General features: G+C 46.3%; 3 protein-coding genes across 4 annotated transcripts; 1 reads left to right on the forward strand and 2 right to left on the reverse strand.

Moving 5' to 3' along the window:
• Positions 1-11,977: 11,977 nt before the first annotated feature.
• On the forward strand, positions 11,978-136,739 carry LOC142587432 (MARVEL domain-containing protein 1-like). Its single transcript, XM_075698449.1, has 5 exons — positions 11,978-12,125; positions 28,962-29,157; positions 111,405-111,569; positions 132,901-133,035; positions 134,775-136,739. Exons 2-5 carry the CDS (start codon positions 28,969-28,971, stop codon positions 134,889-134,891), a joined length of 606 nt encoding a protein of 201 aa, XP_075554564.1. The 5' UTR covers positions 11,978-12,125; positions 28,962-28,968; the 3' UTR covers positions 134,892-136,739.
• Positions 136,740-163,673: 26,934 nt separating this feature from the next.
• LOC142587438 (uncharacterized) lies at positions 163,674-175,161 on the reverse strand. Its single transcript, XM_075698461.1, has 5 exons — positions 174,714-175,161; positions 173,979-174,062; positions 171,942-172,124; positions 165,166-165,273; positions 163,674-164,751 (listed from the first exon to the last, which is right to left on the reverse strand). The coding sequence occupies exons 2-5, from the start codon at positions 174,039-174,041 to the stop codon at positions 163,864-163,866; spliced, it is 1,242 nt and encodes a 413-aa protein (XP_075554576.1). The 5' UTR covers positions 174,042-174,062; positions 174,714-175,161; the 3' UTR covers positions 163,674-163,863.
• A 28,876-nt stretch (positions 175,162-204,037) lies between these two features.
• On the reverse strand, positions 204,038-261,739 carry PIG-U (phosphatidylinositol glycan anchor biosynthesis class U). Of its 2 annotated transcripts, XM_075698474.1 has the most exons (12): positions 261,547-261,739; positions 260,986-261,050; positions 260,825-260,899; positions 243,793-243,855; positions 241,034-241,131; positions 240,848-240,948; positions 223,804-223,901; positions 221,567-221,709; positions 219,122-219,265; positions 208,145-208,269; positions 207,169-207,311; positions 204,038-204,642 (listed from the first exon to the last, which is right to left on the reverse strand). In XM_075698474.1, exons 1-12 carry the CDS (start codon positions 261,677-261,679, stop codon positions 204,532-204,534), a joined length of 1,299 nt encoding a protein of 432 aa, XP_075554589.1. In that variant the 5' UTR covers positions 261,680-261,739; the 3' UTR covers positions 204,038-204,531. The 2 variants fall into 2 exon arrangements, with proteins under 2 accessions (XP_075554589.1, XP_075554596.1); XM_075698481.1 differs by lacking the exons at positions 260,825-260,899; positions 260,986-261,050; positions 261,547-261,739 and adding an exon at positions 245,389-248,138.
• Positions 261,740-288,358: the final 26,619 nt, after the last annotated feature.

Below are 288,358 nucleotides of genomic sequence, written 5' to 3' on the forward strand. Positions count from 1 at the left end.
TATGGTTAGCACGATCTGGAATGAGGAGGAGGCGCGCCTGAGTGGGGCCGCAATGTTCTGTGCATGGGAGAGAGAGAGAGAGAGAAGTGGTTCTTAATGAAGAAGGGAAAGTTAGCACTCTCTTCTGTAACCCTTGAGGGAGCATAGCTCAGCGCCAACTGGGAGGGGGACAGTGGAGCAGAAACAAGATAGGAAAGGAAAGGAAAAAGTCTCCAAGGCGAGTGCGAAGCAAATTAGCAGGCTGGAGCTCAGTGGGGCCGGCCGAAGTGGGCGGCCTTGTCAGTCGGTGACAGATCAGTCATGGGCAATCAAGGGAGGACCTCATGGTTTGGCAGACCTGGGGACGATAGTCTCGCCAAGAGCCCCATCGAGTCGAGGAATTCCATGACGCTGAGCAGTGCCGGAGGCTGGTTGCGGTGGGAGGGAAAAAGGATGTCCTTTTCTATTGCAGAAGGAAGGCCCAGGCGGGCGGAACTCCTGAAGCAGCCGGCCTCGATGTTGGAGGTACGTCGGGCAGGCCAGGAGGAGGTGTTCCACAGTTTCAAGCTCCCTACAGGAGCCACAGACCGGTGAATCGGCGAGCCCAAGCCAGTAGCGACGTGTCCCTGTCCAGCAGCAGCCGATCCTCAGGCGCAGTAAGAGCGAACTCTCCCTGTCAGCAAGGCCACGCTGCAGTAATGGCCGTGGTGGATGGTCCAGGGACATCCTCTTCTCCGGGTGACAAGCCAGGAGATGTCGTCGCAGCCTGCGCCGTGTGAAATCTCCAGTTGTCACTACAAGGCTGAGAGGGACCGCGGAGTGGTAGGTACTCTTTGCAAGGGCATCGGCCTCCTCGTTTTCCGTGATCCCCACGTGGGCTGGAAGCCAGTGCAGGGACACAGAGCAGCCAGACTCTTAGAGTGCCGCTATTCTGGTCAAGAGTAGGGTGTTCCCCAGGCTTGCCGTTTCCGGCCTCTGCAGGTTGAGAAGAGCAGCCTTTGAGTCGCGGAAGATGACTGCCGGGGTCGCTGGCAGCTCCTTCGCGAGTAGGTCGACGGCAAGGTGGAGGCCTGCTACCTCCAGTGCTGTTGAGCTCGCGTGTGCCAGGAGGCGACACAGCTTGCTCTTCTGCAGAGCGGGTGCTACGCCGGCTGCCGTTGATAAGCCTGTGTCTGGTACCACTGAGCCGTCGATGAAGCAGTATAGGTTGTCCGCGTGCCTCTCGTGAAGGAGCGAGATCGCCGTCTGCTGGAGGGGACAGGTTGGGGAGCGCCTCTTCGAGACACCCGGTAGCTCTGTGGCGATTTGGACAGGTGGTCGTTGTGGTGGGCATGGCTGTACTGCATTTGTTGTCGTTTTCCCTATGACCTTCTCATACAGGCAGCACAGCCGCCCCATCTGTGACGAGGGCCGGGAGCGTAGACGCACCAGGAGGGTACATTCATCTACGGCATGGTGTAGGTGGTCGATGTGCCTCAGCCCCTGTTGCAGGAATAGGAGCGACAGGGGCCATCCTCCTGCCTTGGCAAGAGTGGCAGCTACCTGTGAGGTCCGAGGGAGCCCAAGGCAGAGCCTCACTGCGGACCTGTGCTGCAGCTCCAGCTTCCTCGGGCGTGGTGGCGGTAGCGCCACCAGTGGAAGGGCGTACCGCAGGCGTGATGTGACAGCGGCATCATAGAGCCGCAGGGCCCACCTGGACGTACATCCCTGTTCCCGTGCAAGAAGCTGAGAGACTGCCTCGCGGACCCGGTGGTGTGTACAAGCAGCCCCTTTGTAGCAGGGAGCCACGTCAGCCGGTGGTCTATTCGTAGAGCAAGGTACGTGACAGCCTTGCTCCATGGATTCTGCACGGTCTCAAGGTGTAGCCGGGCAGTAGTACGGCGGGAAGCTGCTTTCGGATGAAGCATCAGCGCTCCCGTCTTGTTTGCCGAGATGGTCAACCAATGCTGCCCAAGTAGGTGGCAGCGGTGTCGAGGGCTCTTTGGAGGGCGAAGAGTGCCATATTGAGAGACTGCAACAATGCACGTACCCAGGGCTACGTCATCTTCGTAGATGGACTACTCGACGTGGACGTGGGGGTCGATCGGCCGGGCTATGGGCAGACAGTGAACTCTTAGATCGCCCCACCCGTACCATGAGAGTGCGGTCATGGAGGAACGACCATGGGAGAGGGGATCACCCCCATGACAATCCCCTTCGGACCGCCACTAGCCTTCTCCTTGCTTTCATTCATGTCGCTCTTTCAGAGCCCACCTCCTGAAACTTTCTGTACTGTAGGAAAGGGGGAAGGGGAAGGGTTCGTCAGAAAATTTTGGGGGAGGGAAACGCCCAACCCACGACGAAGGTCCACTCTCGTCGTTGGTGGGATGAAAGCGTGAGAAGAAGAACGTAGTGCTGCGCAATACAGGCTGTGCGGCGACGACGGCTACGATATGTCGCCAGAGTAGCACGAGTCGTTTGTATGGAAACAAAGCGCTGCATGAGCGGAGGTCCATCTGCGGCGGCTGTTGTAAATTGCGCCCACGCGTCACCCACGCGCTGCCACTCGCGATCTACTGATTTGCGAGGCAGTCGCGCCACACTTCGCTCCATTTGAAATGTGCCGCACCAGACATTTTGTCTGCGCCAGCTACGCTACTCACAGCGTTCTCTTCCTAATATAAACCGTGTACCTATATAATCATAATCGAAAGTATTCACACACGAAATTAAAACACGTAGAGAGCTGCACTCAAAGTTCGTATTACGTAGTATTGTAATCGTAGGTGAATGTTTTCCTTCTCGCTTCACTTCTGACCGCACATTTCAGACCGCTCTTGCTGTTATGACTCGCATTTTTGCTTCATTAAGTGAAGATATTGAGGATGTATAAGTTGTCAATGCAAAACTTAGTGATTTGTCTGGTGCACCGGGAACCCTGAAGGTTGTAGTGGATACTGCAACCTTCATTTTGTTTGTATCTAGATAGACACAAACAAGATGATGTGAAACAACTTCTGAAAGAAGTAGGTGAAACTAAGGAATATTTAGAATACACGAGTAAAAAGTTTGAATCGGAGAAGGAGCAGAATGCGTCTCTAGCCACCACAAGCAACAAATTAGTAGAAGATAACCAATCTCTCCAGCTCAAAGTTTCTCAGCTTGAGCAGTACTCTCACTCCAACAACATCGAAATCAAAGACATGCCTGTCACTCAAGGAAAAGACTGCGTCAATATTGTCGAAGCCCTTGGCGAAAAATTGGCTGTCCTGTTTAAGTTACATACACTGATACTGCCCACAGCGTTCCAACGCACAATACTGACCATAGCAACTTGATAGTGCGTCTTTGTTCCCGTGACAAACACACCACATTTCTTACTGAAGTTAGTAAATCTCGCTCTTCACCAAGTTGTCGTTGCCTTTCCTGCGCATCATCCTCGTCGGCGCATCTGTCGCATGAGGCAACTGGCAGGCAAAGTACTGACTCCCGTGGAACGCCAATCTGTTTTAATGATCATGTGACCCCCGAAAATAAGGTTCTGTTTGCTAAAGCCCTTGCCTTGAAAAGACAGCATAGATGGTCATTCCTCTGGACTGACAATGGCACTATAAAAGCATGGAAAGCGCAGGAAACAGGGGTCTATCGCATTTAGTACGATAAAGAACCTTAAGGTGTGCAAAGATGCCTAGATCAAGTCATTTGTACACGCTTGTGCGACGAATTCATGATGGCGTTAATTAATTGAATTAGTTAAATTATGGGGTTTTACGTGCCAAAACCACGATCTGATTATGAGGCATGCCGTAGTCACTGGGGGGCTCCAGAAATTCGGACCACCTGGGATTCTTTAACGTGCACCTAAATCTAAGTACACGGGTGTTTTCGCATTTCCCCCCATCGAAATGCGGCCGCCGTGGCGGGGATTCGATCCCGCGATTTCGTGCTTAGCAGCCCAACACCATAGCCACTAAGCAACTACGGCGGATAACTCATGATGGCGTACATATCGCAGCATGATGCCAACTTGATCACATCGAAGGCTGCGGGTTTCTTTCCAATTCGTGCGAACGACCACAGTTTGCTTAAAACACACACAAAAATGTCGGCCTTCCTTGGCTCTTTAGACTGTAGGTACTCGATTATTGGTCTATCTGAAACGTGGCTTTCAGCTGATGATAAGGACCTCTACGGTCTGTCAGATTGTGCGTGCGAGTATCGCCATCGTGACGGTGATCCATATGGAGACTTTTCCATCTACGTTGTGAATGGTTTACCATACACGAGACGTCACGACCTTATTCTAAACATCCCTAGGCGTGAGTTCGTTTGGATAGAATTTTGCACGCTTTCAATTACTGACAACCACTAGAAACTAGTCTGGGGTTCCATCTGTCGTTCTCCTTCATCTGATTATTCCAGCTTTCTCACTGAACTTTCAGTCATACTGCATCAACTTTCTAGGAAAATGAAAATGTATTGATTCTAGGGGATATTAACATAAATTTAGCAGAAGATTCTCATATCGTGACAAAAGACTACGTCACCTGCATCTATAGGTACGGCTACCAGTGTCTTATAACTGATTGTACAACGCTATGCAAACCGTGGTTCACAGTTTTAATAGACCACATTATCTCTAGTTTCACCATAGACGCTCAAGTTGATGTTATTGAAACTAATATTAAGCACCATTACCCCACATTTCTGTGCACTATCAAATCTATTTCTCAAGTAAATTTGATAAAATTGAATACACTAAAATTATTGAAGATGCACACTGGTCGCCAGTTCTCGTTGCTTTAGATTCTGAATCTGCGTTCACTGAACTTACTCACATTGTTAATACAGTCTTGAAATCATGCACTACCGTCCTGTTCTCAAAGCAGCGTTGTCATGCTTCCGTTTGCCCTTGCTATAAAAATTATATGTTGGATTATTTGAGATAACAGGACAACCTGTACAAAAAACCAAGCGGCAACCTTTCAACAGGCGCCTTATAGCACGATATGAGCATTTTTCAAACACCTTATCCACACTTCTTAAACATGCAAAGCACAGTTACTATGAAGACCGAATTCAATGGTGATGTGTGGTGTTTTATGGCGCAAGGGCCAGATGTGGCTACAGAGCGCCATGGCAAGTGGTAATGTTATCGATGAATTGCGGATGGCGGGGACAATGAATTCTTTATGATAGGTGTGACTTGGCTGCAAAAGGGCCTAAAACCTATCGCTGTAAATGGCGTAAAATATATAGGGTACTAAATTATTACACTGACTAGGTAGTGATGTGGGCTATGGCAATTGGGTTTCGTTAAAAACATGATGCAACAAAACATAACAATGACACTAGAGCTTGAAGAAAGCCCTTGAATACAAGGACTGTTAATCGTGTGCTAAAATTACCTGGCCAAATGATTTTCAGAGTGTCTGTTACAGCTAAAAACTCTAGGACTAATGTCAGGTTGAAAGGCGGTTCATTGCTAAGGAAGAATGTCGGATGAAGGGGTATATCTTCGGGATATCCAGAAAGGAAATACTTTTTCCTCTCTGCTTCTATTGCAAGGCATTGAATAAGAACATGCAGGACTGTGAGAATATCGCCGCACTTACTACAAATTGGAGGATCCCCCCCCCCCCCCAGTCAAGAGGTAAGGGTGAGTACCGTAGGTGTGTCCTATTATTAATCGGCAAACAAGTACATGCTTGTACCGTGCTGTTTTCTCACTTATCCAGTTCTCTAATTTTGCTTTTATCATGTGCAGCTTATTCAATGCTTGTGCATCCCGCTCTCCTTGCCAATGATTCCTCAGTTTACGACGTAGAAAAGACTTTAAGTCTGCGGCAGGGATGGGGACATTACCATCTGTGTCGCTAAAACTCACTGACGTAGCGTTTTCGTCAGCAGCTGCGTTGCCATTTATACCTTTATGGCCAGGTACCCAGCATAAGACAATTGTTTGGTTGCATCTATATGCGGAGCACAACAAGCTATACAGTTCATTCAATACGGAGTTCTTATGTTTTTGTAGGCTAATTAGGGCGCTTACGACACTTAATGAGTATGCGAAGACAACAGCCTTAGTGACATTTGTGAGCATTATGTGTTGATTAGCCGAGAGTATAGCGTATGCTTCCGCTGTAAAGATACTGGTGTGTGGGTTTAGCGCTCCAGATGTTGAAAATGAGGGTCCAAGAGCTGCGTAAGCAACACCAGCAGGAGACTTCGAAGCATCTGTGTAAAATTCATCACAGGAATGCTTCTCCTTAAGTTCAAGAAAATGCGATTGTATGTGAGGCTCAGGTGCTCGCTTCGATATTTATAAGAAAAAGATGTCACCTTGGATAGTTTGCCACTCGCAAGGCGGTGGAAGCCGAATGGGAGCTATTATGATTATCTAAAAGAGGGACCCTTGTTTTTTCTGAGAAATGACATGGATGTTGAATATCTATTTTAAGTTTCATGGCGTAGGAGAAAGTTAAATATGTCCTTTGTAGATGTGGAGACCATTCGTTGGATTCAACGTACAGGCTTTCTACAGGACTAGTCCTGAAAGCACCTGTAGCAAGACGGATACCCAAGTGGTGATACGAATCTAGCATCTTCAAGGCACTAGGCGTAGCAGGGTTATAGACTATAGCTCCGTAGTCAAGGCGTGATCGTATCAGACTTTAATATAACCTCAAGAGCTATACAGCTTCTATATAACTTCTGTCACTTCCCTGGGATGTGCGGGACAAGAGCTTCAGTAGATTCATTGTCTTCATGTACTTCGCCTTCAGATATTTCAAGTTGAGGATAAATGTTAATTTGGAGTCTAAAATGAGGCCCAAAAATATATGTTCATGGCTAGCAGGGCGCTGTTATCAATGAAAATAGATAGCGGGGTCAGGTAATATACCTCTCTTGTTCGAGAAGAGAACACATTTGCTTTCTTGCGGGTTTAATTTAAACCCATTCTCGTCAGCCCACTTTGACATTTTGTTTAGCCCAAGCTGTACATGTCGCTCACAGATGGAAATACATGATTTAAAACCTATTTGTACGTCATCCACATACACAGAATAAAACATTGTACGCGGGATGATAGTACGGAGCGAGTTCATTTTTACAACGAATAGAGTGCAGCTAAGCACAGCACCTTGTGGTACACCTGTTTCCTGTGTAAATAGACGAGACAGCACATTGCCAACTCTAACACGGAACGTGCGGTTAGACAGGTAACTTTGGATGACATTCAGCAAATCGCCTTGGATTCCCTTTTCAGCCAGGTCACGGAGAATTCCGTAGCGCCAGGTGGTGCCCATATGCCTTCTTCATATCAATACATACGGTCAAGAACAACTGCTTTATCACGAATATTCGTATCGATGCGGACAAGGTGATCAGTTGTAGATCTACCTTCCCTGAAACCACACTGTAGGGGGTCTAATAGTTTGTTACTTTCAAGGAAATGAAGGAGGCGCCGGTTCTCCATTTTGTCAAACAATTTACATAGGCAACTTGTCAAGACTATAGGCCTATAACTGCTGATCGAAGTTGGGTCCTTGACGTCTTTTAATATTGAAATAATTATTGCTGCTTTCTATGCGGACGGAATGCAGCTGGCAGAGAACACTGAGTTAAATAGGGACAGTAGTGTTTTGTGGGTTTGAGGGTGTAGATGTTTGATAATTTCATACAGTATTCTGTCGCTTCCTGGAGCGGACTTGTTACAACCATTTAGTGCAGCCTGAAATTCCGCCATGTTGAATGGACAGTTGTAAAGTTTGTTTCTATTTCCTGTCCGATTCAGAGGCAGCCGCTCCGCTTGTTGCCGGTGTCTCAGAAACGAATCTGAATGGTGGGTTGAACTAGAGATCTGTTCAAAATGTGCCCCTAGAGAATCAGCTTGGTCAATAAGTGTGTCTCCTAGTATATTTACCAATGGTAGAGGATGTTTCGCGTCATTTTATTCTGTTTAGCCAGTTCCAGGCTTTTTTTCATCTGTATTTGAATTATATCTAGAGATGTATTGTTGCCAGCTGTCCCTTTTGGCACGCCTGCGCGTTCTTCTGCCTTCTGACTTTCTTTTCTGGAAGCTTATCAAGTTATCAGTAGTTGGAGAGTCGCGAAGGTGACTGCAAGCCTTGTTTTGATTTTTTCGAGCTTCCTTACACTCCTCATTCCACCTGGGAATACGCCATTTAGAGGGCGATCCATTAGTTTCATGGATACATATTGACGCAGCATGCATCAGTTATAAACGCCGTCAAATATGACAGTGCGTCATCGATAGGGAGAGTACTGATGTCATCCCAGATCAAATGTGTCAGCTCTCTGTATCGTTTCCAGTCGGCACAGTCGACCTTCCAACCGGGCAGATGTGGAGAACACTTATCGCCTTTTGTTAATTTTAAGACAATTGGGAAATGGTCACTCCCATATATATATTTTATTACGTTCCACTCCACGTATGGTACGAGTGTACCTGATGTGATGCTTATATCTATGCATGAGAACGTTTTGTTTACCAAGCTGTAGAATGTGGGCTCTTTCTTATTCACTAAGCATGCACTTGTGGAGAAGAGAAATTTTCTAATAAGCGGCCTCTTGCAGCACAAAGAGAATCTCCCCAGAGGGTATTATGTGCATATAAATCGCCTACTATAATGTAAGATTCGGGGAGTTCTGCGATAAAACTCTGGATTTCTATTTTGGAAAGTTGATAGCGGGGCGGGAGGTAGAGAAAACTTATTGTTACTACCTTATCAAACAGCACGCGTTTCTGGTTGCAACTGCTTCAAGGGGCGTCTGTAACTTCAAATCCTGGCAGGCGACACCCTTATCTACGATTATGGCCACACCGCCCGACGAGGTGAGAGCATTATTGCGACCTTTGTGGTAAATCGCATATTGCAGAAGAAAGTTTGTGTGTGTAGAATCGAAGTGTATTTCTTGCACACACACAGTACCCTTGGATTAAACTTATGTAGGGGTTCCTTTATATCATCGAGATTCTGGAGTATATAGACCTCTCACATTCCAATATATTATCTGTGTAGCCATATTGGAAGTGTTTTGTGCTGTGTGTCAAGAAATATTCGTTGACTTAGCTCACGAGACCTTTCCGGGCCCCGTGATACGTGATTTTTCTTTTTTCTTGGCGCGCTCCACGGACCTACGCCGTTCCTTCGGCGTCTGAGACGCAGGAGTAGTGCTGCTTGCATCCATCGCCTCTTCAGAGGCGCTGGATGACGGTCGCTCGGCAGGCATACTAGGGGTTTTTCTGGGCCTGTCTGCGTGGGAAGGGGCCCTGGGACCTGCAGGCCCGGAGGTCTGCTGGTCATTCTTGGCTAGGGGTGGAGCACGGCTTGACGCTCCTGCCCGGAAGGCTGATGGCGTGACCGTCGTCACACTCCGTGTGACTTGGGCGGCCGCCAAAGGATGTGGCACTGCCCCCCGACGCGCCACATCAGTCTAGCAAGGAGTGGACTGACTGCGTAGAGAGAAAGGCTTACGTGCCTCTGGGAGAGATAGGTTAAGTATGACTTTAAGTTCTATGATTTCTTTCTCTTTTTTTTCCACGAGTGGTATGATCGCGAGTAGGCGGGGTGATCTCCTTCACAGTTGGTACAGCGGCTTGCTGAAGTGCAGATGTCAGAAGCGTGTTCAGAAGAACTACACTTAGCACAAGTAGCACGTCCTCTGCAGTTCTGCGACCCATGCCCAAAGCGCTGACACTTGAAGCATCGACGCGGATTTCGGATATACGGCCTGACACGAAGCTTACAGTAACCGGTTTCTATTGATTCGGCTAAACTACTGCTTCCGAAAGTAATGATTATGTGCTTGGTCGGTTTTGCTTGTCATCTCGCCTTATCATTATTCTTTGTACCTTAACGACGTTCTGCTGTTGCCATACTTCAAGTAATTCACTTTCACTGAGTTCGTAAAGGTTATCTTCCGAGATGACATCACGTACTGCATTCATCGACCTGTGTGGGCCCACTGAACTGGAATGTCTCCAAATGCTACAAGTTTTGAGAATTTGTCATACTGCGGTTTGTCGCGAACTTCAAGAAGATCGCCGCTTCCCATCTTCGTTACTCTATAACCTGCGCCGATTGCTTCCGTGAGGGATTTGGCTACAATAAATGGGGAGGTCGTTCGGACTGTACTAGTTTTGTGTTGGCTGTGTGCAACGTGGTACTTCTGAAAAGAGTGTTTCGTTTGTATGAAAAAACTGAATGTTTCATCGGTGCGCCCCCTTTTCAGGGAGCGATCAGGTAGGAGGAGGGAAGCATTTGCCATATAAAATTGGAAAATTCCGGGCGATGGTAGCCACCCACCACCGAGCCCAACAAAGGGATGCTACAAGGTTGCTAGAATACCTGCAGACGCCAGCCATGCATCGCCGCTGTAACCTGATATAAGATACCCAAAGTTGGATGATCACATCAGGTTAACCCTTGCCGCCCAGAATACGGAAGTGAAGAGATACAGGAAAGATGAAAAGGTGAGAGAGAAATACGAACATTGGAGAGGAGGACAGGAAAAGACGACTGCCGATTTCCTCCATGTGGGTCAGTCTGGAGGTGCCGTCTGTGTGAAGCAGAGGCCAAAGAGGTGTGCTGCCTCCGCCGGGGGGCCTCACAGGTCCGAACACCCGGCATCAGCCCAACCCCAGGATCGTCCTTTCCCCAGACACGGCTAAGCCACGCAGGCTACGCGCGGGAGGGTCCAACCCTCATGTGCTCGGGTACGTGGTGTCGCAACACACCAAACCCCTGCTGACACAGGCGCCCCTGCGGGGAAGACCAAATTCAACAATGCCGTAATAATACTAGAACAAAATGGCAGTTGGTAAATGAATTCCTAAACAATCGATGACCTCGAAACAAATGATCTATATAATTTATTGCTAAGTAAACGATATGAAAGGAAACGGAAAAATAATGACGCATTCTTTGATGACACAGCTAACTTACGGCCCAAAGCTAATTACTACCCAACACGTAACAACGACGTCTGGTATGGGCCATCCTTTCGTACTAATTACGGTCGTCAAATGCTCCGACATATAATTCCAACTCTTCTTAATCGGCGCAATGAGCACTGAGGACCTAACGACACGTTTTTTTTACTACAAGTTTGCGCCTCCTTTCTCCCTTTCTCGTTTCTTATTGTTATTCTTCGTTTTGCATTCTTCAGTGTTCCTGAGCGTATCGTGTTAATTCTGCCGCCTTCACCTATTTGTTATTGCAAGAGGATGTTCACAAATTTTTTATTGAATATGATGTTTACCTATGCACTGTAGTCTTTTTTTTTATTGTTCTGCCCGTGTTCTGTTGCTGCCGGTTTTTATGTACGGGGGTGCGCCCCTCTGTCAAGCCAGTCATAGGCTTTTTGGGCGCACCCCTAACATCCCTGATGTTGAAATAAAGGTATTTGTATTTGTATGCTGATTCACATTACCCGATTACATCACTATCTATAAATGGTGCGGTCATAACATCGCCGAATGAGATAGCTGATGCCTTCAGGGATTACTTTTTGGCACATACTACCCTCCATCACAGTCCTGACTTTTCTCATTCGTTCTCCCGTCAATCAAAATCTTTTTTTCTTCACCTCCTTAACCCTGACGAAATTATATTATATTATCAACCCTTAAATGTATGGCGTATTATGACCGAAATTGCTTCTGCCCTATCGAAACCTGATTCATCATTATCGTGAGCTTCAATTGTGCACTCCTCAGTCAGTTAAAAACAAACTGAAGTGTAATAAAAAAACAACGTTCGCCAAAACCGTGCTGAAGATGCTAATAAAACAGGGAACTCTGTCCACAGGTCAAACAAAATTAGATATGTCTGCTAATTCTTTCGTCTTTCATTCCTGCATCGGTCGTCAGAGCGCGGCAAGTAACCGTTTTCCCCCGAACACACAGTGGCACTCATCTTGACGCAGCTGTGGCGCGTAAAGCAGGTCGGGCGTTTCCGAAGAACAAGCTTCACGAGCTGCGCGTCTCACTGCAGCTGCGTTGGCTCGCTCGGCCCGGCGGGGCCTCACCATATGTTCAGGTTCTATTTCCATAAGCGAACTACACGTTCACTCTCGCTGGTCTATCGCCTCGGCTATGAACCGGCGAGTCCTCTGCACAGAGGACACCGCTGCAACTGGTGAGTAGCCGAATAGCCTACGTACCGGCTAGTGGCACCAACGGTCTCCGACAGTATACCGAGCAGAGGCTTACATCAGAGAACAATAATTAAAAGAAATGTGTTATTTAAATTCGCTAATGTTGTTGGCGTTTCTCAGAGAGACTACTGCAGCACAAGCCGTGCGCATGATATGACGTAAGGTGATGCGTCTTCACCCTGACGCTGTGTCCAATGTCCCCTAAGCGGTGCGCATGTCTACTAGAATTCTTGCGCATCACCAGGTAAAATTCAGGTGCACCCTTCTTTTTTCTCATGTGCTGAATGTGGGGGCATATCGCTGTTGCACTCATTCAGTGGGCATCACGATGCCGCTGACTGTGTGGCATTCCGTTCTCAAAATTGCTTCTATTCCCTCTGCCGCTGCGAGAGTTTGGTGGGAGCGTTACTACAACGGAAAGTCATCCACCGCGGCGAGGAAGTGTTTCAAGTGACAGCACGGAGGCGGCTTAGTGTGCTTGCTAAAGGCGTGGCTTCGGCCAGTCACGCAATATTGCTTTTGTCTAGTAATGAGAGCCACGAGAAGAAAATACTTCCTGGTGCTGCTACTAGGTTTCGCTTATAGCACGACAACTGAAGAGCAGCCATTCCACTCGCTCCTATATAGAACCCGAATGTAAAGTTTTTGGTTTCGAAGTCACCGTGCGAGTTCCAGGGTCTTGTCACAGCCGCCCTCTGTGTCTGGGCTCCTGCATGCAGCTCGCTTGTGACATGGAATACTAAAGACAGAAAGAACTTCTGAACATGCCGCTGAATATGTGGAATATGTTTGTACTGCTATATTGCAATCTTATGTCGCACCTATACAAGTTAACAATTTGTAAGTAGGTTATGCTCCTCTCTGAAAGGCTTTGACGGCCGAGCGTGAATCGCTGTAGACGTGGGTGGTGGTCGGGTCTGTGAGCGCGAGTGCGGTAGCGACCTGTTCTACTGTCTCGGACTTGTGGGTCTTGACTGTGAGAGCGTTTGCAAGCCAAGCACTACAAATAATCAATAGATCCGCACCGCTGCAGCATCACACCATCAGCCAGTTCCCGGCACACCTCGGAGATATCGAGGACGCTTCTCGCAATCTCAATGAGATGGCTCACAGGAGCGCGCGAGACCTAACTCTCCGCGACGCCACCTATTCTGGTCGTGACCATCCCAGCGATAATCGGGACCCTCCCTCCACATATAAAGAGATAACAAAGCACTTTTATCTAAACCGCAGAATATACAGCACACCTCACAATAAGCTCACCAGGCCTCAAGCCCTCACGTTCAGAATGCTTCAAACAAACACGTACCCCACGCAGAACAGACTACATCACTACATGCCTGACCTATACAAAACATCATATTGCGAAAATTGCCATAGCACACTAGACGTACATCACTTGCTCTGGCCGTGTGGTCGGACCCACGCAAACAAGGATCAAGACTCCGCCAGGCTACAAGAAGCATTACGCAGCACGGACCTGGCGGAGCAGCTCTAGGCCGTCCAGCGAGCCCACGATGCGGCCAGGGAGTTACAACTCCCGGTCCCAACGTGGGAGTAGCCCGCTCTATGGGACCTTGCGTCCCGTAGCTCACAGGACCTTTCATTAAAGTTATTCCATCCATCCATCCATCCATGTAGACACGCGTAGCTACTTTAGTTGACGACCTATAGGACCACCTAACCAGGAGATCCACTGGAAAAATTATATAGTCCAGTCGTTCTAAGTTTAACTAGAGCTATGGAGCACCCAGATTGCCCGGCAGGGTCCCAGTCTACGCGACCATGCGAACGCACCGGCAGCGCGTGAAGTGCTTAATTCTGAACTTTTGGAAAAAAGGGTTGCACGATTCTTTCGCCTTTCCTGCGCGACGTTTTGATTTTATAAGTAGTGGTGTTCATCTTTGAGAACGGTCATTTGGCCCTGCCGTCGCTTCACTGTCGAAAGGAAGGCTGTGCTTGCCAACTTGCAAACAGGAGGCTTTCCAAACGCGTGTGTGCAACACATATTTTTTTTTTCGAAGGACCGAGGATGGGCGCGTTAGGAGGTCTTGTGCCATCTACTTGCGTATCTACGTGACACCGAACTTCTGGACACGTGGCAACACGTTTCTGAACATCAGAAGAGACGCACAGGTGACGCAATTTCCCGTCTAAACAGGCAGGATAACACCGCCTCTAGCGAACAGAACCAACCAACCAACCAAAGTTACGTCAGAAAAAAAGAAATTCATGATTGTTTGACGTCGTAATGAAAGGGCGCGTGCCATATTAAGTTAGTCGATAACAAGTAGGTTGAATGCAAAATCTACCCTCCCAATCAGCATTATCAGAGCACTCCGCGCTTACTTAGAGCACGTAAACTATGGCGAGAAAAGGTGGCGATTCAAATGGTGAAACGTACGCAAGTGGTGACGCAAGTTCCATGACATATTTTTACAGAAAATTGGTAATAGACTTAGGCACCACATTGTTTCTGGGTTGCAGCAGTGAATGGTCCAAGAGTTCGTTTTCCTTACTGCTTTTTCCTTTTTTTCCCTCTGTTCTTTCTTTTTTTTTTTCGTTAGATCGTTTTTGGATCTTCTTCCAGTTCAAAAGGTGACATTTCTCACTTGAGGAATTGCGCCTAGTCATTAACATGCGCAAATAAATCGACGCAAACGCATTCTTAGCTCTGCTTGCGGCGCAATAAAAACTTCCCTATGCCGACACCTTGAGCGTTGCGAAACGTCACGTAGGCCTGTACTCATCTATCATAAAACGTTGTGCGTGTTTGTCTTCTCCCCCATATTATTCTTATTACCTGTCACGCTCCGTCTGTTGACGATTTGCGTTCCAGAAACATGTCTTATTACACGACATCATCGCCTTCCTCAAAATAGCGCAGCTATTGTCTTCAATGTGAACAGTTCCTTCTTCCAACTTAAAGCGAACCTGCATAAGTTTCTGCTCGGTCGACCTCACGGGATATCCCTATTCACTGTCTTTCTACACTGAGGCGGCAAAATCGCATACTGTCCTACTACTTTTGTGCACAGTTTGTGCAAGTGATGTGATTTTCTGCCATTGGGGCTTGTTGTGCGTTGGAAACGTCGCAGTTGAAATCTAATTTTATATCCGACATTCGCATTTAGGGGCGGCAAATTTTCTTTAGCTGATAACGTGAACATCCATCATTTTCGTGCGTGCATCTGATAAATTTGAAGAAAGGCTCTTTAAAAACAAAACTAATAAATTGCAAATACGTCGCTATGAATAGCTCTTGAATTGTGCAAAATTTGTGCAGCGCAATAAAAACGAAGACAGAAAAGGAACGCAGAAACGGCATTGACTGGCGCTGTCATATGAACAGCGCCAGCCCCATGTCGTTCTATCCCAGCACTTCCGGACATCGACTCTAGTTCACCGCTTTTACACCACGTGGCGTACAGACCTTCCACATTCAACATTCACGCGATGACGCATGCAGTGTACTGAACGAAAACAGAATACGCATAAAAATATAGCAGGATAACGCAACAGCTTTCACCGCCGAGCGCGAATCGGGAATCGCAGATCTGATAATCCCCGCACGTATAACGAGCGGCCGGCTGGTTAATTGTGAATGAGCAGTTTTGTTGCGATTGGGCGTACAAGAGGTTCTGTCGCGCTTCGAGAAGACGAGTGCAGAATATTGAGCAAGCGACGTGCTCCCTCTCCATCCCATGCTTCGTCCAACTCTTTTGTCCGATTGTTGTGCGGCTTGATCGGATTATTCTTTAAAAACCAGCTTTTCACATTACAAGCACTGCAGAGAGAACGTCGTTTTCTTGCTGCAGTGCTTCTAATGTGAAAAGCTGATTTTTAAAGAATAATCCCAGCTTGCAAAATGGTGGTGGGCGCGTGTTTCACGATATGCAGACGCAGGACTTGACGCCTTAATCTCGGTCGACTTCCCCGTCATGTTCACTTGCCACGGACAGATTTCTTTTTTTTTTCTTTTTGCATAGGTAACGTGCACAAGTCGAGTACCTTTTCTGAGGGTTTGGTGAGCGATGGTAGTAAAGGCCGGAATTTATCTGTGTTTGGTTAATGTTCAAAGACTTTCTTCACTGAAGGGTGTCAAGTAAGGCACATTAGTTTGAACCTGGAATATTTCCGTTCTTTTCGCAAGCTCACATCCAAGGAAGACGTCCGAAGTAATTTATTTCCTTATGTACACGCCACGCTGTGGCGCACCCTCGCTTCGTAGCTAAGCATTGGTGAAACCGTAATAAAACGGAATATAGGCTGAGGTACACGACCAAATTCATCTCGTTGGCTCAGCGGCTATATGGCCTGCTCCGTTGTATGAGCTCGGGGGTTCATAGCAGACTCTTACGAACGGTTCTTTTTTTAAAAGAGAACAAACTACATGCACGTGTATCTTTACGTTGTAGTGAACGCTAAGAAACTCTAGATGCGAATGTTCCTTTGTGTTTATACAAAAGTTTTCATATGTTCAATATGTGACATGGCTCTCAATTTGATGCAGGTTGACAGTGAAATCGACATTATGTGGCTTAATTATTGTGACTATGCTTTTGAAAGCGCAGCTCTTAGGCGCCCGTTCCTGCGGCAAGCGTCGGCGTCGGCAAAACCGAGCGAACGAGCGCGGCAGAAGGATAAAAAAGCGAATGTGAAGTGCAGTGGAGGATGAAAGACGCGAGGAGGAGAGGGTATGGCGAAAGCGTGAGAAGAAAATCATAGTGTAGCGACGATGGCTACGAGATGGCGCCAGGGCAGCGCGCGTCGTCTGGGAGGACTGCCGGCGGGGCGGCTGCTGTGAATCGCGCCCACGTGTCAAGCACGCCCTGCGTCTCGCGATCTCCAGATTAGTGAAGAAGTCGAGCCACACTTCGCTCCGTTCGCAACGTGCAGCACGAGACAGATTGTCTGCGCCAGCCAATATATCGCGAAATGAAAACAGGTATACAGCTGCGCTCAAAATTTGCATATGAGGAAGATGAAGTGTCTGCGAGCCAGAACGCTATTTCTCTAGCTCAGCTGTTTTTTTTTCCTTATTTCTGCGTACATCTCTGGAGAGTCGGCATGGTTCGTGGCGCGGATGCAAGTTGACGTCCCCGTGCATCTCCCGGTAATGGCGAATTCAGCGACGGCTGCGTCTAGGAAGCGGACCAGCCTCCAGAGCGACACCGACGGCGATAACACCAGCGTCTACTCGCTCAGCAGTGCGGACTTCTCCGATGACGCCTTCGAGCTTGTGCGGAGCCGCAAGGCGAAACGAAGACACACCACCAGGGCATCCATGTCTTCGAGCACGCCAACGGTAGGACCAACTCCGAATACCGCACTCAGTACGATTCTGTTTGTACCAGAACTCGCTACCGACAACCTGAGGCGACTCAACAGGCAGTCCGTATCGGTGCAACTTGAAGCGGTGACGCCAAATAAGATAGCAGACTTTAGAGTCAACACACGTAAAAATGTGTTGGCTACCGACGTCACACATTAGACTGCGCTGAGAAATTTGACTACAGTTACAGAACTAGGTGGCGTTAAGCTCCGCTCGTACATCCCCCACAACAGTGGTTCAACTACTGGTGTCATCTACGACGTGGACGTCTCAATCTCGAGCGCCGACTTGCCGATTCTAGTGAAGCCTGCCGTTGATGGCGTCGCCATAACACATGTGTATCGCCTCGGCACATCCCCCTGTGTGAAAATTATATTCAAAGGTGAAACTCTCCCTTCGCACGTTGTAGGAGTTGTCGGACGATCTCGCCGCTGCCACCAGTTGTAAGAGTTGAAGAGGTCGATCCCACCGCTGGCATCCAGATGTAAGGGTTGTAGGTCGTAAGGAGGAACTTGGAGGGGGTGGGGCAGGACTAGGCGAGCAGGATTTATTTACAGATATTTACATTAGATCAAGAGACATTCGACAGTATAGCGTGGCTCCCAAATGGAGCACGCAAGACGAAACATACAGCAAACGAGCACACAGCTCACGAGCACGAACACGAGCACCGAGCACGACGACGAGCACGAGCACATTGACGAGCACACAGCTAAGGAGCACCCTAGATCCCTAGGTGAGGGAAAAACGTTCGACCAGACAACGTAGAAAGTCCTCGTGGCCGGCCCGCCTTTGAGGGAAGGGGCTAGGGGGTTTACACACACACATTCCGCACAGGTTTCACTGCCCCCTCCGGGGTGAGACGGGCTTCGCAGAACTCGGGGCTTACGTCTTGAAAGGCGCGTTGGTTCCCCGAGCTGACCCCCGCAGCGTGGCCGCCGATTGTCCATTGTCTTGCGTCCTGTAGTCGCCACGATTGTCAGCAGACCGTGACGAATCCTAGGGCCCACGTACCGCAACGAACCCTTTTGTTAGGGAAGCTCTTCTTGCTGCAGAGGGACCATATCGGTGGTGGCGGGTTCAGTAACAATAGTTGGTCCGCCGATCGCGTTTAGTCACAACGGCGCCGAGGGGGTGTTGAAGCGGCACCTCGAGGTCCCTACGAAATGAGTCACCGCAGCAATTGTGATAGGCTTCCATGGGTCTCTTTGGGGTAGCTCGCAACGCTCGAAGCTGCAGCTGGCTGAGAAAACTTGCATGTTGCCACCTCGGCAGGCCATTCCTAACAACATCAAGGTGGGCCACTTTAGACACCCTGTGCGACCATTCATCCCAAGGTCACTGCAATGCCGCAATTGTATGAGGCTGGGACACGTGAGTGCGAGAACACGAGAGTTTGCTCACGCTGCAGCGAGCCCCACGCTGCAGACTCTTGTGCAGCCACGGTCCTCAAATGCACCAATTGTCTTGGGTCCCATGATGCTTCCTCGAAGGACTGCCCCAAAATGAAGAAGGAAAAGGCGATCTTGAAGCAGATGGCGAGAGATCATTCGTCTCGCCGGGAAGCTGTTGCGGCCGTTAGAAAGCGATGCTCCCGACGCCGCCGGACTTCAAAGAACGCTGATACCTCTATGAAGAGTACGCCCCATCCGACAACACCTCCTCCTCTGCCCTCTAGGCCTGGGGCATTTAATCTAAATCAGACAAGGCCATGGGGGAGAACAATACAAGTTGGTCCTCACTACTAAAGCAACAGCCAAAGCCAGAACAACAGCGGAAGTCACAACCGAAGCCACAGCTGATGCCGCAGCCGATGCCAAAGTTGGCGGTACAGCCGATGCCACAGCCGGAGGCGATACCGCAGCCGATGCCGCAACCGGAGGCGATGCCGCAGCTGATGCCACAGCCGGAGCCACGCGAAGTGATACAGCTGCGCACGGCTGTAGAGCGAACAGCGCTGGTTCCGGACAAATTGCGCGAAGAAGACCGGCAAGTCGTTACGATGCTCCGGTCTCTGATGAATACCCTTCGAATGCTCTTAAATAACCTGCACAATCCGTCAGCACGAAGTGCAATGCAAGTGCTGGATGCTCTCAATTCAGTACTTGCAACTCTTGAGTAAGCATCATGGCTCACCCGCACCATTATATTCGCACTGAAGTCAGAACGGCTGGGGTTTAGCTTAAAAATATACTGCCACGCACTGCAACGTACTGCTGACGCCCACCGGATCCTTGGTCTGCACTGGTAACTTCAACGTGCATCACCAGCTATGAACCACCAAGATTGGCGGCAGCCTAACGTATCGACAGAGCACTTGCTTTCACTTGACTGATTTCCAAGCACTTTGCTGCATGCACAGTGTTCTCTCTATCCCGCTTTCCTCTTTCTGTTCCCCTTTCCCTTCCCCCAGTGTAGGGTAGCAAACCGGACGCTCGTCTGGTTGACGTCCCTGCCTTTCCTCTCTTTGCTATCTCTCTCTCTCTGCATTAGGGAGTATCGTAATCGATGGTGAATTTTTTTTATTTTTTCATTTACCGTATACCAAATCTCAAACCTCCTAGGCGAACTAGAGTGGACTCCGGGCTTGCGCTTACGTATGCTGAGGGATAGTGTCCCTGCATAAGCTATCGCAGTCTTTTTTTTTTTTCTCGCTCCACCCGCACCGCCGTTGGCTGAGCGTCATCACGCCGTTGACAACTGATATCAATCGTTCTTCTCGATACAGAGAAGCCAACCTGGCTGAAGCAACGCCGGCATACCGCTTGCTTCCGCTCTTGTGCCATCGGTATTGGCAAAGGCGCGTTCCGACCGTGGCAGCAGTAGTGCTAGCGCATGCTTACTAAACACTTTTGACAGCTTCGGCCGTAGCAGCGGTCCCACTTTTTCGTGTGTACTGGATCAGTATATGCGCTCACCCTCATCACCACGCAATAACTTATCTGCATCATCTCTGAGCATGATGGGATGCCGCGCACCGGGGCTGCACCAATCGCACGGTAACCGGGAAAGCTTTTTACGCCGCGCCGTGCCAACACCATCTTGATAGCGCAAGACCTTTTCATTCCAATCCATGAAGTCATGTTACCTGGCCCGACTGCCATAGAATCTAATGAGGGTGCTCCCGAGTAGGCAACAGTGATTTTGATTTTGATCGTTTTCATCACGCCAGCCTTGTCAATGAAAATTTCGGGCCAGGTATCGTGACGTCATGGATCGGAGTAAAGAGGCCTTGCGCTATCTAGGTGGTGTTGGCCGTGCAGACAGACGGTTGTTGTCCACAACAGTTATGGCGTATATGGGCCGCGCGACAGGGATATCGCTTTAAAACCCACCGCACTTCTACATGCCATATGAATCTCTGAAGTAAACCTTCGGTATTATAGCGTCCAGAATCCAATGTTAAAATACGCCGAGTTTGGCAACGTCATAGTGCACAGCTATCGCTTTAAAATTAGCCTTCATTTAAATATCCCGCGCCAACCTCCGTCGTATTCAATAGCCCTCGCATTGCAACGGCAGCCCCCATTGGGTTTCGCTAACCTTCAGAGAAGCAACCGCATAACCATACACTCATAAAATACACAAAGCGACAGCTATAGCTTTGACATTTTATTAGATGTATTAACTGTATTAGATGTATTAGATGAACGCAAATTTAGCATAGATCATAATCGCAACTGATGCCACGTAACATCTGCTCATTAACTTCCACCGATTCTTCACCAAATGTGATAAAGCTATAAGAGTGAAATACACCACCAACCACGATGGGTAAGAGTCTAATAAAGCTATTCACTTTAGAAGTTTTCGCATTGAGAATTAAGCATTCACACGGAATACACAGAGCGTGTGACATTAAAGAAAAGGCAGTTGACAGAAGCGATACGGCTTGTTCCCCCTCCACGTCCGAGTTGGACCCTCACCACCCGTAATTCGGCCGGCCGCATGCTGCAGCCTGTGTTGTCATTGCTTGAAGCGCCTACTGCGTCATGGCGCGAGGCGATTTCTTCCCCCGCGCAAGAAACTGGCGTCGTTCCTGCGCTTGCTAGGAGTGCCTTTTACAGCGAAGCTGTTTACCTCTAGCCCCCATATGCATACCCCGCATGCGTTCCCAGAGGGGTACCCTGGGCGGCTTACGTCCGTATCGGGGACACGGCGCGTGGACAGGAGTGGAAACGAGTAGAGGCTGTCGCGCTGCAGCAATGGAGACGGGTAATAGGAGAAGGGGAAAGAGTGTGACGACGGCGCCTGCGCATGTGGCCTGCGCTTCTGTGGTTATGACGTCACGCGCGTCGGAGGTGCCGGTGCGGTTACAGCAGCGGTTGCGCCAGATGCATAGGTGGTGCGGTGACCGCGGCGGCGCTTGTAGCGGCGTAGTGTGGTGGCGCTGCTGTAGTATGACGTCATGCATGATATGTATATAAAACTGGACTGCACGCGTTAGGGCGCTGCGAGGAACCGGAGATGGCGAAACGGCGCAGCGCGCTCACGCCAGAGGAACAAGTGGCGAGGCGTCAACAGCAGAAACGCCAATACAACCAGCGACAGCGGGAATAATTTATGGTTTCATAATGTATGCAGCTCGTGTATGGAGCCTAACCAGCTTCGCTGGTAATCCGTCCCAATATGAATGTTGCAGCCCCGTGAATTTTTTTCTTTCCCCTTAACCGCTGTCATTAGCAGCATCTAGGTGTTTTTGTTAGTAGTAGTAATAGGAGTGTCTTCACCGCAATGCTTGAAACAAAATGGCAGACTTTTGCGCAACTCTGCGAAGCATTCACTATTGAGGGAGACTTTGCAGCGGCATTAGGTTTCTATTGCAAACTACAGGTTTTCCCGCTCAAATTAATCCAAACACTTGCTGATTTAAACCCAGCGCCAGTGACGTTAATCCAAGCAGAACGTCCTTCCAGAACCTTCATGTTCCGAGTTAAGCAAATTATTGTGAAAATGTTTGGAGTTTAAACCTTTTGTTAAAAAAGAAGTGCAAGTTCGAAGACCAGTAGATTTCCTCCCATGAGACTAACGACAACGTTTGGAGTTCCTTTTTCCTTTTGGCGATAGCGGCTCACAGATGTCAATTCGAGTAAACAATTACGAGAAAATGTTAGCATGGGATTTTAACAGAGGGAATGACTCACGCCCGACATCATTGTGTCTCTCAACTGAAACATCTTAGTGATTCAATGATCACTAGGCCCTGGTAGGCTTTGGTCACTAGTGAATTGAAATATCTTTTTCTTCTAGGCCGTCTGTAGCCTCCAATCGAGCATGTCGACATGAAAGCCAACCAGTAATCACACTGTGAAATAATGAGCAATTACCTAGGCAACTACACCTTATATCTAGCTTATTGAACTATAGCCACTAGTGATCACTAGCTACTAACATACTATGCTATATTCTCTATGTTTTACACAACAGAATGTCATGAATATCAAACGAAATATCATGAAACTAATGATTCAACTATGCTTACTGGGAACTGGTACGATTAAGTCAGAGTGAAATGAATCATTTATTTTGCTGGTACAATGGAAACTTTCATTCATGCAAGTCATCATTGATAGCAATCAAAAAGAAGACATTAAATAAGTATTCCTTTGGTTACCACTGCTGATTGATTACGCCCAGTAACTAGTGATCACTATTGATGGGCTCAGTTCTTTGTTCTTGCACTTTCATATAGCTTAGCGTCATGGATATCAAATGAAAGTCATACAAACGATGATTCGTTTATAATGACTGAGAAATGGTAAGGTTGAATAAGTAGCGATCTTAAGTAGCTTTGTTTAGCATGACAATGGTAGCCTTCATTCGTGCACGTAATCATTGATATTAATCAAAAAGTGATTACATAAGCATTTCTTTTGTTGCCGATGCTAACTGACAACGCCCATTGATTAGTCATCCCTAGTGATACGCCTGGTTGGACGTTATCGTGTTTTCTACAGTATGGCGCCATAGATATCAACTGAAAAGTCACATAAACAGTCATTGAATTACGACTAGGAGATAGTGGTATTGAGTCACTAGCGATCACGAATCACTTCGTCTAGTATCGCAGTGTTACGCTTCATCCGTGCACGTCGTCATCTGTATCAATCATGCAGTCATTAAATGAGTATTTTTAGTTGCCATTGGTAATTGATGCTGCCGAGTCATTGGTGATCGCTAATGATACGTTCAGTTTGATATGCTCATACTTTTAAACAACATAGCGTTATAGATATCAAATGAAAAGTCATAAATATGTAGATTCAAATTTGATAACTTGGAGATGGTAGGGCTGAGTCACTAGCGATCACGAATCACTTTGTTTAGTATGACAATGACAGTCCTTATTCACTGATTGTCACTTCTACGAATAAGTGCCATTATACTGTTCCTTTTTCTGACTATATAGCAGACAGTGTGGAAATACTGATAATCACTAATGATTATGTCCACTTGACTGTCCTCGACTATTTACAAGTATCAACATTATGAATATCAAGAGAAATGTTTCTTAAAGGGTGAATCAAGTATGATAACTGGGAATGAAAAGTTTGAGTCAATAGTAATTACAGATGTGAAGAGTGGGATGGGAAATGTGGGGAATAAGCTTAAACGGTAATAAGCGTTCTGTTATGAAGGTAAACAACAAGACATATCCAGGAAATTTGAACATTGTCCTCGCGGCTATTTGTTAAACTTCACGTAACGGGCAGTATTCTTAAAAATGATATTTCGAAACGCCGCCCGAATTTCAACAGCTTTCAGTTAGCAACGTAAGAGGGTCCTTCTAATAACGAAAGTATTTTCAGCACGTATTATTAACTTTCCTATTGGATTAAAGCAGCGTTTTAACCCTAACCAAAACACTTCTAATAAGCAGCAAAGACTGCAAAAGAACGAACACAAAAACCCTATACGACAGTCACCACCGGAACGTTCAATTTTTGCTCGAGGTCTCGTTCTTCTCTGGTCTCCAAATCACCACGTCGGCCTGTCCGAGAAACTGTTTTCATGGTAAATCGACCCCTGCAAGGTCTTACGCAGGATTAGCGATCTTAAGAAGGAAATCGCCACCGTCGGTGCTATCCAGTGGCCCTTAAAGTTATAAACTGGGGCCATCCACGTATCTCGTCTGAGAAAGTATTTTTCGGCTACTTCGTTCACATTCTAACAGTCATGTGACAGCGCCAGTTGAGGAAGACGCCTGTGCATGGAAAACTATCAGAAATGAAGTTTTCGGGAGCATTTAGCGTACTATCTTGCCTGTCTGCCAGTGCGTCAACACCGGGCGTTTCTATGACGGCTTTTAGTAATATTAATAGCTGTATTGAAACAAAAGGACGGTTCCTTCAGAGACATATGGCGGCCGCGAGGTGACAAGTGATGCGAAGTGTTTAGTCAGTATTAAGCAAAACTCTAATAAGTAAAGTCTAAACATTTAATTTCAGCTGGCTCATTGAACTGACACAATGCAGTATGAAAGTTAACCTCGGCGTTAGAATAGAAGCCAAAATGCTCACTTAATTACAGTGCGAATGACACCAATGACGACGTGCAGGAGTCAAACGCAGCATCGCGCCCGTAAAATAAACGATTCGTTATCTCTATTGACTTCATCATACCAGTTCCCAGCAGGCCTCACTATTGAATCCCTCGTTTTATGACATTTCATTTTTTTATTCATGACGTTAATGCTGTGTAAAATCGAGAGAACTTAGCATAGTATTTTAGTAACTAGTGATCATTGATGACTATAGTTTCATTAGTTAGCTGTATTGTGCAATTTTATTAATTCTAAGAAAATACTGATTGGTTTCACGAACGTAATGTTCATCTTTCTAAATATAAAAAAAAACATTTTTCTATGTGCCGAAACTTTAGAAAAAATGGCGCGTGCAGCCGGGCTCAATGCTTCGATGCCACTCCATACAGCCATTCGGTCCGCTGCTTCTTGCAAAATCTGACATTGTCATCTGTCCATATATTCCAGGGCGTGAATGTGCATCATAGCATCACATTCATGTTGATGAGTTTTAACATGATCAACGAGCCATTTCCCGCCAATTCAACGTCGGACGAATCTTCTGCCCCTGTAGTGCTGCTTCGCCGCATGGTACTGGAACAAAAGCGTACCAGGAAACAAAAATACATTTACTGGAATAAAACCAAATTGAACCCACATAAAGAGGCAGACCTAGATCGTATGCCACTAGAGTGCAATTAGCGAAATAATTCTGCTGCGCTGCAATCATCATTTCAAAAATCACCCCACGCATTTTAGACGGGTTTACAAAAGTGTGCCAGGAAAAAAAAATTCATCTAGCGGAATAAAACTAGACGCAACATATAGTGTGAGACCGTTGTCGGTATTAAGTGCGTAAAGTGCAATTTTCGAAAAGTTAAGCATTGCCCAGCAATCAATCTTTTAAAAAATGCTTCCCATAGAGTCACGGGGTCGGCCACAGTAGTTGATGTCCCGGATTCCTGTCCTTGTCTGTGTTCCTTTCCTGTTTCCGTATTTATAGCGCTACACAAACTTCGTACAATCCAAGATGTACCAACTTGCCCGTGAGCGGATTCTTATGAGTAGCTGGTCGTTGCAACTGTCGGGTAAAATGAAAGGACTGGTCTACGCTCCCCAAAACACATAAAACACACACGCGCCCAGAAGCACAAGCACGTGGAATCTCCCGAAAAATAAGTGGAACATGTTTGCACTACTATAATTCAATCGCATGTCGCACCTGTGCAAGTCAGCGATTTACGGAGTAGTTTAAGTACACACACGTAGCTACTGTAGTTTACAGCCTGTAGGGCCACCAAACCAAAATATATAATGGAAAAAATGATTTAGCCCAGAGCTCAAAGTGAAAAAAAAGGACACGGAAGGAATAGTTTGACTTGACTGACATTTTTAACGACGTTAACATTATTCACCCACGAAAAAAAAACTGCTGTCAAGGGGCGGGAAAAAAAAGTGACAACCATTCCACTCTGTGAAGATATTCCGGCAACTATAGCTGGACGACAGTCGAAACTCTCAAACGAAAAGCAAAGTGCTTTCGCGGTCATTCCATCTTCACAGAGTGGAATGGTTGTCATTTGTTCGTTCAGCATCGTGGGAACGTTCTTCGTCGGTGGTCGTTTCGCGCCGGCGCCGTTTACATCCTCGTTGCTGTTTCCTCCGGCGCTCCTCGTACGCATGTTGTTCTTCGGGTTTAGGAACTATACGTGTCCACCCCATCATTAACGCAGTTGTTTTTAGCGCCGATACCACTCCTGCTTATATAGTGCGATAACCTTGCCGTCACGCTATTTTTCACGGTGATCGTTCTATTCTGTTCCGCATTTTGACATCTGCGCCGTCGCACTGCACCCGTGTGTGATCACACACAAAGCAAGCAATGAAACCCATTGTGTATGGGTTTGTTAGAAATCGCTAAGTCCGTTTCTGTTGCCGGAGGCTGAAAAAATTACGGAAGGTTAGTCATATACAGCTTTCGCTGTAATAATGATTTCTCTCGTGGAATATTAAATAACCCGTAGAAAGACGCATAATTTCAAAAAGAAGGAGAAACCGAGAGTTCTACGTAATAGGTATTTGTCTAAAAGCAACTCAAGGCTGTAGCAGATGGCGATCGTGGTGCTAACGCACGTCTTGCACTTCCACATCCCGTTCCTTTTCTTGATAACGTAGCTACACTGCCGGTAGATATAGGGATTTGAAGGAATGTGAGCGGAACTGCTTTCGATACCCAGCTTGGCATAACTCGCCGCCGCATCATGTCATGCCTTGAGAAGTAATGTCTGCGAGCAGTAAGGCCGCTGCGCGAAAACCATTCTGGCGTGCTCATTACAACATCTCGTTAAGGCGCGTGCAATAAATTATCTTGCTTTAAAATTCATGTCATGTGTTAAGGAACACACCGTCATCTTGTTGATGCCGAGGTGCCCACCTGCAGTGCGAAACTTTAGATGTATTATTAGGTGCACTTTACATTATTGTGGTATCGCATTTCATTGGTGAGTTAGATTGGTAAAATATATACTACTATATGTACGGTATACGGCAGTTGCATTGCTGTGAGGCCGCCATTCACGTCTATGCAGTGTTCTGATGTAGTACTTTCACGTTACGCGTTTGGATGCCATTTGCATCTAAGCATGCAGTGACGTAGGCTTTTTTTCTTTTTTTGTATCTAAAGCCGTTTTGAGATAAATCGGCCCCCTCTCCCTACAGGCAAACGTGAGACCCAGGGTGACTGCACTACTAGTACCTTAACCAGGCGCAGTGACTGAGTGATACTCGAAAAAAAAAAAAGAAAGGAAAAACAAGTGACCTCTCTTGCCGTTCAATAAGATCGAATCAGCTTCGGGTTACTACAGCTAACTACAAGTGTTTAAACGTGCTCCCAGTGGAAGCATTAGAAACGACGAAACCGCGAAGCCATGAGTCGATATGCACAATGTGAATGTAGATGATTTGCGATCTGGCCGCAAAATTTACCTTACTGTCAAGAGTTGAGGCTTCATGCTTGCTGAAAAATAATAATCCTCTGCAAAGCCCACTGGCGAGCGAGGAGGGAAGTGACGCGAAGCATGGTCAGTTAGTCAAAACACGTGTATATGGAAGTCCGTTCCCCGCGCCAACGTGTGCACAGTTGGACAACCTGCTATACGGCCCCTTTCTGCGGCTTCTGCGCGTGGTCTGGCATCCTCCCGAGCAGCGTTGTTGCCTCTTTCTGGTTGCCCTGAGCTATGTTTTTGTTTTTAATTACGTCTGTTGGTTTCACTGTCACGAGTCTGTTTATGCTTGACTGGGCCCGGTTCCCGCACCGCTCCTCGCCCGCTGCCGCATCTTTTTTGCAACCCAGAGAGAGGGGCCCGCGTTTTCGAGCGACACTTTACGGCAGTTTTTGTACGCAGGCCGCGTAGAGTCGTCGCCCGTGCATTGAAACCGGTTCGCTGCTGTTATCAGAGGGCGAGAGTGTGGAGGATGCTGCGCGGCGAATCGCTCCCTCCGCCGCCAGAGCAGCCGGAGTCTCTGGTTCGACGCGCGTGTGTCCCTCTCGGTGTGCCGCAGCCGCGTCGTCTGCTCTGGCCCACGGCAGATTGTACGCGCAGCCCTTGGGGACCGGCGCACTTCCTCGTGCTGTTGACGGAAGGTGCGGCTGCTGCGACATCAACTCCTCGCATTCTTACACGTTCACCTCTCAGATCGTGACGCCGGGCGAAACTCTTCTACCGCTGCCAGGAGTGCTGACCGCCCGCCGGTAGCGCGTGCCCGATCACCTACGACTTCGCTTTCCGCTGTTGCCTTCTGTTCATGCGGACTTGCGCAGTACTTAGCAGTTCTTTTGCTAGGCTGCTGGAAGGTGGCCTGGTCTGTGACTCGTCGTTCCGCTTCCGTTGGTGATAGTCCGAGCGCTACCCCGTGATATCCCAGTGCATATACGAGAGGCGCATCGCCTTTCATTTACAGAGTATTGATGTTGCAAGAGATGACCCGCGACGCCGAGATGAACAACCAGAACGCTCAGAAGACGGAAACGAACACCTCGCGCTCCGCCAGGGTTACGGCGACGGTGAAAGTCGAGCCGGTGGCCGTGGGAGAAGGACTTAGGCTCAACCCGTACTACTTCAAAACTGTCCCTGGAATCCTAAAGCTGATTCAAGTGGTAAGTCAACGTTCCGCCTGTGCTCGTTCGTAGCCGTGTTGATAACGCTCTTCTTTTCTTGTAAAATTTATTTTTCTTCTTCAACACACTTTATCTCAGTAACGTATTGACTTAACTAGCATTTCCCAATACGATGGTAGCTGATAATTGTTTCGAATATCAGTGGAAAATATTCGCCGGACGAATGTTGCCTCGGCCAACACTTTTCACTGATAATGCTTTTTCCTTTTCTTTTTTTTCTACAAACCGATTTAGCTCAGCCTCGCCGAGTTTATCGCGATTGAGAACTCTTGCCCTTATTCCTGATCTTTCCATTGCATAATCCTTATATAAAATTGAACATTCATTAAAGATAAATATTGCGTTTTGTTGATTCTAAACCAACCGAATTTGCAATGCTTCGAGTTCAGTGCGACTTTGAAACTCGTTTGAATGAGGGAGGAAGTTTACGAAATACAAATTGCGCAACAGGCGTGTGCGACTAGCCGTTCTGTATTGTAATGATCGAGCGAAGGCAGGACTCGACGTTACGCTGTACGATGGGTGTGCGAAGAAAAACTTTTTATTGTACACACTTACTGATGGCTGTCTTCCAAGAGCCCCTTTTCAACAACAAAGCTGTTCAATTTCGAGCTGTTTTAGTTAGCTCAAACTATACGTTTTGAAATGTAATGGTTTTTACGTGAAATCAAATGAAGTACGCCAACCGCAAGTCCAACACGTGCGGTCCACTTTTATAGACTCGTGCAGACTCTAAAATAAGACTCCGATCCACAGATGCAATGGTAATGGCATTCAGTCATACACACCCAGGCTTTGGGTTCAAGGAAAGAACAGAAAGACAAAACAGACATGCGATGTAGTGGTGTTCTTCTCTCGCACGACATCGTTGTTGTTGTTGTTGTTGTAATGCTTGGTTACGACCTCTAGCCATGACTTGTTTAAGGTCGAGCGCAGCATATTCACCCCCCCCCCTCCCGTTTTCAGTACTGTTCTTCGTTTCCCTGTCTGCTCCCGTCCCCTTACCCCGGAGTGGAATAACGGGCCAGGGCCAAGCACTTCCGGCCGACCTCTCCGTTCTACTTACCACTGATCTTGTTCCTCTCTTTCCTTGCAACATAGAATATCATTTTACGTAGCACTGTGTGAATATGCCGAGGGGAACGAAAGATGTGTGACGCCATGTGGCACACATGCTGTCTACGTATATGCTTCGTTCAGTCGTATAGCGAGGACCTGTATGTTCTGCCGAGTCCGTTCCTGCGCCGCCGCTGAATGAAAATATTTGTGCTTGGGCATGGACCTTGATCCATGGCCTGCCAAAACAATATTAACGAAATGGCTTACCTCTTCAGCTTACCGGCACTGCGCACCAGCGCGATTCTCGTCGCGTATTTCCCCAGAATGGCGCTCCCGTCCTTTCGCGCGTATGCTCGCGACGTTACATCAATACATCAATTACAATACATCATACATTACATCATACATTACATAAATATATAAGCCAACAGAGAAAAAAGAACCACGAAAAAGTTCGATATAGCATGCCCATCACGCACCATTCGGTCAGCGAGGTGCCGCACTGTGCAGACTGTACACGTGCCACCCGGCTTTATAGACGAACGTTCGCTTATAGCGCATGTAATGAAGTTTATTCGAATTCCTGAAGGGCATTTTAGGAATTTTGTAACAAAACATTGCGGTTGTTCTCTGATGTTTCAAGAGTGCATGAAGCTCACTTATTAGCGTGAATCAATTCCACTTCATCCATGAAGACGCCGTTGATGTGAGCGAAACAAGACTGCGGGTAAACGTTGCGGTTGCCAATCATGTTATCAATTCGAATGATTAGGAGGAGCGCCTGAAAGAGACCTGCGCAGTAGAAAATGTCATATGGTCGCTAAAGTGAGAGCTAGCTTTAGTAATATTCGTGCCAGTGTCTCAATGCACAGCCCACTCTTTCACTGGAACATTGCCGGAGAGAAAGCGGGGCGAGCCTCGAAAAAGACTCGTGCTCTTTTCTTCGCACGCGCTCCTGTCTAAGCCACCAGCCCGCGTGGAATTCGAGTTCGATATATCTGGCATACTATCCGCAGTTGTGGCTTCACGCGGGAGTGAAATTAGATGCGGACCATCGCAATTAAACTACGTACGCGTATAACGGCGGGAGACATGTGCCCCGCGGCGGCAGCGAATCGCCCGACTTTTATAAACTGGTTTGTTCTTCTTCCCGCTCGCTTTCTGTACGCGCTTCATCTCTCCGTTTCAAGGCGGACGAGCTGCGTACTCGCGTCATGCATGTGAAGCTTCCTCGAAAGAGCGAGGAGATAAGGCCCGCCATGCCTTCCACAACAACTTCTCGCGGCGCCAAGCTTTTCCCGGCGATGGGGGAACACAGAAGTGCTAGCGGGTTCCATGGACGGCGCGGAATCGACAACGAGCAGCACTCGGGGATTGTCACTGCATGTTGCAAAATATTCCGCATGCGTCTCGCACCAGGAAACGCGTACAACCTCTAGCGCGTTATAGGCGACTCCGTGCGCCGCTGTGTAACGTCTGCGACGTGTACTGAGAGAGCTATGTCGCGAACGTGCTGCGTGCACGGCGGCGCTGGTAAGCGCTTATGCGTAAGTGACGTCATAAGCTAGGAAATTGATACACAAGTGCAAAAAAGCTCGAGCATGCCCTGTGACTGTAGTATACTCTTTCTTTACTTCGTTAATGTTTTCTCTTCTTCTTTTTCTTCTTTCTTTTTTTTTTGCCTTTTCACATATTTTCTTGGGGGAGGATAAGCTACGTTAATGTCCGTAAACGTTCCCGCTCTGCGCTTTTCGTGTTGCGTCGACTTTCTCGGTGAGAACAGTTGAATGTGTGCCCTAAAAAAAAAAATAAGCCAGTGTCGTAGTGACGCAGTCATGAGGACCATGCAAGTGTATGATGCACCTGTGCCGTGAGCGCAAGCTAGACTTTTACTGCGAAACCACGAGATGAAGAATGGAGTGTCTGATATGATTGACCCGTCATGCTTATAGGCCCCTCTTACGGTGCTCCCGTGAGTGCCGCCACGTTTCATCACGTGGTGACGCGTCCATTGCTTGCCTGAGCCGGCATCCGCTGCCTCTGTTTTTAACGGCAGCTCACGATGCCGCTGCGGCCCAGCAAGCCGCTGATTCGGCGTTTGTAGCCGACAACGGCTGCGTAAACGGCACAAAAGTTTGGCCAGAGCTTTAGAAGACACGTAAATTTTGCATATCAATCCTTCCGAGCTCGTTCGCCTTGTCTGTATGGTGCGAGCATTCCGGTGGGCGAACCAAAGGCAGGGCTAGAAATTGTTTTCGCAGACGCAGTGGTGGGTTTCAGCCGCTGTATTAAATTAGGGTTGCTGTCATTCGCTCGTCGTTGTTTTCTTTATTTAGTGCAAGTGGCTTGGAAGACACAAGCTGCCATGTTTTTTGGTTCCATATCAATTTTTCGTGAGATATCTGCATACTTTTTTGTGAGTTAACTCGCGAATGTGCTAATTGCGCCGTATTTGTTTATGCCGCACTCTGAGCTTAAAACATCCATGTTTTAAAGTTTCGTAGTAGCTTACAGAAAAGCCGTCTTAGCGTTTGTCACTCGTCTACATTGTAGCTGTTGACACAACGTTTAGCTTCTGGCATTCTTACGTAGCAGGTATGTAAATAACGAGTGCACTCATATGTAATACGCGACTGTGAGTGTCAGTGAGTTTAGCGAATTAATGGCGCTGGGCGATAGTGGAGACCACAAAAATAATATTTACAAACGCGAGCGAGTGTCTACTAAATTTCGGGAGCTATCTGGCCATAGTACTTTTCTGAGAACTTTGTCTCCGATGAAAAAATAATCGCAAACTTGTTTTGCCATAGCAAGACCTTCTTTTGAGTCAGACGACGGTTTGACATTTTATTCCGGGATTGTGACGCAAAGAAACAAGGACGAACAAAACCTGGAAGGACGGTAACTAAAGTAAAGCAGAGAAAGCATGTAGTCATCAATTGAGTGGTTCAGCTTTTTTCGATGCTCCTACATTGCCAACACAAAACAGTGTGAGTTGATTAGCTTTTAGTACAGATGTCACATTTGCCAATTCACTAAGTAGGAAGCAGCCCAGTATGTACGTGTGCAGCATATTTAGCAGATTAAAAAAAATATCACAATTTCGCCATACGGGCGAAGCAATGAATGCGATAGCAACATGTTAGAATATTACACGGAGTGTAAGACTCGCACCTGTAGTGGCAGTATAAAGGGGGGGGGGGGAGGGGCTAGCGTCCTCAAACTGCACAGTGGGTTGTGGGGGACGAGGTATAGTGCTGGTGCTCCGGATTCATTTTGACCATCTGGGACAGCTTATCATAAGGCACAGCTAGGGGCGCTTTTGCATTGCACCCCTCTCGGAACGCACGCGCCGCGACCGGGAACCGAATCGCCGCAGAGGCGGGTCTTGAGTCAACAAATAGCTAGGCGCGGAGCAAGCGCCATCTGTTCTTAGTGAGCGACCTAGCCGCTGAAAAGGGTCTATACGAAACGAACATACATACATACATACATACATACATACATACATACATACATACATACATACATACATACATACATACATACATACATACATACATACATACATACATACATACATACATACATACATACATACATACATACATACATACATACATACATACATACATACATACATACATACATACATACATACATACATTGGATTGTATACACATGTACATTGCGCAGCCCTCCCGCAGGGAAGGAATACGAGCATATAGTAATACTGCAACGGCCGACGTCTGAACGCTCGATAGCGCGGCTGTCTCTTTGATTTCCGGATTTCATACTCGCGTCGCGGCCCTGAAAATGCGCACCGCTAACGCGACATCCGACTGTATACGCTGCTGGCCTGCGCCAGAGGATGACTGCAATACGCTTTGTATGCCCCACTTAGCCTGATAGGCCACAGCAATCGCTCTTTTTTTTTCATATAGCTTCGATTCTTGTGTTTGCAAGAATGCGCGCGCAAAGGGACATGTGAACTGTTGTTTTTATTAATGTGCTACAAAGAAACAAAAAAAAAGTTCCATTGCATCGTTTCTCCTGCAAAGTATACCTCAAAGCACATGCCAGAAAGTTCGCATGTAGCTTGACGCCTGCTGTGGTCTGATGCCGCATTAGTGCGCTTGAATGTCGCTGTGATTGCGATTGGCTTTGTTGGTCCGGACATCGGCGACAATAAAAATGCGCGCTGGCCGCGTATACGCACGCGCCTAGACAGGTCGTATCCATTATAACGACTGACTCACCTGGCTTCACAGAAGAATGTGAGTTGTATGCAAAAAGAAAGGAAAGAAAAATACGCGCATCAGAATGAAATTTGGCGCGCATAAAGCAGGGAAGCTGACAAAAGAATTTCAATTTGTAGAGAGGACGGGGCAGAGCCGTAGTGTGTCCGCGTGGTGGGCGTTGCGTACGTGACCCGTTCGAGTGAGTGGCGTTGAGGAAGAGAAATAAAAGATTGAAAATCTCTCGCTTGCCTCTGCGCTCCCGTAATTGTTTCTGCTGCTGCGATGATTAGAAAAATAATAGAAAGAGAGGTATTTTCAATGCCGCTTTATACAAAGGCCAGGAGCAGCTGTGCAACCGAGCGCGAGTTGTTTTGCTTGCGCTGCTATGTGCATGGGGGGCGTTCAAGGTGCAGACCTGCTCGTGGCCTTGGCGCGAGCACCTTTCCGACACGTTCGGCTTCTGATGATTGAAGTATTCAGTACCACGTGCACGCGCGAACAAAACTCAACATTATTTGACAAAAAAAACGGAAATGCTTGCTGCTCGCAATCTGTATTTGCCGCACGAGCTTCTTAGAAACCGTATAATGCAAAAGAATAAATTTCAAAGAAAATTCCCACTTTTTGCTCAAAATAACTTCTTCAAATCGAAACTGCAAAAGTCCTTTCACTTGAAAGAATTTATTTTTCTGCTTACTCATCGACTTTTTTCTATTTTAACAGAATCGGACCTTACACTCTAAGAAAAATCCCGGGTAGAACGGGGGTAACTCGGCCATTAGTCCTAAAAGGGGCGCTTTTGTCCCTCAAAGGACTAACTGCCTGAATGTGCGTACCGTGTGCAAATTTCGGAGAGTAAGTGTTAAGTCCATGGTCGAACAGAGAGCAACGGGAGGACGAACGACAACAGTTACTCCCCATGCACTTCGCTGTTTTCGTCCGCGTCATGGAGTGATGCGGCGAAAAGTGTATTGCCTATAAATCGTGAATAGCTCGAAGTTCCTGCACTGTCTATTGAACTACATGCAAAGCAGCACCTTGCCTTTTCGTGAGAAAATTGCGTGAAACTCAAAAGCTAGAATGTGAAGAGCCATGCCCTCCGTGCGCACAACATAAGTGAGCGATACACATTAAACGCGCAAGTCATTGATGGACGGCTACATTTTTTTGGTCAATAGTACCTAAGTTCCTTCTGTTCCAACGAGTTTACGAACTTAACTGAAGCTATGTGTAGCTCAAACGGGGCACGCTAAGCGACAGAAATTGTCCTTCTCTGTCGTCTTGGGTTTGAGCTCGCTACACGTAGTGCCTCAATTTAAATGACCCTAAGAATACTTGGGCTGATTTCTTTTCGCAGTCGCTTGTGGTTGCAAGTACACTTAACGTTGCACCCTCACTGCATAACATGCACAAGATGCCGAGTCTCTTTTACATTGCTGCACTTGCGTTCCGATGCTTAACCCTGTCTGAATATCCGATCCTGTCAACCGACCACCGTGGTGACATGTAATATTCACATTGTACTTTCTTTTGCCAAGCCCGTAATAAAAAAAAAAGACATCGTGGTGAAGTGGTTAGAGTACCTGTCTTGTGAGCGAGAGGACTTGAGTTCGAATCCTGCTTTCGGGCACGTTTCTTTTTTTCAGCTCAGTAATTTTTTATTACGGTATAAATGCCTAATTTCATTAATTCCACCATTGCGGAGCATCGCAACGAATTACCGTTACTCCCTTGAGGAGCATCGGAAAAGGGGAACCGTTAGTCCTCGAAGGAGTAAGCGCATGGGGAATAACAGTTCATTCCATGTCAGTTAGTCCCCTAAAGGACTAACCTCCCTACCCCTTTTAGTCCTTTTTTCTTAGAGTGTATAGGTGAAAATTTTCATGAATAGCTTCGGTATTGGCCTCGAGCTCCACCACTGGAAAAGCTGGCGCCACCGTCGACGTGACGTGGCATGAGGGATCACGTAGACACAGCAGCCGCGTCGGCTGCTTCGGAAGCGCCGAAGCGAGCCGAAAACGAAAGTTTAAAGTCCCACTTGCGCCGCGGTTCTGATTAAGTGGTGCGGCTTTACCGCCTTGGGTGTCTGCTTGACAACATCTGAAACTACTATAATAGGTAGTGGCTGCCTTTGGAGGCGTGCAGCATGGTAGGTTAATGCTTGGTGCCGCAGTGCCGGACGTACGCAACAGAGCCCTGTGTCAGCCTTATTCACACGTAGCCGCACGGCAAGGAGCTGCGTGAAGCTTGGCTGGCGAAACTTTGAGCCGGCAGACAGCCATATACAGCTCGCGTATGCACCAAGCACACACGCGAGGAAGATTTCTGCTACGGCGCCGTACGGCGCCGGGACTGCGCGATGTTCGGTGAGTAGAAGAAAACGCGCACTGAGACGCTCGCCCGCGTCCACTGCCCGGCTAATGTCAGGACGGTTTGGTCTATGAACTTGTTGATGCTAGATACTGGCAAGTTGTCTGGAACGGAAAGGGAGCGGTAAGACGCATATTAAAGAAAGGCATGACATGTGGTCGTGTTTGTGTTATGAATTAATGCACTGGATTACAAGAAAGAAGTAGAGGGGAATCGCACGTTGACACGACTGATAAACATGCAGTGCGACGCAACTTGAGAAATAATATTGAAATGTCCAAGAATTTAGAAGACAAAAAAAGATTGAATCGTCGCGACGGCACATCACAGTCGCCGTAGGCGTCGAAGTCTATATAACGAAATTGTTTTTGAACAGTTCTGATAGCGTCCACGCAACAATAGTTGCTAGTGCACTGGGAAATGCTCATATGCTGCGGCCTAAAGCTCACGGCACGGTGCGAAAATTCGCTCACAGCGAAAGCAAAACATTGTGCTCGGACATGCATACAGATTGATTGGCAGTCGGTTGCCGTGAAACCGTGCGATGGCTGCACGCATTGAGGCTTCGTTCTGTTATGCGCCATTAGGTTATACAGATCACTCTCTATAAGAGCATATATCACATAGTTTACTCTCAGCGTTTGGTTACCTTTCACGCAAGAAGCCGCTTCGGGAGACTCCATCGCGGCGACCGCGCGTAGTGGCGTTCACTGTACGTATTCGGTAAAGAGATAGCGCCTGTAAACGATTCTGTGCTTTCAGTTTGCCCAAGATTATTATATCGACACTCACAAACTTCCCTTGTTTTGAGAATACCTACATAAATGTCCAGGAGGGCTGCCGCGTGGTGTTTTTATTGAGCGCCGTAAGCGAAACCTACGGCGAGCGCGCCGCGTGATCCCTCATACTACGCAAGGGAGGCGCTTCCGACAGATGGCGGCTCCTTAACTCCTCGCCACCAATACTGTGAGGGAAAATGATTTTATTTGTTTCTTTGCTGCCTCCAATTACAGTTCAAAAGAACTTGTTGCTGGGCAAGTTAGTGCGGTTTTCTATACATTCTTTTTATGACGCGAACAACACAGCACACGGAAAACGCGACACACACAAGCGTTTGTGTGTATGTAGTGTTATCTGTGTACGGTCTGTTTTAGGCGCCGTGAAAATAATTTAATGCGTACCTTCAATTAACATTTGTGCATAGCTTAACCACCTACGTAACTTTTAGGCAGGCAGACATCATATACATCGAGCAGTTATTTCAAATTTCGTGTACGGAAGCCGTGCACAACTCTGTACGCAAAAAGAGAGAGAAGGAACAAGGAAAAGGCAGAAAAGAAAGCGCGAAATGACAGAATTGTCAAAAGTTCGCGCATCGAAGAAATTGAAATGAGAATGTCTCGTTGATCCACGCAAGAAGTCCTCTAGAGCGAGAGCAAAATTTGGGAGTACTTCGTATACTCCCTGAAAACTATAGTTAGGGGGGGGGGGAGTAATTTTTTTTTTTACTTCTCTGTATATGGGAGTGAACTATGTTCAAAAAAGTTTTGTAGAACAACGAAAAAGAAAGGCCACCAGCAGATCATTTTGGTGAAACTGTAGAAAATAGTGGGAAACGGAAACGGCATGTTATGTCACTAGAGCTGCCATACTGTTTTCGTTTTCAGGAGCGAATAGTGTGCGCGATATATAGTACGTGCGACAGCTCCTTGAGGCTGTGGTACGCACGTTCTGCACGAAATCATTACAATTAACCGGAGAGCGTATCACTATTTTTGGTTAACGGTTTTTCTTTCGTATAGCTAAAAGGCTTTCGTTGGTTGCTATACTGACCCTCATTGTATCGCGATCAGCTGTCGGTAGAATGTGAATGTCCTATACAGAAAGCGTTTACAATGGGACGAAGAAGCATCTATAGTGCCTCAGACACTGAATAAAATACGCCAATCTAATCCTCATTTTACGAATCACCATTTTTCAGCCGATTGGTCGTCCGGCATTTATGAATATCACTCTACTCAGTTTTCTTTTTTTTTTTTTTAATGCGCAAGCATTATATGGCTCCATTACCGAAAATCCGGCATTGTAGTCGGCGGAGGGACCGAACGATGGTATACCAGAAATGGCCGACGGGAAAGAGTAAAACCACATCAAAGAATACTTTAATTGACGTCAGATATATCAGGGAGGTTCCTGCAAACAAAGTAAATTAATGCCTTCGAAAAGAAAATCAGGTAAATTTCGGTCTGGGTGGGAATCGAACCCGGGCCTGCGAGACGAGCACGCTTCCCCGACGCCACAGCGAGCGGCTCCACGGTTCTGGTGGACTGTGGTTTAATGTGTGCCTAGTGCGTGCGTCATTGGGCACGTGACAGCGCAGCCACTGGGGAAGAGGTGGCGCCACGTCACGAGCGAACAAAATGGGTGTATAAAATACAAAGCATTAATGCGCAAATGAATGCCGCTGAGCGGTTCTTCGACTTATGAACTCTTCGCGAGCAAGCGAGCGCGTTTTGATTTGTGCTATGTATACCGAGGCGCGGTTAGAACGCAGGCGAGAGCTCGCGCGGACAAGGAATGCCCAGAAAAAAAAAAAGAAAAAAAAACATTCCCCCAAAGCGACTATATTACTTTCGCATTCCCGCACGTAAGCACTCTGCCGATTTTTTTTTTCTTTTCCTCGTCTTCATGCTGCCCGTACTCAAAACGCGAGGCCGTCATTACGCTTTACGCTCAGTGTCGCAATCGCAGCGTGGCTGAATGCGGATAGTGTGCTGTCGTGTTGCAGAGCTTGACAAATGATTGACTTCTGGCCTCGTTGGTGCGACATCTTTGATACAGTGTTTTAGCGTGGAAACTTTTTCACACGGAGATAGGAAGGGACACACACTAGCGCTTGTGTGCGTCCCTTCCTGTGCCCGTGTGAAAAAGTTTCTGTGCTAAAACACTGTATCAAAGTTAACAAACGAAGTTTACCAGTGACAAGCTGCAGCTGACTATACGGCTACGTTTCTCCGTCGTCGGGACAAGCATGTGAGAGAGCCAGACTGAATAACTGCAATGCGCTTGACAGGAACTGTTCTTGGCACGCTCCGCGGTTTAGTATTTTGCTGCATGCTATACGTCTGCGTGCAATGTGCGTTTGCCTTTCCGTATTTCCTTCTGTAATCGTATTGCTACATCCGCCGTTTACGGGCACTCTCCCCCTCCTCTCTAATACCTACCCTTACCTTCGGAGCTTTCTTTTTAATGTTTTTTTTTTCTTGATCACCCCGCCCATGTTTGCTTCTCGTCTTCCGCTTGTCAGAGTGTGTGCGATAAAACAGCTGTGTATGTAATAAAGCTTCGGAACACTTACGCTGCTCACTTATGTATATGAAGAAAGAAAAGAAAAAGAAAGATACGCAGCAAGCACTACGCCTAATACCGCCAGAGAACTTTTCGTTCCAGTGACGCTCCAGCTCTCGATCGCGCTAGTAAACTGCTCATGAATTGGACCAAAGCGATGTCTGACCAACGTGAGTGTTGCCAAAAAGCAGTTTACTCCTGCGAGCGACTGTCCCAGGATATGAAAACAACCGTGCTTATCACGGTGCGTAAAAACGCGGCAAAGCAAATTGCCATCTAAACTTTTCTCGCAGGCAAGGAGGGGGGGGGGGAATGCACGGATATGCCTCTTGGAAGGCTCCACATGCAGTTACCCGGCCACTCAGCCCGGCACTTATTGCCAGCAGCTATAGCGCTTCAACCGGCGTAAACAAACGCCTCTGCTTCGTTCGGCACACATCTGCACCGCGCGGCGGCTCTTGCATTCATGCGGCTAGAAGAACCGTGACAACCTCACGAACGTGGAAGGTATAGACACCACTGCGCACTACAGAATCACAACCGCAAATGTCACTCCTCGAACAAATCGGACGATATCACGTTCGCATTTGTGCCGAAAGTGCTCGAGTGACCTGTATTCGACCTCTTGACGAGCAAAATTAAGTAAGTTCAAGCGCCAGCAACGTCAGTGCGCTCTGAAATGCTGCGTAAGTAGATGAGACATTTACGAAGCCTGCGGTCTACCTCGTTTCCTTCTCCTTAAACAACAAAACGGCATCTTAAGCACTGTGCAATTACTATGTTGGCTGGCCCCCGTAGAAGCACTCTTATCACTGTAGTCTTGGCTTTCGGCTGCAAGGCCGGAAATAAGAAAGTGGAAGAGAGGTAGGAGGAGGCAGGGGCTAATGAGCATCCCCCCCTTTCCCACCCTCTCGCCATAGCTAAGTGCTGGCGCGTGGAGCTGTTCTCCGGAATGTGAGAGATCGGCAAGTTAAACGTCGCCTGCGGCAAACTGCACCTGCCCTGGTCCTTCCGCGCGCAGGTGTTGTTCGAAAAACATGTTGTAATGGTCGGATTCATGTCTCACACCGCTAACCGGAGTCGAAGTCCGAGGCTGCTGTCCCACGAGACGCCACCTGAAACCGGCGCTGCTCGGCCGCGTGGTTTACTCGAGAAAGCTTCTTTACCCGGCGGCCTTCTCTCTGTCGTGGGCAGAACCGAGCAGCTGGGCGGTGACACCGAGTCGCCCCCTCCGTGGGCAGCGAAGCGCGTTCGCGGGCCCCGGACCGTGCGCGCCGCCGGCCGCGCAATCGCAGGAGTCCGCCGCGGCACCTCTGCACGGCTGCAACAGCGCCGCGCGCGCATTCAGCGGCTCTTTTTTGGCGGGCGCTCGCGACGTTTTCGCCAGCTGACGGCCTTGCAGCGATGCGCGCCAGCAGGTGAGGCGCGCGCGCGCGGGCGGCAGTAAATAGCTTGGCACGGAGGCTGCTTCCCTCTCCTTTGGCTCGCGCGAGGATTCAGCCACCGGAACGTTGCTGAATGAAAGATTAGGCGTTACCTCGTCGAGGTGGACGACGAGACGGAGGCGCGCGCCTTCCTTTCCGGGGCTTCTCACGGAGGCCCAGAGGCGGGAAAAAAAAAAAAAAAAAGAAATTGCAGCATTTACGTGTTGCCCGCTTTGTGTTCGGACCTCGTAGATTTCGTTTTTCTCTTCTGTTTCGCTTTCCTTATTTTTAGCCCCCCTCTCCATTTTCTAGCTCGAAAGAGGGAAGGAGAGGGCGGTATCTCCTCCCCTCCACGAGCGACTCCTCGACGCTCTGTGCTTCCGGCTTCTTCATGCTGTTCTGCCGGCCGTTTGCGCGCGCTTGACGCGCCGCGATCTCGTGCTCGATCGAGGGAGACGAAATGATCCCGAGAAACCAGAAAGGGCGGAGCGCTGCCGCCCGCAGCGCATAGCACGTGGCGCTCCGTGGTTGCGGCGACACACTTGCATGCGTCGCGCGCACCCCGTTACGCTAACGATGGTGCCTGTATGCCTGCTCATGACGCGAGCTGGCGACGGAGTGGCAGGAATTTCCCGTGCCGATCCGGCCGCCAGAGCGGCGTACGCAATGGGATATATGGCGGTACTTCGAAAAACAGAAACGCTCACAGGCCACCTTCCCTTTTTCTCTCATCAACCTGATGGCATTAAGAAAATCACTAGCAGAAGGTGGTGGATATGTAGGGACAGTCTGAATCGATGTGGTGATGTCAATCTCTTTAAGAAATCGAGGTGTGAAAGCGGGGGAAACAAGTACAAATAGCTCTCCCCGCCATTGCACTGAAAAAGCGTTTTCTTTTAATTAGCGCCAGTACCGAAGAAAATCGGAGGCTAGAAATCCCCAGCATGCTTGTAATTGGCGCACATCATTTATTATCGTTACTTTTGGCAGCGTACACGCTTTTGAGCCAGTTTGCAAGATGTGTTCGACCGCGCGGCTCGACTGTTCTCGTCTCGTCTCGTTGCAGGCGACGCACGACGAGATAAAGTAATATCGTTCAACATAATTCTGACATAGCTTCACGTTTCGACTCAGCTTAGCCCAGGTTTATGATCAGGGGGCAGTCAGGGGGCGCATAACAGAAGGGCTACTGGTACTTCAACTGTCAGGGCCCATGCTGAAGAACGGAGCTAGACGCTTACTTGCCCAATGTCGCCATGCACTTGATTACTGCTTTTCAATGATATGCGTATCGGTTGCTCTCTCCCCGACACCGTTGTCTTGTTTGCCGGATAGCTATGTCTTCAAAAGCTCGCCCCCTGACGTTCTTGCACACTTCTTTCTGAGCATTTGGTCGGTCCGTGGCCCACCTAAGTATCGTGCACTACACCAATCTGAGCATCGCCTCTGGCGTTTCGCGTACGCATGACCGCTCAGCGCCGAGACAACAAGACAGAAAGGAAAACGCGACGACCAGCAAGTTCGAGCATTGTGTTTACTGAACCTAGAGAAACTAACGTGCGCGCACGTTTGCGCCTCTGGGTTTCCTGTTACAGCAGTGGCTGTTATGCGGGATCGTCCATGGCTCCGAGTCCGAAGTCGATCGAGCGCACGTCGCCAGTGAGGGAGTGTATATCACCTCCTCGGCCTGCGGGGCACGAGGCTCGACGAATGTTTGTAACCCGAGCGGTTGTCGTCTCGACGCGATCAGGGGCATCGCGCTCTACTTACTTTTCCAGAAGTAACTAACTTATGTTCACGTTTGCAGCCTATTTCTGTTTTCGGGTGACGGGACCTGAAACACTGTTTCTTCTATTTGGACATTCTTTAGTGGCGTGACCTGTAGTCGGGGGGGGGGGAGGGGACCGGCCCCACTGTGTGTGACCTGGAGCCCTATAACGTAAGACTATTCCCATATGTTTTTATTCCAATCTCCTGACGTCAAATTTGCGTAACCGCCGACGCAAGCATCGGGGGGTCACCCGCAGGGTTGTCTGAACAAACCAATCAAGTGCTTCCCTCGTTCATAGGAGGTCAGTTTTGTTTGCTTGAAAAATTAATAACATTGCCCACACTGAGCGGCTTGTCTTATCTAATTGGCTCACAAGAGGCGAGGAGCACGCTCAAGTGGAGAGGCATTCGATAGGGCCGAGCCACTACACTGAAAATCGATAACCCGATGAAGAGGGAGGTACCAGAGTCTGCGATTTGTCAGCTTTCCCTTAGTTAGCTTGCGGTGGCAGGTCGACAATCGCAGCGGCATGCAACGGAAGCTTAAGAATGACGCTAAAACGGATCCTCAGCAAAGAAGAGTTGGCAGAACTAGGTCGTAAAAGTGCCGAAAGTGTTCGAAAACGTTACGCAGCCACGCAAACAGATTTATTACACTCAAATAAACCCATGCTCTCCGGCAGGTGCGACAGCCAGTGCATGAGCGATCGGCGGCAGCCATCTTTTATTCCTTTCGGAACGGGGTAGCCTGCGGCTGTTCAGAAGAAAATTCAGTTTTGTTCGGCATATTAATGCATCTTTAGCGCGTACATGTCACTTTGACGCGGTGAGTTTTCGCGGTTTCATGACGTCGCGTTACAGGCTGGTGAAGTGGGTGCTGTCCGAAAACTTTTGACCAATAGCCGAGGGCTGATGGCGAAAAGGCGTCGAATCAGCAATAACTATTTTTCTTTTGTTCGGTCAAATCATGCATAATCAGTGTGTACACCTCATATCAGATGGCGAGCTATCGCGGTTTTTGTGACGTCGCGTGACAGACAGGTGAAGGGGGGGGGGGGGGTCAAGAAAAACTTTTGACCCATCGCGGAGGGCTGATTGCAGAATTGGAATAGAAAAGCTTGGAATAGTTTTACGTTATAGCGCCCCTGTACAATGTATGTTCTGCTTAATTACTTGACATTTTTTATATTGCCTTTTTTCCCACTTCCCTCCCCTCCGTCCTATCTTCCATTTCTATGTCTCTGTCTCCTCCCTTCTGAAGAGCAGTCAGGCGTTGTGCCCCTTCCGGTGGCAGTTGCCAGCCGGCTTCTCGCTTTCCCTTTCCACTCTAGTTCTCTAGTGTATATATGTTTTCAAAATAATAATAATAATAATAATAATAATAATAATAATGCTGTATACTATCGATGTAAACTAAATCACTTTCATACTGAAGAGAAAACCGAAGAATGAAAATAAAATATCATATATGCAAATCCCCATCCAGGATGCGATGCAGTCGTTATGCTTCTTTTCTCGGCGTTATTTTCGTCATCGTTGTCGAGCGAGCTACCGCTCGGTGGCAGTTGAAAGTTATACATTCAAAAGTGTATAAAAATATGGGCAGTCTCCACGAAGCCTGGACATTCGAGGACATCACATGCAACTTCAGTGTACCACGATTGCAATCAAAGAGCTGCATTCCATCTGCAGAAGCGAAGTCATTAGTCCTGGAACACCTGAACACGATTTACCCGAATCACCTACAAGTATACACAGATGGCTCTGTCAAGGCAGACGAAGACCGCTGTGCAGCTGCAGTCTATATTCCCTCTCTAAGATATACGTGGTCTGGCCGTCTGGACTGTATAGCCTCGTCGACAGTTGTGGAAGGCGTAGCAATAGCTTCTGCGCTGCGCAAACTAAAGACTTTGCCTCCGCAGAATGTGGTTGTCCTTACGGACTCGAGGGCCGCATTACAACAAATACACCGTGGTTTGCCATCCCTCAAGTTCCCACGCAAATCACTAGCCATCGTGAAAGAACTCAATAACAAAGGCTTCACAGTAAAGTTTCAGTGGATTCCTTCCCACATTGGCATCTCAGGAAACGAAAAAGCTGATGCGCTTGCATACGCAGCCCTCTATCAACCTCCCAAAATCAAGGCTCCAAAGAGTAATCAAGTGCAACAATCTGACATTCGAAATCACTTTGCGTCGCTTTGGGTTCCACCGCATATGCCCTGCGTAACCAAGAGATTGCACCGAGAGGAAGCCACACTTCTCTATCGAATAAGGACAGGATCTGCTAATACACCGGCCTGGTTATTTAAAACGGGGTGAATCAATTCTCCGAACTGTACGGCATGCAACGAGACAGGAGACATTGAGCACTTTTTGTGGTCCTGCCAGCAATTCCAAGATGAAAGAGACACTCTCCTGAAAAATCTGCAAAACAAGGACCTTCCGCATGCGCTCCTGCAAGACCTTATATTTCCCGAGGGATCAGTTATAGCCCGCAAAGAAACTTCACGTCTCCTCATCGATTTCTTAAGAGAGACCGGTTTGATGACCATATGGTGAAATCCTTCAGCGGTATTGTGCGAGACGCTCGGGCGGAGCAATTGCCGGCCTTGTTCGCCAGGCTAAACCCGCCTGTTGCTACACTTCACCACCACCACCACCACCACCTTAGGGTTTAAAGACAGTAATGAGTTTGGAATACTGATGGCGCACAGGTAGAGAAGAAGCAGAGTGATGTCGAATAAAAATTGGTATACCCTATCAGTGATGTAAAAATGCATTTATTTATAGACATCAAGAAGTTATAAAATTAAACCATATCTAACGCTAACAAAGTTACTTATGACCTCTTTTTTAAATATAGCACATTCAGAAGATGTTGGTGCCTTTAGCGGTGCCCGCTGCTCCTTTTCACATGGGACATATGTATACTGAAAATGCAATAGCAAGGCGGCACTAAACAAAAGGAAGGTAACAGGACCAAGAAAGTCAAACAGGCAGGTGACGTAAATGCACTAGAAGCAGTTCACAACTGAAATCGCATCAAGCACACTTGAACATAGTCATCTCACATAAATGGAGAAAATATAACTCACAAAACAGGTCGCATAAAATGCACTAGAACGCAGAGTCAGTTGACATAAATGCAACAAAGACAATTTACAACAGATGTATCATGAGACACCCTGGAACGTAAAGTCAGTTCCCATATACATCGTGCATATGTGCGGCATACATCTAATACATATGAACTTAAATAGTATATATTCTGGGGTGTAGTGGCGCAGGCCAGCCCCCAGTTTTAAAGGGGAAATTCACTCATATATCCATCATTATGTGTGACCACATCGCTCTACGGCTGTTTCGCGCTCGCGCGTAGCGACCCCGCCGTCTGGCGTTGGCCACATTCCGCACATACGCCTCGCGAACTCATCGGTTACAAATCGTAAATTGCAACATGTGCCTAAATGACTTAGTTAGAAACATAATTAGTGAACTTGGTTAATTAGTCGATTATGCAGTTCGATTTCTCGTGGATATAATGGTGCACCTTTTTCGAGTGATGCAGGTCAAAGACTTCAATTGTGCCATCTGCCACAGTCAATTTTTTTTTAGTGTGTAAGATGTTTTTTTTTTTAAAGAACGCCAGGTATATTTTCTCACAACAATTTGTTGTGGCACGCAAGTGTGAATTGCCTGATGCGGTATCGGTCAATCTGAAAAAAAAAATTAAAAAAAAATCACGCAGGAATTTCTATGGGAGTTGTCTAAGTATGCGCTGGGGGATTTCAAGTTTTCATCATCATCATCATCATAATCATCATCATCAGCCTCGTTACGCCCACTGCAGGGCAAAGGCCTCTCCCATACTTCTCCAACTACCCCGGTCATGTACTAATTGTGGCCATGTTGTCCCTGCAAACGTCTTAATGTCATCCGCCCACCTAAATTTCTGCCGCCCTCTGCTACGCTTCCCTTCCCTTGGAATCCTGTCCGTAACCCTTAATGACCATCGGTTATCTTCCCTCCTCATTACATGTCCTGCCCATGCCCATTTCTTTTTCTTTATTTCAACTAAGATGTCCTTAACTCGCGTTTGTTCCCTCACCCAATCTGCTCTTTTCTTATCCCTTAGCGTTACACCTATCATTCTTCTTTCCGTCGCTCGTTGCGTCGTCCTCAATTTAAGTAGAACCCTCTTAGTAAGCCTCCAGGTTTCTGCCCCGTAGGTAAGTACTGGTAAGACACAGCTGTTATAAACTTTTCTCATGAGGGATAATGGCAACCTGCTGTTCATGATCTGAGAATGCCTGCCAAACGCACCCCAGCCCACTCTTATTCTTCTGATTATTTCCGTCTCATGATCCGGATCCGCAGTCACTACCTGCCCTAAGTAGATGTATTCCCTTACCACTTCCAGTGCCTCGCTACCTATTGTAAACTGCTGTTCTCTTGCGAGACTGTTAAACATTACTTTAGTTTTCTGCAAATTAATTTTTAGACCCACCCTTCGGCTTTGCCTCTCCAGGTCAGTGAGCATGCATTGCAGCTGGTCCCCTGAGTTACTATAAGCAAGGCAATATCATCAGCGAATCGCAAGTTACTAAGGTATTCTCCATTAACTCTTATCCCCAATTCTTCCCAATCAAGGTCTCTGAATACCTCCTGTAAACATGCTGTGAATAGCATTGGAGAGATCGTATCTCCCTGCCTGACGCCTTTCTTTATTGGGATTTTGTTGCTTTCTTTATGGAGGACTACGGTGGCTGTGGAGCCGCTATAGATATCTTTCAGTATTTTTACATACGGCTCGTCTACACCCTGATTCCGCAATGCCTCCATGACTGCTGAGGTTTCGACTGAATCAAACGCTTTCTCGTAATCAATGAAAGCTATATCTAAAGGTTGGTTATATTCCGCACATTTTTCTATCACCTGATTGATAGTGTGAATATGGTCTATTGTTGAGTAGCCTTTACGGAATCCTGCCTGGTCCTTTGGTTGACGGAAGTCTAAGGTGTTTCTGATTCTATTTGCAATTACCTTAGTAAATACTTTGTAGGTAACGGACAGTAAGCTGACCGGTCTATAATTTTTCAGGTCTTTGGCGTCCCCTTTCTTATGGATTAGAATTATGTTAGCGTTTTTCCAAGGTTCTGGTACGCTCGAAGTCATGAGGCATTGCGTATACAGAGTGTCCAGTTTCTCTAGAACAATCTGCCCACCATCCTTCAACAAATCTGCTGTTACCTGATCCTCCCCAGCTGCCTTCCCCCTTTGCATAGCTCCCAAGGCTTTCTTTACTTCTTCCGGCGTTACCTGTGGGATTTCGAATTCCTCTAGACTATTCTCTCTTCCATTATCGTCGTGGGTGCCACTGGTACTGTATAAATCTCTATAGAACTCCTCAGCCACTTGAACTATCTCATCCATATTAGTAATGATATTGCCGGCTTTGTCTCTTAACGCATACATCTGATTCTTGCCTATTCCTAGTTTCTTTTTCACTGCTTTTAGGCTTCCTCCGTTCCTGAGAGCATGTTCAATTCTATCCATATTATACTTCCTTATGTCAGCTGTCTTACGCTTGTTGATTAACTTCGAAAGTTCTGCCAGTTCTTTTCAAGTTTTGAGGTTTCAAAACTGCAGGCGTGGGCACTGCGGGAGGATACGCTTGCTGCACGCGTACTTTGAGTGACCAACGCTGCTTTTGATGCTCGAATGTGCCAACCGTTTCGGTTGACGGACCTAAGGGTACCTAAGGGTACCTAAGGGGACCTAAGGGTGTAAGGGTACAGCCAACCCCGCTTACGCAGTGCGCTCTTGTACTGGCGTCTCGTGGTGTGGATGTACGCCATGAAGCGTCGACCATTTCACGCACGGTGACGGCGCCACCATAAAACGTCAGCTCAGTCGGAAAACAAGAGACACGAAGTGATCAGCAGTGGCAGAACAAGGAATGTCGCTATAAGCCAACGTTTAGACATGGCGACAATTGCCTTCGTCAGGGCAGCAACAGAAGACTTGCCCCGAAATGTTGCTTGTTCTACCACCGTTAATCACTTCAAGCATCCATCTTACTGTGAATTTCTCTCTTGTTGTGGAAAACAAAAGAGACAGCTCGAATGGACGAGACGCAACACATCGGTGTGTTTGCAGCAACTGCCTCAGATTCTGGTAGTGTTGCGCCTTGCTCGCAAAAATGGCTAAAGTGCGTTTGGAGTCTCACTGAAGAATGTCGTCAATTTATTTATTTATTTATTTTCTGACATCGTTATAGGAACGGTGGCAAAGAACACAATGTGCATTCAGAGATGCAGCGTTCGATGCCTCCCTATCGCGCACCCGACTTCCTTCGAGCGTCGAGGCACCGCTATTTTTTTCTCTCGCGCAAATACAAACCGCACGGCTCCGCGGTGCGGCCTTCGGAAGCGCGTTCCGCCGCGGCGACGCGCATTGCGCAGCGTTCCCCCCAGAACGGACCCTTTGCGGGCGCCGTCTAATTTTGCGGAATGGTGTATGGAGGTTAACGAGCCATGTCGCGGAATTCGATTCCCGGTGCCACGTAGCCTCCTCGGGGGGTCAACAACAAAAGGAAGAGGCAGAAGCACCAACCCCGCGGCGGTCGGGCCAACCTGACCGGGAGGGGAGACCACCTGGGGCCGCCGCGCACGGCCCCTCGCAAACCCCCCGCGGGCCCGCTCCTCTCGGCGATGACCCTGGACTGCGTCGATTACGCGTGTAGTCTTCGCGAGGCAACCGGTTAGTAGCAGCAACCGGGGCGCGCAACAACCGACGCTCGTCGGCCCGGTCGCGGAAGATGCTGCAGCGTGCGCCGCCGCGCGGTCTTCGCTCGCCCTGCACGTTGGGCACGCGCCCTTGGAGAGCAAAGGGCACGCCGCTGATTCATTTCCGCGCAGCCGTTACGCGCGAGGTGCCGGCGATGAACGACGCGGCCGCTCGCGGGCCCTGGGTGACCGGTTGCAGTGGAATCGCCGTACCCGCGGGGACCGCACTGACGCCCCGTGATCGGTGAAGATTAGTTGCATATTTCCGACAGGACGGTCGCGAGAGTCGACATTCCGCGCAGCTGGTATTCAAAAGCGAGATATTTTGCGGCAGTTCGCGTCCTTTAATGTATATTCACACCGTCCGCGCAGGTCACTTGTTTCATCTCCTCAGTGCACATTTTTGCGTAGTATTGCTATCGCTTCGACTTTTCGTGGTGTCGTTTTTCACTCGCCTCGCAGTAAGCTGCCAGCACGTCAAGGAAACATTTCTCGGGATCGAAGCTTACCGCGTGGTATAATTTCGCTCAGCTGGAGAGGAAGAAGGCAAACCTGTGTCCACCCACACTTTACGAGGCGGTTTGTATACTATCTTGGGTGACGTAACGAAAGCTATGAGCTAACGACGTTCCGTTCGTTACGTAATCAGCATCACTTCAATCTTTAAAGAAAATCATTCTTCCCGGTAAAACCATTGAGAGATGAACCACAACCGGTCATTTCTTCTTCCGGAGCTGTTCGGTGAACAGTCCGAGTGCTATTGTGCTGATGCAAATCGCATCGCTGCAATCATGCGCATACTTTTCCTGTTCAACATTCACCTTGCTTGCCTGAGCATATAATTACGCGCGTTCCACGGGGGTCTGGCACGGGTCCGGCCCTAGGGAAGCTCAGGGATACACGCTCGGTTCCGGAGGAATGCGACGGTTTAGCTCGCGCCCAGCCGAGATCACACACGAGCACATTCAATCAAGCGGAGTAACGCATGCGAGAACGTGACGTTTCCGCAACCTCCCTTCCGCCCCCGGCAGGTTCCTTTCGTTATTCATTCAAAATGGGCGGAATCAGTTCCAGTGATTGCGTGCCGATAAAGAGGCCGCCGCCGGGCCATCCCACGTCGACGCCTCGTTGGCGATGTCCGAAGTCGTGTTTCTGCTACGTGCGCGTGCAGAACATGGCGCGAGCTCGTGAGATCGTGTGCATTGCTCTTCCGATAGACGGGCGCCTTCACGAACGAAGGAGGGGGATCAGAGTAACGAGACGCGGCGGGCCGTCTCGTTCCGTCTGCGTGGCGCCGTGCGACAACTTACGGCGCCTGCGCAGCCGAATGTTTCTGCTCCGCCTAGGAGGCGAACCGAGATACCGGGCTTTTGTCACCGGCCATACTTCTGCGGAAACGAGTCGCAGCTGGCGTTCTTCAAGTTTGGAGTCAGGGGCGCCGACAGAAGGGGGACGTTGCTGGTCGTGCACGGGTCATTACGTCAGCCTGTCATCCGGCCGAGCGCGATGCAGGCTGTAGCACTCCTTTCTCTCTGTCGTCCAGGAGGGTCGGCTTACACAGCACTCCAACAGAACTGAAAAGCTAACCTGTATCTTTCACATTGCGGTGCACTTTCTTCACCGGCATTCAAGCTACGGGATGAGTTGTCATGGCACAGTCAGTGTATTGAGGTCCACACCAAACAACAAAGCGAACAAAATCATCACTGGCACAACAATGCGCAGTTTGTTATTAAAGAGACAATGAAGAACGCTAGGTTGGAAATAAATGATTAAAGGTGATGTACGCCCGTGTGTTTCTGTGTTTTAATGTCCGTCTGTGTCTCATTAAGGGCGCCGCCGTTCAATCAAGGATGTGTGAAGTGATTTTTAAAGAGAAATGGAAGAGATAAGTGCAGTGCCGTAACTGTCTCTCACAGGAGGACACCTCAACAGCACTGCACGGGGAAAGGGGTGTGGGGAGAAAAAGATGGAGATAGTGACCGGAAGTAAAAAGCAGAGAGAGAGCTATACTAGCCCGCCTGTTCCTCCTGAGTAAAGGTGATGATTCAACTTAAACCGCTACGCAAGTCGGACATCATCTGGTAGTGCCTGCACCTCTGCGAACTGCACTCGAAGTGAAATATGCGCCGAATGTTACTCTCTGTGACGTCTGATCCAGAGTACATACATCGGTCCTTCATGGGAGGAGACTTTTGACACTGTAGGAGGACATCACTTCTCTTTGCTGCTTGTCTTCGCGACCCCCCTACTATAACTTAAGTTGCGCAGTCTTGAGCAACACTTCCTTCTATGGGCTTTTACTTTTTTCGTGAGCTTCAGCAGTGTTTTCATACATATACTCATGACAACACTGCGCACGTATGCACGCCTCTATGCGGACATGCTGCGGAAGTCGAGTTGGCACCGCGTGTAGTGCGACTGTAATTACCGTCTTGGCTGGAAATAATAAACACTCATTCCCGTCGAATGCAACCCCGGCGGCCGGACGCCGTCTTTAGTTCCTTCCTTTCAATGCAAAAACAGCTGGCCAACTCATAATTCAGGCCTCTCCTTCACCAGGCTCGCCCGGACATGAGAAAACACGTCAAAGCCAACAAAGCAAGCACGCTTGCATGTATGCTTGGGCTTGTCTGCATGGGGCGTGCTCGGCGTTCCCTCTGCTTTCTCGGCGCGTTGCACGCACAATAAGTTCCCGTAGCACGGGCTCCCTGGTTCCGTTCTATTTCTGACGAAATACGGTGCCTGCTGATCGGACGCCGGAATACGGTGGCGTCCTTCTGCTAACGCGGGGCTTGACGGAGGAAGCTGCGGCTGCCGCCAGCCAAGAGCCGTGCGCGAACCGTGTGAGTGAGTGGTCCTTCCTCGGCAGTCGGAGCAAAACCAAACACGCCAGGATTTGTTCGGACGACTCAAGGTCCCGGGCTCGAGTGCTGCCAAGTGGCGCTTGGCGGCCTACCACGCGCGTATAGAGGGCCCCCCGAAAGCGCTGCCGCAGGAACGCGCCGCCGCCACAGAAATGGCGAGGCGTGAAGGAAAACAAACAGGCGGCGCGGTGGACGCTCGACTGGGAATAGGAATAGCGTCTGCCAAGCTCTCGGGCACGTCCCTAGGAAACGATTGAGCTGGCACGCGACCTTGGCGCTTACGGTCAACCGCGCGAAGGGCGTGGCCGTGGCGTTCGTGTACACTTGCGTCACCGTCGGTTACGCGGACGACGCGCGCGCAAACAGGCATGCTGTGAGGGGCAAACTATACTCCTGGCCATGACTATGCCGGCCGAGGAGCGCGAGGGCGCAATTTGCATTTCGCCGCCTCGCAGAGGTGAGGGCGTCCTGCCATTACGCCGGCCGTGCGTCCAGAAGATGCGCCTATACACTTGCTGCGACACACTTTCCTCCAGGAAACACACATATGGGCTGCTGGATTTGTCCACCCTACGCATGTAGAGACGCGCGGCGTGGCTGCTGTTGCGGCCCCGTTTTCTCTCACATGCCACGCGAGTACATAGCAAGTGGTGGGCGCTCATGGCGGCGCTGCGGGCCTCAGGTGCCTGCGCGTCCTGCACAGAGAGCAGTCCTCTCTCCCAAAGGACACAGAGGAATGATAAATGCAGCTCTCCTGTAAATTTTTCCACACTTTTGGTTCTGGCAGCCTCAACAGCAACAAAAAAAATAATGATATTAAGAATAATCGACGCGTCCCTAAACGAGCTGTAGCACAAATTTCTTATCATAATTCTTAACCCGTCTGTGGCAGACACGGTTCAATTCCTTCAAGTTCAAACACGATGCTCGCGCTTCGCTGTGCTATGTTTGTGATTGTTCGCTCGCTTGCATTAGAATAAAAAGACACGCCAGCACCGTATACATGAAGTCACGGCTGAACATAATTGGCTCGCGCTATTCGCTGGGCTGTAATCTAATTTTATGGAATCATTGTATCGGTAGAACGTGAGGCTGTGTTTTCCCCCATAAAACACCGACACGTGTCCTTTAATCAACACACAACTGCGACGGCCGCTCAAAGGTGTAGCCCAATGAAGTATGCCGTCATAAAATTTAAAACTGGCCTTTCGTTACGCGCGCAGTTGTATATTCGCTGGTCGTTCCTTTCGTATACTTGACGGGTCGAAATCATATCGTAACTCGACTACATATCGCCGCAGTCATATGTGGCTGCGGCGCGGTGTTGTTTATTATGGGGTCGTGTGACCCTGTGTCCAAACGCTGTGGCTTTTGAATCACGCGATAGCGTAATGAGTTCCCTTTATTTCTCTCTAGGCTTTAGCACCGATGCTCTTAAGCTGCCTGTGCTTTGAAGCGGACCGTGAGGTCGTTGAATTGCTGCCTGCATGAGCGGCGCGCAGTGGGATAAGCTATAATACACGACGCTAGAGTGAAGGGCTACTTTGTACTCGTTACGAAAATTTGCAACAGATTCGCCGCAAGCCTAATAATAGCGCCCGGGGTAGACGACATAAGAAGGCATGAAGCGTGCATGTTTTATAGCGATGTGGAAGTCGGCCGCCTGTTGTCTCAGGTCATCGAAGGCAAATACACGTGACTGAATTATCGTCGGTTGGCTAGGAAAGATAAAAAAGAAAATAATGTTGAACTGAATAAAGAGGATACGCCTGGAACGTCGAACAGAAGTAGTACAAGCCGAACGCCCTGTGTCCTTTTTGTGGTGCCGCCGTTTTCCGCACTGATTCAAAGCAAGCCTAACGAAAGCTGCTCATTACAGATCTCCGTCCGTGAAACATATAGTTTTCGCGACCGTTTAAGCAACGACACCCACCGCTGCCCTCCGCACCATCACGGTGCATGCAATATTCAAGGCTCAGAACGACTATACTTCATTAGGAGACGATTGTGTGGAGAAAAATACAACGAAAATTGTCTCGTCTTGTTTTCCCGATGAATACACGCGACGGCGTGCTCTTGTCTTTCGTTTACGTTTCTTCTTCCGGTACGAGTGCAATGAAAAGGGACGGAAACTGCGCGCACCGAAACATTCACGACGGGAGGAGCAGTTGAGTGCGACCGTGCCAGGACGCGGAGGCTATACAAGGCCAATGACACGCGACCCTTCTTGCGCAACAATTTCGCGCTTTTTTTTTTTTTTTTTGTATAACCTAGCGATTTGCACACTCGGCTCTCCTGAGTGTGCGCAGACTGCCGGTGCATGTGTTAGGTGGTTTAGCCTACTATTAAATAAGTTAAAACTGGCAACGTTCGTGGACTTATTATAGTTACTTAACTTGCCTTGGTGTTTTTTCAAAGAATGCGTTTTCTCGAAGCGTTGAACTACACTGCGCGCGCGAACCTTCCTGTGTCTGCACATAGTATCGTCCGTGTAGTACAGTGCTCGCGTAACATTGCTCCCCAAGGCATCGACGAATGTCCACTCCGCCTCACTTACCTCCGAATTGCAACGTTTATTGAACTCGGCATCGTCCCATTGCTTCTTCGTTTACTTCCACCACCGTACAAATACGCACTTCGGTATAGACAGACGTAGATGCATGCTGCACAGCAGATGTATGAAAGGTTAGCACTAAATCACAGTTTACATCGGTAAGATGTATTTAAGAACGCCGCTTACATTTTCGTGGCTTAATGTGCTGATCAGTATAGTGGAGAAATGAAGACCAAACTTATTTTTATTGAATGCCGCACCCGAAGCTCGGTTTCTATGACGGGATTGTATAATGACACGTATTTTGCTGTGTCTTTTTTCACATTTCGGTCGTTTTTTCTTTTTTTTTTCACAAGCACAGCTCATTTCTGGTACCAGACTGAGCCTTTGTGAGTCTTTCGAATGCAGTATAAGTTAGGGTCTCTCGTTTTTGTAAAACCAGATATTTCCAGGGGCCGTATAACGTAAAACTTTTCCAATATGTTTTTATTTCAATCGCCTGACGTAAAATTTGCGTAACCTCCGACGCAAGCATCGGGGGGTCACCCGCAGGGTTGTCTGAACGAACCAATCAAATGATTCACTCGTTCATAGGAGGCCACTTTTGTTAGCGTGATAAACGAATAACATTGCCCACACGTATTGAGCGGCTTGTCTTATCTAATTGGCTCACAAGAGGCGAGGAGCACGCTCAAGTGGAGAGGGATTCGACAGGGCCGAGCCCGCACTGAAAATCGATAACCCGATGAAGAGGGAGGTACCAGGGTATGCGATTGGTCAGCTTTCCCTTAGTTAGCTTGAGGTGGCTGGTCGACAATCGCAGCGGCATGCAACGGCAGCTTAAGAATGACGCTAAAACGGATCCTCAGCAAAGAAGAGTTGGAAGAACGAGGTCGTAAAAGTGCCGAAAGTGCTCGAAAACGTTACACAGCCACGCAAACAGATTTATTACACGCAAATAAATCCATGCTCTCCGGCAGGTGCGAGTAGTCATGCAGTGCCTGAGCGATCGGTGGCAGCCATCTTTTATTCCTTTCGGAACAGGGAGCCTGCGGCTATTCAGAAGAAAATTCAGTTTTGTTCGGCATATTAATGCATGTTTAACGCATACACGTCACTTTGAAGCGGTGAGTTTTTGTGTTTTTGTGACGTCGCGTGACAGGCAGGTGAAGTGGGCCGGTGCAGCCCGAAAACTTTTGACCAATAGTCGGGGGGCTAATGGCAAAAGGCGTCGAATCAGAAATAACTATTTTTGTTTTGTTCGGTCAAATTATGCATAATCAGTGTGTACACGTCATATCAGATGGGGAGCTATGGCGGTTTTCGTCACGTCGCGTGACAGACAGGTGAAGTGGGGGGGTCGACAAAGTTTTTGACCAATCGCGGTGGGCGGACTGCAGAATTGGAATAGAAAAGTTTGGAATAGTTTTACGTTATAGCGCCCCAGATTATCGCACCCCGAACAAAATTTCTAAACATCGGATTAAACCCGATTTCTCCGCGAAGCTTGCCCTTTTGCAAAAGATAATGAGTGCAGGTGTTGCATTGCTGGTTAACGCTGCCCACCTTTTGCGAGCAAGTGTTCATGGATATATCATATTAATATTATCATTAATAGGTGAATATGCTAAATGCCTTGTTTTTGCCTAACACTTAGGTTAAACCGGCGTATATCGAATTATGTGTTCAGCGCCTGCCTGCGTTAAGTGAACGAAAGCTTGTTGCTTTTTTACTAGCCGTGTTTACAAGACCACAACAACGGTGCATTGCATCGCATTTCTCGCACGTCGCATACGTGTAAACGGCCGTATAGTGCACTGAGAAGCGAATTGACGCAGCGCTGACGTAGCTCTACAACGCGGACGGTAGCTGCCAAATTCCGAGGATGTCCATCCAAATCCGTTCAAAGAAGGCTGGATTATTCGTCTCATTAGTAATTCATTATTTTTTGCAAGAGCATATACTGGGAGCCAGCAAAATAATACCACAAAAGACAAGTACTCAAAGCCCGGCAGGTATAGGATGGGTCACAGAAATGTTTACAATTCAGATAACGTACTTCAACAATTGTAAGGCCTCTTAATATGATGGAAAGCACCAAATCTCCTGCGAATCATTCCCGCAACTACTACTTGCACTTTTATTTATTTGTTGAACATATCGGACAACAAAAGGAAGAAGAGATCGCCAGACCCGTCTCCATTTGTTGCTTTTTGGTAATGTGGTTTCTTTTAAATGTATCAATAATGCGCGACAAAGAGGATTTGTGGAGATGAGTTCGTCACGTGATTTGCGAACAGCTTTATTTGCCATTACATGTTCCTGTGAGTCATTTCACTTGTTGAAACAGAACGTTTTTGTGTCTAAAGGGAGACTATTGCTTGTGTTAACCGTTTGTAAAGGTTACGATAAAAATCTCGAGCTTTGAGCTGCCAAACAACAAAACCTACCGATTTGTCCCAGGTTTTCCTGCCAGACAAGAAGAAAAAACCCAGATTTCTCCCCATTTTTACACTTACAAATTGCCGCCCGATTTTTACCTCCCAAATATATATATATATATATATATATATATATACAATACCCGATGACTAAGGACCCTAAATATCCGCCTGCATTAATAAGCACTACAAATATCCCCAACCAGCCGTTGTCAAAATTCATGTCGTCACAGGGACCTGGCGCGAATAGTTTGAGTTGGCGCCATCATCATCTATCTTTCCCTTTCGCGTCTAATGTGGCTCAGCGAAGCCTCCGCTCTCGGTAAGGCTGATCTGTCTGGTGTTCTAGACGTGCAGCTTAGCTAACTCTTTAAAGGCAATGTCGCGTTTTGCTGAATTTAATGCCTCTGCGCCCCTGCTTTCTTTCTTTTTTTTATCGAACAAATAGGTGTGTCTGTCCTTGCTGCTTGCAGCATCATGGAATCCTCTATTTCTAGATCTAGACGCCATGATGGCTAATATAGAAGCACAGAGGGCGTACACGAAACAGAAAGGAGCGGAAGGAAAGCGCCAAGCAGGCGACTCTCCCGCTTCGTTCCGGAGACGTCACCGGTTGGACAGAAAAAAATGAAAAAAGGAAATCGCGTCCTCGGTGGTAGATAACACGCGGCGGGAAAGCGCGCTAGAGCGAGACTCGAATTCGCAGGCGGCATGGGTGCCGCCCGCGCCGGAGCGCCGCGATTTGCATCACATGTTTACAAACGATAGACCGTCCAGAAGGACGCGCTATGCGCATTTTCGGGTAATATTATAACCCGCAGAGGAAAGGTAACGCTGCGCCTTCGGCAAAGGTCGAACGTTCGCGAGGCCGCACGTTTTTTTTTTTTTTTTTCTTTCCAGCAAACGAGATCGGTGTGCTCGTGTCGCAGATCTGCGTTGACAATTGTGCCTCAGATGGTGGTGGTGACTGATGATGATGAGCGGGTCGCAGTAGGAAAAAGATAAATGAAAACACGAATTAAGACGATCATACGCGAAATAAACGAACGTGCAATAGAGTATAGTCACAGCCTTGCAAAAGCATAAAGCGCCAGTGTCAAGTGCGCGCTGCTTCTTCTGCTTCTATTATTTTATTTTTATTTCTTTGGCACATTCGAAGCAAGAGTCAACCCTGGTAGAGAGGTCAGCAGCCGCTTCGTGCAAAGCTAATCCCGCAGAAAATACGGCAACCCGACGTTCTTTCACGCTACACCTATCTCTGCCTACCTTTTAACTCCGTTCTTGAACTTGTTCCGATTCGTGACTCTTATACGGTGCACTGGGAAGCAAAATAGCCAGATATAAAGAGAAGAGTTTTCAGCATCAAAACTCAAGACGACGGACGATAGCGGGAGTGAGACGGACAGAGGATCAGGGGGAGAGAGAAAGGACTAAACAAAAGAGGAGCGCCAGTAGTGACCGGACGCTGTGTCCAGGACAGGGGAAAAAAAAAGAAGAAACGCAGCGAAACATGGCCATTCCTCAGTGCTGCTGTCTCTCGGTCGATGCATTCAGCGTGGTCTCCCATTATGCGGACCCAACGAAGCGGGCCCGGAGTACATCCTGCATCACGCCACGAGCATCCCCCTTCCGGGTGCAGGCGGCGCCGCGGCTACAAAGCAGTAATTTTTTTTTTTTTTTTCGCAGCAGCTCGCTCGGCCTGTACGCGGGTCTCGACCTGCGTGCCTTGTTGGCCACCTCTTGCCCCGTTCACTTCCCTTTTCCACGCGTTGTCTCTTTTTTTTTTTTTCTCCCTCGTCCGTCGCCCTGCCGTCCCTTCCATCAGGCGGCATACGCACCAGAAAAATGCCATTACGCCGTCGGCTGCGCTGTCAACTTTCGGTTGCGTCTGCGAGCTTTGGCGTTTGCCAAACTGTGGGCGAGAAGAAATTCTGACGCCATCAGCCTAAACGCTTGAAATACAAAAGAGCGAACAGGATATTAATATAGAGAAAACACAGAGAACTTTCTTTTCCAAATGTTTTACGTTTCCTGAAAATTGTTGCAGACTTATTCATTTAATTCGAATTAAAAATCGTATTGAGCATGCACCATCCTGTACAGAAATTGCGATGCTGACATCAACTAAGGTTCGTTCCTTATAGACACGGTAATCCGCTGCGCTCACTATGATTCGTCGTCGTCAGCGAAGAACATTGCACGTCGCGTGTTCACGTTTGAAATAGGCTGCGCAGTTTTGTGAACATGATTGAATCGATAGTTTCCCACGTACCCATGCATATGCAGACTAGAGATGTAAAAGTTCGTGAAACTTTGAGGGGCGTGAAAGAATATAGTTTCTTTCATGTCTTCTTTTGTTCCGAAAAATTAAAAAAAAGATCATTGCGCACAGAGCTATGAAAAACCTGACATATTTATTTCTCTATCATTGAAAAGAATATATTTGTGACATTACTGCAACACAAGAGAGACAGTGAGGGGGGAGAGAGCGCAAGGAGAGGGAAAGCAGGGAGGTCAACCAGGCGAGCGCCCGGTTTGCTACCCTACACTGGAGGTAAAGGAAAGGGCGAAAGAAAGAGAAAAAGAGTGAGAGAGTGAGCACTGAGTGCGCGTGGGATGATGCACAGGGACACTATAAGCGATCTCTTAAACCGGTGCACTTCAAGTAGTGTACTAGTGCCCGAATCGCCTTTTGTGCCAGTGGCGGCTGTAGCCACGGTCCGAGTATTTTTAACTCATAGAACGGTCTCGAGTCCAGTCTGTTCAAAGTTGTGCTGAGAGAGAGGCATTGTACGTCGTAGCGAGGACAGGTACACAATAGATGCTCGATGGTTTCCTCGCACCTACAGGAGTAGCACATCGGAATCTCGGGCATTCCTATACGATAGGAGTAAGCGTTCGTGAACGCCACTCCCAGCCACAAATGGCACAGCAAGGTGGTTTCGCCGCGGGAAAGGCTAGATGGCAGTTGTAGATGTAGCGTGGGGTCCAGTTTACGTAATCTGCAATTGAAGGCACTTGAAATCAAGTGATCTTGTGACTTCTTGCGTGCAAGAAGGCGAAGTTCCCTGGCAGCGTCTGTCCTCGCTAAAGCTAATGGACGCGTCTGGATGTCTTCGTGGGCAGACCGGGCAGCCTTGTCAGCGAACTCGTTGCTGACGATGTTACAGGGAGCAGGAACCCACTCAAATATTGTGTTGTGCCCTGTTTCGAGAGCGTGGTGGTGTACTTCCTTGATGTCAGACATCATTTGCTCCTAAGTTCTGTGATGTAAGGCAGACTTGATACTGTGAAGAGTGGCTTTAGAGTCACAAAAGATGACCCATTAATGTGCCGGCTCATCGGTGACGTATCATAGCGGCATGGAGGGCTGCAAGTTCTGGCGACGTAAATGTAGTCACGTGCGTGTGACAATTTAAATTTAACTGTAACCTGCTTAGCTGGAACGACGAATGCGGCAGTTGAGCTGGTAGCTGAGGTCGAGCCGTCGGTATATATATATATATATATATATATATATCAACGCTTCGCTATGCAGCGGACGAAGCCTTCCGTACATTGACGCTAGAGTGCACGTACACAAGTTTTTGCACGCGATCCCCTGTGAGCCTGATGCGTAGCTTGTTGTGCACACTTCCAACTCGGACCACTTTCTTTCACATGCCGCAGAAGAAGGGGAAACCTGCGTTACGCGACAGGCAAGGGGACTCAAGAGTTGGTTGAAGCAAAGTCCTTGCCACTACGTGGATGCATTCAGGTGCTTCGCAGACTCCCAAATTCCTTCTTTTGGCCAAACTTTTTGGTACGTCGAAAAGAGTCGCATCGCAACAGAAGAATTCTGCGGGGAAGCTCCGTTTCTTTTCTTTTTTTCAATTTTATCCTGGTTGAACAAAAAACAAAAAAAAACTTCTTCTCTCCCCAAATTTTCAATGCTTCTTTTTTCAATCGCTTACATCTCTAGTACAGACCGGTTACAGCCAGGCAGAGGACAAGTGGCCGCGCACGCGCGCCAACGCAGCGCGACGTGGGAACGGCTTTTTCATGAAAACCGGAAGGCGCACAACGTGCTACAAGAGGTCTCCCCATGCATTCTGGGGATCTCTACAGTAGAAGCAAGTGGCAGTCTAGCTAAAGCGACCTTTCTTTCACGTACGTGGTTGTTTCCACAATCACAGAGGGTAAGTTGCAGGTTGTGTACAGGAAGCGCAACAACAATCGCACCGTCGGTGCCGTTGGCCTTACACAGCCTCGAGAAGATAAGCACGTGCGAAAACGCAGTGGCAAATATGGCACGCAAGCTTTAGTTTTCCTTTGTGTGTCTCCGCAGGTTGGCGCAGGAGGGGTGTGCAGGCGACGTCCGGAGTGAAGGGAATAACAGACTTGTCCTGCAAGGCGCCTCCGTGCTTCTCGTTCTCACGTCCCCAATTTTTAAAATTAACTTCGCGCAAGCCATTTCTTCGAAAGAGGTGCCGCTAATCAACTCGAAAACAATCAAGCTAGTGGTATCTCGGTGGCCCGCAAGAAACGATGGGATTGCAGCTCGAGGAAATGGGGTCAAGGCATCGCCTTGTGCGGCAAACCACGGCGCACGCACGCTCTGTTCTGTACGCGTACACGATGTGCTGACATTGCCAGGTTTGTAGGGAGGCGTCGCCGTTCGGCGAATTTCAGGCTTTACGACACTCATTTCTTCATAGGCTCGTTAACTGAACGTTTGTTTCATCTAGCGGCAAAGCTGCCGCCAAAGATAATCAGCGTTATTCGCTTGTCATTTGACATGCTCGCCTGTATTCATATGCTATACAGGCTGCTGGTGTGTAAGTGTCGCTCCTTTCCTCCAGCACATCAGCCGACTGAATGGAATGCGGAGGGGGGAGACATACATCCAAGTCTTTTGGAATGTACACTTACGCGCGCTTTTATAGCTTGGCGTTGTCTGTCTCATCAACTGCATTTATAACCATGTTCAGCTGCTTGCTGCTGCTCTATGCTAGGCGTCTTCGGCCGGTTTAAGCACCTCATGTGGTGCCATGATGAAAACGCCCATGAAGGCTTCCGCAGTGCTGTGAGAAGCCTCGACAAAGGCCCCAACACGCTCACAATCATGTTAATTGCGCGGAATTACCAGCTGGAAACGTATACGTCACTCTAGAGACAAGAACGTATTGCGCACGTTCTGGAGAGCGTTTTGTTGCTATAGTCAGAAGTCCTGTCAAGCAAAGAAAGTTGTGTCAATCACGGACACCAATTCTGAGGTCGTGCTGCTACAATTTTTTTTTTTATGTTTGGACAGTGGACTCACATCGGCTATACTAACCATGCACTACATTTGCCCACATAAGTCAAAGGTTTCAACCTCCACGTTTCCCTATCGTCCGCGCAATTCTTCGACGATACGCGCCGTGCATGCGACCAAGCGTTATCGCTCAAAAATGTGTAATCTAAGTGGCAATAATTATAATTCTTGCGTTTCGCGTGCCAAGAGCGCGATCTGACTATAAGGGAGTTCTTTAAAGTGCACCACGCATGGAACAGACGTTTTTTTTTCTTTTTTTTCTTTTTTGCATCCCACCCGCATGGTAATGCGGACGCCGAGGTCGGAATCGAACCCTCAGCAGTGCAATGCCATATCTACTGAGGTACCGGGGCGGGCACGTACTCCAAATGGTATACAAATGTGCAAACTCAAGGTATACGGCGATCGTTCTCTCTTACGTGCACTCTTATTCCTTCCGAGAGATTCAATATGAATTTTCCTGTCCTACGCTTTGCACTGTTTCAATTTTTATTTTCAAATTCAAAGAACGCTTGTGCATTGAGTGCATGCTAAAGTACCCCAGGTGGTCAGAATTAATCCCGAGTCACCCGCTACGGCGTGCCTCATAATCATATGGTGATTTTGGCACGAAGAAACTTCAGAATTTAATTTTAAATTTCAAGTTTCTGTAGCGGCAGTTTCGTTTGTTTTAGACAGTAAGGCATGCTGCAAATGAGTTTCCCTTCGTTTTTCATCCACTCCTTATCTCTGGAACATGGCTTCCTCCTAACTGCTGCCCCCCCCCCCCAATATATATGCCTATCCTTTGACACTCAAAGACGTACTCTACAAGCTGAACTCAACCTGTCAGATAATAGAGCGTTCTGGGAAGAGATCCTTAGACCATGGCCTTTCTTGCATGCAGCAGGCCACAACAGGTCTTCCGCACTTCGTGAAGGATACTAGATTCGCTTGTGATACGGATACGCTTGTGACAGCGGAGATTCCTCTGCGATTGACTCTATTATTTTCCTTTTCTCTCGTTATCTGTTCTTCCTCTTTCCAATCCCCAAGTGTAAGGTAGCCAACCGCGCACGTCCTTGGTTAACCTCCCTACTTTTCCCTCTTCGTTTCTCTCTCTGCTACTGGGAGGGCGCCGAAAATGTCCTCTTTCCTGGATGCAAAATCTCTTGCGCGAGGCACATGCTGGCCTCACACACAGAACAAATCCAACAACAAAAAATACATGTGCACAAACTTATGGAAATCGAAACGGACTTGAAACACCTGAGACTTTATTACTTTCTTTCTGTGAATTCTTTCGTTTTACTTTTCCTCCACATCCCAGATTCGGAGCCTGTGGGTGAAAATGCCAGCTGTAGCAAGTGAGGGACGTATTACGTTCAGCCCGTATCATTGCATAGAACATTCCAGAGCTACAGTAGCGTGCATTCTAGGCTACTATATAGCAACAAGGCGCGGGAACTTGGAGGGTTGTGTGCCTAACATTCATTTCTGCTACGTCCTGCGTATGCCGTATTTTAACGCGACAGCGTTAAGGAGCTCGTGTCGCAGAAAAGCTGGTGTCGTCGGCGTCGGCAGCGTTGGCCGTGAGCGATAAATCCCAGCAGGCACTTCATTAATAAAACACAACTTGCAAGATGGGCTGGGTGGGAATCGAACCAGGATCTCCGGAGTGTGAGACGGAGACGTTACCACTGAGCCACGAGTTCGATGCTTCAAAGCGGTACAAAAGCGCCTCTCGTGAACGCGGTGTTGCTTTAGAAACTAGCTGTTTCTAAGGCTCAGGCGTGCGTCGCTTGCTCAGGCGCACATTTCGTTGTCGCGCCGAACGCTGCGTTGTTCGCCGCTCACCGCGTCCGATGCGGGGCGCGTAGTCGATGCGCCGTAGCCCATTGTCTTACACCCCTTGGCGGGTCGACGGGAACGCTGTCGCGTTCCACTCTTGAAGGCGAAGCTTAAGCGTCCTCCAATTTTTTTGTACCATACATACCCACAAAATCCACAACAACAACGCCGCGTGTTGCCTTCCGCCGTTATGCGGTCGATCGCGCCCAGCGCCATATAGGCGAGCTCACACGTCGCAGATCGCAGTCCGTTCTCTCCTCTCTCCGACGCCGCCCATCCACTTTCTCCGCGCGCTCGCTGCATGCCAAGCAGCTGCCACGCGCGTGCGCTCTTATTAATACGGGGCCGTCATTAACGGCGCACTTGTGGAGCCGGCGGTGCGCGTGGGCTCCTCCGATGGCGTTGGGCGCGACAGATGGCGCGTAGTCATCGCCGTCGCAGCTGCTGCAGCGTGGGCCACAGGCGGCCTCGCGAGCGCGGAGGCGACGTCCACGTGGGATGCGCCGAAGGCGTTCTCGCGCCGCAACCGTGGTGCGTGGCCGCACGGGCAATAGCTGTGAAGCTGGCCTTCGAGCGACTGTTCTTTGCCTGGTAGATCCGGAGTCTGCAATATCGCGTTCACGTGCGTCCCGGAGAAGAGCGCGCGCGGAAAGCGTGAATCCTCCGCTGCTACCAATTTCGATGCGTTATTTGGGGTCGCGTCGTCCTGCGTTCATTAACCGCTGCACGAAGACCGTGGTTTGATCTCGACCTACACGTCTTCCGTGCAGTCACCGGTGAAAGTGGATAATCCTTGAAACGTCCTTCTGCCGTAGTAACGGTGTGGTTATTGCGCTGCGTGATATGGACGCACTGGCGCCGAGAGTCGCCGCGTCGAAATTGCGTTTACATGTACTGTCCCCTTTTAACCCTCAGGCCGCCGCTAGAACATTTGAACACTCTGTTCTTGTGCACCGTAACACCATTGGAACCGCACTGTAGCAAAGTGACAGTCTTTAGGGAGTGCTTACAACGAGAAACATGGTATGGACGAAACTCGAATGTGCGCAACTGTTCAATGACGTCTAATTATTATCACAGGGTCCATTTCATACGTTCCAGCGCCACATGGTGAACTGTGACATTCGCTATGCCATGCACCAACCTAAGACTGAAATCTAGGTTCCCATGAATACATAAAAACAGATCCGCAAATCAAGTCGAGAGTTTGACGAAATCTCCTCTGGTAGGGAAGAATTATGAAGAGAACAGAACTGATGCCGGCCAATGTAAAGACGTTATCAAAAACTTGACGTGTCGCGAACGTGAGCCTTGTTCACAATAAATTTCTTCACCTTCGTCGGTGTCAGTTCTCTTTTCTTCACTATATGCAGATCGCTGCGCGCCGCCTAACGGTGATTATGGCCGTTCCAACAAACTTGAATACTAAATTCAAATCATTTGATCGGTGGAAGGCATGTGGGATTATTGTTGTAAAGGCAACTGCAGCCGTAACGCCTTATGCAAAGTCGAGTCAATCTTGACAGACTGCTTCACACAGAGAGAGAGAGAGAGAGAGAGAGAGAGAGAGAGAGAGAGAGAGAGAGAGAGAGAGAGGGAGGGAGGGAGCTAAAGTCGGAAGTCTCCTGTTTGTTACTCTGCACACTGGTGGTGGAAACGGGGGTTATCAAGAAGGAAATAGCAGAGAGAGAGAGAATATATAATAGTAACTACTGCTATAGGCGAGTCCAGCGGATCGCAAAAAGCACAACAATGCTTTAACAGTCTTACAATAGCATATCGAGTCACGTCTATGTTGAATGATTATCTCTTCCGACAGAGCTCTATCGTTGAGCTTGTTGAGCGCAGCGGTAAGTGAGAGTCGGATACCGCGGATAATAATGCGGATACTGGCACAGGATATGGCTGATGGTTTCCTGTTCGCCGCAGTGGTCACAGGCTGAGGTGCCGGCCATTCCTATGCGGAAGGTGTAAGCATTGGTGAACGCCACCGCCAACCACAGACTGCCTAAAAGGGTCGCGTCTCTTCAGGGCAGTCCTGATGATGTTCGAAGGCTTAAGTTAGTGTCCAGGGAATGTAGTCGCGTATGTCTGAAGTTGGGCCCGTTCCAATCAGAGGTGTTCACAGACATAGGCGGCTCTATACACAAAAGAAACAGTGATTTCCACCGGCACCTTCGAAAGTGCCGACTGCGAGACGAATGTCGCACGATGTGATCACCTTTCTGTCAACCTCGGTATCTTCTTCTTCACTCGTCTTCACTTTATCTTTTTTTCTTTTAATTCTCTAAGGTTAACGTTGGTCCTGAACGCAAAACTTTAATGCAAGTGACAACTATCAGTCAGCCATAGAAGAAAGGAATCTCGTAGGCAGCGCTTCGTATCGGGGTCCCAAGAGCTGCCAAGTGGCCGGCGTCCATCAGCCGGCCTGTGCTCGTAGGCGTCAGGGGTGAATAGTATTGCGCACTGGAAAACGCGCCTGTCCTGCATGTAGCGCGCATGTGGTCCCGCAGCGCGAAGAACGAAAGCCATTGTGCCGCGACATATAGATCCCGAGGAAAGTGAGCGCGGTCCGTTCGAACGACCACCTTCGCCGGGGACAGTGCGAGGCGATTGTTCTCGGGCGCGCGCGCTGCGCCCCCTTGGGGATGGGAGCACGCCGCGGCGAAGGGTCCCGGGCGCGGACGGTGCCTCGGCGACCCGTTCCTCGACTCGCCCGCAGGCGTTGCTTTTTCCTTCGCAGCACGTGTGGCCCCGAATTCGATAATGACAATGGCACATTGAATGCAGAACGCGCCTCCCTGCGTATACGCCGCCGCAGACTAACGCAGGAGCTGCGCGAGCGTCGTTTTTCTTCGTTGCTTCAGCTCCCATTGCAAGGTAGTCCTTTGCCGCCTCTGATGCATCGGCAAGATAGACGGGCCAGAAAGTTATTACGCAGGAAGGCGAATTCGTCTAGCCGAGTGTTAGCATTGAAGTCGCGGCTTCGGTTTCGCTTTTTTGAGACCCCTAAGAAGGTTGCAGCAGAAACCTTGTTCGAGGCAAGCAGATAATTGCTGGCTTCAACGGCACTGCGCCTCCAAAGTAGTTTTAATAAAACTCTTTATTTGAATCAGAGTGGTCAGCTGTGGTGTTACATGGGAAAGCAAGCAGGAGGATGTATCATGGTTAAACTCACGCGCGCGCACGCACGCATAGACACACACATACAAAGGATGCGCAAACGCGCACCCTCAGAGCTGTTTAGTATCATCTGTGTATGTAAATCTGCTGATCCCTTGGGAAGGCGAGAAATGTCTTTGCATAAACAGCCAAATAAGGTATTTCCGTCGTCCCCTGTGATGCTCATAATTATCTCGTAATCTGTTTTTCGATATTTTCGCGAATGGCTTACAATTCGCGCAAAATCGGTTCTACAAACACTACGCAGAATCTCAGCTTTGCCGAGAGAGAGAGAAACGAAGAGGGAAAAGGCAGGTGGGTTAACCAAGGACGTGCCCGCTTGGCTATGCTGCACTTGGGGAGGGAGAAAAGGAGAACAACAATAAAGAGGCAGTCAGTGTGAACGCACTCGCAGAGGAGTGTCCGCCAAGAGTTACCATGCGTTCGTCCAGTCCAGTCGTCTTCAGGAAGCGCATAGGGCTTTTGTGGCCTTCTGCATGTGCCCAAGCCATATTCCCAGGATCTTTTCCTCCGAGAGCGGTCTGTTATGCAAGCGGCTGAGACAAACTTTGCCGATATTGCACATCGCAATGGCGGCATGGCCATCTCTCAAAATTTAGCGTCTGCAAAATGTCAGCGGGATTTCAGTATCTAGCACTCAAATATGGGGGGGGGGGGGGTATGAGAGAGAGAGAGATTATTTGCTTCCTTATTTTTGTGGTGCGGCTCGGCGTCGAAAAATTGCGGTTGCCACGATTTAAAAAAAAATGAACAGAATTGAGAGAAGGATTAAATCAGAGAAAGATGATCCCGCCGAGCGCTGCGCTTCCCTGTAGCCTGGCCGCGCCGACCCAGAAACGATGACCTTCAAAGCGGAAAAGCTCTGCGCCCGGCGCGTCTCCCGCCCGCTGGCACGCCGGCGCACTCCTTTTCTTTGTGCGCGCACCACGGCACCACGAGAGGCCATCAGCGCGCCGACGTCGCTTCATCGCGGCCGTCTCTCTCTGCCCGTGGCCATTGTCTCAGGGCGCGCTGGCTCGCCGGGCATCGCTTAGCGCTCGGGGCACTCAGTCGAGCGCGATTTAGTCGACGACCTTTGACCGCGGGTCCGCTTTGCAAACCGCGACGCAAGAACGGGCTGTTCGCGAGGCCAGTTATCAGCGCGGCGCTGCGCTCCGATCATTGAATCGCGCGAAATGAACCAGAAAATACCGAGAAGTCGGGCCAAATTAGCGTGTATCGCTTTGCTACACGCTGCTCAACATACTCATCAATGCACCCGTGCAACGTTTTGACTGTGTACACGTGTTTGCACGTACTTACCTGGCTGTGCTTCCATCGAGCGAATGGCGAGCGGGTCGTATCAGTCACTGCGTCATTTTTTTCTACACTTCTTTGGTGCGCTCTGTGTCCCCATATCTTTATGTGTGCATCTCACGCTGTATATGTTATGATGGTATCTGGTGCCTTTATCGGCTTGTACCCCGAGCGTCCTAGTTGCAACTTATTGCGCGAGGAGTGGGCGATGATGTCAGTGGATGCTTTTAGAAATGGGTCAGGTTGAAGCGTATAAAATAATGCGTCGGCGGGCGTATCGCAGCGCTCCTACGTCTCCTGAACCGAAAAGCCAACAAAAACTGGCATGTGTGCGAGCGCTTGGTGGGAGCTCAGCGGTCAGAGGCAGCACCGAAGGAGTTGAACAGACGTTATAAAATCAATAGAACCGTTATTAAGGGAGCCATGACAGCATTTTCTTTTTCGCCTTGAAGGCAAGCTTGCTGGACTATTTAGCTCCTGAATATCCCAAAATTAGTTACTGATGGAGCGTTAGAACAGACATTTCACTTGCGAAGGTACAGACCTGTTATGCGGTTATCAAGAACGTTATTGCCATCAATAAATACTTCGTCTAGATTTGACCGTCCGGATAGGGATAGTCCGAATGTGACTGCGAGGGGAAACGCTCCTTACGTCTCAGAGATATAACTGCCAAAGGCTCGAGTGCACGTATAAACCTGCTTGGTTTGAGTCCTGTTTATCTTCTGACCGATAGTTTAGCGATAGGCTACCAATGATTCCACACGCGTGGCTCCGTGCCCTGTGGATAAATGCGCTGACCCCTACCCCCCTCTGCAACTACGCACTGCAAGAAAGCCAGCAGCCGATAAATACGGGTTGGAAACGCCCATCAGGTGTGCCTTGATTCTACAACAGGTGAATGAGACATCGACTGTCATGGCTACCTCCTCCCCCTTAAAGAAAGAAAGGAAAGAAAGACGACAACGAGTAAGCTTAATTGGGCTCACATCTTAATGTGGCTCACACCACCACATGAAGGATGCATGGCTCAAGCCCGCAGAAGGGCAACATGCGGTGATTGGGCGCCGCGTCCCACATGCGCCAACTACGGGTATGGGGCCATCCTTGCTAGCTGAAAACAGTTTGGGAGGCAACTGCACACACAGAGAGGAGCAGATGAAGTCAGAAGGAATGGCTGTTCATGCATTTATATTAACTCCATCAAAAGATGACTGGGGCTTTTGCAGATGTAAAATTTTCGGTCTGACAAAGCCCTCTCCGTAAGTTCCAAACTTCTACATAAGCAAAGCTCAAGGGAAGCAGCGTTTCCTTGCTGATCATTCTGACGCATTTTACACTGAATCAAACGCGAAATATATCAGTATCAGAAAAATATCGTGCTGACGCGGCATGGTCATAAAAGTAAGCGTATAGTTTCATACAGGATGTTCTTTTTTAGGCCATGCATATATTTTTATAGAAAGGCTATGAGCGTAGTGAACGTGGTGTTCTTGCAAATAAGTTCTTCCGCGAGGGGGCATACTTTGCCGCTAATAACGTATCAGAAGACTAATTTAAAAAAAAATGTTACTTCTTATTAAAGCCTTGGAGGCAGTTGTTTAAATGGCTAATTTAGAGGCTATAACATTTTAATACACCCCTATATTATTCTTACACGCTCACGGCCTTCTTATTTAAAAGAATATAAAAATAGTTACTGTATTAAAAGAACCAATTCCCCCGGTATAGCTTAGTGTGCCGCTCTCAGTCTCGCTTGACGCAGGCGGTCTTAAGGGCTGAACGAAGAAGCCTCGAGAGCTCGCGGTCAAATACGCCACCGTGCTTTACGACGTTCAGGTCGCGCAGTGCGGTCACCGGCAGCTAGTAATTTCAGCGTAAAACCGGCCTCTATTCGAGTGTTGAATGCGGCGACACATTGTGCGCATATATAATGGACATGATTGCGCACAATGCTACAGGTACGACGCATTGTGTTATTGCGTCATTGCTATGTCTACGAGGAGCCCTTCTTTCCCCTCGCACGAGCCGCCAACGACGCACTCTCTACACGTGACTCTCCCCCCGTCGGCGGCTCCCGAGACACGAACAACCTGAGATGGCTTCGGACCGCGCAAGCCCCTCTGAAGTACACTCCGTTCCTTGGCATGAACGCGTCTTATTACGGCTAACGTGGACCATAACAGTCATCGCCTCACGAAATATTATTTTATTTCTCTGCCGCAACCTACATGTCCCCCACTCCACTTCGCCTATTCTGAACGAATTAGCAAACGATGAGAGTAGTCGTGCCCCTCGGACCAATTATGTCCTCTTGATATCATTAAAGTACTTTTCTTTTTCTCAGATGAGCACCGTTTTGATTCTTGCTCTATCTTAAAATGCCCTTAATTCCTTCGAATTTGAAGAAGGAGAGATGTACACGCCGTCTACGAAAAAAAAAAATGAAAGTGTACCCACCACGCCTTGAAGGCGGGCAAAATCTTGATACTTTGCCTCCAGTGGGAACGGCTGCGTTTGCCCCGAAGCAATGAGAGAGCAGCGACCCACTGCCGCCCGCAGACGAGAATAGTTCCCAATTCTCACGTCCCCGATGAGAATCTGGGTCTGGCAGCTTTGCGTGTACCTGATTCATCGGCCCTTTTCTGATGGACATCTCGGAAAACAGCGCCCGGACGGCTGAGTCGGCACTCCACTGCGTGAGATGCCATCGGGCTAGTTTTGCCGCGCCTTCGTTTGCTCGACGCTGCAGGCCAGGTGCGTAAGGGCCAAGCACCGAGAGGCCGCTGCGACGAACGTGGAGATGCACCGAAGTTATGGACACAGGTGCGAATTGGCACGAAAGGAATAAGAAAATTGCTGAGACCTAGGGGGGAAAACTTTAAAAATAAGGATGTTGTGTCATAGGCGAAAGTGATTTATTCTCTGTGCCGCATAGGGAGATGCGCATTTTGACTGGAGCGAGATTAAAAAAAAGGATACATAAAGAAAACGCGCCAGTTGCTCTCGCAATGGAGGCATGCCGTGTTGACGGAATCAGAGGAACTTCATTTTCCTGCTTCGCTCGGTTCATGCAAGAGCGAAGCGCATCCAGGTCGGCAGCGATGAGTACAGTAGAAAGAGCAGCACGAGTTCAAGGCTGGCATCTTTACTAGTCTCTCGAGTGAGCTGTGAGCGGACTGTTTTTATCACGCGCGCAGGAAAGGTGCAGCTGAGGCTGCATGCCCCCGTTTGCGGTCCGCTTCGCCAGATGGAGAAAACCGCTCTCGCTTTTATTTTTTTTTTTTTTTCTGGCATTAATTCTTTTTTTTTGCAGACAAGGAAGTACGTGAGCGTGTCAGCGGTAGCAACTTATGGAGCTAATTATTATCCGAACTTCAGTCCGAGTTTCTTGCCGTCAAGACGATTGTGTGCATTCTAGAGAGCCTATATATAAGGCGCTGATCGGAATTGAAAGTATAACCTTTGACCGCTACCACGACAAGTCGCTAGTTGTGAAGTGCGCTAAGCAGATGAAAGGTATTGGCTACTATTTTGAACGGGAGGGGGGGGGGGGGACGTTCATTTGACGCCGTGCAATGTGTACTCAACGCTGAATCGCGTTCCGCGCTCCTGTAAGCGGCAGTCATTTGCGAAGCAGCCATGACAACGGCGCTCCCAATGCGCAGCGTGAAATGAACGCGCCAACGACGCGGGCCCAAAATGCACCATGAAATACGTTGTCCGTCCATCTGCCTGTCTGTGTTGTTGCGCGGAGGCAGTGCTGTCGGTGTGCTGGTCGAGGCGGGCCCGATTTGCCGGAGGCGCCGCCACGGACTCCAATCCTCGAGGTCGCGGATGCGGCGGCGGTGGCCAATACGCGCAACACAAAGCCGAAACTCGAGAGGCGGCCACCCGTGTAAAACCGAAGGAGGAACGGCGTGAAAAGTAAACCAAAGCACATTCGGAGAGAAGGAACACACAGGGCCTGAAGAGAGAGGAGAGAATTAAAGCAGGCGAGACAGAAAGAGGCGCGGCCCTGGGGAACCTAATTTTAGGCCTTCTCGACTGCTAGCAGCGGGGAAACAATGGGACCGTGTTGTTTCCGTCGTCGCCGCTCTCCACAGCGATTGGGTGACCTGAATAAGTGGGCTTGTTTTATTCCAGTTTTCTTCATTCTTTGTGTCTTTGTGTGCATATCTGTAAGTGCATACACTGATTTGCTTTCTTTCTTTCTCCTTATTATTTTTTTTCTAGCAGTGTCTGTCCGTGTGCCCCAGCAGAGCGCGTACATTCGCGTGTCGGGCTCGTTCACTGCGTCGACTGGAAGCATTGTTTCGCTCATCTCTTGTCGGCGCAGATGATCGCAGCGGCGACGCTGATAGAATGAAACGATTGAAGGAAGTAGAAGTAGTGGAGTGGTGAAAAAAAAAAAAACAGCAGCCAAAAGCATCTTTCGTTCCGCTCCGTCTTTCTGGCTACTGGTATACACATATCCCGCACACGTCAACGTCCGCCCGTAGCGAATTGTGACGCGACTTAATTGCTATGCTCTCTTTTTTCTCTCACTTTCCACCCGTTTCCCCGCTGTGTTAATATTCTTTTATTATTATTATTATTATTATTATTATTATTATTATTATTATTATTATTATTATTATTATTATTATTATTATTATTATTATTATTATTCCTTACCTGCTGCTGCTTGTTTTCCGGTGCTAGCAGCAGCCACGGTGAGAAGGTATAGCGTCCACTTGCTATGCCAGCAACGTGCTCTGCACTCCGCAGCGCAATGTTGCGTGCTTCTGCGAATGCTTAAGGTGGCCGTGCCTAATTTTAACAAAAAGGCAGAGAAGGGCATGTAATTGTGGCCGAGGTGCTGCACATTGTTGACACCTACACATGAGTCTTTAATTCCGGAATGGGCTACAGAATGATGAGCGCGGTGCGTTTCAGTTGCATGCGCAACAATTTATCGTGTTGAACGTTCTATAACTATATAAATACATATACTCGCCATCCCGGCATAATTGATCGCCCCATAATTGATTCGCCATCACGGCACTGTAAAAGTGGATGTCTAGCGAAGCAGTTGAAAACCACCACTACAACTGTCGAGGGGGGTATACAATGCTTTATTGCTTTAGAGTCATGTTAGTAATGGTAATTTAGAGTAATTTGAGTAATGGTAATCTTGAAAGCACGCCACCGCGGGTCGTATTGCCGTTTCTTTTTCCCTTCGCCTGCTTCTTTGGAGCCCTACTAACTATGCGTTGCCTACCCATATATCGGTGTTGTTGCTAGGCTGGTTCTTTTATATACGAAAGGCTAGTGACGTCACTCCTCACGTCGCAAGCTGCCGTCGCCGCGGTAGCTTGCGCAACAGTAATCATTACCTGAAAACGTATGCGGAGAGCGCTACGTTCTTCGCGTTCTTATCAGGAGTGCCCTATCACAATTATGTGATTCGAAAGCTTGTTTTGTGCTTATTCTTTATTGCAACGAATGCTGTTCTGTATGTTGTATGTGTGATTCCAAAGCATGTATGGACTTTTCGATTCACTTTGCTACGTGCTTAAAGCCTGCTTCACCTCCACAGAGGATCGGCCCAGTATTTCTCTACCTCCGGGATCGGCCACATTTTTGCCCATGGATGCGCGCACAAAAAATGTCGACCAACGAGAGGCTAACAGCTTCGCTGTAATAAGTATAGTTGCACCGGCCACAGACCTCCCGATGACGAACACTTGTCTAAGGAAAACTCGAATAAGTGTCCTCCGTCGCTCTAAGCAGGACAGCGTTTTACAGCTATCGTTATGCACTCTCAGTGATACGCTTGAATTCGTCCCAAATTGTCGTCGGTAGGCGGCGGCCGTCGTATTGCACTTTCAATACATAAAATACACATACAAGATTTCGTACTGCGTATGTGGAGCAGGGTGTCGAACCCACACTTTTTAGCGTTCGGTTCGGGTTCCGGTTTGCGCTTTACGGTTCACCAGCAGTTCGGAGCGAAAATTATACCCTTTCAAACCGGTTCTGAGCTCTGAGTTCACATTCGGGTTCACACGGGTTCTAAAAAAAAATACATTCGCGTGCTTCCGATTTCCGCAAAAACGCGCGGTACACTATAGATACAAGTTCGCTTGGGGAAGAATGACTGTAAACTGGTTTTGCTTTCCTCTTTCCTCCCCTCCCTCCTATCTTCCATTTCTGTGTTGCTGTCACCTCCCTTGTGAATAGTAGGACGGCATTGTGCCTCTTCCAGTGGCAGTTGCCAGCCTGCTCCTCGCTAAGCTTTTACTGTCATGTGTATGTATGTGTATATATGTTTTCAAAACAAATAATAATAATAATAATAATAATTGCAATGGTATTAGCTTTAGAAAATCGCAGAATGAGGCGCCATGCAGTACTGTATACAGGTATGTCGGATTTGTACATATAGGCCTTTGTGGCTCCCTGTGAGGCTATCAAAACGAGTTTTCTAATGCGATTTTCGTTAGGTGCAGATAAGACCTCGTAAACGAACTCTACACCAAAAAGCCACTCCCAATTTATTGCCGGCTTTGAGCAGGCCACTTTAAAAGAGGATATAATTAGTGATTTCTTGCCCGTTCGAGGAATACTGGCACCATAGGCTATCCCAGTGCGGACTGCCCTGCCTGTGGACTAACGGCAACATTGGATCATGTGTTGTGGGAGTGCGAAGCTATCGTCTCCTCCTTCAGCTAGGATAGGTGGCCGGATCGGTGGCTCTTGGGCAGCCCCGAACCCAACGACAAAACCGTGGCCGTCCAGAGTGGCCCGATCGGGCCATCAAGCTCGGCTTGGCGGTCCCTATGTGGGACTAGCCGAGTGGCGCGGGGTCTCCCCTGCGTCTTCTCTGGACCTATTAAAGTTATTTCACTCATAGGGTAGTTGCGGGACCGGCAGCTACCCAATATACAAAAATACGCAAGACACAGACATTTTGTGTCAGTAATCCGCAAAAGTTACACGCGTTCGTTGCCCACATTTTCCTGTAAAAAATTTCACCGTCGATTACGATACTCCCTAATGCAAAATTTGAGCGCAGCTGTATACGTGTTTTCATATACTGCTGTGATATATTGGCTGGCATGGACTATTTGTCTCGTGCTGCACGTTGCAAACGGAGCTTAGTGTGGCGCGACTGTCTCGCTAGTCGTGACGTGTGGGCGTGATCCACAGCAGCAGCCGCAGACAGGCCTCCGCTCATGCAGCGCTTTGTTTCCATGGAGACGAGGCGCGCTACTCTGGTGCCAACTCGTAGTCATCGTCGCCGCAAAGCCGTCGTGCCAACACAACCTAGATAGCACAACACCTGTTCCGTCCGATTCATGATGTCATGCTGCCTGGCCCGACTGCAATAGGATCTAATGGGGATGCTCCTGAGTAAGCCGTGGTGATTTTGACGTCACCGCTTTTATCATGCCAGCCTTGGCAATGGAAATTTTGGACCAGGTAGCATGATGTCATCGATCGGAATGATCAGGCCTTGTGCTATCTAGGCGGTGTTATGGCGTTAATGCTATGCGCGATGGCGAGCTTTCTGGTTCTTTTTTTTTTCTTTACGCCGCACGGCCGGTGCCGCCGCTGCCGCGGATCGATGGATGGATGCTATGAGCGTCCCCTTTGGAACGGGGCGGTGGATTGCGCCACCAAGCTCTTGTTATTATTTTGCCTAATGTCCTACCTATATCTAAAAAAACGCGAAGAATCTCCATTACCAAACTTTCTGAACTCCTATTGGGAACATTGTTTTTGTACGCCTCCGTTGTTTGTCGTCTCCCTATACTTTTCTTCCACCAAACTTCCACTCGCCTCTTACTGATCTCAATTGCAGACATATCTTTACTTTACCCCTGCTCTCACTGAACCCAAGCGCTTCAAGGAGGCCAGACGAGCTTAAATCGATCGCTGGGCAGATATCTTCACATTCTAATAAAACATGCTCCATCGTTTCGCTAGGCTTTATCGCAGCAAGCACATGCTTCTTCTTCCTTCTTCTATGTCGCTTTGTAGGCGCGTGTCCTAAGGCATGCTGATCTCGCTTCGAAAAGTAATGAGCTTCCCTTTGAGTTATCATAAATTGTTTCTTACCTGGTTTCGTTCTTTCCTCTTAAGTAGATACTCATGACAGATTTCTTTTCCGTTGCCGCCACCTATGAGATTATCTCAGCCTCTCTGACTTTCCGATTGATGTTCTTTGTTGCTGTGTTGCTCACCCTACAGGCTGCATACTTGCTGGTAAGCTTCCTAGTTATTTTCCTCCACTGTGAATCAATGTTTTTCCTGTAGAAATACCTCCAGCACTCTCCCAGCCCATTTACCTTCTTCCATATTCCTCAGTCGTTCTTCATAATCAATATTACTGTGAGCTTCCTTCACTTCAAAACTTGTCCAGCCCATATCACCCTGCACAGCTTCATTTGTAGTCTTTCCCTGAGCGCCCAATGCGAGGTTTCCCGCTGACCTTTGGTTGCCATCGAGTCATGATTGTACCCCCGATTTCAAGCAAACAACCGCATTTCCAAATGTAAGTCTTGGAACCATTACATCTTTCCACATACCCCGGCGCACCTCGCACCTATTGTATCCCCATAGCGCTCTGTTTCGTTACGGCCGCATTTCTCTTCCCCTTTGCTGTTACTGTTTCTTCCTTTGTTTCCATATCATCATCATCATCATCATCATCATCATCATCATCATCATCATCATCATCCTATCTAATGTCCACTGCAGGACGAAGGCCTCTCCCTGCTATCGCCAATTACCCCTGTCCTGCTCCAGTCGATTCCAACTGCGAATTTCCTAATTTCATCGCCCTACCTATTCTTCTGCCGTCCTCGACTGCGCTTCCCTTCTCTTGGCACCCATTCTGTAGCCCTAATGGCCCACTGCTTATCTAATCGACGCATTACATGACTTGCCCAGCTCCATTTTTTCTCTTAATGTTAATTAGAATATCGTCTATAACCGTTTGCTCTCTGATCCAAACAGCTCTCTTTCTGTCTCTTAACGTTATGTCTATCATTCTTCGTTTCATCGCTGTTTGCGCAGTCCTTAACTTGTTCTCAAGCTTCTTTATCAGTCTCCAAGTGTCTGCCCCATATGCTAGCACCGGTAAAATGCACTGATTGTACACCTTCCTTTTCAATGATGATGGTAAGCTTCCAGTCAGGAACTGAGAATGTCTGCCGTATTCACTCCAACCCATTTTTACTGTTCTGTAAATTTCCTGCTCATGATCATGGTTCCCTGTGAGTCATTGACCTAGGTAAACGTACTCCTTCACGGACTCTAGAGGCTGACTGCCGATCCTGAACTCTTGTTCCTTTGCCCGGCTGTTCATCATTATCTTTGTCTCCTGCATATTAATCTTCAATCTTACTATTTTTATATATTTATTACTTTTGTTTATCCATATACCATGGTATTTATATTCTTTTACCCGAAGTATTTACTGGCCTTGTATGGACACTGTTTGTTCAATGTTTTCATGGAATACCACAACACCTGATTATTTAACGCTAAATTTCGGACGTACATTCTCGATTTACTGTGCACAGATAGTAGCCAGACGTTGCATATCCCTTTGCTTGTTCGCTAGCAACACAATGTCGTTCGCATAAAGTAAACCTGTAAGCTGCATCTCTATTATTGTACCCGCCTAGCTGTATGAGAGATTAAACCCGATATGGATTCCCTTGTTGGGGCCCAGGGAAGCGTATTCCACCGCTGTCACCAGTTGTTGCGATTTGGTATCCGATTGGCCATTACTGTTCCGTGGCTGTGATGTGCCAGGTACAGGGCGATCGAGAGGTCCTGGGCGACGTCCAAGAGATGACAAAAAGGTTTATTTACAAATTTACATGATGAGAGTTTACATGTACTAGCACGATCTAGTACCAGTACAAGCATAAGCATGAGCCCAGGCAGGAGCCCCAGCACGCCTAGAAGCAATAGTACCAGTTGGAGCACACGCAGGAGCACGAGTACGAGCAGGAGCACCAGCACGACTAGGAGCACTAATACGAGTCGCAGCACACTCCCACAACACTCAAGATCCACTTTTTGCGCACTTCTTTTTCCTCTTTCTCTCGTCGTGTAAATTCTCTATTCTTCTCGGCGAATCACAATAGTTGAACCGTTCGCAAAATACCGCCCATGACGTCGCATCGTTCTGCCGGGTTTCGCCTCCAATGTTCCACGTTCGGACCCGCACACGAGGCAACAACGTGGCAAACTGGGAACTTGATGTCGAAGTCGTTCGCACGAAAGTCTTCGACGTTGGCCCCATCTATCAATTAGTGGGCCATTCGTGACGGTCCGCTTGTCAGGGTCAGGTTCCGGTATACTGGTATTCACGGTAGTCATGGCTTCCACGAAGGGCGGCGGCTGTTGTCGCCTCGACGTGAGCCCCCTTGTTTATGTCGAGTCCAGTCTAGTCCAGGCGGGCGCTTGTGTCGCCCGTCAGCTTTGGTTACGCTTAGTCGCCAGCTACCTGGTCCTGAGAAAGCGACGACGCAGCGTGAAGGGCCTTTCATAGCTGCAGGCTCGCTGGTGAAGCATTAATCGTCGAGAAAGGGTGCCGAGTATAACAATGCTAAACGCCAGTCGTAACACTCTCTAACGCCCTTCCCATCCTTACCAAGTACATCATGAACAGCAATGGGGATAAAGGGCACCCCTGACTCAGTCCCTTGTTGATATCAACTTGCTTCTCGCTCCTCATTCCTTCGCATTCAACGCAAACGGTATTTTCTAGGTAAGTATCCCTCAAAAGCTGTATACAGTCGTTGCCTTTATAAGCCTTCCACTTCCAGAATATTCCTCTAAATGTTGCAGTTTACGTTGTCATACGCTCCGGTAACGTCTGCAAAAGCCACATGTAGCGGTCTCCTTTCTTCTTCGGATATTTCAATACACTGAGTAAGAACAAATAAGTTATCATCCAGACGCCTACCTATTCTGAAGCCATTCTGAAGTTCTCCCAATGTACCGTTATGTTCTGCCCATGCTTGCAGTTTTAATTTAATCGCCAGCATTGCTAACCTGTACATTACCGACGTAATTAACGTCATTCTACTTTGTCGCCAACTGTCTGGTATTCGTCTATCTTTTAATGTTTTTTCTACTGCTTTCTACATAGCTTCCTTACTTTTTGGTCCTAGTTCATTAATCAGCGTAGCGGGAAACTCGTCTTGCCCTGTGGCTGTGCGCTTGGCTGTGTGGCTGTGGCTGTGCGCATGAAAGTGGATGGGGAAACGGTGCCGCGGTAGCTCAATTGGTAGAGCATCGCACGCGAGATGCGAAGGCTGTGGGATCGTTCCCCACCTGCGGCAAGTTGTTTTTTCATCCGCTTTCATTTCCATTAATTTATCGTTTCTTTATTTCATTTATTAAGCACAAGTAATTTCCCCTATGTTGTCCTTGGTGTCAGTGTCCGTTGGCTTCTTATGATATGGCTAATAAAAATGGGCCCCTCAGTTAACCCCGCTTTCTTCTCGTTCAACAGTCACTGAAGGCACTGTACAAACTGCAACGAGCGTATCGGAGAGCACAACCAGTTCGCTACTGTTCCTGAACACAGCATATGCCCTGAGCACTAACAGTATCCTCCAAGACAACGCAGCGTCAGCGACACTCTAAACAGTGTGCGCCGATTCTTTGCGCACAGTGTATACAGTTGAGCCTACCATGCGTACAGTTCAGTGAGCCAATGAAATCACTGTGGTGAGCCACATGACTATTCCCGAGTCAACACACATCGCGAGGCGTGTCTGCATTCATAGAATTTCAGCAGCAACGGCCCTTGGCTAGACCTGTGGTCGAACCGGTTCGGAAAGGTTCTTGCGATATATAAGCTCCGCTTTGGGTTCGGTTCCAAGATGGCGGATAAAAATACCGGTTCTGGTTCAGTTCTGGTTCAGTTCGACACCTTGATATGGAGAACCACCACTATTGGCGGATCATGCACCTCTCCTGCGCCTTGCGCGTCAGTAACATTTGAGAATTGCCGTGGTCGTCCGATTGTCTGCTTAATATGGCTGCATGCGTGCCCTCTAGTCGACGCACGTGATTTGCGAGGGAAGTGAAGAGCCACAGCTGGACGTGGTAAAAAGGCAGAATGGCCGCCTGCGTTAATTATCAGCGAAACTGTTCACGTAAGTTCCGACATGCCCTTAATAATTGAGAGCAGTAAGTGGTCACGCCCAGATGCCAGCGCGCTCGAATGTTCGTATCGGCCGATCCTGAAGAGAGCGCGTGTTGTGCGATATAGCAAGCGCCAATCGCTCTGGGATAGCCAAAAAAGTCTTTGGAGATGTTAAAATCGTAAGCGGAAGAACAAGACTAAGACGAACAAGATTCACAAGCGGGACGGATCTTTTAGAGTTGCGCACGCTGTCGCTGTTACTGCTTCGAACTTTGGAGGAAACTGCGAATGTTCTGCTGGAATAATTTGCTGTGTGACTGGCGCTCCTTCGTGCCTCCTGCACTGCGCGCCCGAAGTCGGCATGTACCGACGGCGTGTAACGGCGTGAGCTCCGCGGCGCTAGACGGCGGCCAGTCTGTGTCACGGCTGCCGCCGCAGCGAAAGGCGAGACGCCGCGAGGAAAGTCCGCACGCACGACGGAGCCCGCAAGGAGCGCGCGTCAAATTCTTTCGTGACTGCTGGCTGGCTCCGCGCCGTCGGCAGCGCGAGTCAGGAGGAGGAGGTGTCAGAGTCACGTGAGTCATGTGTCGTAATACGGGTGCCCGTTTCCTTGGATGCGACAGGCGAGTCATCGACTAGGTTTGAAGCAGCGCGTTCGCTTTATCCTCCGATTGTTGGTATATGGTACAAGGGTATTCGATTAACACCACTTAGTTAAGCACTACGCCTGTCGAAACCTTCACAGCGCCCAGGAGCGGAGAAGTTGCAGGGACGTGAACACGGGTGCCTGTTGAAGCCGCGGAGACTCAGAGGAACAACTGCCTTAGTTATGTCGAACTTCAGGAATGCTACACGAGACTTGACGCTGCTGTCGCAGCCATTGTGATGAATTTACTACGTTTCACGCAAGTGAGTTCGCTGTGAAGTCGCACTTTCCACTATGCACCGTTCTCGCGTTGAGAGCTATCGGGCAACCTTGTGATATTTTTTAGAAAATAGTTTGGGAGGAGCTGGGGGTTAGGGGGGGGGGCGCTGTTCACAGCCAGAATATGCAACTCCGACAGTGAAGAACGTTGCGGAATATCTACATGCACAACATCAACATGGCCGAGCACTATGTTAGCAGTGCCGCAGAATTGTACAGCCATGGCTCTATGCCCTTTCTCTATCATGCCCTCGTCATCCCTCAATCCCCTATTTCCTTTCCCTTTCTTCTTATTCTCCCATGAAGAGCGTGCTGCCTCAGACCGACTAATCTGCCTACGTTCGAATAAATCCCCCCCTCGTGCATTACCCACTATAGCTTTGCTCGCCTCGACTGAAACGTGCAATTATTATATTTTTTTTTCTTTTCTGGTGCCTGCCACTGTTAGCTCTCCTGAGCTCGTCGCCTCATGGCGGTTTGTACGTGGTAGCAGCAGCTTTGCAACAACATTTAAAGCTTTACCGTGCCTGCTTTTATTTTTGCTTATTTATCTTACGCAGACCGGCCTTCGTAGGTATCGCCTCACCCGATAAACCGTCACGCTGCATTTCATCTGCATTTCATGAAAGCGGTGAAGCGTCACACGGCGTAAATAAATGCCTTGCTAGAGACGCCCGCAAGTTTCCGTGTGCCCCTCGTATTGGAGAGTATACGTTCGAGATCCACCGGGGGGGGGGGGGGGGGGGGTGTTTCTTGGCACCAGCCACTGCAGCGAATACACTTGTGGTCGCGATTGCGAGAGAGAGCATTCGCCTTCTCCGTCTGCACCCGCGCGCTGCCAGTGCATGGTTGTCAGCACTGATTAATGAAAACCACGTCCAAAGCTCGTGGGAAGAGATTGGATGACGCATACATGTAAAAAGAAAAAGAAAACAAACGTACGCCTGTTTTGTAGTAAGAAATAAAAACGTCAGTTTCCATTTTATGATTCGTGCCATGTTCGTTATTCACATTTGTGAAGCTTCAAGTGATACACGCAAAGGTGTTCCGAAGCGCTAGGCTCTACAATTACGAAGCGTGATTATATATAGACTCGAAAAACAATATTCGAGCCGCTTTGCCGTCGCGTTCATGTTAGCGCCCAGCCGGTGCTGTCCAAATACTAGTTGTTGTTTGAGCGTACGTCACTGTTCCCTAAGAATGCTTACCAAGCGAAATCAAAATGCTGCTGACATAACAAGAAAAAGAGAGAGAAAAAGAACGGAATGGTGTGGAGTGGGCGTGCAGGATTGCAACGCCGTCTACCCGATCAGAACAAAGTACTTTCTAATTTTTTTTTTACAATTCGTAAATTGAAACACGTGCCGTAAAGCAGTTTATTTAAAAGGTAATTCGCGAAATTATGGTAATTAGTCGATAATTCATTTCGATTTCTTAAGCACGTAATGCCCACCTCTCAGAGTATTCCAACTCAATGAGTGGATTTGTACTACACGTCACGGGCGAGTTTTAAAAATCTCGTCAATGTAAAAAGAATCCCTGTGTATACATGGTGTCCCAGCTAGCTTTAGCTAGAGTTTAAAAATATGCGAATGTCACGTAGCTGGACAGAACGAAGGTAGTGTTGTTTGCCGTCGCTTGGAGGTACTCAGATTATTTTTTTTTTGCATTCCACCTAATTATATAATTAGTCTTAATTAAGTAAACTACTTTTCAAATATTATAAGTAGATTAAAAGTATCAGTGAGAAAATTTTATAGCGACATGAAAAACTTCCGATACACTTTCTGTTGCTTAATACATGCTACGTAAAAGTGTTTTTCCGATCGTGAAAGAAGCCCGCAAAATTACACGCAAAATTGCCGCGCGACTGGCCGCTCGGGGCACATTGCGTGTACTCGCTATACAATTTTCCCCATGACGCTTTTAATCTAATTATAATATTTGAGAAGCCGATGAATTAAATAGGACTAATTATGTAGTTAGGTAGAATGAAAAAGAAATTGTTTATCTCCAAGCGACGGCAAGCAACATTACCTTCGTTCTGTCCAGCTACGTTGGCACTCGCATACTTTTAAACTCTGGCTAAAGTTAGCTGGCACACCCTTTATATAATAGCGTGGCACGCATTTGGTGCGAATATCCCGGAGTTTAACTGAGAGTGCATTTGCGTGAATACGAGTACGAAACGGCTGACGGCTACCCGACTGCCGTCGCAGGAGCTACGTGCAGGTCGCTTCTGGTCGCCCCCCTCGCACGGGGGCCCCCGACGAAAGTCGCGCTCGGAAAAGGCCGCCGCCTTCCGCGCTTGTCCGAATCGTGCGCCGACCCGCCTTGCCGAGGGCGTAGCGCGGAAGCGGCGCCGGAAAAAATACGAAGGAGCGGGTGATGGGGCCTCGCTGCTGCCGCGGGTCTTGTTATATAATAAGGCCTGCCTGCGCACTTTCCCGCTGCAGAGTGGACGTTCGCGCAAATGAACAAACACTTCGCTACCCGTTCTCCGAAGCGGACGGCGGGTAGCCTACGTGAAAACTGGACTTATTTTTTTTAAGGGAAGCAAAGAGGGAGAGAGAGAGAGAAAGAAAGACGATGAACGGAAACGGTGTCAATCACGCGAGGTTTAGATTACACGGAAACCATGAAGCTTATCATTATTCCATCAACCGCTTCGTGAAGCTTATTAACTTCGGACCGGATGCTATAGCTTTCCTGCGGACACTCTTGTTTTTTTTTCTATTTTGAGTACACGCGTGTTATGTACGCATCCTTCAGTAACTGTCAGTCAAAAGATGGGAGGTGAGAAATAAGCGCACAGCTCGGCACAATACAGTAAAATGAATTTCAGTGAGAGGTGAACAGCACTAAAGGTGAAACCTATAGACATCGGTAAGCTCTTCTGCTAATATCCAGGCGCACACGCAGCATGGGTCGAACACTGGCCGGTGGGTAATCAACTCGAAGCAAAAACATATAAGCACAATGAAATCGAGGAGAAAAAAGAAGGCTACTGCGCTCGTTTCTTCTTTCTTTTTATTTCGTTAGCATTCAGGGGCCTTCACGGACTCTCCGGGGGCTAAATATCTATCTGTGTATCTAATCGTTTTCCCGCCATTCTGGGTCACTTTGTAATCCATGGTCGAATGCTTAGAGCATCGGGCTACTGTGCTGAGGGAACAGAGAAACCAACCGTCGTATCAACTTGAGTCACTCAGTATGAGGCAATGTGTACATATTTGCCGCTCTTCAACCAACCACTTCCCCGCCGACATCGGTCACTGTAGGTGCGGGACTTGGTGCGTACGACACTTCAAGGAAACTTTTTGACGCCAACTTGGGTCACTTAGTGATGTTCCAGTAGGTGTGTGCCGTTCTACAATGACGAGAAAGATTCCTTAAGTTTATCCGATGCCGAACGGAATCGAACCCACGTCAAAAGGATTCCTCGAGGACAGCAACCCGGCGCTTTTGAGGGCTGCACCACAAATGCACTGGGTATATGCGCCGCTCTTCAACGAACCTCTCGCCAACTTGGGTCACTGATTGTGTGCCACTGGCTGTGCGACAAGCGAGCGAACAGTCCTCGGCGTGCGCACGCACTTGCGCGCCCCGCTTCTCGTCTCGGAGGTCATGCGGGATCTTCTCAGCGGCGTCACTAGATGGCGCAGCGTGTCCAGAAAGAAGCGCGAGAGAGGAGCCCGGGCTGCCGCGTGGCGCTTTTCTCAGCAATCCCGCGCATGGGCGCGCCATGCGTTTCGGAGGACATGCGCAGGGTTCGCAGCGATGCCGCTGGGTGGCACCGGGTGTTCTTAAGGAAGCGCGAGAGAGGAGTCCCACTGCAGTACACGCCTCATACGTAACTTGTTTCGACGGTGGCAATACGTTGTGCCGCCATATTGATTCAATGCTAAACGCATTACCGTCTACAGTCATCGTGAGATGGGCTCTTTCGAATTTTTTTAATAACTTGCAGAAAGCTGCTTGGTGGAAGCACGGCGTTTCACCCTGGGTATGTGGTTTGAGATTTTATTTTATTTTGCGGCGTTCAAAAGTGTTCAGTCGGCGCCGCCCTTGCGTAGAGCTCGCGTACGGCGGCCGCCGGGGCGCTCTGACGACGGCCAGCGACGTCTAGCGGTAGTGGCTGGGCCCCAGATCAGGTGCGTCGTCCGCGCGTGCCCAGACACTTCTTATATGTCGAGCCACGTCGCTGGCTGTCGCCAGGGCGGCCCGGCGGCCGCCGTTCGCGCGCTCTACGCAAGGGTGACGCGCACGAAAGCCAAGCGAGCTGTTTTCGACTGAGTTATCTTCATGCAATAAGTGTTCATCGAGGCGATTCGCTTGCAGCCGCCACGCGTAGAAAAGCGCACAATTGCGCTTGAATATAATACTATTGACCAACATGTTCTCTTAATTTTTAAGGCTTAGGCATGTGTGGTTACACGCTACGTGAGAGCTGGCATCTTTTTTCTTTTTTTCTTTTTGAGAAACCAAATTAGGAGTAATTAACGTTCCTAAATAAAACATTCCATGTAGCTGTGGCTTCATGTATATTTATTTACCTTAAATCTGCGCCCACCGGGTGCAGTAGTTTGGTGGATGTAATGTCTTTGATGGGCGCGCGGTCCAAACACACCCGTGCACTTAGATTTAGGTGCGTGTACGATTGAGAACCCTCATCCGTTGTACAGCCCCCCTCGCGGCGCCCTTGCACCTCCTGAATGTTGAACCCCCAGCTTCTAAAATTATATTTCTGAAATCTATGTGTGAGCAAATATTATCAGATGGAGCCGCATCAGCAGAAGAAAAGTCTAAATCCAGTACTGTTTGAGGAGATGACCTCTGCATAAGTGAGAGAAATCGAATCGAGTGACTACTCTTGCAAACAAATCCTACAGATGATTACCTTGGACTTGAAACTCTGTCTGACGATAGCAGACAAAATACTTTAAAGTTTGAATAACAGCGCAAGGACAGCAAAGGGGACAGAAGAGAGAATTCAGCGCTCTGTTCTCTCTCCTGTCCTCTCTACTGTCCTTGCGCTGTTATTCAAACTTTAAAGCATGTTTCACCAACAAGTCCAATCCTACACCCTTCTAGATAAAATACGGTACCAGGCGTTGTGTTGCAAGCTGCGCCAGACTGTATATAAGTTGACTCCTGGCGCAGCAGTACCTATAAATTGTTCTTTTACTAATTGTATTAGCCAAATAAAAAGAACCAAAGTGACAAAACCAGTGTTGGCTGTTACATTGAAATACGGCTACCACGATAAGGGATTATCCTGGTTTGGGAACGAACTCGTGCAAACTGCACTTTTCTCTCTCTCTCTTCTTGGTATTTTTCCTGAAACTATAGTGGATTATGACTCTATGATGGCCGCCTTAGTGGAGGGGTCCTGATTAATTCTGATCACCTGGGTTTGGCTGGGTGGTTTCACTGGCTTCACAAAATACAATGTCATCCGTATAGTTAACATCTAGGTCCTCTGCCAAAGGCAGGTTTTGGATCTATGCAATTTTGCTTACGGAAATAAAGGATACGGGCATAGGCACCAAAGGGGAAAAACAAGGCGCAGTCTGTGTCAAGAGTGAAGTGAAAAGGCGCATCCGCAGCGCCATCAACCCAGCATCGCGGCTGCCGGTCCTGCAGGGGCAGAAAGGCTTGAGGAGTGACCACGGCGGCCGGGGATCCAATGAGCCGGCGTGCACCTTTTCACGTGCACCCAAAGCACGGTGCACGGGCTTTCTTGCATTCCACCGCATCAAAAATGCGCGACCTACGCGGCCGGGAATCCAACCCGCGACTTCGTGCTCAAAGCAGAAAGCCATAGCGCCTGAGCCACTGCAGTGGGCCATTACATTTAATACCAACTGTCGCAGTTGTAACGAATTTTTTTTTATTTCTTAGAACGCGCTTCACATTCGCCAAAACAAAAAAGAGGTTTATGTCGGACGTTATACACATTTCCCATGCACTGCTTGGAATATTTCCGGGTATAGTAAAGTTAAGTATCACGTTTGGACGTCCGCTTTCTGTCCTCTGAATATAACCGTACTCTTCTCTATAAGGCGTGCAATGGACAGGCGAGGACAGGCTTCGCTTCGCGAGCGAGGTATACGTCCACGTGGTATGTGCATGCTGTGCAGTATACGCCGCAGGGTGTATGCAGGGCTGCTATTTTCCGGGCCTCGCCCTACCCGACCGAGCGAGTCCAGAAGCACGAGTCAGCGGGGACAAGGGGTCGCAAACAGTGGTAAATGGCGGCTGAGCTACTCAAGGCACGCTGCTAAAGAGTGAGGCTTAGCGCGCAGCGACAATGGGGCCAGTCTTCGCCCGCGGCAGCAGCTCCTCCTTCGGGAAACACGCGTGTGCGCGCAAAAAAAAAAAAAAGTCGATGAAAAAAATCGTCGAGTCAGCAGCAGGTATAGGCAGGTACGCGCAGATGACAGGCACGCATGCGCGAGCACGTCCTTCTGCACCCGAGCAAACACACAGGCGCGCGTCCGCATGTATAGCGCTGCATGCTCCGTGGCCATGGGGCAAATGCAGCCGAGAGCCAGCCGAACAAGGACAGGCCGCAGTGGGCGCACCGATGCACCGACGACCGCAAACGCCGAAAGACGCCGACGAGTGCAAATAACGCCACGTAGACGAAACAGGCTGCGAGCCCGCGACAAACCGCGGCGGGCGCGCCGCTGTCTCCGTCGGTGCCGCGGGCAGGAAAAAAAAAAAAAGAAGAAAAAGAAAAGCGGATTTTTGTGTCGGATGCTGGCGGCGGCGGCTGAGGAAGTATGCGGAACAGCTTGGCTGCGCCGGGCAGGCGGGGCGGAAACAAGCGGGCCGCGTGCGGTTCTCGCAGTCGCTGCAGTGAAGCGAACGCCCGTATACGGGACATTCGTCGATGCCAACCGCTCGCGTGTAAATTTCCACTGCTGTGGTGTGCGGCGTAATACGCGATTTTTGCCGGCTTTCATCGATTTGCTGCCGCCTATCAACAAGGCAACCCGATGCTGATGGGACCAAGCATAGTTATCCGCTAATCGCCGTATGCATGCGTGGCCGTATATCAGACAGCCTTTATAATTCGAGCATCTTGCTCGCAGCGACGAAGTAGAAACACAGGTACTGCTACTTGTGAGCTTCAAGTCGCCTAGATCAAACATATTCGACAGTGTGCCGCACTCCAACAGCAGTCTACATTTAGCCGGGGTGTGGCCTATTCTGTTTAAGCACGAGAGAAAACAAGTCTGAATCAGTGCATATGTTTCGTTTCTTTTAGTTCTTCAAGGCAATACGCGCTGAACATAAAGTTACATTCACTGTGGTGTTTCTACGCGCGCGTAACTCAAAACCCTCTCAACAAGGGTGTTGGTGAAAATAATTGGACTGTCGTCGTCGACAGCGCGTCACTAAAGGCGAACATGCGCCCCGACACTTCTGAAATGCCCGTGGAAGGCCTATGTCCCACTGTGCCATTCATACTAGCTTGAATGATTTTGTGTTTTTGTCACATTTACGGCTATAGCCAAAAAGACATATATATTAAGGATGTGTTAGGAAGCTTTCAGTATATCCCTGAGGTGTATGCTTCAACGGTGCCATTCTCTCCTCCTTTTAGTATACTTGAGCATTTATGAAAAGCTCGTGCCGCAAAAAAATTAAAATCTCGACTTAATGGTTAATCCTACATGGGACAACCAAGAAGTAAACTAAAAGCTTTTCTCGTAACGCTTTTAAACGAGAGTTCCTCAAATCATTAGAGTGGTCGTATACTCGAATAAATGTAAGGGAAGCGAGCGCCGTGCGGAAAAAAGACGGCATGCGCGCAATCGGCGAGACGTCAGCGTGACAGCGACAGAAGCAGATCTGCCGTTGAAGCGTATAACCAGAAGGAGGAAGGGATGAAATTACGTCCATTGCAAATATGTTATCGGCGCCTTTACATTGTGCACGTCTGGTTTCGCGGAATACACGAGAGTTCATGGGGACAGGACGTTACAAATGCCAATTACTTACTCTTATCTGAGCCTAGCATGTCTTTCATTATTTCACAGCAGTTTTCGCGTCGCGTATGATTAACTGGCAATAGATCATCCGTAATGTAACGTTTTAGCATTTGAATACGGTTCAGAAGTAATTCTGATATAGCTTACGGACACCATGTTATCTACCGTATGGCCACTTCACCGCGTGAAACCTACGGTCTTCGTAAACCCCTCTAGATCGGTGCCACATGACAGCATGCTAGAAACGATCACAATTTACAGCGCGATCGCCGGCTTGGTCGTGGTGTATATACAGAGATAATGGGTGTACGCGTCGCTTCCAGCCGGAATTTCCCTTACCGAGTACTCGAAATTCCCAGCACAATAACAACAGCTCGGAATCTTTTGTGCCGCGGTGGCAGCGTTGTGCTTACAGCATACCAACAACCAACCATTGTATGCTTCGGGCTTGCCAGCGTCGGTAGCAGTGGCTTGTGCGTCTCTGTTTGCCGAGAAGCGCGCCGGCGGTGTTTGCTTCTTTCTCGCGAAGTGGGCAGGACCGTGCTGCCACACTGCTCAGTGGGGCCCGGCCTGGGAGAACGTATAGTGCGTTTGTTATATGACGTATACACACGAGCCAGCCGAGCGCAGTGCGAAGCGGAATACCGCTCGTTCGCGAGAATTTTTTATTTTTTATTTTTTTTTGTGCGTGCGTGCGTGCGTGCACGCTTGCGTCAGTCCAACAAAATCTGCAAGAAAAGCGTTGGTTTTGCAGCTGACATCGTCCCCAAACTGCTAGAGAGAAGCTATCGGGAAACTGTTAAACGGAGTGCTACTGTAGTTCGAAGCAAATTTTAAGGATGGATATCTAGACAGTGGTACTAGTGCAGGTACCAGTTTTTAACTTCATCATTTTTTTCTAAAGTGAGTAATTAAAGAGTACGTACTTGGCAGCTTTTATTAACTAACCGCCCGGACATCCTATATCTCCTGCAGGCAACCTCCTCCAGAAATTACTCTGAAATAGCAAAATAACGCTATCTCCACAGGCGGAAAAGCAAAATCTGTTTGAAATAAAACAACAACAACAACAACACAGGCGACGTATTGTGGTCTGGCACGGTCATCATCACAATCAGCCTATTTCATGTCCACTGCAGGACGACGGCCTCTTCCTGCGATCTCCAATTACCCCTGTCATGCGCCAACCGATTCCGACTAGCGCCTGCAAATTTCTTAATTTCACCGCCCCACCTATAGTCTTCTGCCGTCCTCGACTGCGCTTCCCTTCTCTTCGTACCCATTCTGTAACCCTAATGGTCCACCAGTTATCTTTCCTACGCATTAAATGACCTGCCCAGCTCCACTTTTTTCTCTTGATATCAATTAGAATATCGTATATACCCGTTTGCTCTCTGATCCAAACCGCTCTTTTTCTGTCTCTTAACGTTACGCCCAGCATTCTTCGTTCCCCCGCTCTTTGCGCAGTCCTTAACTTGTTCTCAAGCTTCTTTGTCAGTCTCCAAGTGTCTGCCCCATATGTCAGCACCGGTAAAATGCACTGATTGTACACCTTCCTTTTCAATGATAATGGTAAGCTTCCAGTCAGGAGCTGACAATGTCTGCCCTGACCCATTTTTATTCTTCTATAAATTTCCTTCTCATGATCAGGGTTTCCTGTGATGAAATGACCTAGGTAAACCTACTCCTTCACAGACTCTAGAGCCTGACTGGCGATCCTGAACTTTTGTTCCCTTGTCCGGCTATTCATCATTAATCATCAACCCCACTCTTACACTCTCTCTGTTAAGGTCCTCAATCATTTCTTGTAACTCGTCCCCAGTGTTGCTGAACAGGACAATGTCATATGCAAACCGAAGGTTGCTGAGATATTCGCTGTTGATCCTTACTCCTACGCCTTCCCAGTTTAATAGCTTGAATACTTCTTCCAAGCACGAAGTGAATAGCATTGCAGAGATTGTGTCTCCTTGTCTGACCTCTTTCGTTATAGGTATGTTCCTACTTTTCTTGTGTAGAATTAAGGTAGCTGTGGAATCTATGTAGATATTTGCGAATATGTTAACGTATGTGGCCTGAACTACTTGATTACGTAATGCCTCTATGACTGCTAGTATCTATGCTGAATCAAATGCCTTTTCGTAATCTATGAAAGTCATATAGAGAGGCTGATTGTACTCTAGATTTCTCGATTACCTTATTAATGACATGGATGTGATTCATTCTAGAGTATCCCTTCCTGAAGCCAGCCTGTTCCCTTGATTGACTGAAGTCCAGTGTTGCCCTTATTCTATTGTAGATTATCTTGGAGATTATCTTGAATATTTTATATAATACTGGAAGTAAGCTAATGGGCCAATAATTTTTCAATTCTTTAATGTGTCTCTTTTTGTGGATTAGTATAATGTTTGCATTCTTCCAGTTCTCTGAGACCCTTGAAGTCGACAGATGCACTTCGTATAGAGAGCCGCCAGTTTTTCAGGCATTATATCTCCTCCATCTTCGATTAAATCGACTGTTATTCCATCTTCTCCTGCCTCTTTTCCCTGTTTCAAGTCTTGCAAGGCCCTTCTAACCTCATCGCTAGTTATACAAAGAGTCTCTGCATGCAACCTGTTCATTACTGCTTTGAATAGAGGTATCGTGGCTCATCTGCGTACTGCACAGATCAGTGTAGAATTCTTCCACTGCTTTTATTATATCTTCCAGATTGCTGATGATATTACCTTGCTTATCTTTCAGTGCATGTATCCTGGTTTGTCCTATGCCAAGTTTCTTTCTCACTGATTTCAGGCTGCATCTATTTTTTACGGCTTCTTCAGTCTTTCTCACATTATAGTTTCGAATATCCCTTATTTTCTCCTTGTTAACTAGTTTTGACAGTTCCGCGAATTCTACCTTATCTCTTGAGTTGGATACTTTCATCGTTTGTGGGTTTTTTATTAGATCCTTTGTGACTTGGGAGAGCTTGCTTACTGGTCGCCTTGGTGCCTTACCTCCCACTTCAATTGCTGCCTCTGTAGCCAACCTAGTTACGGTTTAATTCATAACCTCTATGTCATCTTCATCTTTCTGTTCTAAGGCTGCATATTTGTTTGCAAGTACCAGCCTGAATTTGTCTGCTTTTACCCTTACTGCCTCTAGGTTGACCTGTTTCTTCTTGACCAATTTTGCTCTTTCTCTCTTCAAATTGTGGCGTATCCTAGAACTCACCAACCTATGATCACTGCACTTTACCTAACACTTCAACATCCTTCACTACGCTCGGATCGCAGAAAGTATGAAACATATTTCGTTTCTTGAAATCTGGATCATTTCTTGGACGGTATGAGATCGTATCATGACATATTATATGTAGATTTAGGCATGTATTACATAAGTCTTCTTAACGACTGAGTTTGACACATGTTTCATCTTTCTTTCGCTTGTGCTTTACTTACCAACCGTGGTTGCTTAGTGGCTTTGGCGTTGCGCTGCTAAGGGCGTGGTCGCGGCATGAAATCGCGGCCGCGGTGGCCGCATTACGATGGGGGCGAAATGCAAAAACGCCTGTGTACCGTGCATGCATTGGGTGCACATTAAGGAACCCTAGGTAATCGAAAATAAATCAGAGTCCCCCACTACGGCGTGCCTCGTAATGAGATAGTGGTTTTGGCACGTCAAACCCCAGAAATTATTATTATTATTATTATTATTATTATTATTATTATTATTATTATTATTATTATCATTATTATTATTATTATTATTATTATTATTATTATCATTATTATTATTATTATTATTATTATTATTATTATTATTATTATTATTGTACGTTACTTATTATAATATGATCTCCTGTATTAGTATGTCCTGTGCGTTTGACGGGGCCAGGCCAACCAGTTTATTTTATTCAGCACAATATATATGCTGCTAGGCTCCATGATTTTGCCGTATACTTAAAAGCACGTACCTAAGCTGTAACCGAGAAGTCCTGAATCTGGTCGCGATATGGTAGGCTTCCCCACGCGTGTATACTATGCAAAGCGGTGCAGCACGATCCAACGGTGGCGGGGAGATGTATACACGCAGTCCACAGATGGCTTCCTGTCCCGCAAGCGATCATATATTACTTGCACTGGGCGCTGGCAAACACCGACGGTTCTTCGTAGCGTGCATCGTACCACAGCGCCCAGCTATGCATTGCACTGAGAGAGGCGCGGTGCCTGCGGCAATGCATTGCGACGCCGCTTTACCGGTGTTGGCATTGCGCTGCACGTGCTTTCTTGGAGACTCGTCGGTTCGTGAATCAAATGCAGACAAACGTGTGCAAGCAGTAAGCTCAGTAAATGCCCCCTCGCGGAGGGCTCTCTTACCGCGGTAGTGTAGTATTTCGTATACATCCTGCTTCCAAGTGTCATGGCGCTGCGCACAGCACACGTCTGCTGCCGCATGCAAGCCGCATGCTGCTTCATATTGCGGGAAGCACCTCAGCAATGTGCAGGAGTTTCCAGAAGTTCTTCCAGTGACACTGGAGTTTTCCCAACGTTTTCCAGGAGTGCCGGCAGATTATTCTCAAGGTCACATGGAATTCTCTATAACTTGTCTCTGTTTCAGAGGCTCACAATTGCTGTTCGCAGTAATTTGAGTTAAGAGAATCAGTTAGTCACTGCCGTCTGATGGTTTATTATAAATAATTTCTGATATACCGTGCGGTACATTCGCAGCCGCTCTACAATTGTGCAGATGCGTTTTTAACGTGAAACATCTTGCATGTTCGGTCAGCACTGGGGGTTGCCTGCTAAAACCGCATGTAACAAAAAACATGTAATACTATTATCGCTTACATCTTTGCCACCGTACTACCCACGCTCCTTGATTTGGAGGAGAGAAGACATCATTTTGTCGTGCATGGATCGCGTTCAGAGACGGCGCCGTTGTCGCAACCGGAGCTAAATTACAGCCTCACTTGCCGTTCAGAGAGGTCTCGGCTGCACGCATGTCGATCCGAGCGGAAGTGGTAGCGTTTGAGAGAGCTCACTCTGTCATAGATAAGTATTATACGTCTAACTAGAGCTTGTGTTCATGAAGGGTTGTAAGGCTTACAAGCGTGCAATTTGTTGCAGAAATTTGATGGTTTCTCGGCTATGGCGTCCCCGTGTTCGACACGTACAGGTCCAGAAATGGCGTAAAGAGACACGGGCAGCAAGACAGACGGATGCCGATTCGCGCCCATCCACCACTATGACCACGGCGCACCCACTACGAAGAGGGAGCGAGTACTATGGCAAGCGTGTTTACAGGAGGTATTATGGATTGGGAAGAACTGGGGATAAGAGTTAATGTAGAATACCTCAGTAACTTGCGATTCGCTGATGATATTGCCTTGCTTAGTAACTCAGGGGACCAACTGGAATGCATGCTCACTGACCTGGAGAGGCAAAGCAGAAGGGTGGGTCTACAAATTAATCTGCAGAAAACTAAAGTAATGTTTAACAGTCTCGGGAAGAGAACAGCAGTTTACGATAGGTAGCGAGGCACTGGAAGTGGTGAGGGACTACATCTACTTAGGGCAGGTAGTGACTGCGGATCCGGATCATGGGCTGAAATAATACGAAGAATAAGAATGGGCTGGGGTGCGTTTGGCAGGCATTCTAAGATCATGAACAGCAGGTTGCCATTATCCCTCAAGAGAAAAGTGTATAACAGCTGTGTCTTACCAGTACTTACCTACGGGGCAGAAACCTGGAGGCTTGCGAAAAGGGTTCTACTTAAGTTGAGGACGACGCAACGAGCTATGGAAATAATATTGATAGGTGCAACGTTAAGGGATAAGAAAAGAGCAGATTGGGTGAGGGAACAAACGCGAGTTAATGACATCTTAGTTGAAATCAAGAAAAAGAAATGGGGGTCATGTGCAGGACATGTAATGAGGAGGGAAGATAACCGATGGTCATTAAGGTTTATGGACTGGATTCCAAGGGAAGGGAAGCGTAGCAGGGGGCGGCAGAAAGTTAGGTGGGCGGATGAGATTAAGAAGTTTGCAGGGACAACATGGCCACAATTAGTACATGACCGGGGTAATTGGAGAAGTATGGGAGAGGCCTTTGCCCTGCAGTTGGCGTACCCAGGATGATGATGATGATGATGATGATGATGATGGTGGTGGTGGTGATGATGATGACGACGACGACGACGACTATGGCAAGATTGGACCGTATACAGGACCCCCTCTAGACGTTTATATTGCTTCTGTTCTTTGCCGCCCTTGGCAGCCATTTCTTTCTATTTGTACTCATTCTCATACTCGGTTGCCCGTTCTATTAGATAGTCGTTCCGACTTCAGTACGCTTTCTTTTTATCTCAGGATGCCATCTACTTACATATGTTGCATGCCGACGTCTTTCTATTCCTTTACTAATTATGTCTATCATCTCCATTGCTCATTTCACGACTCTTAACTTCCTTAGGCCTGTGGTCTTATATGCATAAAATCGGCGTCCCCTTGAACGGTGTAACTTACGTGCGCGTCACATGCGACCTGTCCGCCTGTCAAGGTTCGCGCGGTAAGAAATAGGGCGGAGGTGGAAGGCGGCGAGATTATGCTGTGCTACGCAGCCTTTCGTGCTGACACGTTGCAGGCAACGTGTTATGACTCGAGTATACGCCTCACAAGCAACTTCTGGAGGTCGCGAGCGGACGTTTATTCGGCAAACCTTCACGCGCCCCCTTCGCATTCGAGTTGGGCGCTCCCATGGACGTACCGCTGCAGGCCGCGAAGGGAGAGGAATCGCACCTGGCACGCTGAAGGCGCACGTCTGCGAGGCAGCTGCCCCAAGGACCGGTAGGAGAGGTCACGGTGGAGTGCAGCGGCCCAAGGAAGCGCAAACACGCGCCCGGAACGCTATGCAGCAAAGGGCCAGTTCCGACCCAAATACTCGGCGTGCTTGTTTCCGCCGCTACACTTTCGGGCAATGCATCGCGCCCTCCTCGACGCGCCGGGAATCGGGCCTTGCTCTTTCCTCTCGCGTGCACGCTCGGGGGAACTTGATCGGAGGCGCGGAGAACCGCCGGAGTCGTGCGGCCTCTTTCAATTTGTTCCGATGCATGATTAAGTTATTGCGCCGCTACTGTAGGTCCCACACGCGGTCCGGCGCTGTGGGCCAACCAGCCAACTGTCCGAGCGTGGACGGCCGGGCCCGCTCGTGGTTTTCCAGCGCCGCCCGGCAGAAATTGCTCTACTGCGCGGAGCCGCGCCGACATCCAACTACCACAGAGAGAAAGAGGAAGACTTATATTGAATAAACACTGTTATAGTAACGATCAAGCAAGCCACTCAGTCCACAGAGAGTGCACTTTACTACGCATCGGCGTTGTTTGAAGCGCGCTGCACAGCGATAACGTTCCGGTGAATGAGGACAGAGTCGCGCGCGTAGACCACTCTGAATGCGCAACCGGCAGATATTACGCACGTGCCCTTTTATGACGTACGCGCTGGTGAATCGGCTCAGTTTACTGATTCTGTTGCCTGTTGCGTGCATGAGTCGGTCAGTAAGGGATGTCACGTTGGATCCACTGAAGAGTAACTGTGAGCGAGCGCTTTTGTTCTTCCTTTAGGAACGACATGAGCGTGACAGAATCACGGAAGGTGTAGGCTTTAATGGAGCTGTATGATAAGGAGGCTCGTAGTATTTATTATACTGTACCCCATGATCTCTAAGGCATGACGCAGAAATTCGCGTATTTCTCTCTCTTCTCCGCGTAAATTGTAAAAATTATGCAAAGGGGAACTGAAACACGAGAACAGACATTTATTTTGCTTTAAAGACTAACAAAAAGCATTGCTAATGTATGAAGATACGCTCTCAAGCAGGTCCGTTGTAAGCCGCCATGAATCGTATACAGTGCAAGCGACATGACGGTTGAAAAGTAGAGAGAGCAGATAGCACAACACGGTCACTGACAGGCTCGTACCAAAACCTCTTGCTCTATTTTGTTGCCATCACAACCCTACAAACCCGCTTGCTGCTCACGTAATGCAGTATTTGCAATGTCCGACGCATTCATCTGCGTTCCTTGCCTTTCGTGCTACTAAGACCGCCGTTAATCGAATCCCATTTCGAACGCCGGCGCGGGATATATTTCGAGCGTCCATCGTGCCGGTTACCGAGCCTACGTCGGCATGCTTCATCGCTCTCGTGTGCGACGAGTTCACGAAAGGAGCGTCTGCAAGAAGGGGATGCCCGCGAGTGGTGGACGTGAATAGCCGTGCAGAATGCGGTCAAGGTCCTTGAGACCCGTCCTCTTCGGAGGAGCGGACTTCTCGGCAAAGCTAACCTTGATCACAACGGGCTTCGGACGATTCCCTTTGGCTCCTGGCTGTGTGTGTGTGTGTGTGTGTGTGTGTGTGTGTGTGTGTGTGTGTGTGTGTGTGTGTGTGTGTGTGTGTGTGTGTGTGTGTGTGTGTGTGTGTGTGTGTTAGTGCGAGCGCGTACCTCTTCCTTTTCTCGCTCCTCTCTCTTCTCCCCACCCTCGTTGAGCGGCTTTTACGAATTCGCTTCCTGTTTCCTCGTATTCCCCCCCTGAGGCGCTCCTTCGGAACCAGTTGCGCGGACTTTGTCGATTAACTGCAGCGTACACCTCCGGCGCGTTTGTGTAACGCCACTCACACGTAACAGCCCGGAGGGCCCTCCGTCCCGCTGATGTCCCTGTCAGGCGCACTTCGGCGTGCACGCGACGGCCCGGCTTGTCTCGAGCGGTGCTGTCCCTTGTCTCGTGCAGCCCTGCCTCTTCGCGCTCGGATGACGCAACGTGCCTTGCGTATACGGCGAGGCTTTGAAAAGGGGGTAATTTAGGCACGAACTGATGAAAAAAAGAAAGCGCCGCTCCCTGCATATCAGCCACGACTGGGCTCGCGTGCGGATCTGGGGGCATAATGTGAACACATCCTTCCTTCCTTTTATTCGTTGTGCGCATTTATCGCGCCCCATTGAGCGTCGAGCGGCGCATACTGTGGACCGGTCAACCTGATAATGGCGCCGTTTGTATGCCGGCCTGGTTGCCATCGCATGCTTCTCGGAATGCATTCCAGTTCGTTATCGTTGCCATGCTCACGGAGCCCACAAGCTAGCGGAGGACAATACACTCGTCATCCTTGGCGACTTCAACGCCATGTACAAGAGCTGGGGGTACCAAAAGGACAACGTCAAAGGCAAAACACTAGCAGAAGTAGTGGAGAAATTCAACTGCAACCTAATTACCGACCCAGCAAACTCTAGAAGGGTATACAGCGTCAGCGTCGGCATCTGCCCCGACCTCACTTTCTAAGGGAAAGCGGAGACTCGCAATGAGAAAAACCCAATGGAAAATTTGGGTAGCGACCACTACATACTCAAGACACGGGTAACCTCAGACAGGATGAGGATCACGTGAGCAAAGCTGCCACGTCGGAAGTTAGGGCTAGAGCGGGTAGAGAACGAAAGCGTTTAACAACGCTAACAGCGCAGCTAAGGCCGTTTAACAACGGCCTTAGCTGCGCTGTCGTTCGCGGCTCACCTATGATAAATAATGAGACATCAAAAAGAATTCAGAAAAAGGTCGCGAAGGGCTATCGCATGTCCCCGTGCACGACGAAGTCATGGCGAAAGTATTTTCGAGCTCCGCCAGCGCTCACGCAACGATGTTTGCTGTTGTCCTGGAAGTGCTCATTCGCCTTCGACAAAAACCCACAGCACGGCGCAAATACGTGCGTTATGTACAAATGTCTGACGCGGTCGTGACGAAAAAAGGCTGCGCGGAAAACGGGACAAGAGTGAACCGAAGACCGTCTTGTCCTATCCTCTCACCATGCTTTCATCGTTGTTTTTCGAGTTTGAAGCTCTATACCAAGCTTAAATTCAGGCGCATTTCCAATATAGCGTGTTTCATTTATTTATTTCTGGTTAGTGAATATTCTTTTTATTGCTTTGAAAGCGCAATTCGGCTTCTCAGATGAATTATCTGAAGAGACGGACATTACTTGCACGGCAAATCGCAATGTCCACGTAGTTATAATGAAAAGATTCACTGATTAACTTTTTAATTCTTCAGTGTGTCTTACCTATTGAAATTTTGAAGCGTAGCAGTTTTACAGTCGTGCCTGCTTCGAGGAAATGGCAATCACAAATGTTTGCATGTGCAGCTTCAAAATATAGTACGAAATATATTTTCGTTCCTGCTTACAGTTTCACCAGAGCATCCCTCTAAGAAGCCGGAAATATGACTACTACGCCAACGCATGTTTTAGCACATTTTGAGGACGGATAACTCGAGTGATGCTAGTCTCGGGATTTCTGCTATAGGCAGATCTAACTTCACCATACCTCTCAACTTCAATTTCGCAATTTGAACAAGTGAATAAATAAATAAAGAAAAGTTTATTAGTGCATATTCTTTTATTAAATACATGACCATTTCAGTTAGCTATGCAAGTGATGTCTGCCTTTTCATATAATCCACCTGAGCAGACCGAATTTCACCGTCTTCTGTAGGGATATTTTTTTTTACAATGCCTTCCAATTGAAGAAAGAAACAAAATGAACAGGCGATAGCTTTCACACCGAACTGAAAATATGGTACTATAACACACATGCGCACGTTCAACCGTTGGTTGTTGTTGTTTATTAACTGCGACAACATAGGAAGTTTGACTACTGATGAGCCCGCTGCACCAAAAGCGTAGCTAACACACACATACAACACACACACTACAGGAGAGATCAGTATGAATAGAAAAATAAAATTAAATAATCGAAAGCTTTCACAATCGCGCCGAGTGAAACTCCCTAAACACACTCTATAAATATACAAAGTTCTTGCATTATACAGAGTCATGCATAATACAGAGTCAGCCTGTGACAAGCACAATTGCTCTGCTCACGATTAAATGCATAAGTTCAAAGCAGAGCGTACAAGAAGTGTGTGGTGCGATAAAGTTGACAGAATAATAAAATGAGTTGAAATAAGAAAAAGCCATCATGGCGTTATTGCAAGACATAACTTATGTCACTTCATATATCAGTATTCACACTAAACTAATGAGATCACTACCCACAAGAAACTCCCGCGATATTGCTGAGAGTCCGTGCGATCGCTGCAGTGAGATGACATTGGCTGCTGCTTTGCAGACAGCTTAGAACACGAGTATATTCGATTGCTTTTTCAAGGTAGAAACCGGTACGGCGGACTCCATTGCGACGACCGCACACAGTGACCGTGCGTTGTATTTTGTTAAAGACAGAGCGTGTGCAGAAGGTACTTCTCTTTACAGTTTGCCGAGGACCAGTCATTTGGCACTTTTCGACGTCGCTTGTTTTAAGGGTACTTACAGAAATGTCCAGGAGCGCACCCGCGTGGCACTTCATTTGAGTGCCGGAAGCCAAACTATATGTGCGGAGCGCGCCGCGATACCCCTTACGTCAGCGGCGCGCTCCCGAAAGTTGGCGCCACCGTTTGTCCTCGCAACCAAGCAGCTTAGTGGGGCATTTGCGAAGCTTCAAGTAGACTTCTTGTGACATTTTAATGCGAAAGCTTTGTGTGCCCTATTACACTAAAATCCGGCGGCGTCGCCACTGTGCGATGGTAACAAAAATGGCCGACGGCGCAAATAGTAAAAACTTGTCAGAAATGCTCGGATTGACGTCACATTTCTCAGCGATGTTCCTGTAAACAAAGTACTAATGCCTTTGAAAGGATTATTGGGTAAATTTCGGTCCGGGTGGGAATCGAACCGGGACCTACGGGGTCCGTGACGAGCAGGCTACCCCGACGTGCTCGACCGTGGAGCACGGCGGCTCCATGGTTCTGGTGGCTAGTGCCTGCGTCGTTGGGCATGTGACGGCGCAGCCACTGGGGAACAGGTGGCACCACGTCATGAGTGAATAAATTGGCGTATAAAATCAAAAGCATTTAGGTCTTATTGAATGCCGCTGAGCGGTCCTCAGAACGAACTCCTCGCGGGCAAGCGAGCGCGCTGAGACGCTTGGCTCGTTTTCATTTGGCCTTACCGAGGCGCAGTTATAACGCAGGCGAGAGCTTGCGCGGACAGAACCGCGTCGAAGAAAACATTCCACCAAAGGCATCCCTTTGGTGGGGATCCCTTTGTTGGGGATCCCTATAATGCGAAAGCATTCTAGTCGACTATAATGCTTTCGCATTCCCACACATAAGCAGTCTGAAGTGCCTCTGCCAATTTTTTTCCCCTCTTTCTTTCCTTGGCATTTACAAATGCCTGCATTTCGAGGCTTCAGTGCTTGCGTCCATCGCCTCGCACGTTTGACTTCGTTCATGTCGGCGTGCTCGGACCGGACGAAAGGCGCGGGTACGGCCTCTGCTGCGGCAGAGGCGCACCCGAATCGCAGCGGCCGGATCTCTTTCGCCTCGTTGCCCACGCAGAGCGGAGCAAGTCGTGTCTGCTAGCTTTTCTCGACAAGGAGTGCCTAAAGCTGAGCGCCTCGGAAACATTGTCTGAGGCATATGAAACACGTCTTGCCTTAATTTCTTTCCTGCAATTTTCTACAAGCTAATAAAATAATTTCAGTGGTCCTAATTTTTTACTATACTTACTACTCTATAGATGCAATAACGTTTATAATGGTATTATGCCATTATGTTATTGTTTACCGTTTATTGTTATTGCTCCACATATTGTACTTGCTAAAGTATTAATTTTCCATGTTGCATGCATATTCCTTTCATTATACTGATGTTTCTTCTTCCCGATTCCATACTAATATGTTACCGTATTTCCCCCCTTACACAATGAAATAAATAAATAAATAAACAAACAAATAAATAAATAAATAAATAAAAATACATGGTCATATCAATGACTCCATTTTGGGCGAATAATGCATATATGACCGCCATAAAATGCGTATTTTTTTGGCAAAACATGCAACCTGCATGAAATCGAAGCATGTACTATACAAGACCTCTGCAAATTCCATTGCCGAATCACAGCAAGAGGCAGTGCGCTGAGGACACGAGGATACCGAGAATTATACGACTTCCGCCTTTCTCGACGATCGACATGTTAACAATACAAACAAACTTGCAAAAGAGAAATTAAAGACTCGAACTGGCAACTTATCGCTGTTGCTACGTTGCCCCTCAGTGTACCGTCACTGTGCGTTGGCGAGGATTCTATTCAGCCGTGTTTGTTGACAAATTGCGTCGTAGTGACTGAATCGTTCAACTCTGGTGTTATTCAAGATTGGTCGGTTGGTCCAAAATTGAAAGACGCAACAGACCATGGGCAATGCAAGCCGAGACTCGTTTGACGGAAGGGACACGATAATAATGGGGAAAAAATTGAGAAAAATAAAATGTTAGAAATGAAAACAAGTGCGTGGAGGACCATCCCAGAACTGCAGAAAGCCATTTCTCTCTGCTTTTTTTCTCTTTTCTGTCTTTTTCTTTTCTGCCTATACTACCACTCTTCTTCGCAGCACATTTATTTTGTCGTGTAGCTGAATAAACCTATGACCACAGCAGGTCGCGCGCGGCGGCAAACGAAGTGTTTTTGCTACGGAAGCCTCGACTCGGGAACCTAATCGCACTAAACGCGTTTGCGACAACTTTCGTTTTACTTTTCGTGAGCTGCACTGCGGTGACTGAAGGAGAGGAGATGAAAAAGCCTGTGACGCTGGCCTACCTTGACCTGCGCTTCCAGCGCCAACTCATGCGCGTGTCGCATTAATTCGAAGCACGAAGAGTGAAGCCTGTTGTCTCGCACCTCACTGGGGGAAACTCGCCTCCTCTCAGGGTCTTTCGAAGCCGGCGCGAGTGTTCATGCTAGAATGTGTTGTTGGAATCTGTTGTTAGAAATCTGTTGCAAGGTAGCACTGTGCGTCGTCTCGCGTGTCTTCTATTTCGGCGCCGTTGTGCTTGCGCTACGGAGATGACCGATACCAACAAGCCCATATGCCACTCCCATCGACTGGCGATATAGAGACCGCGGACGTTTTCGTGCCTTGAACGGAAACGCAAAGGCGGACTCGAGAACATCAATTGCAGAGAGTGTCCCACGAACAAAGACACAACGTACGTGTTGTGGGAGCCCAAATTCGATGACAGACCGCACGGACATGCACGTTTAAGAAGCGTTGAATTTACGCGGTTAATGATATTGGTGCGACTCCATTTGTGACACGTAGAATTACTAAGCTTTTTTAAAATTTATGGCATGCCTTTCCATACTAAATTCGTTATTCGTCCTAAAACATGCTCTTCACGTAGTCGATCTCGGCACGCTATGTCCTGCGTAATTATTTTTTTCTGACTTTACGCGTGCACTAAATACGATATAAGTACCGCTTGATGACGCGCCCGCTCGCTGTGGCACCAGCGGTTCCAAAAATGACGCCGAAAGAAAAAGAAGAAAAGAACAGTCCGCTTCATGTCTCACTTGTGCACTGCAAGGCGTGATTATGCTTGTAGTGTGGAGATACCTGAATGGTTTCTTCGGACAGATGCGGATTTCTCAGCACCCAGCACACGAGTATACATAATTACGAACTGCTTAAAGGGGCACTACATAAAAAGAAGAAAAAAAAAGATCTTTTGCGTGTCAGTAAAGCACTATTCAGCTATATCAAAAACACCACCCTCATACCACGACAAGACGCTCGGTAAGACAGAAAAAGCGCAACAACAAAAGACGGGTGGCGATGCCTCCTTCCCGCACCAGCTCGCTGCGACGTCATAGATTTTGACATTCTCTACTGGTTAGACCACATTGTGTTCTCAAGGAGCCAAAGATTGAACATGGCGAGTTTCGGGAACCTTTGCTGAGACAATGCGGCCTAAATATGAAAAAAAAATTAATTTTTTGAAACGCTTGACGTCACAGTGACTTACCGGCTTTGGGGATTCGGCGCGAAATTTAAAAAAAAATTGAAACTTTGACCTTGGATTTCTCTTTTAATGACCAACCTAATATTTCGAAATTAACGACAACAGTGATTTATCCGTCTAAACTGATTCAGTGTTTTGCTTTAGGGTCCCTTCAAGAGCCGAAACCAATGGGGCGTACCTTGACTGTTCGGTCTTTCCAATCTACTTTCCATCCAGCGGCAGCCGCGCTTGGCGGGCGGCTGATTAAGCGCTCGTCGATGCACGTCGCTGGAATCAAACGACTCCTCGCTGCCTCCGTGCGCAATTTCACCCGCGCCGCATCGGTTGTCATCGGGATCAGCTGCCGCCCGCGCACGCTATACCCGGGCGAGCGTTCGTGGCTGGGGTGAGTAGCTGCGCCGCTCTGATAGGCCCGCAGCCCACCTCGCCCGGTGGGGGACTCCGCTCCGGTGAAGCACGCGCCAGCGAAAGTAAGGCGCTCCCCTTTGTGGCCCCCCTTGTGCATCTGAGTATCTTCGAGAGAGGGCCGCACTTTCACGCGGCCGATAACGACACAGCGTGCATGAGGCAGCCCGTTCGCACGTCACATTACTTCGCCCTCTTCGTCACCCTATACAGTCACAAAATATTCTTACGCTAAATCTGATCGTAGGAATATACGCGAGCTATACGCGATGCAGGAAGTATCGTTATAGAGAGGACGACCAGGCCAGTGGCAAAGAGCACTTGCGAACGAAAAGCTCTGTGAATTTGGTCCCTGATTCGGACACGCCTTGAGACCTACTACGTCCCAAGCTGTCTGTAACTTGTCCCAAAATTTAGAAATATGCGAGTGCCGCGTAGCTGGTAAAATGTTCTTTGCCGTCTCTCGAAGCGAGTTGGACATTTTTTTTGCCTAATTAGATCATTAGTTATTAAGAATGAAATATATTATAATATGTTTGTACAGAAATAATATTATTAATTACTTAACTTCTCAAATGTCTTGCAAGCAAGAAAGCCTGCAAAACACGAAAAAGTACCGCGCGACTATAATCGCGCAGCACTTTTTGCTTGCTTTTGCGTGCTTTATTTAGGCTCGGGGAAAAAAAAAACCTATGTAGCACGTATTGAGCAAATGAAAGATCTATCGGGAATTTTTCATGATGAAATCCAATTTTCTGATTGAAAATTTTGCTCTGATTATATTACTTGAGAAGTTTATTAAACAATCATAACTAATTATGTAATTAGGCGAAATAACATTGTCTGACTCGCTCCAAGCGACGGCAAACATCATTACCTTGGTTCTGTCCAGCTACGTGGCGCTCACGTATGTTTAAATTTTGGCACAAGTTACGCGGGTCACCCTGGATATCAGAAATTGCTCACACGAAGGCGCACTATACTTTAAGGCCTTCTGGGCTCTGTAAAAGGTTCTCTATAGCATATGCGGACATGTGCAAATGTATTCTCCGTGCGCAGACAGATTTTTGTTTCCCTTTCGAAATAATGTTTGTGTTAATGAAGCGAAAAGAATATAGTCCGCTACACATTGGATTTTCTCCCTCCGTCTCGGGATTCCGGACGCACGGCCAGAGATGTATACACGCTGCAGCGCTATAGGACTTTCTCAGTTCCCCGATACACCGGCTGGCCCGCCGCTGCAGCAGATTTGTGCTCGCCGGATAGTTATAGTGCACCTTTAGCACAAGCGGGAGAGGTGAGATAAGCTGTAAAAGAAATTATATATAGCTGCTTCATACAGGTGGGGGGCATCACCTTTGCTGACAACTTTCAGGCAGCGGCGCTTACACGTATCGCTCACGTTCCCTAAAAACATAACCGCCAGACTTGACGCGAAATGAGGCAACTTTGTTGCATTTTGCATATTCGTTATTGTCGATATCGCGGGGTGTTTCGGAAGGTACAACGCGCACGCGCACTTACGCTGCGACGTGCAGCGGCTAGTCACTTACTAAAGAAAATTAGCCGGCATGCTAGATGAATGCATTATCGATTGAAAATGACAACACGACCCGCCGTGGTCGCTTAGCGGCTATGGCATTGCGCTCCTAAGCACGAGGTCGCGGGATATCAAATCTCGGCCGCGGCGACCGCATTTCCATGCGCACAATGGGGGCGTGTTAAAGAACCCCTGGTGGTCAAAATTATTCCAGAGTCCCCCACTACGGTGTTCCTCATAATCAGCTCGTGGTTTTGACACGTAAAATCCCAGAATTCAAAATGGTAACACGTAAGAAAACCGAGATTCACTAGGAAGCAAGTTACGAAAGGGCAATATAATTTGAGAGCAAATCTACCTTGGAAAACGAACTTCCGCTCTGTGCCATTCACTTCGGTAGGTTGATAAACGAAATGCGTCCCGTGTAGTATATATGCAAAAATAGTTTAAGAAAAAATGGGAAGGCGTCTATGACAGAAGACAACGAAGGCCTGTTTCCTGACGCGCGCGCGAGACAATCGGCGCCTGCACATTCGTCGAAATACTTGCATCATCACTTCACTTGGTATATTTTTTCATGTTACTTTAGCGCGCGCAAGTGCCCCGTACGCGGCTGAACCTGAACACGCCCGATGTCGTCCGAAGGCTTGCGCGTTTTCCTTCTTTCTTTCTTATTTCTTTTTCCGAGCTTACTAACCGTGCGTCGCTCAGCTTATTTACGCTCACTTCCCACTGCACTTCGAACCTCTCTTTTAACGTGTGCAACAGGATTAGTGCTGCACGAGCGTCCTTACTCCATTTACAATGCACCTCATTCGGAACGAGAATTGTTCAAGGCGTTCCGCATACACCTCCCCGAAACGCATATATGCGCACAAAGCAGAAAGGACGGGGCCCATTTTTTACAGTTAAAAAGAGACAAAGAGAGTGGGGCGAGGGAAAGGCGGAGATAAATGGAAAATCTCTGCGACGCGCTTGTGACTGCAAACGCTGAACGTGCAGCGGTTGTGAAATGGCCAAGCGCGCACTTTGAGCGCGCCTGCAGTGTTCCGTTTCCCTTAAGGCCTGTGGCCGTGCGCACGCTTTTGCGCACACGTTGCCACGTTCCCTATACTGCCCACCTTCTGCTTGTATGCGAGCAGCCCTGTTTTTCGCCTTTTTTGCTCTCTCCGCATTGACCGCGTATACGCTAGAAACTTTTACTGCTTCTACTTCCGCCGCACCCTTCGTACATCGAGCGTGCTTCATATACCACGAAACAAATTTGCAGGCTTCGCTTCACGGCTGCTCTCAGGCTGAAACTCAGCCTGAAACCTTGCACTTCTATACTCGCGAGATAATTCAATATTTCCAATTTGACGACCTGGTTCACCGCTGCGTGAATATTTGCAATTTGCTATCACTGCTAGTCGTAGACTGCGCTTTCATTCGTCGAACATGCTTGTTTGTTTGTTGGCGCTATTTAACTTTTCTCTTCGCTCACGAAAAATGGTCGTTTCAGTTCACATGGCGTGCAGTAAGCCCTAAGTTGAGTCCCGTACAAGTTTCCATCGACATAGAGTTATCATTATTGTATACGTGGCGCCACTGCGTATCAATTAAGTTCCCACAGCTCTTTATGATGTGACGATGGCGCCAGAGGAAAGTAATATCGGGTTTAATCTCTCATACGAACAGGCGGGTATAGTGCTAGACCAACAGCTTCCAGGTTTGTTTTATGGGGACGACAATGTGTTGCTAGCTAACAAGCAAAGTGATTTGCAACGTCTGGTTAATATCTGTCGACAGTAAGGCGAGAATTGAGGTTTGAAGTTTAGCGTTAGAAAAGCAGGTGTTATGGTATTCATTGAAAACAGTGAACAGACAGTGGCAATACAGAGCCAGGAAATACCTCGGGTAAAAGAATATAAATATCTCGGTATATGGATAAACGAAGGCATTAGATATATGGAAACACAGAAAAAAACAATAACAGTGAAGGGGAAGAGAAATGCAGCCATAATGGAAGCACAGAGCGCTATGAGGATACAAGGTACGAGGTGCTCTGGGGTATGTGGAAAGGTGTAATGGTTCCAGGATTTACATTTGGAAATGCAGTTGTTTGCTTTAAATCAGGGGTACAATCAGGACTCGACAGGAACCAAAGGTCAGTGGGACGCCTCGTATTGGGCTCTCATGGGAAGACTACAAGTGAAGCTGTGCAGGGTGATATGGGCTGGACTAGCTTTGAAGTAAGGGAAGCTCGCAGTAAAATTGATTATGAAGAACGACTGAGGAATATGGTAGGAAGTAAATGGGCTGAGAGGGTGTTGAGGTATTTCTACAGGAAAAACATTGATTCACAGTGGATGAAAAATAACTAGGAAGCTTACCAGCAAGTCTGCGGCCTGTAGGGTGAGTAACACGGCAGCAAAGAACGTCAAGCGGAAAGTCAGAGAGGCTGAGATAATCTCATGGGTGGCGGCAATGTAAAAGAAACCTGCTATGAGTAACTACTTAAGAGGAAAGAACGAAATCAAGAAAGAAACATTTATACTCAAAAGGGAAGCTCATTATTTTTCGAAGCGAGATCAGGATGCCTTAGAACACGCACCTATAAAGCGAGATATAAGAAGATGGAAGAAGCATGTGCTTGCTGCGTTAAAGCTAAGAAAACGATGGAGCATGTTTTATTAGAATGTGAAGATATCTGCCCAGCGGTCGATTTAGGCAACACTGGCCTCCTTGAAACCCTTGGGTTTAGCGAGGGCAGGGGGAAAGTAAACATGTCCGCAGTAGAGAATAGTAAGATGCGATTTGAAGATTGGAGGAAAAAAAGTTCGGAAACGACAAACAACGGAGGCGTGTAAAAACAAAGTTTACAGTAGGGGTTCAGAAAGTTTGGTTATGGGAATTCATCGGGTTTTTTTTTCCATTCCTCTTTTTATTTTTTAACCGATAGGTAGGACATTAGGCATTATAATAGCAAGAGCTTGGTGGCGCAGCCCACCACCCAGTTCCAAAGGGGATGCTCATAGCATCCATCTATCCATTCAGTTTGCGCGCGCTGTACAAATTCTACATTCTCCTGGCAACACACTGAGCAGATTTTCCGTGTTATGCATACCAAACGCCTCAGCGCGCGCCTTGCTCGAATGATAATTTTGCTTTCATTAACGTTATGTGGTCAGGTAATTTGGCATCTCTGAAAAGTAAATGAACTATCCAATTTACACTCACGGCTGCGAACTATAATTTCGCGATGACAGTCGCTCACTATAGGGGAACACCACTTCTTCCATCTTCTTTTATACTTTTCGACATTTAGCATTGATCTTTACCAGGCGAAATTTCAACATCCTTCTTCGACATCCTTCGCCTTCCCACGGTAGAAGATATTTGGAGTCGGAGCATGGTTAAGTTGCGTAATATATGGTATCTTTACCTTTTGTTTATCAGCATACGAGTACAAGAAAAGGGGGAGTGTGCTTGCATTTGCATTGAGTTAGAGTTAATACGGCGTAATTAACGCGCTATGAACAAAACGTATCAAGCTGATCAGACCAGTGGCAACAGCAGCTCTCGTGGTGCGCAAGCGTATACGTTTTGTGCAATGCAGGACAAACACTGGTTGCTCATACTGCGCAAGCGAAGGTATACCGAGACCGAAACAAGGTAAACAAATGAACTCGCCAAACGTTGCGCATATTTGACATAGTAATGAAAGCCTCAATCGGGCATTGATCTCGCGTGTCGAGTGTTCATTTGGCGCGGGCAGCTCGCTTCCAAGTCTCTGTTGGGCGGTGCGGGTGTTGTGCGCGTGTGTACGCGTGCGTGTATACATAACGTGTGTATGTTTTGTGCGCAGCTGTTCGGCATGATCTGTCTGGGCTGTGCCTCCCCGGCGCTGATCGGCTACGCCCGGTTCTTCCTGTTCGTGGCGGCGCTCTGCTACATCGTCACGGTCCTGCTGTGCATCATCTACGTACTGGGCGTCAACACGGCCCTGTCGGCGCTGCCCTGGCTGTTGGGCGTGAGTACACATCCACCCGCGCGGGGCCGCGACTGCGCCTTGTAGCTTTCCCAGCAGCGTTCTTATATTGCCGCAGAGAGGCAGTGACAAAATATGAAATTTTCGTGCCTCAACAGGACTACGCGCGAGCCTGTAGCTAGCGTTTGAGTTCTGAGCTGACTCAGCGACGGTGCCGTGCTGATCTTGTTCAAAAGCTTTCAGGTTTCAGGGTCTGTCTGTCTGTCTGTCGTCGTGCGCTGCATATGATGCTTTACTTTGGTGTATAATCCGGTTAGCATGCAGTTCATCACAGAAATGGTCTATGGTCTATTAGGTAGAAAAGTGCATGGGGCCAAAACCGTTAGCGCACGCAATTTATTGTTAGGCCCTGAGCTATGTCTCGGGAGAGGCGGTACACTGTCGCTGGCGCGCCCGTTCTCAGACATCCGATTCACTTTGGGCGTCGTCGCGACGCTATGTACCGTACGTTCCCACGCTGTGATAAACTCGCAAGGCCCTTCTTGCAGTCCAGCGCGCTTTTTGTAGGCAAGCTCCGAACTCAGACAAGGCGAAAAAAACCGGACATACGATGGAATGACACCAAGAATAAAGAGTAGTGCATCGGCCGTATTTTCTAAGCTTTATTTCATTTCCCATTCTTTTCGCCCTTCATCATTAGCTCGTACGCCACCACGCCGTCGTTATGACTTACATCGGCCACTCGGCTCGTGCGGCGAATTAGGAAAGGAGAGAAAATGAAATGTTCCGTTAAATATACGCGGGCTCTGGGCCCGTGTTCTGTAACGTTTTTTTCTTAACATTCATTTTTCTTAACATGCGTCGAGCCCGCGCGCGCGTTTCTTTGTGTGTGCGTGTGTGCGTGCGTGCGTGTGCGTGTGCGTGCGTGCGTGTGCGCGTGCGTGCGTGTTGATCGTTATAGGTAAGTGTCTCTGACGTTAGCCTGTGGTCGGACCCTGTGCTCAAACGACAAACTCATGTACCAACTAGCCTAACAGCAAATTCTCCTGATGTGACCTCTTAGGCCAGTACATATAACTCTAGGGCTTCGCGTTCGAAGCTTCTATAGTGAGCCATACTTAGCTCCCTTAAACTTGCCTGAATAAACCTAGAGCCATCATTTAAGTATAATATTCTCTCTCTCTCTCTCTCTCTGCATGTGTGCTTTAATTACCATGTATAGACCTTCTTGTATACGCTAAGGAAGCCCTTTCATGGAAAGGTGGAAGCTGCAGTTATGGCCGTGACACTCGTGTTCTTGTTGCATCAATGCCCTTCTCCTTTCCGCTCCTCTCGAGAGCACAGTTGAAACTTAAAACACAGCGCCGCTACAGAGCTGCTGCGTTGCATGCTCCTTCGCTCCTGCGTGAAATAAGCACAACGATTTCGACGTAATGCGGTTGCGTGCACGAAACAGCCCCGTCGGGCTGCTTCATTCGCGTAGCATGTACACAATCCCATAGTTGCAGGAAAGTCCCTGACGCGCGGACAGTGACAACGCGGCGACTGTACATTCGCGGCGTTTTCACGCACGCGAGCATTTTATTGTGCAGCACAGTGACGCCGTGCGACAAAGTGCGGCTTACGAAATTGCGAAAACTTCCTGGAAACTGGCGTTTTTGACATACGACGCTGAACAACACGTATTCAGGTCATTTGAGAAGGACCGAATGGCTGGAAGGCAAAACCAAGGACAACAGTGAATATCACAATGTGCATCTGTCCTTATAAGAGTTGCATGATCTTTAACACACAGTGAGTATAAGTTTCTGCACACTGTCGTTGTATGAAACCTACTTGCGTTAATATTTGGAGCAGCTGCACTATGCTGTAGTCAGGTTGTCATGGTGTGCGAACGCAACTCTGCGGAAGGGCAGGAAATGCGCCGCGTAACACTGTACCATATAAGTAAGAACCGTTGTGGCCTCCGAGATCGCGCTGGAGCACTAAAAGGAACCCCACAAGGCAGCTCATAGCACGGCAATGATCACGAAGCTTGCGAGAGACGTATTCTTTACGGGACACTTCGTCATTAGCCGGTAGGACACTGAGTGTTGCATTAATTAGACGGGACATTATGCACATATCGACACCATACTCGTTCTTATCTATAGCAAATAACATTTATGCTAAACATTTGAGATACGTACTGCGAAACCGAAGAAACTAGCGGCATCATCCAGACTTTGTTTTTCAAGATGTGTCTACGGATGATGCTGATTAAGGCTCTTGACCAGGCTTCGGCGACCAGTGCGAAAATAGCAATCCAGTTCTCGAGACATGCATTGCGGTAATTGCCATGGAACATGTTATCAACTAGCTCAACTCTGCGCATCATGTTCTCTGAGGCGGTCAGTGGCGCAGTAGCCCGTATGAACTACTGTAACTACTGTTCCTACTCGAGAGCAGTACCTCGCATGCAGGCGCTATAACTGATACAGTTTACGGAGTGCAGTTTCTTTGTTAAAGGTATTTTGCGCTCAACATCGTTTACGCTCAACTTCGTTTGCCCAAGCGACAGAGCTTACAACGCTTACAAGGTGCAGAAAAGTTGACCTTTGGGATCGTCAGCCAACCTTTTCTGATTGTGGGAAATCTTACGTAAAGAATAACTGCCACGTTTTATACTTGTCTGAGAGGGGCTGCGTTTCAAAGTGCTGTAATTTCCTAAGCGATGATTCTGCGACTGTCTGTTGTTTGAGCATCCAATGGATAGCCGGCGTCTGACAACCTCTTGGACTGGTCTGATATAGGCTTACGGCCGTTTGTTGTGCACAAGAACCCACCATCCACCGTTCACGGCCGGCCGACTCTGGCGATAACCTGGGCGCAGCGCGGCTCGGACCACTGACGAAACACGATAAGGAATAGTCGTGGAATATAATCACTACATTACCCCGGCGATTGTATTCCATTGATATTCCTTCTGGCGCTTTGACAGTCAGAGAGGCGCTCCGCCCCCGTGATCACCGGGTCGACTGACCGTGAACGGGGGATGATATGAAAGGCATAGAATCGAGCGAAAGGAATCCTTAATTATACGAGCCGTGCAGGACGTTGCGAAAGCAGGGGCCGAATTTACAAAGCTTTCTTTTTTTATATAGAGCTGTTTGTTATTGATCGCCGCCTTCGCTAATAATATTTCCGACATCACGATTGGCTGGCATTAATGGCCCAGAAGAGGTTTCGGCTCGTAATAACTTTTTTTTTTTTAATACGGGCTCAGCTGTTTGCAATAACTCCTTTTACTGACTTAGACTGCATTGAATGAAGGGCAGGATTGGTGTGTTTTCACGCGGCTGCAGTGGTAAGTCTTGTAAGTAACCAGTAACCACCAGTAAGTCTTGTCGGGATGAAACATGAGCTTTATGCATAATAACTCGATAGTACCTACAGGTAGTTAGCACCAGCGGATTAAAATAGTCTCCAAACAAAGGCAATTGTGAGAGGGAGCGTCTGCACGTCATCATGTCATTGATACACTTATTACAAGGTTTCCCAGAGTGTAGAAAAACATAGCTGAGCGACACAAACCAAAAGGGGTCTTTAGTACGCCTCGTAAGTTTGATGAGCTTTTCCACTTGATCAAGCGAGGGGACGTGCAAACAACGTGCAGCAAAAAACGCAAAGTGCACTTCGTACGGCTGTATTAGCTCTATACAAGACCGACACTTAGGCTAGATTTTATTTCTTTATGTTTATTCATTTATTTATTTGATTCTGACAATACATTTCATGACTGCCATGGCGCTGGAGCTAAGGGCGAAGAAATATGTCTGACATGGCTCCTAGTGCCGGGGTAACAAAGAGCACAACCAGAAATAAAAAAGATATAAAATGAAAACATGACACATGGCCAACGGTACACGCGGTACTGCGTATATAATAAGCAATTAAACAACATATCTTTAAGTTGCGCAGCGAATTAGCTGCACACTTCAATATTATGGTGCACTAGTGAACTGCACTATTTATATGAAATAATGAGCACACACAAACATAATATCGTAAACAATTCAGACAATACAATTTTGATTGCCTCCTAAATGTGAGCCAATATGAAGCTTGTTGTATGATGTCAATTAACGAAGTATGTATGTTTAGTAAATTAGGAACCTGGCATTTTATGGCAGATTCCTAATTCTGCTGTAATTTGTTCTTGTTCGTATCTTAACAAAATTTGTGCTTCTAAAAGAATAAGCAGTTGCGACGCTGTATTTAGAAAAAAAAAACTTTTCGCGGTTCGCTTGCATGTAACTCTAGGAAGGCGACTTCTAACAGTGGTTGGTCATGCAAAGTATTAATGTTTAGAGTATAACATTGCTTAAAATGTGAAAAAGTAAGTTCATAGATAGATCAATTATAGATGAAACAAATACTCTTTTCCTACATGATATATAAATTTTGCAAGTTAGTTTTAAAAGTTATGCCCCGCACAAGCCGGGAGTTCATCAGAGAAAAATGTAACTCCCTCTTGAGTTTCAGAGAATACAAGCTAACTATTTAACCCACCAAGTGTTTGTGCAAAATTACGTTTAGAAAAATTAACCTCATGTGTCCAACGCAAGTTTTAATGAAAGAAAACAAATTTGTGTTCTGACATTCTCTCCAAGAAATGAGATTGAAATGTAATTGCGCCATTAAGAACTGGCTTATTAATTTGATCAATACTGTTTACTTTGTCTTATTTCAAAATAATTGGTTAGCAGTCAGCCACTTCAAAAGGTTATTTAGCTACCTGTGAACAATTGTAAATAAAGGTGAACCGTTGCGTGATGAAGAAAGAGAGAGACGTTCTCGCCATCTGCATGTTAATTAAATTTTAACATTTTATGCGCAAAAACCATGATCTCATTATGACCCGCCGCGGTGGCTCGGCGGCTATGGTGTTGTACTGCTAAGCACGAGGTCGCGGGATCAAACCCCGACCACGGCGGCCGCATTTCGATGGGGCCGAATGCAATTAAAACGCCCTGGTCCCGTGCATTGGGGGCACGTTGAAGATCCTCTGGTGGTCAAAATCAATCCGGAGTTCCCCCACTACGCCTCACAAACAAATTGTGGGTTTGACACCTAAAACCCCAGAATCCAAATCTCATTACGAGGTACGCCGTAGTGGCAGGCTCCGGATTAATTTTGACCACTATGGGGTTCTCTAATGTGCACCAAATGCACAGTACGCGGGCGATCTGGCCTTTCGCCCCCGTCGAAATGCGGCCGCCGCGGCCGGGATTCTGTCTCCCCACCTCGTGCTTAGCAGCGATATGCCAAAGACACTAAGCAGCCACGGGGCTTCATCTGTATATATTACTGTCAGGCGTTTAAAGGATATTTACAATATCATTTATGTAAAGCAGGAAAATCCTAGGGCCTAAGATTGAGCCTTCAGAAACTCCATATTCTATTGGTGACAAATCAGACTTAGCACCATCTCTGTTCACAAACTGAGAGCGATTATGAAAATAGCTATACAGGATGATCATATTTAAATTCTATGAAATTTAAAAAAAAATAGTCTGTTGCAGATAACGCAATTCTAGTCCTTGGGCTGGATAGGCAGACATTAACGAGCATTCGAAACACATATTCAATTGATTAACAAAAATCCACCAATTAGCTTTTAAATTAAAATTACATTGTGGGGTTTTACGTGCCAAAGCCACTTCCTGATTATGAGGCACGCCGTAGTGGAGGACTCCGGAAATTTCAACCACCTGGGGTTCTTTAACGTGCACCTAAATCTAAGTACCACGGGTGTTTTCGCATTTCGCCCCCATCAAAATGCGGCCGCCGTGGTCGGGATTCGATCCTGCGACCTCGTGCTTATTAACAGCCTAACACCATAGCCACTGAGCAAGCACGGCGGGTACTAATTAGCTTTTGAATTACCTAACGGCACATATTGCAATTTACTAATTGTACCCGGTGAATTTGCAAGGCGTATCCGCTTGTAATGAATTTCCAGAATGACGCCAGCTTGGAGATATGCGTCATCAAACTTCTCCTAAAAACGCACCGTTGTTCCACTTACTTTTCTAACAATTAAAACGCTCTTTCTCGCACTGAAGCACAAAAGTAACTGGAACAACCATGTGTTTCGTTCCACACTTAGGTAAATAATATCTCGAAACTGGTGTCATCCAGGAAATTAATTTCTAGTCGATACATCTTGCAACCTTACCGGCTACAATTCGTAAATTGCAATATGTGCCGTAAAGTCATTAATTGAGTAGTTAGTTATTGAATTCTTCTTAACTATTTGAATGTTTCGATTTTTCGTGCTAGCAATGTCCGCCTCTTCAGATAATCAAGCTCAAGGACAAGAATTATGCCATCTGCCACAGGCGATTTCTTAAAATTCCGTAAAACATAAAAATGATCACGCCGTATAACAAACTAAGCGTACGGCCTCTCATTCCACATCATGGTAACATAGAAAAAAGTATGTTTTGTTTAATAGAATCGAAAGCTTTGCTAAAGTCTAAAAAAATTCCTCATGTACTGCTGATTTTCCTTGTTACAAACCGTTTTGTAGGGGATGTTCAGTCAGTAGATTTACTGACTCAATTTTTTCGAAATCCGTACTAATTCGCTGTTATTCAGTTCTATATAGTGATGCTCTTATATTCTAGAGTTGAAGGCTCTTTCAATTGTTCTAGAGACAACTTGGAGTATGGAAATTGGTCGATAATTGCAAATGCAATCAACAGCACCATGTTTGTATAGAACCGCTACCTTAGCATATTCTTGGTTTGTAGCGTGAAGTGACACACACACAGGCTAGAAGAAGACAGGACGAACGCTTCTTCTATGTGTGTGTGTAACTTCGCGCTACAAACCAAGAATATGTTACCGTACCAACTCGGCCAACTTTATATCCTTTTGCGACACCTTAGCAACAGTGACGTAGCCAGAAATTTCGTTCACGGGGGGGGGGGGGGGGGTCACGTTGCAGTTTGGCCTCCTTCTTATAAAATTTGTTGAGGAATCAAATACCTGAATAATAACTGCATTGCCATTGCCAAAGATGCTGCAAACAAATTCTTGAACGCTACGCACTGTCAAGATAAGTCAAATATGTATTTTTTCATAAAAGAATATACTCGTATGTCCCCAAAATTGTGCCCGAAATAACTGATATCAATGCTTCCGTGATTTTTGTCTATTTAATAAGTAATGAAAATACCACACGAACTTTAGAACTATATCAGTTCGAAATCAGCAAAGCAGTGCATGCCGCCGATATAAAAAAACGCAAAGGCCGTGAAATGAACAAGTTGAGGACAAATATTTTAATGAAACTTTGTCATTCAAGAACAATGTTTACATTTTTATAGATATGCAACGGCCGGGGAAAAATCTCCATGACGCTGTCCTTTGTTCCGATGTATTGCGCAGGAGCAGCTGTCACCGGTTGTGTATTGTAATTGCACCGAAATTACAGTCGCAACAGAGAGCAGATATAAAAATCAGGAGTTCTACAAAATATACGAAGGCGAGTCTAATTAAAGTGAGCTATTGCGAATATATGACAAACGGGGTACTTTATTTAAAAGTAGTCGCCATGAGCATTTAGCCATCTGTCCCGCTGACTAACGAGTCGCGTGATTCCCGTCTCATAAAACTCCTTGGGTTGCTGCTTCAAAAAGTCTGTAAGTGAATCTTTCACGTCATCGTCCGACACGAATCTGGTTCCCTTGAGCTGCTTCTTCAATTGCCCCAAAATGATGAAGTCGCAAAGCGACAGGTCTGGGTTGTATGGCGGATGTTACAGCGTTTCCCACTTGAACTTTGCCAGTTTTGTGTTAACCACATCAGCGACCTGGGGACGGGCATTGTCGTGGAGCAGGATGACCCCATTCCTCAATTTTCCACGTCGTTTGTTCTTGATTGCGGCACGCAGCCGATCTGGCGTTTCACAATATCAGAAACGATTGATAGGCTCTCCAGGTTCACCTGGATATACTACCTAGAGATACTATTTGCTCACCTGGTTTCACTTCCTGAGGGACACCACTTTGGGTAGGCCGTAATAAGGTTTTTGAAGTACGCTAACTTTCTCTCGGATGAAATGCATATTTGAGCGGCAGCGCAAACCGTTGAAATATGTATTATCAATATTGTCTATTGGGTATCGCCATCGTGGAAAAAGAGTACGTAGGTCAATCACCGCCGCTGCATCAATGACCGTTCCAGAGAACGTTGAAGTGAAACACGCGCGTGACGGCTGGCTCTCGCGTCGTCGCAAACACTGTGGTAGTGAACCTATGTTTACAGCTTGTATCGTCGTGAATAAGAACCATAAGTTGGCACGTGAAATGAAATTATTTTGATGCTATAGGTTCACACTGTGTGGGCACACCCTCTGTTCAGTTTTTACAAGTTAATGTAAGCATGCTACTTATATTGGGTGTTCGTATAAATATTTGGGTGTTCACCTAACCGAAAACCTCTCCTGGACAGACCATATTGCAGCCGTTTGCGCAAAAGCTTCAAGGACACTAGGTTACCTACGTCGTAATCTGGGCAATTCACCTTCCAACATCCGCAAATTGGCCTATCAGACATTTGTTCGTCCACAGCTCGAGTATGCATCATCCATTTGGTCCCCACATCCTACATACTTAATCGACATGCTTGAATCAGTCCAGAACCGAGCTGCCCGTTTCATTTCACGTAATTATAGCCATCACTCCAGCGTAACGCAAATGAAACTCGATCATTCCATACAGCCTTTAGTTCTTCGCCGTAATATCGCTCTGTTATCCTTGTTTCACAAATATGTTTATATTGCCACACAATCCACACTGCACATCCAGACCGCCTCGAACACGTCTCGTCGATTAAATAACCACTTTAGTTTTGCGCGCATGTACGGTACGACACATGCTTTTAACTTTTCCGCACTCCCTACGGCCATTCGCTTGTGGAACAATCTGCCTGAGCACATTGCTTCTGAGTCAGATCAAGAAAAATTTCGTCATCTCCTACACGAGCATTTTTCATAATAGCACTTACAAATCACTTTATCTTTTTTCGTACACTTTGCAATCTGCTTCGAACATCCTGTGATATTTTTTTTTTTGATGCATTGCTATCTCGCTCTTGTGAATTGCTATTTTATGCTGCGTCGTGTGTTCACTTGTATGCCTTGTATATATTATTGCTTTTTTGCGTCTTTTTCCCTGAATATCACTTGAAGAATTGTGCTCCCTGATATGTTCATCTTTTGTGTATTTTACTTTCTAGTATTAATGCCTTACGTTACGTTTTACTCATGTTATTTCCTTAAGTGTACCTTTGTGGCCTTTCATTACTTCAGTTGTTCCTGTTTCATGTTTTAATCTTGGTAGTATTGTTGATGAGGCCTGTATTGAGGTATATCTTTTATGTACCACATTAGAAGGCTGCTTACTCTGTAACCCCCCTTACACAATGCCCCCATGGGGCCTGTAAGGTATTTTAAATAAATAAATAAATAAATATGTGTCGACGCTCAAGTGTATAAATAGGTTATTTCCCGCAATAAAGTGCTGTTGAAAGTTAGCACTGTATTGTGTTTATTTTTTTTGTCTTTCCTCGTGTACCTGTGCAAGAAGAAGAATTATCTTCAAAATGGCATACCAACATGCCCAAGTGCTCACCACTGTAATCGCCCAAGAACGTAATAACAAGTAGGGACCAGCTGATACGGGGCATAAATCTATAGCGGCAGCGAAAGCTTGCAATATTTTTTTAGAAGCCAGTTTTTATACCTCTTTGGTGGCGTTGTTGACGTCCGTTCCCTTTGTGGGCGAAGGGCTTCACCAGTGTTCCGTTAGTGCAGTAAATGACCAAGCCGAAACGTAGGCCATCATCCCGATCCTCTTCCCGGTGTCTCTGTATTTTCCCTCTCCTGATAGCTTTGCGTCCTTGGTGGCATTATGCCGTCAACAACGTACATCCAATCACAAAGCTTCGCCGCAACCCCTCTGCGACCGGGGGATGCTCTAAGGAAGCGGCTACGGCTGAGGAACCTTGCAGCCGGCAAGTAAAGAAACGAATTAACGGGTTGTCAAGACAGCTAGTTTCTAACAAGGTAATATTAACGTACGTCGTGCAATCGGCTCTCTGTTGACACGCGTCGAGTGGAGCTTCAGCGTCGCAAAGGCTGCTCGCTTCGAGGCGGTGTGGTTCCACATCATGGGATGTCCTTCATGGTCTACATCCCTCAAGGTTTCGCTGCCAACCACCGCGACAGTCGCCTATTGTTACGGGCTGTCTGCAACGGCGTTGTTTGCGCAACGCTATACAAGAACCATACGGTGTTTCTTGTTCACCTCAGCAGCACATGGTTTTGAGCTACAAAGCGGCATTTTTCAAGCTACCAAAGCTGCACTTTTGCTCGTGCATTATGCAAAGCAGTGGCACCGTAGCTGGCGCAATATTATGCGCAGCGAGTCGTGCACCGTTTCGTGAGCTATCGATTGGAGTAAATGAACAGTTTTTGTACTGCATACGTTGCGTACGCAAGAGCGCTAAGTTTTACATAGTGCGCATGTGCAGAACGTAACACAGACGGTACGTGATACGCATCCGATTCATGCGCGCGTACATGGAGGGCGATCGCGTGCTGCTCCAACATGTTGGCTGCTCTCGTAGTTCTCGTTTGTTCGGGACAGCATGAGACTCGTGTTTTTCGCAATATTACGGCGTCAAAGGCGACCAGCGGAAGGGTCTATTTTTCGATGGCCTACAATTTGGCATTGCTGCATGAACTCAACGCCCAGAACCGATTTCAGGATCCTGCGCGATGGGATTCGATTGCAGGTGCAGAATTCCGGTGAGGTGTTTTTGCGAGCGCACGTTCACAATCCGGCTACTGTGCCAATATCTGGCTAAGGATTTGGCTAACACGTTTGTATTGGCTTGACTTGTCTGCAGACAACAAGCGCTTTATTTTTATCTTTCAGATGGCGCAACAGGTTTACGTACGCTTATATATAGGTGGGCACTCCCGTGTACTAAAAGCCCTGTTGTGACGCGCGCTGCCACGTTCCACAAAGCGCTTGCGTGCTGCGTACGTATCGTCATGGCGAAGTACTAAAACTCTCTAATATTTCATATGCGCGAGGGCAATCTCCTTTTGAAAAGTAGAAGACCTTGTTCAGTTATGACTCCAAAATTTTCTCATTAAGTTTCTGTAGTTCTGTTACGCAATGTTCCATTTTGATTCTTGCTTTTCTAAATTTGTTTTTGTTGTTTGTACTTTTCATCACCTCCAGTGTGGAGGAGCCATGATTTTTTTTAATTATGGGCCAAAACCACGATCTGATTATGAGGCACGCCGTTAGTGAGGGACTCCGGAAATTTGGACCACCTGGGGTTCCTTAACGTGCTCCTAAATTTAAGTACACGAGTGTTTTCGCATATCGCCCCCATCGAAATGCGGCCGCCGTGGCCGCGATTCGATCCCGCGGCCTCGTGCTTAACAGACCAAAACCATAGTCACTAAGCAACCATGGCGGGTAGCCATGATCTGAAACAAAGAGGACGACAACAACTCTGATTGGTCTTTGTTTGTGGAGGTAGCGCTCCCCGGTGGCAAAGTGGAGAGACGCGGCTTTTTTTTTTTCTTCTATCCTGCCTATCGCTTCTAACCGCTGACGTCATTGGATGTCTTTGACCTTGGTGGTTTGTGAGTAAGCTGAAGAGTGTGGCATCAGCCATTAATAGCATAGCAGCCAATCATATAGCAGTTGGAGGCGCGAGCAGCCCCTCCAGACGCAGCATTCTTCTCTGCGCTGTGTAGCATCGGCGGAGTGGCAGAGAGGTAAAATATTCGTTTAGCAGTCTGCGCGTCCGAAGCTCAAATCTTCGCGGGCCACTACGGCGCACATCAGAACGACTAGGGAAGGGAGCCACTATAAAACTGATTCTATAGTTGAAACTATTAAGTGATTATTCTTGTACCATAATAGCTTTCGTTTGGCATGACTTTACTACGCATCAGACACCCCATAAGCGTAATTTCCACCAAGTAGCGTTGCTTTGAACCCAGATGGTAGCGGATACGCGCGAGCTAACATAATGGGAAACACAAGAAGCGTGGCATGGGAGCCGCGGTGTTCTGTGCGCCCCGTATTAAGGTTTACACGATGTGCACGGACTCTCTCTGTTCTGCCGCAGAACGCACAGCCATACATACGTATGCCGAAGCGCGGCGGGCAGCCTACTTTGATTGATAGAGTGTTAGCGTGCTCTCCACCAATTCAGGGCTCAAGATTAATTTCGGCTGCATCGGGTCCTTCAAGGTGCGCCTCAATAAGCTAGTGATGGAATCGCGTGATCTCAATTCGACAGCATGCGTACTTGGGCGGAAATTCCATTTGAGTGAAAAACTAAGTGACGCGATGCTACTGGCTTCTTTCTGTTCCTCTATGTTGCGCTGGAGCTAACATGTGCAGCTCGCACGAACTCACCAAAGAACGTGTACTATAGTGTGTTCACATGAAACGTCTTATTTCCGACGTTTGTTTTCTTTAGCGCGGCGCTCTGCCGACGTGGAAATAATGGGTAAATTACGTTCCAACGTCTTAACCTAAACCACCAGCAACGACATGAAAAGCATTTCAATACTTACAGTGCGAGCACCGCGTGGTAAGAAACAAGCGCTGCGACCTCCGACATAGGTTGGAAAAACATTTCATGTATTTTTTTTTAATTATTAATTTCCGATGTACGCCCTGCGGGCGTAACAGAAATAAAGATGCAAACGCCTGTACTGAGTCTATTTTGCAAGATAGCGTCGCGTGCGACCCGCTGACACCGTCAGGGCTGCGACCTGCGATTCGACACCCTTCCGCATTGGGTGTGCGCGAGGATGGGGGCGTCGGCGGAGGGCGCGACCCTCGGCGGTCACGCATCGTCGGTCGGTCAGCTTTCGAGAGCGACAAGGCCACGCCGCTCTTAGCTCGAAGTGTTTACGCGGTTCATTGCTCGGCCACAATGCACCAACCAGGGCGCTAATCAGCAACGATTCGCGGTGTGGAAGCGTCGCCTGCTTTTCATGGTCCACTTGCTCGGTTATCTATAGGCTGCTCTTTCAGCGGAAGCGTGGAGACTCCGCTGTGTCGGATATACGCCGTGACACCAGTGGGCACTGCATGTATATTCGTATAGGTCCAGTACAAGTTCCTCAACTTTGCGCCAGGGCGCCCTGGTAAGAAAGAAAGAAAAAAGCTCCTGTTTAGAGCCCATGTAGCGCCCTCAACACGTCCGCCTACGGCGGTCAAAAATGAAATCGTTTGGACGAGCGACAGCTCGTGATGTCACAAAGATGCGGCGGCGCAGACGTCAGATTCGGTGCGTAAGGCAAAACAGAAGTCACCCTCATTACGCTAACGTGTTTGTGAACATTCCATAATTGTCGGCAGTGTGGCAAAGACCCCTACAGCACAACTCTTGTCCGGATCCACTGTCTCCCGGAATGTAAGGTATATAATGCCAACGCTAATGTCCCACGTACCGTCTCTCTGGCCAGCGCGGCGTCCGTCAGGCACACGCGCTTTTACACACCTCCGACCAACGCTACTAGACTAGCTTCAGTTGTGAAACTGTCTGCCCGCGCGCTTACAGCCGCTGTCGCCACTTCTGTGACAGCCGCCAGATGGCAGCGCCGTTCCATCAAGCTCCACTGCAGACGCCTCGCCGCAGCCTAGAGCTCGTGCGGACGGGCAGTTTGCGCGTGTTTGACGCTCGCTGGCTTTCTCCCTTGTCCGAATTAGCGATACCATGAGAAAGCGGTATCCACCTACAGCAATAAGATTTATCGGGCCAGTTGGTTCATCCTGAAAGACGGGTAAACTGCACGAAAGGAAGAAACGCATGCAGCGAAGCGCAGAAGCTGCGTTTCTAAATGTCGTGTGTTTCTACCTGTCGTCTTAACGTTGCGCGCAGTTTAGGCTCAGGAGCCTGAAGACCAGCCAAAGTGCGTGATTGCAGGATGATCTTCATCCCCACCGAAGCTTGTCACCACGCCAAAGAAGCGCTACAAATAGAAAGATGAGGTTAGTCTTTGAACAAAGAAGCCACACACACAAAAAAAAAGAAAAAAAATATCGTCGGCTCTTCCGCTCCGTGAAGATGGCTAACCAGCGAAGTTGAAACGTGCAGCCCCTGTGTTTATCGCTGGGTTAATCCCGACAGTTCATTAAAATATTTCTCAATTATGAGGTCACACACCCAATCGGCTGCGACGGAGAGAACGACATCACTGACGGTATGCCCGCAGTCCGCCGTTGTCGCTTGCGTTCGATGTCTCGAGTTTTCTCGGCGGCGTGGTTAGCCCGCAATTTGACGCTCGTGATTCTTCGAAATGAAATTTCTTCAAAATTAAATCTGTCCATTACGTAAGACAATGAGTGGCTCACATTCCCTTAAGCAATGGCTTATACCCCCGTAAACGTAGCCTCCCCATTGCGATGACAGAAGAGAAGTGAAATTCTACGCTGGAATGAGGAACGGCAACGCAGCCAGCTGTGGAAGACGACGACGAACGCGGGAGCAATGGCAAGAGCGCGTGCCGTGAATTTCGCAGAGAGTTCCCGGTCGGCACGAGGAATCGCTCTGTTCCACGCCGAGCGAAGCGTCGCATTGCTGGGAGCACAGAAAAAGTGGCGCGCCGAACTGTCAACATCGTTCCGATAGCCGCCTATGCAGCCAGGTACGGAGGACGTCGGCATCGTCTGCTGATATTCTTGACAAACTCGGCGAAGGCTACAATTTCGCGGATGACATGCTTGCTGAAATCGTCCTCGCCCTGCTAGACGGTCGTGGATCCGAGATATATAGCGATTCCAAAACGGCAGTTAGGGCTTTTCAGACGGGTTGCATCGCCAGGGAAGCTGCTCGTCTTCTTAGCAGCTCGAGTCGATACGCTCTCACGCATCATTCAATCCACTGGTTTCCCGCTCACGTAGGGTCGGTCGAGGGTGCTCCCCCGAACCTCAATGAGACTGCTCACGAGGTTGCGCGTGACCTCACCGACCGCGCTTCTTCTGCAAGAAGTACCGACTTCCCTCCTCCCTAGGGCCACAGGGACGCTCCCGCTACTCACAACGAGATTATTAAATTCTTCTACATGTCTAGAAGGGTCTTTCCACCCCCTCACCCCAAGTTCAATAGGGCGCAAGCCGTTTCGCTTAGGCTTCTGCAGGCCAGCACGTATCCGTGCGTGTCCGTTCTCCACGAGGCTTACCCGGACGGGTATCGCGACGACGCCTACCCCTCCTGCGGGCAGACCTCCACTCTAGCGCACATGCTCTGGGAGTGCGGGTCGACATACCCCAAGTTCATTAAGGAGGAGTGGGACTCGCTCCTGCGTAGCCCCGCTCTAGAAAAGCAAATCCTGGCTGTCCGGCGTGCCCGCGACCGGGCCGGTGAGCTAGACCTGCCGGTCCCGACGTGGGACTAGCCGGGTGCGCGACGAGTTCGCGTCCTCGCCGGACCTGCAATAAAGTTTTTTCACTCACTCACTGCACCGCGCGCTTAGACCGGCCCGCCCGCGTAGCCGGTATTCTAGTACACTATAGTAGCCGGTAGTGAGAAAGTGGAGCTGGACGCGACTGCAGCGCCACGAAGGCGTGCGCGGGTGGCGGTTCCGCGCAACGGCGCCGAGTTTGAAAACTCATGCTAGTCTAGTAACGTTGCCTCCGACTCCGTTGCATATATTTGTCAATAGTTGCCTTCTGTTACTCTCTGCTGTTCTCTCTCCATGACATTGTACTCCCCTCCCCCCCCCCTCCGCTGATCGCCGCTTAGGTGCCAGCAGCCAAAGCTATACATACAATTACAGTGTGGCTAGGAGCAATTTTTCTCCCTTAATTTTCCTTTATGTTTATTTATTTATTTTATTAAACAACCAATTGCCTATATGCGGTACCCTGCATGCAATGCAGACGTCTGACCAAACGGTTATCAGTCTATATGCACCATATTTGCCGACCTACGGGTCGTAAGAGTTGGGGTCGAGCATGTCAAAAGGAGTAGCTGGCCCATGCCGTCGTCCGACTCATCCACGATAAGGATGTTGTTGAAGGGAGGAACTTGTTCTCATCGAGAACTAGGAGTACTGGGTTCATTTACAACATCGACATGAAGAGTGGAGAACGTTACATCTCATCAGTCTAGCATGACTGCAGTGAAGCACACCGAGGGACCAAAAACGGCTGCTTAAAACCCCCTCTGTCCTCCCTGATCCCTAGGCCAGGGAAACTGCCGTCCAACCTTTGTCCAATCGGAGCGTCCAAAGTTGTGGAAGGACCCGCTTTGAGGGCGAGGGTTCACACATTCACTCCCGCACCTTTGTTCACTGAACACACAAAAGGAGGGGGCTTCGTAGACAGGGGCTTTCACGCTTGACTCAAGCTGGCGCGTCTTGATTCCTAGGATGACCCCGCAGTTAGCTAGGGAGTTTGTCAAACGGCCATGGCGGTTACCGGTGTCCATAGGGGAACACTGTCGAACACTCTTTTCCAGTTTTCTTGCTCCCATTGGTCCGTGAAGGTGACAGTGGACCAGCTGTCTCGCCTTGTGGGCGTGTCTCGCCTTGTGGGCGCCGGTGGCCTGTCCGTCGGGGACGCAATGTCAGCTTAAAGAAGCTATTCATCGCAGTGGACCAGGAGAGGCTAGAAGGTCACCACTCCCGCTGGCCGATCGTAACACTGCCGAGTAGTGGGTGTCCACCCTCGGGGACCGGGTCGTGTGTTTCTATTTACGCCCAAGCCACGTGGCCCAAGCCCAGCGCTAACCCAGCGCTCGACCGCTGCGCCACCATGCGCTACTCGCATGTACCACGTTTCTAGGTACTTTTTCAACGAAGCGTCACGGCGAGCGCTCCCTAGATCCCTGTAGGTACTTGACGCGGGACTGGGGAAATGTTTTGCCTGGGCGCACAATCTGCTCACCCAGCTGTCGCTAAGAGAAAATAGGTTTTGCAAAACAAGCCGCCTAGGCTGTTTCGAAATAAGAGTTGCGTGCGGAAGCTGACGCAACACTGGACGAAATTTTTCAGTTTGGATAAGGGGATAAAGGGATGTGATAAGAAGTTGGTCGTGGTGTGCGAGGCGCTTCGATCCAGAAAAGCTGGGATAATCGTGGGGCATGGAGGGTTTCTCGCACCACTAGCCACATTATCGCTGCGCTCAAGCTTCCTTTCCTTCTTGACATAACTCTCTTCCAGCAGAATCAATAGCAAGGCGCTGGCGCCATACAGTACGCATATTAAACGTCCAGGAACAAGAAAAAAAAATCACGCAGAAACTTCTCTGGGAGTTAGGCTATGCGTACGCATTGTGCCACTAGCTAATCTCCGCGCAGCCCGGTGTTATTACCAATGTTATGTAACTTGATTAGGCAATTACTAACGACAGCTCAGTGGCGACACGAACTGGTGCCGACGGTGGCGCAAGGAGCATTGACGACGCAAGCAAAGTACTGCAGGTGGAGGCCCGAGGTGCGCTGATGACGGTTCCGATCATTATATAAGCCGTTATCGCTCTTCAGCGCCTTATTCATTCGCGTGAAACCATTGGAGACTTTTAGCATGTCCGCTATTCCGGCAAACGGGGGTGGTTTGGGCGGATTGCCGGATGAGCGGGTGCAACGTGAGCGGCCGGAGCGGTGCAGCCACCGTGGTGGCGTAGAGCTCAACCAGACAAACACAGAGCTAAAATTACATTAAGCGAATATCTTCTGCTTCACTGCTGGTGCAAATTTTGGGCAGTGGCGTAATTGTCCACACGATTGCGCCGCTGTCCAAAATTTACACCAGCAGCTAGAATATATCAATTGGCTCCGTGTTTGAGCTTTGCGCCAACAGCTGGCGACACCAATCTGGCCGCCCACCTTTACGCCCCGTTCACCCGGCAAACCGCCCGCGCTTGCCCGTCTACTGGACGCACTAAAATTCTCTGTTATTGAGCCATGAGCGTACTCAGTCGGCGACTCCTTATGGCAATGCCGCGTGGGCCGCAGCTTGAAAGCGATCTGCGATGCCCACAGAACAGTGCCAACAGCTTATAGCTTCGCGCGCTGTGTTTTTGCTGCTTACATAGTCTTAAAGAGACGCGCGCCCGCTTGACTTCAAAGCGATTTGCGAAAGTTGCAGAATGAGGCGTTAACTGAGAGCACCGCCAGCTAGCACTGTGTTTTCGCCGCTTCGTTGCTGTTGAAGCTGAAGGCAGCACAATGACAAATTCGTTCGCTACTGCGGGCGCTATCTCGAAAGCGGTCGTCTTATTACGGGACAGACGAAGGGACGGTTTTTTCTTTGGGTAAGCATACAAATTAATTTTAAGGTAAGCTTAGGGTAAGCTTAAGCATTCAGAATTAAAATTTACCTACACCGCCTAAAGTCAGCGAATGCAGGCTGGCCCGAACACACCGCGCGCCCTGGCACAGCCAGGGGAGAAACACCAAATACATAGAAGGATCTATGGCGTGTATCATGGCGCTTCGGCGAAAAAGTACATAGACATGTGGTACGTGCGGGCGACGCATGGCGGCGCAGCAATCGAGCGCTGGGCTTGGGAGCAAATAGAAACACGCGACCGGGCCGCTCTCCATCCGCAAATAGTGATGCAAAATCTCCTGAAACTTTGAAGACGTGAAAATCAAAATAATGAAACAAAATTAAAAGTTATTGTTTGCTGCCAATTGGGAATAATTAACGTGCTAACAGGCATTCTTTGCATTTCGCCTCGATCAATATACAGGGTGTTTCATGTATAACTTGAGCCAAACGTTAAAAATACGCCAATGCCCGGTAGCTGGACCGAACCAAGGTAATGTTGTCTACCGACGCTTGGAGATACTCAGGTTACCTTTTTCCATTCCGCCAAATTACGTAATTATTTTAATTGCTCATCTTCTCAATTATTATAATTCGATGGAAAATATCAATGAGAAAATTGTAGAGCAATGTGCAAAACTCCCGATACAGCTTTCTGATGCTCAATATGAGTGCTATATAAAAGTGTTCTTCCGGGCGTGAAGGCAACCTACGAATGCACGCAAAATTGCCCCGCGACTGTCGGCTCGAGGCACTTTGCGTGTATTCGCGGGCTTCTTTCACGCTCGGAAAAACACTTTTATGTAGCACGTATTGAGCAACAGAAAGCTGTATCGGGAGATTTTCATGTACAATTTTCTCATTGACACTTTTAATCTGATCATAATATTTGAGAATAAGTTCAATAATCAATTAAAACTAAGTATATAACTAGGCGGAATGCGAAAAGTAAACTGAGTATCTCAAAGCGACGGCAGACAGCATTACCATGGTTCGGTCCAGTTACGTGGCATTTGCATATTTTTAATGTTTGGCTCAAGTTACGTGAAACATCCTGTATATATGCAGCCGTCGCAACCGAGAAACGAACGTAAATGCGTCCTTGTGCTCAACAGCCGAACGCCACGGCGTCTGCCAACGTTTACTGAATCTAGTATATAAACACGATGCGACAAATGTCGCCCTTTGGAAATACGGACATAAATACACTTGGAATAAGAGAAAAGATCTGCCGAATTTGTATGTCATTAATTCACAATCATCATCACAGAACTGTATTTGTAAAGTGAGCAAACTAAAACATCTCGCTGACATATGTGTGCGGCTGTGGTGTACTGGGTCGAGTACTCGTTTGTCATGCGGTGTTTGTGTGTGCCGCGTGAACGGACTTTGCACAAGTGTATGTGGCCGCTATCCGGCGGCTCTGGTCTACACGAGAAAAACACAACTTTTTACGAAAAAGAGAAAAAAAAAGTCAAAAGTACACAGTGGGTCGCAGAAACGAAGACCACATCCAAGCGCCGCTATGTCGAACAATATCACATATGTATGTCCCGGTTGCATGGCGGGTTGCCTCGTAAACCTCGGTATTTCGAACTTTTCTCCTATATAGAGTGGGATTTGACTGAGAGCGTGTATTTATATATCATATTCAAACCGCAAAATATCAGAACCATTAGTATAGAACACCATCGTGGACACTATACCATATGTAATCAATGAAGACAACCACTTTTGGTTTATTGTTGCTCTTCTTGGTGCTTATTTTATCAAGTCAAAAACCAGCTTTCGCCCGGGTAGCTGTGATGGATTGCCGCAAGATAAGTCGGCGAAATGCAGGGTTCGACGGAAACCCGTCTGGTCGGAAAAATTGATGGCGGAAAATATCGAGCGCCGACCAGTCGTTGAAAACAAAATGCGTTTCGGCCCTGCTATAGTGCACGTACGTGTGCCTTGTTCACGATGGCTATCGGGGGCTCCCGTACGTAGCAGGGACGAAACGTCTTGTGTTTTCAACGATTGGTCGGCGCTCGATATTTCGCGCCACAAATAAGAGATATCGCTCAATTCCACAATTATGAGCGTGATTACACGAGCTATAATTTTGTATTTATTTATTTATTTAGACACGTATACATTCGCCTGAGGACATTACACTGGGGGGCCAGCAATACCTATAGTAGCAACGTATCACAACTGCGCTACGCATTTCTTTAAATATTTAATACATGTGTGCAAGGACACGCTGGTGCCTATCAGGCGCGTCAGTTACTTCTCTGTTCCAAGTTGTGGAAAAGAAATATTGCGCAAATAGTGAAAAACGCTGCTGTACCACAAATACGCGCAGAAAGATTAACTGAGCTGAGTATAATGCGCGGTTTTTCTTGCATGGAGGGTTAGTGAGCCTGCATGCAATTGAAACAAGTAAGTTCCCCAATACTTTCCTTGATTTCATTGTCTGTTGGCTTCATTTGGTTATGCCTAACGAAATTCGGGCCCCTTCGGTGCCCTTCACGTTCACTAAATGCAAAAATTGCATGAAGGCGCCCTTGCTATGAGCGTCCCCTTTGAAAGGGGGCGGCGGGTTTCGCCACCAAGCTGTTGTTAATATCTTGCCTAGCTCTTTTTCTTTTCAGGAAAACACACACAAAGTATTTCCAGCATCAAACTTTCTGAACAGCTACTGGAAACTTTATTTTTGTATGCCTCCGCTGTTTGTGATCTCCCTACTTTTCTACAACCAAACCTCCATGCAATCGCCTTTTACTATTCATGAACCTAATGGCTTCGAGAAGGCCAGAGGAGCCTAAACTGACAGCTGGGTAGAATTCTTCACATTGTAATACATTTCCCATCGTTTCCCCAGGTTTACCGCAGAAAGCACACGTTGAGGGGGTTCCTCGATGGGCGCCCTCTATTGATGGCCTCGCTTCACGCGAGAACGCTGCGGCCTGTTATGCCATTTCTCACTCGCTCCTTCGTAACGCTTCTTACCTCACGCAGGAGCTGGCATACACGGTGACGGCTGTCGTCCTCTACATCATCGCATCGGTAACGCAGCTGGTGTCGCAGTCAAGCTACTACGAAACTTGGCCTACTATGTTCAGTGCTCTGAACGGGCAATACATCGCTGCTGGCGTAAGTACACTCGTTTTGTGCATTCGACGTTTTCTTTCGTTGACCTCGCGACACAACCTCCCGTAATTCATCGCTCCATTGACAAGTCATTAACACTGGCCTCGCGCTCTTTGGTCATACTTGGCCCTAGCGCCACAAAACACCGCATATCTTCTACATCAACATCATCATCACAAGCTCATTTTTCTAGGCTATGTAGACCCTTTGCATCCGCGATGTGACAGCAGTGCGTACATGACCCTAGAGAACTTCCGGTCAGCCATTTATGACAGTCCAGTTAGCCCCCCCCCCCCCCCCCTTAAGAAAAGAAATATTTTGTCGCATATACTGTACACCCACATATTCTTGACGTTTTCTGATATAAAGAATGTGCGCCGTGCGTCGAGCTCATGTATGTTATTTCTTTGCACTTAACAATACAATTCATTTGTGAAACTCTCCAACTCTGCAGCAAAACTGGTGCCAGTTGGAGGGTCCTTTGAATTTATAGGCTATCGTAACGTGTTGTTCCGGAGGGATTAACGGCAAGTCTTCTGGGAACTCTGTTTGTAAGCATGAAAAGGGTCTATAGGTATAGTTATGCAGACACCAAGTTCATGAAACGCGAAACAGTGGAACCTTTAGGGGCGGCTACCGGCTCAAGGCATTTCAGCTGTGATCTGACACTAGGTCATAAAAGGAGTCGAGGTAAATGAAAACAACCAAAAAAGTTTAATATTAGCCAAAATGAGTGCAACTTAAGTGCGCAAGGTGATTGATATTCGCGAAATGGAAAGTTAGCGTCCACCTGAAGCCTGCATGAAGCTACGAATTCCATTCTTTGAGCCATTAATCGCGGCAGTAAGCTTTAGGATGATGACTTGGCGGACTTTAGGATGCAGAATCACAAACAACATTCCCAGCCCTGGCACTGTGACAGACTCCGAGCTTTAGCCCGGCAGTTTTCGGTCCCTGTTGAACGTTTTCGTCACGCTCGCAGAACCACCTTCGCATGTTGCTAGCCTCTCTTTTTTAAAGTGTCAGCAGCCAATTCAAAGTATAGACTTAAATGGACCATTCTAATGAGAAAATATGCACTAAGAAATATATGCCCGCGAAATGTGTAATGTGCAAGTACAATATGACCTCAAAAGCTCGATGAAAGTACACACTTTTCACAAGAAGAATCACAACATAAGGGTGTAATTTTTTTTTGTAGTACTTCTCTGGGGCACACGTGTGCCACGCTGTTCGGGGAGGGTAAAAGCGCGGGAGCTCTTACCAGAGATAACCATTTCAGGGCGGGGTTAGACCCCCTTAAATTCTCCGAATTGCCATAACCCTGCAACAAACACTATCTGGCTGAAACATCATAGTCAGTGTACAATGTTTTACTAGCGTCATATCAGTGGCCCCTTTCCGCTTTTTATGTTCGGACGTAAAGAGAGGGTGCTATGTGTACTGTTGCAAATACATGCAGGAGAGTTCTGTATCCTTGTTAGTGGTTTTTTAAGCAGTTACAAGCCAAGAAGCGCTCGCTGGAAATTTTTATAAGATCGCGTATATAGTGCATGCAGGGTTATCTCGGGAAGACCGAGAAAAAAGATCATTACAAGGTCAATTAGCGTGTAATTGTGTGCCATGTTCTACAGAGTGGCGGGTTATATGGTCCGAAGTACATTTTATTGTTTGAAATTATGTTGGTTCGCATGGTTGCGCACAAAGATGCGGCCGTTGACGCAGTGCCGTCGCGTCTGCAGGTGTTCGGGCTGCTGCAGGCGATCGTGTACGGAGCCGGAGCATTCCTGCTGTTCCAGGACTGGAAGGCGACTAGGCCGCCCCCGCCACCGCCGCAACCGCCGCGCCCTACCAATTGAGAGCGGCCAGCGACACGCCGAGAAGTGGACGCCTCTTGCCCCGGGACGCTTCTTCCCAGTTTTTTTTTGTTATTTTTTTGCTCGCCCAGAGCCGAGATGAGGGGGGCCACGGCTACCCACGCACTAACAGAGAAGACACAGCACTCACGGACCGCACACAACACTGCTTGCGGTTCTAATTACGAGCGCACCGTCTGTCTGTATAGCCCGCCGTCTTCTATTCGAGTTGAAGGACCAAGCGAGAGAGAGAAGAATATAACTCTGCGCGTTTTCTTTTTTTAGTTCGCAACTATATTTCTTGTAGTCATCTCGTTTATTGCGACCAGTCAAGTTTTCACTCACGTGAAGTACGTGGCGGTTACTTTTACTTTTAGCCGGCACGTATACATCCCATCCCTTTGTATCCTCAAGACTGTATAACGAACTCGCTGACACATTGGCGTGCCGTCATGAGATTCTCAAACAGATTATTAAAAACTGAGTGCTGCCTGAGTACTTGTGAAAGTTGCATTTCGCGCTAACAATGGTGGGAGTGGGTTCCGACGCGTTCGGGGGCATTATGCTTATACCTCCGCGCAGTGGATTAAGAAAAGCGCCTTTCGTCCATTGCGTGCGCGCGATTCTGGCACTGCAAGGCGCCACAGTCGCTGGCAACCAAGCCAAAACACAGAGACTCCCTCATTGGGCACCTGTGGAGGCATATTTTTGCGGCTTGTTCTTTAGCACCATTAGATAAGTACCTGGCTGTGTTCTTGCATTATTTTCCTTGAATTAGCTATTCGGCATTTTGGGCAGCGAGGACACGCCTACCATTGAGCTATTTATTGAAGTAGAAATAGTGACGGTATTTATCGCCATCCTCTCTTCAAGAAAAAATTGGTAGGTGCCCGAGCCCAAGGGATATGATAAGAAAAGCTAATTTGATGCGGATTCGGTTAGAAACTCGAATAACGCGAAAGAAAAGAAAAAACATTTACAAATGCCGAATTATTGCGAGTGTCGGGTTATAGTTTTTTTCTTTTTCCACTATAGCTATAAACAGGCTCAAGATGCATTGAGCTGAGTTGATAGATGTATGTGTTAGCGCTCTACTAAACCCTTGGAGTATTTGTATATCGACAGGTTTGAGGATAATGCTGTTGAAGACAGAGCTCTGTTGAACCGTCGTCCGAGTTGGAGTAGCTGCACAACTACTTCCAAAGGAGTACCACCACGACAGCTCATTTTGAGGGTTGACTCACTGCGAAATATTGTAAAGCCAGTGTGTTGCACAGAGTTTCACAAGCTTAGCACAGTCCCCACATTGGTAACCTATAGTTGAAGCACACGTGTATACAGTTCTGTTTCAATTTTCGTGCGCTTCCTCTTTTAATAGAAGCCAGTAAACAACGAACGCTGTGCGGATTTTCCCAAAACAGAGTATATTGTGTGCATACAAAGGTTTACCTTTATATCATCGTTCCTTGTTGAGAATCCGGGTTCAGAAAATATATGATTTATTTTAAGCGCTTGTTTGATGCAGGAGATATCTGTATATACTGCTAGGTGCAATAATTCCGTGTTTACCTTGCTGCAGCATGTTTGCCTCTATTTAAGATATCATTACTAATCCGCCCTACTTAGTACTTCTGCCACTTAATATGCTTCGTGGTAGAACAGTTTGCTTTCTTGTCGACGAAAACGAGACGCATGTCGATGTCGATCGTGTTCCGGCGCAGAGACCGCGCGGCTTAGTCGATCTAATAATTGCGGTTATTTGACGACACACCTACGCACTAACAAATATCTGAACTCGTCATTCTTGTCGCACTCAAATGAAATAAATGCACGTACAATCGTGCACTTCTATATATTGCCTGGCCTGCATCCTTCAGTCCGGTTTACTGTGGTTCTTGCCCTTAATCCAATGCTCACTGAGAAATAAAGGTCATCGAAAGCGTAGCGCCGCTCGTTGCGGCAGTGAAAATGACTCTGCCTACCTTGTATGTCGTATACCAAACTCTTCATCGTAGTTTGGTATCCCAAAGGAAAATAAAAACTGAAAGGCACGCAGCCGTCGATGGTTGCTCATCAGCATGTCGCTGACTAATGAGTCGGTTTCAATGCGTAAGTCTTAGCAAACAAAATAATAATAATAATAATAATAATAATAATAATAATAATAATAATAATAATAATAATAATAATCTTTATTACAAATAATCAAATTGTACATATGATTTTGCTAGGTCTGCCGAAGCCTTCGGTGGGCTTGTATGGCAGAAACCAGGCAGTCAGGGCAATGCATTATGTACCTTATTACAGACAAACTAAACGTCAAATTAAAAAAAAAAGATTAGAAAGAACGTTTCACAGGTTTTTTCAAATAAACATGATCAGTAAACAACACCTAATGTTCAAATGAAAACACGTAGCACTCAATAACCATTACAATTGAGTAAACAAGGCACAATAAGTAAACAAAGTTACAACTTATCTAGAACAAAAAAAGAAAAAAAAATGTGAAAAACACCGGAAAAGTCTGACATTCATTTTGGTAAAGATCACACTACAACAAAAGAGACTTTGTACATGTGTGAACTATTCTATCATTGCCTTGAGGACCTTTTTTAATCCCGACAAAGTTGTCTGATCCAGTACAGCACTGGGAAGGTTATTAAACAGGTGGGGGATGTAGTACCACAGAACACCTAAACAAACTTAGAGAAGGGAAACTGTACCTTCCACAGTGCTACGGAAATAAGCGTAGCGGTGGCGTCGTGAACTAAAGTATGGGACCACAACATAGAGTTTCCTACAAAATTACTAGAGGGAACTCTGGCGCTAGTGTCTACGTGAGCTACAATGGCAGCGGTTGTCCCAGCATGGGAATTATGGGAAGTACATGGATTTGCCTAAACTTCGTCCTTTTTGGCTTCAAACGGCTTTGTGACTTAGTAAACTGGTCATTTTCAACAGTTTATTGCGTAATAAATAATTAAATAAACATCATTAAAATTGCCCGACTGCAGGATTCGAACACAGGGACTCTAGTACAGAAGCCTGATATTGAAACCATTAAGCCACGGATGCATGTATCGACAAGCGAATGAAACGCACTTATGAATTTATCGCGGGCATGCCAGTGCTTTGAGACGCTTGGTGCGTTTCGATTTGGGCACATAAACAAGCTCAATCATTGCAATTAATAGCAATTGTACGCGTTCCGCGGCGTCTTCTACACTTCGAAGAATATAGATTGCGCTGAAATATACGACAATAAGATTTATATAGCGTAATATACAAAGCCACAAGAACGTCTGAATCCACAAGCACGAAGATCAGACAAATCCATGTACTTCCCATCATTCCCATGGTAGGACAACGACTGCAGCGCCAGAGTTCCCTCTAGTAATTTTGTAGGAAACTCTATGGACCACAAGTGGCGCTGTACAATAGGAAACGGAAACGGGGTTTTGCACACGCTTTACCAGGTGTTCTGTGGCTTTACTGGGTTTCTGGCTGCTGCGCCTCGATCGTGCTCCCGCCAGTTTAGTTGCTGTGTGGCAAAAGTAGCGCCTACATATATATGTAGGTGCTACGTTTGCCACACAGCAACCAAACTGGCGGGAGCACGATCGAGGCGCAGCAGAATACATGTAGCGCAGAGTCATATCGAGTTAAGGCACACTCTGAACTGACTTTTAAGGGCATCCCGAGCGGTTTTTCGTTTATTACGCCGCCGCTACCCCTAGTTGTGCCCCCGCGCTACAGCTGTTGTATTTCGTGTAGGGCTACTGACAGAATGCGGTTTCCAGGTGGCACGATGGCCTCGACTGGAATAAACGCACACGACACCAAAGATTGAGTAAGCCTGAAAATATTTTATTTGCATTTTACAAGTACAACAAAAAGCACACGTCTACGGATCCACACAAACGCGGTTACATAGTCAAGAACATAGTCAAGAAATGGCTCATTAATAAGGGTAGCACAAACGCACAAGAAAGAAGACCTAAGCTACAAAACGTACGGTCGGCTGCTAAGTATAATAATTTCCCTGTCACCGCGTGTCACTTTTATACAGCATCTTTACAGCACTACCAGGCCGGGTAGTTTGGCGGAAAGAACGCAACAGCTTACGGCCGTCAGCTGCCTCTTCCTTACGGGTGTCATAATTATCCTAATCTCCGCATCAACGTCGTGCAAGCCCGCATACAGGCATCTGTATCTGAACCACATGTGCCAGCTTAATACATGTGTAGTGAAATTATGATAACCACTGCGTCTTATCAAACGTATTGGTTTTGCAAATGCGCATTACAGCTGACGGAACGACATGCTGTAAGTGAAGCACAAGAGAACAAGGACAAAAGGAGGATACAACACTTGAAGAAATGAAGAATTAGTAGGCGTACAGCAAACAAGCGATGACGGAGAACACAATGATGCATCGGGTGTTCTGTGACATCGGTTTGCGTACTTACGGTGTTATGGAGATCAACGGCATAAAAAACGTACCTTCAAGCGTACTCCCTCAACCTCCGCCGCATTCATTATGATAATCAACGCCTAAACAAAATGAGGCACTATGTTTTGCCAAGAGTAGACCTCTTTACAGCAAGTCTATGTAATGACTCGCAGACGAAATTTCGAAAATGTTTTACCGCCGTAGTATTCGAACGCCAACGGCCAGGAAACACATAGATACCAATAGGCTGTCGGCGGTTAATCAAGTACAAAAACCTTGACGCTATGATTAAAAAGCAGCTTAAACAATCAAATTAAAAAAGATCAACTGCCTATTTGCCTGAGGTAACAAAACATCCTTAGACACCTCGATTGTTTATGTCAATGGTTTGTGTAAAGTAAAAATTCAGCATGTTCAGCGCCCCTAGCAGAAAAAGCACAAATTAAAGTATTCGACCAAATTACAGTAGCTCCACTTGCGCGCTTACGCTGAAACACGCCTCGATTGATTTTTCGCCCTCTGTGGCCATTTGTTGAACTTGAGAGTGTGCGGGGCCTGGTAGTACCTTCTTTGTCCTTTTCCATAACGAGTTCTTGTCCGAGGAACTACATATCTGGGATGACTACGCAAAGCAACACTTTTATGGACAGGTTCTCGGAAAGCATTGCTCCAGAAATAACGCTAGAAATAATAATAAAAAAATAACGCTCCAGAAATAATAATAATAATAATAATAACGTGCCACTGCTTTGGCGATTCTACGCATCACATTCTGAGTTACGTTGACATTCTTTAAAAACATATTAGGTATAGTTTCGTGGCACCCCTTCAGTCCTCCAGATGCACGCCGTGACGACATAGCATGACTCAACGCAACTCCTATGAGGTCACGTCCATTTTCGTCGTCCTATATTATTACATGCATAGGGCATTCTCATGCTCATCTGAAGCGTTGCGCATTTCACCTACCTATTAAGACAGGGAAGAAACGTTCTCATCTCACAGAGGGAGATATAGTTTCAGTGCTGTTCAGCGGTAAATCAAAGCGTAGCATCAAGGCAACGTCCAGTTGTGGCCGCTATCTTACTGCAGCTGTTGAGCATAAAACATAACAGCCCCTTGCTTTGAGAAAGTCGAAGTTGTTTCGGGTAATTCTCAGACAATCTATGACACAGTTATATCCGGAAGGTGTACGTAAAGAAGGGTCCTAAATCGAGTAAGCACTAAGCCACCACGTTTATGTGGAACGAAGAGGATATTACGTTGCATAGTCTCACAGCGTGAGCCCCAAAATAACGTGGAAGCAGCTCGGTGTAGCTCTTGCAACCGAAGCTGTGTACAGTGCAACTTCTGATAGAGTGTATAAGCGCGACTGAACGAGGACATAGAAAGAAACAGATACACAGAGACAGCGCTGTCTTTGTGCATCTGTTTCTTTCTACATCCTCGTTCATTTGCGATTATACACTCTATCATGGAGTCTAACCAACTAGCCCTCCAACGTGTTTTAAGCAACTTCTGAGCCGCCATGTAGACATATCAAAGCCACAAGAAACACACTGCAAGCTTTAGCAAGTCTAAACGAAGGTGGTCACCCATACAATGAACCAGGTTTGCCCTGTACTCATTTTACTGCTGCCGACCGGTTGCTATTCTGGTACTGAGACAGAGGGGATCCCAGATACCGAAGACCCTGCTTCCGCTGGATATCTGCAAGGTGAGTTGGCATAGCGCCATCGTAGGCCGAACCAAAAACCTAAACTTATCGAAATTAGCGGCGGCCCAAGAAAGCTTACAGAGCTCCTTTGTGACGGCAAGTCCAACCTCCACTTTCTTCTTACCAGTGCAGAAAAAGGCACAGTTATCGGCATGCGCAAGCACGTACACGAACTTTATTTCATGGTAGATTGAAGCTACAAGAGCTATGCTCTCTTAGGATACCCAAAATGGTTCCGAGTATAAGCAAAACAGCAGTGGTAACGAAGGGCACCCACGACTCAGTGATGATCTGTAATTGGTGATCTGAAAAAGAACCCGTAACATTCAATGTTGTTGAGGCATTGGCGTATAGAAAACGCTGTTGTTGACCCTGTAGTGGACAGTACTCATAGGGCCCCTCGGTGGAAGAAGAGACTGGATTAGCGCCATCAGGCATACAGGCTCGACGATGGTAGCCAGGACATCAACGCAGTCACCTGATAAATAAATGGCAATTCTTTGTGGACCTTCTGTTCCTAGAAGTTGGTGACCTCGGACGTGATACCACATCACAACTGTATACGTCTACCAAGTTTCTTCTCGATGCCATGGAACCGGCCGCCGCACAACGACGTCTCGAAAAATAAACGGAACGTTTTCTGTCGCCACACTCGAACTTCCCAATTTCTGGCCCTCGGACTGTGAACTCCACATCGAGGCGCAGTTTCACCGTCACCGAGCCACATCTCAGGCGGCCAAGTACGACAACGTCGTGAGTGCGTTTAACCCAACCACTGCAGCTTTGGTCCGCGACATTTTGCTAGCTCTTCCGCCCGATGATCAGTACGACAACCTTAAGCGGGAGTTACTACGGCGCACCACCGACTCTGAGCCATGACGGATTCAACAGATCCTCTCATCGGAGGAACTCGGTGACAGAAAACCGACTGAGCTGCTTCGCCGCATGACACAACTCCTGGGAACCAGTCCATCATCAGCAGACTCGAAAATCCTTCGGGAGCTCTTCTTCCAGCGTCTACCGAACCAGGTACGCAAGGTTTCATGTGCATGACCTACTACGACATCTGTCGAGGCCTTAGCGACGATGGCAGACCAGATTGTGGATTTTTTCCATCCTGTGACATCCGCTGTTGACCGCTGTAATGCACCCGTGGTGACACGACCTCAGTTACAGCAGCACTTTGACGAACCCGACAGTTCAAGCACGTACCTTGCTGCGCAAGTAAAGGAACTAACTAACCAGTTGGCTGCCTTACGCTTTCGGGCGAATAACCATCAGCAGCGGCATCGCTCGCATGACCAAAACGTGTCACGCCCTCCGTCTCCCTTTATTTGTTGGTATCACGCCAGATATGGCACTCGCGCACGTCAGTGCCGCCCGCCTTGCAACTTTCCGGGAAACGGTCGGGCCAGTCACTGATGACGGCTAGTGCTACTGGCCCTACATCAAGCCGTCTCTTCTACGTCACCGACCGTGTCACGAAAGTTCGCTGTCTTGTAGACACTGGTGCGGAAATTTGTGTCATTCCCCGTATTTTTCAAGACCACAGGAGACATCGCCATGACACGTCTTTTCTCACTGCCGTCAACGGTTCCAACATTAAAACGTATGGCCAGAAATCTGTCCCTCTTGACCTTGGTCTGCGACGCCCTTTTCCATGGCTATTCACCGTCGCCGACGTCCGCGTGCCGATCATCGGCGCTGGTTTTCTGTGGAAGTTTAACCTTCTCATCGACGTTCTTGACTCCTCAACAAACCAGTCCGTGCAAGGTATCACAGCGTCTTCACCACCTTTGCGTCTCGTACAAGCACACACACAGGTACCGAAACCGTGGTCCACCATCCTGCTGAAATTTCCAGAGCTGTTCGAACCACCATCGCCAGATCGTCCGATAGTGCACAACGTCATGCACCACATTGTAAGGACCACCAGTATACGCCCGACCTCACCGCTTAGCACCAGACCGTCTGAAAATTGCAAAGCAAGAATTCGAACATATGCTCGAGTTGGGCTTCGTTCGTCCTTCCACTAGCCCTTGGTCATTTGCTTTACACATGGTGCCCAAGAAGACGGGTGATTGGCGGCCGTGTGGCGATTACCGCGCCTTGAACAAAGTGACGATTCCCGATAGGTACCCTATACCCCACATCGATGATTTCACCGCATCGCTTCATGGTTGCTGCCTATTTAGCAATGTGGATCTAGTAAAAGCCTACCACCAGATTCCTGTCGAGCCTTCCGACATTCCTAAAATCGCAATCATTACCCCTTTTGGTATGTTTGAATACATCCGCACGCCATTCGGCCTCCGTAAAGCCGCTCAAAGATTTCAGCGGTTCGTCGATCAAGTACTCCGTGGCCTGACTTGTTGCTTCGTTTATTTAGACGACATTCTTGTATTCAGTCGCTTTGCTGTGGAACACGAATCTGACCTACATAAGGTGCTTGAACGTCTCCGTTAATATGGCCTGGTTGTAAACATCTCGAAGGGCGAGTTTGGCGTTGTTTCTCTCGACTTGCTGGGCCATCGAGTAGACGAGCATGACATCCAACCCGTCCCATCTCGTGCCCAAGCCATTAAAGATTTTCCACGTCCGACTTCCACCAAGCAATTACGGGCATTTATGGACCTCATCAATTACTATCACCGTTTCATTCCTCGTTGTGCTTCTATTTTACAGCCTCTGCACATACTACTCTGTGGTTCAACACGAGCTAGCACGCCTATATCATGTACTAATGCTGCTGAATCTGCTTTTGTCTCTGCCAAGAACGCCCTTGCTACCACTATTCTACTCGCACACCCGCAACCAGACGATCCAATGCCCGTTATGGTAGACGCCTCGGACATAGCTGTTGGCGCCGTGTTACAACAGCTGGTTGGCAGACATGATAGCCTATATCTTTATTTTCAAGGAAGCTGACACTGCAAGAAACCCGCTACAGCACTTTCGGTCGCAAATTGCTGGGTCTCTACCTCGCAGTCCGCCAATTCCGTCACAACCTCGAAGGGCGTCAGTTCTTTATTCCCGCCGACCACAAATCATTCACTCATGCTATTACCTTTAACAGTTCCTCGCACACTCTCCGCGAAATCGCCAGCTTGCATATATATCCGAATTCACTACTGACAATCAGCATATCAGGGGTGCTAATAATCCCGTTGCCGAGGCTCTGTAACGGATCCATATAAATGCAAGCCAAGTAAATCGTTCCGGCCTTGACTTCGTCCGCCTCGCTACCGCTGAACGCACAGACTGTGAACTTCAAACACTCCGGACTGCCAACGATTCTCTGCGCTTCGAAGATATCTTACTGCCTGGCTGCAACGTCAAAGTGATATGCGACATGTCTATGGGTCATCCTCGACCGTACGTTCCACAACAATTCTGGCAGCAAGTTTTTGACGCACTACACTCCTCATCGCACCCTGGAGTACGTGCCACACAACGTCTGGTCACTTCCCGCTACCTGTGGCCGCATATGAACGCTGACGTCCGTTTCTGGGCTCGGGCATGTATATAGTGCCAGCGCGCCAAGGTCAGTCGACACACTATGAGCGCGCCTGGTCATTTTCCACCACCAGACGTTCGTTTCGGCCACGTTCACATCATATCGTTGGTCCGTTACCACCGTCCTCGAACAAATGACACGTACTCACTTGTACCGAACGCTTCACATGCTGGCCTGAAGCAATGCCACTCTCTCACATTACTGCAGAGTCCGTAGCCCAGCCCATCTTAAATACCTGGATTTCTCGTTACGGCGTACCACATACCATCACGACAGACAGAGGAAGACAATTTGACTCGTCCCTCTTTCAAGTTCTCTCCCGTCTTCTGGGTGTAACGCAGATAGGAGGGACAGCTTATCACCCAAGTTCCAATGGCATGGTAGAACGCTTCCACCGTCAACTGAAAGCAGCACTTCGTGCGCCCATGACTGCATGATTCCATGGACAGAGCGCCTACCTTTGGTTCTACTAGGTCTTCGCACAGCTCTGAAAGCAGATGCACAGTGTTCCTCAGAAGAACTCGTTTGCGACTTTCGACACGACACTTCGCGTACCCGGCGAGTTCTTCGCCTCGGAACCGCCATCTGCTGACCTACAATCTCACGCCGACCGCCTTCGCATTATAATGGCCTCTGTTCTACCGCCGCCGCTTTGTAACGACCGCATGAATGTTTACATGAGCCCATCTTTACATCATAGCACTCCCGTATTTATCCGTCACGATGCTACTCGCGCTCCTTTACAAGCTCCTTACTACGGTCCCTACAAAGTCCTCAAGCGTGACGCCAAGTTCACACTTCTTGTCAGCGGACGTGAAGAGACAATTTCAATCGACCGCTTGAAACCAGCTCATCTAGACTCTGGCAGTGCCATCTCCACAACTTAAAGCGCTCGTGGGAACGAGTTTCGCCTTGGAAGGGAACGGACGTGTCGTCGGCGCGCTCCCCAACCACCGAGACGACGCGACCTTCACCACTGCCCTTGCCCGGGCCGCTTTCGCCGGGAGTCATATGGGAAGCGGCTTTCTCCCGTTTCCCACCGACCGCTCGATGGCTCTTGCAAATCAACCGCCCGACGCAACTGCGTGTCCCGGACCCTCGCGGGTGACGGACACGCGCCGCCAGGAACTTGACAACATGGATTTTCAAGACTCCGCTGCTCACAACCTCACGACACCAAAAGGACCCAGCGACCAGAGCGCCGGGACAGAGAGCCAAAGTCAAACAGATGGGGATTGGCAGACGGTGCTCACGCTTCGGCAGAAAAAAAAAACGATGCGAAAGAGAAGAAAACCAGAGCACTGGAATATTCGGGGACCTTGAAGAATCAGCAAGTTTCCGCTGGTCAAGCAACCGGAAAATCTAAACACAAACCAGCATACAGGCGGTTACCCCCCCTGCCAAAGGATGATTTCAAGATAGTGGTGCGACCGCATCAAGGGCTACCGGTCAAGAACCTGACTAGTCCACTACTGGCGGATGCTGTGATTGCTGCATGCAACGGGAAAATATCAGGTGAGCAATTTCTGCTCAGAATCAAGCTGGGCTCCAACAGCTTTATCGTGTCCACGCGGCACCAGACAGTGGCGGACTGCGTTAGACGTATTGCAATGCTAAACATCAACGGCCGGCCTCACTCGGTCAACGCCTACGTAGCGACAAGTGACGGGACAACCAAGGGTGTCATTCACGGCTTGGACCCGCACACGACGCCTGAAACGCTAAAAGCGAATCTACACATACGCACGCAAGGGGTTGAAATTCTCCAAGCGCGCATGTTCCGTAACACTAAAACGGCCGTTATCACCTTTTTTTGAGGAATTACGCCGCGGTACGTCTACTATAACGGCGGAGAACTTGCTCGCTATCCCTACAAAATTACCGCTCAGGTGTGCAAAGTGTGTCACCAAATTGGTCACCGATCGGACGTCTGTCCCCAGCCGGATACTCCAGTATGTCGTACATGTGGACAACGGGACCCTGTAGCCGGACATGAGTGCGCTCCCAAGTGTGCAGCCTGTGGGGAGGGTCACATGACAGGAGACGGAAGTTGTAAGAAACGTCTCAAACCCCAAAGCAAAAGAACGCTGAGGACTGGCGTTCAACAGACGACCCGGAAGGATAGCTCAACGAAGCCACCTCAACGCCTACGTTGGTTCAGTTCCAATGATGGAGAATCCGCATCGGATCCCTCGCCGGAGGTATCGGAGACTCGCCGTCGATCCAGGTCAAGATCGCGGACCCGAAAGAACTCCAATCCCAAAAACCCACCTCATTCCCAATCACCAAAATCGCCTAAATCGGGGGCTTTCGGCACTGTGACCAAGCAAGCGCCGCAAGATAACACGGTAAGCTGGGCACGAGTCGTTTCTCCTACTGCTCCTGTAACAGAAAATCCCGAATATCGGAAGATCATTAACGAGAACAAGCTTCTCCGCGAGAGCTTGGCAGAAATTAAGCGAGAGTTGGCCTCCCTCAAAGCTAGTCGCTGTACCGAAACGAACAAAACAGCACATAGTAAAGCAGCAGGCACGCCTCTCGAGGTTATAACGACGCCAAATTCTATGGAGGTCACACTGCAACATGTTGTGCATCAATTACAAACTATGCAAAATTTTCAGCAGCAGATGCACGCAGAATTTCAAAGCCTAAAAACTTACGTCGATGAATCCGTGGCCAGTGCAAACAGCGCGGCTCGTACGCGAGCGAGCATTAGCCCCAGTGCTCAATCTAACCGCCGTCCGCGACCCATACCGACCTCGGACAGCGAAAGCACTATTCATGGCGAGTAGAACGCGAGCACATCACGAATATCTTGAAATTTGGCAATGGAACTGCCGCACCTTCCACAAATGGGCGGCAGCTCTACAACAATACATTAACACGGTGCCAGTCAAACCTGATGTTATTTGTTTGCAAGAGATCGGTAACAAGCCGGTCAGATTGACTGGCTACTACACGATATCCCACCCAGACTACCCTAAGGTCGCGACGATGGTGCTCAAGGACATAGCAATCAGTATATATTATCTGGCGACTAGCAGCATCAACCACCAAATTGTAACAATACTACCGCAGAAGCGTAGCAAGGCAAAAACCATAATCACGAACGTGTATAGCCCACCTAAAGAGAGGAGGGCCGATTTTGAGGCCCTCATTCGGTACGTCATGTGTCACTCCGGCACCCAGGATAGACTACTGCTTCTTGGGGACTTCAATGCTCCTCACACCAGCTGGGGTTACCGAACAGACACCCCCAAAGGCCGGGAGCTCGAGCGAGCGGTCGCAGCACATGATCTCCAACTCATTATTCTCCCTCAAAACCCGACGAGATTAGGTAACAGCGTCAGTGCAGACACCTTTCCAGATCTCACATTCACAAATAATGTCGACGAGGTATTCTGGACCAACCTAGGAGAGAATCTAGGCAGTGACCATTTCATTATCAGCGTGTCGGTAGGCTCCCAGAAAATTCGGCGACCCTGTGGCCAGGTGGTAATCACGAACTGGGTAAATTATCGCAAAATCCCCATGCCGGAGATATCACCTGAGAACGCTGAAGAGTGGGCAACACACATACGAGACGCTCATAAAGCAACATCTAAACGACTAGCGCTCACAGCGGAAACGCCGGTAGTTGACAACCATCTGCTACATATGTGGGAAGCCAGAAGGGGGCTAACTAAACAATGGAAAAAACAGCGACTTAATCGCAAACTGCGCCACAGAATTGCTGAAATATCCGAGCGGGCAAACGCTTACGCACAGCAGTTAGAGACAGCGAGTTGGGCGAGCTTTTGTGACTCACTTCGCGAAACGTTACACACCTCCAAGACATGGGCGATACTTCGCAGCATAATGGAACCAGGAAAAACAAAAACGGCCAATAACCTCACCCTTCAAAAACTTGCCGGAGAAATTTCAGGAACAGATCAGGCCGTCCTCACTAAGCTTAAAGAGAAGTACGTAGGAGTAGTTCTCACTCCCCCATGCACCTTGCCATACCAAGGGCGAGAAAACGCGGTGCTAGACGCTCCGATAACTAAGGCAGAACTCTTCGCGGCAGCGCAAGCTGCGAAGACAAATACTGCTCCAGGACCAGATCAGCTCACAAATGCTATGATCCGGATCGAACCTGAGCGACGAGCACCTAGAACAGCTTACCCGGTATCTTAATGAACAGATATGGGAGAGGGGCGTAGTTCCACAACAGTGGAAGGAGGTCAAAATCGTGCTTATTCCGAAAGCAGGAAAACCTCATGATCTACAAAATCTCAGGCCGATATCACTAACCTCCCGTCTTGGCAAATTATTTGAGAAGGTGATCCACACACGTCTCACGTCTTACATTGAAGACCGCAACCTATTTCCCACAAACATATTCGGCATTCGCCAACATATGTCGACACAGGATGTTTTCCTGCTACTTCGCGAAGAAGTTCTTTGCAACACCACGGTTGGTGCGAAACATCTCGTCCTGGCTCTTGATTTGAAAAGCGCGTTCGACACTATTTCACATGAACTTATCTTATCTGAGCTGAATGACATCGGTTGTGGACAAAGAATCTATGACTACGCCCGCTCTTTCCTGACATCCCGCATCGCGACAATAGGCATTGGCACTACGCGCTCAGACCCTTTTCCCATGCCCAATAGAGGCACACCGCAAGGGGCGATACTCTCCCCCCTTATTTTCAATATTCGCATGAGACGCTTAGCCAAAACACTCGACGTCATACCTGGGCTAGGGTACGCGTTATATGCAGACGATATTAACCTATGGTCAACCAGCGGCTCGTTAGGACAAAAAGAAGAAATCCTGCAAGAAGCAGCGACCGTTGTTGAAACCTTCGCTCGCAGCAGCGGAATGAGCTGCGCTCCCGATAAATCAGGACTTATCAGGCAACGAGGTCGAGGCCGTCAAACTCGCGAGCCGGTCAACCTCTTTCTAGGAGACAGCCAGATAAGGGAGGTCCAGAAAATGCGAGTCCTCGGACTGTGGCTGCAAAGCAACAAACGAGTAGACCACACCATTAGAACCCTTAGGACTACGGTGAAACAGATCTCCCGTATGATTCGTAGAGTAACTTATCACCGAAAAGGTTTCAAGGAAACAGAGACGATCCGGCTCGTTCAGGCTTTTGTGCTAAGTCATCTCACATATAGCCTCCCTTTCCAAGACTCCACGAAAACAGAACTAAAGGCCCTAGATGCGTTGATCAGAACGTCATACAAAGCGGCTCTCGGCCTACCACAGGGAACCTCTACTGAACGCCTGCTGGCCCTCGGGATTCACAATAACTACGAGGAGCTACGGGCAGCGACGCTCATATCTCAACGGGAGAGGCTTAGCTTAACCTCCTCTGGCAGAAAATTACTTTGCCGCGTGGGTTACCCTACTCGTCCACAGTATGCGGGAGAAGAACTCGAATCTCTGCCCAAAGTCCTTCGTGAAAGGATCATAGTAGCCCCAATTCCTAAGAACATGAGTCCGAAATACCACCGGGGACCTAGAAGTGCTCGAGCTCGAAAGTTAATGCAGCAATTCGGTGGAAACCCGGATACAGTCTACACAGATGTCGCTCGATGTGGTGCTTACAAATTTCGGCAGCAAGTTTTTGACGCACTACAGTGCTCATCGCAAGCATGGTCATCGAGATCGCGCGGCGCGCACTCTCTTTCCCAGGCTTTTCAACTCAACGCGCTCCCCAGCAGTTGGAGCATAGTAGGCGCTAGTTCGAGCGTAAGCCGCAAGGTGCGCTGCCAACCGAAGTATCGCGCTTCTTTTCGCTGGTGTAAATTGCATCTGTGCGGCAGGTAAAATATTTACGAGCACAAATAACACAGACACTGCGCTAATGTGACCTTTCTGCACTGTGCTGCCAGCTACAGTGAATTCTTGCACAAGAAAAAAAAAATTCTTGGTAGAGCGCAGTATTTCGTTCTCTTCTTCTTCCTTTCTTTTCTTTTTTTTGGGGGGGGCGAGCCTCCTGTGCTTGGTAAAGAATTTTTTACGCACGAAAATCTCACAGATTTGACAAGATGACAAAATGTATGAGCAATGTAAAGTTAACCTGAGTGAATTCTTGCACAAAACGTGTTGGCAATGCTGGTGATTTTTTTAAATGAACGTCCCAGTCTCGGCAAATGCTTTCCTCGCGGGCGAAAATCCCACAAATGCCACGTTAATACGATCCATCATCTATGGGCATTAATTTTACTGATAACCACAGGAAATCCTCGCACAATACTTTTTACAAAGCTGGTCCCGATTTTGTTTTGAAGATTCATCCCGACTTCAGCAACATAAAATTCCTTATGCGCTCAAATCCAACGGATACCACCATTCGAATGGATTGTCGGCTGTAATTTCTCGCGCGATAAATATTTGATAACGCCGTTGTTGTTGTCTTTTTTTTTGCTTTTTTTAACGAGCGTCGTCGTTCTCCAAATTATTTACTTCATTTTATGATACCATACTCTAGCTAAAGCAGAAATGGATTCATAGAAAAGGCCACAGTTTCCCCCAAAGAAAAAAAAACATCGATTGCGATGCAAATTATTAGATAACTTTATATACGAACTCAGGATAGTAGTTTTATCGGCCGCATAAGCTTGTAAACATTCCGTTACTAACTAAATTAAAAGCATGTTGTCTCGCATGCACAGGCAAACATGAAATCATCTCACTCGATGACCGCGGACACTCGCTGTCAAAACGCTGGTATGAGGAAGCGCGAAAGCAGCAACGAGCACATTGACCTTCTTGCATTGACCTTCTCTCTTCAGCGCGAAATAAGCGGCGAGAACACAGCCCGCACAAAGCTATCAGCCCTCAGCGCACCTAGCCTCTTTCCCCATCGCAGATCGCTTTCAAGCAAGGAGCTTATATAAAACTTCTGAAGTGGCAGTCCCAGCCGCCGCCTACGTGAGAGACTAAAGCCGGCGGTGGCCATATTGCTAGAGGCAAAAGAGCGCGGCTCCAGCATAGGCGGCCGGGGTATACGCACGGCGCTTCCTGTTTTTACGGTCTAGCGATGAAAAATAGAGACGAAACCCCTTTAGCAAGAATATCAGCCCGCAATTCCGTGTCGCTGCTGTTGATAAAAAAATATTCCTGCGTCAATTTATTGCCGCAGAGAACTGCTATCGGCGGGACGGTTCGCCAATCGCATTTCCTCGCTAGGTTAAATTATGAACTGCCTCTCCATACAAACTAAGCTCCCGTGAAGTGAGTGCGAAATGAACTTTCATTGACGTGAAATATACGGTATAGGCGTTGCTGTGTGGCGCGTCAAGTGAGCGGTCTTCGCAGTCGCGTGGCGCATCACTGCGCCATCCGCGTATAAGCAATTAGTAACCGTATAATTGCGTTCATATTTGCTCAGGCAACGGCTGACATATGCTACGACATGCGCCACTGTGACGTTGTACAGGCACCGCTCGTATCCCGATTCCACTAGCATCAGTGTCAACTTCAGAAGGGCAAGCTGGATCGAAGTGACGCAAGAGGTTGGCTGACGTTACCGGAGCCCACGTGCACCGGAGGGGTCATTCACCCGACCTTCTCTGAACCGGAGCCCACGTGCACCGGAGGGGTCATTCACCCGACCGTCTCCCCGGATTCGTCGATGAGAGGATCGACCTCTCCTACCCGTGCTTGGTATTGCAGGAGGAGGGGCCCTCTCTCCGTGCCTGTCACGTGTCATCGATGGAAGCAAGATCCCGCCCACACTTGTAGAGAGCTATTTAAGGGGCTCCGAAATGTACTTTGATATACTTCATACTTGATACTTCATGCTCTTCTTATTTTCTTTCAACTACCTTTGAATAAACAGTGCAAGTTTCGCACTAGCAAATCGTCTCGCCCCTGCTTGGTCGCCATGATCTACCGGATGCCTGCAGCCCGCCGACAACGCCACGCTACCCAATAAGTAATGTCGGTCGAGCTTCGTTAGGCAGGCGCCGCTACTTCTCGGCAGCAGTACGGTACGCTACCCTGGAGTACGCAACATGAGAAAGAACAAGGAATTCCGACACACTTTACCGGCCAACAAAACACTCGCAGCACAAACACCGAGGGGATGAAGCCACTCACCGCCTACTCCACGAAAGGTAACAGCGTCGTTCCAAGGAAACATAATTTTGTGGCCCAGACGGTTTTTGAAAGCGAAACTCATCACAGACACAGTCGCCCCAGTATCAACTAACGCCATGGTCGGTATTCCGTCAATCAACACATTAACTTTGTTTTTGGGCATCACAACAGACTGAGGTATTTCTTGCAAAGACTTCCATTGGCCATGTATCCTAGCTTCCCGGCGGCGGAATTTGTTCTTCTCAAACTCAGTCTTTTTTTTTCATCGCCATTCATTTTCTCTTTAGGCGACCCTCCGCGCTTTTGTCTTACTACTTCTAACCTCCGCCCCCCTTTCTCTTCCTACCCTTTCCGTCGCTTCTGCGGAGAACCGAGGTTCTTCGGTCGCAGCAGTCTGTAAGAACGCCATTTAGCTTTCAACGCAGTCCTGAGGAAGAACGGCGCCGAGGGGACGGAAAGCGACGGGGACGGTTAGTTGGCGGTGTCAAACTCCGCTCAGATGCCGGGAAATCGCTGCGTCTCGTCTGGTGCGACAAACGGTCCCCTGAAAGCAAATCCGTCGTCCGCAGTTAAGTCGTATGAACTACGGGTTCCGGGTGGCGAGTACGTCGGTGGTGTCCCTCGTGATTGACGGCGGTGGGGACAACAACGAGCTATATGTCCTGTGGAACCGCAGTGGTAGCACACGCGAGGGTCGCGGTTCACAACATATTCCTCGAAACGAATGCTAGGCCGCTGTGGGCGACGAGAAAGTTCGTTGTCATGTGGGTAACGTATCTCTGCAGCTCGCTGAAATCCCCTGTATTGGTCATAAGTCGCGTCGTAGTAGTAGGGTTGGTGCTGTCCTTGTCGCGGCCTGACATCATAAGTCACAGTGTCTTGTACGTAAAAATGCGGCCACAGCCGCATTTTTACGTACGTGGCCAATCGTCATAAGTAAGGCCTCTGTCGCAGACACATGGCTGTGGTCGAGGCGCGAGTTCGTAATCCTCAATGCCCCTCGCCGCGGGATACGAGGAGAAGGATGCAACGTTTGGCTCGAATTCTAGTGGCAGGCGGGAGCGATGAGTGCCTGCGTGTGTCACTTGTGCGTGCAGGCTGAGCTCTTCCCGGACCATTTGTCGGCTCGCTGACGCAAGATCGAGCGACTGGTTGCTATCTATGCTTGCAACTGTCGTCACATTGGCTAGCCTACCAAACTTCGGCGAGGTGCGCCTCGTCTTAAGTTACTCGAAAGTGCGACAGTGCCGAATGATGTCGGCGAGGGAAGCCAGGGTGTCTTTTGCGATAAGGAAACAGTAAACATCCTCGGCGATTCCTTTTAGGATGTGCACGACTTTGTCTTCCTCACACATTCCACAGTCCACCATCCTACACAGTTTTATTACTGCCTCATTGTAGGTCGTGCAGGTTTCGCCTGGCACGTGCGCGCGTTGCACTAGCGTCTGTTCTGCCCTTTTCTTTTTCATCGCGGAGTCGCCGAATCGCCCTTTAATTTCAGGAACAAATCTGCCCCACGTTATTAACGTTTCCTCGTGATTGTCGAACCACACTAACGCAGTATCGGTTAGAAAGAAGACGACGTTCGAAAGCTGAGAAGCGCTATTTTACTTGTTGGCGGCGCTCACCCGTTGATAATGGATGAGCCACTCCTCGACGTCTTCGTCCGGTCTTCCAGTGAAGGGACGCGCATCTCTCAATTGTTGAACGGAACTGGCCGGCGCAGCAAGTGGCCGTTGTTCGTCTGCGTCGTGGGACAGGTTGAACTCCGGTGGATTCGGTGGAAGTCCAGCAAGGCGACGGCTCCGTCGAAGAACTTGTGGTTCAACCTCCGTCTTCGGGTTTCGATTACCCAGCATCTTCAACCACAACTGTTACGAAGAGTTCTTACAAAATGGGTTTATTCACAGGAGATGTATGATGGCGCTAGCGCAGTCCGGCTTGGCTTGGATTGGATTGGATTCCCTTCTTCGTTGGCGCGTACCCACTGCGGGGGATTGGCCAAGATTTGGATGGTATTATGAAGATGTTGGGAGTACAAAAACTGGTAAAAGTGTCATGTGGAAACGGATAAAAATAATGTTTGAAGAACTTAAGAAAGACGTCTTGAAACAACTATGAATTCCTCCGCGGCTGAGCAGACATCCCTGTGGTAGTTGCCAAGAGAAGAGGCTCCTAGAAAAGGATATTTAAAATGGAGAAATTTGAACCAAGTTGCGTGAACGTTGGTTCTAAAATGTTTTTTCTTAACGCGGAAGAACGGCGGCAGAATGAGGAAAAATGACCGATGGTTTCATCTACTGCACGGAATGGGTACAGAGGGGAGGGTGTCAGACCAGCCCTGTGACGATAAAAGTTTAATTATGGTGTTCGACAGCGTAACCGGGTAAAAATTACTTAATTTTTTTGGTGTGAAAGGAATTTTTGTGCATAGAAAATAGGAGGTGTCGATATTCTGAAAAATTTGCTATCACTGGATTCGAAAACTCTAGAGCGATTGCATATCTCTTGTACCTAGTAGTAGTTAGGTAAGCTGATGCCGGAAATAATGATTGTACAGGGCCATTGAGGGCCGCTCTCGCGAAAATGTCAGTCATCTCGTTCATGTATAATCCCCTATGACCAGGCACACAAAGTAATCTAATTAAATTTATGTGGTCAGACACTAGAAAATGAAGTTTACGTAAAAGGCCAGCGCCAATATTTGTTGTGAGCGATGTACACAAAGATAAAGAATCCGTTATTATCACTACCGTCGATATAGATGAATTTAGCTTACGTAAGGCTAATACTACAGCTAGAAATTCAGCCTGAAATATGGATAAGTAGTCCGGAGTCCTAACTGAGAATGACCAGTCTAGAGCAGGAGCGAAAATGCCAGTTCCAGATTTTTCTCCACACCGTGAGGCGTATGTTGCGATGACTGTATATATACCTAAACTCAATAAATAATCTTGCAATAGTCCATTTATTATATATTGAGAAAGAAATTTTGCAATGTGAGGGTAGATGTCATCACAGATTATTTGTAGACTCTCTCGCACATCACGAATAGGTGGCACCTCCCAAATACGCACATTTAAGGGGCTAAGCAATGTTTGTACAAAGCCCGCCTGTGGTGTATGAAACAGGCGCCAGTGTACTCCGAAAAATAATGCAGGCTGGTAAATGAATATGTTTTCCAATCTTCTAATAGGGGATTCGTACATATTTCAGAATGTTTGCACTGTCAGCAACAGAAATGTGCACAATATTGAGGGCAACCTGACTTCTTGATGTAAGACATTATTAGCCACAAATTTCGGTAATCCTCAGCACAATCGCAGGGCTTCCCGCTCAATCAAACCAAGGAGGCGTAATTCATAACCTGGGGCACCAGAAAGGAGCACACATCCAAATTCTAAAATGAGCCGCACGTACATTTTATAAATCCTTAGTAGTGGGTCTCTGCATTCCCGACCAAGTGTTGCATAGCTTACGTAGCATGCCAACTACTCTCACTCCTTTTTTTAACTATATGGTCAATATGGGGCTAAGCCAACTGAGGGAGCCGTCATAGACTACACCTAAGTACTTCACCGAATCCACTTGAGGTACAGTCTCGAGACGGTAGGATAGCGATATATTAACGGGATTGTTAAGGGGGAAAAGCAATATTGAGTATTTTCTCACGTTAAGTGAAAGGCGAATCTTGTTTAACCAGCTTTCTGTGGCGTAGAGATAGTTCTGCAGTCGATAATGTAGCGAGTGAATATCACTGTCTGGGATGCATAGAAAGCAATATCGTCTGCGTATACATATGGTTGTACATCTGGATGCCGAGGAATGGAACTCATCAGAACGTTAAATAATAATGGAGAAATGACAGCTCCTTGAGGAACACCTAGTGATTGATTATGTATGCTCGAAGAAAAGCCTCTTAGAGAGCTGCAGAATTTCCTCCTATTTAAAAATTCACATATCCGGTTTACAAGGTCATTTGGGAACTCTATATTTCGTAATATATCCAGAGCCCTTCGTTCTCTTCGTCCCCTCTTCTTCCTCACTGCCTTTCGTATCTCCGATATATATATATATATATATATATATATATATATATATATATATATATATATATATATCCATTTCTAGCTGTCATGGTTCCCTACTTTTCTCTTTTATTTTTACATTTGATTGTGCTGCCGAAACGTCAGTGAAGTCCTGCTATTCTTCCTACATTCATTGAACTATATATATATATATATATATATATATATATATATATATATATATATATATATATATATATATATATATATATATGGAAACGCAAGCAAGGCAGATGAGGATTATCGTTGTGTGGCAGAGATACACCCCAAAGGGTGTAACTTTGCCTAAGAGTGTAAGAGTGCACTCTTAGACACAAGTACAGCCTTTCGGGTGTATATGTGCCACACAACGATAATCGTCATCTGCCTTGCTTGCGTTTCCTTTCTTGAAAACGCCGCGCCCGCTACTTTCCTGTAGGGGATGCTATGTCATGCTGATAACGCGCATGCCGTTCGTTAAGGCCGATTCACACGACGGACCAAGTCCGCGGGCCGCTCGGTCACGTGATGCGACGTCACGGCCCGCCGCGGTCCGATCCGGCGCAGAGCACATCCACACGGCGGACCGCCATAGCAGACGGCAGAGCAGACCAACCAGCTACACTCTCGGCCAGAGTGTTATCATTGTTATCATTCCGGCTCGAGTCCCACAAAGCCGGGAACTGCTCAACGAGGTATACAAAATGAAAAAACCTCCTCGTCACTCCAAGAGGACACGGTGTTTAAAAAATATATCTGCTGCACGCACGTGTAGGCGGAACGGCGGACATAAAACGACTGGCTTGACTGGCTTTTGCTGAGCCGAAAATTAGATTGCATTTGGCTAAAGACACTCTGTTGCCGGACAACATTCGTTGGCTAAGCCAAAATCGCTGCGGTTTGCATGCGGTCCACCGCCAATACGGAAGCGGGAAAAGCCTCAGCGATTTGTTGGACCGCGAGGGCCGCGGTCTTGCACGGGCCAACGGCGGTACGCACGAACTGGTGACGTCCTATCACGTGATGCGCGGACCGCGGTCCAAAAGAGCAGTTTGGTCCGTCGTGTGGATCGGCCTTTACAGGGAAGTACCGGGCTCGCAGCGTTAAAGAAAGGAAATGCGGACAATACAGATGACGTTTATTGTTGTGTGGCAATAGGGTGTGATCTTGTGTTAGAGCGTGTAGTGATGGTGAAGAATGCAGAATAAGTGTGATTGACGAAACTAGCGTTTTATTGGGCGAACTTGTGCCCTCAAAAGCAGGCTACACTCATAGAACAACGATAGCGGCGAACACAGTCGGCGATGGTCGAAAATCAGCGGGTCAAGCGCGTCGGCTATTATACATCGGTCATCGAACGTTACAGAGTAATCGCTGGGACTCGCGTGTCTTCCAGAAAGTTCTACATCATTCGCGTCGCACGATGAAATCAGATTACACAAGGTTCGGTGACGACAGCGAATAGAACTATCGATAACTTTCGAGAAACTTCCCCTACACCGTTTGATATCATTTCATAGTGAAAGGATGCATGAGGCTACTTGCTTCAATAAATCTGCAGACAAATTTCTGAAGCAGGCAAAATCGGCAGCACCAATATCTCTGAAATACTCGCGGTACCCTAAAAACAATGTGTTGCTTGCGAAATCATCCAGAATAAAGAGCGTTTATATGCATCGTTGAAAAGCTGTCCATAGGCGAGCTTTAAAATATACTATCATCCCCTCGCCCATCCTGTTGTCATGTCCGCAGCATTGTACAAATTTTATTGCTCATAGGTTGGCAGGTATACTATTAGGGACCAGTAAATTCTAATAGCTTATCCGAACTGCTCCCCCTCTCCCCCCCCCACGCACCCCACCGCCCTTAACTTAAACACGGCCACTCTGCATTTCTGTTTTCAGACGGTCTTAAGGAACTTGGAATGATGCAAGTGGCGCAAGTTAGCCGAAAGCTGACGGGAACTGCCCATCGGCAGCCTCCTCCGCAAAGTATAGGCGTGCAAGGCGCGTCCCGCGCGTCGACCGCTACAGCGTGTCGCGGGGAGCAACCAAAGACAGTCCTCACTGGGCAAACAGGAAAGACATAATAATAGAATTGGGCACGCAGAAGCATTGGAAGTGAAAGCAAGGTTTAGCGTCACCCTGAGGATAGTCTGAGGGTGTTCTAAGATTACGTGGGGGTGACATGTTGGCGCGACCCAGCACGCGCGGCAACTTCAGCTGCGCAACAGAAACAGTGCCTTGGCAGGCGTCTCACAATGGTTGCGTGATGAGGAGCGCCGCCACCGGCTTTACAGGCTTCGCACCTCAGTGGTGTACAATTGAGTTTAGACGGAAGGAAAACCACCAGTGTTGGTAGCTTGAAGTGTACCACTGTCCGTTCCCCTCAGACCGCAGATGCAGTTGCACAAGAGGAACATTAGCGTTTGTGCGCACAACGCTCATTCCATCAGCGGAAAACAGAACACTGCCCTGGCTACGCGCCACTTAATTGGCTTCGTTGTTTTTGCAGCAAAACGCACTGAGCCTGTCACTCGTCTTTGGAGACCTAATAAGCGTCCCACGCGCGACCAGCACTTGCACCGTAGATACCGGGACAGCACGGCGGCGCGAGTGTCCTCGAGTGTCCATATAGTTGTCCATATAAAAGCCTCGAGTGTCCATATAATTGCTATCACGATAAATAAAGAATTTGCTTATGTGGCCGCTATTCTGAAAGAATACTTGGCTTCGGCTGTTGTTTTGTTGAATTTGCCAGTGTGCAGCCGACAGCGCCCACTTTCAAAAGTAGAAGGACAGGTGCCCACTTGCCCCCTTTCCCAAGCCTTCCCACTAATTACGCCTATGTCTGAGTACGAATCTCCCGTTTTCCTGAGATACTTTCTGCGGGCGAAAGCAGTCGGACGATGGTTCTCATTGTTTCGCGTGACTTACACGCTGAAAATCTATTCATCACTGAAGAGCACGTCCTCGGTGCGCGCCACCTTGAAGTTCGCCAGGAGTTTCTTCGCCATTCTAAGCCTCTTTGTAAGCGCACTGTACGTCCGCATTCTTTTCACTGTCTCCTTGGCGTTGTCGGCAACTCTCCTTGCGACAGAAGATATTATCGAATCCCGCGGTTGTTTTTCATAACATTCTGGACACTACGCCAGGCGATCTTCAAATCAGAAGCAATATTTTTAAGGCTTAATTGCGGCGTCATTTCGCCGAACCCTATCCCGAACGATCTTCCTGATCCTTGAAACGCTGACACTTGTCGACTGAGGGCTTTTTCACTTCTCCTGGACGTCTTCTTGCCCTATGTACAGCGTCAAGATCTTGGAAATGTCTCAGTATCGTCCGAAAGGCGAAGCTTTGTTTGCGATAGCTAATTATTTGACAGCTATACGAAGCAAGGTTAGTAGATTTATCAGCCGCATAAACTGTTGTAAACATTCGCTTGCTACCAAAATAACAAGCATGGTGTCACGCGCGCACAGGCATGAACACATCTCACTCGATGACCGCGGACATTCGCTGTCAAAACGCTGGCGTAATGGAGAGCGGCAGCAGCGGCGAGCGAATTCCCCTTCGTGCTGCCTCCCGCTTCAACGCGAACTATAGGCACGCGAGAACACAGAGCACACGAAGCCATCAGGCTTTCGGGTCACCTAGCCTTTGCACCCAACGGAGATTACCCTCGAAATAGGGCGCGCGCGTCCGCGCTCAGCCGCCGCCGGAATAGGAGATGCGCGCTGACCTGCACCCTTTCTCCTCCTCCTTGCGCACGCGAGAAGACGCCGCCGCATCAAGCCACTATCCTTCTCGCCTCACCATCGCACGCTTTCTCTAGCACGTATGCGGCACGCGGCCGTGATGTTACCTCGCTTTGCCTCTATACGGAACCTCATGCCGACGGCGGAAATTTGTCTGGAGTGTCCATATAATTGCTATCGCAATGAAACCGTTATTCGCGGAATGCGGAGCCGATCGACAATCTTCTGCGGGGCGGAGCCTTCACGGTAGTGGTGGACAATGACCAATCGGTGCAGAATGTTGCTCATGGCTGCATGGAAAAAGCTGTTAGCCAGCTCTCATTAGAATATAATGGCATTCGTATCTCCCATTTTCTAACCTATATGTGATCGTTTCGAAACCGACCCCCACTAGAAGCTTATTGGCTGCCGGAAAATTGTGAACATACTTAATAGCCACCCTGTAAATTGTTGACTAAAAATATCTAGCTCCTCGTGGTTCCCCAATTGTTCTCGCTCATATTATGTTCGGTGAAGAGTTTAATTACACGCTTCTTGAAGCAACTGTTGGAAACAAACAGTTAGTCTAAGAAACATGCATGAACTTATAACTTTGCGGTAACAGCAGACATAATATCTACCTTCAAGTTTAATCTACTTTTTACATTTTTTCGTTTACTGTTTCCCATTCACCGCTATTACTTCCCCTTGAGCTTTTTTTCTTACAGCACACATACGTGTAGTAGTCTGATCAAACAGCTTTTTTACAAATTCTATGGAGCATAAAGCGCAATTCGACCTCATGTGCACTACCTGAAGAGGCGGACGTTAATTGCTTACACGGCAAATCGCAATGTCCTAAGTAGTTAATCAAGACGATTTACTAATGAACTATTAATTATTCTTTGTAGGGCACATTTCATAATTGAGAAATTGAAGCCGAGCAGTCATGAAGTCTAGTTAGCAAGAATACTAAGGTTAGTGTCACTTTCAAGATGTCCGCACTGAGAAATACATGACGTTCCAGTTAATGGCTTCGAAATATCCTAATAGCTGTTTTGTACACATTAACTGCAACACCAACTCATTTTTTAGCAGGTGTTATGGACGAATTTCTTGAAACTGATGCTAGTCTCGGTGTTTCAAGTTCTCCGCGCTGGATACGAGTTCAGTAATGCGCAGTTTGAATTCTCGGTCGGAATAATGAAACGATTCTATGCCGATGCCATTCCTCGTCGCGCTTCATCAGGGGTCATAGCGGCGGTCCGGCCGCGTTATCAACGGGATCAACTGGCCGTGAACGGTGGAGGTTAAGTGGGCATGGAATCGAGTGGATGGAAACGCTACATTATACCTTACCTACCATAGTAACGTGTGCTCTAAAGTGAGTAATTAAGAAGAAAAGTGAATGTATTAGGCACGTTTCCAAGCATCAGCTGCAAAATTGCAACTTTTCTTGTCACACCTGCAGGCGTGGCTAGCTTTCCGAAAGGTCGTCACGTACCGCACGGAGAAACTGTACTACCTCTATGGTAGTGCGTGAATTTTTAGTGAAGGTATCCATTTTCTCACGTTTCTTAAACATCATGTGCAGCACTATTTACATAGACTCTACGTCATTTAAACCAGCGGAAAGGAGTCCACAACCGCTACCGATGATAAAGGAAAACTAAACAGACAACTAATTTGAGCTGCATTAGTAATTTACGCTTCAACGGCACAAAAAAAGCCGCTCTTACTGTGACAGTAGGCTTGATAAGCCCCAAAAGACACGACGACGAAACGCCGGTGGCGGCGCCGCCTTGAAGTTCGCGCACCAACTCGCCGTTACGAAAGAGACTGTGAAGGCGCCTACTCGGGCCTAGCTAAATTATTATTGGTAAGAAAAAGGACTATATTGTATTCTAAGGAAGACAAAGACACAACTTAGCCAATTTTGATAACTTTTAATGCCCAACGACGGCTCAAACACTAGAACATACATTGAAACACATGACGTCACACTGAGGAACCGGCGCTGAGGTTTAAAAAAATAGAAAGATTGGCGTTCATTTTCTCTTCTAGTAATCAATCTCTTACCGCGATATTAACGGAGAGTTTTGAAAAAATAGTTTATCAATCTAAACTGTTTGCATTTCTCTTTAGTGTCCTTGTAAGGCGTTCGTCGAAGCTAGCTTCTGCGCAATAATAGATTTCATGGGGAGAAGCCCGCTTTGCACATTCACAACAGAAACAGTGTTTATTAATAAATAGTGGCTCTTCATCCGTGACAATAAACAGCGTCATTTATGGCGTTTTTCACTGGTCGATTCGGAGCAGGATTTTTTGCTCCGCGGCAACGAATCCGCATTTCACTGGTCGATCTGGAGCGGGTTCGCGCGTTCCACTGGTCGTTTCGGATCAACTCGCTCCGCGCCGGATCGCTCTCACTTGCTCCGCCGCCGAGACGCGGATTCGGGCGGAAATAGAACGCGTCACATGGCGTCACTTCCGTCTTCAAGCGAAATCGGTACCCGGTCCATGCCCGGTCGGTACGCACAACATTGTGTTGGGCATAGTTTGCGGAACCGGTTTGTGTCACGTGCACGCAGACTTCCTGTGTGATCTCCCGCGGAGCGTTCGTGCGCTCCACTGGCAGACTCGGATTGGTGAAAGCCGAGCGCTCGCTCGAGGATTCAGGCGGCTGCTCCAGATCGACCAGTGAAAAACGCCATTAGATTGCGAGGCTGATGTTGGACACTGAATTGTATTTAAAACTGTTGCCTCGCGACGCGGTGCGCGCTGTGCGTCAGAGCTCAGCGAAAGTCGGAGGAAGAGTCGTGAACGGGAGAGTTGGCATCGAGAAACAAATGCCACGAAGTGACAGCGAGAAGAACTTTATAAGAGTGTCCTGAGGAACTTGACTGGGGGGAACCGACTGGAAATGGAGGTGGTGACTCCCCGCGACGTCGCGAGCCCTCTGGACGCCCTGTAGTTGGTTCGTGAAAAGTGGCAAAAAAAAAGAAAAAGAACCGAACGGGTTCCTCAGAAAGCTTCACAGTTTTTAAAAATTTACCAATATTGGTCAACCCTGCGGATTGTCGCAGGTTTGGTTTAGTTATTCAATGTTGTCGTGACGCAGTTCGCTTGGGCGGCAAGTATTTTTCAGGCTAAGTTAATCGGAATTTTCAGCCTGATGTCGTCATGCGTTGAGCATCCGAATTAGTTGAAGTTGTACACGCAAAGCAACTTCACAATATAAACTGAAACATTTTATGTAGGAGAAAAAGAGGGAAGGTACGCCACTTTATTAGTTCCGAATGATAGTGAAACACCAAATACCGAGTCGTTCGCGCAGCTCAAAAAAAGCACACCACATGTAAAAAGTATATGTTGAAGAAGGCTCTACTACTTCTTCTTCTTCTTCTTCTTTCCTTTGCTTTTCTTCTTTTTACCCTTGGAGGCTTTCTTCTTGGAGCCCTTCTTGCTGCCTTTCTTCTTACTTTTGGAGCCTTTCTTGCTTCCCTTCTTCTTGCTCCCCTTTTTGCTTCCCTTCTTCTTACTCTTTGATCCCTTCTTGCTGCCCTTTTTGCTGCCTTTCTTTGACGACTTCTTGCCTTTCTTCTTCGGAGATTTGCTCTTCTCGGTGGGTGTGCTGCTGTCCTGCGAAGACTTGCGCCCTTCCACCTGGATGGGGATGATGAACTCCTTGCCCACGGCCGGCTGCATCAGGTACTCCTCGCCCGGCAGGAACTCGCCGCGGTACACCTCGTGCACCACCCTGCGCGCCAGCCGGTCGTCGCGCGGGCCACCCCGGCGGCCGAACTCGTCCACCATCGGTGCACCGCCCGGCGACGCGCCGCCGCTGTGCAGACCGGCAGGCATGGCTGCCGGCGACCCTCCGCCCATGTACTGCTCCTGCGCGTACGCCTGCTGCGCGCCCAGCATGTAGCTGGTCTGCTGGTGAAACATGATGGGGTCGTTCTCCAAGAGCCGGTTCATTTGCTGGATCTGCTGGAGTCGGTGGAAGGTCTCCACGTCGCCGGTGGCCAGCAGGTCTCGCTCGTTGCGAATGCGGCCGGTCATGCCAGCGGCGCCACCGGCAGCCCGGTCCCTGCCCATCAGGATGTCTATGTCGCTTTGACCGCCCTTCTTGCCCTTGCCTTTGCCCTTCTTGGCGCCCTTGCTCCTTCCGCCCTTGGGCTGTCGCTCGCGGCGCCGGCCCCGAAGGCAGCGCAGCTCGTAGCTAACGCACAGGTTAAACATGTAGATCAGCGAATTGGTGATGCTGAGCACCTGCGCAGACAGAAGCACCAATCACCTTTTTTGACTCGCTAGCTCCGACACCATCTGCGGCACTGCTTTCCGTTACACTGATGCGTTAGGCTGAGCAGGGATAGGCTGCTAAATGAACACCACGAACCAGATGAATCAATAATTTAATATCGACTCGTGTGAAACTAGCGTTTGCGTCAAAATGCGGCCAGAAAACAGGACAACGAGGACTTTTCCATCTTTCGCCAATGGATGTGACGCCACAGGATGAACTTACGAGCCGCTCGACACGAATTATTAAAATATACTGCGCGCACGGGCAGGACAAGAAAGGTAGACGGCCCAACAAAGATTTCTTTTATAAAGCATCAACATAAAGGCTGGTATTTTCGCGTTAAGTTTGAAACAGATGCCTATGGTGCCCCAATACATTACCCCTCCGGCAATGGTCTGCTTGATGTCGCCATGCATGTACTCTTCAAAGATGAAACCCACGGTGAAAGGAAAGTATGTGATGGTGGCCAATAGGTAGTTAATGCGATACTGAAAAAAAGAAAATGCCAAGTATATAATTACGAATGATACGACGATAACGTCGCCGCAAGAAGACGATAAAATATGGTAAGTGTCAAAATACATCAACGATAACAAATGTTTGATATTTTATGCCGCTAGAAACTCGTGGCTGATTCCTACGGACAGAAAGACGGTATTCTACAAGAAATAATTTTATGCTAATCTTTTTTTAGGACACGCTTACACGTAACGCGTTTTCGGCCAATTAACGTCATTAAATGCAAAAACGAATATGTATTTCGCACTTCCTTAAGACAGCAAGGGTACTAAATGTTTATTAATCATTTCAAAGCTACCAATTTAGGAATATGCAGGATACAGAAACAAGTTTAAAACAACCTTAAGTGTTCATAGATATGCCGGTAAACTCGGGAATCTAAAGATTTTAAACATTCGACGTGACCCTAACAAATATAGAAAGAAGTGTTCACCTTCTGCGATGTGTATATTTTTATGCAAATACTAATTGATAGATTTCCCAACTTGAATAATGATGCTACAAGTAATGAACACTAATTATGCAAAGGTTTGTGATAATGAAAGAGGTGAATCGTTTCATTTCAAATATATCATATTGCAGAGAATGAGCATAGCTGCACTTCATTCCGTTTGCAAATCTAGTCAGTAATTGGTGCAAGCTGAATCATGAGGAATAATTGCCTGTGACTGTCACAATCGCCCACGGATGGACTTCGGTGCAAACATTTCTGGCAAAAACTTCACAGGTGAATAAACAATCGCATTGTAAATCATTTACACACAAGCAGTTCGCTGTCACCAGATTAAATTATTGTATTCCAACGAGAAAAACTGCACTTCCGTCGAAAGTGCGAAGCAATAGTCGAGAATTGTGCAAATGATGATTCGCATATAGTAACAATTAATGCACCTAGTATCGCATATAGTAACAATTAATGCACCTAGTATATATATATATATATAGTTAACCTGCAAAGGTTTCAGTAACACTAAACAAATCAGCCTCTAGAGTCTGTGAAGGAGTACACGTTTGCCTAGGTCAATTACTCACAGGGGACCCTGATCATGAAAAGGAAATTTACAGAAGAATAAAAATGGGTTAAAGTGCATTCGGCAGACATTGCCACATCCTGACTGGAAGCTTAGCATTATTATTGGAAAGAAAGGTGTAAAATCAATGCATTCTACCGGTGCTGATATATGGGGCAGAAACTTGGAGACTGACAAAGAAGCTTGAGAACAAGTTAAGGACCGCGCAAAGAGCAATGGAACGAATAATGTTAGGCGTAACGTTAAGAGACAGGAAGAGACCGGTGTGGATCAGAAAGCAGAGAGGGATAGCCGATATTCTAATTGGCGTTAACAAAAATAAATGAAGCTGGGCAGGTCATGTAATGGGTAGATTATATAACTGGTGGACCATTAGGGTTACAGCATGGGTGCGTAGAGAAGGGAAGCGCAATCGAGGACGACAGACGACTAGGTGAGGTGATGAAGTTAAGAAATCCGCGGACGCAGTTGGTATATCGGTTGGCGCAGGACAGGGGTAATTGGAGATCGAAGGGAGAGGCCGTCGTCCTGCAGTGGGCATAAAATAGCCTGCTGGCCGACGAAAATGCATCCTGCTGGCCGAGCGCTGCCGATGAGATAACGCCCTGCCGCTTCCTCGTCGCCAGTCACCATGCAGCCGACCTTGTTCACCGAACGCACGCTTGAGAGCAGCACAATACCACTGCGCAAACGCTCCGTCACGTGGCTTCTTTCATATTTCGGGGGCTTTCATTGAAACCCGGAAAAAAGGACTACGTGAGACGTATTGTAAAGGAAACAACTCGATCGGTGGTTTCTGAAGGTGCCCTACAAATCTGCGTGTCATACTAAGGGTCCTCAGCCAATAATTAAAAATTTGGGTAAAAAAACCTAATTAATTAGTGAGTTACGGGGGGAAAAATGTTTGAGTTACTATAGGCTATTGCGAATAGTATGCGTTCGGATCAATTCGCTTGCGATGCGGCTTTCATTTTTAAATTCTTGGCTCAAGTTATGTGGGACAACGCGGTTGCAACGCTACCACACGTTGCGCAACAGCTGCTCGGCGACGCAAAGTGCATGGCTAGCTTATGCACAACGAGGCCGCGGGAAGCGTCCGCAACGATGTCGTCGGCGACCGGACATGCCGAAAGTCCGCACTACCCAAAGAATTCTGAAGCACATTCCGTTCGCGTTTAAAAAAAGAAAGCGCAATTATGCCCTGCTCAGAAGAGACCATATCACATTCACAGGCAGTAAGTGAATTCTTATTTTTTAATGCTCCAGATACATGTAGTTATTCTGTGTTGCTGAGCCATGTGTCATATTGATGGAAACAATATGGGCCGTGTATATAATTAAGGTCCATGCATTTAATAAGAGTGCAAAGTTTAATTTAGCTCTTCTGCATTCGCAGTTTCCGCGTTTCGTCGATGGTGTTCTGTTATTCGCTCTTTCCATTATGTTACAAGTACACGCGAACGTGTATTTCTAACATTCAGCTATTGCCTAACTCATTCTCGGAGCGTAGCGCTGCACATAAATAGATAGACGCTTAAAGAACGACAAACTGCGCTAATTGTTATGCGATGTGCGATGAGAACAATTCACGCATGGAGAGTGATTAAACGTGCATTTTGGTAAGCAAATACCAAAGCCATGTCTTGTAGCTATGACTGGCAATCTGTGTGCGGTGGACGCTGCCGTTCGAAGTGCCTGCATCTTCGCAACCGAGGATGAAATAATTCACTGCGGCCAAACGTGGTAAGTAAGTAAGAACAAATAAATAAATAAAAAATAAACGGCACATCAGTGAACATACATTTTTTACAGGACTACATATTCTCACGATGAGCGATGGGTGAACACTGCGCACACGGAGGTGTAGACGGACATCTCTGGAGCCACGGCAAGATGTATTCGGCCTTCGGCCTACCGGCCTTCGCGCACCAAGCAAAAATGGGGGGGGGGGGGGGGGTGAGGCTGTCTGATCACCGTCCATGGTCCTAAATAACTGCCTATAAATAAAAAGAAAATTAGTGTTATGAATGGCTTTCAAGTATAGTTGAAATTCATCCATAACACTAACTTTCTTTTAGGCTACACGTGGACCAGCAGCCGCGGCAAGGCTGCCCGCGTATAAAGCTGCGAAACATCCTGATGCGAAAACGAAACTCCACTCTGACAAATGGACTGCTTACGTACTGATTCATGCCCGCGAGCCTCGCTCCCGTAGCGTCGGCTTCATGGCCAAGAAAATGTTAACGCGTGTATGGCACTTGCGAAAGCACGTGCCTCGTGCACCAATTTCCATTAGGTCACAGACGAAGAAATGAAACGAACGCCACCATTTTCTTAGGCGTGCGTCATGTCGCATAGCGAAAAGTTAATTACTAAAGGGAAAATGTGCCCCCTTTCTCCGCTTTCTTTTTTTTTTAACTGGTGGTACTGCCCCACTCTATAATTTGGAATGCAAAGGGGTGGTTTTCCGTTCCCCTTTCCAAGAGCGCTCCAAGTCGCAACATCAAGCTAGCGTCCGACAACTTCGAAGCATGGCTTAACGAAAACAAACGCGGTGGCCCAGAAAGTTGAGCAAGTAGCACAATGGCACAACAGCGCATGCGCCTTACCCGAACAAGAGTAATCGCATGCATCTGGCAGTACATGTGCCACTCTTGCCGATGCCAACCAAAGTGCATGACGGTTGTTTAGTAATAAGCCCACTCTGACCCGCGGAATAATTTAGGCCTTTCATATCACCAAATACAGTCACGAGTGCATAAGTCAGCCGTCTATCAAGCTATTGTCACGCTACACTTGCTATTACTTTTTTGAAGTCAAGGTCTTCTTTGGCGATTTTCCACGGGTTTGGCATAAGTGGTATCATCATCATAATCATCATCATCAGCCTGGTTACGCCCACTGCAGGGCAAATGCCTCTCCCATACTTCTCCAACTACCCCGGTCGTGTACTAATTGTAGCCATGTCGTCCCTGCAAACTTCTTAATCTCATCCGCCCACTTCACTTTCCGCCGTCTCCTGCTACGCTTCCCTTCCCTTGGAATCCAGTTCCTAACCCTTAATGACCATCGGTTATCTTCCCTCCTCATTACATGTCCTGCCCACGTCCCCCATTTCTTTTTCTTGATTTCAACTAGGATGTTATGAACTCGCGTTTGTTCCCTCACCCAATCTGCTCTTTTCTTGTCCCTTAACGTTACACCTATCATTCTTCTTTCCATAGCTCGTTGCGTCGTCTTCAATTTAAGTAGAACCCTCTTAGTAAGCCTCCAGGTTTCTGCCCCGTACGTGAGTACTGGTAAGACACAGCTATTATACACTTTTCTCTTGAGGGATAATGGCAACCTGCTGTTCATGATCTGAAAATGCCTGCCAAACGCACCCCAGCCCATTCTTATTCTTCTGATTATTTCAGTCTCATGATCCGGATCCGCGGTCACTACCTGTCCTAAGTAGATGTACTCCTTTACCACTTCCAGTGCCTCGCTACCTATCGTAAACTGCTGTTCTTTTCCGAGACTGTTAAACATTACTTTAGTTTTCTGCAGATTAATTTTTAGACCCACCCTTCTGCTTTGCCTCTCCAGGTCAGTGAGCATGCATTGCAATTGGTCCCCTGAGTTACTAAGCAAGGCAATATCATCAGCGAATCGCAAGTTACTAAGGTATTCTCCATTAACTCTTATCCCCAATTCTTCCCAATCCAGGTCTCTGAATACCTCCTGTAAACACGCTGTGAATAGCATTGGAGAGATCGTATCGCCCTGCCTGACGTCTTTCCTTATTGGGATTTTGTTGCTTTCTTTATGGAGGACTACAGTGGCTGTGGAGCCGCTATAGATATCTTTCAGTATTTTTACATACGGCTCGTCTGCACCCTGATTCTGTAATGCCTCCACGACTGCTGAGGTTTCGACTGAATCAAACGCTTTCTCGTAATAATGAAAGCTATATATAAGGATTGGTTATATTCAGCACATTTCTCTATCACCTGATTGATAGTGTGAATATGGTCTAATGTTGAGTAGCCTTTACTGAATCCAGCCTGTTCCTTTGGTTGACAGAAGTCTAAGCTGTTCCTGATTCTATTTGCGATTACCTTAGTAAATACATTGTAGGCAACGGACAGTAAGCTGATCGGTCTATAATTTTTCAAGTCCTTGGCGTCTCCTTTCTTATGGATTAGGAATATATGTTAGCGTTCTTCCAAGATTCCGGTACGCTCGAAGTCATGAGGCATTGCGTATAGAGGGTGGCGAGTTTTTCTAGCATCAGGTAACAACAAATCTGTTGTTACCTGATGCTCCGCAGCTGCCTTCCCCCTCTGCATAGCTCCCAAGGCTTTCTTTACTTCTTCCGGCGTTACTTGTGGAATTCCAAATTCCTCTAGACTATTCTTTCTGCCATTATCGTCGTGGGTGCCACTGGTACTGTACAAATCTCTATAGAACTCCTCAGCTACTTGAACTATCTCATCCATATTAGTAATGATATGGCCGGCTTTATCTCTTGACGCATACATCCGATTCTTGCCTATTCCTAGTTTCTTCTTCACTGTTTTTAGGCTTCCTCTGTTCCTGAGAGCATGTTCAATTCTATCCATATTATACTTCCTTATGTCAGCTGTCTTACACTTGTTGATTAACTTCGAAAGTTCTGCCATTTCTATTCTAGCTGTAGGGTTAGAGGCTTTCATACATTGGCGTTTCTTGATCAGATCTTTCGTCTCCTGCGTTAGCTTACTGGCATCCTGTCTAACGGAGTTACCACCGAGTTATATTGCACACTCCTTAATGATGCCCATAAGATTGTCGTTCATATCTCCAACAATAAGGTTCTCTCCCTGAGTTAAAGCCGAATACCTGTTCTGTAGCTTGATCCGGAATTCTTCTATTTTCCCCCTTACCGCTAACTCATTGATCGGCTTTTTATGTACCAGTTTCTTCCATTACCTCCTCAATTCTAGGCTAATTCGAGTTCGTAAGTGGGATATGATTATCTATATCTGGCGTCTCGGTCAAAAAACTACCCTTTCTCGTCTCCAGAGAGTCGTAGCGAGTTGCAAAAGTTATCAAAATGTAGGTTTCAACGAGACAAGTGAAAATGAGTCGCGTTGGAGGTAGAACTAACGCTAGGGGCGTAATAAGCGCAAATATAGTCGAAAATTAGTCACATTGTGCCAGACTGCATTATCTCCGGGATTGGCCCACCTGACCTCTCAATAAAAAAAAGCGTGTCAGTCAAAGTCGACGCGAAAAAGGACAAGATCGACGTACATGCGCGTAAAAAAAGCTGCTGAAAGAACTCGACATGAATAAGATAAATGGAGGTCTTGTGAAAAAATGTAAGGTCCGACAATGGAACGAAGAAAGTAATGCAAATAAACAGAAAATATCGTGCAATGACGCAACGTTACATCATCTTGTACCATGCATGTAGCTGGAAGGACAAGGTTATGATGTTTGCCGTTGCTTGGAGCCAGTCAGGCTATTTGTTGTATTCTTGCGTCATGAGGCGCCTATAGTGTACATGATCAGTCACAACTTCGCGTCGACACAGTTGTACGCCATTGCTGGAATTCCAAGTTCTGAAGGGGTGCGCGTACCAGAACAGAGTTCGGCAGCTCTGTCGAGCCCATGATGGTGCACATCAGGAGAAGAGCGGACGTGAGGACGAAGGTGAAGACCGTCATGGTCATCAGGAATGCGTCGATGCGGAGGCGGTACAGGCCCGTGCTGACGTCGTAGTGGCCCCCCATCAGGATCAACATCAGCACCAAACCGATGAGCTGCGCACAGCACGTGCTCGCCTGAGATTCTCATCTGATTTCACGACGATGGCGATTGCCGCGGTTTCTCCACAGCTACTTTTTTTCTGTCCAGCAAATAGTCTCAACTTTGGTTCGGTATACGTATATTTAGATACACGCGGTGAAAATTAATACAGAGAACGCCACTACGGCATCTTTCGAGACCAAGGCATAACTTTGGAACGTTAATCGTCATTTAGTTATCACGGTAATCTTTGCTCGCAGCGTTTTAGCTTTATTTCTTTTCGAGGAAACATAAACGCCATGAGGGAGAACATTTGCAAACAGATCACAGCCAGTGTCGCATTCCATCGTACAATTAAAAGAATAATGACGACACCGCCGATCAGAAACCCCCTATTCGAAACTTTGGGTAGTTGTTAAAGAAAGCTGCCTGAAGCACGTTTCGAGCAGGACATTATACACCGTTCCTGGCAATAGCTCTACACTACCCTAAGAAGACATACTTTGCAAGTTCCGGGCACAATGTTAAAGCTAATTAAGGTGGCTGGCAGCTAGGAAATAGCAGCTGAACACATTGTTGTCACAGTTAGCGCGCTTTCAGGTAGAGAGCGCACTTACACATTCTATTCGAATAGTCCACTAGAATAGACAAGCGGCAAGTTGAAAAAAAATTAAAATTATGGGGTTTTACGTGCCAAAACCACTTTCTGATTATGAGGCACGCCGTAGTGGAGGACTCCGGAAATTTCGACCACCTGGGGTTCTTTACCGTGCACCTAAATCTATGCACACGGGTGTTTTCGCATTTTGCCCCCATCGAAATGCGGCCGCCGTGGCCGGGATAAGCGGCAAGTTGGGTGGGTTGGTAAAGTTGCACAGTGACGAATAAACAGCGCGAAGCAACACGAAGACTTGAAAAAGAAGTGGACGTGATCGAGAGCGCTTGTCATACTCATTTCTGTCCGGTCTGCGTCTTTCTTGGCGCTGTTTATCCATCACCATGATCCTAAGATATATCCAGCGAGGCAAAGGCGTTAGGGATCGAGCGTTTTTTTTTTTTTTAGAAAAGAAAACAACAACACACTCTTCAATAAAGGATTGGACTGTATGCACATAAATGAATGAACTACATATCGCAACAACAAAAAAAAACGTATGCCAGCAACAAATCAAAATGCTAATCTAACCGTGTCTTAACCATGTTAAGACATGGTTGCACGGTGCACATCGTGCACGGTGGGCGAGTCCTTGCGGCATACGTTCATGATACAAAAGCAGTGCAAATCACTGAAGTGCAAGAATAGGGCCGCGATTTTGTATCGATGCCTTCGGTTCGATTCCATGCCACTCTTTTATCATCCACCGTTCACGGCCGGTCGATCCTATTGATACGCGGGCGGAGCGTTGCTCTGACCATTGACGAAACGCGAGAAGCGTGAAAAGGAATAGCATCAGAAAAGCATTACAAAAGCACCAGAAAAGACGTCGCTACAAAATCGCGGCTTAGGAGTGCGGTTATAGGAAAGAATCACACAAGCGCTGACTGCCAACTGAATTTTATTGGTCAAAGTGAGTTTTTAAAGCACATAGAAGGAGGTTCGGTGCTTTGCGCTGATTCTACGTCGTGAACTTCGACCAACTCGACCAAATCACTATCCTGATTCGCGGCATGCGGGCATACTGCCGGCTATCATTTGCCAAGACTTGCCCATTACTGTGTAGCGACCGACGTATATCATCGTGTTGACTTATAAAGTACTCTTTTCATTTCTACCCGAGCCCTATACCACCAAGCCCTTAAAGAAATAATGTCATATCCCGCATTTTGCAGCATAAAAGATCAACTCTGACGGAAGAGAAATGTCTTACGATTTGGATCATCTTGAGGAGTCCTCCAGGACTCCTCACGAAGCCCGTAAAGTAATATGTCATTTTGTCGTCTTAGCTGTCGACCTGGAACAAGAGAAGTACACGAATGATTTAATATACTTTAAGCGCACTGAACACCGCAGCGATTCTGTTAAAATTTTTGATACGACCCGGCGATCTAGACGAAACTGAATATGGTGCAGTCTCCCTACTCTCCGCTCAGCGCCTCGATACCTATCGGTATAACGGGGGTATACGTTGCCCCCATCGCGCAGATTAAAAGAAGGAACACCACACCCATCATCCAGCTGTCATGGTTTAACAAGGCACAGGTGTGCCGATCGTAAACACACGAAATCGTGTCGTCTGAGTTTTTCTGTTCGTGTCTGTTTTGCGCCGATTATTTTTTCTAGAGCATATATGCCATCGTTACAAGTGCAGTGAAGTTCTCACCATTGGACAGCTTGTAAGTATTCTACAGCCTTCACTCTGTCTCAGAACTCGCGCGGTATCTACAGTTGACCGCACAAGTGAACTGTTTCGTGATCTCTCAGCAATAGAATTTTAGTTTATTTCCAATCTAGAATCTTGCGAAACTCTACCTCAGCTGAAGGAAGACGCTAATCCATTTTTTTCATTGATTTCGTGTACTAGCTTCATCATTCACACGTACGTCGACGAAAACGAGCCCGCTAGCTATTTACCAGCGCTCGGCCAATGGAGACGTAGCCTTACCGAGATTGACTCCAGGCGATGGCATCCCGCAGTCGTAGCTCGCTCTCCTCGGTTTCTCAGGAGTCGGCATCCCATGTTAGCTCCAGGCTGTCCTAGGCCCAGAAATCTTGCTGCTCCATCGATGCGGTTATGACATGTTTGTTGTCGCTTTGGGACCCTCTTCACAGTCACCGAAGCACATTCCAGCCGCGGCGCGTGCCTAGTAACCACGCGGCGCCGACCACCTCGTCGTTATCTTCCAGCGTGGCGAAGAAGATGACGAGCCTTCCATACATGGCACATTTCTTGGGTTTTAAGACGGATTCGAGCGGCAAAAGGTTGTGGCATTGCGCTTCTAATAATAATTTAACATGCCTTAACACAAGATCAGCGACATTTGCATGTAGCAAATCACGATCAGCGATAGGCCTTACTTTTTCCAGTTCACATCTGTATATTTCCTCATAGTCAGTTCTCACCTCGGGCACAAGTAGTGACCTATACTTTTCGAGCTTGTGTGTCCCTTAACGCTAATTACTAGGCAATCCAATACTGTGAATTTTAACACATTTCTAAAGTACTTACGCACGGTTTTATCCAAAAAGGTATGGGAAAATGAAGAGAAAGCCATAAACCAATCTTATATTATAAAAGAACTGCAAATAAATCTCAGTTCACTGTGCGAACCTCAAAAAGTGGGTCTTCTAACCAAGCACGTACCCAGGATATTTTTTTCGGGGGCGGGGGGCTCCTTTACTAGTACAAATGTGAATAGCGCCCAGCATTTGCCATAAAGACGTTTGAACCCGCAAAAGAGAAATGGAATAAGGTGTATCACACAGATACGCCTGTGAGATACAGCTCTCCTTTACTTGGCAAACAAGAAACCACGTCAAATGGACTCGCGCAGTTAAGAAGCGCAGGAAAAACAATGTCAAGAACAAGTAAACAAGCGAAAGTGTAAAATAAAGATTAATGTAGTAGAATACAACTTAAAGCAGCAGTCACACAAACCGCGCGGGGTTGTGTTACTCCGCCAGCCACTCGCAGAAGCAAACAAAATCGTCGTCATGCGGCCTTTTCAAAATCGCATCGTACTTCATACCTCCGGAGCGTCTGCTGTTCTTGAAGAGTCTTTTCACCGGCGGAAGTAATGAGGTTTGCAGCAGACATGGACAAAGTGTATGGAGTCTTAGCATTTCACTCTTCAAAAGTCTGCGATACAGTTCATTTCACTGCTGAACCGTTTTACTCATGAAACTTCACTGCCAACTGAAGTGAAACTTGACAATAAATAGTTGCAAAGAAGCAAGCGTTTTATTTCAGTTGAATAAAGAATTAGGCTTTCGCCATGCCACTATAATAGGCGAGGGAAAACGTATATAACTGCGCGCTAATAATTTTATTTTTTGTGGTTACCGCCTTATTTGGGTAAAACGAAACGTTTGAAGTACGAATTATTTGCAGCTTCGCGGAGCAACGGTGGCTGGCGGTTATGAGGGCGTGGGCAGGGCTTCCCTGCAGATTTAATTTGTATCCGACTATTGCAGCGTTTTTTTTTTAATTAGCTCTGGAACAATTATAAATATATATTTGCGGAACAATCACAGTTCTTTTGGCTCCCTCATTTATTGCTCCACCAAGTTAAGTGCCAAAACCGACTCGTGCTGTTATTCGAGAAGTTGCCTAACGATGCATGGTCACCAGTCCCGTACAACCGCGTAGAGCACAGGACGCTGCGGTTCTAGACGCAATGCGCTCACCGCGGAAGGTTAGAAAAACACCTGTACATAAGCACAGCAGAGAAGTGGCTACGTCAGGCGGCTTGACTGATGACTGTATAAGTGTCATTCGAAACACACGGAATCCGCCTCTTTCATGGCGCGACGGCGCATGCGCCCTGTCCTAGCGGATTAGTCGCGAAACGATTTGGAAGGGCCGCGCGCCGGGAAGTCCCCCGAAAAAAAAAAAAAAAGCGCCCGTACGCGCGCTGCTGCAAACACTCGTGCTACCCCATTGAAACGGTTCCTACACTGCTCTCGCCGTTCAAATATTAATAATAAAGATGTTTTACTGTCTACTTGTAGCTCGACGTCGGTGCACTGCCGAAAACGTGCGTACCGCAACTCCACTTTAAAAGAGAAAGCGGCCAGGGCATCGTCCGAGTTGTCCGGAATGCACCGTGAGCCAGGTAGTTGCGCCTTTCATGAATGGACGACCGCACGCCAAGTTTCATCCTAGACGCCAGCGCTCGTTTCTCCCCTGGCGGAACGATTTCACCTCCAACGGGTGTAGGTTTCGGCCGCCGCATCCCTTCACGATTGCGCCCGCGTTCAGTTCGCGCTGCGCGCGAAACGTCTCTTGTTTGCGACGGCGCCTCTTCGGATGACCGGAAATTATTATTGTGTTGTTAACTGTCACGACAGCAATGTAAACATGAAAGCGTTGATGCCACCAGTAAAATTCTGCCGATTCACAAGAAAATGATACTAAAAAAGCAGACGACAGACATGGATTACTGCGGTGCGCCGAGCGAAGTAAACAACTGGCAAACGAAGCGAGCTCGTTCATTGATCACTCCTAAGTGTATGACGGTTTTTATATGTAACCCACATGAATTTAAGAATTACTCGGTACATAATCCTTTTATTCATATAAAAACTTTAAAGTTGTTCGGCGAGCGCTTGTCCTGTCTTCTTTCTCGTGTTTCGTTTGTGTTTGCGCTGCCCAAGAATGGAAACCACTTTTGTTGTATGCGCTAGCAGTGGCCGAAGTTCACGCGTGCCGAGGAATTGAATATGTGCAGGATGCATTGAACATGACCGGAGTTCATTCCCGCTTCACCACTGCACCGATCGATCGAGTCACTGGACGATACACACCCGCGTCTTGGTCGCGCCGGCATTGCTGAAGCGGGAATGATTACTAATACTTTCAACTTCCGCCTCTTGAGCACTGTTAAAATATGGCCAAGCTGTCTACATTGCTACCTCTATTCCATATTGTAGGGGACGTACTAGTTAAAGTTGTGTGCGCATGTCGTACTTGTGCTATGTAGCGATATATTTTGTTTATTTCCGCACAGTGTCGATGGAAGTCCGTTGTCGCCATCAGAGACAACACGGATTTGTAGCAAACATATTGTGAGAAACTGAAAAAAATGTTTTTAGCTCATATGTGCCGCATCGTATGTGCTGAGAATTTTTCCGGCGGCACATACGATGTCGTTTCCAATTACCTGCTCAGCGTCACTTACATGGTTAAGCAGACGCTGCCCTTTCGCCGCATTGCAGCCATAAAAATAATCGTCAAGCGTACCGATCTTCTTAAAGGCAAATAGAAGCGTGTACAGTCTGCTTCACACTTAGGGGAAAACTCGGAACGTATTGCATTGCGATGAGGCAAGCAATGGAGTCGTGCGGCGGCAGCAGCTCGAGCAGGCGCAGACGCTCGAGGGGCGAAGTCGTGGTCTGCGTCGTCTGCTACGGCGGCGCGCGCTGGCCGCATTGTCGGGAAGCGTGCTTAAAGCCCCTCAATTTTTCAAAAGTAGCGCCATTCTTAGATCTTTCCGCCACCCCGCTCACCCTGGCGCGTCCTCCTCCACACTTCCTGTCGCCCCAGCCTCCTCCGCTCCCCCATTGGCCAATCTGTGTCACGTGGAAGCAGGCGCCGCGCTTTTGTATATTTTTTCTTTCCAGCGCGGAGCAGGCGCCGTGCTTTTGTATATTTTTTTACTTTTCAGCGCGCGCCGACCTCCATTGTTGGGCCTGCGCGACGAAAGTACAGCAGGCGGACTGACGGAGTGCGTTAGCGTAATAGAATGTGTAGGGCCGAGAACTTAACTGCGATGCCATGCTGCTGCGCCTTCGGTTGCCGCAACAGACACAGCGAGGGCAAAAAGCTTTTTGCTTTGCCGTCCGGTGGGCGCAACGCAAAATGAAGTGTGGATTCGCAGGATAAGGTGGGCTGACTTCGAGGAAGTGGCAAAGAACGCACGGCTTAGTGAAGTAAGGGCCATGGCGACTCACAACCTCTTGTTTCGAGCCTAGATCACGCCTTCCGTTTCGAAAAAGTGTGTTCATGCTCTGTGTGGTTTTTAGCGCGTTGTTTGACTTTTTTTTTCGAATGTGCTCTCTTTGTTTCATGTAGTTTCGTCTTGCGGTGAAATGCACGCATCTGCAGCTGGCCTGTGACATAAAAGCGACTTTATTCAGGGTGTGTTTTGAGCTCCACCAGAAGTTAGCACATTCTCGACGCTTTTGCAAGGCTCAGTATGACTTACGATGCAGTCTTTTAGCTTCGAATGTACGCCCGCATGTATTGATTTGGTTTGTGGTGATTAACGTTTTTAACGTTCCGAAGCGACTAAAGCTAGAATGCAGGACGTAGTGGATGGCTCCGGATAACTTCATCTAGCTCGCCTGGGGATGTTTAACGTGCACTTTGATCGTAGAGTCGTACGTGGGCCGGTAAATTCCTCGATGGCGTTTCATAATACTCGCGCGTGCGCGCTAGCGCTGCTTTAGAAGTTGGCGCCTCGGCGCGATTGTATTTCTTCAGTAAATTTTATTTACTAGTTGTAACACCTTGTCATTCTTTCGTATTATTGACGGCGCCTCCAGGGCACCAAAGCGGCAACGGGAACACCAAAAGTTAGAAGCAGGGCTGGATGGGGCTCGCCGTAGCCTGTGCATGCCAAGGGGTTATAAGATCGCGGACAGCCAACACCTTGTCATTTTTTCGTATTATTGACGGCGCCTCCAGGACACCAAAGCGGCAACGGGAACACCAAAGCTAGAAGCAGGGCTGGATGCGGCTCGCCGTAGCCTGTGCATGCCAAGGGGGTATAAGATCGCGGACAGCCAATTTTGCATGTGAACACTCCCTGCGACGCCTGCATTATTGTTATGTCACGTGCTCTTCAGAGGCCTCCGTTAGCCATTACATGTGCCCTCCTGGAGCAGTACTTGTTCACACAGCCGCACACAGCCATTCCGGCTGTGTGCAGTCAGCAATCCCTCACGCACCGGCCGAGCAAAAGTATCCTGCAGGTACGTAAATGAACCTACGAAACCACGTACACATACTTTCACGCTGTCAACACCTGAAACTTTGGTAATTACGCGCGTGTTTGAGTACACCGCGAGCTTGCGTCGTGTTTCAGCAACACGAACTCTCAACGTCGCGCGCTTTACGCCTTAAATACGCCTTGAATAATGGTCCTTTTCTCTAGTTCTTCCGCAATTCCAACACTAAATTCTAAAGGCCAGTTACCGACTGACGAAGAAAGATCTCGATTGAAAAAACTGCTCCGCAGGGCTCGAACGAACTTTTCTGCGGATTTCCTCCCGTAGCGCGTTAGTCGTCGTCTGCTACGGCAGGCCCACCACCGGCGGCGCCACCGTCGAGGCCGCGCCGAGCGGAGGAAGAGGGAAGCGAATGGCGCTACTTTGGGAGATTCAGGGGCTTTAAGCGTGCTACTGTCAGGGGCAGTGCACCGATTTCATCGGTACTGCGGGAACTGAGCTGATATTCTTTACTAAACGTTGTGCGGCGTCAAACTCTGAGCCTTCATTAGCGACAATGGAGTTCCACAAACTTCTTTTGACAGCATGCTTCGTTTATTCTTTCGAAAGGGTGGGGTACTGAGCGCGTGCACGTATATTTCTTCACTGTGTGTGCTACCGTAATAAGCAGCGACAAGACGCACCAAGATGTGCGCGCAACATGCTCAGTCTTTGTTTGACTCGAAAGGAAAACAAAGCACTCAACAATGATAACTATGGGGTTCGAACACGATGAAACAAACGGATACGATTAAAGGACTGTTTTAGGTTAGGACAATGAGCTGGAAGTGATTTTTCTCGACAATCATTCACTACACCAGACAGACCCTGCCCGCCGGCGGGGAATTGGACACGTCACGCTCGGAACTTCAGTTAGTAGATCGTCATGTCCCCAGCGGCGGCGATGACAGCGCTCATCCTGGAAGGCAGTGAAGTGTAGAATGACTTGATCAGGGATGTGTTCATTCGCAGCACGTCTCAGTCGCTGACGATGGTGGATCGAAGCCTATCCTCGGGCGACTGATAGAGGGGATGGTGCGGCAGCGATACTTTCAACGAGCCCCAGACATTTTAAATGATGTTGGCACTCGGGGATTGAGGCGACCACTCCAAGAGAGCGACGGCGCGCTCTTCCAGCAGTTCGTGCACAACGCGAGCAGTGTGAATCGGCGACCTATCGCGTCAGAATATATAGTCGCCTTCCAGAAACGGGCCGTCAAGAATGTATAGAATCAGTACGTCGTCTATGACTGCCCTGCAGCGATGAACTTACCTTCGAGGCGTATCAGTGGGCGTCGCACAACGCTTAGTAAAGAATACCGGCTCATTTCACGCAGTAACGATGACATGGGCGCCCCGCAACTGACAGTAGACGGTTTCCCGACAATGCGGCCAGCGCGCGCCACCGTAGCAGACGACGCCGTTCAAGGTCCCGCCCCTCGAGCACCTGCGCGAGCTGCTGCCGTCGTCTGACTCAAGCGCTCGCCGCATCGCGATGCAATGCGCTCCGAGTTTCCCCCTAAATTTGAAACAGACTGTACACCGCCCTTCGAATGAAATGTCCACGCGCACACACGTAGGCACACACCGCGCGCGGCACGAAACGTGCCCAAACACGCGCAGTGCAGGAGGCAATCAAGGCGGTGCGAACGGGGGATGGGAGAGGGGCACCACCCGCTAAGAGAATTTTTCTTCGCATGCGGCGCTCTCAACGCCGGCGCAGCAGCGCCGCTCTCGGTGCCGTTCTTGTCCATAGCTCACTAATTTAACGAAAAGCCCGTTACTTTACACTTGGGCGACATTTAAGTACATCACGTTGCTGACGAAGTCTTTTTGCAGCGTCGGTCCTCACTTGCTGGTGGTGGCAGCGCGTTCCTGACTGCACGTACTCGTAAGGCCCGGCAACACTGGGTCGATACGAGACCGACAAGACGCTCACTCCAATGATTGACCGACTATTGTGCGTCACTGAAACCCTTTTATCATACCAGGTCGACAACGACGCAGCCGACGAGCGCGAGTTGTACTGCGACAGGCTTTCTTGTCGAAGGCACCGACAAAATCAGTGTGCCCACCATCGTTCGACCGAACCCCGCGCGATCGGCCATTGAACTGACAATAGCGGCAGCGTCTTCCCATTTTTATACATAATTAATCGAAATTAGTCAAGCACGCCTACCAAGTTGAAATGCACAAGCTTTAACCCTCTCAAGCCGTATCCACGAAGGTTGAGACAATGTCGATACTGTTCAGCGAAGGTTAACCTGGCGCCATCAAGTTCGTGCACTCGCTACCGGCTGACCTGAACTGAAATGTAAGCAGTTAGGTCGAACGAAACTGCTTTTATAGTTCAATTCTGGCATTAGCGATTTGAAATCAGCTATACTTCACTTCGCACGGCGCGGACACAATAAGCGGTAAGCGGCGACACCGCGCTGCGCCAACATCTGTACGTCACCGTACCTGTAGGCTGTCGGCCGCATTCGCTACGTGGGCCTGTACGTGTTGCTTTGCCGATACATTTCTCAATTTCAGAGATGCACTGTTTGCCTCTGCGTCAAGCGACAAACAAGAGACGGTGTATTCGGTATACGGCAGCATACACAACCGCCTCGCTCATTTATACCAACGCCGTGTGAGCGATGGCATCCGCGAGTTTTCGTGAGAAAACATGGCCTACAAATGAACACTTATGCGAGCACAGTTTTCTCTAATAATGCTCTATGGCACGCTAAAACTGTGTGATGGAGTTAAAGGAAAGCGAGAATGAGTTAACAGCCCATAATATATGAATCAGGATCACAGTTGCCGTTGTTTAAGTGGTTCAGCCGCTCATATTGACTCGTCTCAGGGTGTAACAACATGGCACATATGCGCAGATATGCATGTTTTGCTACATTTTGACACTATTTCATATCAGCGATGGACCTTTTCCACAATATTTGAAGATAACAACGGCCTGCAGCTGTAGATATCGATGTAAACAAGTGCACCGCTTCAATAAAACCGTCGCAGAAGGCTGCGCTCGATGACTTTCTGAATATGCGAAACGTCTAAATTATGTGTAAAAAGAATACAAAAAGTGATGTCCAAGTACAGAAATCAGTGACAAATTCCAAGGCAGCCGTGCCGCCAAAGGGAACTCAGCGTGCCTTTATAGGCCGCACGGTTTGCAGAACAGCGCACTCAGGCCTGCTCACCCAGTAGTCATTGAGTGCTACATGGCTTCAGGAACGACATGCTGTCCCCATGAAGCCATTAATGATGAGTCGCGATCCCCGAAACGCACAACCGACGCGCACTCAACGTGGGCGCAGGTACACAAATCAACCGGCGAAAGCCCCGGGACCCTTCCAAAAGGTTTTCAGCGGCGTGCGGCAGAGGGCAGCACAAAAAAATGAAAGAGGCGGATTGTTCTCCACTTTCGGCGGCATTTTGTCTACTTCCTTTTTTAAATAAAAAGATGTTCATTCATAAATATTTTCATAAGCGAAGGCTAAATTTGTTAATTTTCCATTTTCCTTCCTGTTTGGCTGTTGCCTTGGCTCTCTCCCTTAGTAGATCGTTTAATTTCGCAACTCCTTCCGACTTTTGTTTCCAGTTGCCAATTTTGCACGAAAAGTGCTGTACAATTAGGGAAAAACCAGACGAGGTAACAGGTGACAGTCATATTGTTTATGGGTTTAAGGGTTATTGCAGCGTTTGATGATGGACACTGTCTCGCATTATTTTATTTTCCACCTTATCTAACCCATATTGCGGGTATATGGTTCCGAGGATCTACCAGCGTCGCGGCGAGCCGTCACTCGAAAAAATAACGAAGCGAAAGGAAAAGTTAAACGCAATTACTGGCGTTTTCTCCAGCCGCAACTCGTTCCACGAGCATACAGACCAGCTGACCACGAACCGAATCCCTTTCCATGGTCCCTGGATCAGTTCAAACAAAAGAAGGTTGAACTAACGAAGCAACAGCGATGTGCGTGATCGCTGAATACATGCCCAGGTAGCACAAAAGAGATACGTAACGTTTTCGTAGCGTTTATCCAAGACGATAAAAACGGGTTAAAGAAGACACGAATGAGAGAACTTTGGCGGGAAAACATCGTATATCTCTGCTAATGTCCGGCTTAATTGCTTTCTTGAGACGATCTAGAACAGGTCTGCAAGACGTATTCGAAAAGCTGGTCTAGAAATAGGATTGGGAAAGACACAACTAATCCCTTTGCAAAAACTATTCGTAACCAATTTCTAAACGTTTTTAGGACGTTATCAAAAAGCTGGTCTAGAAGCGGTCTTGAAAGGTTTACGATCATCTGAAGCTAATTTTCGCGGGTGACGGGCGCGATCAGACATCGTTGTTCAAAACACGCGTTTAGTTTCGCCTCACGCGACTGGCCTATGCCGTGCAGACGTCGTCAGCCGCACCCGTTGGCACGGCCTAGGCCAATCGCGTGAAGTGAAACTGATCGGGCGTTTCGAACAACGATCTCCAATCGCGCCCCAGATGAGTAGAAGCGTCGGTGTTGACTGTAAGAGCCATGGCGCAGTGCCAAGCACTGTTCCCCGCATGGCCGGCGCATCCTATACCAAGTCGCACGAAAATGAGCCTGTTAGGAATAATAAATCCTTAATACCGCCTTTAGTAAGCTACGATGCTTACAACCACAATGGGAATGAAATCCTGCAAAGAACAAATGGCCACGTCTTGGCAGGTGGCCAGACCAAGCCCTTCATGCCAAGAGTGCATGAAATGAGAACATTGTGACAAAGCAAAAACACTTTATTAAAATGTAATGCTTATGTAAGGTTCGAACAAACTGTGTGAGAAATGCAAATAGAAGTAAAAGTACATCAACAATGACAAAAGTCGCAGAAAGGATTCGTAACGAACTCGAAAGTGAACATTCACTAGCACATAAACAAAATTCCAAGTACACATACAAAAATGAACAGAAAAACCTGGAGTGTACTAAAGTGTCTAATTTATCATACTAATGTGCACGTGCTATTAGATGGACTAGAGTTATGGAGAAGTGACATCGGAGCGAATGGAAGAAGTAGACTGAAAAATGCAAGAGTATGAATCGGATGGTAACTGCCTCCAAGCAATGTTACCAATCAGCTAGAAGCTTGAAAAGAGCACAAAAAGAAATACCACCGCATACCATCATAAAACAATCCTGTGACAGAAATAAAAAAAAAATGGGAATGCAAAATTTGAAATATTGCCTTTCGGATATATCAGAGAAAGTAATGGCGAGAAAAAATAACCATACAACAAAAAAGCAATAAAGTGAAATTAGTACAGAATACTTAAACGGGGGATTCAGTGTAACAAGTGAACACTACTGTAGTACAGCGAATGATGAGACAGTAATGCTGCATCTTGCCACTCCAGAACGTGAGAAATGAATATGCAAGCCTCATATTAGAAACTTACATGAACATGGAAATAAACTGGAATGCACTGGAAGCTGCATTTGTGTAACAAAGGAAGCAATGGTCGTAATAAATAGTAAGTGTTTTATCTAAAAAGCCCTTTACAAGAGGCAAAGTTGTACCTCTCTGGCAAAAACAAAGTTGCAACGAATAATTTGCAAGCCAGCAAATACAATAATTAGCACACTGACATGTCACACTTTGCGCACATCTCCAGTCTCCTAAAGTAAAAAAAAGCACTCTGAATGAGAAAAACGTTTAACACATGTAGCCCAGAGCAAATTCTTTGCCAGTTCACTCACACTTTCACACCCAAAAACATTTGCCACAAAGTGCAGGCACAGTTCCACTGATGTTTACCAATTCACCCCCACTTTCACGTCCAAAAATATTTGGCACACAGTCAAGGCAGAGCTTCATAGATAAACAGCTTGAGAGCACCCTACTGATTATTGTGCAGTCCCGCTGCTGGAAATAGAACTGCCGCACATGTTGGTAGTGGTTTCAATGTAGACACACTTGCTGCCCTGGACAGGTATGCTCAGATATCTGCACTGGTGCTCCATTTTGTCGAAGTAGACACATTGATGCACTACGCTGGTAATTGAAATGTTTTGAATGCACAAGTATTGGCTTCACCAGAAAGACTTGCCCACATACCACCACTGGCATATATATGCACTTGCTCTTGTATCTGTATCTGTTCGGTCGCTGTTTTTGTGCGGTGCTTTGAGTTTTCTGGTTTTTGGGCATTTACGGTTACCGTTGACGACGATTGATTAACAAGACGTCGGGCGAAGATTCAACGAGCCAGGCGCCTTACAGGTACGACATTTCTTTTTTGAGGACCTGGCTATTACCTTGCCGCTACGGTGGTCGGAAGCCGAGAACATCGTCACGAGCCTTATGCTCGTACAAACGTAACAAGCCATATGAATGATGCTACGGGCCGTAATGAAAAGCCTGGGGCCTTGCAAGCGTCACAAAGCTTCATAAAGCCGGCACGTTTGGTTCTCCACAACTCGGAATCAACTTCAGCGAATTCAGGAATAATGGCTGACGGTGAAGCCGAGAGCAAGAAGCCTCGCCTAGAAGACAGCAAGTACGATGACACAACATCGAATTATGAGCTAAGTGATGAAGAAGAGATGGGTGAAGATGCACCATTTACTTTGGTCACGTACAAGAAAAAGCGAGCCGAAGGCATTCCTGTTGTCTTTCGCCCAACAAGTGAAGGTACTACTTTTTGGCAAGTAAATCCAAACCGAGTGTCTGCCGAAATAGTTTCCGCTGCCAAAGAAAAAGTACACTCTTTCAGGACGAACAGAGATGGAAGCTTCAGTGTCAGCGTTGCTTCCTTAGCGTCGGCGAAACGCCTTTTGATGCTTTCAAGTGTAGGCGGCCTGGAAGTCAAGCCCTTCATCCCCGAGTCATACACGCGAAACGTTGGGAAAGTAAAACATGTGCCTCTGCAGTATACAGACGAACAACTCCTAGACTTCTTGAAAGACGCAGGAGTTATATCGGCACGCAGACAGATAAGATATTCCCGCCAAGAAGATGGAGCAGTACAGTCACGTCCACTGCACACGGTAATTCTGACTTTCACAGACGATCGCCCTATTCCAGGAAGAATTTACTTGGGTTTCACCAGTCACCCTGTCGAGGAATACCTAGGACCAGCACTTCGCTGCTATAACTGCCAGAGATTTGGGCACATGGCGAAAACCTGCCGTAGCACACGTCGATGCAAAATCTGCTCAGAAGATCATGACCACAAGGAGTGCAAGTCACTTCTTCAACCTAAATGTGCAAACTGTGCGGGGAACCATGCCGCCTCCTTCTCAGGCTGCCCTCAGAAAAAAGCAGCGGCACAAATGCGTCGACATGAACTAATCCATGGAAGACAACCGCGACGCAACGAACCCGCCCCAAACCTTGAGATTGTTCATCCAGTGCCAGATCACCCACCTCAGCGGGCACCGGAACCACCACAGCCAAAAGCATCAACAAGCTATTCCTCCTCTAGAGAACAACTAACAGTGCAATCAAGAGACCAATCAAGAGGATCACAGTCAAGTGCCCAGTCTTATGTATCAGTGCTACGGAAACCCAGACGACAACAGGCAGAAAGTAATACACAAGGAAGCTCCAGTACTCGCACACATTTCTCTCAGCGACCTTACTCATCTACTGCAGCAGTAACACCAGCTAATAGCGAACATACCACAGCATCGGTGACACAACTGATTTTGCCAATGCTTTTCGCAGCTCTTAAGGCAATCCTGTCTGCTCTGCCGGAAGCAAACAACCTACCAGAAGTGAAAGCCTTGTTGCCTCTAGAAGCACTATTGTGTCAACAATCCGGGCCGAAACTGCGGCAGGCAGAGCATGAATAACCGCTACAAAAATGTCTCCATATTTCAGTGGAATGCCAACAGTCTTCGAAGGAAGTGTGCTGACTTTCGTAAACTGCTTGTGCAATACAACTTCTCAATACTTTGCATTCAAGAGGCGGGAATCAATGACGACTTTCGCCTCTCAAATTATGTGATATACAAGACTTCTCGTCAAAGTGCTGTTAGCAGAGTGCTCCTGTGCGTCAGAAAGGACCTACCATCTTATCAAATTCAGTCCAGTGATTCAGACTTCACGGAATTCATCGCATGTAAAGTATCCTTTGGCAAGCTCTGTATAACAGTGATTAATCTATATCTACAACCTTCAAACCGGATTTCAGTAGAAGCGCTAGTGCATATCTTCAAAATAGCTCATTCTAATGTATTTATATGTGGCGACTTCAATGCACACAACACCATCTGGGGCAGCGATCATTGTGATGCACGGGGTAACGTTATTGAGTGCGCCATAGATAAATGCAACTTGACTGTTTTAAACGATGGGTCGCCAATATTCCTTCGTGGATATAATTACTCAAGCTGCATAGATGTTACCCTGTGTTCACATGATCTAGTGAACGGTGTGGGATGGACAACAGATATGGAAACGCGCGGAAGTGATCATTTTCCCATCCTTGTTTACCACCCTAGCATGCACTGTGATATCAGGCGTTACAGCAGACTAACCAACTGGCAAGCTTTTCGGTACCGCCTAACGGATCAAATTAATCAACATGCAACAGTGGAAAAATTTACAGAATTTTTGCAGGACAATATGAACATATGCACAAAGAAGGTCCCAATTCCAAAAGATTATGCTGCAGTTGACGGAGACTATGAACACCTAAGAGCCATCCGACGTCGATCCGAAAGAGCTTACCGACAGAGCGGAAGTTTAGAAGCATACAGAAACGCTCAGAAAATACACAATGTAATGCGCAGACGAATGGAAAATTTAGGCAAACGGCGCTGGCGCGATTTCTGCCGCACGCTGTCTCCTCACTCGGCTGTCCCACGAATTTTTCTAGTAATTCGTTCTTTAAGCGGACCTGTAACACAGAGCTTCCCATTTCGTGCTCTCGCTGCAGCTCGGGACACGTGTGAAATAATAGTTGCAGATGAATTTTGTGAGCTTATTTCCAGACTTGCTTTTTCATCGCAATGTGCAGAATTTGATATTTCAGTAGTGTTGGCTAAGCGAAAAATTACTGCTTGCTACTGGGCCCAACATCCTCAATTAGATCATACTTTCACATTAAGCGAGCTTCAATGTGCAATTGCATCACGTCGCCAAAAGTCCGCTGCTGGGCCGGACGGCATTACGTACAATATGCTAAGAAACCTCGGACCGACAGGTACAAATGCTCTCTTAGACATCTATAATAACTTATGGATAGAGGAAACTGTACCTGACTCTTGGAAAGTCGCTCGAATCATACCAATTTTAAAACCTGGTAAGACGCCCTTGTGCCTTGAATCCTTCCGCCCTGTTAGTTTGACAAGTTGTTTATGCAAAGTAATGGAGAAAATGATTGACGCGCGACTTCAATGGTGGTGTAATGAAACGAATGTGCTGTCCAACTACTTAGTAGGTTTTAGAAAACATAGATGCACAATGGATGCAATATTAGATATAGTAACCTGTGTGGAGCACGAGCGTGCACGTGGGAACATGACTATAGCAGTATTCCTAGACATCAAGAGGGCATTTGACACTGTTAGTCACGTTCATGTTTTGCTAAGCATGTTGGAACTTGGTCTGTCTGGCAGGTCCTTGCGATGGATGTCTGAATTTCTATCAGGTCGCAAAATATTTGTTCAGACGGGTGAAGGAAAGAGTGCTGAACATGTTGTCAAACAGGGAGTACCACAGGGAAGTGTACTCAGCCCCTTCCTTTTTAACTGCGTCATGGCTGATCTAACAAGAAGGCTACCATCACAGTTAAAGTTTTCACTGTATGCAGATGATGTGTGTTTTTGGACATCTGGGTCTAATGCTCAACTACTTCAAATGGCATTGCAAGACGGCATAAATATAATCAACAAATTTTTGAGAGAGAGAGGAATGGTACTATCACACGCAAAGACAGCTGTATTGCCCTTCACTCGAAGGCAGTTAAAAAATTTCACTCTTAATCTGGAAGGACACCCTCTAATGATTGTCACACAGCATCGATTTCTAGGCATAATACTTGATAGGCAGCTATCCTGGGCACCCCACATAAAGAAACTCGAAAACGAGGTCAATGTCATAGTGACTGTACTTCGCAGACTTGCAGGCACATCATGGGCCGGATCAGTATCGTCCATGCTGATTGTTCACAATGCATTAATACGACAAAAAGTTGCGTATTCCGCGCCCATCTTACACGGACTTTCCCACACGTCAGAAGAGCGACTTCAAAGACTTTTAGCTAGAAGACTACGCCTATGCCTAGGTGTTCCACGAGCGACTTCTAGTTCTCTTGTAATAGCTGAGGCTCGCCAATCACCATTTCCAGTTATGCGAACTACAGAAACATGCCGGCATTATTTCCGTCTTCAAACCCAGCATAAAAACCACCCATTGGCTCTAGACATAATGAAACGAGATAGAAGTTATGTTCATGTAGAAATTCAAGAAAATGTTCACATATTGCCAAGAAATGAATTTTGGGACTCAGACATCGAATATCCTCCATGGCTGCTTACAGTTCCAAAAATCGAATTGTCAGTAGATGGGACATTCAGCAAAAGAGACATGTTCATTCGAGCTGCTCAACAACTAGCGCTGTGCCAGATATATATGCGGTATTCAGGATACACACACGTCTACACAGATGGCTCCAGTACAGCAACCTCTTCAACTTCATCATTCATTATACCGCACCTCAACAAACAAGGATCAATTAAGTTATCTCGTGCGACTTCGTCCACAACGGCTGAACTGTTCGCAATCCTAGTGCGATAAAATATATATTGTCAGTAAGAGATGCGCAAAAATGGGTAATTTTCAGCGATTCACAGGCGGCTCTAACATTACTCTGCAACACAAAGGGGAAAACATTCAGTGACAGTATAATATATGAAACACTTAAAAACCTCACAAAGGCAAGCGAAGCGAAACATTCAATAGCATTCCAGTGGATACCAGGGCATTGCGACATTCCTGGCAACACAGCAGCCGATGAAGCAGCACGACAAGCGCACCTCAAAGATGATACGGCTCCGCTCCCAATATCAAAGGATGAATTACGCTGCATTATAAGGACAACGTCTCTCAAAATGTCCAGAAACACTTGGTTTGACCAGAATTCTAAGAGCTCGGACTTATATCATATTGATCCATTTATTGAATTCAAATTTTTATTGTCATTAGATAGAACTATGGAAACCCTTATTCATCGATTAAGGCTAGGCACTGCCTACACAAAGCATTTCTTACACAGAATCGGCCGTGCGGAAACCCCCGAATGTGATTGTGGATTTGCAGACGAAGATATATGTCACCTCCTTCTAGATTGCCCACATCACGACACACCAAGAAGCCGACTTAAATCAGCGCTAATTAAATTAGACCGCAGACCTTTCAGTTTAAGGAAACTTTTGGGCCCTCGGCCAACAACGACCTTACAGAAGAGTGCTTTAAAAGCACTAAAGACTTTTCTTGAAGACAGCGGCATTGCTGGACGTTATTAGCGCTTTCATTGTTCCCTTCATTTCATTGTCACTGTATATATCCATCTGTTTGTGAATTATGTTACGTTGACTGTTCTGTTGTGACTGTATGTGATAATGCATTTACACGATGTATGTACCACCCGCTGACTAGACAATGTGTTATTAGGCGACAATATCTTTTGTACTTTTGAGACTTTCATCTACATAAGTGTGGAGACATTTACATTGTATACTGTATGTACCATGTGTTCCTTACGTCATAGTCTTCCTGTGGAAACGTTGAGTGACAAGTCCTGGTGCTTGTGTGAAAAGACTATTTGATATGTAACCTTGAACCCTGTACGATGTATGCCGGAACCACTCAAGAGATGAGGAGTAGCCGGCGCCTTAAACTGTGCGCCAACATCTCCTTATATCATATCAATAAAAAAAAAAGTATTCCCTATGTGGGAGCCATGTGTAAAACCGGTGTCACACGACCACTCTCGATCGCGATCAAGCCCGATCTGGATCGAAATTATCGATGCGATTGGCTCACTCTCGTAGCTTGCGCAGAGGAGCCAATCACGACCGAGAAATTCGATTTGTAACGGACAGGATAGCGGCTAAAAGAGCCCCGTGTGAAACCGGTATCAAATAATGCACAGACGTACGCTAGGAAAATGTGTTGCACAAGGACAAAGAACTGCGACATGCCCTGTTGTGCGAAGCGCGCGAACAGAACACACACACACACACACATATATATATATATATATATATATATATATATATATATATATATATATATATATATATATATATATATATATATATAAAACTGCGAGAGCGCTTCGCGAACTCCATGCGCACACATGGCACCCGCACGAACTCGGCAGGCCGCCGTAAAGCGCAAAGGGCGCACAGCGTACATTCCGACACATGTCCCAAACTGCAAGCAATCGTACTACCTAAAGCATACAAGTTATTTTATACCAAGGGCATACTCGACTCACCTATGCAGTATCCACAAGCGAGTTATGCAGCGTACATGGTGTATCCATTCGCCAAATAGTAAAATTGATAACAAGCACAAAGCTACAAAGGACTCAATACATTACTACCATTTGAGGGGTCAAATAAAATCGAATTTGGCCGTTTCATATATTGGATACAATATATGGACACATGTGGTACCCGGTAAGACCATGAAATACCCATCGCGTGGGTAAAGGGGGCGAAAACACAATCGAGAACCTGAAGCGCAAACGATAAAAGCACGGTATGGCGCACGCAAAATTCTGTCAGTGCGCTGTAGCGCGAGGGAAGAAAATAGGGCGAGCACTTGACCTCACCTTTTGGGACACCGCACTAGTACTGAATAATTTAAAAAAAAGCCTGTTTGAACCAGTTCCCTTGTCTGCAACACTCTTGCTAAACGGGAGACTAAAATACCACGATGACGGCACTATTGCGGAGATCGGCAAGGTGCGCACAGACAGAAATTTTGCCGCCTTTCTTCGCATTCTGCAAAATGCTTTCTTGTTAGGATCACGCATAGCGGCCGATCCCGACGTTAGGGACACACAGGCACGATTTCGTCCCTCTAACTTTCGTCCTTATACTGCCCTTAACGCCTTAATTACAGCGTCAGTGAAAAGGCGCCTCACAAAACATGACAATGAACTTGAAGAGCTGATTAGTGCCCTCCACTCCGCGCCCTCCAATCGAAGACACTACTGATTTCCAAATTAAACTACACAAACAGATCCCACAACCCAAACTAATCACAGAACGTCGTTTTCTTGACGGCAAAACCCTGCAACACTTACATGACAAAGGGCAGCGGCAGCACATTCAGAACAGCCGCTATCATACCACAGCGCAATGCAAGTGCGATAACGCTATTATGCCCGGCTCAAACAGATCGCACAACCCAAACTAATCACAGAATGTCGTTTTCTTGACAGCAAAGCACTGCAACACTTACATGACAAAGGGCAGCGGCAGCACATTCAGAACAGTCGCAAACAGACCATAGTGCCATGCGAGTGCGATAACGCAACTATGCCCGGCTTCACGAATAACGTGGCCGCCTTGGTCACATAACAATTGAAAACACTACTGATTTCCAAATTAAAACCACACAAACATATCGCACAACCCAAACTGATCACAGAATATCGTTTTCTTGACAGCAAAACACTGCAACACTTACATAGCAAAGGGCAGCGGCAGCACATTCAGAACAGCCGCAAACACATCACAGCGCAATGCGAGTGCGGTGACGCGACGACGCCATGACGACGCGACCATGCCCGGCTCGCCCGGCTGCCCGGCGTCACGAATCACGTGGCCACCTTGGTCACATGATTTGACGACGGTATCGCCACCTTGCGCAAGGTTGGATGGCGTTGATGGGTTGTTGAATATTGTAGAAGCCGCTAAAGAGGCTGACGCGCCGTGGCGTGGCGGTGGCGCCTTGAGTCGTTTTCAAAACGTATTCACCCCTCGTTTTTAAGCTGCCTGGCTTCCAACGTTATCAAAACGTATTCACCCCTCGTTTTTAAGTTGCCTGGCTTCCAACGTTATCAAAACGTATTCACCCCTCGTTTTTAAGCTATCTTGTTTGGAACGTCTTTGATGCGTCAATTTTGGTCAAAAATCCGTTTCAGACGTTGAATCCCTTAATACGACGTTTTCAAGACTTCGTGTGCTACCTGGGTGGTGACAGCTGAATGCATCTCGAGTTGATCGCGCGGGCACCGAATCGATGAGAAAACTGGCCTTCACAGCCCAGGAGATGCCGATAACTACCGCTATCCAAAAAGAGTGAAATAGGCAGCAAATTGTTGACCGCCGAATAGCTGTCAAATCTCAACATTGATTTGGCGGCGCGTTAGGAATGTGTGTAAGGAGTGGTGGCGAGGGGCGGGGAGGGGGGAATGTCGCTTAATTTCGAGGGGGGGGGGCGGCCTCCCCCACCCCTGGGTATGTGCTTGCTTCTAACCCTTGGTGGACCACGGAGTGCTCACGTGATTACAGGCCAGGAAAAGTAGCGTGATGTATGTTGCTCATTAATCAGTGTCCTGGTAATTGGAGATAGTATAAGTTTGCGGCTGCAACATATAAGAGAACAGTTGCCAATGCAAAGGACAGCTATGACTGGCAACACTTTTTCTTTCTAAGGCTGGCCACAGAAAAACTATTTTTCGAGTCCTATGACTGCCAACAATTTGGTTTTCTTTCTAAGGCTAGCCACAGAAAAACTCTTTTTCGAGTCCTGAAAACTTAAAAGATAATTCCAGTACCAATGAACATCGAATCTGTAGTTCAAACACCATGTGAATTGTCTAAATTACTGGAAGAAATTGTTAAAGGTCTCGAAATGCGATTAGCGTATATATTGTCATATCACGAATCGCCTCCTCCTCATGGTGATGACTTCGAAGAAGGCATAATTTGGAACTGGGAGACATTGCAAGACTGCTGCCTCGTTCAGCGCGAGGTCATGATGGCATCACGACATCCACAATAAAACCGTTATACAAGATATCACCTCAGGTTCTGCTCACCATTGTAAACCATTCTAATAGAAATTCGTGGATTCCTCCTGAATGGAGACACGCAAAAGTAATTCGTCCATTAAAAAGCAAGATGCTGGTTACGCTTTACGCAACATAAGGCCAATATCTCTTACATCTAACGTAGTAAAACTAATTGAAAGAACCTTACACTTAGATAAATGACTGATAAACAACATAATTTTTAGCCCAAGCCGAATTGGATTCATACGTGGGTGTTCCATTTGGTGTGGGTATCTTGACTTAGAGAGTCGAATACAGCTTGCTCGACGTCAGAAACAACATGCTGTCCTAGTCACCTTGGATATTGCTAAAGCTTATGACAGTGTAGAACATTCCACTTTCATAAAAGCATTTCAGATTGCAGGCCTACCAAAGTATCTTATAGCGTGGATATACGCATTTTTAAACGGCAGAAAATTTTACTGCTCTCAATGGAGATTGTCATCTTTATTATATAAACAAACTAGGGGCATCCCCAAGGTTCAATCCTATCACCATAATTGTTTAACGTTTCATTATACTATGTCCCATCTAAACAGGATGTGCAGGTATATGTTTACGCCGATGACATTGCATGTTTTGCTTCATCCGTAGGCATACATACGCTCTACCAAATTCTGCAGTACTATATGAGTAACCTTGAAAAATGGCTTGATGGCATTAACCTCTCTCTCAATGTTAGCAAAAGTTGGATCTTCATTTTTCCTAAAACCATTCCCGTACACAAATTGCTAGTCTGCCAACAAGACGTTATCCCACAAGTGGAGTGACTTGATTTGGGAGTTATGTACAATGGGAAACTGAATTGTAACCCACACATAAGAACGCATTGCATTCAAGGGAGCACGCCTGCAGTAGGGGCTTGCTGCGCAAGCTTAGCAACAGTCGCTGCGGAATGCGCAGGGATGTCCTTGTAATGATTTATTGCATGTATGTTCGCCCAATATTAGAGGCTGCGTTTTGTTCTCGGGCGGAGCTGATTACAAAATTCAGCGCCTGGTTCTTTTGGAACAAGAAGCATACGTTTGTCTTGGTCTCCCTAAATTTGCCTTGTTGAATATCTTATATCAAGAAGCACGTATGCCTTTGTCTTCTCATTCGGTTCCATATCCTATCAGTGCAAACCTTTCTAAACATCTGAGCATCCCTACAGAGGTGATCTCCGTACGCTTTCATTAATGAGCCGGACTCAATTTCTTAAATATCAGTAACCTCGTTTACAGTGCCCTGAAGTTGTTATTGTACAAACTCTATTAGACCGATTACAAGCTCACCTATGTGAGATAGACTTGTTAAGCAGCTCTGCTCCGATGGCTAAGATTGAGCTCGATGTCGTTTTTCCAATTCCTAAATGGTATTCTAGAAGATCATCTTGCACAAATAGAGATAGATACTGTGATAGTGACTGACGCTTCTGTCTGTGAAGGCAGGTGTATACATTGTATCGCCATCTCTTAATTGGTCTTTTCAATCCGATCACCTGATTTTGCAGCTATTTTTCAGGCTGAATTATTTGTAATTGTTTTAGCTTTACGTAAAGTACCTTCATCTTTGTCAGCAGCAGTAATTTTAACAGATTATCTCTCTGTTCGTTCTTCCCTAACCGCTCCTACTTTATCAAATATGTTAGAAGCATTCAATTCGTCCGTACCAAGATATTTACGCGTCGTTCGTTTGGTGTAGGTGCAGGGACACAAAGGTCTAGTATACGTTTTGTACGCAATGTACGTCTTGTGCTGAAATCTAGTAATTTACTGTCATGAGCTAACTAGCTAAAAAGAAGCGCTATTCTTAAGCTCTTGTTATCTTGGTCCACATTCAGACTTGTGAAGTTCTTGAAGAAGTGTATAAAGGTTTCATGTTCAGCAGTTACATAGCAGAGGCACCCGGCCATGGCAGAACCTTTGGCACACAGGCAAGCACATAGCATCTTCGAGAACCTCTCATGCTTCAAACAACAAAACTCGTGACTTGTCTACATATGTCTCAGATTACCAAAGATATACTGCCGCACGTAATAAATAGCGCTCCTACTAGGGGAGCTAGCGATTTGCTAACATTCGGTCATTCTGTTGACTTTAATGCCCTCGTTAATTCAACTTTCACAATTTTTGTTTTAACTGCGTGCCTCGTGTGCATTAAGCTCGGCAGTTGTGCAATTAGACCACTCGTTACAATGAGCGAAAAAATAAAAATAATAGAGAGTTTTAGATTAGGGGAATGCAACGCGTTGGGCCCCCTAGCACTTGGGGCCACGGTACTGCGCATGCGCAGACGGTCTACGCATGTGAACTACCGTGGCCCTAAGCGCTAGGGGCCCCCAATGGCTTCCGTCTCCCTAATCTAAAGCGCTCTAATAACTCCTACAACAAGTTATTCTAGACAATCCAACTTTAACACTGCATATTAAAGAGACCGACAACCACCCAGAACGTGCTATGAGATTTTGATGAAAATGAAGAGACCGTGATTTAGTGATATTATTTCTTTGCATGTGTGGCGGAGGAGTAAGATCGGGTAGTGAAAGATGATTATTCTGCAACCTGGTGTCGAATACCAACATTAAACTATTACTTGCATCGATCTGGCCTGGCGCCCTCCTCCTTGTGCTCATATGCTCCCGATATCGAAGGACTGATTCAGTCACAGAAATGCTCCGTTTTTCTAAACTGGACCTGCTAGAAAAGCGTAGACAAAAAAATCGACTGAAATTATTATTCCAAATACTCCAAGGCCAAATAAATACTAGGAAGGAAACATACATAGTGGCACCCGGCAAACGGAGCTTCAGAACCAACCATAATTGATCTATCCAAGCTTATACCACTCACACTAATACATTCAGGTACTCCTTCTTCCCCAACGTGATTGAAATGTGGAACAAGTTACCGATATGTGTAGTGGAACATACTGATCTGTCCCAATTCAAACAAACTCTGGATGACTATCTGTGCGAGTGCGCCGCTTGATTCCTATGTATTCTGTGTTTGTGATTATTGCACATGTTTTCATAACCCTCTCAGTAAGAACCCTCGCAAGGGGGTTGACAGTATTGTTAAATAAATAAATAAATATTGTGGTGGGGAAGAGACAATAAAACAGTTCTTGTCATTCCGCCGTTTTTCATTAAGAAACCATAAATAGTTTCATGGTGCTGTATAGAATTCAGCCATTCCAGATATTCTATCTTTGGGAGCCTCCACTCCAGCACATTATCGTAGGGATGTTGGGGCAGCTATTGTGAGGTTTATGACTGAATAAGGACGATTTATTTGCTAAATTAAACCTTTATCTGACTTCATTATTCTGTTTTCAAACTTTCTCATTGGTGTTTCTTTTTAGATACGAATTATTTTCCTAACTTGCCCGGAGTTTTGGCCAGTCCTCCATAGTGGGTATGAGCCACTCGTGGAGGAAAAAACAAAAAAACAGACAGGCAGCCACAGACAGACAGACGACTTACAGATTCTGTAAGCAGCAAACAATTAGTTGCGCTTAGTTCTGAGCAAACCAACTTTACGTGCCTTCACCCATAGAAACTCTATGCCTTCACCAGCCAAGCTCAGCCGTGTTAGGCCTACGAGCCATAAATCCACGATCGAATTTGGAATCAGCGGCGTCTAATGAATCAATCTTCATAACACACGCAAGCTGAGAGAAAGCGATAACCGCCGTCACTTCTCCTAGCTTGCGAACTTCACGCGTAATCACGAATCGAACCCAGTTTGGTGCTAGGTTAGAGCCGTTGCTATGGTGTCGACCATTTCTAGACACCATACCGTTGCTTCGATGGGGGCCGCCATGTTTGCTGACGCAAAGCTTTTGGGGCCGCTATTTGAGCTCCCGCTAAATGCGCAGTGGCTTCGACGCTATTTCTTTGGGGCCCCTATTCTAAAACTCTTTATGGTGAACACGATTACGCCGCTGTCGAAACTTTACGCCAGCAACTAAGCAGAAGGTTTGTTCGATTCAGAAAAAGGTGCACGGCACCTCAAACGAAAACGTGCAGGGGGTGCCGGGCTGCACCCACTCGCTGCAAGGTTCAAGGGTGCAGTGCACCACGGCGGCACCTTGCCTTGCACCCCGTTCAATCGAGCACGGGGGTGCAGGGTGCACTGCTGCACCTCGGGGAATCGATGGTCTAGGTGCAGTGCACCGTGAATAGGTGCACAAGGTGTAGAGAAACTTGGCTGAATCGAATAGACCTAGAATGCAGGAGTTAGCTTTGTATTTGTGTGGTTGAGTTTTGCGCCACCAGCTGGCCCTACCAATCTGGCCGCTCTAGAGTTACTGTATGTGCTACCGCAGGTAGCACATAATACAGTAACTCTAGGCCGCTCATGTTTACGCCCCCGCTCAAATGGCAAACCGCCCGCGCTTGCCGTTTAGTTTTAGTTTTCCGTACGCAACTTATAGTGTACGCTATACGCCTAGTGTAGCATACGCTAAGCAGCGCACGTTTTCTACAACTTTAGTTGGCCGGCGATATCTTCGGATCTCAGAGGCCATATGCCGTCGTTGCAGCTATTTCCAGCCTGTAGCGATAGGTGGCGCTGACATCTCGAACGTTTCTTTCGTTAGGCTTCGACTTGTTGGAAACGAGAAGCGATCTCGAAAACACAACGAGGTTATCCATAATACTCTGTCGTCAAAGCGGCCTGAGCTAAGCGAAAGCCGTTTACACAATAATTTGCTACGAACGAAGTGCATTTTAGAAAAGCAATGCCAAATTCAATTCGAAGCGGGCAGCCGGGACCAGGCCGGGACCGCCGCCATGTTTCCCGCAAACTCCGCAAACCACGCAAAAGTGCCAACTTGTTTGCTTTGCGTACGCACGCTATTTCGTTTAGCGTTCAACGCATGCGCAGTGACGACCCGCTATTTTTTAGTGTACGCAATGGTATAGCGTACGCTATAGGCGCCGTGCACGCCGACGGACGCGCCACTGGTGGCGGCCTTGCGCAAAACACGCGGGAGAGGAGTCTGGCGCGCGCCGTAGTTTGCTGTGTCGTTGATCGTGATCGTCTTATTCACGTTTTCAGAGCAAGATAGGCAACACCATTCGCACGTGTGGAGTGGCCAAAGCTTCAGGGAATGTCGAAGGAGAATTGTTGCAGGGTGCACGGGGGCTCAAATACCGGTGAAAACGTGCCGGGGACACGGTTCTAATAATTCCCGGCAAAGCCTCATCAGCGGGAGCAACGGTAGCAAAAATGGATCGTCGCTTCGAAGGGAAATTTCTTGTTCTCATCCCTTCCTTTGTCTCGTTGGTGTTTTTTTCCCCTCGATCATAGTTAGACGCGTGAGCAACGAAGTTCGTCTGCAGTGCAGCATGAGGTTTAAAGGCATTTCGCTAAAGTTCGGAATGCTGTTTGCCGCTTATATTGTTTTCCGCTTCTTTACCGCGTTGCGCTAGCTAGGCAGCATGACTGCACGAGTGCATTGCGTTGTATGTTAAAGCTACTGAAGTTTGCAAGAACTGAAATGGTTGGTTTTATGTGGCGCGGTAAATCCTCGCACCAGCTGTCGCGCACTTCATGTTTTTACATATATTTTATGCGTGGCTTTGCACATGTTTAATCGTTGCTAGTAGCTCCATGCATAACTCTTGTCGATTCTTTTGAGCTGCGAAGTTTTCACCCTGCCTTGCTTGTAAAGGGTATAAATCACGCTGTGTCTTATCGGAATGATACCAAGGAAGTGCCTCTGTAACAGCTTTATTCTTTTCGCCCGAGGGCATCTTAGATATTGTTCGCGTTTTTGGAAATGTGTTTAGAAAATAGGTAGTTCAGGGCGAGAATTGCTAATAGCTGCTGCATATGGTATTTTTGTTCCATTTCTCGCCGAAAAGTTCGCGTCCCGTTTGGGAAGTCATCACACCTCGATGCTGCCTGAGCAAACTTAACACGCCGAGTGATTTGTTTGTTTCACAACGTAGTCCCTTCTTGCATGTGAGTTTTGTACTCAACTGAATTCTTTCTTATACTTACGCTGCAGACGACTAAACCAGGCCTTGCCGCCAGCGCTCATCTACTTTGACTGGCGCTGCTCTGCCTTTAAATATATCATGCGGCGCCTCTCTCTAGTAATGTAAAAAAGTACTGAAAAGTTAGTCAGTCTTTAGCTTTGTACGTTTCTAAGCAGCTCCCTTGGAGAATTTAAAATTGCACAAACTGCAGCGGGAACGGTAGTTCATCGGCGTATGCAGCAGAATTGCATCGGCGGTACAGCACTAACACGCGCTTTTATTAACCCGTGTGTTTGGTGACTTCGTTGGCTAGTGTACGCGTTTCCATCAATAAATTGACAAACTCTTCTTGAGGCGACTTCGAGTGCACTTATTCGGCGATATGTCACATGTATTCATGGTCAGAAAAATCACAACGGCATATGCAGAGATTGCACCGTGCGGATTTGTTTGATATAAGTCTGCACTAACGACGGGTGCTTATTATTCAGGTACAGAAGCAGCATTGCGGCAAGGGTAGAATAAAAAAAACATGGAGAGATCGCATCACTCAACAAAATTTATCGGCTAGTGAACATGAGCTCCACGTCATGTAAATGGGGTTCATGGCGTTTGTCTGCGGGACACACCTTACACGTATGTACACCATGTTGTCCCAAACATCGGTAACATCGTGTTCATACCCGCTCGCACAGAGGGCAGCATCTTCCCTACAGCTGTCACAGCGGAAGCAGCAGCCTGGCACCCTGACAAAGGAGAAATCGCAGCCGCGAACTTCAGCCATCCTTGCTGCAAAGGGTTGTAGTCTGCTACTGCTCCCGCGTGTACTGTTGGAAGCATCCGCTAAGTGGCTTTCAGTGGCGCCTCTATAGGCGGTGCACGAGGCGTATATTAAAACTGTACCGGACGCACTAGACTTTTAGCATGTCCGCTATTCCGGCAAACCGGGGCGGTTCGGGCGGATTACCGGATGGTCGGGGGGCGTAAACGTGAGCTGCCGGAGCGGTGCAGCCAGCCGCCTGGTGTTGTAGAGCTCAATCAGACAAACACAGAGCTGAAATTGTAGTAGTCTACTTCATTCTGCTTCGCTGCTGGTGCAAATTTTCGGCAGCGGCGTAATTATGTTCACAATTACGACGCTGTCGAAAACTTGCACCCCAGCTAAGAATAATATAGTAATTGGCTGTGTGTTTAGGTGGTTGAGCTTTGCACCACCAGCTGGCGCCACCAACTTGGAGACAGACAAAGAAGGTCGATAACAAGTTACGGACGGCGCAAAGAATGATGGAATGAAGAATGTTCAGAGTAACGTTAAGAGATGGGGAGAGAGCAGTAAAGCACATGGGGAATAGCTGATATTCTAACTGACATTAAGAGAAAAAAATGGAGCTGGGCAGGTCAAGTAATGCGTAGGTCAGATAACCGGTGGACCATTGGAGTTCCAGGATGGGTGCCAAGAGAAGGGAAGCACTGTCGAGGACGGCAGAAGACTAGGTGGGGTGGTGCAATTAAGAAATTCACAGACGCTAGCTGGACTCTGTTGGCGCAGGACAGGGGTAATTGGAGATTGCAGGGAGAGGCCTGTCCTGCAGTGGACATAAAGAGGCTGATGATGTTTTGACACTTCTCGCAATTTAATACGGCTGAGGCATACCCAGAGATATGCTTCTGCTTTAGCTCTTTTAGCTCTGGGGTGGCAGCCATCCTTTCTGCCTATGCACACAAACCACCATAACCTAGCGTTAAACAGATCCCACTTAAAACGTGGGGGAGGGAACCAAGTTATGAACATAATATAATCGAGCATGCTGTTCATGGCAAGTATGAATTACAGCTTTAAATTGTGCCAAAACCACGATTTGATTATGAGGCATATCATAATGAGGGACTCTGGATAAATTTTGACCACCTGGGGTTCTTTAATGTGTACAGAATGCACGGTACACCGGTGTTTTCGCATTTCATCCCCATCAAAATGTGGCCACTGCAGCCAGGATTCGATTCGGTGCTCTCGGGCTTAGTAGTCTGATGCCTTAGCCACTATGCCACCACGGTAGGTGCAGCAAACCTCGGATTCCGTAGAAGGCTAGTCCCCATATGCAAGCAGACACTTATAAACAACAAAAAAGCACCTCTTTATGTTCGCTTCCAGCGACAGTTGTTGCACTGAATCGGAGGCTGCAGTGCTCCACCGGCATGTACAAGAAATGCTGATAAGCCGAGAGATTGCCAAGAACATGAGCATTGGTATTAATTTGTAACAACCATTTCATTTCCCATTCTTATCATTCATTGTGCCGAGTATCTGAGCCAGGCAACAACAGTGGTGCAGCATTGTTAGAGCCAATGATGAAAGGCTACATGAATGGAAAACTAAATGTATTGTTATAAAATATAGCCGCTTGGCTGCGCATGTACAGTGCATGACTGTGGCTAGGGTTAGACGGCACATCTTGTAACCACTTGTACCTTCATACTGGCAGCCACACGCTCCTTCCACCAAGGTGCAGCAAGCTGTGTGCACCAAAGCAGAGGAGGGCGGGGGATTCAGCAGCGTCGGCAGACTGTAGTGTGAGCTGGCAGTGGTACAGTGCATGTGTAACCACTGAATTGAATTGAAATATGAGGTTTTACTTGCTAAAACCACGATTTTATTATGAGGCACGCCGTAGTGGGGGACTGAATTAATTTTGACCACCAGGGTATCTTTAACATGCCCTCAATGCACATGACACGGGCATTTTTGCGTTCACCCCAATCGAAATGCAGCTACCGCGACCGGGAATCGATCCCGCGAGCTCGTGCTTAGCAGCACAACACCATAGCCGCTAAGCCACCGCAGCGGGTGCTTCTCTGTCGCTCTTTGGCACCTTTGTTAGACGCCAAATGAAAGGTTACCATAATTATGAAGGTTACCATTAAAATTTAGAAAGGAGCATTTGGCAGGGCATTGCTATCAATGCTGCTTCAGCTGAGAGGAAATGTGTTAAATGAGGAATGGGAAAAGTAAACATTGCACTCTTTATATCTGCATTATTATACTATTAGGTCATTTTTAAAGATTACCATGGTAATACATCCACTGAACATAATATATTCATTTACTCCGATGTGTTTCAGGTTTGAAGAAAAGCTACTGCAGGGCCCGTTCAGGTGTCCTGTGCATTCAGTTACAAGCCTTGATTTATAACCCATTACTTCGTTGATAGCTGGACTACCACCAGACAAATTATCAAATACTCAAAGACACAGCTGAAAATGAAATTTAGGCAAACTCAAAGCATACATATAACACTAACAAGCATGTCACGTAATTATCCTGAATAAAGGCACCAATTTAATACCAGCTCACTGAACAAACAAAAAATAGATAATGTTTTCAGTATGTACACACACTTTGTAGCATTGTGATGCTAACGTAAAAAAAAAGTAACTATGCAGTAAGCATTAAGACTTTAGAGGTTGAATTGTGCAACATTTTGACAAGACACACAGAAGAGAAACACACACCACAAACATTAAGACTTGCTGTAGAGATGACTCCTTGTGTGACTATATCATGAAGTACTCATGTACATGTTGAGTAAGCCACTTTGATACATCTAACATACGAACAAGACATCACACATAGTAATGTGATATTACACAGTGCCATCACTGAATAAAACAAACACAAGGTGATGAATGCACAACTATCCACTAACATGTGAAGTTAAAAAAGTGATCTATAGTCCACTGCTACTAGCGTAGCTCTAACTTCATGTTCTTTTCTTCTAGCTCCTTGGGGTCTCCATTTTCAAGATAGAATTTCCTCTTGACATGAGCAAACAGCAAGTCTGTGATGAGAAAAATCTGCAAAGGTAAAGGTAACATTGTCAAACATATGTTTAACTTATTTTACAATATTGCATGTTTTAAGGGCCTCTCACCAGGCCCCATAGCAAATTTTGGTTATACACTGGAAGTTGTTACGTGTCCTCTAGGGAGCGTTCTGCCCAAAAAAATTTTCAAGTCGGCTCATTAAGAGGAAGCTTTAGCTCGGGCCCAACTCCGACGCGGCCTATTCAAATACATGTAAAATGCAAAAACGTTTTTATGAGATAACCACTGGACCGATTTTGATGAAATTTGTTGCATATGAAAGAGAAAGTTAAATTCTAGTGACTGTTGGAAGCGGAATTTCGATTTAAGGCTTGAATTTTCTTAAAACGATTTTCAAATATTTGACCGTTTGAAAAAAATAGAAGCACGAAGTTTACAAATTCATAGCTCTGCATCAAGAACTGATATCGCGGTTCTGTAAACGGCACCCATTAGATCATTCAAAGCGGACAAATTAAATATATCATTTTACATCTTACGTGAATTTGTTACGTTGGTTACAACGGTTTTGCAAAAGTTGTATTTCCATATAATTAAATTTTTTTATATTCATGTGTAACATATCAATTTTGTCCGCTTTAGATGTACTATTAGGTGCAATTCACAGAATTGTATTATCATTTTCAGTGGTTGAGTGACAGAGTTGTAAACTTGATAGTTTCGTTTTTTGAAAATTTTCGATTTTTGCCAATTTTTAATAAAAAATTGACAACCTAACTCAAAAATTCGAAACCAACAGTCACTAGATTTTAAATTTGTCTTTTAAATGCAACAAACCTCGTCAAATTCGGTGCAGTGGTTGCCGAGAAAAACGAATTCTCCTTTTACATGTATTTAGATAGGAGCACTCGAGCTAAAGCTTCCTCTTAATAGCCGAGATAGAAATATTGCAGTGCCGCGAACCCATGATTTCAGCAGGCGGGCTCCATTGCATAGCGAGACTCCCTCTCCACTCCCCTTGTCTAGCCTTTGCAAGCGAAATTCCTTCCCCGTTTTCTCCCATGCCGGACCTCGAGGATCGCGTGGCACATACGTCACGGAATCCGCCTTCACTTTCTTTTTTTGGCTTCGCTTTTCTTTTTCCAGCGCTACGCACTTCCGCTGCCGGCGTTGCATGCAAACTGTTATCGTTTCACGTAGCGCATGATTTTGCGTGCTATGCACAAGGGCACATGACTAGTGGTATAACTCAGTGCTACACGAATACTGAGGCAGTACAAACGGATCGCAGAGCATGATCACGTGCCAGGATATAGTAGAAAATGGCATAGTTTTGGTACCTGCGCACGTGACCGCATGATTGTGGAAACAAGCAGACGAAGCAGACATTCCGTTTGTGTGTTTTATTATTTCTCTAAAGTTCAATTCGTCAATTCAAGCAACAGATCACACAAATAACAGATGGTGCCTTGAATAATTCTCGAAGTCACATGTCACCCCGAGCAACGTCACACTGCGGACTCGAGTACATAGGCGCAGGGACGCGAGTGCGCCATCCTCCGGCTTGGAGCACGGCGACCGCAAGGAGAAGGAAAAATGCCGTTCAGCTTGAAATTTCAGATCTTTCCGCAACATGTAGCAATGTAATACTTTGCAGACACGATCGTTATCACGCAATGTATGCTCTGCGCTTGTCAGCTCAAAATGGCCAGACCTGGTGAAAATGGCCAGACATGGTGAGGGGCTCTTTAAGCACATCATACACCCCATTACGCGCAACCAACTCACCCAACTACCTGTGTTGACCAACTGTAATATATTTGTTGCACCATATGCTTGCGCGTGACATCTGAAGGAACTTATTAACTGCTTGGTACATTATGGTAGTGTGAATTTTATAAAGTTACAGGTAATGACAAACGGCCTTTGATGTGATATCGTAGGTTTTATGTCAAAGCAGAGGTGCAAGATATGGTTCATGATAACATGACACAGCAACTATGCAGGTTTACTCACCATCTTCAAATGATTACAAGGCCTGTTTAAATGTAACAATCTATATGTACGTGTATTTGTAAACATGTGACTTAAATTTTCTGTAAATATTGAAGACAATTCCGCAGAAAGCAATTTTTAATATAGCCGTTAACACCTTTTATCAAAGTAGTAATTTCTTCACTCATTTGTGGCTTCTCCCATCCTCTCTTTACTGAAATTGTATGAATGGTACAAGGTAGGTTCACAGCAGCATGTGCAACACCTGAAATAGTTGGCCACTCACAAGTAACCATGCGACTGTGAATACATTCTGTTCTCTAATTCATGAAAACCTGCCCAAGATATCTGTCATGATCAATAATGCACTTGTGTGCATTCCAACATTATTTTTTGTGAGCAAAACATTACAAAGGACATAATGCAGGAGGAGTCACAGATCCCTTTAACAAATGCTTATTTCATCCGCAGTGAAAAGTCACAAACAAATATAAACCAAACAATTATCTTCCTAGACAGTACAGATTTACATTTATGAGCTGTTTGAAGCTGCTGTCTTACCTGGCCAGTGTTGAAAGCTAGTGTGATGCCAAAGTAAAAGTTGGCATTAGCACTACTTGAAAAAATCCACAAGTGCCAGAGAAGCGGTGCAAGCGCTGAGCACGATACAAATATACAGCCAACCAGAAAGTACTGCTTCATATCTGCAAAGAAACAAGGCAAAACACATACAGTATCTTAAATGAGCATGCTGCACAAGTTATTTGGGTTCTGCAAAATGTGTGGTGGGCACAGTGGAGCGAAGTGCAATGGGGCAACAGCAATAAACTTGTTCGAATGCACAGCGAAACGCTGGTGTGATAGCTACACACCAGGTGCACAGACCCAACAGCAGTGGCTAAGTGTTCAGGTTATTTCAGCCAACATCACCACCTCAGTCATACATATGAGATTATGTCTTGGTTCCTATGCTTTCAATGCACACTCTGATCTTTTGCTCTACTTGCAATTCATATGCAAAGCTTCTGCTACTGAATGTACATTATAAATTCAGGTTACACGGCAACCATGGGCATATAAATAAAAAACTTGTTGCATCTATTTGAGACAAATAAACAGAAAGCTCTGGACTCCAGTGACTCGTTGGTACCAAGACTCAATTACTGCCTACAAAAGTTACGTGCCTTTGATTCCGGAATACATTTAGAGACTCGCATGTGGTATTGAGAAGAAACCCCTGGTGTAGTCCTGCAAACCACCAGTATACGCAAGGGTCGTTCAAAGCATCTTTCTAGATGCTTTTGCCTTCATTTGCCGAGTGACATCTCAAACATACATTACATCTGATGCAAGCTTTCACTATAGCCATACTGCCAACATGTTCCTGTCTCTTATCATTTTGCTTATACTTCAATTCGATCATTTGTTGTACAGACCTTGGCTTCATCCTAACTTATTCATTCCCAATCCCATACTGGAATGTTATCTCTAAACTTTATTAAAAAAGAAACAAGAAATGGCACTGCTCTGCACTTACATGGAAAGACATGTCTCCAGATTGGAAGCAGAGATGTGTAGAGGGCAACATCACCAATACTCGGGTAGGACTTGAAAACTGCAGTCAATGCAACCACCAAAAAGAACAAGAGCAGTGGTTCTTTCCTGCAAATGTAGACACACATTCCCAGTAGACTTTCATACATATTTGATCATGCTTTAATGATATTTCTCTCGCATTTAGGGTATTAGAAGCATACTACATTAAGAAATATGGAGACACATTTGTAGCCTTGTATCATTCAGAAAGCACCTTGTTGGAACTTGTAGCATGAAACCATTATCTGTTGCCTTTCCTTTTTCCGATTGTGGTCCTGTGATTCTGTACAGGTCTTCGAATTCTTGTGCATTATAAAGGCAATTTTGAAAGCCTGAAAATACAGTTGGTAGTGGTGCTTGTCTTGTCTTCGTCTGTGTATGTGTTAATTTGCACTACCCTTCCAATAGCTGTCAATCAAGAAGGGTGTTTTGGATCATTGTGCTTCTTCCTAGCATTACTGTGTGTATTTATTGAAGCAGTCCACTAGACAGGTTGAAGTAAAAATCTGCGTTTTGAATTTTGATAAGAATTACGTACTCCTGGAAGAATCTGACTATCGTCTGCTCATGTTCAGCTGTGCCTGCCAGTGTAGGATTGAAACTTTGGGCACACTGCTTATTGGCGTTGTATCCGGCGGGTCCTACTAACATCAATTAGTTTAGAACACTCGCCTAGCCTCGAACCATGCGAAACTTAAGGTCAGATCCCATGTACGTTTGCCACAGTGCACTCACTCCTGGAAGCTCCTGGCTAGATGCCTTGGCGGCTAGCCAGGAGCTATTGACAGCACTTCAAAATGTGCAACTTGAATGTGGCTACTATCGTCAGCCAAGGTGGTGCAGGACAAAGCCAATCTGCACCACATAGCATGGCCAGACAGGAGCACATGAACGCGAGCATGCACTCTAGCCCTGTCATGCAAGTAGCAAATGCTGAGTTATTCTGGCTATACGCACTACACTTAGAGCCACAACAGTTGCATGCTGCATTAGCTGCGTAACAGAGGCACCAGAGCCGCTGTAAGGTATAGCAAAGAGCTCACTGTGGCTTGCTGAGATTGCTCTCTGTGGGTGATGTGGCACCAGGTACGTGGCGAGCTGGCCTGAGCACCAACCAAGTCGCACACCTTTGAGGTGTGTCGCCATCACGGTCGAAGCTCGCAACGTTAAAAACCCTTTCAATGCGAGTTCCGAGCATGGCATTCATTGCTTAGCCGATGTGCACGCTGCCAACATACTCGCATTAGTGAACAAATAGACAGCGTTCCATTCGACCCTTGTAAATCATGCAACTGTCATAGAGATAAGTGCCAAAGAAAATGTGCTACTCTTGCCACTCGGTGAGAGAAAACACAGCTGCATGTAGCAATTAGTACAATGTAGCACAGCAAAGGGATCAGTCACCGTGAGCTGAACCATTAGTTGAGGAAACCTCCGAGTTTATTGCATCGCAGGTGCCAAAATCACAAGTAATGGCATCTACATGCGCATCCCCAAGTCAAATTTAAATTGCGCTCCATGGTGATGTTCAGTAGGCAGAGCTTTGTGAGCACTGCTCCTCTCTACAGACTTTGCAGTGCAAGGCATCGAAGAAGGAGTGGGAGCTCCGAAAAGAGGATCAAAGGCGACCTTTCATGGCCAATAACCACTTCTTCAGAATGCTTTGAAGTACTTTTTGTCAAAAGTATTTCTGAAATAGTGTATTTTAACGTCAAGTGCCTTTCTCGACTTCAATAAAATGTGTTGCAGTGTCCCTTTAATGTGCTCTCACACTTCTCGTATTAACAAAAAAATTAGTTTTGAAACAAGCTAAATTTTAGTGGTGCGAGAATATTAGAAACTTTTGAATAGTAAATTGAACAGTGTCCTATTCAATTCGGTCTTTGAACTGAATAGTCACTATTCATAAATACAAATATTTTTCTACTACATTTTTAATATTTCAATAAGTCACCTGCACCCAATTAAACATAAAATTGGGGCAAAAGTACAGTACATTTTCTCCCCTGTAGGCATAGTATAGACATAAAACATGACAACTTGCGTAGTGGAGCAGGCTACGTCACTTAAGGTAGCCATACTTCAGCCACTACAGAGAGATCATTCGCATTCTATGAAGAGTTCTGTGCATTCGAACAAACTACTTGTTTGCTCCTAATGTTCTATTTCTGATTTTAATAAACAACACTTTATAATGTACTATGTATAGTCACAAACTTGTTAACTTTGAAAATACTAGGATGTAAACAATGTGATAACGGCCCGTTCATTATTCTAAAACTATTCAAAAATTAGTTGAGGTTTGATTTGATTCAATTCGCCTTTGACACTATTCGATTTGTGTTTGATTTGGCCTCAAAAATCACTATTTGCACGCCTTTACTAAATTTGCAAAAAAATCTTGTTTTGTAGCCTCTGCATTGCTGTGAAATTGCCAGTATATACCACGCTTCATCCTGCGAAAAGTGAACTGGGGCTCTGCGCTTAAAAGTGACTGCTTTTGCACATACCGCTGTTTGTTTCAATGGCAGAAATATTCAATTCTGTTCATAGTATTCAGACAATGCCCACACTGCGCCCCATTACAGAATACTGAATACAGTCGAAACTGGATATATCGAACCCATATATAATGAATTATTGTAATACGACGAACAGCAGTAAAATTCCCTTGAAAATTTTTGCACAATATTTTTACTTTATATATCGAATTACCTATATATCGAACTTTTTTGTGATGCCCTTCAGATTTGATATATCTGGGATCAACTGTAGAAAAACTCTCAGGTACAGAGTAAAATTTTCCATTTTGCCTGTTCCATTTTTTCAATTTCCACTTTTCCATTTCACCTATTAAAATCTGAGGATTTTCAAACCAGTCCAAACACAACAGTGAAATTTATGCTGCTTTTGATGCAAATTATAACACGAAACCAGCTGAGTAAATCCATCCTCTGCCTGCTATCAGTAATAAAAGACAATATTAGTGCTCAGAACAACATGCACACTTAAATGGCAAAGTGGCCTCAATCACAAGTGAGCAACACATAACTCAAGACAGTTTATTAAGTTCAAGAAGGAACTCATGAACAACCCTTCATACACAGTCACTCATGAACAACCCTTCATACACAGTCATCTGGGAAACTGAATGCAATTCCTGTCAAACACTATTCAAATACAAGCAAAGTCTACACACAATGCCCATAACTGCCAATGCCATTTCCAATTGTGCTTCATACTGACGCCTGTATTCTATGCAGACGACAACGACTATAGCGGCATTAACGAACTCCGTCTAGTGGGTTACTGAGATTGGGTGAGGACAAAGAGGACGTGCCTCTGTTCTGTTTGTTTTTGAACAGGTTATCCTGTTGTTCTTGAAGAATGTCTCCCTGTCTTCTGTCCACGTTGTACCATGACACTGGTGGATGTGCTGGGTACTGAGCTCGCCTGATGCTCCAGAGTCCTTCGGGGAGTTGTTCATCTAGCCCGGACGCACTGTCACCAGTTACGACACCCATGGATCGCTTTAGTTGTCGGCTGCTAGGCCTTGCCCCAGAGTTCTCCCTTCTTCAACCACCTCTCTCCAGGAGCTGCACACATCTCGCAATGGCTGAAACCAGCCCACCGCAAGCACCCTGAAGCAGCCGGTTTCCCAGTCCACAACAGGTAACCATTCTGCATCCTATGGTTCCCCATCACTATCGCGGTGCGGTCTTCGAAGACACTGAAGACTGGCTTGACAAGTATGAACGCGTCGCACAGATTAATCAGTGGACTGAGTAGCAAAAGCTCTTCCACATCTATTTCGCCCTTGACGACAGTGGCCGTACTTGGCAGGAGAACCGCGAAGCTAGCCTAACGACAGAGAATGACTTCCGTCAGAAAATCACAGATACTTTTGCGAGTGCCGACCGACGCAACCGCGCCCAGCAGATGATGGAGCTACGGGTACAACAACCTAATGAGTCGGTCACAATGTTCGCCGAGGACATAGCCCGCCTCTTTCGTAGAGCCGACCCGAACACGACTGAAGAAAGAAAGTTGCGCTACCTCATGCGAGGTGTAAAAGAGCAGTTGTTCGCGGGGCTTGTGCGGAATCCACCAGTCACCATCGCTGACTTTATCAAAGAGGCTACGGCTATTGAGCTGGCTCTTCATCAACGGTGCAGGCAGTACGATCGACTGTCCACCAGCACCACAATCAATGCCGCCGTAGGGACTGCAGAGTATCAGAACCCCTCGCGTGAATTGATCAGAGAGCTCGTCAGAGAGGAAGAGCAAAAGATTCTGACACCGACATTGGATAGACCCGTAGCATCAATCGCTGAAGTGGTGCACAACGAAATCAGGCAGGTGTTCCCGGCAGCCGATCTTCAAGACCACCAGCGCCCCATGAGTTACGCCGCTGCGGTCAGATGTCCACCACCCGTTACAACCACACCACTGTACCACCAGCCTCCAACAGCCGCTCCTTGGTCGCCGCCGCAAGAGGAGGCTTCGAGGCGCGCGCCCGTTATGCCGCTGCAGTCATACCACCAGCCGTCGTTCGCTGCACCTTGGTCAACGCCGCAAAACGATGCTACGGGACGGCCGCAATTTCGGAGAACCGGTGTATGGCACAGCGTCGATAGGCGGCCACTCTGTTTTCACTGCGGAGGCGCAGGTCATATTTCGCGTCATTGCTGGCATTGCAACACATCATTTTGACCTCATCGTCCGTGGTCCCTATGGCCGACGTGAAAATGACGATTCCATGCTACACCGCGGCGACGCTGCTTTTCAGGTACCTCCAATAGCGCACCCGAATGACAAATCCGTACCCAATGATAGGTCTGATTTCGGCCATCGTTCGTGCTCTCTAACCCCTCCGTGTCAGATGGCTTCACCTACTGGACGTACTTTTGCTGACCTTCGAGGATGAAGGTCACCCAGCCCACGCCGGGGAAACTGAAGGCGGTGACCTCTGGGGGTAAGGTTGCAGGCCAGCCACAGACAATGAAAAGCCCCCCAACACTCCCGCTGCGGAACGCTGTGAAGCCGATAAACTCCGAAGAAATTGTGAGTGCCGACACTGATGTTTTCGTGGATGGGCAGCCAGTGACAGTGTTAGTCGACACTGGTGCCGACTTCTCTATAATGAGTCAGGAACTCGTCCGCCGCCTGAAGAAAGTAAAGACGCCATGGATGGGACCTCACATAAGGACGGCAGGCGGCCAATTACTGATGCCTACTGGAAGATGTACTTCTAGAATTAACATCAGGGATTATTCTTTCGTGGCCGCTTTCATTGTTCTTCCTGTGTGCTGTCAAGATTTGATTATTAGAATGAATTCCCTGAAAGAATGTGGCGCCGTAATTAACATCCCGGATCACATGGTGACGTTTTATAAGAGCCCCAGTTTAGTACATTGCTTATCACCGCAAGACCACTCCTTTCGTCTAACAGAAGACGACGTCATCCCACCTCGATCATGTACCCTTGTTTCGGCAGCATGTGACATACCGTTTCATTGCGAAGAAGTTGCCGACCAAATAACCACATTGTTGTTCGCTCATGGTATCTCAGTTGCACGAGGAATTGTAAATTTCACCGACGGGCGCACGAATCTGTTCCTAACAAATTTTAGCACAGAGCGACGGCACCTTCCAAAGAGCACAGCTGTGGCTTATTTTGACGGTGTAGCGGATCTCCGCGGCTGCTGTTCACTACTTGAAGAAGCGCCTACACAAGACCCAGCTCCTGTACTTGATGTCAGCACTGCTTTGTCGCCGCACGAACGAGAACGGCTTCTTACGCTACTGGCCAAATTCAATGACTGCTTTGCGTCGATGTCTAGCGTCGGTCGGACGCCACTAACAAAGCCCCGAATAATTATACAGCAAGACCAATTCACCAAAATCCTTATGTTGCTCCCAGAGAACGTGAAGCTGTACAACAAGTGACAAAAATGCTTGAAGACGACGTAATTTAACCATCAATGAGTTCCTGAGCATCTCCTGTAGTTCTAGTCAAGAAAAAAGACAGCAGCTTGCGTTTCTGTGTGGACTACTGAAAACTAAATCAGGTGACAAAGAAAGATGTGTACCCACTTCCCCATATAGACGATTCACTCGGCAGGCTTTGACACGCACGTTACTTCTCTTCAATGGACTTAAAAAGCGGATATTGGCAAATCGAGGTAGACCCGAGAGACCGTGAAAAAACTGCTTTTGTGACACCAGACGGTCTATACGAATGTAAGGCATTGCCTTTCGGCTTGTGCTCTGCTCCTGCTACGTTCCAATGCCTCATGGACACTGTGCTTTCAGGCCTGAAGTGGAAAACCTGCTTAGTGTACCTCGACGACGTCATCGTGTTCTCCGCAACACTTGAACACCTCGAATGGCTTGAAGCGGTTCTGCAGTCCACCTGGTCCACCGACCTTACCCTGATACCGCAGAAGTGCCACTTTGGCTTTGCAGAACTCCAGTTTCTTGGTCACGTCTTCAGCCACGCAGGTGTCCGCCCGGATCCTGAAAAAATTGCCGCTGTCGCACAGTTTCCTGTACCATCCGATAAAAAGGCTTTCAGGCGCTTCCTTGGCCTCTGTGCCTATTACCGGCGGTTTATTGCAGACTTTGCTCGCATTGCATCACCGTTAACTCGCCTCAAAAGAGACGACGTTGCTTTTGTATGGGGCGATGAAGAGCAAGGAGCATTCAACGACTTGTGGCAACGTCTCCAGGCACCTCCAGTGCTTGCTCATTTTGATGAGACCGCTCCTACATTGCTCCACACTGATGCCAGCAATGTTGGCTTGCGAGCTGCTCTTGTGCAGCGGCAGGAGGACACAGAAAGAGTGGTTGCCTATGCAAGTAGAACACTTTCACGCACAGAGGCTAATTACTCCACAACTGAGAAAGAATGCCTCGCCGTGGTATGGGCAGTGATGAAATTTCGCCCATATTTGTATGGCCGCCACTTCACAGTTATCAGCGACCACCATTCACTCTGTTGGTTGACAAACCTTAAAGATCCTTCTGGACGACTGGCACGTTGGAGCCTAAGGCTGCAAGAGTTTGACATGGCTGTCATGTACAAGTCGGGGAAACGGCATATGGATGCTGACTGCCTGTCTTGATCACCGTTAGAGTCACCTGCTCCACCCGAAGAAGAAGACTTAACATTTCTTTGTGTTCTGCACACATCCACCACCGTGCAACAACAACGGGACAACCCTGAGTTGCTTGAACTAATCAATTACTTAGAGGGAAGATCTGCAAAATCACCTAGAGTTTTTGCAAGAAGACTGTTATCATTTTGTTTATGGGCCAAAGTCCTTTACAAAAGAAACTTTTCTTCGACCGGGTCCCCCTATCTGCTAGTCATTCCTGCAGCCCTTTGAACAGAAGTACTTAAAGCCTGTCACAACGAGGTGACATCTGGTCACTTAGGCTACACGTGAACATTGGCCAGAGTGCAGCAAAGGTACTACTGGCAGAGACTTACCACCGCTGTGAAACATCATGTTCGCATTTGTCTCGACTGCCAGAGGCACAAGTCGCCTTCGACGAAACCAGCCGGCCTCCTACAACCCGTCCAAGTTCCTTGAAGACCATTTGATCAAATCAGAATGGATATTTTGGGCCCACTTCCTACTTCTACTGCAGGGAATTGCTTTGTTATCATCGCAACCTACTATCTCACACGTTATGCTGAACCAAAGGCAATCCAAAGAAGCACAGCAACCGACGTGGCGTGATTTTTCATTGAGCATGTTGTGTTGCGACACGGCGCACCAACCGTCGTAATAACAGACCGAGGAACCGCATTCACGGTTGCACTTTTAGATCACGTCTTGCTGCTAAGTGGAACGGCTCATCGGAAGTCAACCGCCTACCATCCATAAACCAATAGATTAACAGAGCGCCTAAACAAAACAATTGAAGACATGCTCTCAATGTACCTGGTTGTTGAACATAAAAATTGGGATGACATCCTACCTTATATCCCCGCTGCGTATAATACGGCGAAACAAGGGACGACGCATGACTCCGTTCACGCTTGTTCACGGACGGTATGTATGAACGATGTTGGATGCGATGCTTCTACACGACTTTGACGACGCTGACACGGATGCGGATTTGTTTACGCAACGCGCAGGACAGGCTCGGCAGCTCGCGCGCTTTCGGATCTGCCAGCAGCAAAACTATTACACGGGCCGCTATGATCTTCACCATAGAATAGTAAGCTATGAAGTCAGCGACAGAATGCGGGCTTGGACACCCATACGGAAACGAGGCCTTTCAAGGAAACTGTTAAGGCGATACTTCGAACCTTATAGAGCATTGCGGCGACTCAGTGATGTCACGTATGAGGTCATTCCCTTCTACGCGGTGCCGCATACACTGTCCTGAACTTGTGCACGTTGTTCGCACGAAGCCGTATGCGAGCGAATAACCATGCGAGAGACTCTTACTTCCGCGAGTGACATTTCTGGTTTAGCATCGGGGCGATGCTCTTTTAGGGAGGGACAAATGACGCGTGTATTCTATGCAGACGACAACGACGGTGGGGGCATCAACGGACTCCGTCTAGTGGGTTACTGAGATTGGGTGAGGACAAAGAAGACGTGCCTCTGTTCTGTTTGTTTTTGAACAGGTTGTCCTGTTGTTCTTGAAGAACATCTCCCTGTCTTCTGTCTGTGTTGTACCACGACAATATGCAACTACAGCATGCATATGTGCATGCACACACACACGTATGGGCACAAACTGTGCACATTCTGCAAAAACGGTAGGTATTTATGGAATTCAAATTAATGGAAATTTCGACAGATGTAAATTTTAAAAATACATGTTCCATGATTATAGTTCAGATATGCATATGAAAAAAGCTCGGTGTGTGCAACTGCACAAATTGTATTTGCATGGAATGAATACTGCTGACCAGTACAAAAAACTGAACACTACAGTGCAGTTTAACTAAATTTGGTAAAAAAAAGAGTTATTAAAATGGCAAAACTAATTTGGTAAAACGTCATTAAATGTTATTAACAAATTACTAAAGCTTAACAAAAATGACTTACTTTAAATGCAACACCGCAGTCGTGGCCTCGTGGTGAAGTGCTCACTGACTGCAGAAGATCACGGGTTTGATTCTCACTTTCGCCAGACACCCACCAGTTTATCGCAATGGGCACAAGCATCACCTGGCTTGGCACTATGCCTTCCACAGGTGTGATAGCTTGGAAAAGGGCGTCAGTGCCACTACCGTGGCAGCAATTTTTCATGTGGTGTCTCAAGGCACCTATCACGTGGGGACGCCCTCAAAGTTGAGAGAAAAACCCTTTCCAAGTGTTAAGGTCCCATTATGACTGAGCACCAGGCCAGCAGCACACTTGTATTTATCTTACCAATACATACCTGGTGGCAGCTCTCGTCTGCCTCCCAAAGTCACAGCGGATGCTCTTACCAGAATGCTGGAGAATTTGTTTTGCAGTGTTCTGTCGTAGTGCAGAACATTAGGCATCAAACTTCAATGCAAATTAGGCAGCACTCTCCAAGATGAACTAAAAAACCTTGGCAATCCTTCTATGTGGGGCTGCGCTTTATCTTTTCTGCTCTTTTTCCTCCACTGTATTGATTGGCTGAGCCAAGTGCAAACAGCACTTGACAATGTGCAAGTGCCAATGACAATTGCACTGAATGGTCAATACCAGCAAAAACAACATGCAACAGTGTGCGTCAGCCAGTGACAAATAAAGAAAGGAATGGATGAGGAAAAGAACAATTACAAAACCTAACCCCTTATCAGAAGCTCAGCTTCACAGAAGTGCACTGCAGCTATGGGAAACTAAAACAAGAGCACCCAAACCATACAGCTTATCCAAGGATTCAGCTTAACAGGGTTGTCTCTCAAGGAGTACTGACAGAAGACACAAACTTGACAAACTTGTGTTGATTTCCTCTGTGCACATGTATTATAGGTGAACATTGCATAGAATGTATTTTAATTCTATGTGGATTAAAAAACTGCAGCACCTTGCGGCGTACATAAACATGCCTTGTTCAAAAGCTCAGCAAGCCTTTGTGATGCTGGTGAGTAGTGCTAGCATCGCCAAAGGAGAGGCTTGAGCAAGTGCTCCTCTGATTATTCTCTACCCAGCTGCTCACTTCCAACACTTGGCTTGCTGTATGGTGTTCGCTATAAATGGCTCATCATCTATGTCGAGTTAAATCCAGACTGCGCAACAATCATTAAGGTAATAAGACATGCAGGAAATTAAAACTAGATACATATCATGAATACATAAAGACAAGAGAATATAGCGTTTTAGCAAAGAGCAGTACCAGCATGGTGCAGCATGTGGGTGGCCTGCAGAGAAATTCTGTAACTAGCACATCCATAATTTGTTACTGGTTTATAGAACCACATGATCCCCAGCCATGATTGCATTGATCTGGATTTAAGCTTGATAGGCTGCAGTGGATTCAGTGCTCATGTTTAAAAAAAATTCAGGTCAGGAATAGTCACAATTAATTACGATATTATTACGATATCATCAAGAGATACTCAAGAGACGAGCCTCCGCGAGACCGACGATGAAGTGGGTCTGTGCCTTGGCGCGAACGAAGGTTGACCTGGCTGTCTGGCTCCAGTGTAAATAGCCTGTAAATAGCCTCTTTCGTCTGTCTCTTTCCTCGCGTAACATTCTGGTGGAGGTGCGGGGTACTTCAGAAGCCGAACTTCAGAACTACTTGCACAGTTGTGGTATGTTAGATTCTATTCTTCATTACGAGGTCCACAGCTAGTCATAAACGCAAAAAAAAAATAAACATTTGGTGTCACTGGTCTTCTAAGGGAAATCAAGTGTAGTAAAAGGAAGCACTCACTAGGCAACATGCAAATATGCATACTATAGAGACTTACCTTAGACGAATACCCAGTGGAACCATATAGACAAAGGCATTCAGTTGGAAGATCCAGAGAAAGAATACCCGAAAATGTTCAAAAACTTCAGTGAAGAAGTACCAAAACACACCAATGTTAGGTGTCAGGTCAGGCACAGCACATCTGCAAATAAGTACCTGAAGTTTTAACAAGCAAAAGCATGCTAAAAGCTGTAATGCTGCTGACTAGAACTTCAATGAAAGACAATTGCAGCACTACATGAAACCCTATTGATATGTTAAAAAGAAGACAATATTTCGAGCCTGACCACTCACGATAAAGAACACTGAAAATATCCCATTTAAATGAGATAATTCGGATTGCATTTTCCAAGATACAACTATTTCTTGCTTTTTTTTTTTAATGGAAATCCCACTGTAACATGCACAAAAAATTTAAAGGGGCCTTCTGTGCATTTACAATTAATGCCCATATAAAGCTGTAATATCTGAACAATTTATGCAAGCACAAAACAAGAATTTCTGGTAGAAATATGTTGCAACCCACTAACCTAAGAATTCACTACGGCCCTTCGTGGATGACCTACAAAGGGCTATGCAGTATTCTTTTTTTTTTTTCCACCATGGCACCCTACAGCCTGACACACTTGCATACAGCCAGTTCTACCCCCTAATTCGAGTAGTGAGGTTTCACTATGCTAATAATAATTGATGGGATTTGATGCCTGGAAGCAACACCTGGGCTACAAGAGATTCTGCAGAGCCTACCACTAATTCGACCCCAGTTAATTAAATTTTTAGGTAATGTTACAGGTTACTTTTGTTCTTATCATGAAATGAAAATTAGACTCAATTGTACTGTCAAGTAAGCAGTACGTATTGTGGGCTGATTATTATTCTCTGTTTATTTAAAGCCTGGGGCTGTATTCTGTAATAATTCATTTTATTTTCCTTCTCCATAATACCAAGTGGCCAATTCCAGCTACATAATGTTCGATCAGACAAGGAATGTAGACAGACATGAAAAATAACATACTCACAAAATATGTGCTTTGGACACCATGTTTTTGCGAAGACTAGCACGCTTACATTATGAATGGCTTGAAAGGTGTCACTTTTTTGCCAGCTTGGCAATTCTGTACACTAGCTTATGTCAAAAACAAGTGCACAGAAGCCGTTTATTCTAAGTAGGCTATTTCAGGTGCATATCTTGGTTGCATGGGTTTAGCGAGCTGACTGCAGTAACTAAGTAATGCAAACAAGTCAGTGTTGGGCAATTACAAGAAATATTAAACAAGGTATTACAGTCAGCTGCATATCATAGCTGGACTTTGTCACGCTTGTCTATAGAAGGCAGTTTGTGCATATGCAAACAGGCTCATCCCAAATAAGTCACATTGCATATATGTCCACTGTGACACAGTACCTTTCCTATCTGGACACAGCCATTGCAGAAATCATTTTCTGTCACATGCATGAATAGGAAATAACAGTGCTGCATGCTGTATGTCTGCCACCATTGGAATTCATCACTAGGAAGCCTTCAGTGGTAGAAGGGTTCCTACATGTGGCACATGAGGTGCGTAACTGCTTGCACTGAACAATTTCATGACAAAAGCTGCATCAGTACAAACAGAAACAATGTTTCTTCTGTACTGATATAAAAAATTATATGACCTGCCCATTGAACCTACTTTGTAAAGGTATATAAACCTATTGCCTTTTGAAACTATGAACATAATGGCTGAATAGTACAAGTTTGGCGAATAGTTAAAGATGACAACATACATGTACAACTTAGCTACTACATTGTACTCTTGCAGAGTAAATGACAAAGTTAATGGCCCCTTGTGAATTAAGTTATTTTCTTCGTCGTTTTCTTTACGTTTTGTTTCACACTGCATCACTTATCAATAAGTACACGGGCCTTTTTGCATTTTGCCCCCATAGAAATGTGGCCGCCACAGCAAGGATTGACCCTGCAATTTCGAGCTCAGCATTGCAACGTCATAGCCACTGGGCTACCACAACGATAGAGCACTGTACAAGGCACACCGAAATTTGATGTTGCAAAACGTATGAAACTAATGCTGCTCGTTGCTGCATTAGAACCAACCTAGGGGAGCCTTGTGCTTGCATATTAATGTGTGTGTCATCCACTCCATGTTGTTTTATCTATTATATCAGCTTAGGTTAGCAGAAATCAAAAACTAGGGCCTATATGCAACATTTTTCTTTTACGTAAACATGTTTTCTTAATGGCTGATGTTTGGGGCATGCTGCTCTTGATAGCATTTGCACAACAAAGTAATCACTATGCAATGGTCAGTCACAAAAGAAGTTTTGTGAATATGGGCCAGGTTTAATTATGGCATTCATAGTTCCCCCTAAGGAATAGTATGGAGATTGTCAATCAGGGAAATTCAGAGATCAAGCAAAGAAAGTTATCTACAAATAGTCTTACATGCATCCATAGGTAGACCAGAGGAACTGCCAGGAACTGGTAACCAGATATGATCCAAACAGGAGGCCACTCAGGGTGACCAAGAAAGTTACAACAGCTGATATTACAAGGCTGGTTCTTCGATGACTAGAATTTCTTTTCACCTAAGGGCCATACAACAAAGCCACAATAAGAAAACCAACACCTTTTCATTTCTCTGCTCATTAAGTAAAAAGAATATAAAGAAAGGAAGGCATATAACTAATCATCATAATCATCATCATCAGCCTATTTTATGTCCACTGCAGGACAAAGGCCTCTCCCTGCAATCTCCAATTACCCCTGTCCTGCACCAACCGATTCCAGCCAGTGCCTGTGAATTTCTTAATTGCATCACCCCACCTAGTCTTCTGCTGTCCTCAACAGTGCTTCCCTTCTCTTGGCACCCATTCTGTAACCCCAATAGTCTACCGGTTATCCGACCTATGCATTACATGACCTGCCCAGCTCCCTTTCTTTCTCTTAATGTCGATTAGAATGTCGGCTATTCCCATTTGCTTTCTGATCGACACCTCTCTCTCCCCGTCTCTTAACGTTACGCCTAACATTCTTCATTCCATCACTGTTTGCGCGGTCCTTAACTTGTTACCGAGCTTCTTTGTCAGTCTCCCAAGTTTCTGCCCCATATGTTGACGCCGATAGAGTGCACTGATTGTACACCTTCCATTTTAATTATAATGGTAAGCTTCCAGTGAGGATCTGACAATGTCTGCCGTAAGCGCTCCAATCCATTTTTATTCTGTAAATTTCCTTCTCATGATCAGTGTCACCTGTGAGTAATTGATGTAAGTAAACGTAATTCTTCACACTGCAGAGGCTGACTGGCAATCCTGAACTCTTGTTCCCTTCCCAGGCTATTGATCATTATCTTTGTTTGCTGCATATTCATGTTCCCCAACCCCGCTCTTACACTCTCTCTGTTAAGGTCCTCAATCATTTGTTGTAGCTTGTCCCCAGTGTTGCTGAAAAGGACGATGTCATTGCAAACCAGTTCCCGATATATTTACCGTTGATTCTCGCTCCTAAGCCTTCCCAGTTTAATAGCTTGACTACTACTTCCAAGCATGCAGTGAATAGCATTGGAGAGATTGTGTCTCCTTGTTTGACCCCTTTCTTTATAGGTATCTTTCTACTTTTCTTGTGGCGAATTAAGGTAGCTGTGGAATGTCTGTAGATATTTTCCAAGATATTTACGTAAGCCTCCTGTACTCCTTGATTATGTAATGCCTCTATGACTGCTGGTACCTCTACTGAATCAAATGCCTTTTCATAATCTATGAAAGCCATGTAGAGAGGCTGAATGTACTCTGTGGATTTCTCGATTACCCGATTGATGACATGGATGTGATCCATTGTAGAGTATTCCTTCCTGAAACTGCCTGTTCCCTTGGTTGACTAAGGTCCAGTGTTGCTCATATTCTATTGGAGGTTATCTTGGTGAATATTTTATATAATATTAGAAGTAAGCTAATGGGCCTATAATTTTTCAATTCTTTAAATGTCTGTCTTTGTGGATTAGTATAATGTTGGCATTCTTCCAGTTTTCCGGGACCCTTGAAGTCGATAGACGCACTTTGTGTAGAGAGCCACCAGTTTTTCAAGCATTATGTCTCCTCCATCTTTGATTAAATCGACTGTCATTCCATCTTCTCCTGCTGCTTTTCCCTGCTTCATGTTTTGCAAGGCTCTTCTAAGTTCATCGCTAGATACAGAAGGAGTCTCTGTAACCTGTTCATTACTGCTTTGAATAGAGGTATCGTGGCTCATCTGCGTACTGCACAGATCAGTGTAGAATTCTTCCACTGCTTTTATTATACCTTCCAGATTGCTGATGATATTACCCTGCTTATCTTTAAGTGCATACATTTTGGTTTGTCCTATGCCAAGTTTCCTTCTCATTGACTTCATGCTGCGTCTATTTTTGGTAAGGGTAAAAGCAACCCTTACTATGTCTAGGTTGGCTTGTTTCTTCTTGACCAATTTTACTTTTTCCCTCTTCAAATTGAGGTGAATCCTAGACCTCACTAACCTATGATCACTGCATATAACTAAACCAATCTGCTATTCATCTGACATGCTTTAAGTCCAATGAGATTACAGTTACTGAAAATCTAAGCAAAAGATGTTCTGACAAGGAAAAAAAAAAGACTAATACGCTATTGATAATAAACTAATCCAAATGCCTTTCATTTACTCACCTCATGCATGTAAAGGAGGGCAGGGAGCAAAAGCATGACAGGATAAAATGACTTGTATGTTTCAACAGCAAGTACAACCGATGCAATAAGCCACCAGCCTGAAATCAGCACAAAAACAAATGATTTAAGACTTCCACAAGAATGGAAAAAAAATTTTTCATAAGGCAATGACATTTCCCATGCTATGAAGCAGGAAATGTAGTGTAGAAGTTGTTTAGAAGGCCAACATACATTACAGAAAGTACTGTGTGTAAGGCAACTTATAGTTGATTTTTGGCACTTCCCTATGCTTTCCCTTTATTAATATGCCCTTGGCTTGGTGAACATTTTGTACACGATTTATTTTAATGCAGCATGACAAAAAGTGCTCCATACATGTTTTCAGAAAGTGATGGTGTGGTTCCCAGAAGAGGGTTGTAGCGCTGAAAAAGACAACACATAGCAAGCGAGACGGGACAACCCTCTTCTGGAAACATGCACCAACTAGCCCCCCAACAAGTATTACTCAGTTACCTGATGGTGTGGTCCATGACTTGCCGATAGCTAGGGTTCTGCATTTTTTTTTTAGTTTATTTTGGGGCAATATCTGAAGGTAGCCTTGGAATTTACTTTGTGTAAAAATCTGGGTTTATCAAAGTTTTCTTTTACTGTGCAATGAAAGCAGAGAAGTTTTCTGTCTTTTTAGTGTTACTCAACTTTTGGTTTCAGGTCATACAATATACCAAAAATGTAAATTGCAAAAAGTAGTAGCCATAGGAATTTTTATTTGCAGTAAACATTTAAAATAACAGAAGGGTTTATTGCCATTATGATTTACTGTAATACTTACTGTATTTAATGTAATGTCAGATTCGTATTTACCAATGCTGAAATTGATAATTGTAACGTGCCCTTTCCAATCGATGTATAAAATAAATGGGAACACCCTTCAATGTTTGCGCTAGATATAGAAAAATCCAGTACATGCAGCACAGTACATGAAAGGATGGGCTAGCCTCGGGCACACATCATTCAGAAAAACTAATGGCTGAATAATTTTTTTCAACAGCATACACCTGATATATTGACACTACCTTGCCGACAAGGTAGTGTCATTCCCCTGTGGCAAAATGGCAGAAAACAACTGTTCATATGCCTCAAATACTGCTGGCAGTTCCACCTTCATGTTTGGGTACACCATCTTAATGCAGTACCAGAATGGCTCACTGATGTAGTGCAAGTTGAGAAAAATGTTGAGCTGCACGGAACAAATCTACTTTTCTGCAACAGCACTGTATAGTCTCAGAAGCTGTTAATGACTTCAAAGCACTTTTCCCTGTCTACAATGGTACACAGATGGTACACATCATGAAAAAAAAAAAAGACAGCTTCTGCTTTATTGGCAGCATTTCATTTGAATTTTTCTTTAGGAACCTGAGCTTGATAAGCAAGTAAATTGAGAAGTTCATTGTCACGATGAATGTCTTCAGCTTCTTACACTTTTTTTTTTTGCAAATACAGTCACAGCAGGGTCACAAGATCACAACTGAGGGTCAAGAAATACGGAGTTTTGGGGATAAATTTGAATTGTGAATTCTTTTGCTGGTGAGTATTTTTTGGATCTTATCGGATCAATTCAAAACCCAGAACCCTGCTGATAGCACATGCTGTTAGGCCATTTCTGTGTTTGTAGAAAGGCTAGTACCAATGAATTTTTATGTCAGACACCTAATCAGAATCCTTGAACACATCTGCTTCTAAACTTACATCACCCGTATCACTGCACAATTCACTGTCACTGTCTACATTCTGAGACACTACAAAAGAAAGAGCATTTTGCCAGTGCCAGTCCAGAATGCAGCTTGACACTGGCTTGAGGCACAGAAGTTTAGAGAAAGACGCTGCTTTCAGAACAGTAGGACCATGTGCAATAAGCAATGTGCAATGTGAGACATATGGCCATCTGAAGAGTTAAAAAGGTCATGTTGCTTATGCCTACAGTGCATCTTCTTTAGCACTAGCACAATGTTAGCATAAAGCCATGCATGCCAATAATATTGTCAGCAAAAGAGTTCCAATGACATCATGGAAGGAAGCCCCCCCCCCCCCCCCCTGTATGTTTTTACATACTACCACTATTTACATTCTAACTGATGCATGCAGCAGAGGTGCTATTGTCACAGGGCAATTTCATGTAATGTACTACAGTAACATCAAATAAAACATTTGATAAAAGTACCCTCTTGCCACTGTAAGTACATGTAAATAGCAGTGCAATGTCTACACTCACAATGGCACAGCCTATGCTATCAAAATGACCAACATTATTAGACAAACAGTTCATATAAAAATTGGTACACTTGCAGAAGGGTCAGCCGGTGTACATATTTGTCTATAGATTATTAGCAGAAAAATCAACAGAAATAATATGTATAACAGTATATGCTCACAAGAAGCAATACTTTTTCAGAAAACTACAAATTAGGATAACACAAGGTGTCAGGTGCTCAATGCATGAACTACATTCTGTAATGCTGTGCTCTATGAGGTGTAACAAGCATTAGTTCCAACATTTTGACCAAAAACCATGACTATGAGTGCGTACATAAGATTCAGATATGACTGACACCATAGTGAGGGGGTTTTGGATTAACTCTTGTTACCTGGGGTTCTAACCTGCCCCGAAATTTAACTACAGGAGCATTTTTGTATGCTGTTTCCATTGGAATGTGGCCACTGCAGCAAGAAACTTAGTGCATGACCACTCAGCAGCAGAATGCTATAGCCACTGAGCCAACATGACAAGTCCAGTTCAGGTATAAAAACAAGTTGCAAACTATGATCAACCTAGTACAAAAATAAGCACTCAAACAAAATTAAAACAGCCCCACACAAGTTCTGGCAAGATTGCTTCACAAGGTGTGAGGCAATATCTCCTGTAATCCAGCAACAGATGCATTATGGAAGGCAGAGAAGTTTAATCAATACTTCAAATCAGTTTATACACAATATAACTGTATGATCATATCTTCCATGCAATGCAAAACTATTGTAAATAATGTGAATTAGAGGACATAAGTATTTCCATAGACGGTAATTTTGAAAAAGTTACTGAACACGGATGTTAAAAATTTAGTGGCAGTGACAGAATCCCAAGCGCCTTCCTTGAAAGATGCATGGAATAGGCTTCAAACACTTGTCACTGGTATATAAGAAATCACTAGAAAGGAGAAAAGTGAGTGGGCAGTCACTAATGCAGTTCTCATACTATCATCCAATCTCACTACTGCTATCTCCACAACTTTTGATTAACAAAACCAAATATTTAATTTTAATCGGCACAGATTCAGAATAAGATTGTCTATAGTGCAATTACTAGAAATAATTCACAACTTTGCACTTACAGACCGTAGATAAGTTGATGAAATATACCTTGACCTCTCCGAAGCATGTGACCATGTCTCCCATCACAAGTTACCTTATAAACTACAGGGCTTTTTAGGAACTGGCAAAGTAAAAAAAATTAAAAACGCATTAAAAGACCACATTAACGCACCTTCAAGTTATTCACTGTTAAGGCCAATCTTTATGCTGAAGTTGTACCTGGTGCGCCACCAGGTGCAGTCTTAACACCCCATTCTTTGCTTTCTTTTAATAAACGACATAGCACATAATAATGCACCTGCGTGAATGTTTAGAGATAACTGCATGCATTATATAAAAAAGGTCAACTCACTATGAGCTTATAGACAAGTGGTACGAGGATTGGCAGATGGCGTTTATCTGACTCGCACCACCCATAGGGTTAACTCAAAAGAAAAGACCATTTATTTTCAATTATAAGATCAAACATGCAATGCGTAGTAGAGTAGAACAGTATGAACACTTGAGGTCATTCTAATATCCAAATTAAAAAGGGCTCATTAGTGTATTTAAAATTGTATGCCAAAGAACTTCACTTTGATCACTCACATGTGGCCTTAAATCTGCATTTATTGAAGCCAAGCTGGTAGACCAACAACACTTATTTAGTCTGTTTACGAATGTGCTATTATGTGTTGGTTTCCTTATACCACACATAATACTGCAAAGCCTACCCACCGTGGTTGCTCAGTGGCTATGGTGTAAGGCTGCTGAGCATGGCGTCTCAGGATCGAATCCCGGCCACGGCGGTCGCATTTCGATGGAGGCGAAATGCGAAAACACCCGTGTACTTAGATTTAGGTGCACGTTAAAGAACCTCAGGTGGTTGAAATTTCCGTAGTCCCCCACTATGGCGTGCCTCATAATCAAAGTGGTTTTGGCACGTAAAACCCTATAATTTTAATACTGCAAAGTCTGAAAGTGCACAGAGGAATGCAGTAAAATTCATGCATAATGATTACAACTGTTGATCCTCTCTTGAACTCTCAAAGAATAGTGTAGCTAAAAATTGTAGCAGAGTATGATACCTACACCTCCATCTTTCATTTCATAGAAAATGAACTGAATATTTATGGAAAAAAAATGATATTTTTTAAAGAAACAGTCAACCAAAACAAAAACCCACCTTATAGAATATAAATTTTGTTGCGACTCACACAGGTATTAAAAGGGCACTTAAGAAAAACATAAAATATGCTTAGAATGATAAAGCATTCACTCGAAACTATTTCTGTTAGTTTCATGGGAAGAGGTCGACTTAATTCATGGCATCACCCATCTTTAGTTCTTGCATTGTTTTTGGCTTGGCAAGTTTCCTCTGATGGTAAGAATGGCTTTTATTGAATTGTACAAGGCTAATTTACTAATACAGCACAACTTACTTATCTCTTTATTGTCCCTTTAATCCTTTCCATGTGCTATTAGCTAGAGGGTAATCCAATTCCCAACAATATTGTAGAAAGACAATTCCCTTGAAAATTGCCCTTGTAATTTGACTATTTTCCCTGCTCCTTATTGGCATGATTGTACTTGAGGTGTGCCTTTTTCTTTTCATATTGTCTATGAGAGAGAATTTTGATGCAAGAAAGACAAAGAAGTTAGCCGAAAATGTTTAGTCTCTGACCTGCTACTCCACATAGGGGAAATGCAGATGGGGAGAGAGATAGTGTGGAAATAATGATAGAGTACAGTGAACTATGTATACAAGTGCAATGGTGCATACATCTCCTGTGTACAGCACGTCACAATACACAAGTGCTTGTCAAGTGATGCTAGAGCTTGTAGATTAGGCCACACTTGAAAATGCCACAATGTTCTTGAAAATAGTGGCTTACCTCTTCAGTTATTGCTTTTCTTCTTTTGCCTTTTCTTCATTACATAAGCAATGGTTTACCATGCTTTCACAAAACGACTTCAAATGTTACTGAATGACTGTTACTTTTCATATGTGGCATTTTTGTGGTGGTCGGCTACCATAATTCATACTCAACATACTCTATTCACTCGACAAACTCCACCTGTATGTCATCATACTATGTCCCTTTTATTCTAGACACTAAAGCCGTGTGCGTGTACCTCTCTCCGTGTACATGCGTGTTGATGATATGTGGTGTTTTGTGGCGAGGGACCAAGTATGGTCAGAGCACACAGCCACTGTGGACGTGTTGGCAATGGAGCGATTAATTACGAGAGATAGATGTGACATGGCTTAAAGGGGTTTAAAAACAGTCGCTTTAAGTGCGTAAAATATATATGTAATAAGAATATGACAATGACTAATGAGGTGTACTATGATCATAATGATATGACACACTAAAATATCTCAGTGGAAAAAATTTGCAAGAAGCACTACTGTCTTAACAGAGTCCTTGAAACGCAAGGGACTGGAGGCGAGCTACACAAAACACTATTATCATAGCGGTATCCTCTGACGAGACGACGCGCTATGAATTTCTTGGGCTAACAACATGTAACACATCGTTCAAGAAACCTAAGACTGCTTTGGTGTCAAAAAACGGTTCTGCACCAAGAACCATTGCCTTATGGAGAGGGATGTGCTGCTGGTACGCTACATGAAAACGTTCTCTCAGCTTCTGCTTCCCAACACTCCAGAAGGACGTGGAGGATGGCCAGCCTCTCACCACATCAACCACAAGTTGGAGGTTCATTACCGGCCAGAAAAAAACTGTGGGTGCCATACATGTGTCCTATCCCGGTCAACAGAATAGGATATCAGTTCATTGTGTTTTCGTTGTGGAGGATCAGAAACCTAACTTTGGCTTAATTACGTAAAGGTTATAATTCATTTCAGCATCCAACAAGCATTGCCAGTGGCTTCTCCATTTCTTTCGTAGGAAAAACGAGATTTGTGGCAGGGACAGCAGCAGTAGGATTGAGAGCTTGCGATGCAACTGACGTGGCAATTTGGTCAGCCAGCCTATTACCCTCAATGCCCCTATGCTCAGGCTCCCAGCACATAATAACATGTGGGGTCATTATTTTTAAGTTTATTGAATGTTCAAAAATCGCCTACGACAGCATAATTTTTGTCCTTGAGCTGGATTATTCAAACAGGTGGGCATTACTAGCCCGAGAAATCGAAACACATATTCAACTAATTAAACAAAAATCACAAATTAACCTCTTCATTATTTACTTACGGCACATACTGCAATTTACGAATTGTAGGCAGTGAGCTTGAAAGACGTATCCATATGAAATGAATTTCCAGGATGACAACCAGTTTCGGGGTATTTCACAAAGTGTGGGACAAAATACATGGGTGTTCCAGTTACGTTGTGCTTCAATGCATGAAAGAGTTTTGTTATAAAAGTACAACGGTGCATTTTTACGGCAAGTTTGGTGGGGCATATCTCCACCATGGTGTCATTCTGGAAATTCATTCTGTGGATATGCCTTGCAAACTCACCGGCTACAATTAGTAAATTGCAATATGTGTTGCAAAGTAATTAATTAATAAGTTAATTCGTAATTTTTGTTGATAGGTTCAATGTGCATTTTGATTTTTCATGCAGTAATGTCCACCTATTTGAATAATCCAGCTCAAGAACAAGAAATATGCTACCTGCCACAGACAATTTTTAAACATGCCATTAAACTTTAAAATAACCATGTTATATACGTTGCACAAAGAACAGAATAAAGCTTGCTAAGTACAGGGTTCCCGTGTTTACGCAGTGACATTAAAGCCTTTAAAACGCTCAGAGGGTCTGTAAATATAACTGTTTTGTGAAGTTTTAATTTCCTTGCCGACAATAGTGCATAGGCCTCAGGTGTAAAGATACTTGTTTTTGAGTGCAGGACATCGGATACCAAAAAGGATTGACCGATTGCTACACAAGACAAGCCAGCATGCAACTTAGAAGCATCAGTGTAAAATTCTGTGCACAAGTACTTCGACTGAAGTGCTAGTGTTGTCCCTCTAACAATGTATCACATTCTATGAGCTACCACTGCCACAACGGCAATGCCTTTGCTGGGGCTATCAGGCTATGCTGAAGGATTGGAACACTCATTTCACCCCAAAGTTTTCTTATGTGCAGAGAGAATGGTTCTCTAGCTGCTGGTCAATTACTAAACAGCATTGCAGATGCCACATTATTTATCGTTATGTAAGAGGGATGTTTGCAGTTAGCGTTCACTTTTAGAAAATACATAAAACTGGAGTATGACCTACAAAGATTGAGCGAACACTCATTAGCTTCTATGTAGACTCTCTCTACAGGACGTGTGCTGAAGGCATCGGTCGCCAGGTGGATACTTACACTACATCTCAGTAGTTCCATGCAACAGTGGGGAAGCTGCAGGGCTCCTTAGCCAATTTCAGGAAGGCTGAATGCACCTCAAGATGTGTTCATCCACGTCACATTGTCCGTTTGCCAACCTTTCGATACATCCTCCACTGTTGGTGGAGTGATGCAAGAAATGTTTTTGTGTTGCTACTATAGGCTGCATTTCCATGAAAGCTACAGTGGGGCCTTGCTTCATTGATAAGCTTTCTGAGCAGTTCAATGTGGCCTCCTTAGCCAGTTTTCATAAGAGTGAATGCCCTAGTAAATGTTCACACCAGCTGCACTGTCTGCTTGGCATCTATTTCGCATTTGCTCGCCACTGTCATCATGTACCATACTAGAGCACAGTAGTAATTTAATGATACAGGGAGCAATCAGGCCTTCGTAGCATTCCACATAGTCAATGCATAACCAGTGCTAATGCTGTTGTGCCATCTGCTAAACAGAAATCAAACCACTTTGATTGCTCGGTGATGCCTCTGTAGTCCTAGCAGCATCAAAACACAAACAGCTGATCTCAATAATAACGAAAAAACATACCTAATGTTTTGTACGCAGCGTGAGATGAAACCAAGCGACAATGGATTTTACCATATACGTATCTGTGCTGTCAGGGCGGAGAGCCCGTAACAAGTGCGAATAGGGATCGATGCGGGTGGTCTGGGCTGCATGGGGTGCTGCCATGTTGCTGCGTAAACACGGTTAGGGTGGCTCTTAATGTTACCATTGGTAACTGGCACAGTAATTTGTGGTATACAACGTGCATGCCCAAAGGGTCTAACATTTTATATATCGCTGTAACGTATCATCTGCAAGCAAAAATAAAACTATATAATCCTGCCAGTAATCAGACAGTTAAGTCCTGAACTATACTCTGCTGTGCAAAGATAGTGCACGTGTGTACCTTCTACCTTTGGCAGTGCTTCAGCAACTGCAGCCCCCATCTTGTGGGCTGGAGTGAAGCTGGAGTCAGCTGCAGCGCTGCACTTGTGTGTTGTGTTATGTTGGGTTTAATGGCGCATAAGCAACTCAGGCTATGATTCGCCAAATACAAGGTAAAATTTCTTTTAAAAAGTTGGGTCACCTCAGTGACGATCCTTGTCTGGGCAAGGTCTCCGAGGATCCCAACAAACTAAAGACTTCAGTTTTCTTCTCAAATATGAGAAGGTGAGTGAGGTGTATCATAATATGAAGCTGTGGGTAGGATCATTTATAGTTTTTCAATACCACCTGCTTCTCTTAAAAAGCTAATAACATGTGTGATATTGACAAGTGCATTTTCGCCTAAAATCAATGCTGGGTGCAAAGGAATATGTTCGTTATAAAACCAAGTAAAGCATTGTTTCTTCAGTGTTTCAAGTTGCACGCATGATAATAAGATGTGGTTTATGGTAAGTTCATTTCTGCATTTTTCACAGCCAGGCTTGTCTTGTTTCGTCAGAAGGAAGTTGTGTGTAAGGTGCATGTGTCCAATGCGAAGGCGACATAAGATGACTTCAATGAAGTGTTCTTGGTGTGAACATGACTTCCATTCTTTTACGACAGGTTTTACTAGGTGTAGTTTATTGGTTACTTCATTTTTCCATGTATTCTGCCATTCATTTCTCAGTTTATGGTGCACTGATTTCATACAATCTTTGTAAGGAATTTTTGCTTTGATGATGTCGAGCTTTTGCTGCATTACAGAAAGCTGAGCTAGTTTGTAAGGATTCATTATGCAAAAAAGAGGTGAGGCGTGTAGACAGGACACAAGAGTAGAGAAGTGGACAACATGAACGCCGGCGTTTGTGTTGCCCACTTCTCTACTTTTATGCCCTGTCTGCACGTCTCACCTCTTTTTCGCTTTTGCTGCACATTCATCTGCTTTTTCATTCCTACTGATTTTGATGCGACTAGGCACCCATCAAAATTTTAAGTTGTGTCCTTGTCTTGTGGTTCTTATGTTATATAGGATATCCCCGATTAATAGTGTAATTGTCACATAGAGTATAGGTGATGGACAGGATCCAGTATCTTCAACGCACTAGGAATAGCCAATTGATACACTATGGCCCTGTAACCTAAGCATGTTTGTACGAGGATTTTGTAAAGGTTCACGAGGCACTTCCTGTCACTACCCCACATTGTGTGTGACAGGATTTTAGGAAAGCGCATTGTTTTTAGGCATTTGTTTTTAAGGTACTTCAGGTGTGGAATAAAGGTTAACTTCGTGTCTAAAATGATGCCTAAAAATTTGTGTTGTCTGTTTACAGGAAAGTGCAGCTTAATACGGGGTTCTGTGCAGGGGACCATGAAGCCCAATATGGGGTCTGTGACCACACCTCTACATCTTAAAAAACAGACGCAGGAGCTTTTCAAGGGATTTCGCTTAAACCCATCTTCCTGCGCCCATCTTGACACTTTGTTCAGACCAAGTTGAACCTGTTGCTCACAGATTGCGGGGTTACAGTACCGTATTTACTCGCATAATGATCGCACTGTCATAATGATCGCACCCCTGAATTTTGTTGTCAAAATTCGATTTCTTTTTTCTTTCCCATGTAATGATCGCACCCTGAACTTGTCGCAGTGATATGTCATGTGCCAAGTCTAGCTAATCATGATCGTGCTTACAATCTGTCAAATACTACACAAACGACTCTTGAAGACATACCAAGCGGTCTGCACATACCCAACATTCTTAAGCAGATGCCCCATTTCATTCCTTTCATCACTTTCTGCCCTTCCATGAAAAAAAAAAAAAAAAAAAGCTACAACTAAACTTGCCTCAGCTTTATTATTTGTAGGCTTCATAATGGTTTTGGTGAACAACAACAACACAAAGGGCACCTTTCGATTCTTCTCGTCTGCACTCGTGGGCATGCAACAAATCGCGAGCGGCAACGGTAGTGGCCATGTTTACACTGATACATTAGAAGTGTGCACTATTCATACACCGACACTTGTAACACAGCTAAGATATTCGCCCACCCTTAGCGGAAACTAAAGCCCCTCCATACACGTTTCCGCTGACCAGGTTAAGTACCGCCAACCTGCCCTCCTCCTCCACGCTCCTCTCCCACTCACCCCCTTAGCTTCCAGCGGCAAGCGGAACTTACGTAGCTGCGGCTTTCTGTTCCGAGTGGAAGTGACGCTTTGTATTTTAGCGTTGTTTACTTTCGCGTCGCTGGAGAGGCTTTAATTGCACGATCTGCGGTTGAAATTGTGAATGCGATTCCACCCAAGAACCACTGCCTACTGTAACCAGCGATCTGCTCGTGTTCGCAGCTTCGCGTCAACCTGCGACAGGTTGTGGCACGAGCGACAACGTACAGTGGAATGTAGTGGCTAGGCGCTTGGAGACCACTGCCGTTTTTCGTGCATTTGGAAAACAGCGACCGCGAACTACTACTTCAGCGGAATACACAGCTTGTCCCCTTTGCATTCTTTTTATGGTGACTGCCACAGCTCTGCTGAGCATGTGCGGGCGTCTCACCATCGTCCAACGGCAGTCAACGCGGAAATTCCTGCAGCGCAACTCCAGGAAGCGGAAACGCCGGAACCGGAAATTTTAAAACCAGAAATGCCGGAACCGAAAATACCGGAACCGGATTTGGTGTCAGGGCAAAAGGCGGCGCACAACAAAGGTTGTCGCTACTTAAGAAAGCGGCGGTGGTGCGTGGATGTAGGGGCTTTAGCAGAAACGTGCCGTATTAGGATAGCACTGAAGACAAATGCCGCAGTTTCCGCAGCATGCCCGCCATGTGTTTCTATGTCACTGGAAGCTAAGGGCGCCCATCTCCACTTCTGTCCCCTCAAAGTACACATGGCTACGTTATTGTCGCAAACTTGCCGATATTAACAATATTCTTCATTACTGATATGGAAGAAACTGTTTCAATGCGCGTAATGTACTCACGAGAAGAAAAATAATCGCGTTCGGCGCATTCAGCTTGCTCCACCGGCCGCCATTTTTGTTTTGGTGTACCGCACTGACAGCGGCAGCCGCCTGCTTGTCATCCCACAGCAAATGCGGGATGAAAAAAAAAATTTTTCTTTTCGTTGGAAGTTTAACCCGCATAATGATCGCACCCCTGAATTTGCGTCAATTTTTTTCACAAGAAAGTGCGATCATTATGCGAGTAAATACGGTATATAAACAGTGGTTGGACAGTAGAGCTAGTTTTGGTACTGGCAATAAAGCATTGCCATGACATTGGTAGCCAAAGGAAAACTCATTCATTTTTGTATATGTGGCTCTATATTGCTAGACGCGCGTGATATTTGTTTGAACAAGGCGCGTGGGCGCCATCACTCGAGAAAAGAGGAGGAAGAACGAACTGTGTTCGCGCTGTGAATCTAACCGGTCAGCGTTGCAACCGCTGTTGTAAATATAACCTGTAAATAGTTGCTAGTCTTACTGACTCGTCCTTCGCGTAACAATATTTTCAGCTTACGTAACAATAAAGTGAAGTGATGCAATTGTCTGTAGAAATAAAATGTGCTTTTGGCTATTCTTCTTTTCGGCATCTTATATCTCTAGTTAGTCGCTTCATTTGTTGCACCAATGGGTGGCACTCTCGCTGTTATCGCTTCGGTTGCTATTCTCTTCGTCTACTCCTGCCGCTTTCTATGCACGTGCACATTTTTTCATATGCTCTGCAGCTAAGAACTTTCTTTCTCTGCGTGCAAATGTTTCGGAAATGCTGGAAAAGATGAGGAAAGGGCCCAAGACATGCTGCTCGGTGTGAAGACTCGGGAAGGAACACCAGGGTGCTTTTCCATGCAGGACAAGATTGGGAGTAAGCTGCATGGTCGCTGTTGCAGTTAGCACAAAGTAATGTGCCATCGCAGCTGTCCAAGGTGTGATGGTCTCCAAACCTCACACAGGTTTGGCGGCCTCGGCAGCTTTGTGAACTGTGGTCATATCATTGATATTTTGAAGCACTTTTGAGAGTTCAGGATGTACGGCCTGATGGGTATCTTTACGTATCCTGCCTCAATGGTTTCGGGCAGAACACTGGATCTGAATGTTGTTATGAGATAATTGGTTGGAATTTCCTTTCTCTCATCTTTATTTGTTGGCCATTAATCACGCTCTCGTCTCTCCATCTTTCTAGAAGCCCTGCCTCAGTCAGTTGAATAAAGTCATCGTCTGAAAAGACACCTTGAACAGTGTTCATTGTGCGGTGTTGAGTTAGGATCACCAGGACATCCGTAAGTGAAGCTAGGTTGGATAGCTTTTCATTCAGTTTATCATGTAGTTCCAACACAAGGTCATCACTGGCCATCTTCATGGCTTTATACCCTGGCCCTAGAGCAACTGCGAGAAATTTTGCGACAAAAAAAGGTGAAATCATCCTCACCATCTTTTTTGTCTTGGTGTGCACTGCATGGAATTTGGGAAAAGTTACTTTTTGATTGCCAAAGAACTGAAAGACATCATCGGCAGTGGCGTAGCCAGAAATTTCATTCGGGGGGGTGGGCTCAAGTTGCAGCTCGGCCTCCTCCTTAAGAGGAAGCTTTAGCTCAGGTGCTCCTATCTAAATACATGTAAAAGGGGAATTAGTTTTTTTCTGCAACCACTGCACCAAATTTGATGAGGTTTGTTGCATTTAAAAGAAAAACTTGAATTCTAGTGATGGCTGGTTTCGAATTTTTCATTCAGGTTGTCAATTTTTTATTGAAGATAGGCCAAAATCGCACATTTTCAGCAAACGAAACTATCAAGTTTAAAACTTTAACTCAACAATGAAAAATATCACAATTCTGTGAACAGCACCTAATAGTACATCTAGAGCGGACAAAATTGATTTGTTAATCTTGAATCAAAAAAATGAAGTAATATGGAAATACGGCTTTTGCAGAACACTTGTACACAACGTAACCATTTCATGTAAGATACAAATTTACACACCAAGTTTGTCTGCTTTGACTGTTATAATATATGCCGTTTACAAAGCCGCGATATCTGTTCTTGATGCAGAGCTATTAGTTTGTAAACGTCGTGCTTCTATATTTTTTTTAGAATTTTAGATTTTTTCAACATATCTTAAGATTCAGGCCCTAAATCGAAATTCCACTTGCAAGAGACACTAGAATTTAACTTTTTCAAATGCAACAAATTTAATTAAAAGCGATCCAGGGGTTATCTCAGAAAAACGTTTCTGCGTTTTTCATGTATTTGAATAGGCCGCGTCGGAGTTGGGCCCGAGCTAAAGCTTCCTCTTAAACAATTTGTCAAGGGATCAAATACATGAACAACTGCACTGCCATTGCCAAAGATGCTGCAAACGAATTCTTTAACACTACGCAATGTCAAAGAAAGTAAAATATGTATTTTTTCATAAAAGAATATACTCGTATGTGCCAAAAATTGTGCCCAAGATAACTGATATCAATGCTTCCATTTTTTTTGTCTACTTAATAAGTAAAGAAAATATCAAACGAACTTTACAACTATATCAGTTCGAAACCAGCAAAGCAGTGCATGCAGCTGATATGAAAAATGTAAAGGCCATGAAATGAACAAGTTGAGGACAAATATGTTAATGAAACTGTCGTTCAAGAACCGCTTGTTCACATTCTTGTACATATGCAACAACCAGTGAAAAATCTCAATGACATTGTCATTCGTTACAACGTATTATGCAGGAGAAGCTGTCACCGGTCGGGTATCGTGAGTAATTGCACCGAAATTATAGTTGCAACAAAGAGTACATATAAAAAGCAGGAGATCTGCAAAATATACGAGGGCGAGGCAAATGAAAGTGAGCCAATGCGAATATATGACAAGCGGGGTACTTCATTTAAAAGTAGTCTCCATGAGCATTTAGACATTTGTCCTATTGACTAACGAGTCGCGTGATTCCCGTCTTATAAAACTCCTTGGGTTGCTGCTTCAAAAAGTCTGCAACTGACTCTTTCACGTCATCGTGCGACACGAATCTGGTTCCCTTGAGCTGTTTTTTCGGTTGCCCCATAATGTGGAAGTCGCAAGGCGACAGGTCTGAGCTGTATGGCGGATGCTGCAGCGTTTCCCACTTGAACTTTGCCGGTTTCGTATTAACCATATCAGAGACGTGGGGACGGCCATTGTCGATGAGCAAGATGACCCCCTTCGTCAATTTTTTCCACGTCGTTTGTTCTTGATTGCGAGACGCAGCCGTTCCAGCGTTGTACAATGTCGGAAACAATTGTTAGCCTCTCAAGATTTAGCAAATTCTATCGGTAATGGTCCCCGACATTCGAAAAAAAAAGTAAACAACACCTTCTCGGCGGAAACGACGGCATTTGCTTTCTTTGGGCGTGGTGAATTCGAATGTTTCCACTGTAAGCTTTGCCGTCGTGTTTCAGGCTCGTAGTAGTGGCACCATGATTCGTCCCCAATCACAAGTGCAGAAAAGAAGTCGTCACCCTCATTTGTTACCGGATCAGATGAGTCAAGGCAGCGCTGAACTGCTCCGCCTTCTGGTGGCGGTTTAAAATCTTGGGCATCCATTGCGCACACAAGAGCCGACAACCGCGATGTTCATGAATTATGTGACTCCCGGTACATGGGCCTTGGCGCGAAATCCAGCCTGAGTTCGCAATGTTCGCGGTGAAATGACTTTTTGGGCGTGAAAAAGACCCATTCTAGACAAAATCCAGAATGATTTCCGGCGGGGGGAGGGGGGGGTGTTGCTTTGGTCGGCGGTGCATTCACAGCACGAAAAAATTTCAGGGGGGGGGGGGGCTGAAGCCCCGTAAGCCCCCCCCACTTGCTACGCCTCTGATCACCGATGCACCTTTCTTTTGAGGACGACTGGAAAATAGAAGAAATAGTTCTGCCATAGATATATGCATGTGTTCAGCAGAGATGCGAGCCACCCACCTAGGAGCCCAACAAGGGGATGCTACAGGACTATGTTCTGTGCACGCTAGTTCAACAACTCTACAATAACTCAATATGTACAACCAAGGGTGGTAATGACACATAAGGTTAACCCTTGCCACCTGGAAATATGGAAGTGAGGAGATGCAAATAGAAGATAGGAAAGATGTAAAATTAAGAGAGTAAGAAAAGGGTTGGAGAGGAGGGACAGGAAAAGGCAATTACCGATTTACTTCGGGTGCGTCAGTCCAGGGATGGCAACTTCGTGAAGTAGAGGCCAAAGATGTGTGTTGCCTTTGCCGAGAGGCCATAAAGGTCCAAACACATGGCATCCGCTCAACCCTCAGGTTCCCCTCTTTTCCCCGGGCACGGCTAAGCCGTGCACAGCTACACACTGGAGGGTCCAACTCCCATGTGCTCAGCTCCATGGTGTTGCAACACACTAAACGCCTGCTGACAAAGATGCAGATACCCTAGTGGGGGTGCACACGTGCGTGGAATGTGCGCATATGTGCACATGTGCAAATTTTTTAGTCTTTCCTCCCTTAATTACATCAACTAGCAGCATTACTATGCTGTTCATGCAACCTTCAGAAGCTTGAGACAAGTGCAGTTGTCTCAAGTTGGAGAGTGTGCTCGGAAACATTAAATGAATAAGTTGTTCCCAGGTTCTCAGCTGTTACCGTTTTAATGTGGTTTTTTTTTCTCTCTCCCTTTGGGGGGAAGGGGGGCTACAGGAAATATAAAACATCCCCATATGATTGTGCCTCTGTGCATCTTCGAGCAGCACTCAAAAATGCTTCTAAAGACTGAAGACCGCATTGTCTTACATTGTTTTCTTTCATTTTTGTCCTATAATTTATGACAACCACAAGCCAAAGTATCATAACCAGGCACATCAACAAGAATCACGGTGATTCATGTATCTTCAAAAAATGATTGGTAAGTTGAGTTCATGATAGGTGCATGCTTTGTTTTGGTCTTGTCAACACAACTAACCACACTGTCTTGGCTCAGTTTCTAGCCAACCCTTTGCATTTCATGCAAAAAGTGCAGCGTCAGCTCTCAGCCACTGCTTTGCTCAAGAACAATGGCAAATGATGGTGATGATGTGTACTGCGTCACACTGCCTCGCTTGTCGCAAGCGATTTGGATTGCGTGGCCCCTTCACTTGCGATTTTCTTTGCACCTAAGTTGTTTAGTGGCGGGAAACAAATGCCGCAAGTTTTTCTGGAAGGGTATTTTAACAATGTGCACTGACTTAAATATTTGCCTTTAGTGTCCCTTAATGCTTGGTTCATGTTATGTGAAACCACCTGGTACAGTCAACAGCTACTTTAAAGCAGGAAGGTTGAACTAAATATCCCATGAGGATACCCATGAATACTTTAATAATAACATTAATTGCTCGGCAGATTTGAGGATTCCAGGAAATTAGCACTCTATACCTCCAAAACAGCCCGTTTAAAGCACTCACCATGAACAAAACTGGCAAAAAATAAAGCCACAAGAAGGTTGGAAAACAGTGTTGTTGCCATGCCAATGCAATTTAGTAGGCTGTATGGAGATAGCAGATACCTGCAAACAAAATCATACGTCAGCTAGCTTCATAAAACAGCTAGTTTCTTAATGCAAAGGTTCAGTGTTGCTAAGGTGCACTTACACTGCCAGCACAAGTTTTGGGACTGCACCTGCTGAATTCATGGTGAGTGTAATATTCCTAGAACTCTTTGCTTTCTTGGCCTGGGCCTCCTGTTCCACCTTTAAAATCAAAAGCCAAGGCAAACTGAGAAAGAGTAGAAAAATCTAGACTTGTTCTACACACAATAAATACAGCTGTTTTACTTACCAATCCTGCAAAACTGTGTACAATTCTGTGCATACTCATGCAAAACATACTCAATCCTCTGCAAATATGCTGGAAACTAATAGTAAAGGGCTTACAACATGTATGCTATGATACAGAGCTGCACCACCCCCCCCCACCCCGCCCCCCAATCCAAAAAAGAAAAGCACTAGAAATATGGCAAATGATTTTGCTGGCAGAGTGCACCTGTAATTTGATATCGACTTCTGTGCACCCCTAAAGACAACGCACACCTCAAAACTAGTCATGCATATACACAAAGGGAATCCCAAAACCATCTAATGAACAGCTATTAAATGTTATAGGAAGAAAAAAATAAATTAATGTTCAGAGCATATACACAGAACCTTTACTTTGTACCAGTTGGAAAATAACCCCTGCAATAAGACAGTCATAACTTACATCACTCGTATACAGAATATAATGCAAACAAGATGATTAGCGGTGGGTGAATATCAACTTCTTCAGATTCGAACCAAATACGAATAGTAAGTATCGAATATCAAATAGTCAAATGCAGATGCATATATTTACAGAAGGAATATTTATTTCACTAAATTTAGGTACCACGCTTGCACCAACTAGTGCAAGAAAGAGCTAAATATCGGGGACAGAGGGCATCTTTAAAGCCTTGTTGCACACAACCTTTCCAAGAACAGACAGTTCTATAAGAGCAGTTACAGTTCACTATATTCAGCCCAATGTATCCTAACAATGTGCACACAACGGCTTGGCAGAATGCTAGAGGGAATGCTAATGTGTGTGCACACAACACTCACATCAGCAGGGGAATGTAAAACGCTGCCCACATTGAGCTATGAAGTGGATTGAGCAGAGGATGAGAGTGCATCTACTTGGTTTACTAGTCATTTTACAGGCAAGCTGAGAGTGCATAGCTGGCATCTTTGGGAGACGCGTTTGTTCAGAGGAAGCTTTAGCTCGGGCCCAACTTCGATTCCGCCTATTCAAATACATGTAAAATGCATGAGATAATGAGATAAACACTGGGCTCATTTCAGTGAAATTAGTTGCATTTGAGAGAGAATGTTAAATTCTAGTGACTGTTGGAAGCAGAACTTTCATTTAGGGCCCAAAATTTCTAAAAGGAGCTTTCAAAAATTGGTAAGTTTGAAAAAAATGGAAGCCCAATGTTTACAAATTTGCAGCTCTGCACTAAGAACAGATAGTGCAGTTCTGTAAACTGCATCCGTTAGAGCATCCAAAGCAGTAAAATATGATTTATCAATTTACATCTTACATGAATTTGTTACACTGTTTGCAAGGGTTTTGCAAAAGCCCTCTCACAAATTAATGGTTTATTTGAGAGCCATATATAAAACATCAATCTCGTGCACATTAGATGCACTAATAGATACAATTTACAAAAGTGTCATATCATTTTCTGTTGCTGAGTTACAGAATTGTAAACTTCATAGTTTCGTTTTCTGAAAATTTCTCGTTTTCAACTATATTAAAAAATTGATGGCCTAAATTGCAGATTCACTACCAACAGTCACTAGATTATAACTTTTTATTTTAATTGCAACAAACCTCATCAAATTTGGTGCAGTGGTTGCGGAGAAAAATGATTTCTCCTTTCCCATGTATTTATACAAGGAGCCCCCAAGCCACCGGTATGTGTGAAATGTGAGCGGAGCGGGGCTACAAACAACACTCTGCTAAAACTCTGGAGGTTTCCAAAAAACAATAAATAAATGGTCACCGAAAGTAGGTGAGACATAGTGGGGAAAAAAAACCCAACAACCTGCTGGATGACTTGTGTGCTGCATACAAATGTAAAAGAGCCCATTGCAAGCAAAACATCTCTGGTCGCAGCTTGAATGAATGAATAAAGCCTTTATTTTAAGGAAGGGGACGGCTCTAGGCCGCTGATGGGGATTAGGAGGGAAGGGAATGTGGGTACCCAGACTGTTGGCTGAAACACTTCATCTCAGTCTGGGATCTTCCGCTTTATGCAGGCTCAGGTGCATGTTCAGTTCCGCCGCTCTCACATGGGCTGATCGACCCCCTCTACACTACTCGAAACAGGCCACTTTGTCTGCCATATGTCGCAATGGCTTTCTGTGCTTCAGGGTTAGTTTGCATTGTAATTCCTAGTGTTCGAAGCTTAAAATGTAGAAATGTTACAGGTCTACACTGCCAAAAAGACCTAAATGACAAAATACAAGCAAAACTCACAATTAGTTGCGTAGGCTTCTGTCACGAAACCCAAAAGAAAACTTGCATTATCCATTGTTTCTGCATTGCTTCGAAAACATTTATCCCTTCTCTTTTGATAAATTTCAACGCTTTGTTTAGCAGACAGGGAACAGTAACAATACTTTGTTACTGTTGCTTGTTGCGAAATATTTGGTTAATGTCGATATTAGTAAATTTCAAATAGTTAATTTCTGCATATAAATATGAATAGTTAGTGTATAATATTTGGTTTGTATTTAAAACTGACTGTTTATCAACCCTTAAAGATAATACCAAAATTAACCACACACAAAAGTAATTAACAAGGTTGTCTGCTTAAAAAAAAATGCACTTACCATATATAAGACACACTTCTTTGCACCAACTGCCAGAAGTAAGGCTGTCACCAAGTCACATGCCTAGAAGATTTGACCACAGTAATATAAATTATACTTTCCTTAAGGGACACTGATAAAAATTATAAATTTGGACATGCTGATTACTCTTTAAAGGACCGCTCACTATGCCCCACTGCAAATTTTGGTTCTGCACTAGAAGTCAAAAAGCAGTATCCAAGGGGTGCTCTACTGCAAGAATTTTAAAACAGCAGCGATTGAAGAGGTCCCTGAAAAGATTTTTGGCATACCTAAGAGTATCGCCTATATAACAGAGCATCTTTCATGGAAAGCTTTGACAAAAATTTCATGTCAGCGCACTATACTAAAAGAGCTACAAATGGTTAAACCCTACACTACACTCAAGCGACAATGTTCCCCCTCTCCTTTTATTCCATGTGGCCATGGCTATATTCTTGAGCACAACGTTGTGTGTTCTGTGACGCGAGTATAGGCAGCATCCATGCACGGGATGTTTTTGGAAAGTGGCGCCTTCATGCGGCGGCACCACGAATGTAATGGCATGTGATGGCCAGGCGCAACAGGCATAGCCACCAGCTATATGAGATGACCAATTTTTAAGTTTTACAGAATTTTTAAAAATTGCCTGTGGCAGATAGCGTAGTCGTAGTCCTTGAACTGAATTACTCGAAGCGGAAGACATTACTCGGAAGAGAAATCTAAATGCATAATTGACTAATTTACAAGGACACTAATCCCGTTTTTAATTATGTTACGGCACATATTGCCATTTAAAAGCTGTAGCTGGTGAGTTTGCTAGGCAACTTGTAATGAATTTTCAGGATGACATCAGTTTCAAGATATTTCCCAAAGTGTGTGATGAAATACATGAGTGTCCCAGCTACTTTTGTGCTCCTATGCATAAAAGAGCGTTTTCCTTAAAAAGTAAGTGGAACAGTGAATTTTTACCGCTAGTTTGATGGCACATATCTCAAAACTTGCGTCACCCTCGAAATTTGTTCTAAGTGGATATGCCACGCAAACTCACTGGCTACAATTTGTAAATCGCAATGTGTAGCTAATTAATTAAGTAAAAGTTTGCAAGTCATTAATTACAAAGATAATTAGTATATTCTTTCTTAATTATTCAGTTATACATTTCAATTTGTTGTGCGAGTAATATACACTGCTACAAGCAATCCAGCTCAAGAACAATTATGCTACCTGCCACAGGCAATTTTTAAATCTTCTGTAAAACTTAAAAATGATCACCTCGTAGGTTGGTTGATTATGTTCCATACACCCTGCTGTTTTATGTTGCCGAAATGCCCCGTGGAACCAAATCCGAACAAATATGCTGCACTTTTGCTTGCATAAACACTAAATACATGACAGAAGCTGGTGGAACCATTGAATTCCGTCAGTTTTCATCGTGACTAACAGGATAGAATGGTGGAAAGCTTCGATATGTGCAGTCTGCAGGACATAGTACATACGTTTTCGACATGTTTTGCTTTTGTCTAGTTGTGATATAACATAAATAAAGCAGCCGTTCACTCGCAAAAGATTGAGGTTCCATATAAATTGTGTCTTCACCTGCACAGTTGTAACTGCTCCAGAGCTTGGACAGTGAAGGTGAACATGCGGATTTGTAGTCATCATTTTGCCGTTCTCTCAACTGCTCAGCCTTTTTCCTTTAAAGTGTATTTGCCTTCCTCACGCTTCTTAGCTCTGGTTGTTCCTGGTACACGACTCTGTGTGCTCTGCATCGACCGTGAACCCCAACGCAGCGATGTGTTTACACTCGGTGTCGGAACCAGCCTTGCACGTGCATCTTCGATTCTCGTTGCAACAAACAATGTGAAATAGATTAAGACTGAAGATTGGGCTCGTTTCTAAGACATTAAGATCAGCGAAGCAATACAAAAAGAAAAGTGGGGGGGGGAGAAAAGAAAGAAAAAAAAGATTGAAAACGGACAGAGAATGGGAACGTACAGACATGTACGATCAGCGAAGCATCACAAAAAAGGGGGAGGGGGGCACATACCGTATTTACTCGAATCTAACGTGCACTTTTTCCCCGATAAAACGGGTCCAAAAATTGCATGCACGTTAGAATCGAGTACGACCCTAAATCTGCGTTACCATATCGCCATCGGCATTCGAAAAATGGTCGCCTCGCACGCGTTTTCAGCCTAGCTGCCGTAGCTTCCTCCATGTGCATACCTCGATGTTGTACGTATAACCAGGCGCTGGTGTAACCTAGTCCACCGGCTATCTTCTCGTTTTCTGCGTTTATTCAATCAGCATGGAAGCGCCAACTGCGAAGACACGTCGAGTCCACCATGATGCCACATTTAAAAGCAATGTTATCATGTACATGGAGACGGACGGAAGTCGGGCCACATCACGGGCGTTCGGAGTTCCCGAAACTTGCACGCCGGACTGGCACAAACAGAAGAATATTTTCGCCAGCAAAGCAACAAAGAATGGTTTCAGTAGACTGAAGCAGGGCCGCTTTGCCGAAATAGAAGAGCTGCTTGCGGAATACGTGCAAGAGCAGCGAGCGGCACAGCGACCTGTGACGACTAGAGTGGGCTAGGCTGCAGCGCCACCGGCACCACGTTTATATGCTGCTTGTTCATGCAGTTCTTCGGCTTCCTTGCTGTACCCCCTCTTTGCGGCATCACATGGCTTGGAACTGCTTCGGCTGACTTGGCTCCCTTTGCGGTCGAGCATGTGGATGTCACCGAGTGCTTGCCCAGGAACTGCTCTATCGCTTCCATATGCGATTGCCTCGGCACGTCCCTCTTCAAGCTACAGCATGCCAGTCACCCCGATGTCCTGTCCTTTGATCAGCCAATCATCGACAACTCTCGGTCTGTGACGTCAACAGCCGACGGTGTATAAATGGTCAGCGCGTGGATCGACTCTTCAGTGGGCTAGGCTGCAGCGGCACCAGCACCATGTTTAATCGCTGCTTTTCTTCATGCAGGTATGTTACTATTCTGATGCCGAGTGTATCCGATCTGATGATCGCTTTCTGCTGCTGCTCCATCACCTTCACTTTGATGTTATTGCAACCTCTCCAGAACGTCTTTTGCCTCGTCGGTGTAGGATACCGAGCAGTATGCGTATGGCTCTCTGTGGACCAAGCGTCTCTCGTTTTCTTCGATATTCCTTCGGTAACCACATTAGGTGCCCAAAGTAGGCATTCGATTGTGGCCAACATGTTTTCCTTTGAGGGTTTTTTTTACTTCAGTGCCCACGCCCCACAAAAAGAAAGACATTGTTGCGGCGCAGCGAATTGTTGCAGGGTGAAAGTTCGATTCTGTTACTTCTTCTTTTCCGGAAAGTGATGGGCTACGGGACTCTGATACTCTTATTATATTACTGCGATAGCAATTATATGGACACTTCAGGCGCATTCCTGTCGCCGCTGTAGTGTTCCGTGTAAACTCCAAGAGCTGAAATCGAAAGTTTGACGGATGCTCATGTGGCCGGAAAAATACATGTTTCATAAACGCAAAAAGACTGCGTGATTTCAAGGGCTGAACGACGACTACTAATACAAGCAAGAATATAGGAGTGCAATGCTAAGATTCATATGCTGGAAAATGATACCTTCTATGCCCGTCGCTGACTAGAGTTCCTGTGCCCTGCTGAATTTGCTTCAATTCCGCTACACGCTAACTTTCAAGCAAGCGTGAGAACACGAAATAACGACGTCGTGCACCTCGCCAAGCTGGAAAGGCTGCGACCATCGTGAAACGGTACGTCCCGAAGTTTACCAAGAGAGGCTGTACACAATCTTTCTTCCTATAAACCTGACAAAGGGGAACACTGTTCTGAGCCTTGGTCTAAACTTCAGAACAGGGCCCACACGAGATACGAAGTAGCTGATTTGTGCTCTTGATAAAGGCTCTAAGTCAAGTCGATGCCAATAGACGTGACGAAGCTCGCACGCGTGTTGTTAACGTGCCTTCTAGGCTCCAAACCCTTCTTCAAACTCCGCGTTGTCCCTAGAGGAACATGAGGCTATCGACTGGCTTCGGAGTAATCCTGACATCGTAATTCTTCCGGCTGACAAAGGAAACGCAGCTGTTTTGCTTGATAGTGGTGACTACACCAAAAAAATGCTGGCACTGGTTAGTGAAGCCAATACCTGTAGTCACCTGACGCACGATCCAACAGGAAAACTGCAAATAAACTTTCATAAGCTTCTAGCTGACGACTTCCATTTGGCCCCGCCCCAGCATAAGTCACTCTATTACCAGCTACTTTGTCGCAACTGATAAGCTCCTGCACTTCATGGCCTACCAAAGAAAAACAAGCAAGGTGTTCTTATGCAGCCCATTGTCAAATACACTCACTCACCTCTGCACAAGCTTTCTGGTTCCTTACACCGGATCATGTCGCCATTTGCTGGAAAAAGCGGCGTTCAAGTAGGCAATTCTGGCGACTTTATTTAACAGGTACGGCATGTTGTTTCTGCTCATGATGACGTCATGGTCTCACTTCAAGTTAAGTCACTATTCACAAGCGTTCCAGTAGAACTGGCTCTAAAGGTCTGTATCGCCGCCCTCGAAGTTGACGGGTCGCTGCCCGATAGGTCTCCGATTGACATTTCGGACCTGTCCCGTCTCTTTAAGTTCTGTTTGTCGATTATATACTTCGTCTTACAACAGAATTTTTACCTGCAAACGCATGCTACGGCCATGGGTGCATCAATATCAGTTTCTGCTGCGAATCTGGTCATGGAGGACGTCAGGAGTTTCCATCTTTTACCCCTTCTCCAAAGGTTTTCTTGGGATATGTAGATGATTTCTTCTGCGCAATTCACAAGGATACTCTCGCTGGCTTCACTGCTCATCTTAACAGCGTGGAACAGGCGATTCAGTTTACTGTCGAGCAAGAAGTATACGGTTGTCTACCATTTGTTGATGTTATTGTCAAGCGCGGTGACTCTGCCCTTCCTTTCAACGTCTACAGAAAGCCCACAAGTACAGGCCGGTACCTGCATTTCAAGTCGGTACATTCGCTTTCACACAGAAGTTCTGTTCCTGCTACGCTGTTCCAGAGAGCGAAAATCATTTGCACAAGACAGGAGGACTGCACTGTGATATTGGGAGCATCTGTGATATTGGGAGCATCTGGGTAGATTTAAGAACCTGTGGCTACCCTCCGTCCTTTTTCTCCTCGGCAAAGAAAGGAGTGTCACTCCCAGGAAGACAGCATTCTACATCGTCTCCGAAGAAGTGAACTGCAATTCCATATGTCCCTGACACAAGTCAGACCATCGCTCGTATAATGCATAGGTACGACGTCAAAATTGCGCATGTGCCAACCTGCAAACAAAGGAACGTTTTAGTAAACATAAAAGACAAATTGCCACAAGGAAATTTCCTAGGTGTTGTCTATGCCATAACGTGCGAGAACTGTGATTACAAGTATATTGGCCAGACAGGTTACTTCAAGAAACGTGTCAAACAGCACTAGTATGACGTCAAGAAACGGCATGTGGCCTCGAGTGCCCTTGCTGAACATATGAAATCTACAGGCCACAATGTTTACTGGGCAAGTGCACGCGTGCTGGCCAAGGAAAAGAAGTCTGCGCATGCCTGCATCGAGAATCCTTGCACATACAGACTACAGCGCACGCTGAATAGGCATGACGGGACACTTCTGACAGTGTACACTCGCTGCTTGCGTCACGTACTGAAACGTGCTTAAATACGTTGTATCTCTGTTATCGGTTTCATTGTGGACAAAGCTCTTATATGGGGAACCGAAACGTCATTAAAATTTCAGTTATCTTGGTCGGTGCACCTTTGAGCGCTTATTGATAAAACCTGAAGGGTGATAACGTCATCACCACGCGCCGCAAGCTGTACATGGGAGTGAAAGCGTAGGGGGAGGGGAGATAGGTGAGCTGACGATGGTGGATCAGTCTTGTGTGCACAAGGGAGAAAAGTGGGGAAGAAGTGCGCCGCCTTTCGTCGCACACGATGCATCAGGGAGAATGGAGGAATGAGGAGGGGGAGCTCAGGATTCTGTGATCTGTGATTGTGCAACATGCTTATTTCCCTTGTTTGATGCATTATATACAGTGACTTTTGTGTAGATACGTAGATTTATTGGAGACTGATACGTGTATATAAATATCTTGCTGCGAGCTTTTGTGTATACGTGCAATGAACTGTTTTCAGGAACACTTTTTTGCCCTTTATCAAACTGTATCTTCGCATTTGTATATTTCAATGCATCGTCACATTTCCAATGTATATTTTGCAGAGCTCCTGCTTTTTATATATGCTCTCCGTTGCGACTATAATTTTGGTGCAATTACTCACAATACACGACCGCTGACAGCTGCTCCTGCACAATACATTGGAACGAAGGACAGCTCTATTGAGATTTTTCCCTGGTCGTTGCATATGTAGAAAAATGTAAAGAAGGTTCTTGAATTACAAAATTTCATTAAAGTATTTGTCCTCAATTTGCTCATTTCATGGCTTGACGTTTTTTATATGAGCGGCATGCACTCCTTTGCTGGTTTCGAACTAATATATTCCACATTTCGTGTGATATTTTCTTTTAAATAGACAAAAAAGGTGAAAGCATTGATATCAGTTATTTCTGGCACGATTTTTTGGGCATACTAATATATTCCTTTATGCAAAAATACATATTTTACATGTCTTGACAGTGCATAGCGCTCAAGGATTCGTTTGCAGCATCTTTGGCAATGGAAATGCAGTTAGTTATCTTTGATGTATTTGATTCCTAGACAAATTCTATGATGAACAGGCCGAGCTTGGAATGTGAGACCCCCCCCCCCCCGAATGAAATTTCTGGCTACGCCACTGCATTGCACTACACTACGTTACGTTCGCTTACAATTCTTTCCGCCACAAAACTGCCGGTTATTTACCGTTTTACCTGTTGTTACGCTTCACTTCCCTCTGCTAATGCCTCAAGGAACGAGTATGTCCGCAACACCATTGTCCGTGCCGACCATGCGAGGCAGCTTGCCGGTACTTGTCTGTTGGTATCACAAGAAAATCAAAAGCTCATTTACAATCAGCGGCACCATGATGTACACTTTTCACCAGGTTCCCTTGTGCTCCTTTTGGTCCCCTTCCCGTCCTTCCTTGCTAAAAAAATTCCTTCCTTGCTACAAAGGCCCTTACCACGTCTTACGTCAAGTGACCGATGTCACCTATGAGATCATCCCCGTCAGCTCTACCATGTCATCTGGTTTCACCTCACCTGACGTCACCTGTTGATGTTGCACGGCTAAAACCTTACAATGCTCTTCCAGACGGACCCGTTTGATGCACCGGGATGGTTCTTTTTCTGCCGGGGGCTCTGTTATGATGAGGCGAAGAAGAGAGCAACAACAGTGCTGAAGACGATTAAAAGTGAACGCATCCTGGCTGGGCTCTCTTTCGTTTCCACGAACGTTCCCTCATTATAAATGTATTGCAAATAGTTTTATATGTGTAACAATATATACATACACATCCATTACTGTGCAGTCATGTTTCCTTGTTTTTCTTGGTTTATCTCCTAGATTATTAGCAATATATAAATTCATTTTGTTCCTTTGTTGGATTGCAGACTGTTGATGTTATATAATCATTGTATTCCTATTCAATTACTGTAATGCTTGTATTTTCATGTGTATTTCAATATAGAATTAGTCTTGCTCATTTCTGTGTAATCTTCAACTACCAGCTGTTTGATTAATTACTTCTAATATGTTGATTTGTATTTTCCCGCTGTTTTTACCTTCGTTGCTAATCGTATACTCTACATTTTTATCCATGTTAAAACAGGAAGTCCCCCTGACAGTTTTTACATTGGGACCTCCTCCTGTATTACATTTTCTTTGTAATTGTAACAATGCCTAATAATAATAAACTGATTGACTGAAGCATTGATTTGCCATGTGTTATGAAATTCTTAGGCTTTATGCTTTCTTGTGTGTATAGAAACAATCAATTGTGCATTCTGTATTTATTGCCATTCATTTGCTGGTGTTTCTTCCACCCCAATGCATATCTCCCATGTTTTGATGTTCTTTTTTTAAACAGTTAAACCTCGATATAATGAATTTCACTACAACTAAATTCTCGATATAACAAAGTATTTAACTTTACATAACCTCTTGTCCATAGAACACCATGCATTTAGAACTTCAATATAACTAAGTGCGTTTGCATGAGATTTCAATATACCGAAATTTCACTGCTGCCGCAAAGGAATGCCAAGACAATAAATCGAAATTTCCGCAGACACAGATGGTCAAATGATTGAATTACAGGCAGCTGCTTGCAAACGTACCTCTCAAATCGCTTGAGGTGTGACAAGATTCACCACTGAAGTGGAGCTGCATCATGTTGCGAAGTTCGGCAGTGGTGCGACACAGTCACGCGTACTGACTTTCCTGCTTTTTTGCAGCTTGTCTACACGGTGGCTGGAGGCTGCACTGCAAGCTTGGTTTCAGCACTGGACAAGACTGCACTGTCAAGGGGCGGATCCTAATCTACCAAGAAAGAAATTGTCATCGCCGACTGCTATCAGCCTGGACCTGCTACCGAGCATGCACCGACATCACCCCCACCTGGATCAATTATAAAAGGACCTTGCTACAGCTGGAGACGCTTAGTTTGGCAGCGGTGCGACACCGTCACGCGTATTGACTTTCCTGCTGTTTGCAGGTAAGCAAAGTTTTCTGTACGTGTTTTTCACGCCCATTTTTTTTTGCATTGCAAAGTGTTACCAGTTTTCAGGTGTGTTACCAGCTTCCCTTTTAAGAATTGCCGCCCCCGAAGGTAAAGCGCGAGGATACAGATGACCTCGACAGTTCACTACAAGAGTTGATAAATTTCAGAAAGAAAGTTCTTGCTGAATTCAAAGCGCTTAAGAAAAATGTTCAGTATTGTAGCAATACCTGTGATACAGTGGCTGAATGTCAGAGGGAGGTCAAAGAACTGATGAAAGAAATTAAGTCACTGAAGACTAGCCACCAAGCTCTTGAACTGAATCGAAGACCTCGAACGCTATTCTCGAACAAACAACATTGAAATTAAGGGCGTCCCTGCAGACTATGAGCCATTTGAAGCCGTCGCGAAGTTGGCCGAGTTGGTCGTGTACCAACGCAGATAGCATGTACGAAGCATTCATTGTGGATGTTAAAGCTATATATAAAACATTTTCCAGATATCGTAATCAGAAAATGTGAGAAATCTCGAAAACCTTGGATAAACACTTCCCTTTACAAGCAGATAAATTTGAAAAACCGCATGTACTGGGAATTTGTGAAAACTAAAGACATTGACAAACTTAAAGCCTTCAAGGGGTTTAGAAATAAGCTCAACGCTAAACTAAATGCTGCGAAAAAAGAGTATTACCAAGCCTATTTTAACGATGTGGTGACCGACTCTGCTCTGTTCTGGAAGCGACTAAACAGTCTCATAAAACAGACCGATGTTTCTAAAGTTAACAGCATGCTTGTGAACAACCGCGTTGTCCGCGCAGATCTTTCAAATGTTTTGAATGATCATTTCATAGCTGTTGGAGAGCCTACAAGTTGCAACAGAACAAGCATACCCTCGATTCATAAAACAGCACAATTTTCTGGTAGTACGGTGTTTTTTCCCACAAGTGAGAATGAAGTTAAAAATAAGTTTTACAGTCTAAAAAATTCCAAATCACGTGATGTAAATGATGTGCAAGTTAGACCAACCAAATTCGTTATAGACATAATTGCGCCCATTTTAGTTGAAACCTACAACTTATGCTTAGAAAAGAGCTGCTTTCCAAAGGAGATGCAGATTGCAAAAGTGGTAGCAATTCACAAAGGTGGAAATAAAAACGACCCAAATAATTTTAGGACAATTTCCATTTTGCCTGTCTTTTCGAAGGGCTCAGGAAAAATCCTACACAAGCAATTGTACGGTTTCTTAGACAAACGCTTGCTCATCTCGACATCACAGTATGGTTTTCTCAAAGGCAAATCAACGGAATTGGCTTTACTAACACAAAAAGAATTTATAGCTACAGCGTTTGATGCAAAAAAACTGGTCTTAGGTATATATTGAGATTTCACGAATTCATTCGATACTGTTTATCATATTACACTTTTAGCTAAGCTTGAACAACACGGAGAATGTGGTCACGCAAACAAGCTTTTGTCTTCGTATCTGCAACATTGGTCTCAGTACGTTTGCCATAATCATTCAAACTCAAAAATAAAACCTATCCCACATGGTGTGCCACAAGGGAGCATTCTCGGACCACTTCTTTTCATTGTTTACGTGACTGATCTTTTTTCGACCACTGAAAATATCAAATAGATAGGCTATGCAGACGATACCACCATTTTTTTCAGGGGCACAAATCCGGACACTCTCGTCAATTATGCAAACATTGTGCTCCAGGATATCGCAAACTGGTGTGATAGAAACTATTTAAGAATTAATGCTAAAAAAACACAAGCGATCATGTTTCACCGAAAGCATAAGGCCCTAGATCTTGAAGACAGGTTGTACTTAAAAAGTGAGGAAATTAAAATTTTAAACGACGTTAAAACACCAGGAGTTATATTTTCAGAAAATCTGCTTTGGAATAAACATGTGGAATCTTTTTGCGGAAAGCTAAACAGAATAACGGGACTGTTACATAACACCGACATGTCTTGCCTACCACTGTGAAACAAACTGTATAAAACTCACTTTTTCTTTCTACACTAAATTATTGTCACCTAGTCTGGGCAACTAACATCAAAACAAAACATCGCTAAACTAAAATTATGTCAAAAACGCGCAATTCGTGCTGTAGCTAATCTTTCCTCCAAAGAACACACGTCTAAATATATTTACGAATACAAAATAATGCCGGTTGAATTCATTTATTCATTTCGTCTAGCATGCCTGTACAGAACAATGTTGAGAACAGGAAATGTTGATTATGTAAATTTGTTTAACCTGAATCGTTGCGAAATTCCCTATAACACGAGACATGTCGACATTTGGTTAACAAGCTTTTGTCGTACTAATTATGGACAGCAATCTGTATCCTACCACATAGCTGATCTACTAAACACCCTAACTACAAGTGGATTAAACCCGGATACTGTCTCTCCTCATTCTTTTTTCACTTATTTCCTCTAGCAAAATCCCGCTGTGCGATTCCTATACTTGTATGTGATAATTGTATACATATTAGTACGTATATTGGTATTAGTATACATTAGTATTAGTGAATCTATATATGTATGTATGCACATATGCGTATGTCGTCTATGTATGTCAAGTTTGATGCGTCTGATGTATTCAATGTTGTTTTCATTTTCTTTTTAGCTGCATTGTCACAGCTTATTTTCTGAAATTATTTCGTATGTACTTCATTTTTTTTTTTTGTTCTGCACAAGAAAAGAAAAATTACTGCCTGTACGTCCATGTTATTTCTTTTTTTCTTCACATTTCCTGTAAAGTGCCTAAACTTATGTTGTTATGTACCCATACTACTGCTGCACACTGTCGAATTGTACCATAGGGGACTGGGTTTAGCCAAGCTGCAGTAATGCAGCTTTTCCTTGCCACCCCCTTTCTCTCTTGAGAGATGAAATAAAATTTTGATTTGAAGTCCAAGTGCAATAAGATCCTATCGCCCCACCCCCCTCCCCTGCACTGTGTGCTTTAGGTGCAAGTGAAAGTGTGTGAGGGTGAGGCAAGAAAGATGGTGGCTTCACAAGTGCCACCTTCCCGTCCCGCACATCCAAGGGGAAAGACGGGGACAGGAGCCAGCTTGCGGTAGTGCGATCAAGTACGCATAAGGGGGCAGAGTGGGGGGTAAGTTGGCGCCCCTCTCGGCTGTGGCTGTGCATGGCTGTAAGCGTGGTTGAGCGCTTGCACAGCCCCACATCCTGCTTTAGAGGTAATCTGCCGCATGTGCAAACAGTGGACGTGCCGCCGAGATGGCGTGGCACCATGTAAGCTGTCTTGCCGCACATTTAGTATTGGAGGTTGCCATAATCTCAGAGTTTGGGTGACCCGTTGGAGAGAGAGGCAGACGAAGCATTTGCTCACCACCACCGGCACTCTTCCCAATAGCGTCGTCCTAGTGCGGGCAACGCTATCAGCCGTGGCGGCGAAGTGCACGTGGAAGTGTGGCTGGCTTCGCTTAACTCTTTCCCTACCACAGGGAAAATAGGTTTTTTGTAGGCTAGGCCCGATATTTCTTCTGAAGAAACTACTGCACTCAATATTTTATGTAATACATAAACAAAAGCACAATGAATGCACTTTTCATGCATATTAGTTTTATTAATGAGATTGATGTCATAAAAAAGATATAAATTGCTAGAATCAAGATTGTGGGATAAAATTGAACAAAGTTTGTAAAGACATGCTTGTATCTACTAAGAAAAATATGCAACAAAAATTATGAGATATACAAAATGTATTGCCGTCTAATAGGCACCCATCTCCTAAAAAATCAAAGATTTTAAGTGAACAGGTATTCCGCTACAAATATTTAACTGCAAGCACTACAGTTGGGCATGCCAGGCTGCCGCTGCCGATGTTCCGGGCTTGTTTGCATAGTTGTTGCTCTCAGAGTCAAAGTCCGACGAAAATAAGCATGCTCAGACTCACTGATGCTCGATCCATCAATAACATCAGCCGCAGCCGCAGTGAAATCACGAGATCCGCTATCTTTCAAAGCGCAAATGCGCCGTTCCAGGAGGCAACCATTTTTGCTTTCTGCTTTGATGATCCTGAAACTTTGGAGCGCGTTCATAAATTACCACCTGGCGGGAAAAAAATCGAACTGCTTAGAAAACAAAAATATAGTTCTCCTTCACGACCGATATTGCAGTGTGTCCATGAACGGTGCGGGGGGTCTCGGAAGCCATGTTTCAAAGCATCGTTAGTGGGCTAACGATGCTCAATGGGTGCGGTACGGAAAGAGTTCATTTATACCACCTATAAGCTATCGTCTACATACATGGCATGAAACTATATCGTTTGTCGTCGACTCCCAAATATATCAAAATGAATTGTTTCCTCATTCAAATTTGCTTTTTCCATTGCTCGATAATTCGGAAAATTCTGCAGCCTTTTTCCGTGCAAGAAAAATCGATCGGCAACTGTGCTTATTTGCATAAAAGGTTGAATTTCAATAGAACGAAATTCCGATACAACAAAGCAAGTTGCCAAGTTTACAGACTTCGTTATATCGAGGTTTAACTGTACTTCTGACATCAGTGTTATGCTTTTCATAAACTTCTTGCACAGTGACTGGTGGAACATTCATATCCGGACGCCTTTTTTCGTTCTCTGTATGTCACTTATTTTACATAATAAATAAACGATTGTGCTTGTATTATGTTCTTGCGCCAACATGTGTTATTTTTTTAGTGAATTATAGAACTGTATTTTTTTTTCGACCATGACAAAAAGATCAGGACCAGTAATTAGACTATTTTAACCTCTTACAGATAATTGTGCATTAAGAAACAAAATACCTAGTCTCGTCGTTTTTGCGTCAAAACCACAAGCAACGTGAATAAGTGCAGGGCTTCCCGATTCTTCTAAATGACTGCTTGCTAAGACAATTGCCTAATTACACTGCAGTTTCAACTGTACAGGTCCGAACACTTCACATTTGCCTTAATCCTATATTAAAATTTCCACCGATGACAATTAGTTGTGAGGTTTGTCTTACATCTTAATCCTACTTAAATCTTGTTCAGAAAAAGCATTGCTTTGCCGAGAAATATGAAGCACATGGAGCAGCTCAGTTTCGTTTTCTTTGTCACTAAATGAAGTCATTATGACGGAAGCAGCCCTTGCAATTATGATTTCATTGTTTTGATCTCCTGATAAAATACTGCTCACGGTTTAACAGAAAGTGAACAGCTTTGCTCAGCGAACAACCAGGCGCTATGCGCAACCAAGAGTTCACGTTTATTTACGGGTGAGTGGGGGTGCAAAAGTCCAGATGTTTGTCTCTGTTTACAAGTGGCACCACTGGCACTTTGTTATGAATGTGCAGTGTTTAATTTCAGCCAAACATTAAAAAGCGGAACATATCGATGCATTCCGACAGACGGCTCTGAGAAAGAAATCGGGACTAAGACCACCCGGCCACGGCGGCCACATTTTGATGGGGGCAACATGCATAAACACTCGTTTATTTATATTTAGGTGCACGTTAAAGAACCCCAGGTGGGCAAAATTTATCCAAAGTCCTCCATTATGAAGTGCCTCGTAGTCATATTGTGGTTTTGGCATGTAATATCCAAGAATATATATATTTTTTTGACAGACCGCAGCAAGCTGCATGTTTTGATCGGCTATTTTTTCCCCTGGGCACTCATTCCATGGCAGAAGACATGCTCAGGCAGTTATTGATACATACGGAACATTAAAAGTAGTTACATGAAAGTAAAGCGACGGTTGCAGAAGTTTAGAAAGCTAGAATACAGAGGCTGCCCCACACACAACCCTGGCGTTCACATGCGCTCTCATGCACAGTTACGCCTCTTGTGGCGGGCACTAGCTCGATATGAAACTGAGGTGGCCGTTTCATGACTCGGGTAATACTTCGTTATCGCCATCAATGCTTCGCCATTCGGGTGAAACTGCAACTTTTTCTTCTTTTCTTACTTTTATGCTGCGCAGCGCATCTACAGTGGTGGTGTTGCGCCTTCCATATTGGATGATTAACTGAAGTCACATGTCATGGTGAGTGAAGTAGCGATTAGTGTGTTTTACGTCATCGCATTTGTGTGTGTGACCTTGAATCTCTGGCTGGAGGTGCAGCTTCCTCTAGAGGGAGGGAATGCAGCGTTGGGTTTGAAATTTCAGCTGTTTTCATGGCGCACAGTCCAGCCATAATTTGCAGGCATGATGGTCAGCAAATGATGTATACACTGCACGTGTCTGTTTAAAATGGCCAAACCTGGTGAGGGGCCCTTTCAGGCAAGAACTCCTCATATCCCATCGGCTGCCATCACCACTATACTATTGACATGTGTACTTCTTTATCTTTATTGGGTGACCGCGTTTCACCGTCTAAGAAATGTTATCGCTCAGCACTGGATGCGCCTGCACATATCGAAAGTTCCTTGAATGTTATTGAGGGTCTATTCATTGTCTCTTGTCACTAAACCTTGTGTAATCTGATTGCTTGCATGCGCGACGCGAATTGTGTAGAACTTTCTAGAAGACACGCGGGCCCCAGCTATTATTCTGGAACCTTCAATGGCTCAAGTATAAAAGCGGATGCGCTTGTTCCGCAGATCAGATTTCGATGATCGTCGCCCGTGTTCGCCGCTATCACTGTGCTTTGAGTGTAACCTGCTTTTATGGGCCCAAGTTTGCCCAATAAAAGTTAGTTTCGTCATTCACAGATTTGCCACTGCATTGTTCACAGTCACTACTACGTGATGCTATGGTTAACCTTTGTCACCAATCGCCTTACTGCGTGCAGCCTCATGAAGCTTCCACAAAGCCCAGCTCTTTGGAAGAAACTCTTTATTGCACTCTTCTCGCAAATGCACACAATTACATGCACACAGACAAAAGCTGTAGCAGACAATATACATTCTCATCTGGAAGTATTCCAATGTCTTGAAGAAACGTCTACAATTATTGCACTTTTGTATTTTTATAGGTACCTAAATAACATGCGTACATATGTTATTTAGATAAGCTTAACAGAGTGACATGCTTCAGGCAGTCCCAATGATGTCACATCGGAGAGCAATCAGATTGCTCATCTGAATGACATCACCCGCAAATTCTTTGTAGAATGGGTAGGGGTGGCTGAAAACACAGCGAACAGGGGGCTTCACGGACTGCTCACCATCAAGTCCCCAAGTGCGCACCTTAAGTACAGCAACACTCATTCAAATGGGCTCTAAAACAATGTGCCTAAGAAAACTACTTGTGTACAACTGCCCCACTGTGGCAATTCTGTGCATGGGAAGCAAGTGTGAGTTGTCATATAGGCTATCAAGGTTGGATAAGAATATATTGTGCAGTTTATCTTGTGTGGTATCATGAATACTGGACAAAAAGAACATGGTTATATTTTCCAGCCACCTTCATTAGGATGTGCACTAAAAAAACAATAAAACAAATTTTACTAAAGGTCACACAGAGTGAGCTATCATTTCTACTTATATCATGACTACCTCTGGGCAAACAGCCTGAAGTTTCTCTTACTAGGTCATTCATTGGGCAAGCAGAAACAGGTGTGCTGCACCTAGACCAGTTCCAGTTAGCACTTTCTCTTGGGACATCTGAAGAGCTCCAGAGCAGAGCAATTTTTCCTGCAGTGTGCACACTCTACTCAATCACCTCCAGGTACACTGTTTGACTGCCGAAAATTGTCACAATGATGTTTCCAACTATTATTACACCACCAACATTGCATGGTCACTGCTGACACTCATGTACATGGGAGAAAAAGCTAAGCCCAAGGTCTCACTCCAACACAACAGCCTTTCAGTGACACCTGCTCATGCTTGAAAGCAGGCTGTTGGCGCCGGATATTTTGCATGCTGATCAGATTTAGCAACCATGGCACACTAACTTCCCTTACCCATCTGGAAAGTGATGCTGCGATTTCCTGCACTGAGAAACATTACTGGGAGAGTGAAATGCAAGATTGGAAGCTGCCAAAATTTGTGTGTATGTGAGTGTATCGATTTCCATTGTTGCTTTTGCGATTTCCCCATGTAATGGGAATAGAAGTAGTGCAAAATTGGTATCGTTAAAAGTTTTTGCAGGGGCCCTTTAACTCTTTTGAAAACTGACAGTGCAAGAGAAAATGAAAGACTAAGAATGGGAAAAACTATTCCGCAATAGCATAGCACCACAGTGACACGGTCTTTTGTTTACAAGCGTTTGTTACAAATGTTACAAAAGCTCATGCGGAATCCGAAACTTTTTTGCTGCACTGTGGTTGTGTACTCGCGCCAACACAGAGAACAAGAAAACACGCAACTTACAATAAACAAAAGCGGTATCCATTGCTCATCAATAGCCTTCGTGACGTAGTCATACACCAGTAAGCTCAAAGGAGGCTGCAAATGTAAGGCCAACGCATTAGTTTCACAAAGGGTAGCGGGGGTTGTCGGTATTTGCAGGTTCACAACGTGAATGAACTTACCTCATGGAAAATATCTCCATCATAGGGCGACAGTTGCATGCGATGGAGGTAGAGTCCTTCAGTGACTACATTGCAATGGAAAAATGAAAGACCGTAAATTTTTTTGAAAGGTTTCTCACACACGGAGTCACACACCGACCTCCGAAGGCCGTCACCAAGCTTCCCCTTGCACTGTTGCATCGCGAGCTGAAGTACCGCGTCATACCTTGTTTAAGTTTGGTCAAGCATTGCCTTAGAAATGAAATGTGAAACTAGGTGTAGGCGTCACACAAGCATGTTACACTTTTTGCTTCTAAACATGTTCGCCTAGTTGAACAAGGTTTCTGCCTATATATGCAGCGAAATTTTGTTCCAGACATATTCTATAACTAGTGCACGAACATTAATTCGACAAGCTATAGATACATCGATACCATAGTATTGCTACGTTGTTGAAATAAAAGTCGCAGGTGCCTTCCCAGCGGCAGCAAAAATCTGGCACATCACATGCGACACACAAATGAGCAATACCAAACGCCGGTAACGCGAAAGTGTACACGCTGAGGTACAATCTATTCTTACCACGCCTCCAAGAGTTCATAGGCGTTGACACTTCGACTCTGTCGGACACTGGGCGCGCCAGAGGTGTATAAATAAGCCCTAAGCGTAAAATAAACCCCAGAACCAAGACCAGCCCACCCGAACCACACGACATGATTGTTTACTCCAGACTGCTCCAGTCCAGACCATAGAGCATGGAGGAAGGAAACTGAGAGGCCCTACCGGCCCCGCACACTCTCAAGTTCAACAAATGGCCACAGAGGGCGAAAAATCAATCGAGGCGCGTTTCAGCGTAAGCGCGCAAGTGGAGCTACTGTAATTTGGTTGAATACTTTAATTTGTGCTTTCTCTGCTAGGGGCGCTAAACATGCTGAATTTTTTAATTTACACAAACCATTGACATGAACAATCGAGGTGTCTAAGGATGTTTTTTTACCTCAGGCAAATAGGCAGTTGATTTTTTTTAATTTTATTGTTGAAGCTGCTTTTTAGTCATAGCATCAAGGTTTTTGTACTTGATTAACCACCGACAGCCGACAGCCTATTGGTATCGATGTGTTTCCTGGCCGTTGGCGTTCGAATACTACGGCGGTAAAACATTTTCGAAAGCATGCTGGTTTCGTCTGCGAGTCATTACACAGACTTGCTGTAAAGAGGTCTACTCTAGGCAAAAAATAGTGCCTCATTTTGTTTAGGCGTTGATTATCATAATGAATGCGGCAGAGGTTGACTGAATACGCTTGAAGGTACGTTTTTATGCCGTTGATCTCCATAACACCGTAAGTACGCAAACCGATGTCACAGAACACCCGATGCATCATTGTGTGTTCTCCGTCATCGCTTGTTTGCTGTACGCCTACTAATTCTTCACTTCTTCTTCAAGTGTTGCATCCTCCTTTTGTCCTTGTTCTCTTGTGCTTCACTTACAGTATGTCGTTCGGTCAGCTGTAATGCGCATTTGCAAAACCAATACGCTTGATAAGACGCAGTGGTTATCATAATTTCACTACACATGTATTAAGCTGGCACATATGGTTCAGATACAGATACCTGTATGCGGACTTGCACGACGTTGATGCGGAGATTAGGATGAATGAATGAATGAATTTATTTCCATAAATATGCAAGTTTATGGAGGATATAAGGAAAAAAGTTACAAAAGAGCAACTTGACTAGTCCTTAATCCTTCTCGTGACAGCAGCAGCAGTAAACAAACACATGGCAAAAAAAAAAAAGAAACAAAAAAAAACAGTAAACGTTCTCATACAAGTGTACATACAGCAGATAGCAATAGAAAAAATACATAACTCAATAAAAAGAAGCCTACTTATACAGACATTAAAGGCTAATAGGCACCAAAGTAATTTATTAACTTGTTTTTACTGCAAGAAAAGACATCGATACCATCGTTCATTAACTTATTTAATAAATGCGGTAAAGTATATGAGAGCTTTTGTTTCGCATAGTTGGTACGTGGGTATGGCACAAACCAATATTCCGGAAATCTTGTAGCATAATAGCTTCTATTTCGTGTCAAGTTGGCTATAGACCTGACGTGGTTAATGTTTTTCTGGCATTCCTTACCATATGTTAACGCTAAGCGAAAATTCAAGAGATCGGGAGCTTTAAGTATCTTTAAGTCTTTAAATAATGAATTAGTTGGAAAGTCAAATGGCACTTTGCACACAACACGAATGGCTCTTTTTTGTAGACGAAAGATACGATTAATGTTAGTGGCAGATGTTGTGCCCCAAACCAGGCAGCCGTAATTTAGGTGACAAACAAATAAAGAGTTATAGAGCAGAAGTTTTACCTTCTGTGGAATCTGTTTAATAGTAAAATTATGACACCCGTAAATAATTATGACACCCGTAAGGAAGAGGCAGCTGACGGCCGTAAGCTGTTGCGTTCTTTCCGCCAAATTACCCGGCCTGGTAGTGCTCTAAAGATGCTGTATAAAAGTGACACGCGGTGACAGGGAAATTATTATGTTTAGCAGCCGACTGTACGTTTTGTAGCTCAGGTCTTCTTTCTTGTGCTACCCTTATTAATGAGCCATTTCTTGACTATGTTCTTGACTATGTAACCGCGTTTGTGTGGATCCGTAGACGTGTGCTTTTTGTTGTACTTGTAAAATGCAAATAAAATATTTTCAAGCTTACTCAATGTTTGGTGTGTGCGTTTATTCCAGTCGATGCCATCGTGCCACCTGGAAACCGCACTCTGTCAGTAGCCCTACACGAAATGCAACAGCTGGAGCGCGGCGGCACAACTTGGGGTAACGGCGGCGTAATAAACGAAAAACCGCTCGGGATGCCCTTAAAAGTCAGTTCAGAGTGTGCCTTAACTCGATATGACTCAGCGCTACATATATTCTGCTGCGCCTTGATCGTGCTCCCGCCAGTTTGGTTGCTGTGTGGCAAACCATAGAGTTTCTACTTAGAGGGTAATCTGGCGCCACCGTCTATGGGAATTTCTTAAGGGGGCACCGTGCCGTCATGGAAATGACGGTATATGTGTCTGCGAGGCTCGTGTTGGCTGGTGTTGTAAAAGGCTTCGTCTAAAACGTGGCTATGGCTACGCAAATAACGCGCTCTCAAAGTAAAATCTTCATAAAAGGCTTCCATTCACACATATTACATCTTTACTCACCCACAATGCATGACCAAGCGAAGAAAAGCAAGAACAGACGGCCAACTGTTTCAAAGCGAGCGCGAACCTTGTCGTCTGTCCTCCAACTTTAGCGGCACGCTGATACTTTTTACGTAACATGTAGTCGTACACACAATAACAAGTTCTCATAGTTAAGCAAAACATGTTTTCGCGTAATAATAAAGCTAAAACAGCTTTTCACGTGCTGTTTTAGTAGAAAGTGAATCATTGTGACAGACGGAACGATATTTGCCAAGCGCGTCTTCAAGGTCATAGAGTTTCCTACACGGAGGAAGGAAACTAATGGCGTTTTTCACTGGTCGATCTGGAGCGGCCGCCGAAATCCTGGAGCGAGCGCTCGGGTTTCAGGAATCCGAATCGGCCAGCGGAGCGCAAAAACGCTCCGCGGCGGATCCCACAGGAACATTAATTCACACCGAAAGCGGAGCGTCTAAGCGGACAAGCGGATTTTCAAAGCGGCGAGGCGGCGAGCGCCCGCGCCTGTTCAGACCGGCCGCGTTGTCTGGCTATCCGCGCCGCCGGGAAGGAGGGGCATCTCGCAATTTCTTTAGCAATTTCAAGGATGTGGCGCCATCTCGCGGCACTTTGGGTTTGTGCGCGCACTTTCGATATTTTTTTCTTCGTGGGTCGGCGCGCTCCCGTCCGCTATCTACTTCTGCAAAATAAGCTCAGACGAAGAAGACGAGATCGTTGGCATTTTACTCGTCACTTGTCTAGTCGATTTTCAAGATTTGTTACAGCACAACACAAGACAAGGACAAAAGAAGGTATAAAGCGACGACACGGCGCCGTGTCGTCGTTTTATACCTTCTCTTGTCCTTGTCTTGTGTTGCGCTGTAACAAACCTTACTATGAATCCCAACCAACTGGCCCAACTTGCCGTTTTGACGCTTTTGAATAACAGAAGCGAAAAGCCCAGAGAAAGACATTCGTTTACATTCATTCACCAGCGCTTCCGCAGTGTCGGGTTCTGATTGGCTGCGGCCAAAGCGGCCAACTTATCCGCGCGGAAAAAATCGGTCCGGGCGCGATCCGGCCAAGCGGCCGCGTATTTTCCGCAAAGCGGAAAATCCGCGGCCGCTTGGCCGGATCCGCTTGTCCGCTTGTCCGCTCCGCCTTCGGTGTGAACGTGCCTGAAGTCTGTGTACACGTCGCACGAACCGGTTCTGAAAACCTTGCCCTACTTCCGTTCTGTACGTTTCCACGGCAACCAAACTCGCCGTCCCCCGTGTGTAATTTGACCGTGGCAGTCGCATAGCCCGTCATTTCCATGTCGCGCCAGCAGGGACTGTGCATGGACAACGTGCATAGAAGTCTTCGTACAGCACCTGCGTCACTTCGTAATCGCTGTCGTCCGCGCTCTCGTCGCTAAACGCGAGCGCTGCAGCAGCACCGAACGCAGCCATCTTGCGAAGCAACACAATGTTGTGCGCACCAACCGGGTACCGATTTCGCTTGAAGCCGGAAGTGACGCGAACTATTTCCGCCCGAATCCGCGCCTCGGCGGCGGAGCAAGTCAGAGCGATCCGGCGCGGAGCGAGTTGATCCGAAGCGACCAGTGGAACGCGCGAACCCGCTCCAGATCGACCAGTGAAATTCGGATTCGTTGCCACGGAGCAAGAAATCCTGCTCCGAATCGACCAGTGAAAAACGCCATAAGGAGAGGCCCTGACGTCACTCTTTGTGAAGCAAAAGTGAAGCCGGAAGTTGGCGTTGCTCATGGCGATGCTCCGCCTTTTGGGCCACCCTCCTCTCTTGTTTACATCTTTCGCGAAACCACGCCGCGCTGCGCGTGGTTTCGCGCGCGGAGCGCGCGCGCACGCGCAACATCCGGCAGAGCACGGTGCAGGTAATACAGCGCAACAAGACACGATGACTAACGCAAACCCGCCCACACAGCGCCTTTGCCACGGCACGAAACCTACCAGAGCAACACGTGTGAGCGCTCAAAACCATAACAACGCCGCCATTGTGGCCCAAAAGGCGTGGCCATACAACAAAAAAAATAAAAAAGCAGCAAAAAAAATGAGAACCTACTACGTCATTTCCGCCACACTTTTCTCCTAGCGCGCGGAGTGGGTAGGGCCTCTCCTTAGTTTCCTTCCTCCGTGGTTTCCTACAAAATTACTTGTAGGAAACTCTATGTTCAAGGTGTCCTGTCTCTACGAGAACGATGCCAATCCGAAGTCACAATATACCGGCATTCCCATGCATACCACAGCGCAGCAGCGCCAGATTTCCCTCTAGGTAATGTAATGAGTAACTCTATGTGGCAAACGTAGCGCCTACGTATGTTTGTAGGTGCTACGTTTGCCACACAGCAACCTAACTAGGGTTCTAGCCACCCTAACCTAACTGACGGGAGCACGATCGATGCGCAGCAGCCAGAACCCAGTAGGTGAAGCGACCATACCGTGCAAAACCCCGTTTCTGGATGGATGAATGGATGGATGTTATGAGCGTCTCCTTTGGAACGGGGCGGTGGCTTGCGCCACCAAGCTCTTGCTACTATGCTGCCTAATATCCTACCTAAGTTAACCAATGAAAAAAAAAAACGCTATGAACTACCACGTCCAAATTTTCTGATACCCTATTGCGAACTGTGCTTTTGTACGTCTCCGTCTTTTGTCGTTTCCCTACTTTTCTTCCACCAATCCTCCAATCGCCTCTTACTGATATCTATTGCGGACCTGTTTGCTTTACCACTGCTCCCGCTGAACCCAAGGGCTTCAAGGAGGCCAGTGGTGCCTAAATCGACCGCTGGATAGACGTCTTCACATTCTAATAAAATATGCTCCGTCGTTTCCCTAGCTTTACCGCAGCAAGCACATGCTTCTTCTTCCTTCTTATATCTCGCTTTATAGGTGCGTGTTCTAAGGCATCCCGATCTCGCTTCGAAAAGTAATGAGCTTCCCTTTGAGTTATCATAAATGGTTTCTTTCCTAATTTCGTTTTTTCCCCTTAAGTAGTTACTCATGGCAGGTTTCTTTTCCATTGCCGCCACCCATGAGATTAATTCAGCCTCTCTGACTTGCCGCTTGACCTTCTTTGTTGCTGTGTTGCCCACCCCACAGGCCGCATACTTGCTGGTAAGCTTCCTAGTTCTTTTCCTCCACTGTGAATCAATGTTTTGTCCGTTTCCTGTTGTACAGCGCCACCTGTGGTCACATACTTTAGTTCACGACGCCACCGCTACGCTTATTTCCGTAGCACTGTGGAAGGCATAGAGTTTCTCACTCAAACTCTATGGTGGAAGGTACAGTTTCCCTTCTCTAACCCCTCCGCGCGCTAGGAGAAAAGTGTGGAGGAAATGACGTAGAAGGTTCTCCTTTGTTTTGCTGTTTTTTTTTACTTCTTTGCTGTAGTGGCCCCGCCTTTCGGGCCACAATGGCGGCTTTGGTGCGCTCACACATGTTGCTCCGTAGGTTTCGTACCGTGGCAAGGGCGCCGTGCGGGCAGGTTTGCGTTAGTCTTTTTTTGCGCTGCGTTATCTGGACCGTGCTCTACCGGATGTTGCTGTGGCCAGGTGGGACAGGAGGAACTAAAGTTCGTGAAATGAACGCGCATGCAACGCTGTACGCAATGTACCACGCCACGGCAATGGCTACGGACGAAGGAATATCCGCGGGAAATGTTGCCCTCTTTTGCGGAATTGTGCTAACGTGCTAACGATTGCTTAGTATTGCTGCGGAGCGCGCGGGTCCGAGCAGCGCGGCGTGGTTTCGTGAGAAATGTAAACAAGAGAGGAGAGCTGGCCCGTTGGCGGAGCAACGCCATGAGCAACGCCAACTTCCGGCTTCACTTTAGCTTCACAAAGAGTGACGTCAGGGCCTCTCCTTAGTTTCCTTCCTCCGTGCCATAGAGTCACAGAACACCATAGAGTTTCTCACTATAATAATATAGTGAGAAACTCTATGCAGAACACCTATACAAACTTATAGTTTCATACAATAGTCAATGTAGCGGCGCTGGTGGCGCGACCGAAGCGGGCTCCGCTTGCTTGCCCCTGTCCCCGCTTGTCCAAGGCTTGTCATAGCGCTTGTGCATACAATGCCATTGGCTTGTGGCGAAAGTAGCGGCGGCGCTGTCATCGCCCACTCTTCCCAGTTAGATGTATTTGCGTACGTCTATTTGTCGTACAAAAATCCTTCACGTGACCTGATCCTAGGTGCCTAGGGACAGCATCGTTTAGGGATTTTTGAGAAGGTGCGATGCTGGCGCCGAGCGACGCCGTGGCGTGTTCGTCCTCGGCGTGATCGTTCTCTGGACCCAGTGATGCCACGGCTGCTGATTTATCAGTAGAACTACTGATTTTTTAAATTTTCTGCTGATTCAGTGATAAAGCGCTTGAATCTGCTGATTTTGTTGCTTTTCTACTGAAACGAAAGCGGAATCTGCAACTTTTTCAGTAGAGAGGATGGATGGATGGATGGATGGTTATAGAGGTTACAGAGGTTATATTAATGTGATGCCACCTAGCGAGAGAAAAAAAAAACGTGGTTGGCTCCGAGGTTAACATACATTCTTGCGTTTCCAGACTCTCAAACGTGGCGCTAAATCTGTCTTTGAGCAAAGTGGGGAAAAGGCACAGAGTTTCTATGCTCTATGGGAAAAGGTGAGGCGGTAAATTTGGGAAAGTGGGTGCATACCGAACCCCACAACTATGAAACCACCATTATCATCATCATCATGACCAACCTATTTTTATGTGCACTGCAGCACGGAGGCCTCTATGGAGGCCTCTCCCAGCGATCTCCAATTACCCCTGTCTGGAAGATACTATACTCTAAAGCTTTCAGGTACTAACTACCATCTGACGTCTTTGAATAGGCCATCGGAGGGCTTCACTGTTTTTAAATTCGTGCTTGACAATGGCTCTCTGGATTCCCGGGTTTTTCAAAAGTATCGGCAAGAATCTCGGGGTCAATTTTTGTCCTATTTCCTGGAAGCTACAATACTTCAACAGAGTACTAATGTAAGCGCTGAATTTGTGGGCTCATAAACTGAGTGCAAAAATTGAAATAAAGAAATCTACTGATTTGTACTGATTTTTTGCGAAAAAATCTACTACTATTTTTTAATGTGTCGTGGCAACACTGTCTGGACCGCGCGTTGTTCAACATTGCGTTGCTTGTGTTGGTTGTACCACAGAACACCTATACAAACTTAGAGAAGGGAAACTGTACCTTCCACAGTGCTACAGAAATAAGCGTAGCGGTGGCGTCGTGAACTAAAGTATGCGACCACAGGTGGCGCTGTACAACAGGAAACGGAAACGGGGTTTTGCACGCGCTTTACCAGGTGTTCTGTGGCTTTACTTGGTTTCTGGCTGCTGCGCCTCGATCGTGCTCCCGCCAGCTTAGTTGCTGTGTGGCAAACGTAGCGCCTACGTATATATGTAGGCGCTACGTTTGCCACACAGCAACCAAACTGGCGGGAGCACGATCGAGGCGCAGCAGAATACATGTAGCGCAGAGTCATATCGAGTTAAGGCACACTCTGAACTGACTTTTAGAGCGGTTTCTCGTTTATTACGCCGCCGTTATCCCGAGTTGTGGCGTGCGTCTAATTGTCGTACAAAAATCCCTCACGTGACCTGATCCTAGGTGCCTAGGGACAGGATCGTTTAGGGACTTTTGAGAAGGCATGATGGTTGCGCCGAGCGACGCCGTGGCGTGTTCGTTCTCGGCGTGATCGTTCACCGGCTCGCGCGGACCGCGCGTTGTTCAACGTTGCTTATGTGATTGTGCTTGCGTTGCTTGTGTGTTGGTTGTACGTACTTAGCGGGAAAGCCGCGAGTAGTGGTGATGCGACAGTGCGGCTTTCGCCATCTGTGCTTTCGCCTCGGTGAGCTCTGGCAGTACAGAATCTGCGTTGTGTGACCCGTGCTTCCTTGACAATTGAAATGTCGAAGTGGCCAAGCGCCTCGGCAGCGAAGTTCTGCGAACCGCGATGCCGTGGCGTGCGTTGAATCTCCGGCCCACGCCGACCGCTGGTCGTGTGTCTCCGCAGTGGGATCAGTACTTGTTGGCTAAAAGTCGCGCAGTAGTAGTGGTGTGGCATGTCGGCTTTAAGTCTCGGTGAACTCTGGTGGTGTGAGATCCGTATTTCTGAAGAATTCATTGGTGCTGACGATTGAAATATTCAAGTGGCGTAGCGCCACGGCAATGCAATTTGCGAACCGGCGCTGTGCAGCAGCGTCGTCGTGTTCGCCCCTTTTCGGCAGCGTCATCACATCGCACATGCACTTTTACTTGACGGGACTCGTAGGCGGAGGTATTGCACGTGTTTTTCGCCACGACTTACGTAAGTAATATAATGCATAAGGTGGTGTTTGCTCACAACTGTTCACGCGTCCTTGAAATAGGGCAGCGCATGTTTTCAATCGTGTTCAGCGCGCTAGTGCACTATCCGTCACTTCATGTGATTTACTTTTATCGTGGGCTTTGCGACAATTATCGCGTAGTGCTGTGAACATAACGGAGCTTTAGTGATGTCACATGATCTGCCAAAATTCCACGAAATGCAGAGTAGATGTTTAATATTATTCGTACTAAGGGCGCGATAAGCACAGTGAGGTGGAGCCTAATACTGTGCCCTGTAATCTTCAGCTGCATTTGTGCCCGTTTTTCGCGCTCTTAGTTTTAGCAACGGGACGCAGGGTTAAGTGCAAAGTTGGGACGAATGAATGTGTATATACGTCTGCGATAACTTCACCGCAACACATTTGTTACCTTGAACATACTGCCCCGCCCGCTTTACTACTATAATCTCAGGTGCTCTCGAACTCTCTATTTGCCGGTATTTTTATTTTCACGTGCTGAATGGTCCTACCGCAATACATATATATAGTGAGGTGAAGCTGATTAATGTTGCCAAGTGCTTTGACAGTGTCAGATCTAACAGTTATAGAATGACATGGCCAATACAACAGCTCATACCTTCACTTTAACAATTCTATTAGGACTGTCAAACTAATCTTACAGCACAGAAAAGCAACGTAAACACCTCAAGAGTTGATTAGCAAGTAATACTGGAAAGTTCAAGTCTAGTGACCAAGGGTGTGGTGAAGTGCTTTAAACATTCAACCAACACACCTTAAGTGCTTAAAAATTTCTAGCATATTGATGCAGGCTGATCAGACTTACTTTGATATTGGTTGTTTTACAATGAAAATAATAGTACTGCATAAGAGGACGCAAGCGACTCGTGTGCTGCTTGGTTATGCAAACCACATGGGTGCCAGAAATACCCAAACATGGTGCTTGTTTACACACGCTGCTTGCGTCCACTAATCTAACGCTCTCTAATGTCAGCAGTATAAAGAGAGGCTGTAAAAATATGGCTTTGAATTACGCAACTCCAATTTTGTTTCTTCTGTACTTGTACAACCTATGGTTTTGTGACAGCATCTGCCTAGCTCATTGCCACATTTTGCGACAAAAGCAGTGATGATTCAATCAGAGTTGCCTGTCCTAATATTACTCCAATAATTCTTTAAACAGTTCATTTTTTAAGCACAAAGCATGTCATGCCCAACTAGAAAATTAACCATGCAATAATCTACTAGAAGTGGCTAAAAAATCAGCAGTCTTCTGAAGTCAGCTTGATTTGCAGCTGCTAAAATTGGCTATTATTGAATTAGGGCAAGGAAGAAACGGCTTGAATAAACATATGTCTCATCAGAAAGTTGCGGTGGTGTGCTGCAGGCTAAAAGCCGTTTTGGCATTGGTCTACCTCTGTCCCAAAACCAGGCACCACAGCCAAGGCGACTTCACTTGTCTTTGACAGCTTCAAATTCGCTTTCACAAGCACGTAATACTCAGTCGAGGTGAGCTCAATGCACATCACCCGCACTGGGGATGCAAAGACATACGGCCAAGAGGATGCCACCTTGACGAAGCAGACACCACAGAGTGCACATGGCAAAGATGGAGTCATTTTTCAGATGTTGAGGAATCTTGCCGAAACAAGGAAGCAAGCACTATTGCTTGTAATCAATGAAATCTGGAATATTGGAATTCCCCACAGAGTGAAAACACTTGGTCATGATGCCACTACCGAAACCAGGCAAGAAACCTGACACCATAGACAACCTTTGATCAGTCTCACTCACATTGACAGTGTGCATATTGACTGAAGGAATGTGCCTCGCGAGGCTGAACCAGCATCTGGGAAAGACAATAGCCTCTTTCTGCATCAAACCATCGTCAATGCCAGCCGCTTTGGAGGAAAGATGTATGGGTTCTTAGTCACAGTCCAACCAAGAAGGATGTTGAGCACAGTCTGCAATGAGGAGGTACTGGTGGCCTTTCGTGAAGCCTGCCCAGTCATTAGTGGTGTGAAAGCCTCTAATGCAACCATATGTTTGAATATGAAGTTATAGTAAACAGCCAAAGACTTTTACCAACTGCACAGGTGGAAATGCAGGTAAAACCCGGACCAGCACACTTGGTTGCAGGAGTGATTTGCTGATGAGGTAAGAAGGTGACTTAACAGTTGGTGATAAGGTACACCGAATGCAGGTATGCGCAATATGTATACATACTGTTAGGCTGAAACAGATTAATTTTCTCCAAAGCAATATCAAAAGCTCAATTTTGTTTAGGATGCCACTCATGTGCTTTAGGTAAGTGTGGACATTCATCAGTCTGGTTACACCCACTGCAGCGCAAAGGCCTCTCCCATACTTCTCCAACTACCCCGGTCATGTACTAATTGTGGCCATGTTGTCCCTGCAAATTTCTTAACCTCATCCGCCCACCCAACTTTCTGCCGCCCTCTGCTAAGCTTCCCTTCCTAGCAGTGTGGACAGGGTTATATACAGCGGCATAGGCAAATGATACAACTAGATACAGCTGTTATGCGTAATATTTTTTTCTGGACTAAATTCTTGCTCCTTGAACTCATTCGAGATCATTAACTGTAGCACCAAAGTAGTGGAACACTACCAGAACAAAGGCATGTAGCGTGCACATCTCAATTCTTCTTATGCCAGTCTTCTTTTTTACACCAATAGCTGCTATGGGCCAACTCCCCTGGTTCTGATGTCTACTGGTGTTGTCACTCTAATTCCCAAATTTATTGCTAGAATATTGCAGATAAAGTTCTCATTGTGATTCATTCAAACATATGATCAAAAGATTGGCAGTCCACAATTCTACATTTCAGCCACTCTGCTGAAGGTACAGTCGTGGCGAATACCGATCCTGGAGAGTGCGATCTAGCCAACAGGTGCCATGATTGGCTAACACCTGTTCAATGTCTGCGTGCTGTATATAGAGCTGGCGTCCACGCCTTCAAATTCTTACTCATCACTTGCCCCACTTGTGAAGGCAGTACTATGTTAATTTTTCTTCTTACATGTAATGACAGTGATTGGATGCATCTGCTTTATTAATCTTCTAGTGCTTGGCTTCTCAGATTTGCTGGATGGGGCTGGTTGATGGGGCAGAGCGCGAGACCTAGCAATGGGTAGCTCAAATATAGCTTTGAGAAAACCAAATTAATTCAGCAGTAAGAAGCTAAAGGGTTGTTTTTCTGGAGACCAGAGACCAAGTCTGGATGTGAAAGAGGAGGAAGAAAACTTGTCTTTCCACTTCAACACTGGGAGGCACAACTCCCACTTATTTTACTTCTTTAAAGGAGATTACTGACTTACGCTGGCAAGTGTTCACTTCAACAAACACCGAATGAAGCAAGCTTCCTGCGCATATTTCACCATTTATTGCATCACTTTCACAGTATGAGTGGAACTCCAATTTTCGTTATGCCACAACTTGCCCAATCTTGTGTTTTGCAGTAGTATTTTAGCAGTGCTATTAAGGCACTTACATATTCGTGAATAGTAGTAGAGAAAAAACGTAAGAAAACAGTGGCTCTTCGTGCATCGACTATGCATGCACCTAGTGCTCTCATGTCCATTTTTTCCGCTATCTGCTAAACCGTTCTAAACAAGAAAAGCTCATAGACAATTATTTTGCAGAGTCAGACAACTAAACCAGTATCCTTGGTAAGCAAGGTTTATTTATTTGGTGACATTTTCTGTGGCCCTGCTATTGGGCTTTCTTTTCATCCTTTTCCGCTGTGCAGATTCATTAAGAAGTGACAAGACAGTTTGACAATTTTAATCATTGAAAGACTTAGCGAAACCTTTTTTGGGTTGTTTTTCCTTGCTTTCAGACTCTGCACATTGCCTTTTAAGGCATGTTTTAAGTGTTTCTTTTTTTATGGAGAGGGCATGTTAACATCTTTTACACCATGTCAATTATGTGGTGCCATAGTGCATTCTTGGATGGAGTCTTGCCCTTTCATTCAGTAAAATATAATGTTTTTTGTGTCATAGGCTGTTTTACATTTGAGTATGAGTGTAGCATTTCGCTAAGTTTTGCCTCTGTCACCCAAGCTTGCTACCCACTGTTGTTGACATGTGACTTTTGTTCAATAAAAGGAAGTCTGTCACTTATCCTGTGCACTGGTTGTCTTTTTGAATTACGATTTGTTGCCTATATTAGTTCTTTTGTTGTATCTCAGATTAGGAATGGCTATCAAAGTTGACATCATTTAATCATATTGCACACAATGTGGATGATATGTACTTGCAATATATGGCCACCATAAATAGAAGTTAATTCAAGAATAGTGCCTTTGCATGGTGGGGCAGCCATGAATTGTAGCTATAAGTTACCAGCACTGCAAGTAGCACTGTTTGTGCAGAATATAGTTCAACTCTACGACTTTCAAACATCATTGTTTTTATCTGCATTTGTATAGCTCCAGTTCCTGTGAACAACACGCATCTGGCAGAAGAGTGGCTTGCACCTGCAGTGGGGCCCAATGAATAGCCAAATTTCTGCCCGTTTTCATGTTATTAGCATATTAGTTGAGGCAGTCGTTCTTATAGTAAACTGTTTGCGCAGTGTAGAAGCCACTGCGGGTGTCAGGATCTTGTACACATCTTCAGCTTTGCAGGGGACACAGCATCTGGCACATAGTTTGTCACAGGCCATGTTTTTGGGGCAAGTTGGGTTTACTCACTTGCAAAGAGAGAACCAAGCTTGTTGGATATGAATTCAACCGCCTGTACACTCGGTGGCCTTCTTCATTTTGTGTGACATATATGGTTATAGCTACCCTTGCTTTATGCACTTCTTGTCCGGCAGCAGTTTTGCTTTTGAAACACTCAGGATAGCTTTCAGCAAGCTGGACAGGAATAGCACTGAAAAACCAGCAGATGTTAATTGTTGCACTTGTCATGCGAAGCTTCCTACAGTATGATGAGGACGGAAATTAATGAAGGTGTTCCTCAAGGCCTTCTAGCTTGTCATGAGTTTGGAGCAACGTGATGTATAGCACTTTTCTGATCGCATACTATAGGTTCAGCAGGTGTGGCCATGGTTGAAGTGCAGTGCAAGGTCAAGAAAACAGATATCTATGAGCAGCACACTGGTAAAGGAGACGCTGGGAAAACTAGTGGGAAGCCTGTTGAACATTTAATTGACCAAGTTGCTGGCTTCATCAGGCAAACTGTGATAAAGAGAAGGAAGTCATCAACACATCAGAAGGCTTTTGCGTATAGACACTGCTAAGGTTCTCAGGCACGTCTCTTGTAACACGCCAACAAATCTTAGTGCGCAGGCTATGCATGACCAACTACATATGCCTTCTGTTTGGACAAAGAACTGCTCATTGTAACTGATGAAGATGGAGTGGACAAAAAAAAACGGCAGCTCCACTAATCTGGTTTCACTGGTATTAGCAGTGCTTTGTAAGTATGCATCGCCATACTCCCCACTGCCTTCTTGGTTGACATCAGCAAGGACCGGCTTGAGGCAAGGGGTAATAGACATCTTTACAAGCTAAAAATGCATGCATGCATGGAGAGCACGTTGTGTCCAAAAAGTAGGCACTTCACAGGGGCATTGGAGAAAAAACAGATTATTGACAGTGGCCAAAGGCAAGCTTATCTGCTACTAAACACCCAACACTGTTGCCATGTGACACCTCTGAAACAATCCTTCCGAAAGAAGAAATCATCCTTGTGCATCCATAAAGAGGGCGGATAGGCAAAGCCCCTTCAGCAATGCGGCCAGCTTCAAAAGGCCCACTTGGCACATCCTGAATGCTTCCTTCTTAGACTTTGCTGGGTGCAAGCATTCTACTGTCCAAAAGTTGTCATTGAGAGCACTGTTGGTTTGGTGGCAATACAGTTCAGAAGCGATTGCAAGAAACCTTTCTTCCGAGTTGGTCTGGAGGCTCATGGTGCTCACAAAGTGACACCATGAGACAAGCAAGGTGACTGGATGCCTCCAAGCCCTTGTTCGTGTATCACACTGTTCTGTTAGTAACAACCATCAGATCTGAAACCAACAAGCTCAAGTTCAGCACTCGTGTGGTTACTGTGGAGGATCCATAATAGAAAGCACAAAACAGAAAACTGAAGGGAAAGGATAAGGCACCACTTAACACCTAGTATTGCTGCAGCCCACCCCCTTTTATTTTGTCTGGTCATGCTACATTTTTTTCTATATATAGGCATGAACTTATCCTGTGCACAGCTTATTGCAGAGGGCATAGGTGATGTTCCCAATCGGTGTCCGATTTTTATATACACTATATGCTGGCTCAAAGAGGCTCGAAACACTGCAATGGAAGCTTCTAATAGAAAAGGTGCCTGGAAGAAAAAAAAGCTGTGCTGCAACCATCTTGGCAACATCTTGTCCCCTTAATAAAAATTGTGCTTCCGTATAAACTTCAGCCCTCCAGTTTAGAGTAAAGTACCAGTGCACTTATGCAAAATGAATCAATTCTCAAAGAGCATGTGCAGTCCAGCCAGAAGCATAGGTATGAATCCGCATTGTGCACCTGCATTGAAGGTGAATACTGCGTTACAAAATGACGAATGTGCCTTAGTAAGCTTCCCTGCAATATGAATTTGTAATGTACAAAGAATTGTCAATTAAGCTTACCAAGAGCACAGATGCACTTGCAAATTATATCACAATTGAAAATAATGAGCAAACCTATGTGCCCTTTCCACTATTAGTATGCTTTACTGCACAATGCTTATTTCCACCTCTGTATTGCGGTGTAGCAAGCTACGAAAGAAACGTTGCATAATTGAGCTTTTTAAGATTAACTTTTTTGCAATACACCTATGTTCTGCGGTGAAGCCTAAGCAATGTACTGCGTTGAAGCATACTAAAAGTGGAAAGGGGCCACTGTCACTGGACATAAAAAGAGTTCTTTAATTATACCCTATGATTATACACTCGCGCAACCGCCGCCTCTCAGGTCGCCTGAGTGGACATACTATGCTGGGTGATAGCGGCCCCCTCCCACTTTTAGTATCCTTTACCGCGTAACTAAAATGCGCTGCGGCGAAGAAGCAGTACATTTGTATTGAGTGAATAAACAAATGCTTTTTACAACAGTACAGAAATAAACGCGCACCATGCATCAGTATACCACACGGAAGAGCGTCGCAACATACGGTAGCTGAGTTCACACAGGCCGTGTTGCCCGCTTATCAGTGGTAAAGGGTATTATGGGTAATTCAAAATTTCAGACACATATGTGTATGTTTACGTTCGCACTCCTTGCGTAATAAGACTCCCAGAACTTCCACAATAGAAAGTAATTTACAACACACAAACGCAAAGAACACTATATGTCTCGTTTTCAACTCGGCCGTCATGCAAATGACATATAGCGCGGAAAAACGTGAACATGCTGTGTGTTAGCGTCGTAAACTTCATACTAAGCAAGGAGCTAGCACACCACAATCCCGCGACAGCCGCTAATGAGACCAAGACGGGAGCACATGTCTGTGAACGCGCAAACGGAGCCCCTAAGCCACTCTGCTCCTCCGCCACCCCCACTGCACGGCTGCAGCACTCGTTTCAAGCACAGGACACCAAACACACATTCGGCGCTGAACAGTGGGCGGTCGACGCAGTTGCATTTACATGGCTTGCAGCGAGCAGCACATCCCTCGATGTCCGTTAAGCAAAGTCGGACACGGCGATGCCACATCGCGGTTCGCAGAACTTCGCTGCCGAGGCGCTAGGTCACTTCAGGTTTGTTCGATTCAGAAAAAGGTGCACGGCACCTCAAACGAAAAAGTGCAGGGGGTGCTGGGCTGCACCCACTCGCTGCAAGGTTCAAGGGTGCAGTGCACCACGGCGGCACCTTGCCTTGCACCCCGTTCAATCGAGCACGGGGGTGCAGGGTGCATTGCTGCACCTCGGGGAATCGAAGGTCTAGGTGCAGTGCACCGTGAATAGGTGCAGAAGGTGCAGAGAAACTTGGCTGAATCGAATAGACCTTTCGATATTTCAATTGTCACCACCACCGGGTTCTCAAGAAAGCACGGGTTACACAACGCAGATTCTGCACTGCCAGAGCTTACCGAGGCCAAAGCCGCACTGCCGCACCGCCACTACTCACGGCTTTCCGCCAAGTAACACAGAACCTACAACCAACACACAAGCAACGCACGTGCAATTACATGAGAAATGTTGAACAACGCGCGGTCCAGAGAACGATCACGCCGAGGACGAACACGCCACGGCGTCGCTCGGTGCCAGCATCGCGCCTTCTCAAAAATCCCTAGGATCAGGTCACGTGAGGGATTTTTGTACGACCACGCATGTGTACGACAAATAGAGGCACGCGATGAATTTAGTTTGCTCTGCGGCTTACCTATGGTGGCAGCCACCATAGCTTGGCTGGCGTGACTTTTTCCGCGTTGTGTGCTCGTGGGACGGCTAAAGAAGCAGTGTCTAAACATGGTCTAAACCATTGTTACGCTTCAAGTTGCACAACTGGATATGCGCGCGAGCAACATAGTTGTAAGTTACCGCTTTCTAAAGCCACGAAAGACGAAGAACGACGACTTCTTTGAGAGCGTAACCTCCACCGGCTTGACAAGCCACATGACGCCAATTACGCTGTGCGCGAGTTGCACCTTGAACAGCATTTTATTGCAAGAGACTGCGTGCATACCATCAATGGCGTTGAAGTTAGAATGCCAAGGGGAACGCCAACGCTTGCCTCTAATGCAGGTCCGACGATTTAGCCCAACCTGCCTGCATATTTAACACGAAAAACTCTGGGTTCGCAAAGCGGCATTAATTGCCATGAATAGCCTTAGCTATTACAATCTTGCCAAGAGCGTCATTGGATCAAACGTTCAAGAGGAAGTTGTAAGCTCGCTTTTGACAGTTGAAGACCAGACTGCTAGGTCGGACAAGCAGCAGGACTTGAGTTGTTGCTTGATAAGGGCGATCTTGAAGGCGTCGAAGGTTCGCTTGATAGCAGCTCTCTCACTGTATCGGGCCACCCATACATTATTCACCGTACTGACTCAAGACTTATTATGTGGCAAGCATTGTCGCAAGGATCTGTGTACTGAAAATAAAGTGTAGTGCATGCATGAGCCAGCTTCTGCTGCCTGCTTCAGATGGAAAGTGCTTAAGTGCTGCCGTTTTTACGAGATCGTGCGACTTCGCTGGTCTTCTCTACCCTTCACTGAAGCTTTTCGTGTTTATCGGTGAACTCGAAGACATTTTCACTGACTGCTTTAGCAAGAGTTAGCTACATCGAGACAGAATTATGGATGCGTTGGCCATCATCAACAAGAGCAGCATTGGTGGTGTTGGTTGTGGTGAACATTGCAAGGTATTAACCGTGAAGTTGATCGGTTTTTACGTCGTCACACGAATACATTTCTACATCAAAGGTCTGAATAAGTCTCGTGATCAGAAACAAAGTGCACGACAGCAACTGAAGTTAAGTCGATTATAAATGGCTGCAGTGTCATAAATGTATGCAGCCATTCTTGTGCCTATTCTAATGCACTGTGTTAATTTTTGAATTAGTGTGCAAATAAGAAACTCTTTTTGAGTATTGTGAATAAATAACGTGCTTTTGTTCCCACGTCTGATGACCGCAAGCTGGGAGAAATAAGAAACAAGATGTGTGCAGTAAAGTGTTGTATTTTGAACCCAAGGTAGAGTGAGCTCCCAAAACATTCGAGTAGTGTATTGGCAAATGTCATTATGCATCAAAGCTACTGTTTCCTGTCGCGTCTGCGACAAGTTGTCATATCTAGGCAGCGGTGACAGCAAAGTAGCAGCGGGTAAAAGCTGGCAGAGAAAGAGTGATCATGTAATCGCTGCCACTCAGTATACATGGAAGTGAGCTGCAGTGTTTAACATGTGGACATGTAAATTTAAAGCGATGCTAAGATTTTTTTTTTATCGAATAGTGTTTTACATGCCAGCCCAGCCAGTTGCATGCACGGAACTGCTGAAATAAAGGGATGGTACAGTGTGCACGTATTCAGTCATTTTGCACAGAAAACAGAAAATGTGAGAAAAAGAATGGGTGTAAGGAAATATGATAGAATGTCTGATGGGTGCACGGCAATGACCACCCATTCATACGTGACGCGCCTCCGAGAGTGCTCACAAGCAGATAGTGGTGCCGGTTACTGTAACAGCTCCATTTGCGTATAGCGGTGAAGTAATCAGCCAAGCTGTTTTAAATATACTTCAGGCACTTCCCATTAACGAGCGCATCCGTGAGGATGTGCTTTCCTTATGAACAGCTGAACAACTAGCTGAAGTACAGTGAACTCTCTAAACCAACGCGCCCCGTTTTTGTTCCTAGCTTCATACTGATACACGGGACATGCCAACATTTCTTCGTTCATTGTGTGTATACAGACGTTTTTTTGTTTCCTTCCGAAGTATTGGCTAGCGAGTTTCTCATAAGACACCCCCATTGAGTATAATGCAGTGCCGCTGCATCATTCCACGCTGAAAGGCCCGCTCCCAGGAAGCCGCTCGCACTAGAAAGCTTTCTAGTTCACTGTGCTCCAGACATGCTCCAGACCATGATGATAGTGATGGTGACCTTGCTAAGCTTGCCCTTTGTATTGGGTCGCTGTAATCCACCGTAGTGACTTTAGTCTGTTGAAAGTGTTCAAAACAGCATGACCACAAAGAAAAAAAAAACAGCATATAAACTAAAAAAATATAAGACACAAACTAATATTAGGTTGCCAGAGCAGAATTATCAAGTGACCCTGAGCGTGGTGATTTACATAAAGAAAACATCTTCGCACCTCCATCGATTTGCATTTTCTTATGACCGTGTTCACCGTATTATTTCTCGATAATGGTAAGGCCAGTGACTACGGTATGAGTGCAGGTCAGGGCTATAAGTGCGGAAGTGCGCACATGTCTACATTATCTACAAGGACATGCGTTCGAAAAAAGATTTTGCGCTTACCGCAGCACTGTTCTTGCTCAAATCTTGCAGAAAGATAGCATTTTGGAGTCTACGTCATTCAGTGTGAAACATGGCACAGTTAATTGTCAGGTTTTTAAGGGAAAAAATGCAGCTGATCCAACGAGTTGGAATCATACAGCGAAGCTTTGTGCGAGTGCATAAATTAGACGTTGAAACACGAGTTTGTGTTTTTTGAATGTCTGCACAAAGTGACACGGAAGGCATTATATTGAGGCATTGTAGAGAGGCTAATGCGATATTCCGCCACGGATGCACGAAGGCAAGCTTCCTGGTGTTTTTTCTATCTGCCGCACGGCTGCTGCTGCTGCGGAGGCGAACACCATCTGGTGGTGGTGCAAGAAACCCAGCGGTGCGCATGCTCCTCTGCGATTGGTTGGCCTATTTGGCAAGAGAACAGCCAGGCCGCAGCTAGCACCTACGGTCACGAAACCCGGCAAGGTTTTCAAAGAAAAGCAACGTTGCCTTCGTTTATGGGCGTACAATTTGTTGCCGTGGAAGCGCAAGCATGAACTTGTTTCGCCACTTGCCGCAGCATTTCAGGGATGGCTGCCACATTTTCCAGATGAGCAGGCAAGACGCGGCAACCCTCCCCAACTGGCTGCTTTTTGCAGCTGCCAGCAGGTGGCAAAACAAGTTTATGCTTGCGCTGTTGTGGCAGCAGCTCGCATCCATATAAACGAAGGCAAATTTGCACTTGCCTTAAAATCAGGCAGTGAATTGTGCCATGTCACACTGAACGACGTAGACTCCAAAATGCGACCTTCTGCAAAAGTTTAGCAAGAACAGTGTAGCGATAAATGCAAAATGTTTTTTCAAACATGTTAAGCGAAATATTCATATCCCTGTACATGCATCAGAAGGACACATGAGGACACTTGCACGAAATCCACACTGTTGGCTGTGAAGAAAATTTATGGAATCAAACATGCATTAAGGGAATAAACATTATACGTTTAGGCAATTCGATCTTGCTCAAAAGCGACTGGCTGACCATATTATCAGGACAGTAAGGTCTCGAGCTGCAACCTGCTTTTTAAGCTTGCCTTTTGTTTTGTCAACATACTGCATTTAACTTTGCTGTAAGGTTCTTGGCCATCAAATAGTGCATGTATGTCGTTAAGTTTATGACCTGAAACTTCTCTGGGGGCCTCGTAAAGTGGTTTTGAATTTCTCTGCTACTCTAATGAAGTTTCCGTGTTAGACATCCTGCCTTTCGTACTTCTTTGAGTAGATGTCAGTAAAGTGACTTATGGTAATGCAAGTCTTGGAATCTATTAAAAATTTCATGCTCAAGTACTGCAATGTAAATTCCAAAAACAGCGCGAAAAATACACATAAGGAAGACGCGGACAAGTGCTACTACCGTAGTAGCGCGTGTCCACGTCTTTTGTGTTTTATTTATGTGTATGTGTATTTTATTGCGCCATTTTTGGAATTTACAATGTTAGACCAACTAGCCCAACAGAAGGTCCTTCTCAAGTACTACAAGGTTTTAAAAAGGTATATGATTGTAGATAAAGACTGAAATGCATAAAATGTGCAAGCCCCAGTAAAAAGATATTCATTCGGCACATCAGCCACAACTTGAAATGAAGTATAAAAGAATGTAAAGATAGGTTTTACAATGCCCTTTAACTCACAACTTCTTTTGTAAGTCTGCAAAATTTATTGTTTAATTACAGCAAATAATTGCATGTTACACCTGGATACGATCAATTTATGTATTACACGTGCAGTTTATTCAAAGACGCTTGCTGTGAAAAAGACTCTCTCACTGAGCAGCAACAAAACAAAAGGAATCTAGGAACGTGTTCTAGAGCCGAAACTCGAATGCACAATACAAAACGAGTGTAGCTTGTCTTCAGTGATGTTGGTACACAAAGCTAGATCACCAGGGCTTGGAGTTAAAGAGGAACAAGATAAATTTTGATGTTATGCCCACCCATCTGCGAAACAGCTGTTGACTGAAGCAGCCGGTACTGCTGCAATATGAATTCATTATTTCAACTTTTTTTTTTTGCTTCAATATTCATTAGAGATGTCATTATATGCCTCAAATTGCCAATGCGCTTTCTAGATTGCCTATTGCAGGCATTAAAATCAATCAGCAGGGTGTCCTAAACCTCCTACCTAACGTAGACATGGTCCTGGTAGCATTCCAAAGGAGTTTTTGCATAGATGTGTGGAATGAAATTTTAAATATGCAACTAAAAAATTTCAGTCCCCTGTTGATAGCGATTGCTTTCCATGAGCATGGAAATGCTAAAGTTATACCTATGCACAAAACTGGCAGCACTGCAGACAGTGCAAATCATAGACTGATTTCCATAACATGCATTTGCTCTATGCATTTAGAGCATATCATTTACAAAAAGTTGGTTGCTTACCTGGACAAAGATAACTTGAGCTTCCCTCAACAGCATTGCTTAAAAAAAAAAAACAATCAACCAACTCTTCCGAGTCAATAAACCCTTCAGGCCCAAACAGATATAGCCTACCTTGACATTGTGAAACCATTCGACAAAGTGCCTCATCCAAAGTTAATTATAAAAAGTTGACTCATTATCTTTACGAACACCACAATCATCATGTGCTGGTTTTTCCTATGTTTATTGTAGAGAGCAATACATTGATTTTGCAGAAAACAAATCAAACCCTTCTGGTGTTGTCTCCAGTGTTCTGCAACAGTCTGTTAAGAGTGCTATTATATGGAAAATCTATAAATGACTCAATGAATGACATCAGTGTTCCTGTGAGATGTTGTGCCTATCACTATGTGGTGTATAATAGACTCTGAAGTGCGAATAATCAGGCCAACTTACACTCTGATGTGCATAAAATGTCTTTTATGTCGACATACATAAAAAGGGAACATTTAGAATATCCTTGCAATATAAACAGTACAAGCATTAGCAAAGAGAGCTATAACAAAGCTCTCTGAGCCCTAAGATGGAGCATAAACAGACTAATTAACGAGATGAAAATCCTTGCATATACTGAATATTTAGTACATACCATTATGGAGTATACTAAGATTATGGGGGATCTGTATACTAAATCAAGCCAAAAAAACGGAATAGAATCGAGAGGTTAAGATCAGAGTTTAGATTTAACAAGCATCGCCACTGCCACTAAACGCTGCAAAGAGGCTGACCGACTCCCACTAGATTTGCGGAGACACTACTTCAATAGGCACTCGCTTATTGACAAATTCAAGTATATTTCAAAATTCCAAGAAATATCTAGACACTGTCATAGTTATTAAGGGGGTACGCAGGTTCTAGACTTGTCAAAAATATGGCCAAAATATCAATTTTGAGAATAAAGCATTTTAGGAAGGTTTGTGCCTTCAAGCCCCTGCCCTCAAATTGTTAACACCAATTTCGATCGGTAAATAGAAAAAAATCGGCTTTCAAATTGCCACGGGAGCCATAAAACACCCCAAGAGAGGCAAAATTCGTTGAAACTTTCCATGCGTGCTGCGGCTGCTGCCACTAGCCAACTGCCACCATCTTGGGCTTGCGTTGAAGCTGGTTTCCCTGCGCGCATTTTGTGCCGGCTCAAACAAAACGACTGCTCTCACCGCATTTCCGAAGAGTGATTTCAGGCCTCTGATTGGGTGGAGCATACATGCGCGAGGCGAGCCCCTATCTTGCGCCGCCCATTAGCTGGCGCGATCAAAGCGGCCATTTTGTTTTTATTTTTGTTTTGTGGTCGCCACCGTCTCCTCCGTTGCTGCCGGTTTGCATGGGTCATATTTCTCTGCTTTCGCTCACTTTCACGCAGCTGACACACTGTCTTTTTGTCTTGTGGTTTGTCAGGAGGAGACACTTGCCTAAAGAAGATGTGTCAAGCTTACGGAAAAAAACGAAAGCATCAGTGCAACGAGAGGCTGAAGATGGCAGATGACGGCATGCTGCCCGAACGGCCAGCATGAATGGAACGGCCGGAACCACCTGTTGCATCCAAAGCAGCACATTCTACCAATGCCGTTGACTCTACTGGGCCTTACTGCAGCACATTTGATCCCACTGGATAGTCACCCGGCGCGTATAGCAGTGTCCAAGACCGCATTAATACAGCATACTATTCTGTATTCAGTGGGTGAGTCGGCTGAGTGTGTGAGAAGTGCAGCGATCTTAAAAGAGTGTCTGGCATCACAGTGTGCAATGGAGCAGACATGCAAGCTGCTACTCACAAAAGCTTTGGAAGTCGTAAAAGGAGCATCTAGACAGTAGTGCTACCAAGGCCAGGCTTTCAAAACGGCATAAACGATCAAAGGTACCTGCATACAGCCCTGGCATGCTGTAGAGCGAAGTGTTGCACGGAAATAATCAATTTAGCTCATTGAAGAGATATTCCATGTGTGTTTTTGATATGAACTTTGTGTAAGTTGACTTGTCTATGAAAACGCTACCTTATTATACAATTTTTGTATTCATTTAGCTTGCAGACCACTGGAACAGGCACAGGAAGTGGTAAATGTAGTTTCTCATGCTGTTTTAGGGGCACTACATGGCGTTATAACAAGGTTTTCCCAGTTTTCTGGGAGGTTACAGTCATATACAGTACAACTTCGTTCACACATTTTGGAAAAAAACGCGAGAGAAAATGTACTAACCAAGAAAACATGCAATCCGAAGTAGCGAAAAGAATCTGACAGACTCCACTATTGTTGACAAGTACTTAATGCGAAGCGCCGCACAGATTGGTGTGGCACGAGACGCCGGCGCCTGTCGAGCTGGTAGCGTTCTGGCTGCCCAAGAGGTGTTATTTTGTTTTCCTATTGCGTGGTGTTTTAACAAGACGATGGGAAACCGAAACGAAATCGAGCTGGTGAGCAACGCCAGATGCCGCCGAAGTGAAACGTGATGTCCACATCGCGCGGCCTGCAGCAGGGAACGGCAGCGCATTTGGATTATCGCCTACTAAACGTATGCAGTCCGCTATTAATGGTACTATGCACCATGCACTGTAAAATAGATAGGTGAAGACGCTTATCGCAATTAAAGCCCCACTGGGCTTTAATCACAATAGGTTTGGAGGCGATGGCTTTGGATGCAATGGCTTTGAAGGCGGCGTGCAATGACGACCCGTGCGTAGATTTGCTGGTACGAGAATAAGAAACTGTGCAAGCTGTCGTTTTCATGCGACACTGGCGGCTATATACTGCTCTTGATCGCATGCGCCTAGCACTTTTTCTTGTTCACATGGGATTCAGCGGCCGGAAAATGTGTACAATCGCAGTCTGCAGCAGGGAACGGCATCGGGTTTTGGTTATCGCCTATTAAAAGCGTGCACTACGTTTCTGACGGCACCATGCGCTGTGAACCAGATAGACGAAGATGCTTATCGCAATAGGATTGGTGGTGATAGCTGTGAATGCCATGTGCGACGACCCTGGAGAAGGTTTACTAGTACCGAAATGAGAAACTGAGTGTGCGCCGGCGTTTTCACGCGAGATGGGTGGGCGAGTATTGCGGTGAAGCTGCTGCGGCAGGCAGCTATATTGGGGCGAGGACTTACGGAGTCGCCATCTGTCGGAAGCGCCTCCCATGCGTAGTATGAGGGATCACGCGGCGCGCTCCTCATAGGTTTCACTTACGGCGCTCAATAAAAACACCACGCGGCAGCTCTCCTGGACATTCATGTAAGTACTCTCAAAACGGAAGTTTTTGACTGTCAATATAATAATCTTGGGCAAACTGAAAGCACAGAATCGTTTACAGACGCTATCTCTTTACCGAATGCGTACAGCGAACGCTACTGAGCGCGGCCACCGCGATGGAGTCTCCTGAACCGGTATCTTGCATGAAAGGTAGGCAAATGCTGAGGGTAAACTACGGGAAATATGTTCTTATAGTGGGCTGTCTGGATAACTGAATGGAGCATAACAGAATGAAGCCTCAGTGCAGCGATCGCACAGGTTCGCAGCGACCGACTGCGCGTCTGCATGCATGTCCGCGTACAATCTTTTGCTGTCGCTGTGAGCGCGCTTTCGCACCGTGCCGTGAGCTTTAGGTCGCGGCATGTGAGCATTTGACAGTACACTAGCAACCATTATTGGGTGGATGCTATCAGAACTGTTTAAAAATAATTCTGTTATCGAGACTTCGACGCCTACGGCGACTGTGATGTGCCATCGAGACGATTAAATCTTTTTTTTGTCTTCTAAATTCTTGGACATTGCAATATTATTTCTCAAGCTGCGTCGAACTGTATGTCTATTGGTCTTCTCAGCATGTGATTTCCCTCTGCTTCTTTTTTGTAATCCACTGCATTAATTCATTACACAAACATGACCATATGCCATGCCTTTTTTTTAATGTGCGTCTTACCGCTCACTTTCCGTTCCAGTGAACGTGCCAGTATCTAGCATCAACAAGTTCATAGACCAAACCGTCATGACATTAGCCGGGCAGCGGGCGCGCGTCTCGTTTTCTGCTACTCACCGAACATCACAGTCCAGGTGCTGTAGCAGAAATATTCCTCGCGTCTGTGCTTGCTGCACCCCCGAGTTGTAGCCGATGGCTGTCTGCCGGTTCTAGGTTTCGCCAGCCAAGCTTCACGCAGCTCCTTGCCTTGCGGCTACGTGTGAATAAGGCTGACACCGGGCTCCGTTGCGTACGTCCGGCACTGCAGCACCGAGCAGTAGCCTACCATGCTGCACGCCTCCAAAGGCAGCCACTACCTATTATAGTACTTTCAAATGTTGTCAAGCACACACCCAAGGTGGTAAAGCCTCACCACTTAATCAGGACCGCAGCGCAGCTGGGACTTTAAACTTTAGTATTCAGCTCGCTTCGGCACTTCTGAAGCAGCCGACACAGCCGCTGTGTCC

Source organism: Dermacentor variabilis, chromosome 1, assembly GCF_050947875.1.
Source record: "Dermacentor variabilis isolate Ectoservices chromosome 1, ASM5094787v1, whole genome shotgun sequence".
Classification (NCBI taxonomy): domain Eukaryota; kingdom Metazoa; phylum Arthropoda; class Arachnida; order Ixodida; family Ixodidae; genus Dermacentor; species Dermacentor variabilis.

Coding starts and splice junctions, on each gene's coding strand:
- LOC142587432 (XM_075698449.1), top strand. CDS start 28,969: ATGTTGCAAGAGATGACCCGCGACGCCGAGATGAACAACCAGAACGCT. Junction 29,158..111,404: donor TCCTAAAGCTGATTCAAGTG/GTAAGTCAACGT, acceptor TTTTGTGCGCAG/CTGTTCGGCATGATCTGTCT. Junction 111,570..132,900: donor CGCTGCCCTGGCTGTTGGGC/GTGAGTACACAT, acceptor TACCTCACGCAG/GAGCTGGCATACACGGTGAC.
- LOC142587438 (XM_075698461.1), bottom strand. CDS start 174,041: ATGACATATTACTTTACGGGCTTCGTGAGGAGTCCTGGAGGACTCCTC. Junction 172,125..173,978: donor TCCTCAAGATGATCCAAATC/GTAAGACATTTC, acceptor TGCTGTGCGCAG/CTCATCGGTTTGGTGCTGAT. Junction 164,752..165,165: donor AGCAGACCATTGCCGGAGGG/GTAATGTATTGG, acceptor CTGTCTGCGCAG/GTGCTCAGCATCACCAATTC.
- PIG-U (XM_075698474.1), bottom strand. CDS start 261,679: ATGTCGTGTGGTTCGGGTGGGCTGGTCTTGGTTCTGGGGTTTATTTTA. Junction 221,710..223,803: donor CCCTCCTTTACATGCATGAG/GTGAGTAAATGA, acceptor TATGGCCCTTAG/GTGAAAAGAAATTCTAGTCA. Junction 219,266..221,566: donor TGGTCTACCTATGGATGCAT/GTAAGACTATTT, acceptor ACTTATTTGCAG/ATGTGCTGTGCCTGACCTGA.